Source organism: Pristis pectinata, chromosome 4 (assembly GCF_009764475.1).
Source record: "Pristis pectinata isolate sPriPec2 chromosome 4, sPriPec2.1.pri, whole genome shotgun sequence".
NCBI lineage: Eukaryota > Metazoa > Chordata > Chondrichthyes > Rhinopristiformes > Pristidae > Pristis > Pristis pectinata.
In genome coordinates this window covers 64,534,500-64,822,857 of record NC_067408.1, presented here as the reverse complement: position 1 = coordinate 64,822,857, position 288,358 = coordinate 64,534,500, and the positions used below count along the sequence as shown (strand labels likewise).

Sequence of the window (288,358 nt, the reverse complement as noted above, 5' to 3'; positions counted from 1 at the left end):
AAGGCAAAGGATGGCACCTACACGCTGGGAGATAGTATACATCTTTCCTTCAGAATGCAGTCCAATGCCCCAACCTTGCTTCCCAATACTACCAGTCTTGGGTCTTCCTGATTCTTTCCTAGTTCCCTTCCCAACCACTAGGTACCACTGTTTTCCTAGTCCTGCTGTTGAAATGGTTCCAAGCTTCCACTCAGAAAATAAGGGATGGGATCAAAGGGAACACCCCCTGCTGAATGCATGGGTCTGCTAGAACATACTCAACAACTTGACTGATCGGAATGCAGAGCATACTCATAAGATGTAGAAAAGTGCTGTTCTGTACTTAACCGAAGGATGAGCACCCAGAATATCCACAATCCAAGACACAATGTCTAAAAACCACAAACGATAGTCATCAAATACTTCATTTAGTTAGTTCTTGTCCTCAGGGTCTTCTTTGCCACCAGTTCCCTGGTCCAGTGGCACAGCAGGTTTGGATATGCTATGTGTGGACCCCCAAGTCGGTTTCCCTTGGAGCTTCCCACCAGTGTGCATGGTCAGCAACACTTGATAGGCACCTTCCCACTGGGGTTCAAGGCAAATTTTCCATTGATACAATTCCACAAGATGGACTATGACCTCACGATCTACCTTGTGACCTTGCACCTTATTGCACTGCACTTTCTCTGTAGCTGTGACACTTTACTCTGTACTGTTATTGTTCGCTCTGTACTAACATCATGTAACTCCACTGTGTAATGAATTGACCTGTACAATTGGTATGCAAGACAAGTTTTTCACTGTACCTCAGTACAAGTGACAATAATAAACCAATACAAGTACCCAAACTCCTGGCTGGTAGGTATGGTACTGTAGTCATCACAGCCTTCTGGGTTTCAATTACCTGTTGATGGAAACTTGAGTTCACATTAGTGTCATACAATACTGCAACATGCTTTCACTCATGGTATGGATATCCATCTGTTTGACAGAAAGGGGAGGCACGACTGGTAAGTGCATGGGATGTCCCAATACTGTCTCATGTGGAGGTAGGCCCATTATGCAGTTTGAAGCACAGCACATTGTGATAAGGGCCAGGGGAAGTGCCTCTGGCCATTCCAGTCCTGTTTCCTAGCATAACTGAGCCAGTCTGTTTTTCAGGATTCTGTCACTCCACTGCCCCATTTGATTGTGGGTGGTATGGGCAAGTGAAGTGGTATTCACACTTCAAAGTGTTGTCACTTGGTATCTTCTCAAGGATTCCAAACCTAGGAATTAATTCTTGTAATGAATGTTTAGCAACAATTACAGCATCATTGCTACATGTTGGATAGGCTTCTACCCATTGGGAAAACAAAGTACATAATCATAACCCATACATTTAGGTAATTGTATGAAGTCTATAGATTTTTTCTGTCTCTGATGCATCACACTATAAATGTATGAGTTCATCAGAGTTCAGGAAGGGGTTGGCCATCTGAACAAAATGGGGAACCACATGCCCGTATGACTCTGCTGCTGCTGCAAAATCAGCTCATTTATTATCTTTAGATTCTTCATCATTTCCATTAGTATCAGCCTTACATTTAATAACAGCAATCGCAGAAGACAATTGAATAGCAGCAAGGAGATTGGCAATTAATTCACCGTGCCGTTCTGGGGTTCCCGAAGAGGTGAAAAACCTACAGGGTCTCTGGTGCTTGGGTGAGTAAAGTCAGTGATATCATTGTTCTGTGATGTAGAAAGGTTCAAAACACGGTGTTTGAAATTGGTGGGATAAGACAGATTTGCTGTGTATGAAGACAACTACCTTGGAAAAGAGAGGGTTCCTTCTGGCTTAGTATGGATAGCCTCTGGTGGCCCGCATAGAAGATGGTAAACCATTAGGCAACATTTGGAAAAGTGGGTCTGCATCAGGTAGTAGTTTCATAGCAGCAGCAATGCCTTCAGGACCCACACAGAGGGCAATATTAGTAAGAGAGATGGACTTACTGTGGCTGTCTCACAATAGTTGTCTCACAGATTCTTCATACAAATGGCCTGGACCCTCTGCAGAATTGTGTGTTGTACATTGGATATGCCACATGTGCATGCCACTCAGAAGTCACGTACGAGTATTTTCCTACCACTATGTGGGCTTCGGGGAGTTGCAGCAGTTGTTTAACTGTGGGTAATGCTCCTGTAGACAAAGATTTGTTAGTCAACTTCCACCACCAAATTTTGGGTTTTACCCGAGCAGACTCTTCTAACAAGGCAGACAGTTGGTTATACAGTTTCTGGTACTTCGAGTTATACTCCATCAGGGGAACATACCAACATACAACCTAGCTTGTAAAAGAGATCCCGACCCAAATTAGCTGGAGGGTTCTGTGTTATAAGAAACTGATGTTCCCTTGGTGTCCCTGAAGCTGATAATTAACCTTCCGAGAAACAGGTAAAGGCTGTCCTGAAAGCCCCACAACACTTACTGATTCATTGCCCAGTGGTGCTAGTGGCCAATCGGAAGCTTGAATTGTGGAATCAGCGGCTCCATTTACAGTCAAGGGAATAACAGGCTCAGAAATCTTCATAACGGGCAGAATTTGGGCAGGGCATCTGTTGTGGCGGCTGGGGATGTTGATCAAATGGGTTATTTAAAGTGAATTGTGGCAGTGGAGGCGAAAGTTGTTAACCATCAATGTTGCCTTGGCGCCAAGGGCACTCTCGATCTCAGTGGCCAGGCTGTCCGTAGACAAAACAAACCCTTCGCGGACGTCCCGTCCTCTACCCCGACCCCAGGCTGGTTGACGTGGATTAACCCCCAGTATTGATACAAGTAACGTGTCCCCACCTCCTTTAGCCGGTTTGGATTTCTGGTGTTGTAACTGCTTTTGACAATGTTGCAAAACACTCAATCGTAAATCAGATCACAATCTTAAAGTTAAGGTTTTGCCTTTCTATCCCACACAAATAGAAGTGAACAATTCCTTTAACCTGGATTGCAACCCATTTACGATAACATTTATCAAGGCGGGCATCCCCGCCTCTGGGGTTATTCCGGAACGCTTTTGAAATATGGCATTAGCAGAGAGGGGAAAAATGCAAGAGTAATGTGGGTTGGTCTGCAATTATTCACTGGAAAAGTGAGATGCAGAAGCAGTTAGATGGATCTCACAGGAAGAGCAAGGGAAGTGTACAAAAGGTGCTGGAGAAAGGGGAACGACAGAAAGGACAGGGAAAGATAATGGTGTCTGCTTCACTGTTTAAAAGAAACAACCGGTACCGGAATCAAAGGATGAAATAGATGACTATAAACCCTCTGCCCCCTCGCCTCCCTCAGGCGCTGTTACAGCGAGGCTTACTCCCAGTGTCACCCCCCGAGTACTCGGCGGCGCCGGCATCAGCCACTGCCCCACCGCAGGTCGGAGGTTCCCAATATAACCTAACAGATGGTTAGATGTACCTGTATATTGATGAGTGGGTCCACCTCACCCACTTATTAACATACTTAACACTTCCTGGTCCGTAATGCAAAAACACGGGCGCCGCCGGTGTCCCCCTAAGGGGGTCTGCGGTAGTCTTTTGACAGGGCTCCTCCTATTTTCACTTTAAAGCTTCACTCACACATTCATTCACAGTCACATACAGAAAAGAAAATATTTTACTCTTACCCACAACGATACTGCTCCCTATTTCTCTTCCCCCCCCCATGGGACCCAGCCTACAGGTGCTCACTCGCGGAAATTGAACCCAGCCCGAGGCACCTCGGTCGGGGACTCGAACCTTTGACTAATGCGGCTCTCTTCGTTTCTGAATGGGATGGGGGACTCGAACCTCCCGTCGCAATTGCTCAGCCAATTGCTATCCCTTTCGGCGACTATACGATGGCGTACTTCAACTACCCCATTTGCTCGAATATGGGTTGCTGCAGACTCGAGACTGAACTTCTGGTTTCCCGTAGAGTGAAAGCTAAAGATTGGTCATCTCGGCGACTCTGACAACTATGCACTTGTTTCTCAATCACACTTTATTTACTTGTACACAAGGCGAACAATCCGACCCCTATCACCGAACTATTCCAAAGTTTGGAATAAAGAGTTGTCTTTTTTAAGCAGATATTAACCAATTAAAATCTTTGGGTACTTCAGAATTCCCTCATTTGCATACATAAAATACCAATCATGTTCCATTAATATAGGTGTTAATGACCAATAGAACTACATGTTAATGGCCAATAATACCTTCGAGTTAATAAAGTAATTGTCCAATAGTTAGTGTGTGCCTTGCAATTCTGTTTGCATCCTTCTCTTGGTAGCCCTGGTGACCTCTGCTCCCACGCTGTACAAAGAGGAGCTCTGCTCTCAAGGACCTTGCTCAGCACGGGTGACTGCAGACTATCTGCAAACCATCTCTGCCGGCACACTATCTTAACCCTTGCCTTACCACAGCATCCACACTTGGCTTTACTAACCAAAACAATAATCCTTGAAAGTTATGCTAAAACTTTATCAAATACTAGGTAGCCTTAAATTCATTTCTGGGAACTGCATCTAAAGACTATGGAGAAGGATTTATTGGATTGCTACCAATAATGAGAGACTTCATATGCCATGAGATTAGAATATCTGGGGAGTTATTCTTGAGGCAGGGATGGTCAATAAATGAATCATATATTGTTCTGATCAAGTAGATAGGAAGAACAATTTATTGGGCTAACCAGAAGACATGGGTGATTGGCAATAGAAGCAGAAGAAATAAAAAGAACATTTTTATTCAGTGTGTTGCTGTGATCTGGGATGTGCTCCCTGAGAAGTGGCAGAGGCAGATTCAAAAGTGGTCTTCATGAAGCAGATTGGATGAATGCTTAAAGGGGGAAGTTTATGTTTCAGGGCTGTGAAGGAAGAGCAGGGGTGGGAGGCATAGATGGCAGAGCAATCCCAATGTTGTGGGTGGGTCCAGCTCCCATTCCCCTATATCTAAGGTTTCAAGTCAATGAGCCTTCATCAGAATTGATGAAGGGTCATTGGCTTGAAGCACTGACTCTATCTCTTTCTCCACAGACCTGCTGAGTGTTTCTGGTATTTTCTATTCTTGTTAAAAGATCTAACTGCTTACAAAATTAGATGTGGCTGTTGTGTGCAATCATTACACAGCGGTGCACAGCGCTCAACATTGTACAAAGGAACATTACCAGCTGTGTTCAATTTTCATTCTGAATTCCAAATGACTTTTTTTGTTGTTAAAATATTTCCCTTTGCAGTGTCATCATCACACTGTCTTACCTTTTATTGGTAGAAAAATTGACTCCAAAAATTCTGAGAGTATTTTTAAGCCATTAAATTAAATCAGGGATTGGAACTTAGTCAATCGTACCCACAACCATTCAACAGTATTGGGACAGAGCACTGGCAATTTGGAATAGAGTGTTTTGTTATTGGGTCATCACCCATTTTAGAGCCAACCAGAAAGCAGGGGTAGCAACTGCAGGGTTCTTCTTATTCCAATGTCAAGGCAGAGGATGATACTGAGTATCCCAATTTCCCCTGATTCTGTTGTGTTTTTCAAAGCAAGGGAGTAAAGTCCTGAGAGAGGTTTTGGAACACAATGTGTGAGTAATTTTGGACATGACTTGTGGTGATTTCGGACATATTGTTTCTAAATCTTTCCAATGCTGGTGACTTCTGGCTGGATTAATTATTGAGAGTGATTCCTGCGAGTGTCAACAACTGCCTTATCAGTACGATACAGGATAATCTGAATGTAGAAAGTGAACCAGTAAAACATGGTCTTTGCTCTTTTAGCAATTCCCATGCTTCTAAATAGGACCAGCAGCTATCTTTTGAGATTAATGACAAATGAGTTTTGAAGCAATATTTTCCACTGTTCTGTTCTTCATCTCCCATCACTGGGTCAAATCCCCAAACTTCACCAAGATGGTGAAGGCAACTCCCATAGCAGAATCCCACCAGGAATTGTATGACCATAATGGCAATGCAGCAAAAGACAAGCAGGATTCATGGGTCATATCCAAGTGTTACAATGCATTTGCATACTGTTTAATACATGAGCTTTCCAGGAAAAGTTTGAAACTCCATGAAGACACTATCCCTTTATAAACTGCACTGGCAACCCACAAACAAAGGCTGTGGACAGTCTACACGGTTTGTCCTCGTCTTGTAACGCACTGTGCTGCTGCTACAAAGAGCTAACTTTCATGGCATTTATACCTTGTGTGTGTTTGCCTATGACAACAATAAACTTGAACTAATATTTAGTTGATATTATTTGAATTAACAATCTGATCAGAAAGGTTAGAGTGAACTTGCATCTATACAGCACCTTTGATAACCTCACTCTATCACAGAGTATATTTTGAGTGGTTGCTGCTGCAAAGTAGGAGATATAGTAGCCAATTTATACACGGAAAGGATTCCACAAACAATGATCACAAGCAGATGATAACCAGATGATTTGTTTCATTGATTTTAGTTAAGGCTTCAATCTTGGCAGGACTCCACAGAGACACCCAGCTCTTCTGGCAACTTTTATAACATCTAAGTAGACAGATGGTGAATTGTTTAACATCCCACCCAAATTTAGACACCTCTGACAGTGCAGCACACCATCAGTCTACACAGCAGCACCAGCCTAGATTTTTGTTCCTGGAGTGGGACTTGAATCCAAGACTTTCTGACTCAGAGACAGGGGGGTACTACTGAGCCAACTTTGGCACACCTTACAACTTCCTTCCATGCACCTGCTCCTTTGGAGGTGCTGCTTTCTTGCAGAGAATGGTATTGCACAATCAAAACTCTCAGCTTGTCGGTTAATAAACAATGATCAGTGCTGCCAAATGAACTAAACTCTGAGGGTACATTTTTCAGACAAGGATTGCAGAAAACACAGCAAACACATGTAGGGCATCACACAGGTCAAAGCCCACCTTTCACTAGATAGCACCATTCATACCCTCTGGGATTCCAAAGTGCTTCATGGCTAGGGCATTATGCTTAATGTGCTGTTGCTAAGTTCGAAGGCAGACCCTGTAGCTAATGGCACAGAGAAAAGTTGCACAGCCTGCAGGGTGAATCCATGTTTGTGATGTTGGTTGAGGAACAAGTGTTGACCAGAAGTTTTTGGCATTTTTTTGCTCTTTTGGGAAAAAAAATATCATTGGAACTTTTACATCCACTTGAGACAATTTAACATTTACCTAAAACACAGCAGCTCAGATTCTTTTAGTCCTACACCAGATCATTTCCAATGGGAGAGAATCTAATGACATTTCCTTAATTTTCAACAGTGTTCCCATTGCTGAATTCACCACCATCAACATCCTGAGGGTCACCATTGATCAGACACTTAAATGCAGCAGTGACACAATACAATGAAGCTGGTATTCTGCAGCAACGATCTCACCTCTTGACATGCCAAAGCCTCTCGATACCAGACACTCTCCTGGATCTCAAGCAACACTTCACACCAACTAAGTCAAACAAGTTTACCAACACCACTGGGGCACTGTTGCTGTAAGATTACAGGAACGCAAGGGGCTACAGAGAGTGGTGGATTCAGCCAGTTCCATCAGGGGTACAGCTCTCCCCACCATTGAGGACGTCTACAAGAGGCGATGTCTCAGGAAAGCGACATTTGTCATTAAGGACCCCACCACCCAGGCCATACCCTCTTCTCATTGCTGCCATCAGGCAGGAGGTACAGGAGTCTGATGACCCAAGGCTCAAGGTTCAAAAACAGCTTCTTCCCCACTGCCATCAGGTTCTTGAACCGACCTGAAAAACCCTGACAGTACCCTATATTATATCTATTTTCTTTCTCTCTCAACCTGCACTGATGTTGTTATGTTCATTTTGTTGTGTAAGTTATGTATAATTTATATCAATTTAAGGTTATGTTAATTTATGTTTGACATGTTAGTAATGTACTGTCCATCTGCGGCTAATTTTCATGTCTTTTATACCCTGGGCATGTATGACCATGGCAATAAACTTGAACTTGAAGACGTGCCACCTATAGGTTGCATTGTTAGAATTTGCTGAGACTTTCTCAACTGCAGCTCTCAAAACTGTGGACCAACAAAACAATAGAAGCAGATGTAAAGGAATACAGTCCTCCTCTGCTCTAGTCCCAAAACAGAGAATCCTCTTAATACACAGCAGGTCAGGCAGCATCAGTGGAGTGAGAAACAGAATTAATGGTTCAGGCTGATAACCTTTCAGCAACATTCACTGATTGGTGTTGGACTAGCACAATGGTGCAGTTAGTAGAACTGCTACCACACAGTAACAGTGACTTGGGTTTAATTCTAACCCTGGGTGCTGTCTGTGTGGGGTGTGCACATTCTCCCTGTGACTGCATAGGTTTTCCCTGGGTTCTCAAGTTTCCTGCCACATCCCAAAGACATGTGAGTTGGTAGTTAATTGACCACTGTTACGGACTCAGTGAAAGTCCCTTTAAGATAGAGAGTGTGTGTGTATGTGTGTGTGGGGCGTGCTTACGTCAATAGAAGATAAAGGACGTAATGACATTGTTGAAGTAAGAAGAAGAAGAGGAAGGAGAGAGAGAGAAGGAAGAGAGACACCAGCCTGCTTGTTTTCTCTATCGATGGATGAGAAACAATAACTGTGTTTGCCACTGAAATCCATGTATGGAAGTTGGAAGTAATCCGGTGGAGTTCACTTTGTTGCTGACCTGTAGAAGGAAACAGGTATTTGTGTGTGGACGACCACGGTTCGGATGCTTTTCGGGGTGAGGAAGTCACTACCGAGTAAACACTGAAGTGTCGTTTGGGTTCCATCGTGGAACATTTGGATTTCGTATGTACTCTCTCTATGTTTTTCTACATCTACATCTTATCTTCAGACAACGGTGGTTGTTGAAGAAGCCCTTGCTCATGTTTCACCTTATGGCTTGCGGAACTGAACTTTAAGAACCATTCCGGAACTGGGAGTTTTGCACTTTGTCACACACACACACAAAGAGTTTAGTTTTGGGGTTAACGTTCGAGGTTTAACATTTTTGAATTCTAACATACTAACATTTTTACTTTTATTTTACGTATTATCATAAGTAGTGATTAATAAAATAGTTTTTAACACTGAATCATGCTCAGTGTGTTTCTTTTGTTGCTGGTTGGTGACACCACTATAAATTATTCCTGTGAGTGGTAGAATATGGGCAGAGTTGATGGGAGTGCGGGGAGTACAGGTAACAGAGAAAATTAGTTGGGGAATAGGATTGCTCAGTGAACTGGTATACACTCAATGCAATGAATGGCCTCCTTCTACGTGGTGTAGAAATATGGAGGCTGATGCCAGGTGAGTGCAATCTCTTTGACTTTGGGGGAGAGAAGGTGGGGGACAGAAAGTCACGTGAGAATTTTGTCCAAACAGAATTGGCAATTTCAATCATAAAATGATTAGCTGTCAGCACGGCTGAGATACTATCCCATTAGCATCCAGTGGGATAGGTCAGAGGGCAGATCTGTTAATATACTGCTTTTGTAAAAGGGACGTCTGTGAATGCTATTGGGATGAGTCTCCAGCTATAGTCCTACCGGTGCCAATATTGTATAGGGTGAAGCTCCCTCTGCACTGATCAAACAAGAAATCCCTGTGCATTGTAGTTTCCTAAAGGGCCCTGTCAAACACTCCCATCAAACACTCTCAGGGAAGTTACTTATCAGAATCAGGTTTATTATCAATGACTTATATGATGTGAAATGTGTTGTTTTGCGGCAGCAATACAGTGCAAAGACATAAAAGTTACTATAAATTACAAAAATAAATCAATAGTGCAAAAAAACGAGGGAGTGTTCACGGACCGTTCATAAATCTGATGGTGGAGGGGAAGAAGCTGTTCCTAAATCATTGAATGTGGGTCTTCAGGCTCTTGTTCCTCCTCCCCAATGGTAGTAACCAGAAGGGGGCATGTCCTGGATGGTGAGGATCCTTACTGATGGATGCCACCTTCTTGATACACTGCCTCCTGAAGATGTCCTTGATGGTGGGGAGGGTTGTGCCCGTGATGGAGCTGGCTGAGTCTACAACCCTCTGCACCCCTTGCGATCCTGTGCATTGGAGCTTCCATACCAGGATGTGATGCAACCAGTCAGAATGTTCTTCACCATACATCTATAGAAATTTGTAAGAGTCTTCGGTGACATGCCAAATCTCCTCAAACTCCTAATGAAGTAGAGTTGCTGGTGAGCTTTCTTCGTGATTGTATATAGAGAAAAATCCCTTGGCACTGTCCTTTCAAACACTCTGAGGGCAGATAACTCAGATTTCATACAATGAGGAAGAAATTTGTCTCTGGTTATAGGGGTGACACAGTGACACAGCTAGTAGAACTGCTGCCTCACAGCTCCAGGGACCCAGTTCAATCCTGACCTCTGGCGCTGTTTGTGAGCATTTTCTCCCTGTGACTGTGTGGGTTCCTCCAGGTGCTCCAGGTTCGCCCCACATCCCAAAAATGTGCAGGTCAGTGAGTTAATGTGGTGCTATGAATTGCCCCAACTGTAGGTGAGTTGCGGGGTTTGATGGTTGTGGGAGTGGGGAAGAAGTGGGAGTTGATGGGAATATGAGAATAAGAGGGCAAAAATGAGTGCTTGATGGTGCCAATTTGGTGGGCCGAAGGGCCTGTTTCTGTACTGTACTTCCCTATGATAATTGACCACTGACAATTGCCTCTAGTATGTGGGAGCAGAATTGGAGGGGACTAATGGTCATATGAGAGAAAGAGAATAGTTACAAAGAAGTAAATTGGGGAGTGGGATTGAGGGATTGCTCTGACAGCCGGCATAGACTCAATGGGACGACAAAGGGTCTCGGCCCGAAACGTCGACTGTTCATTTCCCTCCATCGCTGCTGCTGAGTTCCTCCAGCATATTGTGTGTGTTGCTCCAGATTTCCTGCATCTGCAGTCTCTCTTGTGCTTTGGTCACTTTCTGTGTTGCAGGGAAATATATATTAAAATAGCTGAGCAATGCATTCAGCTTTTGGAATTCGATTCCACTGAAGGCACAGCTTGCACTACCTTTTCAGACAGTTCGGTCCCTGTGTAAGAAAAATAATGATCCTCATGGAGTTCTCGCTGTTCATTTGAGGCAGATTCTTCTCGACCGCGCTGTCAAAGCCCTTCAGAAATATAAACATTCCCTCAAGCGCTCCACACAGTAAATCACTCAGTATTGGAGGCACAAGAAACTGCAGATGCTGCAATCTGCATGTTTGTTGTATCACTGGGTACTGTCTGACTCCATGGCAGCTGACCAGCCTATTGTGTTTCACCCTGGGCACAGCTCGATTCCTGTCCAATCCCTTCCAAATACATCTGTTTATTTGAAAGTATTCCACAATCAGTAGTTGTACACAGATTGACTCTGAATTCTACTAAAGCCGGTGTTTGTTGTTCAAGTTACCTGAAGCCCTGCTGAAGGCATGACCTCCTTGCGGGTTTGGGAGCTTTCGCCTGTCACTCAAGCAGCGTGGTTGCCGTGGAGACAGTGTAACAATGCGGCGGGAGGCGGGGCCGCACTTGGCGCCAACCTGCAGCCGGGGAATTTGCTGCGGAGGTCGGAGAGTTTGCTTCACTTTTCACTCCGCGGGGAAACTCTCCATCAGGAGTTGAAGTGACCCTTGAACTTGAGTGGGCGTTGCGACCGGTACGGCCATGGAGCGAGTTGGAAGGTTGGGTGGAGCTTTTGCGACCCGATGGGCTGAATAGCCTCCCTCTACGTCATCAGTTTCCTCTTATGCTACCTGGCCCCTTATTGGGTTTGGGAAGGTGGGGGTTGGAGACGGACGATTTTTGCATGTTGACCCATGGTCTGCCTTCTGAAGCCACTGGAGCTGAGCATGTCCAAGGGAGTGCTTGCTGCTTCTTACAAAACTCGTAATGATAGATGGGTGGATGGATGGAGTGAGAGGCTATGTCTTTGTGCACAGGTTTGTGATACAACATCTGGTGGAAGTAGGAGCAAGAGCTGGCTTTTAAAGAGGACACTCAGTTGAAAAGAGTAGCGGTGGGGAGGGGAGGTGTTGTGGGGTAGCAACTCATTGCAATCTTCAAAAAGCTAGCATGGTGGCATGAACAAGAAGATCATCTGCTGTAAAGTTTGGTGAAACAATTGGCCAGAAGTTGTTTGCTTATTTTTTTCTCTGATTTCTTTTGGAGGATTTATCTAAGTTCCATCCATTGATAGTGAAGCACTTCAGAGGATTCTGAGAAACAAGAATATGAGCGAGGGACACAGCCTGTCCAATGACAATGGTGCTGGTGAAGATCACATCTCAATATCACTAAATCTTCAGTCTGAAGACAGTGCTTTGGAAGTGGCTCTGGAAAACACTGAAGATCTCCAACAACAGTCTAAAATTATTGAAGCCTTATCCTCGGAGAACCCTAATCAAGATCGCATGGCTGAGAACTCCAGTTCTTCTGTGAATAGCATAAGAAGCCACGGTCTTGATTGGAATGTCGTGGCTATGTCTGGTTTGGATGAAGCTTTAAGTGACATCTCACATGCAGTAAGCTCTTTGGAAGAAACTATGAATAGAAAAGATAAAGGTAACTTTGAAAGTGATAATAGCTTCTGGGAAAATGTTATTCTGTGTGAACAGTGAAAGATTCATTCTGATTATTTTTAACTTTTAAGTTATTGACGCACTAAGTAATGTCGAAGGCTCTAAACCTGAAACGGAACTAGCATCAAGCAGCGGAGATGTGTTTGCCTCAAGTTCAGCACAGGCCTCTGAAACTGACAGGTAAATGCACTGTTTTGTGAGCAATGTAGCAGCCATGGGTTAACGAGGGTAAATGTGAACAAGAACATTTTTCAGCCTGTTCATTCACCCTGCACTACCATGTTTTATTTTCTTGGAAGAAAAGATTTTATATAAGTAGTTTTTAAGTACTTTTAAAACAAAATTAAGGTGACTAATTAAACAAGCATGTCCATTTCCCCTCTTCAGCCCAATCTATCAGCTCACCTCTTCAGTGTAATGTGAACCATGTTCACTTGCAGGGCATGTGACATAGAAAACATAGAACAGTACAGCACAGGAACAGGCCCTTTAGCCGATAATGTCTGTGCCCACCATGATGCCAAATTAAACTAATCCCTTTTGCCTGCACATGGTTTATATCTCTGTATTCCCTGCATGTTCATGTGCCTGTCTAACTACTGCTTAAACATTGCTATTGTATCTGCTTCCACCACCTCCCCTGGCAGCGCTTTCCTGTGTGAAAATAAAACTTGTCTCATAAATCTTTAAACTTTCCCCCTCTCACCTCAAACCTATGCCCTCCAGTGTTTCACATTGCCACGTGGGGAAAAAGACTGACTGTCTACCCCATCTATGCATCTCATAATTTTGTATACTCCCATCAGGTCACCTCTCAGCCTTCAACGCTGTGGCTAAAGAGGATACACAAATCTGTCAAAGTCGAGTTTATTGTCAAATGCACAAGTACATGTGTGCACAGGTGCAATGAAAAACTTAATTGCAGCAACATCACAGGCATGTAGCATCATATAAGCAGCATTCACAAGAAAAACATAAATTATACATGATTTTTACAAGAAAGACCACAATTAGAACAAAAAAAAAGTCCATTTTAGTGCAAAGTGGTCATACTGTTGCTACACTGTAGTGATTACGGTTTTGACAGTTGGTTTAAGAACCGAATGTTTGAAAGGAAGTAGTTGTTCTTGAATCTGGTGGTGTGGGACTTCAGGCTTCTGTACCTCCTGCCTGGCGGTAACTGCAAAAAGATGACGTGACTTGGATGGTGGGGATCTTTAATGATTGATGTTGCCTTCTTGAGGCAGCGCCTCCTGTAGATACTGCCAGTGGTGGGGAGGGATGCGTCTGTGAGGTATTGGGCAGAGTCAACTGCTCTGCAGATTCTTGTGTTCCTGTGCATTCTAATTACTGTATGAGACCAGGATGCAACCAGTCAGGATACTTTCAACAGTACATCTGTAGAAGTTTGTTGGAGTGTTCAGTGGCAAGCTGAACCTCCTAAGAAAAGCATGCCAGTGCCTTTACTTTCTTATGATTGTGTTTATGTGCTGGGCCCAAGACAGGTCAACCAATATGTTAATGCCCAGTAATTTAAAGCTGCTGACTCTCTCCACCACTGATTTCCCTCCCCCCCCCCAATGTAGACTGGTACATGTTCCCTGACATTGAGTGAGAGATTGTTGTTGTGGCACCACTCAACCAGGTGTCCTATCTCGCTCCAGTAAGCTGACTCATCACCACCTGTGATTCGTCCAACAACAGTATTGTCATCGGCGAATTTGAGGATGGCATTGGAACTGTGCTTGGCCATGCATTTGTGTATATAGGGAGTAGAGCAGGGGCTAAGCACGCAGCCTTGAGGTGCACCTGTGTTGCTGATCAGCGAGGAGATGTTGTTACCAATCCTCACTGATTGAGGTCTGCAGATGAGGAAGTCGAGTATCCAGTTGCAGAGGGAGATACAGAGGTCCCAGCAATCTCCACTCTTGCCTCCCTCAGTAACCTGGGATAGATCCCATCATGCCCTGGGGACATCCACCTTAATGTTCTTCAAGAGGCACATCACCACTTCCTCCTTGATATCAACATGCCCTAGAACATCAGCATATTCTGGCTATCTCTGATCTCGCTATCCTCCATGCCATTCTCCTTCGTGAATACTAATGTGAAGTACATTTAGCGCCTTGCCCACTTCCTCTGAGTCCAGGCATAAATTCCCTTTTTTTGAGTGTTTCCCTAGCTACCCTCTTGTCTTTAATGTACTGTATGTATAAAATGCCTTGGGATTTCCCTGAATCATACTTGTCAAGGACAGTTCCAGGCCCCTTTTAGCCTTCCTGATTCCCTGTTTAAGTTCTTTCCTGCTGCCTTTATGTTCCTCAAGGTCCCTGTCTAATTTCAGATTCCTAAAACCTTCTATCTCTTCCTGTTTTCTTTTTGGCCAAATTTACAACATCTCTTGTCATCCAAGATTTCTGAACCTTGTCTGTCCTCCTCACAGGAACATGTGGGTCCTGAATTCTTATCAGCTGGCCCATAAACAACTCCCACCTATCAGATATGGACTTGCCTAATAACAGCTGCTTCCAATCTACTTTCCCCAGTTTCTGCCTAATACTGTTTTTATTGGCCTTTTTCCTCCCCCACCCCCTCCCCACCTCTCAATTTAGCATTTTCATTCAAAGACCAGTCTCATGGTGACCCTTTCAAAAGATAGCTTTTTTTATTCATTTCCAGGATTTGATACTCACTGGCAAGGGATTGAACTCTCAAAATGGATTACTAGGCCATGTTAGCTAATCCAGTGTTGTAATTACTACACTATTGTGTCTCTCGAACATTGATTCTATCATTTTTACCAATGTTATTTTGGGCATTTGGGTATTGCTGTTGAGGTTGACATTTATTGCCTGGGCTAGTGTTGTGTTTGGGAAGCAGCAAGGTTTCTTGCATTTATTTACTTATTAAAACACAGAAGGAGGCTATTCAGTCCATTGGATCGTTCAGCTCCCAGCAGAGCAAATCCCAACAATTCTATTCTCCCCCCTCTCCTAACTTTCACTGTAGCCTTGCATCTTATTTTTTCTCACGTGCCAACTCCCTTTTGATTCTTTTGGCAATTAGGTGTAATTTACAGTGGACAATTAATCTACAAGCACATCTTTGGAATGTGAGAGGACACCAGAGCACCCAGGGGAAACCCATGAAGAAAACGCGCAAACTCCACACAGACAGCACCTGAGGTTAGGATCGAACCTAGGTCACTGGAGCTGTGAGACAGCAGTGTTAACTTCCGTGCCTTCATGCTGTCTGTGCCTTCAACAGCATCTCCAAAACTGCATCCTTTAATGTCCAGAGGGATGAGGACAGTGGGGACTTGGAAAGGTCATCGGCTACAGGTTCACACACTGTCCTGACTTGGAAATATATTGCTATTCCCTCATCGGCAGTGGGTCCAGGTCCTGGAACTCTCTGCCCAATGCTGAGGGAACCTCTTTGCCAGGTGGATATGGTGATATGGGAAGGTGACTTGCCACCTTTTTTCCTTGAACTTGTTCAGGGCGAATTTCGTCTGACTAACCTCATCTTTTTTTGATGATTACTAGAGAAGGCTTTCAACAAAAATGCAGTGAATAACTTTTACAGTTCTCCCCAGGTTACGAACACCCATTTTTTGTACAGCTCGTACATACAGACAAGTGTTTGGGAAATCGGCAGGATGGATTTGCCATCTGCTGCAGGACTGCAATCATCTTCTGCCTTGTGGGAACTTGGTTCATGGTAATATCATAGCATCTTGCAGAGAAATTGGAATGATTGAGTTAAACGTCCTGGTTTAACTACACATTACCCCTTGGTTGGCCTATCTTTTTATTTAACAATATTGCCAGACAGCAGCATTTCCAACTTGCAAACTGTTTGGTTATGAACCATTCTTGGGAATGAAATCCCATTGGAACCAGGGAGGACCTGTTTTCAGAATCCCATCCAAAAGACTGGTTGACAAAATTGGCATCTGTGGTGTAAAAGAAAGAGTAGCAGTGTGGATAGGAAAATGATGTAAAGACAGAAAGCAGAGAGTAGTGGTGACATGAGATTCTGCTGGAGTTTGATGCTGGAGGAACTTAGCACATCAGGCAGCATCTATGGAGGGAAATAAACAGTCTATGTTTCGGGTTGAGAGCCTTCATCAGGACTGGAAAGGAAGAGGGCAGAAGCCAGAATAAAAAAAGTAGAGAGTAGTGGCAGACATTTTTCAGACAGGAGGATGGCAGACAGTGATGTTTCTGGAGTCAGTGCTGAGACCACTACCTTTCTTTAGTGCGTATTGTTGGGCTGTATCACATTGGGCCCAGTCCACTGTCCAGACCCAGATTTCCCTTCTCCAGATGTGGAGGCTGAGCGAGCTGAACCTGAAGCAGCCTCTGGAAGGATATCACTGAGTTCCCAGCCCCAGAACAATCCATTGAACTCAAAGTCGAGTTTATTGTCATCTGCACAACTGTGTAATGAATTGACCTGTACGATTGGTTTGTAAGACAACCACCTCGGTACAAGCGACAATAATAAACCAAAACCAATATCAATACCAATGTATGCACAGGCGCAATGAAAAACTTACTTGCAGCAGCATCACAGGCATATAGCATCATATAAGCAGCATTCACAAGAAAAACATCAATTAAACATAAATTATACACAATTTTTACAAGAAAGAACACAATTGGAACAAAAAAAAATGTTCATTTCGGAGTAAAGTGGTCATAGTGTTGCTGAACTGTAGTGATTAGGATTTTGCTGGTTAGTTCAAGAACCAAATGGTTGAAGGGAAGTAGCTGTTCTTGAACTTGGTGGTGTGGGACTTCAGGCTTCTGTACCTCCTGCCCGATGGAATCTGTGAAAAGTTGGCATGAGCTGGATGATGCGGATCTTTGATGATGGATGTTGCTGCCTTGAAGCAGCACCTCCTGTAGATACTACCGATGGTGGGGAGGGGTGTGCCCAGGATGTATTGGGCAGAGTCCACTACTCTCTGCAGCTTCTTACATTCCTGTGCATTGGAATTTCCGTACCAGACCGTGATACAACCAGTCAGGGTACTTTCAACTGTATATTTATAGAATTTTGTTAGTGTTTGGTGACAAGCCAAACCTCCTAAGGAAGTAAAGACGCTGGCGCGCTTTCCTTATGATTGCCTCTATGTAGGTCATCTCGTATGTTAGCACCCAGGAATATAAAGCTGTCTCCACCGCTGATCCCCCAATGTAGACTAGTGCATATTCACCCACTCTTCCCCTTCCTGAAGTCAACAATCAACTCTTTAGTTTTGCTGACGTTGAACGTGAGGTTGTTGTTGTGGCACCACTCAACCAGATGTCCTATCTCGCTCCAGTAAGCTGACTCATTGCCACCTGTGATTTGTCCAACAACAGTAGTGTCATTGATGAATTTGAAGATGGCATTGGAACTGTACTTAGCCACACCTTTGTGTGTATAGAGACTGGAGCAGGTGATAAGCACGCAGCGTCAAGGTGCACCTATGTTGATAATCAGCGAGAGGGAGATGTTGTTACCAATCCTCACTGATTGAGGTCTGCTGATGAGGAAGTCGAGGATCCAGTTGCAGAGGGAGGTACAGAGGCCCAGGTCTTGAAGCTTGATGATGAGTTTGGATGGGATGATTGATGGATAGACTCTGGAACTTTTTTAAAATACCCAATTGAGATATTTAAAAACATTTCAAATTGATTTAAGTAATTAACAAATAAAATAATTAATTTAAAACACCTCAAAATACTAACAAATCGGTGAGGAAAACAAAAATTGCTGGAAGAACTCAGCAGGTTAGGCAGCAACTGTGGAAAGAAACAGTTAACATTTCAGGTCTGCGACCCTTTGACAGAACTGGGCAAGGGAGAGATACAAGTTGGTTTTCAGTCGGATAGAAAGTGTGTAGAACAAGGGAAATGTTTGTGATACGGTGAGTTGAAATAGATCAATGGTTGTAGTTATCAGCACATTAAGTTTCTTGGTCTGAGTAATGTGTTAATGGTAAAGTTATTGTACCTCAGCGGGCCAGGCAGCATCTTGGGCAGTGCCGTTGTAGTCCGGTGGACTGCCCACTACTTTGCAGAAACCAGGCGGCAGCTCTTAAGCACCTCCTCTTACCTACCCTTGGACCAGGATCCCACCGACAATCAACAGGCCACTGTCTCCTGGATTCTATTAAAATAGAACAGATGCTGCCTGACCTACTGAGTTCCTCCAGAGCTTTGTGTGTTGCTCCAGATGCATTTGCAGTTTTTTGTGTCTCCATGTTATTGGAGGCCAGTCATACGAGTAGGATCAGAAAAACTGAGCCAGCATGATATTAAAACAGAAAATAGAAAGTGCTGGAAACACTCAGCAGCTCAGGCAGCACCTCTCGGAAAGAGTATTAGTTAACGCTTCTGATGAGGGACCTCTCATCAGACCTGGGAAAGTCTAGGTAGCGGTGAAGATGGGGGGAGGATGATTGAGTGGAACAAAGGGAATGTTTCTGATAGAGTGAAGTCCTGTCGTATTAAGGATGTTATGACATAAAGTGACTTGGCACTTAGGTGTACTGTCCTAAATGCACAGGTGAGGTGCACCCACCCTTCCCCTCCCTCTAGCATCTTCTCCAGCTTGTGGTACACTTGTGTAGCCAAGCATGGGAAAAGTCAGGATGAACTTGTCTGCTTCCTTTCATGTTCCCTTCCTGTGGTTCTTGTGCTCCCTCTATATCCTTTTTAATTTCCTCCAGTCTATTGAATCGCCAACATTCTCTCATTTCCGTAAGCTCTCTTCTAATTTAGTGCAATCTCTCCACATTTTAATGCACGGCTCCAACTAGGAAGTGGAAGTGATTTGAACATTCATTAAGAGGTCTCATTTTGGGGTAGCAGTTATTTTTTTGTTCTGCTTTAATAATGATGTAATCGTCTTAAACAGGAACAATGAGCCATCTGATGCAATGGGATTCATCAGTGACAATATTCCTTCATCCACACACTCAGAAGAGACGCAGACTGCTTGGATTTCTTTGGACACACCAGGTTCTTCATTGACAGGTGACTGTAGTTTTGCTGCCTTTAATGTCCCAGTTTTAGCCAGTTGCTGTTTCAAGGGAGTTTTGGCTTGTACCGCTGGCCAGTCACTGATGAAAACAAGTATGTTTGTCTCCTGAGCGGCAGAAAGTTACAATAAACGTTTCTCATTGTCACTCAATGTTCAGAATGGGTATCTGAGAGGAGGAGTCTGCTGCTACTTCCCATCCACAAAGAATCCAGACCTGATTATTCCAAAGCTCTCCATGCCAACATCTTGGCTTCTGTAAACTAGAGCTTATCAAAACTGTGCTATGCCTATACCAGCCTGAAGTGTCCTGAGTACCCTGACCCATGTGCTCACCAGTTAAAGGACTCCTGCTCTGGAAGTGTTATGATTTTTCTCATTTTCTGTTTCAATCCCTTCATGGGCTTGTGCTTTTCTATCTCTCCATCTGCATCTGCTCCTGTGTTTGAGAGCATCACGGTGACACAGGAGCCACTGCCTCACAGCGCCAGAGATCTTTGGTTCAGTCCTGACCTCTGGCACTGTCTGTGGAGTTTACGTGTTCTTCCTGTGATCGTGTGGGTTTCCTCCAAGTTCTCCACTTTTCCTCCCACGTCCCAAAGATGTGTGGGTTGGTAGGTTAATTGGCTGCTGTAAATTGCCCCCATTGTGCAGGTGAGTGGTAGAATTTAGTGGGGAGGAGGGGAGAAGAGTCGATGAGAATGTGGGAGTGAATTAAAAAAAAATGGGAGTAATGTAGGATTAGTGTAAGTGGGTGGTTGATGGTCGGCACAGACTTGGTGGCCCAAGGGGCCTGTTTCAGTGCTGTGTGGCTCTATGACTCTATATCTGTGCTCTTCCATTCCTGGCCTCTTGCGTCCCCGTCTCCCATTAATTGGCAAGTCTGGATTTAGCTGCCTGTTCCCTGGGATCCCACCTGGATCTGGGATAAGGAGGAAAGTCCTTTGTACAATTTAAACAAGGGCATCTGTATTTGAAATTCATCGTAACTCAGAGTAGAGCAATATTGTATTGTGTACTTTGGAAAATTTGGCTGGTCAGAATTTTTGTCTGTCCTATTAGTTTTTTTTTTTCTCCTGTAAATTACCCCTTCCCCTCCAAATGATATCGACAGTATTATAACACCAAAATCCATCTGCAGCGTGATTTTCAGCTCCACTGGCTGGAAGTCAACAGTTCTTGTTCACTAACCCAGTCGTCCTTGAAACGGCAACTCTTTAAAGGACCAATACCCTAAATGTCTTCAGAGATCTCCTGTGACCTTAATCACAGCTTTGCTTGTCTGCCTGTACTACTTTCCCCATGATGGTCAGGATCACAGTCGTTCTCAGGTCCCCAACCTCGGGATCACTCCAGGCTACCGCCACTGATCTCTGTTGCTGCAAACCCGTACTGCTTTCCCTTCAGTCCACAGGACCAGACAGAGTGGGCGTGGGCATTTGGTTGTATTGCAGACTTCCCCAAGGTCTGACCTCTCTGCCAACCTCCTGTCAGAAGCACCAGGCTTGAGTTCTGGAGGGTCTTTGGAGACCCCCTTGCAAGAAGAACATTCATCCTGTGAGGACCATTCTTCACCAGCCTGAGCAAAGCTCCCGCCACAACCTCCTGTCGGTGTATTATCTATTGTTTAAGCCACAACTCTTCACTGTAACTGGGAGAGTGCTGCTTGTATTATGAATGCACTGTAAGACCTGGCTGCCAAGTTCATAGCTGTGAGACCTTGCAATTGATCAATAGAGAATGTCGGGCTAAAATTGACCCCAGTGTGGGGTTTTGCGGGGAAGTCTGACATCACTGCTCTGTGTGCCCACAAAGATCTCTCCCTTTATGGAATTTCCACAAACAACATTAGGGTGACCTACAACACTGTTTTAACTCAGTAAGATGTAATTAGTGTTTGGAAGCTTACTGGGAAGTGCCAGGATATCTAAACGCTTGGAAGCCATACTGCCTCCCTTTCACTGCAGCTGCACTTGAAGAGATGGGCTGCTCCCAATTCATCCCTTCTTTTAGGCCACACAGAAATTATTGAACAAAACTAGAGTGCACAGAATCGAGGTAGCACGCAGGCATGGATTGAGGACTGGTTAACAGATGGGAAACAAGTAGGAGGAATAAACAAGCTATTTTCCAGTTGGGAGGTTGTGACCAGGAGTGTGCCGAAGGGATTGGTCCACAGCTGTTTATGGTTTAAGTCAACATATGAGGGATCAAGTGTACCATATGGGGAGGCTTCAGGGGGATACAGACAGATTAGATGAATGGACAGGAACATGACAGATGGAATGTCGTGCAAGCAAAAATGCGAGATCATCCACTTTGACAGAAAAAATTAGAAAGACAGTGTAATTTTTAAATGATGATTTTGAAAGATGTTGGTGTTATAAGGGATCCAAGTGTCATTGTACATAAATGTCAGAAAGTTAGCATACAGGCTCAGCAAGTAAGGAGCTGAGTGGATTCCTACCAGTTTCCCTGCTTCTCAAGTTGATTCAAGACACCACATTCAGAGGAAAATTGCAAAAGGAACTTGTAGAAATTACCCAGCTGATGGAATCCCTTCTTCTTCTATGAGCCCCACAAACCCCTGACAAGGCTGCCTGCCTTCAAAACTGGCCTCTTGGTCACGCCCGATTGTGATCACCAATCCGAGAGAGTACTTTAAGCTGCCTAGGACCCAAAGGTTGGAACTTTACCCCTTAACTTTATGACTCTCCATCTTTCTCCTCATTTAAGATGCTGTTAAAACTCACTTCTGACCAAGGTTTTGTTTGTCCAACATCAGGGTTAACATCTAATTGAGACAACTCTTAAGAAGCACAGTCGGGATCTTCAAAGGGAAAATCCAGAGGTTAGCTTGAGGAGACTGTGGTGAGGGAAAGGGGAGGCAACAGATGGAGTGTGAGCCAGTGGGTGTCAGAGTCCCATCTGTCTAGATTTGGCCCATAGCCCTCTTAAACCCCTCCTATCCATGTACTTATCTAGATGGTTTTTAAATGTTGCTAATGTGTCCACCTAACCACGATCTCTGGCAGCTCATCCCTTTGTGTGAAAAAGCTGCCTCTGAAGTCCCTTTCAAATCTCTCACCTCTGATCTTAAACCTATGCCCTCTTGTTTTTAGCACCCCCTCTCTGGGGGAAAAAGACTGTGTGCTTTCACCCTGTCTATGCCCCTTGTGATCTTATGTACCTCTATCAGGACACCCCTCAATCTCCTACGTTCCAGGGAATAAAGTCCTAGTATACACAACCTCTCCTTGTAACTAAGGCCCCCAAGTCCAGGCAACATCCTGTTAAATCTTTTTGAGGGGTGACCTAATCCTAGCCTCTGCACCCTCCCCCATGCCCCTGTATCCTTTTTATGACAGGAAATGAATATGGCACTCTAAAAGCAATCTAACCAACGTTTGAAACTTGCGAAGCACAACTTCCCTCCTTTTTCAGTTGTGTCCAGTAGTAAAGCCTAGTGCTTGGGTTACTTTTAAAGGACTTGCTGACCTGTTGAGTAACTTGTGGTGATTGGTGTATTTGCACTCTGAAATCCCTTTGTTCCTCCACCCACCTGCACTTGCATCTTCCAAGTAAAGGGGACCTCTTTATTGTACCACCTCACATTTATTGGTGTTGAACATCACCTGCCAATTATTTGCCCATTCTGTAAGTTTTTCAATGTCCTCTTGTAACTTGTTGAAGTCTTCTTCAGCATTGACCATCACCCCCAATTTGGCAAAGTCCCAAAATTTAGAATTGATGTTTTAGATTCCAGAGGTAGTTGCTGTAAATGGTGAACAGTGGTGGTCCACACACTGGTCCTTGTGGAACACCACAACCCACCTTCTCCCATTGGGGATCATTGCCTTTCCCCTCACTCTCTGCTTTCTAACCTGAAGCCCATCCAGCGATCCATTCTACTCCTTGTCCCCTGACTCTGCATTCTCTGACCTTACTGCGATGGGATATCTTATCAAAAGCCTTTTGAAGATGTGGATAAATTACATCTGTCCTGTCATCATTGTCTACTCTCTCTGTTACTTCTTCAAAAAATTCAGTAAGGCTAGGCAAGAAAGATTTTCCCTTTAAAAATCCATGGTGGCTATTTGCTATTATACCTATTGCTTCTAGATGTTCTTTGGTTTAGTGGGGATTCCATAGTTTATCCTCCCTCCAGTGTTAAGCTGACAGGTCGATAACTCCTTGCGGCAACACACTGGCACAACTAGAGCTGCTGCCTCGCATCTCCAGAGACCTAGGTTCAATCCTGACCTCTGGTGCTGTCTTTGTGGATTTTGTGTGTTCTCGCTGTGACTGCGTGGGTTTCCTCCCTCATCCCAAAAGCATGCAGGCTGGTAGGTTAGTTGGCTGCTGTAAATTGTCTCCAGTGTGTAGGTGAGGGGCAGAATCTGGGGGGAGTTGATGAGAATGTGAGGATAATAAACTGGGAATCATGTAGGATTAGTGTAAATGGACATATGGGCTGCAGGACCTGTTTCTGTGTTGTATGTTCAATTCCCCTTCTTAAATATACTATCCCTTGGTCCTCTGGCACTACACATTTTTCTAACAGTTGTTAGATATGTGTAGTAATGCCTCTGATGTTTCTTTCCCGGTTTCCTTAAAATGCACAAATGCAACCCATCAGCACCAGGGATTTCATCTTCTTTGGATTTAATTAGTTTATTTAACATATTCCCCATTTTGTATCTTAAATGCACTTACAGGCCATCCCTGGGTTAAGAACGCCTGACTTATGGACACTCTTGCATATGCATGAGCTCCCATAATGTTAAATTCAAAAGTCTTGCATATTTACATATGTTTATACCTACGAATTATAGAGCTACTCTCTTTCCACCTTTTTGGTAATTGTTCTTTCTTATCAATCTTGCGTGCTTTGAGACCATTCATTACAATACTGTGGAGATATGGTTACCATATTGAGTGATTATTTTTGTATTAATTGATTTATGTCTGTAAAAACGGAACCTGTTCGTTACTGGGCCACAACATTTTATTCACCTTGGCAGATTTTGCAGCAAAATAATCACAATATTTCTGCCATGTCTGTATCATTACTGTTTAATCTTCTACACTCTCTAGATGAAGCTCAACAAAATGTCAAGGCACAGCAGTACATAGGTTCCTTTTCCCTTTACCCATGTTGTTGTGGGTTCTTTCCTTGCTGTCTTATCTGCTCTCCAAAGATGGCCATGGAACTTGCCCTCCCCGTGCTTTGTAAATGTCATTCTATCCCACAGGTGCATTGGTGCTTGTGCTTCAAGGGCGCTTCCTCCTGTCTTCCAAGCCTGTCAACACGCACCTTTCTTCAAGAAGTGTCTCATCTGTATTCTCCTTCACAATTCTGTGTGGTAATGAGTATTAGTTCTGATAGAAAGATGTCTGAACCATGAGACTGACTGACCAGTCAACCATTTTCAGCACCTAGTTATTCATTTCTCCTTTTGTAGACCTTCAAATGGAAGTTCCCAAAGAGTTGAAACCGCAATCACTGGACTCAAAGTCTCTGTCACTGAACTTCACAACTGATTCTGAGGTAGGAAATATTATTTGTACAGTTAAGTTTGTTGCTGCCTTTCTCAATGGACACGAGCTTCTCTCTTAGGGCCTATGCCTTCTGGGTTTATTTTTCATACTTCAAGTTGCCCAACACCATGTTTCAATCCTTGACCAACATGCAGGCAAGCGGCCTATTTTTGGAGGTAAAAGCAGAAAATGCAGGAAACACTCAGCAGGTCAGGCAGCATCTATGGAAAGAGAAATAGTTAATGTTTCAGGTCATGGATCCATCACCCTTCTCCCCAGCTCTCCCAACTCTTTGCTGAGAACCAGTGGCAAAAGTAGGAATAAGAAGCAGGTTCTGCTGAAGGAGTGAGAGTGACTGGGCTACAAGTTAAGAAGCAGAACCACAATTGGCATTGGGTCAGTAACAAAGTTGAATGTTTGGCTCTAAGATTAGTGTGGGGAAAAGTGGTCTCAGTCCTGGGGAAAGGGAAGTGTTGCATTGGGATGGGCTTCTCTTGAATTGATGTCTTAGTGTATCATTTAACTAAGGGTGTAGATAGAGCTTTAAATGGTGGGGAGCAGGGATAAGAAATTTAGTGAGTTGAAGTGTAGTGAAAATGAGTAATGATACCTAGGGACTATCGGGAAGGTTCAGAACACACAAACATAAGAAGATACCTCTAGGTAGAGACAGAGCAAGAAAAAATGATACAAAGACAAAATTGAAGACTTCGTGCAGCATTGGTAACAAGATGGACAAATTAATTGGACAAAGAGAAATAAGTGGGGACAACCCAACGGCTATTAGACGCATGGCTGCAAAGTGACTAAAGTTGGGATTTAAATATTCCATATACTTACATTTTAAATGTCTTCTCCGTGGATTGTCACCTTGTTGTGGTGGAGAAGCTTGTGTGGTCCTGAGATCCCGAGAGCGATGCCGTCTGGAGCTATGCTCCTGGTAGGGTCACCCATGGCGGTAAGGTCGATGGTGAGGTCCCTGACAAAGAACGATCCAAGCAAGACCTCAACGGTGGAACAGGCGGACAAAGTTACTTCGAACTCGACGGCTGTGAAGGCGGATGAAGGCTGCAACAAATCCATCAGCTCCAATCGTCGTGCTTTCCATGCCATTGGAATCAGTTGGTTGATTTGTGAAGTATCGTGTGCTTTTTGTAGTGCATCATCAAGTACACGTTAAACAAATACACGCACAGGTGTCTTCGCTCTGTATGAGCCAAGATTAGACTCATAAGCCACATGAGAGCCCATTGAGGGATAGCCATGATGACAACGATTTTAAATGAAATAGCAAAATAGAAATGGAAGGGTACCCCTAATGATAAAGAATTGGATAAAGAAGCAGATAGAAAGGAACTTAGCTTGGAAAATCAAAAAAAGATATAAATACAGTAAACTTTCAGCCATGCAGCATCCATGGGAATGATTGGGGGAGGGGGTTGCTGGTTGCATCAGAATTGCTCAAAAAATATTGCTATACGTCACACATTAGTATTCTGTGCATAAACCTTTAAATAGATTGCCAAACTACACGTCAGCTCTTTACCCTTTCAAATAAAAATGTTTTACACAGCAATTCTATATTTTAAAGGCTAAACAGTATCAATGCAAAATACAGCAAAAATAGATCATATGAATGTGCCAGTTTTCAGAAAGGATGTTGCTGCTAATCAGCATTCAACTGCACTTTTCTAATGTATAGGCAAAATAAACAATATTTTTTTCACACATATTTTGCTTGGAATAAAATTCACTGTTTGAAATTGCTTAATATTTTTAGAAGTTTTCACCAATTGCACGAGCATTCTGGATGTATAAGTACTGAATAAACAAGAGTTTACTGTATATGAATTAGGAACAATAATGGGCTCCTTACACCTATGGGTTACAGTCAGATGATGGCTGATCTGACCTTATCTCTGAATTCTCCTCTACCTGTGGTAACCTTGCACTACCTTGCTTATCAAGAACCTGTCAGTGTGGGTGGAGGTAAGGAACAGCAAGGGACAGAAAATACTGTTGGGAGTTGGATATAGACTCCCAAAAAGAATGGTGAAGTAGGACATAGTTAAATCAGGAAATTAGAGGTGCATGTATCAAATGTCTTACAATAATCATGGATCCTTTAATCTACATACAGACTGGGTGAACCAAATGAGCAGTAAAAATGTAGAGGACAAATTTATGGACTATACACAAGGTAGTTTTCTAGATCATTATGTTGAGGAGGAATGTAGGAACTGGATATTTTATAATCAGTAATGTGTAGTGCAAGAGGGTGAACTAATAATGCAGTTGTTAAGGTGCCTTTAAGGAATTGATCATAACACACAATTTTATATGAAGATTGAAAGTGATGTTGTGCAGTCTGAAACCAGAGTCTTAAATCTTAAACAATACAAACTACAAGGCTTGAGATGTTAGTTGGCTTTGGTGGATTGAGAAACTATTCTGATAAATTCCCTTTTGGAAGCCTGGTCCAGAAGGTTAGAGCCTGAGGGATCCAAGGCAAGTTGGAAATTGGATCCAAATTGCGAGCATACACGAGAGTGATTAAACAGACTACATCCAGACTGATCACGTGAGGGGTGATCTGACTGGGACGTACAACATTTGTATGAGGCTTGCCAGGGTCGATGCGGGGTTAATGGCCTTCCCTGGGTTGAGGGGTGGTGCCAAAACCAGGGGTCATCGACCCACAGTAAAGGTCAGACGTTCAGGACACAGATGAGAAGAAGTCTCTTCACCAAGAGTGTAATTCTCTCTCCAAGAGGGTTGAAAAGGCTCAGTCACTGAAGAAGGAGATTGATAGTATTTTTGATATCAAGGGGTGGGAGGTCAGTACAGGAAGGTGCTGCTGAGGTAAAAGGTGGCCGTAATCATACTGAATGATAGAATAAGCATGAGGGGCTGAATGGCCTCCTGCTTCTATTTGTTATGCTCTGTTTTCTCTGCTGAAGGCAATGGGAGAGATGGTAGCATTGTGCTGTGAGTGAGAGTTCTGGTTTAAAGGCTGCTCCAGGACTTGAATACAAACACTGAGTTGTCACAAGTGCAGTACTGATGGAGTGCTGTACTGTCACAGGTGCTGCCTTTGAGATGAGTTGTTAAACTGAGGCCACACCTGCCTTCTGAAATGGGCGTTGAAAATCCTATACCATGTGTTCAAAGAAAAGCGAGAGCATTTCCCCTGGTGCTGACAATATTTGTGCTCCCCTTGACGGTCAATAGTTATTCCTTGAACAACTCAAATAATCTAATTGCTCATTTTCTTGCTGCCTCTTGTGGAGTTAGCTATGTGCAGATGTATTGTTTTCATTACTACAGCTCAAAGACTTCTCAAGGAAAAGTATTTCACATAGAACAGTACAGCACAGGAACATGCCCTTCAGCCTATGATGTTGTGCGGAACTAATTAAGCTAATGTCACTTTATTAAACTAATCCCTTCTGTCTGCACATGGTCCGTATCCCTCCATACTCTGCATATTCATGTGTCTATCTAAGAGCCCCTTTGTATCTTAAATGCCTCCATTGTATCTACCTCCACCACCACCCCTGGCAGCACATTCCAGGCACCCACCACTCTGTGTAAAACAAAAACTTGCGCCATATGTCTCCTTTGAACTTTCACCTTATTGCTGCATGCCCTCTAATTAGACATGCTAATTAGACATTTTGACCCAGGGGGAGAAAGATACCAGCTGTCTATCTATACCCCTCATAACTTTATAAATGGGTCTCTCCTCAGCCTCTGCTGCTCCAGAGAAAACAACCCTAGCTTGTCTAACCTCTTCTTGGTTGTTGGATGTTGTAGAAGGGTCATCTCTAGAGTCCGTATGGGTGGAGTTAAGGAACAAGAAAGGAGCAGTTACTCTACTAGGAGTATTCTACAGGCCCCCCGGTAGCAGTAGAGATATAGAGGAGCAGATTGGCAGGCAGTGTTTGGAGAGAAGCAGAAATAACAGGGTTGTTATAATGGGAGACTTCAACTTCCCAAATATAGACTGGAACCTGCTTAGTGCCAAAGGTTTAGATGGGACAGAATTTGTTAAATGTGTCCAGGAGGGATTCCTGACGCAGTATGTTGACAGGCCGACTAGAGGGAATGCCATGTTAGATCTAGTTTTAGGAAATGAACCGGGACAGGTGAAGGATCTATTGGTGGGTGAGCATTTGGGGGACAGTGACCATTGCTCCATAACCTTTAAAATTGTCATGGACAGGGACAGGTGCAGAGAGGACAAGAGGTTTTTCAATTGGGGAAGGGCTAACTACGAGGCTATAAGGAGAGAACTTGGGAGTGTAAATTGGGATGTCCTTTTTGAAGGAAAATGTACCATGGGGAGGTGGTCGATATTCAAGGATCTTATGCAGGATGTTAGGGATAAATATGTCCCGGTGAGGCAGAGAAGGAATGGCAGGGTGAAGGAACCGTGAGTGACGAGAGAGGTGGAACGTAGGGAGAAGAAGGTAACATATGTGAGGTATAAGCAGCAAGGTTCAGACAGGGCCCGTGAGGAATATAGGGTAGCGAGGAAGGAACTTAAGAAAGGGCTGAGGAGAGCTAGAAGGGGACATGAAAAGGCTTTGGCTAGTAGGGTTAAGGAAAATCCCAAGGCCTTTTTCAAGTACGTGAAGGGTAGGAGGATGGCTAGGGTGAAGGTAGGTCCGATTAAGGACAAAGGTGGGAGAATTTGCCTGGAGGCGGCGGAAGTGGGAGAAGTTCTCAATGAGTACTTCTCTTTGGTATTCACCAGGGAGAGGGGTCTTGATGATGCGGAAGGGAGTGCTGGTAGGGGTAATGTTCTTGAGGTTGTTGATATCAAGAGAGAGGATGTGTTGAAGTTGTTAAATAATATTAAGACAGATAAATCTCCGGGGCCTGATGGGATTTTCCCCAGGCTGCTTCGAGAGGCTAGGGAGGAGATTGCTGAACCGCTGGTAAGGATCTTTGAGTCCTCGTTGTCTACGGGGGTGGTGCCGGAGGATTGGAGGATTGCGAATGTGGTCCCCTTGTTCAAAAAAGGTAATAGGGATAGGCCGGGGAATTATAGACCGGTGAGTCTCACATCTGTGATGGGTAAGCTGTTAGAAAGGATTCTAAGGGATAGGATTTATGAACACCTAGAGAATCATGGACTGATTAGGGACAGCCAGCATGGCTTTGTGAAGGGAAGATCTTGCCTCACAAGCCTGATAGAGTTCTTTGAGGAGGTGACCAGGAAGATTGATGAGGGCAGTGTGGTGGTTGTGGTTTACATGGATTTTAGTAAGGCGTTTGATAAGGTTCCTCATGGTAGGCTTCTTCAGAAGGTCAGAGGCCGAGGGATCCAAGGAAGCTTGGCTGTGTGGATTAGGAATTGGCTTGCATGTAGAAAGCAGAGGGTTGTGGTGGAAGGAGTGCCCTCGGATTGGAAGGCAGTGACTAGTGGTGTCCCGCAGGGATCGGTTCTGGGACCTCTACTTTTTGTGATATTTATAGATGACTTAGATGAGGGGGTGGAGGGCTGGGTTAGTAAGTTTGCGGACGACACTAAGATAGGTGGTGTTGTGGATAGTGTGGAGGGCTGTCGGAGCTTACAGAGGGATATTGATAGGATGCAGAGCTGGGCTGACAAGTGGCAGATGGAGTTCAATCCGGAGAAGTGTGAGGTGGTACACTTTGGAAGGACAAACTCCAGGGCAGAGTACAGGGTAAACGGCAAGGTACTTGGCAGTGTGGAGGAGCAGAGGGATCTGGGGGTTCATATTCACAGTTCGTTGAAAGTTGCCTCACAGGTGGAAAGAGCAGTTAAGAAGGCCAATGGGATGTTGGCTTTCATAAGTCGCGGGATTGAGTTTAAGAGCCGCGGGGTTATGATGCAGCTTTACAAAACTCTAGTTAGGCCACATTTAGAGTACTGTGTTCAGTTCTGGTCGCCTCATTATAGGAAGGATGTGGAGGCATTGGAGAGGGTGCAGAGGAGATTTACCAGGATGCTGCCTGGATTGGAGGGTATGAATATGAGGAGAGGCTTAAGGTGCTAGGGCTTTATTCACTGGAAAGGAGGAGGATGAGAGGAGACATGATAGAGGTATATAAAATATTGAGAGGAATAGATAGAGTAGACAGTCAGCGCCTCCTTCCCAGGGCACCAATGCTCAAGACGAGAGGTGATGGCTTTAAGGTTATGGGTGGGAGGTTCAGGGGAGATGTCAGAGGGAGGTTTTTCACCCAAAGAGTGGTTGGTGCATGGAATGCACTGCCTGGGTTGGTGGTGGAGGCAGATACACTGAACAGGTTCAAGAGCTTGTTGGATAGGCATATGGAGGAATGTGAGATAGAGGGATATGCGGGAGGAAGGGGTTAGGTAGTGTGAGGGTGGTCTGATGGATGGCATGACACGGTGGGCCGAAGGGCCTGTTTTGTGCTGTATGGTTCTATGGTTCTATGGTTCTTGTAGCACATGCCCTCTAATCAAGGTAGCATCCTGGTAAACCTCTGTAATGGGGCGACCAGAATTGAATTCAATACTCCAGATGTGGCCTAACCAGAGTTTTATAAAGCTGCAATAGAACTTCCTGACTCTCAAACTCAGTGTCTTGACTAATAAAGGCAAGCATGCCATATGCCTTCTTTACCACCCTATCGACTGTTGCAGCCACTTTCAGGAAGCTGTGTACTTAGACCCCAAGATCCCTCTGAACATCACTACTGTTAAGGGTCCTGCCATTAAATGTGTACTTTGCTGACTGGGCTATAAGGTTCATTTGGTGATTAGAAAGGGGAGGAATATCTGGTGGGTTGGACTACCCACTCTGACAGTCTGTCTGATTGTCCTACCATTGAAATTAACAGTGGAGAAGGCTGAGGGATGACCTTGTAGAGGTTTATAAAGTCATGAGGGGCATAGATCAGGTGGATAGTCACTGTCTTTTTCTCAGGGTAGGGGAGTCCAAAACTAGAGGGGATAGGTTTAAGGTGAGAGGGAAAAGATTTAAAGGGGAAAGTTTTTCCACACAGAGGGTGGTGGGTATTTGGGACGAGCTGCCAGAGGAGGTGCAAGAGGTGGGTACAATTAGAAGATATTTGGACAGGTACATGAATAGAAAAAGTTTAGAGGGATATGGGCCAAATGCAGCCACATGGGACTATCTCAGGAAGACAACTTGGTTGACGTAGACGAGTTGGGCCAAAGGGCCTGTTTCTGTGCTGTCTACCTCTATGACTCTATAAAGATTGGGCAGGGCGGATAGTCAGGCTTCTGTTTTGCCAGATCATCACCCAGGCAAAGAAGAAGGGAATTTGAATCTTGCTCTTAAATTATACAGGAGGGGGAAAGGAAACATTCTTGCATTGGAGAGCTTTTGATCATTTTGATAAGGAATTCAGTTAAAAGCAGAGTTATTTTGTGAAGAGCAAACAGAAATTGGGCAGTAAACATTGGCCTTGCTGGTAATGGTCATGATTGGGGAATGAATTAAAACAGGAGAGGAAGCCAAAGAGCTTGGCACACACTGTTTTACACAGTGCAGCTTATTGCTGAAGCTGTTTGGCCCAAGGGTGCAGTGACTTTCGTTGTTGCAAGCCAATTCAAGAGGGAGCAGGTAAAAGATTATGGCACTGCAATTAGTTTTCATCCTCACAGGGTGACCATTATCACTGGCCATTGACTGCAGAGGTCTCTATCCAAAGGGTATGAAATGGAGGTGCAGAGTGGCAAGAATTACGACATTTCTTCTCAGAGATGCAGTCACCCACAGCTGCCAGCAGATAAAGATAATTACCCAATTTTAAAAAAGATATAATCTGCCAGTGTTTGCAGGCTGACCCAGCGAGGGCTGCAGGCACCAAGATCATAACTTTGTTTTATTGTTAGCTCTATGAGCTGTGAGAATATTACCTTGGCTGGTGACTGGAGGGGGTGATTTTCATCCCCCTCTTTCCATTTGAGTGCAAATCAGCTATAGTGCATTCCAAAATATGAAGAGGTCAAACTCTGCTGGTTCAGCTCAGGTTGTGTTCAGTTCATTATCATTACATCCAGGAATGCCACCATAGAGGGGTCTATCCCAAAAAGAGGTGACTGGGAACTGAGGAGAGGGACAGTAGCATCTTGGAATGCTCTACGAGCTGTGCCACTAAGCTGCATTTGTGTTTTATTTGTAATCCTGTTCAAGTTACTCTATACTCAAACTTAGACTGTGCTGTAAAGTAAAACTGAGAGATAGGACGTCAAAAGCAAGATTCCACACATCCACCTCCGATTTGGGTTTAGATCCAACCCAGGCTGATAAGACAATTTTTCTTTGTATCCTGCTTTCTATTCCTTGGAGGCTCACTTCAAAAGACACCAAGCTCCTCGTCCTTCTCCGCATCTGACAGTGAAATCAATGCAAGTTCACCTTCAGAGGCTCGCAACCAAGCCCAACCCTATCTTCTGCAATGCTGCCAGGTGGTTTCCCATGGTTGCACTCTGCTTGCAGCCAGGAGGGGTGAAGCAGCCACAGTTCCGGCACCACAGCTGAGATTTTTGCCACACAAGGCCTGTGGCCTTAGCTCAACAGACTTCTGACAACATAAGAGAGAGTTAAGCCTCCCAGTGCACTGTTGGCCTACAACCCAGGAGGGCTGAAATAGGAGAAGGTTGAACTTTTGCTGCTTGTAATTAAAACTCTAGTTTTGAAATTTTGTTCTCCACCCTCCCAATCCTCCCCAGTGAGGGTACGTTGGCCTTTGATCAGATGTAGCACAGACTTACGAGAATCGGGCCACAGTTAGAAGGGTTAACCAATTCACTCTTGGATAGACTAGGCTGGCACTCTCCTGAATAAACAAGATTAAAGGTCATTTGATGGAAGGACTTAATAGGATGGATAGAAATAAGCTGTTTCCTTCAGAGGGGAAAGTCCAGACAATGGGGCATAAAGCTTTGTGCTAGGCCATTTGTGTTGTTGGAAGGAACGTCTCCATTTCTGCTGAGGCTTGGGCCCTTGAGAGTTTGCTTGAGACTGGCAGATTGTTTTACTTTTGAGGCTACATTGTATTCAGGGACCTTGCAGGAGAGGAGAACACGAAGTGGGGAGAGGGAACCACTGATAATACCAGCTCAGCTGGGAGCCAGCAAGGGGAGTTGGGTATATGTGGATAGGTTGAACTTGGGGAAGGCTGCAAGGAGAGATGGGAGAGGAACAAGGGAAAGGTGCAAATTTTGGGGGCTTTGGCCAGAAAGATCCTTGGAAATTTGGCCTGGTGGATGTTGGCAGAGACACCTGACTTATGTCCTCCATTTTTGTGACAAATGTGACCATGAGGTCGTTGGTCTGTTGTTACATCTGAGTGTGGATGAACAGAGTTTAACCGGACTCGTTGTGGGTGTGTATGGTGACACAGCTGGTAGTGCTACTACCCTTACAGCTCTGGGGGGTCCTGGGTTCGATCCCAACTCCAGGTGCTGATTGTGCTGACTTTGCAATTCTCCCTTGGGTGCTCCAGTTTCCTCCCACATCTCAGTGATGTGCTGCTGTAAATTACCCTGCAGTGTAGGTGGCTGGGGGAAAAACTCAAAGGGAAGTTGATGGACATAGAAGAGAGAATAAGTTGTGGGGAAGGGGACTGATGGGACTCGGCATGGGCTGAACAGCCTCCTTCTTAGTTGAAGAAGTCAGGAAGGAATCGGTGTCTCATCTCTCTGTCGTCCAGGATTATCCTGGAATAGGAGTTTTGGCAGTCAAGGTTGGGACGCAGTCTTGCTTTGTGACTAAGCCAGATCTGGTAGGTAAACTGAGCTCATAGGAGAGTCTTAGAGTTGTAGTGGTACAGCACAGAAATGGGTGCTTTAGCCCACCATGTCCATGCTGACCTTTTTTGCCTGTCTACACTAATCCAATTTGCCTACATTAGTCCATATTCTTCTATACCTTGCCTATTCAAGTGCCTGTCTAAATGCCTCTAAAACATAGTCATTGTATCTGATTCCACCACCACTTCTGTCAGCACGTTCCAGATATCAATCACTCTATCCCATGTCCTTTTGTTTTTGATACACTTAGCAAAGGATAAAGATTCTGATTATCTACCTTTTTCCATGCCTCTCATAATTCTATATACCTCTATCTGTGGTGCCAAAAACTTGGTTGCTGCTACTGCTATCCTTTGAGAGACCATTTTCCCCAACAGTATTCAGAACAATACACCTGTTTGAAAGGGGAATGACCTGCACTTACTGCTCTTCCTGGTGGTGACTCCTCTCCTTTCTTTCTATGCCTGCTGTGTGACTAAACTGGCTAAACCTACTGTCTACAACATTTTCTGCATCACAGATGCTCCACAGTGAGGCCACCCCCAGCTCCAACTGCTCTATGCAGTCTATCAGGAGCTGCAGCTGGACACACTTCCCACCAGTGTAGTCATCAGGGGAAATATTCCTGATTTCCCACATGCCCTAGCTTCCATATCCTTTATCCCCAGTACCTTCTGCTAAGAAAGAGGGGAAAAAAAACTTCACCTGATCACTATTCACCCTCATCACCAAAGCCCAACTCTCAGCAAAGCAGGTGGGGTCACAACAAAAGGGGAGAGGCTTTTCCTTGCAAAACTTTGAAAGAGTTTTTTTTGACAAAATGGGTTTGAGAGAGTGGGGGTTGGTGGTGGGCTGTTACCCAATGTCAGAGCTTTGAAGAGATCCAGTGCTATTGCTATCCATTTCTTGAGCCCATGTAATGAAATGGAAAAAGAAGCTGCAGGCAGGACTACTGGGCCGAGGATCAAGAGATCGATCAAAAATCAACAGCACTGCAGATGCTGGAAATCTGAAATAAAAACAGCATGCTGGAAACATTCAGTAGGTCAGGGAGCATCTGCGGAGAGAGAAATGGTTAACGTTTCAGGTCAATGGTCTTTCATTAGGAATGCTATAAAAATGCCTAAGTATTACATGTCTTGTGTTCTGTTTCGTTTGCAGAGTGAAGCATTTCAAAAGAAGTTCAGAAGTGAGGAGTCTGATGTTGAGGATACTGAGGTGAGAAGTTCACTGTTCCCTGTAATAAAGTCACCCATGGTTTCCAGTCTGTGACCAGTATTAGTGTGGCCAGTGGGTTAGTCAGTGTCAGTGTTTGCTTGTTTCTTCCTCCATGCCAGCGGTATTCCACTGGGTGTGAGGCTGAAGGTGACGTGTGTGATGGAGTAGTCATTACTGAGCCAGTGGAGGGACAGGTAGTGATGGAGTGGGGGAGACCGTGGTGATGGTTTGTGAGGTGTGGGTGGGTAGGTTAGAGGGTAGGTGTTTGGAGCTGTGGAGGTTGGACACAAGGATGGGTTTTGGAATGGTTTCAGTGACCCGACTAGGTGGTGGGAGGAGCTTGCAGCTGCACAGTGACGCAGCTAGTAGATCCGCTGTCTCACGATGTCGGAGACCTGGGTTCAATCCTGACCTCTGGTGCTGTCTGTGTGGAGTTTGCACGTTCTCCCTGTGGCCACGCGGGCTTCCTCCAGGTGCTCGGCCTTTCTCCCACATCCCAAAGACGTGCTGATTGGTACGTTAATTTGCCTTTGTAAATTGCCCTCAGTGTGTAGGTGAGGGGTAGAATCTGGGAGGGGAGTTGATGTGAATGTGGGGAGAATAAAATGGGAATTAGTGTAGGATTAGTGCAAATGTGCGCTTTATGGTTGGTGTAGACTCAGTGGGCCAAAGGGCCTGTTTCCATGCTGTATCTCTCTAGAAAATTGAGCTGGGGTTTAGTAGCAAAGGATGGCTGCGATGGGAGAGTGGATTGGTCCAAGTTTGGAGGGTGGTTGAAGATACAATAGAGCAGCTCGACCTAAGTTCTCAGCGTAGGAGCAAGCAATTTAAAAAAAAATTAATTCTTAAAGTGAGACCTTGGTGGATCTAACTCTGGCCTTGGGCCAGGTGGGGCTCATGCCCTTTAACTAATGCCGAAACAGCCCCCAACTCCCACTGCTTCTTGCGATGCCTGCACCATATGTGGGCTTCAGGCAAGCAAGTAGATTTTGCACAAGTGGCGTGTGTTACACACTGTTACATGAGGGTGTTGGGCAAGGGCAGTGGTCAATCAAAGGATTCAGAACGAGTTTTGGCACATGTTAAACATTAAATTCCTTTGCATAGTGCGTAGAGTGTTGGAGTTGTGCAGTCGTGTGGAGAGCATGGGTATGGAGTGAACCTCCAAGAATCAGATCTCACACGGAGGCTGTGATTAGGATGGTTCAGCCTCAACAGTTGCTTGGGAGAGGGATGGTGTCCTTGGCAAAGGAATGGGTTTTGAAATGGGGATTGACCGAAGTAGAAAGAGCCAGGCGGCAGAGAATGGGAGAAGTGTTAACCTATCGGTGAAACATCGGGGCCAACAAATGGAAGCTGGGTGGTCAGTAGGTTATTAGGACTTGTCAAGAGGTGGATCTTGAGAAGATGACGACTTTGGAGCCCATCAGAGGACTGATAAAAAGATGTGGTTTGTGGGTAGATTTGAGGGAAATATTGGCTAGTAGGAGCGGGTAAAGGAAGGCAGAAGTTGCTGAGCAGATGTTTCCAATGTCAAACTCCATGAACACTTGGGCCAGTTGTTAAATGTGAAACTGGAGGAGGTGGCAGACAGGGGATTCAAAGGAAATTTGTCAGCAGAAGGAGGAGGAAGTCAGGAGCTGTATCATCATTATCACCATCCTGGAATAGTGAGGGGTTTTATCAAACAAGACAAGTGACTGTCAGAACCAGAATATTTAGAATCATTTTTCAGGCCAGTTTATGTGAGATTCACCAAATGTGCAAGATTCACCACATGAGTATGGAGTGTGGGTATTTTACTGAGGGATTGGATTTTAGGGGATAGGCTATGGAGTCTCCGAGCTTTGAGGAGGGATTTGCTATTCCTATTCATTTTGCAAGCCCAAGTAATGAAATGTAGAAGTAAACTGAAAACTCAGATTCTAAGAATTGTATGAATTGTATAACTATACAAAAGTATTATTCATTCTCACAATCTCTTTCTCCTGTGTGGAACTTTAAACCGTGTTAAAAGACAAGAAGTGAAGAATCTGATTTTGAAGGCACTGAGGTTAATCCATCTGATTCCACTGAGGTAGGCAGAAGTTTTTCCCACTCTGCCTGCCTTTTCCTGTTTCAGTTGCAGTTTTTGTTTTTTCCAGTCTATGACCTGTACTGACTGTTCTGGTTTATTTTCTCAATTCCTCCTTAGCTGTTTCAGAACTTTGTTCAGTCATTTTATTTCAATGACTAGAAATTTGTCTGGTTGTAAAATATGCATCAAAGAATTGAGCCAGATGCTAAAATGTTAACACTGAGATATGTATGCCTTTATTGGCCAGATGTATTAAGGCTTATGATCCAAGAAAGCTTGTTGTAGTTAAGATCTGTATCGGCTATGAATGCCTCAGGGCACTGCGTGCCTCATATAAACTACATTGCTAAACAGATAAGATATCTTTATTAGTCACATGTACATCGAAACACACAGGCACATTTTGCACTGTTTGGGGTGACATCTTAGCTGGCACTTAGGGGCCAGAATAGAAGGGATCATTTGTCTTTCACTGATACCACCCATTTGTTTTGGGGGAATGGAAAAAATGTTTAATTCTCCACCTTAAAGGAAAGAGAATTAAAGGGTAATTTGTCAGTTGAGTTAACGTGAGACGGGAGGAATGTACCAAATGTTAAAGATTTATCTTTGCAATATGTGTGTGAAATTGTGGGAATGTTTTCTTAATGGACTGGATTTGAGGGTGTGGGGTTGGAGTCAGTTATTGAGTCCCTGAGATGTTGAGCTAATGCTATCCATTTCGGGGCCTGGGTTATGAAATGCCAAACAGTTGCAAACGAGAATGTCGAACTAGTGATCAGAATCCTACAACAAAACATGGCACCCTCTCACATTCTGTTTCTCCTTTGCTAAATAATGAACCACGATAAAGAGGACAGAGAGTGAAGAGTCTGAAATTGAAGAGGCTGGGTCTGCTCGTCCTCTCAGGGTGAGTAGATTTCATTGTCACGCTCCATGTTTGGGCTTTTCATTCAATGTTGCTTGACTGTTTTCCTCTGAACTCCTTTTTCCCTCGTACTTAGTGGTTAGATTTTTTTATACAGAATCATTCATTTTGACCAAAAACAAGTGTTTCTATTAACAGACAATAATCTTGTTGTAAAATGTGCTTCCAAAAGAATCCAATTCCTACTTGGATTTACACCTCAGTACAAAAGCAAAATTTGGGATGCACTCTGGTGAGCTGGCAGGTGCGGAGGGAGAAATGGGTCTGTGTTTCAGGTTGCTGACCTTTATTATAGCTGATGGGTCACATGTGGGATATGACGTTAATGTTTCAATCAGTGCTTCTTTCCACTTGTAAAATGCTCAGTAATTTGTCGGCAGAGTACATTGTGACCCTTTTATAATTCCATGTAATTCTTCGATTAAGTCCCGAGTCACGGTTTATCAAAGAATTAAACAGAATTCACAGCATGGAAATGGGTCATTTGGTGCACCTGATCTGTACCACTGTTTGTTTTGCACCAGTCTCTCACCTGAGCCCATCTAATCCTCTCAGCACCTCCAAAGGCTATCAGAACTAGTCACGAGTCATAGAGTGGTACAGCACAGAAACTGGCCCTTTGGCTCACCAAGTCTGTGACAACTATCGTAGAACATAGAACAGCACAGGAACAGGCCCTTCAGTTTATAATGTCTGCGCCGAACATGATGCCAAATTAAACTAATTCCCTTCTGCCTGTACATGATCCATATCCCTCCATTCCTTGCATACTCCCTGCCTATCCTACAGCCTTTTAAACACCACTTTCATATCTGCTACCACCACTCCCCCCAGCAGCCCACTCCAGGCATCTACCACCCTCTGTGTATGTAAAAGAAAACTTGCCCTGCACGTCTCCTTTAAGCTTCCCCCTCTCACCTTAAATGCCTCTTGTACTTGACATTTTAAGATAAGATTTCTTTATTAGTCACACGTACATCGAAACACACAGTGAAATGCATGTTTGCGTTGAATGTTCTGGGTGCAGCCTGCAAGTGTTGCCACTCTTCTGGTGCCAACATAACATGCCCCCAACTCCTAACTCGTATGTCTTTGGAATGTGGGAGGAAACTGGAGCACCTGGAGGAAACCCACGCAGTCACGGGGGGAATGTACAAACTCCTTACAGACAGTGGCTGGTATTGAACCCGGGTCACTGGCGCTGTAATAGCGTTACACTAACCGCTACACTACTGTGTAGATTCTGACTGTCTACCCTATCTATGGCTCTCATAATCTTGTAAACTTCTTTCAGGTCTCCCCTCAGCCTCCGCTGCTCCAGAGAAAACAACCCAAGTTTGCCCAACCTCTCATTGTAGTTCATACCCTCTAATCCAGGCAGCATCCTGATAAACCTCTTTTGTACACTTTCCAAAGCCTCCACATTCTTCCTGTAATGGGGTGACCAGAATTGCACACAGTCCTCCAAGTGCAGCCTAACCAAAGCTTTATATAGCTGCAACATGACTTCCTGACTCTGATGCTCAATGCCCCTGACCAATGAAGGCAAGAATTCCATATGGTGCCTTTACCACCCTATCTACTTGAGTGGCCACTTTCAGGGAGCTGTGGACTTGGACCCCAAAATCCCTCTGCTGTTAAGGGTGCTGCCATTAACTGTGCGCTTGCCCCTTACATTAGACCTCACACTTGCTTGGATTAAACTCCATCTGCCATTTCTCTGCCCATATCTGTAACTGATCTATATTCCACTATATTCTTTGGCAGCTCTCTACACTGTCCACAGCTCCACCAATCAAGCACCCATTTATACTATTCCCATTTTAATATCCCCACATTCCCATCAACTCTCCAGCTCATTTTACTCCTACCTTTGTTTGTGGTGATGTTACTAGCCTAACATGTGTAGTATCATGGCATATCCGCTACTATTATTAAAGCTACTTTTAAATATTTAGAGGTCTAACATGCAGGTTTTGAACTGCAAAACAGCTAGGTTTGCATAATGGCTTTGAAACTTTCATTCCCCGCTTCAATGTAGAAACCGAATCTGTAAGGAGATGCAGGTCTGATGTTGGAAACCAAACCTCTGTTAACTTTTGCACTATTGTGTTGAATACATTACGTTCTGCGGACATTATGGAGTTTCTCACCAGTTTGGGGATTGAGGGGTCCCATCCTGTCCTGTGATTATATCCATTTAGAAATAAGCTCATTGCTTTGTCAAATTCCATCTTTCTTATAAATGGTGGAGATTTTATTTTCTGAACTTTATTATATGATTACATTCCTTGTTGCATATAGCTGGTCTTCCATACTTTCCAAGTAAACATAACTGCCACTTGCATTTCTGGTACCCACTGGTGCTATCTTGCACACAGAAACTACTTGTCTCGGGTGTCTAGTGTTGAATATTCAGGAAATTACCTGGTTCATATCCACGCAGTTGTCAAGTTTATAGTCATCACTGATCATCATTGCCTCCCAATTCTTCGCATGTATGAACTTCTGGGCAGCATGTTGTTGCAGCCAGTAGAGCTGCTACGTCACAACACAAGAGACCCGGGTTTGATCCTGACCTTGGGTGCTGTCCATGTGGAGTTTGCACATTCTCCGTGTGACTGCGTGTGTTTCTCCCAGATGTCCTGGTTTCCTCCCACATCCCAAAGATGTGTGGATTGGTTGGTTAATTGCCACTAGTGGGTAGGTGAGCGGTGAAATCTGGGGACAGTTGATGGGAATAAAATGGGATCAGTTTAGGATTAGTGTAAGTGGGTGCTTGATGGTTGATACAGACTGCTGCATGAGTCTATGAGAATCCTTCCGTCTTCCTCTGGTAATCCTGCTCCTCCCTGCCATTGGAAAGTCCCTCGGGTCCATGTTCCATAAACCACCTGACACTCTTCCTCCCTCCCACACCCTTGTCCATCTTTCAGCCACCTTGAGCCTCTACTCTTTGCAATGCATTTTGATCTCTATGCCCTTGCCCTGCTGGGGTCGCTTACAAAGATCCATTTCCGCGTATACATAGAAAATAGAACAGCAGAGCACAGGAACAGGCCCTTTGGCCTTTGGCCCTGTCATGTTGTGCTGAACCAAACCGTTCCCTTCTGCCTACACAATGTCCATATCCCTCCATTCTTTGCACATTCACGTGCCTGTCTAAGAGCCTCTTAAACGACTCTATCATATTTGCCTCTATCATATTTGCCTCCACTACCACCCCTGGCAGCGCATTCCAGGCACCCACCAGTCTCTGTGTAAAAAAACACTTGCCCTGAACACCCTCTTTGAACTTAACACCTCTCACCTTAATTGCATGCCCTGGATCTTTTATCTTGTTGGTGTTGATCATATGAATGCAACTTCTTGTTGTTGTTAATCTTTCCTCAGGATTTTCAAGTAGCTGTTGTCAAAACGTCCAACGTTGTTACCTGCGAATTCTGCAAGCAGGTCCGAATGGCGTTCCCAAACCCCCAGCAGTTGGACACCACTAATCCAGAAAAGGTAAAAGAAACTGGTGATGGTGAGGGACTTGACTTTTTGAACTTGAAGTGGCTTTCCTACTTTTCGTTTTATTTTGGAGGGGTTTGTATTTGCATTTTCTTAGTCTGGGAACAATAAAGCTGTCTTTTCTCACAATTTTGCGCACAGCTCTTCTGTTGCAACATGAGCTGGGAGCTGTACCAGCAAATCTTGAGGAACCGAGAGGAGAATCCGGATTATGAAGAGCCAGTTTCCGACCAGGAAGGATTCCATCCGACCAAGCTGGAGGTTGAAGAAGCAGTGAAGAAGTTAGCAGAGAGGTAAGGGAACAGTGTCAAATACACTCTCCAGTAAACTAAAGTGCCAACCATTGAGGGCTGTAGTCTTTGCATCCAATGATACAAACCAAAGAAATTCCTAAACTGTTCCAAGCAACTTTGATTTTCTAGAAGGTACTCCATCATTATTTAACATCGGAGAAAAGATTTAGCATTTGTATTGGATCTTTTTGTAGAATTCTACATAACCACTCGATTGGCCTTTGCTGATTACTTCTTAATGCAGCAGCCAATCCTTGCTCAGTAAGGTCTGCAAACACGAGTGTGGTAAATGGCTGGATTACTTCTCCATTTGCTGAGAAGACAGTGGAAGAATTCTGCTGCACTCTTCAAGTACTGCTGTGGGATCCTTTACATTCAATTGAGGGAGTAAATGGGACATTGAATCAATATCTTGTCCCAAAGATGGAATGTCTAACAGTGTAGCACTCGGCAGTATTACACTGAAGACAGCCAAGTTTCTTGTGCAGGTCGATCCCAGAATCTTCTGACACGAGTGCTGCGCTGACCCTGTAGGAGGATATGTTGATAGGATTAGCTGAGAGAAGGCTCACATGACGATGAACACCAGCGCATGACTGAATGACTAGCTTCTGTGATGTAAATGTAATATCATTTCTGTATATTCTATATAGAAACAAACTTTCTTCATCTGTATTTGAAATATATTTCATTCTTTTTCTCACCACTCTCATTTGTTTCCATCTTCCCCAGTACATTATTGATAAATCTCACTCGCTTTCCTGCCCCAGTTTGTCTCTGAAACTTCTGATTGGAGCTCCTGTGTCCTGTGTGTCCTCCCTGCCTTTTCACTCCGTCTTTGGTACAGTCTTCAGCTTTCCCTGTCTACCTCCCTTCTCCTCCCTCCCATCTATATTCCCCTGAAGTGACTGGTACCCATACTGCCACTACCTTGTATATCATCAGCAAATTTGGATATAATACCCATGGTTCCCACTTCCCCATCATTGATATAGATTATGAACGGCTGTGGCCCTGGCACTGATCAATACAGCACCACTCCTAGTCCCAACCTCCCAACCCAAAAATTAACCATTTATTTCTACTGTTTTCTGTCATTAAACAGTCGTCAATCTACACCAGTATATTATTCCCAATTTTGTGCCCTAATTTTGTTTGATGGTCTCTCGTGGGACCATATTGAAGACCACATGAGAGTCTGGACACACCATTGTCTGTTCTGCTTGTTACAAACTCAAAAGAAGTTCTTGAACAAAATACGTTGTCAAACATGATCTCCCCTTTATAAATCCATGTTGACTCCATGGAGACACAAGAGACTGCAGATGCTGGAATCTGGAGCAATGCACAAGATGCTGGAGGAGCTCAGCGGGTCAGGCAGCAGCTGTGGAGGAAAGTGGAAAGTGGATGTTTCGATTTTGGTCCAGATGGAGGGTCCCGACCCAAAACATCGACTGTCTGTTTCCCTCCATAGATGCTGCCTGACCCCCTGAGTTCTTCCAGCATCCTGTGTGTTGCTCTATGTTGGCTACCCCATCCTATTTTTTGTTCCCAAGCTTCCTTAATAATAGGTTCCAGCATTTTCCCAACTACTGATGTCAGGTTCCCTGTTTTCTCTCTCCTGCCTTTCTTAAATAATGGGGTTATATTTGCTACCTTACAAACTGTGGGGACTGTTCCAGAATATGGAAGATGACAACCAGTGTGTCCACTCTCTCCATAGGATGCAGGTCATGGGGACCTGGAGATGCTGGACTGGGAGAGGAAGCTGACATCAGTGGAAGACTTTCCAGAGGCATCATTGGTGTAACTCGCCAGTGCGTCAGGGTGTCTGGTGTATTGTTCAGGAGGGCACGGACCACTGCCGCTGGGTAGCCCATGCGCCTTACATTGGGTTGGAGGTCAAACATGGAGCTGCAACCACAGCCCCTCAGGACTTTAGAGATGGGACAGTGGTTTATATGAATGCAGGGGCCAGCACTGTTTGTCGAAGAGGGTACTAATAAGGATTTAAAAGTAGGATAAAGCACCAGAGGGGAACTTGAAAAATTTGTTGAATGTTTCCAAAAAGTGCCTTCAACCCTAGATGGTGAAGTCATACCCTTGAGAGATCAGCAACTTCATCTTCATTCTTTAATCAGTAATAAATAGGGGCAGGCACGGTGGTGTAGCGGTTAGCGTAACGCTATTACAGTGCCAGCGACCTGGGTTCAATTCCGGCCGCTGTCTGTAAGGAATCTGTACGTTCTCCCTGTGACTGCATGGGTTTCCTCCGGGTGCTCCGGTTTCCTCCCACATTCCAAAGATGTACGGGTTAGGAAGTTGAGGGCATGCTATGTTGGTGCTGGAAGCTTGTGGGCTGCGCCTAGAACACCCTACTGAAAGATGCATATCATTGTGTGTTTCGAGGTACATGTGACTAATAAAGATATCTATCTTATCTCAGTATCCAGTCTGATCTCTGGCAAATTAAGAGTTAACTTTAAGTGGGCTTCATTGTACTTGCAAAAGATACACAAGAGGCATTCTCTGTGCAACAGTTGGTAATTTCTTGCATCTGTCTGTTGTTTGCAGGGTAAAAAATCCAGAAGTGACGATGTACATGACCTCTGTGGTGCATCGAGATAAAGTCATCTTCAGTACGTAACATGAATCTTTCAGCTGTGCCTGTAACTTGTGAGGTGACACCCAGCTAGAATGTGTGTGGGGGAAGGAAGGTTGAAGGATGGTGGTGGATACATCACACCAGCACCTCCTCTTTCTATTCAATATTACAATTTCAGTTGGATACTTACAAAGGATTCATCAATGATTTGGAATCATAGAATCTTCCCATAGCACCTGCAAAGCACCTTTGCCAGCTCATTCAAAGGGCTTTCCAATTAATCCCATTCAGCTGACCTTTTCCTGTAGTTCCTGTATTGTTATAAGAAGTCTGATGCTTGGCCACAGAAAGATGTTGGGTAGGAAACTGAAAGGTTTTGGGGGAATGCTTTAAAGGAAGAAAGAGGGGCTGGAGGGCTTGGGGGAACTCAAGGGTTAGGCTGCTGAAAGGCCGACTGCCAGTCATCCAATGAAAATTCAAAAGTTGGGGAGAGCTTGGAATTATAAAGCACAGAGCTCTTGAACTTTATTCGGGTTGAAGTGGATTACAAGGAGAGACAAAGTTGTACAAGTTGTTGGTGAGGTTGCATTTGGAATATTGAATTCAGTTTTGGTCGCCCTGCTGTAGGAAAGATGCCATTAAGCTGGAAAAAGTGCAGAGGAGATTTATGAGGATGTTGCTGAGACTGGAAAGACTGAGTTATGGAGAGAGGTTAAGCAGGTTGGGACTTCATTCAATGGGGTGTTGGAGAATGTGGGGTGATCTTACTGAGGTGTATAAAATCATAGGAAGCATAAATGGGGTCAGTGTGCACAGTGTTTTTCCCAGGGTTGGGGAATCAAGAACTAGAGGGAATAGGTTTAAGATGAGAGGGGAGAGATTTAATAGGAACCTGAAGGGCAACGTTTTCACCCAGAGGGTGGTCAGCATATGGAATGAGCTGCCGGAGGAAGTGGCTGAAGCAGGTACATTAACAACATTTAAAATTAACTTGGACAGGTACATGGATAGGAAAGGTTTAGAGGGGTATGGACCAAACATGGGCAAATGGGACTAGCTTAGATGGGAATCTTGGTCGGTAAGGACCAGTTGGGCCAAAGGGTCTGTTTCCGTGCTATGTGACTCAATGACCATAGAAGGACTTTTAAACGAGGATGGAATTTGCAAATCAAGATGTTGCTGAACTGGGGGCCAATGTAGGTTGGTGACCATGAGAGAACGAGATAGTCAGTTAGGAAATGGATGCAAGCAGAGGTGAAAGTGGGCTGATAAGGTGTACTGTGAAAAACATTGAAAATGGGAACGGGGGGAGGCTATTCCGCCCTTTGGATCTAACTAGTAGAGTGCCCCAATGATCAGTTCTTGGCCCTCAGTTATTTATTATTTACATTAATGACCGAGAGGAGGGAACAAAATGTAAAGTTTTTAAGTTTGCTGATGACAGGGAAATGGGTGGAAGGGCCTGTTGTAATGAGGACACTCTTTCTGCAAAAGGAGTGATTGGGCAAAGTTCAATGTGGGGAAAGTGTGAGGTCATGCACTTCATTAAGGGGAATCAAAAGGGAGGTTGTTATCTAAATGGAGGGAAGACTACAAACGAGTGAAATACAGAGGGATCCAGATGTAATGGTGCATGAATCTCGACACGTTATCTGGCAGGTCCAACAAGTAGTTATGAAGGCAAATGGCATTTGTTGCACAGGGGTTGGAGTTTAGGAATGGGACGATTTTGTTACAATTATACAGGTGTTGGTGAGGCCTCACCTGGACTACTGTGTATAGTTTTGATCCCCTTACCTGAAAAAGGATATAGCAGCACTGAAGGCAGTCCAAAGGGGATTCACCAGACTAATTCCTGGGATGAGAGGATAGATAGTTTGAGTCTATTCATTGGATTTTCGAAGAATGAGGTGTGAAGTTATTGAGATCCTGAGGGGGCTTGACAGGGTAGATGTTGAGACGTTTCCACTAGTGGGAAAATCTTGAACGAGGGGACTTATTTACAAGATAAGGGGCTGGTCATTTAAAACTGAGGTGCGTAGAAATTTCTGCTCATCGAGAGTAGTGCACCTCTGGTTAGGGAGACTAGATCATTAGAAGTATTTAAGGTTGGAGTAGATATATTTTTGAAAGATCAAGGAAATGAGGATTATGGGGAACTGGCGCAGAAGAGGAAATGAGGCCAGCATAGATCCGCCATGATCAGGGCAGGCTTGAGGAGCCTGGTGGCCTACTCCTGCTCCTATCTTTTTTGTTGTGTTTGGGTCTATAGTGCCATTCAAGATGATCATGGCTGATTATATTGAGAAAATGGCCCATGCAATCAGTGCAAGCGGGTTAGTGTATTGGTATTGGTTTATTATTGTCACTTGTACCGAGGTACAGTGAAAAACTTGTCTTGCATACAGTTCGTACAGATCAATTCATTACACAGTGCATTGAGGTAGTACAGGGTAAAAACAATAACAGAATACAGAGTAAAGTGTCGCAGCTACAGGGAAGTGCATTGCAGGTAGACAATAAGGTGCAAGGTCAAACAAGGTAGATTGTGAGGTTAAGAGTCCATCTCATCGTATAAGTGAACAGTTCAATAGTCTTATCACAGTGGGATAGAAGCTGTCCTTGAGCCTGGTGTTTATGTGCCCTCAGGCTCCTGTATCTTCTGCCTGATGGGAGGGGGGAGAAGAGAGACTGACCCGGGTGAATGGGGTCTTTGATTATGCTGGCTGCTTCACCAAGGCAGCGAGAGGTATAGCCAGAGTCCATGGAGGGGAGGCTGGTTTTGCCCATGCAGGTAAGAAACTGAAATTACTTTCACTCCTATGTGAATGGTTTGGATGAGCTCTGTTTGTGGAGAGTGCAAAGTGGGCAGGGGAGAGGGGTGGTTGGCAGGAGACCGGGGAAACACTGAGCCTTGACTGAGACTGTTTCCGTGCAGGGCTTCCATTTGGTTCTGCTGTGTTTGTTTCTGATTTCCTTAATCACAAATTGACAAGTAACATTTGCACCAAATGTGTAGGGTAGTTGATGGGGGTGCCAGTAAACTGCTTAGCCCTGGATGGTGTGGAACTTTGTGTTGATGGGCTGCACGCATCTAGATAAGTGGATAGTGTTCCGTCACTCTCCTGACTTGTACCTTGTAGGAAAAGTTTGGGGGAATTGAGAGATAAATCACTCACTGCAAAATGCACAGCTCCTGACCCTTTCTCATTATCACAGTTAAGGTTGTGGTCGATGGTGACCCCCAGGATGTTGATGGTAGGGGACTCTGCAATGATAATGCCATTGAATGTCAAGGGTAGGTGAATGGACTTGGAGCTGGTCATTACCTAACACCTCTGTGGCATATATTATTTGACACAACGGCCCATGCCTGAATACTATTGAGCTTTTGCTGCGTGCAGGCAAGGGCTTCTTCCTTTACTAAGGAGTTGTAAATGGAATTGAATATTGTGACATTGCAGCATAGCGGTGCAGCTGGGAGAGCTGCTACCTCAATGCTCCAAAGATCTGAATTCAATCGTGACCTGCAGTGCTGTCTGTGTGGAGTTTGCACGCTCCCTCTGTGACTGCATGGGTTTCCCCTGGGTGCTGTGATTTCATAGTCATAAAGCTGTACGGCACAGATATGGGCCCTTCAGCCCAACTTGTTCATGCGGACAGTGATGCCTATGTCTGCTAACCCCATTTGTCTGCATTAGGCGCACATCCCTCTACACCTTTCTTATCCAAGTACCTGTCCAAATGCTTTTTAAATGTTGTAATGGTATCTGCCTGGACCACCTCCTCTGGCAGCTTGTTCCAGGTACCCACTGCCTGTGTGTGGAAAACCTACCCTTCAGATCCCCTTTAAATTTCTCACCTTAAACCTTTTCCCTCTAGTTTTAGATTCCCCTACCCTGGGAAAAAGACCCCATCTACCCCATCAATGCCTCTCATAATCTTATAAACCTCTGTAAGGTCACCCTCAGCCTCTTATACTCCGGTGAGAACAATTCCAGCCTATCCAATCTCTCCTTGTAACTAAAGCCCTCCGTTCCAAGCAGCATCCTGGTGAATCTCTTCTGCACTCTTTCTAATGCAACCAAATCCTTTCTGTAGTGTGGTGACCACAACTGTACCTAATACCCCCAAGTGTGGCCAAACTAATGGTTTGTACAGCCTCAACATGATGTCCCCCCCGCCCCCTGTTATACTCAGCCTATGAAGGCAAGCATAACAAATGCTGCCTTCATTGCCCAAGCTACCCATATCGCCATTTTCAGAGAACTTTGAACTTGTGCCCCAAGGTCCCTCTGTACATCAAATACTGACGCATACAATAAATATTGATGTCCCAAAATGTATTACCTCACACTTGTCTGGATTAAATTCTATCTGCTACCACTCTGCCCAACTTTCCAGCTTTCTACGTCCCTCTCTGCCCTTAGACAACCTTCTTTGCTGTCTACTACTCCACCAATTTTTGTGTCATCAGAAAACTTGCTAATGCGACCACCTGCATTCTCATCCAAATTATTAATATTTATGACAAACAGAGGTCCCAGCAGTGATCCCTGTGGCACACCACTGGTTACAGACTTCCAGTCAGAAAAACACACCTCGACCAATACCCTCTGCCTCCTTTTCTAAGCTAATTTTGGATCCAGGTTGCCAACACACCTTGGATCCCATGTGCTTTAACCTTCTGGACCAGTCTACCATGAGGGACATTTTCAAAAGCCTTGGTAAAGTCCGTGTATACCATGTTTACAGCTCTGCTTTTATTTTTCTTAAAAACCTTCTCAAAGAATCTAAATCAGAGTAGTGAGCCAGAATTTCCTCAGTGCCAAATCATGCTGACTCCTCCTAATCAGCCCCTGCCATTCCAAGTGAACGTAAATCCTGTTCCTTTCAAATTTTTCCAATAATTTCTCTACTAGTGATAAGCGTCACCGGCCTGTAGTTTCCTGACTTGTCCTTCCTGCCATTTTTGAATAAAGAAACATTAGCTGTCCTCCAGTCTTCTGGTGCTTCACCCATGGCTAATGAAGGTGCAAAAGTCTCTGTCAGGACCCCAGCAGACTCCTCCCTTGCTTCCCATTAGCATCCTGGTATAGATCCTGTCAGGCCCTGGGTATTTACCCACCTTAATATGTGCCAATATCTCGAACACTTCCTCCTTTCTGATATAAACATGTTCCAGAATATCAACATACCTCTCTCCTAACTCTCCATCCTCCACAGTCTTCTCTCTGGTGAATACCAATGACAAATATTCATTTAGGATTTCGCTCGTATCCCCTGGCTTCACACGTAGATTTCCCATTGGTCCCTGAGGGAGCATATTCTTTTGCTAGCTACCCACTTGCTTCTAATATACTTATAAAAGGTTTTGGGATTCTCCTTAATCCAGTTTGCCATGGCCATTTCATGTCCTCCTTTTGCCGCCTTAAGTTCTCTCCTATATCCCCTATAAATTTCATACCAAATGCCTACACCTGATACGTGCTTCCTTCATTTTCCTGATCAAACCTTCAACCTCTTTTTTTCATGGTCAAACCTTCAGTTTGCTTTGTTAAACAAGGTTCCCTAATCCTATCATCTTTGCTTCTTGCCCTCACAGGAACGTGCCATCTCTGAATTCTTACTATCTCATCTTTAAACACCTCCTACTTATTGGATGTTTTTTGTTCCTCTAGCAGTTGCTCCCAATCTACTTTCCAAGGTCCTGCCTTGTACTATTGAAATCAACCTTCCCTTAATTTAAGACGCTAACTCTATGACCAACTTTATATTTTTCCTCCCACATCCCAAAGACATGCAGGTTGGTAGGTTAATTGGCCATTGTTAATTGCCCCTAGTGTGTAGGTGAGGGGTAGAATCTGGGGAGAATAAAATGGGATTAGTGTAAAATGGGCCTTGACCGTCTCTGTGCTGTATGAGGTTACATGTTGGTGTAAAATCCTTTTGTATTGTGATCACTTTTACCTGGAGAAAGAGAGGATTGTCCTATCAAGAGAGGCTAAACAGTTGGGCTCTGTCTTCTCTGGAGTTTAGAAGAATGAGGGGTGATCTTATTGTGACATATGTAATTCTGAGGGGGCTTGACATGGTAGATGTTGAGAGATTTTTTCTTCTGGTGGGAGAGTTTCAAACAAGTTTTATTTTCCTCAAATTGTTCTTTTAAACCGCTTTTCAAACCATAGAACCATAGAACAATACAGGACAATACAGGCCCTTCGGCCCACCATGTTGTGCCGACCTTCAAACCACTCCTAAGACTATCTAACCCCTTCCTCCCACATATCCCTCTATCTTAAATTCCTCCATATGCTTATCTAACAATCTCTTGAACTTGACCAACGTATCAGCCTCCACCACTACCCCAGGCAGCGCATTCCATGCACCAACCACTCTCTGGGTGAAAAACCTTCCTCTGATGTCTCCCTTGAACTTCCCACCCATATCAAGCTAATAAAGCAAGAAAATATCAACCAAACGCCTTCCTGTTATCTTGTGACATCACCCCTTGTTCCTTCTACTTCTGCTCTCTCTCTCTCTCTCGAGCCACCCCTTTAACTCTGCTGTGCACTCCCTGCCCTCACTATCACACACACCCTCTTTGGTCATTCCTCACTACCCACTGTGCCTCTCCTGCCTTATCCCACGCTCTTTGTATCTTTTGTGCTGTCTCTCGGGTCTCTCCTTTATCCCAGCTGTCCTATTTGCTAGTTTAGCCAACACTCAATGGGGTAAGTGCGATGGGTAAGGTGTGTGTGCGCACTGAGGGCGTCAGAGGGGATGACATGACACCTGTAACAAGCAGGTACTTGAAAATGCACATTTTAATATGACCTTCTTTCAATATGTGATTCTTATTTGAGCTGGCACAATGGTACAGCCCGTGGAGCTGCTGCCTCACAGCACCAGAGACCTGGGTTTGATTCTGACCTCTGGTGTTCTCTGGAGTTTGCATGTTCTCCCTGTGACTGCCTGGGCGCTCTGGTTTCCTCCCACATCCCAAAGATGTGCGGGATGGTAGGTTAATTGGCTGCTGTAAATTGCCCCTGATGTGTTAGTGAGTGCCTGAATCTGGGGTTAGTTGATGAGATTGTGGGGAAAATAATGTGGGATTACTGTAAATCAGTGGTTGATGGTTGGCGCAGACTTGGTGGGCCAAAGGGCCTGTTTCCTGCTGTACTTCTGTACGAGTCTATTTATTTATTAGTTGTAAAACTCAAGTTTTGTTGTGAAACTTGTGGTGAAATAAATAGTAAATTCTGTATTTCAGTAGTTTGTCTAATCAGTGCCGTTGTCTTTGATCAGTTCAGCTCCCAGGAATGGCTAATATTTCTCTCATTGCTGTGGTGATTACAGCTGGCATGAAGACCATCTCGTACAGGCTGTCATCAGAATATTGCAGGAAACAAGGATGGACGTTAAGACCTCCCCAAGCCAAGACTGTAACATTCGAAGATCTCTCACAATACGTTCCCAGTGCACAATCCTACAAGGAAGCTGAGGTGAGTCTGGTCAACAATGGTATTCTCCCTAATCGCAGTTGAGGAGAAATCAAGTTCATCTGGGAACCACTGATGTGGAAGGTGGGGTCATCAGAGATGGAGAAACTGGGAGAATGGAATGGAACCCCAGCAGGGTGGAAGGAGGTTGTCGAGGTAGCTGCAAGAGTTTGTGGGCTTGTTTGCTAACCTACACTCTGAGGAGACCAAAGTCAAGGAAGTGACTGCCTTGGTCCGGATTCCCATTAGTGGCTGGTGCTGGAAAACACACACATTCAAAACAAACATACATGTGCTCAGTTTGATGACGTTTCTCACGTTTGAAAATCTTGCCCTGAACTCAGCGCTCAGGGAGTCGCACTGAATACAAGAACATAAGAGTAAAAGAAATAGAGGCAGGAATAAACTATTCGGTCCCTTGAACTGCTCACCATTCATTCAGATCATGGCTGATCAGATATTGCCCTCAGTTCTGTTTTTCCTGCTGTTCCCTTAGTCCTAGACTCCTTGTAGCAGCTTGTGCCTGTGGACAGCAAATACCTCAGAGCTGGGAGGAGGAGGTGGTTAGGGAATAGTTGGGAATTTTTGATCTTTTATTTTGTACAATGAGAGTCTCTGTGTATATTGCTATTTTTTGGTCAAATAATTCCAACATTATTCACCTTTAAGTAATGTGAATGTCAAAATCATTTCAATGTATAATACTAGAGGGCATGCATTTTAAGGTGAGAGGGGGAGAGTTCAAAGGAGATGTGCAGAGCAAGTTGTTTCCACACAGAGTGGTGGGTTCCTGGAATAGGCTGCCAGGGGTGGTGGTGGAGGCAGATATGATAGAGGCATTTAAGAGGCTCTTAGATAGGCACATGAATTTGCAGGGAATGGAGGGATATGGACTATGTGCAGGTAGAAGGGATTAGTTTAATTAGGTGTCATTAGCTTAATTAGTTCAGCACAACATCATGGGCTAAGGGGCTTGTTCTGGTGCTGTCCTGTTCTATGTTCTAAGATGCTTGTCTGTTTCTCCCCCAGAGACCTCATGGAATCATGGAGAAATACTACCCAGATGACTGCAAGTTTGTCACCATATTCCCAGACGGAACTGGCACTGTTTTGTATCCTCTAAACTGATAACCTGTAATGGCAAAGGTAACTTCTTGTAGTCTGCAGTGTTACTGTGGTCTCTGGAGCCAGCTGAGAGTTGTAAGGCAGCTGCTGATTGGGGCTCAGTGTTAGTAGCTTTACTTCTGAGCCAGGAGAGTTAAGTGTTCACATCTCACTCTAGGAGCAGATCACCCAGTGCTCTCCCCCCACTCCACCCCCCCCCCCCCCCCCCCCAATAGATCCAAAGGCAATAGTTTGAAGAACTAAGGATGGTGGGGCAGATTGGGCCAATATTTATCCCTTGTTTAGCTCCACTCTAAAACAGATTATTTGGTTGTTATCATACTGTTGTTTGAGAGGCCTTGCTGTGTTTCACGATGTCACATTTCAAGACTGAGAAGCTCTGTGTATGTACACAAATCATTCTCCCCCAGTGCGCTGGCATCCATTGGCAATCACAGCACTGTAGCACAGTCCCAGTCAGCTGAAGGATCTGAAACTGTGTCTAAGACTGATCCCACCCTGCTGTTGCAATCTAATTACCATTTTAAACGAATTTAGAGGGCTCTGCTTCAAAATAAATTTGTGGCAGAGAATCCTAGATTACTGCCAGACACAAGGAAGTTTGGCAAGGCGCACATGGGGAACTTGGGACCACTCTTTTTGAAAATTTCTTTTAACTCTTGTGATTAGTTTGAATTCATGCCTGGTTGTACAGACGAGTGAAAATATTGACACCTCACAGGCCTCCTGATTTTTGAAAATCTTTCACTTCACTTCTCTTTCTCACTCCTGTCTCCCTGTACTGTAACTCTCAGCCAAGGAAACGTCTTAGTGCTTTGCTTTGCTTTGCTGTCCTTCCAATAGTGAATATGTCCAGAACAGGGCACAGTACTCCAGCTGGAGCTAGTACAAACTCAACAGCTCTCCCTGCTTGTACTCTGCTTCCAGATTAAGGAAGCAACGGAAATAATTAAATCATAGAAAGCTTACACTGCAGAAGGGGGCCATTCAGCCCATTGTGTTTGTGCTAGTTAGAAAAAGAGCTCCCGTCTTTCCTCAGAGCTACACTTTTCCAGTTCCAGCAACATCCTGCTCCACACCCTCTCTGGTGCTAAAGTTCCACTGCCCCTTTACAGAGATCTGCCCAGGCCCTCAGCTAACATACTGAAGGCAGCTGTGGGCAGTGTGTGCATTAGGAAGGAGAGGAGATTAATTAAAATGAAAGCAAGATCTTCAGTTGTGTGTTGAAACTAATTAAAATGCAATTGTTGTTCTTCAAGTATGTAAAGTGAGGGGGAAGTTTGATAGAGGTGTTCAAAATCAGGAGGTGTATACCATCGACTCTCAACTGTAATCCCCACTCTTCTCCTCCCTCTCGGTCCTGCTGCAGGGTTTAGACCTGAAACAGCAACGTACACCTTTTGCCTCCACAGATGCTGCTTGACCTGCTGAGTTCTTCCAGCGTTGTGTTTTTCATCTCAATTTTTGGTTAACGTGGGCTGTTGTGCCATAATTTTTTATAATTCTGTTAAGGAGTAGTAGTCAGAAAATGACAGGACACAGATTTGAGGTAACTGGCAAAAGAGACAAGCGTATGAAGAAATCCCAACACCCACAAAGTTATTGTGATCTGGAATGCAGGGTCACAGTACGGGAGCTGATTGGGGCTGGAAATCTCACTTGCACATTGTGGATTTAAGGGATTTGTTTTCCCCACAGATGGTGGAATGAAATTTGCTCCCTTATGATTAGTTCCAGCTCTGTTTCATAAACTTCCAGTGGCCCTGCCCAATCACAGAACTTTTAGCTCCACCCCTAGTGTTTTTACAAGTGAACAGTGTTAAAAGGAACAAAAATACAATCTTTTTAAAACCACAATCATTTTTCTGTAAGTGCTGTTCACAGCAGTGCTGGGTAGATTCATTCATGGTGATTCCTGGGCACCCTTGAGCTTGGTAACCCTAACGTTTGGTGGATGAAAGTTTACTAAAAAGCTTTTCTTTTGCAGTGGTTATCTTATTCTGTGGACCAAGGTTACCAACTGTAACCTACTGTCCTCAAAACCGACAGCTGTAGGGAAGCCTGCCTCACCAGTATTTTCTGGATTGCTCAGGGATCAATCAGCAATTTCATCCGGTTAACATCTGAACATTGCTTCCTGTCCATCTGCTGCGACTCTTCTTAACTTTTGCTCAGCTATCCCTCGGGTAATGTCTCCATAGTGATCTCTGCTTTCCACCACGAGCAGCTGGTCTACACCATCTTTGAAGACCTGGAGTGGAATGCAAAAATGCTGGGAGTCTTCCGGTCAACTGGTTACAGCACTTGTTACCTCCCCAGTGGACAGATTCAGTGAGTGATCCAGTGGTTGGCCTTGGGTGCTGGGGTTACAGATAAATGTTGGGACTCATCTGGGCCTCACTCTGTCCTGGTTGTTTGATCTGGATGTAAGTTCGTGCAGATTGGTTTGTAAGTTGTCAGCTTCCTCAGTTACCCACCCCACTCCCACCAGGAACAGGCAAGTCCCAAGATCTATGAACAGACAAAGATGTCAGGTGGGGAAAAGCCAGCTGTTGGCTAAGGCCTACTCTCTCGATGCCCCAGCACCTCTGGACTAAACAGAAGAAAATAGGAGCAGGAGTAGGCCACTCAGCCCCTCAAGCCTGCCCTGAATTTGATTGAGATTTTTGAAGAAGTAACCAAGAAGGTCAATGAGGGCAGAGCAGTAGACGTGGTCTATATGGACTTCAGTAAGGCTTTTGATAAGGTTCCGTGTAGTAGGTTGCTATGGCAAGTTATCGCATGAGATACACAATTGGCTTGATGGTAGGAAGCAGAGGGTGATGGTGGATGGTTGGTTTTCAGACTGGAGACTGGAGTGGTGTTCCCCAGGGGTCAGTGCTAGGCCCATTGCTATTTGTCATCTCTATCAATGACTTGGATGAGAATGTACAAGGCATGGTCAGTAAGTTTGCAGATGACACTAAAATAGGTGGTGTCGTTGACTGGTTATCTGGATTTACAGAGGGATCTTGATGAGTTGGGTAAGTGGGCCGGGGAATGGCAAATGGAGTTTAATTTGGATAATTGCGAGTTTTTGCATTTTGGGAAGATAAATCAGGGTAGGTAGAGCCCTGGGGAGTGTTATAGAACAGAGGGATCTAGGAGTACAAGTACATGGTTCCCTGAAAGTGGCACAGCAGGTAGACAGGGTGGTGAAGAAGGGTTTTAGCGTGCTGGCCTTCAGTTAGGGCAGTGAATATAGAAGTTGTGATGTTATGTTGCAGTTGTACAAGATGTTGGTGAGCTGTATTTGGAATATTGTGTTCAGTTTTGGTCACCTGGTAGAGGAAAGATGTCATTAAGCTGGAAAGAGTGCAGAAGAGATTTACGAGGACGTTGCCAGGACTCAAGGGACTGAGTTATAGAGAGAGGTTGAGCAGGTTAGGACTTTATTCATTGGAGCGTAGGTGAATGAGGGGTGCTATTATAGAAGTGTATAAAATCATTGGGGGCATAGATGTGGTGAATGCGCACAGTCTTTTTCCCAGGGTTGAAGAATTAAGAACTAGAGGGCATAGGTTTAGGGTGAGAAGGGAGAGATTTAATAGGAACCTGAGGGGCAACATTTTCACCCAGAGGGTGGTCAGTATATGGAATGAGTTGCCAGAGAAAGTAGTTGAGACAGGTACATTAACAACATTTAAAAGGAACTTTGACAGGTACATGGATAGGAAAGATTTATAGGGATATGGGTCAAACATAGGCAAATGGGACTAGTTTAGATGGGAATCTTTATTGGCATAGGCCAGTTGGGCTGAAGGGTCTGTTTCCATGTTGTTACGCTCTATAAGGAGGTACTTGGGGAGAGAATCGTAGTTTGTAAGTGTAACAACTCCAGGAGCTGCCTTCTGTACCCATTAACACCGAGCAAATCTGCAATCTAACATAAATCAATTGCACCAAAGTCCTGTTATAAGTAGAATAACAAGTGCTGTAAATGTCCAGCCATCCATTGACTGCACAGTGTAGCTCTGAGGGAGTGCTGTGCTATCAGAGTGCCATTTTTCATTTGAGGTGTAAACTGTCTTCACTCCCCTCCCCATGCCTATAAAAGATCCCCTAATTTGAAGAGTTGGTGATAGAGCTGACATTTATCTCTTAACCAATGTTATTACAGTAGAAGGTCTCTTATCCCAAAACCACTGAAATCTGACCTTCAAGAAGAAATACCAGTAATTACATTTTAAAGTTTTGTTTCATAATATTGATTGCAAAACATCAAGCTGCACAAAAGCCCAATTTATCCTTAATCTGGAAACCCCATAGTCCCAAGATATTGAGACTGGAGATCTACTACTGTACCAACATAATGCCTAGTCATTATCATGCTACTGTTTACGAAATCTTGCTGTGCACATTGCTGTCCTGCTTTCTATGTTACAACAGTTGCTCCCCATTAAAGTGCACTGTTACTGGACAGGTGCTTTGGAAAGTCCTGCAGGTAAATGAAAGGTGATGTGTAAAAGGTGAGTCTGTCATTTATGTACAGAAACTATTTATTTACTCACTAAGAACAGTTGTTTCAAAAATAATTTGAAAACCAAAAATCTATAGCTGCTAGAAATCTGATGAAGTGTCCCAGACCTGAAATGTTAACTGTTCTCTTTTGCACAGATGTTGTCTGACCTGCTGAGTGTTTCCGGCACTTTGTTTTCAAAAATAATCTTTTGGGTGTCTCCAACACTTGCATGTAAAGATGTAATGCTTCATGAATGTAATTTCATTTCACTAAAGTTGGACAAAATATATCTTTTACACAGCTGTTGACTGTATCACCAGTGCATCAAAGGCTATGGACCAAGTGCTGGTAAATGGGATTAGTATAGATAGTACTTGATGGTTGGCATGGATGTGGTGGGCCGGAGGGCCAGTTTCTGTGCTCTGTGACTTGCTCACACACTGGTACTGCTGGACTCAGCAGAGTCCAGGACGAAGCTCAGTCATGTTGAGCTGAGAACTCATACTGCATCTGTCCCCTCAGTTTGGTGTGGCGATTGGGGAGTGTGAACATGTTTGGGCCTGTCAAGGACGGTCTGCTGCCAATGAGGTTCTGCAACACAAGTCCAATTCCCAGATTTACAGTGAACAAGGCAGCATTCATCGTCCATCCCTAATTGTCTTCGAGAAGGTGGGGGTGAGCCACTTTCTAGAGCCATTGGAGTCTTTCTGGTGAAGGTGCTCCAACTGTGCTGTTGGGGAGGGAGTTCCATCGTCACTGGGTCTAAACCATGAAGGAACAGCGATATATTCCCAAGTCAGGATGGTGACTTGGAGGGGAAGCTGTAGGTGGTGGTGCTCCCATGCACCTGTTGCCCTTGTCCTCCTTGGTGGTAGAGGTCAAGGGTTTGGGAGATGCTGTCGGAGCAGCCTGAGTGAGTAACTGCAGTGCATTTTGTGGACAGTTCACACTGCTGTCACTGTGTGCTGGTGGTGGAGAGAGTGAGTGTTTAGGGTGGTAGTTGGGAGTGCTATCAAGCAGACTGCTTTGTCCTGGCTGGTGTAGAGTTAAAACTGCAATTACACTGATTCTGCGCTGTACTGTGTTCCCTTTCCACAGGATCAGCGTGACCCCTCGATGTGGATTGTACTTCACTGAGCAGGGACTCCTCAAGAAGCATTGGTTGTGGCGAGATTACCAGTACCACATCCATGCACCACCCTATAACTCAATCAGCCTCAAATTAAACCCTTACATCAGTGTCCAGGTCATTTCACGAGACCAGATTTACACCACATTCAAAACAAAGACAAGGAGCATACGATTTAATATGGGAGCAAAACTGGTAGTAAGTGTCTGAGTGAATTAATAGAGTAAAAATATTGCTCTGTTGCCTGTCTGGTGTCTGCTGGGACTTGTAATGTGATCCTGTCACAGTGGAACAAACACTCAGCTTAACAGAGACAGACTGCTGCCCTTAAGCTGGATCTAATATCTGAGCTGGAGGTTTGCACGGGTCCAAGACGAGCCTCGTTGATCAGATAAATAGATGTCATTGATTAATCATGCACAAACTTTATAAATGCAGCATTTACAAATATTGTGATTTGAAAATGATGCCCTTAGTACACAGCAATAATTTTGTTGCTTCCTAAGTGTTTAATGATGCAACTTTCACTTTGATCTGTAGACTGAATCCAGCACCCCATGCAGGAGGCTCCCTCACCAGGAATCCTGGTTGCTGAGTTTTGCTCCTGCTGGTGGTCACTTTCCTGCCATTAGGTGCAGCCCAGGTGCTATTGATTTTTAAATAGTGCAGGGGTTAAACTCTGTGTTCCTAAGTTTTCCTCTCCCTTTGTCTTCTCCTCAATGCAGCTGAGGGACCTTGAACAGTCTCACGCAGCACAGTCGGGCAGCACAGAGGCAGAGAAATACATCAATAAAGCAAAACAGAAAATCCACATGCTCCTTGAACAGATGAAACAGCTTTGAATGGATCTGCATCTTTAGCAGCTGACGTAGCCACGTTCTCGCATTGCATCAGTGGAGTCGGAAGGTGGGAGCCAAAATTCCAGCACCCCTACTGTTAAACTAAAGGGACTATTTATAAGCAAACCCTTTCTTAACCTGAAAACCTTGACTGGAAGTTAATCCAAAGCAGTGTGAAGACATGGTTAGTAAGTTCAGAAACAGGTTTATTATCACTGACATATGTCGTGAAATTTGTTGTTGTGGCAGCAGTACAATGCAAGACATAGATGTAAACATTACTACAAATTACAAAAATAACTAAATAGGGCAAAAGAGGAATAACAAGGTAATGTTCCGATGGCAGAGGGGAAGAAGCTGTTCCTAAAACATTGAGTGTGGGTATTCAGGCTCCTGTACCTCCTCCCAGATGGTAGTAACGAAGAGGGCATGTCCTGGGCGGTGAGGGTCCTCAATGATGGATACCACCTTCTTGAAGCACCACCTCTTGAAGATGTCCTCGATGGCAGGGAGGATTACGCCTGTGATGGAACTGGCTGAGTCTACAAGCCTCTGCAACCTCTTTCTATCCTGCACATTAGAGCCTCCATAGCAGGCGGTAATGCAACCAGTCAGAATGTTCCCCATCGTACATCTGTAGAAATTTGCAAGTCTTTGACATACCAAATCTCCTCAAACTCCTGATGAAGTAGTTTACAGATGACATTCAAATAGGTGGTGCCATTAACTGTGAAAATGGTTATCAGGATTTACAGAGGAATCTTGATCAGTTGGGTAAGTGGGCTGAGGAATGGCAAATGGAGTACGTGGTTCCCTGAAAGTGGAAGCACAGGTAGACAGGGTGGTGAAGAAGATTTTTGGCATGCAGGCCTTCATCAGGCAGGGCAGTGAGTATAGAAGTTGGGATGTTACAGTTGTACAAGATGTTAGTGAGGCCGCATTTGGAATATTGTGTTCAGTTTTGGTCGACCTATAGGAAAGATGTCATTAAGCTGGAAAGAGTGCAGAGGAGATTTAGGAGGGTGTTGCCGGAACTTGAGGGACTGAGTTATGGAGAGAGGTTGCATAGGTTAGGACTTGCGTAGGAGAATGAGGAGTGATCTTATTGAGGTGTATAAAATCATGAGGGATATATATAGTCAAATGTGCACAGTCTTTTTCCCAGGGTTGGGGAATCAAGAACTTGAGGGGCATAGTTTTAAGGTGAGAGGGGAGAGATTTGATAGGAACCTGAAGGGCAACTTTTTTGCCCAGCGAGTGGTCAGTATATGGAATGAGCTGCCAGAGAATGTAGTTGAGGCAGGTACACTTACAACATTTAAAATGAACTTGGACATGGATAGGAAAAGTTTACAGGGATATGGGCCAAACACTGGCACAACTGATCCATGCCGACCAAGATTCCCATCTACGCTAGTCCCATTTGCCAAAGGGCTTATTACTGTGCTGTATGAATCTATAGCATAGATAACGTGAATGATGACAGAGCCTAAAAATTGAGGGCTTAGATTTAGGGTGAGAGAAGAAAGATTTAAAAGGGATCTGAGGGGCAACTTTTTCCACACAGGGTGGTGGGTATGTGGAATGAGCTGCCAGAGAAAGTGGTAGAGGTAGGTACAATTACAATGTTTAAAAGGGATTTGGACAGATGTGGATAGGAAAGGGTTAAAGGGATATGGGCCAAACGGGGAAATGGTACTAGCTCAACTAGACAACTTGGTTGACATGGACGAGTTGGATTGAATGACCTGTTTCTGTGCTTTATAACTCTAAATAAAGGCCTCTAATAGCTATAAATTTGTAGCCTCTGGAGAGACGAGAAGAGGGCTACAAATATTAGTCTTAGTTTTAAAAATGTTCTTTGGAAATGTTTATGGACGCAAGCAAAGTGTGCAGAGTAAGGGCTGGAGTATTGATAGTTTGAAGATGTCTAGATGTATTGTGATTCTTTTCCAAAATACACGGACACTGGGCTCAATGAAGGAAAGATTGCATTATCATCAAGGAGATGTTGACTAAAAGATAACTGGAATCAGCCTATAGATGTCAAGGGGTGGGGTGACGGAGAGGAACCTGGAGATTTTTTTCCAGTAGATTACGTGGCTAATTGGACTGTTAGGCTGCATCCAATGCTTCAGGTACCAAGAGGGTAGGGCAGGCTTGATGAACTATCTAATAGTCTTTCAGCAAACTTATGACTTCTTATCTAGAGCCATAGAGTTATACGGCACAGAAACAGGCCCTTCAGCCCAACTGGTTCTTGCTGTCCAAGATGCCCCATTCAAGCTAGTCCCATTTACCAGCATTTGGCCCATAACCTTCCAAACCATGTGCCTGTCCAACTGTCTTTTAAAAGTTGTTATGTATCTGCCTCAACCACTCCCTCTGGCAGCTCATTCCACATAGATACCACCCTTTGTATATAAAAAAAAATTGTCCCTCAAGTTCCTATTCAATCTTTCCCCTCTTACCTTAAACCTATGCCCTCTGGTTCTTGATTCCCCAACCCTGGGAGAAAGACTCTGTTCATTGATCATATCTATGCCCCTCATGGTTTTATACACATCTACAAGTTCACCTGTTTCCTAGGCTCCAGGGAATAAAATCCTAGCCTGTCCAAAATCCTAGCCTCCCCTATAACTGTCCCTCAAGTCCTGGCAACATCCTTGTAAATCTTTTCTGCCCTCTTTCCAGTTTAGTAACAACCTTCCTATAGCAGAGCAACCAAAACTGAACACAATACTCCAAGTGCAGCCTCACCAGCGTTGTGTACAACTGCACCATGACCTCCCAAATTTTATACTCAGTGCCGTGACTTATGAAGGCCAGTGTGCCAAAAGCTTTCCTCACCACCCTTCTACCCGTGGCTCTACTTTCAGTGAACCATGTACTCCTACACCACCACCCAGGGCCCTGCTGTTCACTGTGAAAGTCCTACCTGGATTTGACTTTCCAAAACGCAACATCTCGCACTTACCCAAATTAAACTCCATTTGTCAGTCCTTGGCCCACTTACTCAGCTGATCAAGATCCCTCTGTAATTTTTGATAACCTCCTTCATTGTCCACTATACCTGCTATTTTGTGTCATCTGCAAACTTACTAACTGTACCTTGTACATTGTATCCAACATTATTGTTTGTATACATGACAAACAACAATGGGCCCAGCACCGATCCCTGAGGCACACCACTAGTCACAGGCCTCCAGTCCGAGAAACAACCTTCCACCAACACACTCTGCTTTCTACTATCAGGTCCAATTGTGTATCCAATCTAACATTCCAGAGCAGCCTACCATGTGGAACCTATCAAAGGCCTTACTGAAGTCCATATAAACCATGTCTACCACCCTGTCGTCATTGACTTCCTTGGTCACTTCATACCTTTTAAGACATCCAGCAACACCTCTAATGCAGACTATCCCCAAGACCTCCCTGTCTACTTTTCCTAGTTCCGAAGTCTTCATGTCTTTCTCCATGGTAAAGACAGGAGAAGTATTCATTATCCTTAACTTTCTTTGCCCCCTTTTTGTCCTCCTGATTACCTTGAGTACACTCCTGCATCCTCCAGGGATTTGCTCAATCCCAGCTGCTTGTACCTGACCCATACCTCCTTTTTCCTGGCCCTCAATATCCCTTATCATCCACGTTCCCTGCCCTTGCCCAGCCTTACCCTTCACTAACAGAAACATACAGACCTTGAGCTCTCATTATCTCACCTTTAAAAACCTCCCACTTGCCTGTGGTCCCTTTGCCCACAAACAACCTACTCCAATCAACCTTTATGCTGGCTGTTCAATCTGTACTGAATCTACACTGACTGTTTTCCAAGATCCCTGTCTGGAAGTACTGTGATAAACCTGGGGAGATTTAATCTGGCTTTATACTTACAGACTCTTAAGTTGGAGGTAGCAACATTCAGGAAGATGTACATTCAATTCTTGATTGACCAGAATTGATGAAAAGTTCTACCTGGCATACTATGTTTTTAAAGCAATTTTTAAAATAGGCTATGATTTGACAAAGCAGTCCTTTACAGACAATATCAACTCAATGGCACAACTTGCATCATCTGCTTTCTTCACAAGAATCCTGTACTCTTGACAGTCTGTGGAGTAGGAACAACACCCCCAGGGGGCCAGATCACATCCCCACCCTAACAACTTGCAGTGAAAATTGATGGCAAAGGACTAATGATGGCCTTATAAGGAATAAACTGGGCATAGAATGGACAATCACAAAGGGATCAGGTTGTGTCAATTGATTGTCATTGGCATTTTGTATTATAAAATGGGGGTTCGGGGACATACCTGGGCAATTTTGCAAAGAAGCTAGAGAGGTCCTTATCAATCTGTACAGATGGGGTGAGGTGCATGGGGTGTGCAAGATTGTTAGAGACGAAAGCTGCAACAGTGTATGGTATTTATTATAATTCGTAAATTATTTCCTTGATACAATACCATAATTATTTTGCAGTTCCTTGTATTATCTTACATTACATTATTTGCAGCATTTTACATTATATTGATGGTGTTAGTTTCAATAAAGTTTTAAAGAGCTCTGCATTATGCTGCTTTGAATCTGTCTAGCTTTACCTCACTGATGGGTTTGGAGCCAAATACAGATAATGGGTCTCAGGGTGGACCACCTACACAATGATAAATACAAGTTACATTTGGCCCACTCTGATGGTTATAGCCCCTCAAGCAGAGCTGCTTCTAATCTCATTTTTACTCAGTCTTTTTACTCCCCCCCCCCCCCCAACATTTGCCCAATTATCTTTTAAATGATGCCTGTCCTTTCACTCTTTCCTTCCTTCCCCAGACTCTGTGCCTGCTTAAAATGTTTTACGTCTCAGGAATTTTCCATTTTAGATGAAGGATTTGGCACAAGTACGTTGTTTCTCTGTCCGCTGCAACTGCCTGAGCTGCTGAGTGTTTCTAGCATTTACAACAACTGCAGAATTTTGCCTTGTACTGATGGGTATAAACAAGTGCAGAGCTCGCAACGTATTGCAAGGTGCAGGAAACTAACGATTTTTGAGGATTCTCTTGGACTCCATCAACTCAGGCAGATACCACTTGGTGCTAGCAGTGGTTATCATATTGGAGGTAAAATGTGACCACTGTTCAAGTCCCGCTCCAGGGCAGATATTCCTATGCTAAACAACCTGATGCACTGTTAGGTTAACAGTTTTTCAGGTGAGACCTCAAACCAAGCCTTGCCCATTCTTCAAGTGGAATTAAAGGAACCCCTTGCTCTTCTCCGCAAGGTGTATTCTCTCTCAAGGCAAGGCCAATACTTATCTCCCAACCAATAGCATTAAAACAATTTCATCTGACTTTTTCTTCCCTGTTTGCGGGATCTAGCTTTGCACAAATGTGTTTTCAGCACACCAACTGTGGCTTCTTCACTAGTGCTTTGGGATATGTGGAGGTTGTGAGAGGTAAATTATTGCAATTCTTTCAATCAAATCCTTCAATAACTTCAACAACTGCAGCATCACTGTATTGCAACCCACCCAATGATAGAGTGGGCCTGTACCCCAGTGAGGCTACCATCCCTACAACAGTATGCATCCTACAGAGCTCCATAATACTTTCACAGATTGTGGTTATATTTTCACTTTAGTTTTATAGCAATAAATTCAAATCTGAAATGAAAAAGTCAACAAATCTGAAGACTGAGAAAGATTCTGTGGAGACTCAAAATAGATCCAGTCCCAAATGTAATTTACTTGGAAGTTTTGATTTGTTATCCTGGGCTCAGTGTAAAACACATTACCCATCAACAAAGACAGACTGGAGACTCAAGGAGCCAAATGCACAGAAGATACTGAAGACAAATTATCTGTAGGGGCAGGAAAAACTCAAAACATGGGAGCTCACCATGATAATTGCTGCATGTTTAAGATCAGACACATTTGCATGGAACGCTGGATGAAACAGTCAACTAGGTAAATATGACCAATGTGATCAGCAATATATACATTTTTAAATTCAGAGGCTATCCAAAGGCAAAATAAACCAGTATTTGTAAAGGGACAGACTTTATTGCTTTACTCTTAGCAGCCTGTTACAGTCCTCTCACGCCTGATTTACACTTTGCTGCCCACAATAATCCTTTATTCTACCTACAATTTTCCCGCTACTCCCCCCCCCCCCCACAACATTCCTCTCATTCACTATATGCTGATGCTCAGAAGTCCATGCTAAAGAGTTTATTTTAAGCAGTTGTTAGGGGAGCTCAGTGACTGTGGATACTAAATGCATGGGCATGTGTGGGGAGATTAAATCGCAGGGCTACAGGGAAGTCGGGGGAACAGGACTGACAGGGTTGCTCTGCTGGGCATGTGTGGGGAGATTAAATCGCAGGGCTACAGGGAAGTCGGGGGAACAGGACTGATAGGGTTGCTCTGCTGGGCATGTGTGGGGAGATTAAATCGCAGGGCTACAGGGAAGTCGGGGGAACAGGACTGATAGGGTTGCTCTGCTAGGCATTAGTTTGGACCCGATGGGCTCCTTCAGTTTTGCAGGATGATATATCCATTCTGAGTCTCAGGCTGGAATCTTCAGTGCAGTTAATAGAAGGTAGGAAGTGAAGTACTTACAGCAGCAGCACTGAGGCTTCACAAACTAAGGTTTAATTTCCACAATGTCTCCCAAATTTCGTGCTGAATCTGTTTCCACAGCAACACAACTGACACACACCATTGTTGGTGTACCATTTCTTCCAGCGTGATCCCAGGCACACTTTCCTGGCTCAGCAGGGCAAGGCTGGGCATCCTCAGTGCAACAGCCAAGCGCACTCACAAAACGGCTCCGACTGGGGCCTGCGCCTGGTGTCAAAGATGTTGCTGAAGTTGAACATTTACGAATAGCTCTAATGTACACAAACATTCAAACACCTAGGAACTACTAGAAAAACAGAACATTTAGATTTAAAAAATTAAAACATTAAAAACACAGACTTGAACGCAATCACATTTAAGCCAAATTGCAGCTAAATCAAATAAAATGGTTGACTTACCATTTCCCTGGCAGCCATCACCTTCCCCAGATGGTTTCAGTGGAATTGTTGTAAACCTGGTGCAAGCCCAACAGTGGAGCTTCAGCGCCACTGGCTGTCCCTACCCTGGACCAGCAAACTTCCCAGCAGATTTCACAGTGCTAGTGCTGGGTTTCAGTAACTCCCTAAAGAACGTGTGCAAGTCCAGTGGCAGCGTCGGCGACTGGGTGGAAGTTCTGGCCTGTTTTCCACTAATCAGCTTGTTGTGCAATTTAGGATAATGTCAAAATCAGAGAGGAAGTTCTTGAAAACATTTTATTAAAACTATCAGATTGCATTGAGAAACTGGGGACAAGCATGTTTATATTATTAATCTCTATGTACATACAATTTACATTATATAAACCCTTTAAAACACCCAAAAATAATCAGAATCAGTGAATTGGGTTCTTGTTAGTTGTATCCGTCTCTGAAATAGACTACTGTAAGCATCAACTCGGAGTCGAAACTAAAAAAAATGCTTCTAAAGTATAAAATGCAGATATACCCTTTATAATAACTGTTAACTCTTGCCCACAATTATTTACACAATAGTAAAATGTCATTTTGTTCCATACAAGGAAACCAACTATGTACATCGTGCATTTCCCCCTAATTATCTTATAGAGAAAATCATTGTTATTTAACAACATATACATTCATGTTACAGGACGTGTTTCAATGCAAGCTATTTTAAAAATGCAACCTGCAAACTTTTTGGACAACCATTAAAATAAAACATGGATAGATTTTTAATCCCACAGAATGTAATATTCGGCAACTAAGTAGATGATTTCTAGAATTAATCACTCTTGTGTTAAAGTTAAGTTAGAATGTTTTAAACCCCAAGAGAGTAACTCATGTCAACATAGGACTTTGGGCTCGGAAGGGAAAGAGAAACCTTGGCATTCTGCTTACCCATCACAGAGCACAGATGAACAATGTCCTTCCTGGTGTCTGCCTATCGCACAGATGAACAATGTTCTTCCTGGTGTCTGCCTATTGTACAGAACTCCCAGTAAGGAAATGGAGAGTTTCATGAAGGACCTTATTGCAAAGCTAATTGAAAGCTAACATTTCAATTCCAAAGCCTTTCACCGAATCCAATTTCCAACTGTGACAGCCTCCCCAATGCGTAACAGATTTATCATTTTCCAATTGAGCATCTTAAGATGACAATTATTTATCTGTGTGGATGATTGGTAAGTATGACAAATGATTCTTCATAAATCATTTATACATTACTGGCCCAATTAACATGGGAGGTCTAGGTTTAAAACTGAATGCAAAATGGGACAAATGAAACCAGGTAGTAAACTAATTTGGTACTTTCATTTCAGAATTGGCAGTATGAAATTAATCTTTGATTGAGAGAGCAGTTGATAACATCAAGCTTAATACCTTAAGGCAACTCCTCATTTAGCTTGCTGCAGTGATAAGGGAGCTGCAACTGATTTGTCCATGAAAATACACAAAGGAAAGAATTTTTAGGCCATGAGGAGAGGGGGTTGGGGTGTAGGTCTTGTTCTTAGATAGAACTGGTATAACTCTACAGGATAAAAAGTCCAATTTTGTGTTATGACCATTGTGATTCTCATTCCAATTTACTCATCGACTCTACCACAGTCCATTCTCAATTGGTTAGTGTTAAATCAGTTAATGTTAAAATGCTTACCAAACAATCTTCAAAGTTCAAATTACTGCGGTTTAAGAGCAAAGTGAGACTTGCTGCATTTGGATATTTATAGAACAAATATTTGCATCTGGGAGTGTGTTTTCTACACTATTACAATTTATCCCTATGGAAAACTTCCACAGTGAGTGATCTTTGTGCCAATTGATGCTACAGCTTCTGTATTTTACTGTGACTTATACTGTTAGCTACACTGTAATAATCAATGAAAAGATAGTGCATAGATTACCAAGAAAACCATATTCCCCTAGTGAGTGTATGTAGTTTCAGCTTGGTCCACAAGGGTGAGAAATTTGCATCAAACTCATGCAGAACAGTGAAAATGGAACTAAGTTTAAACCAACCAATTAGCACTGGTTTGGTAAGTGAGTAAAAGATGTTGTGGCAGCTATGAAGTACACATCACAAGAATTACACTGCCTGATCTCATCTGCAAACCACCTCTGGAGCACCACTGTTAAATCTGTTGCCCAGAAACATGCAGCATGTTGGGACTCTTTTGGAACTTGGGCTAACCCCATCTATTGTGGCTCAAAGGTCCTTTAGTGATACAAGTCCATGCAGTTTCAATCCAGTTGCTAACTTGGTGTCTCTGTCAATGATACTCCAAAGGCTGGGCAATGGGAAGGGTCATTTGTAGGGGTCTACTTGAGTAGTTGGGGTTGGGGTTGAGGCTGAGGCATAGTAGCAGGAACTTTACTCTGTACCACTCTGTGCTGCTGTTTGATATTGTACAGGGTGTCTGAGATGGGAGGAGTTACATTCGCTAACACTAACATCCCTCAGCAAAAAATGAGCTGCTGGAGGAACTCAGTAGAGGGAAATGGACAGCTGACATTTTGGGTTTGATCTGAAACGTTGACTGTCCATTACCCTCCACAGATGCTGCCTGACCCACTGAATTCCTTCAGCAGCTCGTGTGTTGCTCCAGATTCCAGCACCTGCAGTCTCTTGTCTCCCCACCAACATCCCTCACCCTGAAAAGCAAAGAGAACTACAACAAAAAAACAAGTTTATATTGTGGATTACACAAGACTAACACAAAGGATAAAGGGAGAGTCAAGCTGAACTTCCCTCTGGTATAATACACATTTCAATGTTCCCTTTAATACCACATCATTCATTTATGCAACTTCTACAGCCAGCGTTATGTCAGTATCAAATTCAATGTTTCCTCAGTTTAATGTACAAATTATAGCCTATAGAAAATATACAAATACACACACACACCAGTCAAAAAACCAAAGACCTTTCAGACTTTGAGAAATGAGAAGCTCCTTTAGGAAACCCCAGCCTTTCAGTGTTGAAGCAGAGTCTTTGGTAGGCACGTCAGACATTAGAGAACTGACTGTACACGGGGTGGCCCTTGACCCAAAATTATGAATAAGTGACCTTCCATTCACGACCAGCCCTGGGTTTTGAGGAGATGAATAGGTAAATGGTGGCATGTCAAATTCTTCACCAAACACCCATAACTTTTACACACAGTTGTGCAGTGGCTACAGATTATAGTCAGTGATCCACAAAATTCTCTTCAGCCAACTGCTTCACTCCAAGTGCCTTCCGTCACTCAGTGCTTCCCTCGACCAGTTAATGCCCAGTTTTAGGTGTCAGACATATCCCCATTTTCTCTCCACTGTGTGACAATGATCCTAATTGGAAGCTGACAACAACAGGTTTACCTGCAAGAAGAGGGTGAAAAGTTGAGACCAGTTTGAAAAGACATGAATTAAAAATTGCCCACAAGTTTCTGACATTGCCAATTCAAACTAATCTGGATGAGGGGTGGAAATGAGTTCTAGTAACCTATACATCTTGAACTGCAAGAGAGCATCATCAACTGCTCCATGTCTGACCACCATCATTCCATGTATTTGAGTGAAATGACCCACTACCTGTAAAGAGAATCAATGCCCTGGGGAAGTGAGGGTACAGACAGGGAGAATACTCAGGTCTCCTTCCTCTCAAAATATATCACACTGGAGTTAAGAGCCAGCTTCTCTACTTTGACTGAGATTAAACACAGGAAGAATGTACCTTTAGCTCAAGTCACACCACCCAAAGCCTTGTCCTCGAGGGTTGTGTGTAATTTGATACATTCCTCCTTCATTTTAATTAAATATAAAATTGTAACATTTGGACCTTACACATAGGCATCCATCTGTTGGCTTGAGTGGCCTATTCCTGTGCTGTACATTCTACAAAATTCAACATACTGGTAGTTCTGCCATAACACAATAGTAATGTTCCTAAGAAACCTTGCCTTCTAAAAAGTTGTGTTATAGCAGAACAGGCAACATTGCCTTCAAAGCACAGATTCAAACAGATTTTCCCAATCACGGTTATGCTTTAACCCACATAATGCAAATAGTGCTCCCTAATCCATTAATCATGTTATAATGGATGTGTGTTATGGAAACACGTGTTACATAACAGGACTATCCATATTTCAAAAAAAAGGTTTTTGAAACAAATGAGATGTAAAGCCCTAACACTCGGTGGCAAACTTCAGCTCAAGCCAACTCATCCCTGTTGCAGGGGACGGGGAGATGGATTGACTTTACACAGGGTGTTTAGAATCTTTAAAAGGAAGCTTTTATGACTAATTTTGTGGCAAAATATTTCCATCTCAGGTTCTCAGATTTCACCCACTCCACAGAAAACATAAAGGGGTGCTGTGAGTTTGAACTATTTCTTAGCAGGTTACTAAGTTCTTGGAGCTGCATCTGGTGAAATAGTTACAGGAGAATTAAATGGCCAGTTTACACACACACAAAACGCCCTGCACTTCACGTGGTAATAATGCTGCAATGTTATGAAACAGATTAACATAGAGCAATGGTGCAGGAGGATCAGCCAACATTTATAACGTCTACACTGGCTCAGGCCAGGAAGTTCAGGACTGAAACAATAGCCCCAGTCCCTTTAACTGAATAAACCACGCTATAAATTCTGTGTTCATCAAGTCTTTGGTTCATACGTCTTTTAGTAATCTGGGGGGCGTGGGGGAAGGGGTGAAGAAAAAGCAAAGCACGCTGAAACTGTGTTTAGGAAGAGGTTAACTGGAGTTGTGTTTCCAAAGATGGCATAGAACTCATCCTAGGAAATACCACTCAAACTTGTGTATAGGTGTTATACCTGGCTGCTGCTTACCTGGTCCATGGAAGGACAGGCTATAATCTGCAAATCTTCACCACTGAAGTCTTCCTGCAATACTCCTTGCAGCTTCTGGAATGTCTGTTGGATGTTGCTCTAAAGGGAAATCAATAGTTTTACGAACAGGAGACCACAGAGTAGTCTCACGATATTGAGAGTCAGTTTCATTATTAACTGTGACTCATCTCACAAACTAAATTACCGATAAAACAAATGACTCAGCACCAAATTAATTCAAGGTTCCTGTGCATCTTTGTCAATGTGGATTTCACGCAAGACAGTGTGTTACCTACCAACACCAAGCATTCCTAGGATAACACAGTAATTTAGTATCATACCCAAATGTGACCTTCCCACATGTTCGGGGGGGGGGGGGGGGGGGGGGGGGGGAAGAGAGGGGAGTGAATCATTCAAAAAAACATGGATAAAATATTCAAACAAAAAATTAAGTCTGATTACTTGCTATTACCTGCATGCATTTAGCTAAGATGCAGATTGCAGGGAGTTTAAAAATAGACACCTTGTTGGAATATGGTGCATTGCTAAGGCTGGTCATTAAAAAATAGTGAGTATTTGTTCAGCTTCTACTAATGGGGTGATTGGAATCGGTAAGAATTTGGATTCTCTCAGTATTACTGGATTTTATTTAAAAATACATTTTTTTTTCTCTGACCAAGAAGCAGAGTAGGCTTCAAGAAAAAAAATTTGCAGATGCTGGAAATCTGAAACAAAAACAGAAAATACTGGAAATATCAACAGTTCAGGCAACATCTGTGGAGAGAGACATGGAGTTAAGGTTTCAAGTCCAAGTCGCTTCATCACAACCTTGTCATTGATCTGAAACATGAGAAGAGAGAATGCAAGTGTGTGTTAAGTTGCAGAGAAGGGGAAGAGGTGGAGAGAACAATGGGAATGCCTGTGATAGGGTACACACATCAAGGTTATCCAGGTGACACAATGCGTTTGGAGCTGTCCTGCTGATAGATGAATGAGGGCAGTTAGAGGAAGAAACAAAAGAACGACGCAGGAACTGAGAGATGCAGATCAGCAGTTGCAGGAAATCTAAAACAAAAGAGAATGCTGGAAATAGGTAGATCAGATAACATCTGTGGAGAGATTAAAAACTAAGTTAAAGTAGATAGATGGATAACCTTACATCACAACTACCTACAAACAGGGAAGGCTGGTTTTCTGAAATTATTGAGTTCAGTATCAATTCCCAAGGGCTGCAGCGCACCAAGGCAAAATTTGAGGTGCTGTTCCTCCAGCGCACATTGGACTTCCTCGGAATAGTGAAGTCAGGCAAAGACAGAAATGTCAGAGTGGGAGTGGGGTAAACTGATAGGTAAGTGGAAGTAAAGGCTCTACTTTGAGGATTGTCGGCAAAGTGATCATCCAATCTACATTTGATTTTAGTAATATGGAGGCTACCATATTGTAAGCATTGAAGGAACACAGTGCAGTATGTTTGCTGCTTCACCTAAGACTGGGTCCATGAATAACAAGGAAGAAGATAAAAGAGCAAGTGTTGTATCTGATGGGGTTGCATGGGGGAAATGCTGTGAGAAGATAAGTGGCTGGTGGAGATGGAGGAGTGAAGCAGGAAGTTTCAAAGGGAATATGGTTCCCTCCGAGAGCATAAAGGGGAGGTGGGTGGGAAGATATGTCTGATTGTGGAATCGCGTTGAAGGCAGTGGAAGTTACGGAGAATGATTACTGACTGTGGAAGCTGGTAGAATGGAAGGCAAAGACAAGGGGAACACTCTCCTTGCTCTGGCTGGGAGAAGGGGGAAAGCATAAATGCAGAAAACGGAGGAGACACAATTGAGAGCCCGATCAACTCTGGTTGCGGAAAACGGAAACTATCTCAGAGGCACTGGTGTGTAAAATCACATCATTTGAACAGTAATGATGGGTAAACTGGGAAAATGGAATAGAGTTGTTACAGGAAGCAGAGTGGGGGAGAAATGCATTCAAGAAAGTTGTAGGTGTCTTGGACTGGGTGGATCTGTGCCTTGTGATTTCAGCTTTCTTCTCTACACTGGAAGACTGTTAACCATCCTAACTGCAATTGTCATTGTACCTCAGCCTCTTTTATGAGACGTGGATGTCGATGGGAAGGTAGACATTTTCCTGCCCGTCCTTCATTGCCCTCAAGACGTTTATGGTACTCTTAGTTCTGCAGGGTGGGAGTTCCAAGATTTAGACCCAGAAATGAAGGATCAGGGACCTATTTCTAAGTTGTTAAATGTGTGACTGGGAAAGAAACCTTAAGGAAGTGACTTTCCCCAGCCCCAGGTACACTTGTTACTATTGGTGAGAGGTTGTGCATCTGAGTGAAGTTGTTGGAGGAGCCCCAGGCAGGTAACCACAGCACAATTTGTAGCTGGTGTGCCTTGAGGGGAACTGCCAGCCAATCCCCAATGGATGAGCATCTCTTCCCAATCCCAACTGAGGTCAGCTGACTGAGCGGAGTTAACTCAAGGTCAAGATATTTTGTTTGCATCTAGGCCTGTTGATAAGTGATCAGTTAACTGGCTGTAACTGCAGATATGGTACAAGCTACATACAATTCAAATGTCAAAGATGCATTCAGCTCAAAAGGTGGACCCATCTTAACCTTAGCTTTGGACTACGTGTACATCATACAGTTTTAAAGGGTAGATCATAACTTACCCGTACAGGTTTAAATAGGATGAACTCTGTATCCTTATTGGACAAATACAAGGACAGACTTCTCAGAGTCACAGGGAGCTTTCCTTTGATAGTCTTGTATGTGGAAGCCACCAAATCATTGATTTTTGCTGAAATTTCATGGAAAAGAAACAGAAGTTTAATATTTCTATTGCAAGAAACAAGTATCTCCACTTTGAATACAAACTGAGCATACCTGTTTGATGAGGTGCAAACTCTCTTTGGACTGGCTTTCACATACTTTCTCATTTTAGAGATCCAATTTGTCCATCTGCATTGCACTAAACCACAATCTGGTCTCCATTTGTGCTTTATCCATCTGCCTAAACTCACGAGCACCCACACCACAAGGTTCTGGGTTCAGACCTCCTGCTTGGATTTGAGCACATAACTCTGGATGATGCAGTGGTGAGGGAACACTATATTATTGCCTTTACTGTCTTTCAGCTGTTCACCTGCTTAAATGAAATCATTCTGTTGTCATGTTTAGCACCCTCCTTCAATCAGAATGTGGCCACTCATTTACCGTTTGGGTAAGTGAAATCTAACAGTTGCGTTACCTACATAACAGCATCTATGCTCAGAGTCAGATAGATATAACACGGAATTGGGTCCTACAGCCCACTGAGTCTGCACTGACCATCAGCCACCCACTTACACTAATCTGACATTAGTCACAATTTTTTTTTATTCTTCCCACTTTCTCATCAACTTCCTTCAGATTCTACCACCCAGTTACAAATTAGGTGCAATTTGGTGATCAATTAACCTACCAACCCACACATCTTTGGGGTGTGGGAGGAAACCAGAGCACTCAAAGGAAACACACGCGGACACTGGGAGCAAGTGCAAACTCCACACAGACAGTGCCCAAGGTCAGGATTGAACCCGGGTCTCTGGTGCTGTGAGGCAGCAGCTCTACCAGCTGTGTCACTGTGCTGCTGGGGATGCTCTGAGGACTCGATAGTGTACTTGATTAATGAAAATTGGTTCTTTCCATCTTGTCTACAGTGCAGGTGGATTCAACCAACATGGAGGTGGAATCCCCTCAGAATCTGGACACCAGTAGACATTTGAAGGTCTCTTGTGATTAAGACTACCACCTCGCTGAATATCATTTCATAATGGGGAAATAAAGATCATCTTATTAAAACATAGCAATATACATGCCTTAAAATACCAAAAATAAAAAAAATCTCAAATAGAAATGGAGACAGCCATACGTTGAGCTGGAGCAGAAGGGAATCAAACATACCTGGCTGTGCCCAGGGCTGCTGTGCGAGGCTGTATTTCGGCCCTCCCTGATGACCCATGGTTTTTAGTGCTGACACCTACAGAGGAGGAATTCAGTGTCAGCAATGAAGGAGAACGGCACAAATAAAGTCAGTTGTGTTGGAATCATTACCCCTATTTTGTTCAAAAAATATAACTGCTGTTGAACTGTAACCATGTACAAGGTAAACCTGTTGCAAGAATTAGGTAAGGTAGTGAAATCAGAGGTCTTGCCCATTCAGCCATGCTGGCTCTTTGCAGCACAGTTAGTATTTTAGTTTAAAATTAGGTCTAATTCATAATTTAAAATATGTTTTAAATAATCCTTTAAATTATTTAGTTCTATCTGAACAGCTTTTAAATTTCTCCCTTGTTGATGTGTCCCTCAGGGAAGGAAATACAATGTTCTTACCTGATCTGGTCTCTATATGACTCCAGACCCATCAACGAGGTTGACTCTTAATTGCCTCCTTGGTTTAGAGGCAAGTAGGGATGGACAATTAGCACTGACCACATCAGTGATGTTCTCGTCCCATGAAGGGTCAAATAAAAAGCCTTTGATGGCAGCTTTCTGGTGTTGGGGCCTGAATGATATCTACCAGAAGCCTGCCTACTTCTTGGAGACCACTCTCCCTTGTGTGACACCACATGGGTTCATAGGATCAGCTCATTCAGCCCTCCTCCTCTGGGAAAGGAAAGCCTGGAAGGTAGGCAGCATAGATGGGTCTGGACAATGGGCTGGGCCCAGAACAATCCTGCCCAACAATGTGCATCAAAAAAAGCACTGGATCTCTGGGGAACATCTACCATCCTGTCTGAGAAACAACCTTTTTCTGCTTCTCTTGGCTCCCTGTCCTTAGGACAATTTCCTGTCCATGCCACCATGAACCCTCTTATGATGTGAGCCTCAATTTTACCAACCAGCTTCAACATGGGAATTTATAAAAATAGGCTTCTAAGGATCCAAACAGACGACTGCATTCCCTTCACTAACATTCTGTTCCCTCAATCAATAGATTCATTCAGGTCACTCAAATAAGGTTTGCCTTTAACAATCTGCGCTGACTCTCCTTTCTTAACTCTGATCTCCAAATGCTTTCTTCTCCCCTTGAATACAGTTTCTAAAAGATTACATCAAGGTTAAGCTGACTGACTGGGAGTTGCCTGGCATCTCCTTGTATCTTTTGTTGAAAGGTGTCACATTTGTCATTCTCCATACCTCTGGCAGCTCCCAGTACCTTTGGGTGGATTGGAATATTTCAACACACCTCTGATCTCTACCTCCACTTCCCTCAGCATACTTGGATGCAATCCATCTGGAGCAAATGACATTTTATTTAAACCAGCTTTACACCCCATCCATTTTCTCTACTACTTCCCATTCTACTGAGATTTTGGCTGCATCCTCTCTCTTGCTGAAGACCGACAAAGCATTTATAGTATTCCAGCTATGACTTCTGTCATTCCTCTGCCTCCCTTGAGGGAATATACCTCATCCTTACCCAAACCATTTCTTGAAGTCACCCATTGTTCTGTTACGGTTTTACTTATCAACCTTTGCTAACACTTTACACTGTTCAAATCCCTTCTCATCTCACTGAAGTTAGTCCTGCTCCAATCAAGAAATTATATTTTAGATCGGTCCTTCTCCTTCTAAATTATTAATCTAAACCTTATGATCCAAGGTTCAGAACCAGATCCTGCAACGCCTCCTTTGTTGGGCTGAAAACACATTGATTAAGGAACTTCTCCTGAACACCCTTTGGAAATTTCTATTCCTCTTGGCCTTGAATCAATGATTAACTACCTCAATGCTGGGGGAATTGAAGGCCCTGACATTACCAGCTCACATTTCTTGCACACCTTTAATTTCCCTGCTCCTCTATCTTCTGCTCTTTATGTGGTGACCATGGAATATGCGCAATAGTGTCTTTCTTGCTGACACCCAGTACTGTGCCACTTCCTTGGCCAGTTCCTCTGCTTCCACTCCTTTGTGTACCTTATCCCCCTTTTCCCCAACATTGTATGTGCAGGTGCCCAGACGCTTGTCAATTTAGTGTAGTGTAGTAATGAGAGTACTCAACCAGAAATCTAGAGGCTTGATCTAACTATGCAGGGAACAGGAAGGCTAGACCGGAGTGCACTGCAAGAGTCAAGTCTACAGGTAACAATAGTGTGGAGTTGGTTTTAGCAGGTGGTGACCTGGCCACATTAAAAGTGAACCCTTAGTGATAGGACAGGTGCATGGTTTGAAGCTCCTCTTATAGCTAAGTATGACAACAAGGTTGTAAGCAGTCTGATTCAGAACAAACAGGGAGAGGGCCGAGGCTAGTGTTTAAGGAACAGTGATGAGGAAAAAAAAGCATTTTCAAAGGTGGTCACCCCAATATTTGGAGGGAATTTCTGCTCGTCTAGTACAAGAAATGAGATAAGCAGTCTGACGATGTAGGAACCATGGTGGGCTCAACGGAGATTGTGCTGAGGCAGAACAGGTATGTGGAGATGGACACTATTTGTCGGTCATGCTAAAGAGCAGCAGCAGAAGAGAAACAGTACGGCACTAACATGTACTTTGTTGAAGCAAGAGGACGTAGGTCTCTGTATAACACAGGCTTAACAACCAACGCAAAGGGATGCCAATCTACTTATCACCCCTTTCATTTAGGCAAAGAATGTGTCAAATCTGCACTCAAGTTGTTTCCAAAACCAAGAGCTCTGACCAAATATTGTACTATAAAATGGCAAGGCGGCTTTCCATAGAATTAGCTGTGCCATAGTCACAGAGTTGTACAGCATAGAAGCAGACCCTTCAGTCCACTGCGTGTATCCCAACCATTATGTCTATCTTAACTAATCTCACCTGTCTGCATTAATTCCATATCTCTCTCTGCCCCCCTCATTCAAGTACCTGTCCAGATGCCTCTTAAATATTGTTACTGTTCCTGCCTCCACCACCTCCTCTGACAGCTCATTCCAGATACCAACTGCTTTTTGAGTGAAAAATTTACCCCTCAGATCCACTTTAAACCTCCCCCTTCTCAGCTTAAACCTATGGGCTCTAGTTTTAGACAACCCCTATCATGGGAAACAGACACTGGCTATCAACTTAACTATGCCTCTCATAATTTTATACACTTCTATCACGTCACCTCTCAGCCTCCTTCACTCCAGGGTAAACAGTCCCAGCCTATCTGATCTTTCCAGATAATTCAAGCTATATTGGTAAAGAAACTCATGTGGGCTTGGGGCAAGCTATCATCCTTTTCAATGGCCAAAGCTGAAACCTAGTCCTGTGGATCATTCTCAGTATCTAGGCTGGAAAAGCTATCTCCTCTATAATATTACAGGTGAATACATGGAAAACTCCATTCAGCGCACTTACACATATCAGCCTGAGATACAAACTATAGATTAAAATACAACTCTGCAGTTTCCTTACTTTGGTCATAAACTCTTCCAGGTGTCCTACAAAGAGCTTGGTTTGGTGCTGAATAAACTTCTCACAGGCAGACTTCAAATTACGGTCGACTTCCTTCTTCGAGTCTATGTAATGTTCCTTGATCTCTGGAGACCCCTAAAGAGAGACAAGAGGGATTATCCCTTCCTCACAGCAGTGGAAAACTAATGTGGCTATTGCTTGTTCAAGTACTTGCACTCTACTCTGCAAACAACCCAAGATGTAATGCACGCACTGAACCAATTTTAAACCGCCTGGATTATTCACGGATATCACACTTAATGATGAGAAAACCAACAGGGAGCTTTGCCACATACTTTCCTCGGTGATTCACAGTCTCAAGCACATTGCACAACACCACATTTCAGGCTCCCCTCTCACCAGTGGCTGCCAAGAATGCAGGACATACTTTGAGCCATACCTCAAGCAGGAATTCAAGGATGGAATTGTTGCTGCTCAACCTGAATAATCTGGGGACAGACCTGGGATTCAGCATTTTAAATGCTGCTTCTGTAACAGAAAATATTCAAATGTCAAACTGAGAAATAACATCAAGTTAAGCAATCAAGTGGCAAATAGAACAGGTCAAACGGGCTAACACACACAAAATGCTGAAGGAACCCAGCAGGTCAGGCAGTATCTATGGAGGGAAATAAACAGTCAACGTTTCAGGTTGAGACCCTTCGTCAGGAAAGGAAAAGGGCAAAAGCCAGAATAAGGAGGTCAGGGGAGGAGCACAGGCTGGCAGGTGACAGGTGAAAGGGGATGAAAGGGAGTGATGTGAGAAGCTGAGAGGTGGGGGGTGGAGGGGGGGGGGGGGGGGGAGGGAAAAGAATAAAATAGGGGCAGGGAAGAGAGGAGAGGTTACCGGAAATTAGAGAAATCAACATTGAAGCTGTCAGGTTGGAGACCACCAAGGCAGAATACGAGGTGTTGCTCCTCCAACCTGTGTTTGGCCTCAATGTGGCTAAAATGGGCTGCATGATCTTTAAAGGGCGAGAGGTAAACACAGCTTCACTCCCTGGGTTGAGCTTATTCATAAAGATCTACAGTATAATCTGAAGATTCCAAACTCCTGCCAATAAAGAGCAGATTAGAACATAGAACAGTACCACACAGTACGGTATGGCCCTTTGGCCCACGATGTTGTGCCAACCGATAGAAACACCTACTCCATGATCAATCTAACCCTTCCCTCCTACACAGCCCATAACCCTCCATTTTTCTTATATCCATGTGCCTATCTAAGAGTCTTTGAAATGTCCCTATTGTATGAGCCTCTACCACCACCCCCAGCAGTGTGTTTCAGGCACCCATCACTCTGTGTAAAAAAAAACCTACCTCTGACATCTCATCTAAACTTTCCTCCTCTGACCTTAAACTGATGTCCTCTGGTATTGGCTATTGCTGCCCTGGGGAAAAGGTGCTGGCTGTCCACTCTATGCCCCTCATAATCTTATACACTCCATCAAGTCACCTCTCATCCTGCGTCACTCCAAAGAGAAAAGCCCTAGCTCACTCAACCTTTCCTCATAAAACACGTTCTCTAATCCAGGCAGCATCCTGGTAAATCTCCTCTGCACTCTCTCTCTAAAGCTTCCAACATGCTTCCTATAAGGTGACCAGAACTGTGCACAATCTGTAAGTGTGGTCTAACCAGAGTTTTATAGAGCTGCAACATTACCTCATGGCTCTTGAACTCAATCCCCTGACTAATGAAGACAGCATGCCGCATGCCTTCTTAACCACCCTATCAACTTGCGCCGCAACTATGAGGGATCCATGGACTTGGACCCCAAGACCCCTCTGTTCCTCCACACTGCTAAGAATCCAGCCATTAACGCCATACTCTGCCTTCAAGTTCATTCTTTGAAAGTGTATCACTTCACTTTTCCGGATTGAACTCCACCTGCCACTTCTTTGCCACTCTGCATCCTGTCTATATCCCTACAAGATATAGACTATGAGAACCTTCTACACTATCCACAACACCTCCAACCTTCGTGTCATCTGTAAACTTACTAAATCATCTCTCCACTCCCTCATCCAAGTCATTTATAAAAATCCCAATGAGCAGGGGTGCCAGAACAGATCCCTGCAGAACACCACCAGTCACTGACCTCCAGGCAGAATACTCTCCATCTACTGCTGCCCTCTGCCTTCTGTGGACAAGCCAATTTCAAATCAACGCAGCGAACTTTCCATGGATCCCATGCCTCACGACTTTCTGGATGAGCCTACCAAGGGGAACCTTGTCAAACACCTCAATGAAGTCCATATACACCACATCCACTGCTCTACCTTCATCAATTTGTTATGTCACCTCTGCGAGAAACTCAATTAGGCTCGTGAGGCATGACCTGCCCCTCACAAAGTCATGCTGACAGTCCCTGATAAGACTATGCTTCTCCAAATGCTTGTAAATCCTGTCCCTAAGAATCGAATCCTCTCCAATAGCTTGCCCACCACTGACGTAAGACTCACTGGTCTATAATTCCCAGGATTATCCCTATTATCTTTCTTGAACAAGGGAACAACATTTGCCATCCTCCAATCCTCTGGTACCACTCCTCTGGCCAGGAAGAAGCTTAAGAAGGGACTTAGGAGAGCTAGAAGGGAACATAAGGCGGCCTTGGCAAGTAGAATTAAAGAAAACCCCAAGGCGTTCTACATGTATGTGAAGAACAGGAGGATGACTAGAGTGAGGGTAGGAATGCTGAGCAGGAATGCTTATGTTCCCTTCTAGCTCTCCTAAGTCCCTTCTTAAGCTCCTTCCTAGCTACCTTATAATTCTCAAGAGCCCTGCCTGATTTTTGATTCCTAAACCTTAAGTCTGCTTCCTTCTTCCTCTCATCAACCAAGGTTCCTTTACCCTACCATCCTTTCCCTGTCTCAGTGGGACAAACCCATCCAGAACACCATGTGTGTTCCTTAAACAGCCTCCACATTTCTGCTGTGCACTTCCCTGAGAGCATCTGCTCCCAATTTACGTTCCCAAGTTCCTGACTAATACCATTGTAATTAGCCCCCCGCCCCCTCACCAGTTAAAAACTTTCCCATATCGTCTGCTCCTTTCCTTGTCCATGGCTATGCTAAAGGTCAGGGGGTTGTGGTCACTATCTCTGAATATTGTTAAAACCTGCTTGTTCCTACCTATTAATTATAACAGAGATAAAATGATGGACACTGCGCCCACCAATTCCCCAGGAGAAGCTCCCAACACAAGGCCTGCTTAATCATGCCCATGGATGCACAGAAGGAGTTAAACATCATTACAGCTGCAGTATAGGTGGGATCAACAATGGAAACAAAATACAGTCAGGACTGTGTATCCATAAATTCAGAGCAGCTGGGGAGTAAGAAAAACCACCACAAATCTGCAACTATTAAAGTAACATCGTGCAAGGCTGGTAATGTCTATTATAGAACAGTGACAGCTCAAAATCTTGTTCAACAGAATGGAATAAAAGACAGAACACAGGGAGAGGTGGGAGTGAGGAGTGGGTGGAAGGTGACCCAACAGATTCCTGTTTTTATATTAGACAGCATGTCATTCAACCCATTAACTTCCTCCAATAGGAGGCCTTTCTTCATAACATCCCCCTCTCATCCTCCATGAGGGCTGACTTATCTTCCAGCTCTTTATTTTTCAGCTCTAATTAAAGTCAAAATGTTTTACAACCCCAAACAACATTCTCATGACAGCTGGCAAGGAACTAGCTGTGCATTCCCTACATTTTCTGCTGCAGTTGGAATCCCATTTTAACAGTCCCACAGTTGCTGGGCTGCATAAGTCTGGGTTGGAGTTTGTAGGATTACAAAGGGCAAAGAAGTTGTCAAATGCTACAGGGCAAGTTACAGCGTTCAGATAAAATAAACCTTGACATTTAGGAGAAAATCAACTGTGTGATCAGCTAAAGTACCAAATCAAATGCAGAGAGAAGCACAAAGAAGGTACAGCAGAGAAGACCATTCAGCCCACTTTGTGTTCACATTTCACTGAGTCCTTTGTTACTCTGGATTTAACACTATCAGCATTGTTTACCATTTCTTTCTCCATCCATATATCCAGCTTCCCCTTAATTCATAAGGTTAGTCTCATTAGCTCCTTGCAGTTGATGGCCGGTGGATACTCAGTAGACCATGCAGTATGTCTCTATGACTAGCACTCTATGTAGCCCCTTCCATATTTTACTACTCTGAGCAAAGCGGTTCTTCCAAGTTCCCTATTGAAGACTTTTTTAATTAAGGGGATCTGTCCATAACTCATAGGACGTGGCCATTTGGCCCATTGAGTCCATGCCAGCTCTCACCAGCCCCATCTCCCTCACATTTCCCTGTTACCCTTTCTCCTTCTTATGCCTGTCAACTCCTCACTGAATGTCCTGTCACTCACCTACATCAAGGTAATTTACCATAGTCAATTAACCTCCCAAGTGGAGCACCCTAATGGTAATAGGGAGAACATGCAAACTCCAGATAGATAGTATCTGATGTCAGGATTTAACCTCAGTTGTAGGAACAGTCAAGGAGTTCCCCTTTAAATTAAAAAGACATTAGGCTAGTCCTACAATCAGTAGTTACATTACAGCTGCACATCTTTAAGATGAGAAATTTAATAACGAAACTCCATAAATCCACATGTGGAGTGTTGCAAATTAACAAATAGCAGAGAATAATTCCTTGATTTCTGCTGATTGCACTCATTGTTTAATACTAATATTGTTTTATAAAATTTGTTGGCAATGATTTGTCAGCACCTGAATACAAGAAAAGGCCCTGTTCATTATCCGTATCCTCAAGCTAAAAGACTAGTGACACAAAGAAGCTCAAAGGGACTTTATATTTCAAACTGAAGCCAATCAAGGTGAAAAGCAAAGGCCCAGAGAGCAGGAGAATGAGAACGAGGACAAGATTCCCGCAGTTTGAGACTCCTAACGGAACAACTGCAAAGCTTGGTGAAGACTATTGCATGGCAGTTCTGTAAAATGGTGGAACAAAATGTGAAAGTTTACAACAGTGTGGAACATTATGAAAGAAAAAGGCAAACCATTTGGGAGGAGGGAGGAGGGAGGGAGCTGTAGGCAGGAAAGGTGGGTGAGCCAAAAGGAGAAAGAAGGGTTGGGATCAAGAAGGGAAAGTTGGGGGCAATGGGGTGCAGGGGAGAGCTAGGATTGTGTAACAGTAATTAGGATAGTCCACTTAGCATTGAAAAGTGTAAAAGAGTTGAGCTTTTTGTTTAGAAAACTGCAAAGCTTGCTTTGGCAAACAGGGAATTCTCTTATTCTCAAGGTTCTTTTATCCAGCACTGAGACCAAAAGCACAAATACACTAAGTAGGTTAAGGATCCAGCTGGCAAAAAGTAAAGGGAAGATATGGAGAAATAGTTGACACTTAAAACATAACTTTCAATAAATGGAGGGATACCCAGTGAATCAGCCTTTGTGAGGAGAGGAAGATAGGTGCAACAATGCCAGGAGTCCCTGAAGGAAACTCATCAATGTGAGCAAAGGAGGGAATTGTTTCAGATCCTGGCGTGGGCTTCAGATGTCTATAATTATGACAGATGACCTGCTAAGTTGGACAAGTGCAGAATTCCAGAGCTGTGTAATGGGTATTACCAGCGGACTGCTCTGTGAACACCTGGCATACAAGAACTCTCCAGCTGATGGCCAATTCAAGAGTTAACAGCACCTCCAGTTTCTTGGTGAGAAGGCAGCCTCAAGACTTGGATCTCAGTCCTGAGGAGAGGTCATTGGACAGGGTTGAAACTGCCCCTTGTAGTCTAATCTACGCGCACAGTCTTCTTTGGAGAATACTCTGACAATCTCATCAGATATAAACTGTTGCAAGTTAATTATTCTTCTTTGTAAAACAAATTTGAAATTTCGTACCTTGAGATAGTACCATTGACAGACTAGATGTTCAACAGGAAAACATTCACATGTTCTTAACTAACATTCCTTTAAAAATTAAAAATATTTCCCAAGGCTTCGAGTTTATTTATTTTGTTTTTCTTCAAAAGCATACAACCACCACCACGTGGAAGTTGCCCTCCAAGCCACACACCATCCTGACTTGGAAATATATTGCCACTGTTAAAGGGGCCAAATCATGGAACTACCTCCCTAACAGAGTTGTGAGTACACCCACACCTCAAGGACTGCAGTGGTTCAAGAAGGCAGCTCACCACCACCTTCACAACCAGGGATGGGCAATTTAATGCTGGCTCAGCCTGTGAAGCCCACTTCCCTTGAACGAATAAAAAGAGAGAATGCTGAGCTTCGATTACTTACCGCCACCAGCTCACCACCTCACTTGCTGGCTGGCACATAGATTTGCCCATGTAGCAACTGCACATATAATGAAGGAGCAAAACCATGAGTCAGCCAGCTAACAATACCACAAGGATATATTACCCTTCACCTGTATCTCAACTAGAAACACACCATGTAAAATGAAGAGCTTATTAATGTTCAGGTGCAATTCAGAAAAGTAGTTAGTTGATCTGGAAATGAACTGGAGCATTCAACACTGTAAAGACTAACAAAGCAAAGAGCAGACAGAAAAAACATATACAAAAATGGATTAGCATTCTTTCAAGGTGATAGTCAACAATTCAAATGGTTTTGCTCGACATGTAGTTACAGATTAGAATGTTAAGTAACTGCAGTTGAGAGCAGCCATAAATTAATTTGTGGACTTGGTGAAATTATTTCACATGCTCAAGCCCAGTTTCACTCTAAGGAGGAGTGACACCACCCCAAACCTACTGATAGGTTAAATTCAGGATCTCACACCCCTGCTGAAAGTGAATTGGCTTTCTGACCACTTTACCAGTGTTCACACACTGACAGCATAAAGCTAACCCAGGAAAAAAAACCTAAATTGTGTTATTACTTCAGCTGCTGCACATACAGGTATGAAGTGTCTATTGTAGACTCCAGACTTCTGGGTCTGTGAAGTAGTGCTCTTCAAGGGCTTCAGTCCACCTCCCTTGTGTAGTTTATGCGGATGGGAAACGGATTAAATCAGCAAGGCTGAACGGTCATATAAAAGCTGTGGTTCTGCTGGGCGCCAACCAGTGACTCTTGCCCATAACTGCTTTGTGCCAGTCTTATATAGCTGCCAGCCACTAGTCTTACACACTTAGTTCTGATGAAAGGTCTCGTACCTGAAAGGTTATCTGTTTCTCTCTGCCTGACCTGCTCAGTGTTTCCAGTATTTTGTTTTTACTTTTTTATATTGTTACTTTAGTTTAAATGCTATAAAAAAGCCACACTTTGCCTTTACCTTTGTAAGATTTTGTTGATATTAGAAGCACTGCCCATTGAAAGACAAAGGCATCCCATGGGAATGAATGGGAGAGCTAAGTAGAACAGAGGATTGTAAGAAATATTCCTTAATCTATGAATGTTAGATTTATCAAGTTGCATAATAATGCACGTTTTCCATTTACAAAGTTATTTCTTGCTATAATAAATATCGCACCACTCTCTGCTCATAAAAATACATCATCGAAAAACTAAACAAGCACTTTTCCCAGCCTTTGTGATTTGTAATTTCACTTTACAAAACACTTTCCGGGAACACATTCCCTTTGCACAGCGAGGAAAGGCTGCAGGGGGCATGGCACTATCGCACAAACCAGCCTTGAAACTAATCCTTTGTCACCACCTGGTGGTGTAACTACAACACTGCAACATGGAAAACTGAAGTGATGAGCATCCCTTTTCCAAAGAACTCAGCATCAGGCAGTCAGCTACAAGTAATCCATGCTCTGATCAATAATGGACATATTCTGGATTTGCACAGCTATTCGGAGCAATCATTCCTAACGCACAACAGTGTCAGATACGTTCAGAGGCTACACTCTTCCCCTCACATCCGACCGTACTTCCAAGTTGAAGACAAATCTTTGGTCCTTGCCCAGTTAACAAGAGCAAGTGAAGTAGCCATCCAAGATGATTTAGTGTGCTATAGCTGCAAGAAAGTCATCAGTAATACAAAGCTGCAGAATTAGTTGTTAAAAAGCATGGCAGAAAGTATGCAGGTCATTGCAAATGAACATAGAATAAACCTGGAGTTGTGTTGAACAGTAAAAGATGGGTAGAAGGGGGCCACCCAGCTCTACCAGCCAGCACCTAGCAGTACCTCTAGTCTTTTTAAGGTCCAGGGAAATTTCCTTAATGGCAAAGTCAGTGTGGAAAGGAGCAATCTGTTCCCGAAGGATCAAAAGGTGCTTGATAAGGAAGAGCTGTCCATCTGTCACAGTCTGGAATAAAAATGCAGAGAAAGGATCAACATTCTTTACACAATGAGCTCTTGGATAAAGTGATTAACCAACTTGCTCCACTTCTTGCATCTCGTGCAACATAAGCTAATTTTACAATGCGAGAAAATTGCACCGGCCTTCATTGAAATAGTCTCCTGACTGACATAGGTTACTGACACTAGTGATCCTAAGTCTGTGCAGAATACTAGGTATGTAAAAGAAATAAACTTCAGACAGACATTTATTTTAAAAGACACACACATATTTGGCTAGTTCATACTGATAATGATCTGTTTGCATTTTGGCAAAGTGATGTTCAGAAGGAAGTGGACAAAGAAAAAAAGCATCTCCAGAAACAGCTTGAAGAACATACAGTCGAATTTGGCAGGACTGTTTCAGCAGATCTACTCATGAAATTGAATACTGTACTTAAAACATAATATACCTTCCACTCAGATGCAGCTGAGCTGTCTCTGTGAGTAGAAGACTTGGTATTCAAGTAACATTTTACATTTATTGCAGGTAAAGTTTTAAACCTTGTCTTCTGCTGACAGCGCAGTACCAAGACGGTGGGCACTTTTTAGATGAAATATTACACGAAGCCTTGCATTTCCTCTGCCTGATGTAAATTATCCCTGCACATTAATCTGAAGAGGAGGAGGAGGCCCAGCCAATGCTTCTCCTTCAGCCAACAGCAGTAAGACTGTTGCAACATTACCACAAAACTGTTTCAATGAGCATGCTGTTTTCTGCATTACAACATTGATTGCAATTCAAGCTTACTTCATTGGTTGCAGTGAACTCTGAGACATTCTTAGCATGGGAAAGGCACATTTTTTGAGGCCATTCTTCCAGAGTTTATCCAAAATTATTCTGTATGAAACAGAACAATAATCTAGCTCACAAAACAAAATTAATCAACTGCAATTCTATATCTTTCCTGGTGCGTTCAATGTGTGGCGGAACCACGTAGATCATAGGGTTGACTCCCAATGCCTGGTGAGTTAGCTTGGATGGTGGAAGGCATAACATTAAGTGGTTTTGATGTGCCCAGGTGGGGAAGGAAGAGGCTCTGCATGTACTAACTGAGTCTGGATAGTGGGCAAGGACAGGCCTGGGTTTGGCTCTGCTACCACCCTGTGGCCAAGCAGCCTCATGACAACTGTCAAGGTTCCCATGAATAATTGAGCCAGGAGCCACGGAACCTGACTCAGATCAAGTTCAAGTTATACTTCGTCATTCACCCATATGGTGTAAAACACATGGAGGAACGAAATGTCGTTTCCCCCAGACTCACACAACAGAGGACATACATAGAGAAATTGTGCAAGCACAAATAGTGCAAAAAAATGTAATATACAGGATACAAAATTAATGCAAGGTTAGTGCAAAACTGAGTTGGACAAAGAAAATGCAGAACTCAGTGTATTGCACTAAGTGTATAAACATGTTCAGCAGCAGCCAAAGTTCTTATGTGCCGTTGTGCAAACCAGGACTTTTGACGCGGCATTTGTCTGAGACTGCCTCCAGGGTATTCAGGAGCCTGACAGCCTGGGGGATAAAGCTGTTATACAGTCTAGTAGTTCTGGCCAGGATGCTCTGGTACCGCCTGCCAGACGGCAGTGGGACAAATAGATCGTGGGAGGGATGAAAGGGGTCATCTATGATTCTGCAGGCCTTGCGGGTGGATCACCTTTAAGATCAGGTTCAGGAGAGCTGGAGAATTTCAACAAGGTGAGAGAAAGAGAGGAAGGGATGAGAAAAAAACAGACTGATACAAATAATCGATGTTATGAAATGTTCACTGACCTTGTTTTTAGTGATTGAATCAGCAGCCCCCAGCAACGACTGGATACAGGCAGACAAGGCTTCCTGCGACAGACCTTGAAACACCGTCCGCTGGAGAAAACGCACCACAGTTACATCACACACACTTCACCTTAAGCGCTAACGCACACATTGTTAAGCAAAGCAGCCTTTTGCCTTTCAGAAAACAAACCAAGATGGACTTTCCATTTTAAAAAATATTACAATGCTCCAGAAAACGACTTCTTCATCTAATCAGGGAAACACTGGGATATTTTGGTGGTAGAAAATCAATGCTAGGATGTTCAGTGTTTGAGTCACGGTATTATTTTAAACAACAAACAATCTGCTGTAGGAACTCAGTGGGTCGAGCAGCATCCGGGGGAGGGGGGAAAACGGAAGAATTGTCAGGATGGAGGGTTTTAACCCGAAATGTCGACAATTCCTCTCCCCCCCACAGATGCCTTATTGACCGGCTGAGTTCCTCCAACAGAATGTGTGTTGCTCCAGATTCCAGCAACTGCAGTCTCATGTCTCGATATTATTTTGAAATTTAACTCCAGTCACTCCTGTCCTGCGCTGTGATGTAATGTTTCACCACTAAACCTCAGTTTCCTAAACACTCTGCAGCCAGAAGCATAACACCCGGCTGCATTTAATGATGTTCAGTCGCCCACACCATCAGCTAAGGCATTACATATACCCCACTTGCCCTGAACCTTGGGATGCTAAGATGAGGAGTGCATGCAGCAAAAACAGAGTTGGAGAATAAATTTTCTAATTGGTTGTTTCTATAAGTGGTCTACAACAGATAGCGGAAAAATAACAGAAAATGTTTGGAAACATTTGGAAACTTCGGAAGCATGTGGACAAAGAAATGAATGTACCCTTCAGGTGGACATCCATCCACCTTAAACTGCTTCTCTCTCCACAGATGTTGCATGGCCTGCTGAGTGTTTCCTGCATTCTCTGTCTTTAACTTCATAACCTGCAGTATTTTGCTTCTGAAACAGCTGTGTTTCTCAGCACAAGAGGTGAACCATGCAGCAGCTGTTCAGTTACAGGAAGTTCCTGCACAAGTTGCTGGACCAATGTGCTGAGCCTGGGAGGGTTACTGGCAGGTTATCTATCACACACATTGTCTAAGAGCATCCGACCAGCTGCCTCACGCCACTGGCAGCTGATAAACGAATATCTCAACAGGAAAGCTATGCAACCTGAGATTACCCCATTCCTTTGCTCTACCACTGGTGGATATGCCTTCTACTGCCAAGTCCTAAACCTCTCCATCTCCCTTTTAGCTCATTTCTTAAAACCTCTAACCGAGCTTCAGGTCATTAGTCTAAGCGTTATGATGTGCCAGATTTTGCTTGATAATGCTCCTGTGAACCATATTATATATTTTACTACATTAAACGTGCCACTTCAATACAAACTGGTATTTTAAATACTCTCCACTTGCCTGAATGAGTTCAACTTCAACAACTCTCCATACATTCGATACTATCCAGGACAAAGCAGGGCACTGGTGTCTCATCCACCACCCTGAACATTCATTCCCTCCACCACTGGTGCACAGTAGCTCTGGTGTGAACCATCTACAAAATGCACTGCGGTTATTTGCCTCAATTACTCAGACCTACCTTCCAAATCTGTGACTTCTACCAGCGAGGAGGACAAGGACCACAGGCACAGAGCAACACCACCACCCACAGCTTCCCCTTCAAATCTCGAAACATCCAGACTTGGAAATATATTGCAGGTCCTTCATCATCGGTAGATCTAAATCCCGGAATTCCCTACTTAACACTGTGGGAGCATCTTCACCAGAAGTAGCAGTTCAAGAAGATGACTCTCTGCCACCTTTTCAAGGACAATTGGAGATGGGCAATAAATGATGGCCTAGCCAGTGACACCCAGATCTCAACAAATGAGCAGATAGAAAAAATTTGTTAAAAAAATAAATTTGCACCTCACTTTGGGAGTTGTTTATGAACTCCTGCTAAAGTGGAAGTGTGGACCCAAAAGTTAGACATTTGGTGGAAGCTTTCAGGTGATATCAGAGACTAGTCCTAGTTATAGACAGGCAGTCCCCTGGGAACTGTCCACAAAATCGATTATTCCATAAATCAGAAATGAACAATTTCAATTAAGGTCAATTAACATGAATGTTTATTTATTGTCTTCTCCTGTGTAGTTACAATGGTACAGAATCAGAATGTCCCACTTCCAATGGCTAGTTTCAATGGCCTTAAAGTATCAATGGATGCTCCATTGTTTGATCAAGTATTTTACAAGTGTTACTAGAAGAGTTTGCCTTATCAGCTACCAAAGCAAATCTCTTAAGAGGCTTTTTGCCCTGAAGAGCTGCGTTCTTAAAGACAATCTATATGTTTGATTACTGTAGGGAGGTTACATATAAACATTTTTTTTTGAAGACTGGTTGTCTTTTGAATTAACTAGCTGCTACCCCTATTCCATAACTCCTGAAGATGTTTGCATTTCTGTAACTAGCTTTCCTGTAAAGAAAAATGCTTTCCTGTAGAGAAAAATCCACTCCCTACTGAAGTCCAAGACTGAGGTGTTCAAATCAGGTAACCCTGACTATATAAAAAAAAAATCGAGATACGACTTTCATAAAGCCATCAGAGATGCCGAGAGACAATACCAGTCCAAAAGCAAGACCCAGACGTCAATTGTGGCAGGGCTTACATGCTATAAACGGGCTACAAAAGTCAGGCAGCATCGCCGACAACAGCACATCCCTTCCTGATGAGCTTAACGCATTCTATGCACGTTTTGAACAGAAGGGGAATGGAGTGTCACCACCCACCCCAACACCCTCCAATGCAACTGAACCAGTGGTCACTGTTGAGGATGTAAGATCAGTCTTCCGGAGAGTGAACCTGCGGAAAGCATCTGGCCTGGATGGTGACCCTGGCTGTGTCTTCTGATCCTGTGCAGATCAGCTGGTGGGGTATTTGCAGACATTTTTAACCTCTCCTTACTTCAATCTGAGGTTCTCACCTATTTTAAGAAGGCCATTATCATCCTGGTACCTAAGAAAAACAAGGTAACATGCCTTGATGACTACCGTCCGGTTGCTCTGACATCCACCATCATGAAGTGCCTCTGGTCATGGCACACATTAACTTCACCCTCCCAGACAACCCTGATCTACTGCAATTATCCAGATGGTGAAACAGGCCTACAGCGGACGCCACCTCCCTAGCCCTAAACTCATTCCCGGAGCATCTGGACAGTAAAGGCACCTACGTTAGACTAATGTTGACTGACTACATCTCTGCCTTCAATACTATAATTCCAAGCGAACTCATCTCCAATCTCCGAGACCTGGGACTCAACAACTCCTTTTGCAACTGGATCCTTGATTTCTTGACCAACAGATCACAATCAGTAAGGATAGGCAGCAACATCCTTAACACGATTATCCTCAACACTGGTGCCCCAGAAGGCTACGCCCTACTCTACTCCCTATACAGACATGACTGTGTGGCCAGATTCTGCCCTAACTCCATTTACAAGTTTGCAGATGACATCACCGTGGTGGGCCGTATCTGAAATAATGACAAGTCGGAGTACAGGAAGGAGACAGACAGCCTAGTGATATGGTGTCATGATAACAACCTTTCCCTCAATGTCAGCAAAACAAAAGAGCTGGTCATTGACTTCAGAAAGGGGAGCAGTGCACATGCTTCTGTTTGCATCAATGGTGCCGAGGTTGAGAGGGTTGAAAGCTTCAATAGCCTGTCTGGTCCAACCACATAGACGCCATGGCCAAGAAAGCTCACCAGTGCCTCTACTGCCTCAGGAAGCTAAAGAAATTTGGCATGTCCCCTTTGACCCTCACTAATTTTCCTTGATGCACCATATAAAACATCCTCTCCAGATGCATCACAGCTTGCCCGTGATCACAAGAAACTGTAGAGTTGTAGACATAGCTCAGCACATCACAGAAATCAGCCTCCCTCTGTGGACTCTCTGCATTCCTCACTGCCTCGGTAAAGTAGCCAATATAATAAAAAGAAACACTCACCCTGGACATTCTCTCTTCTCCCCCCGTCCCATCGGGCAGAAGATACAAAAGCCTGAAAGCATGTTCCGCCAAGCTCAATGACAGTTTCTATCCCGCTGTTATAAGACTATTGAACTGTCTCCTACTACGATGAGGTAGACTCTTGACCTCATGATCTACCTTGCATCTTATTGTCTGCCTGCACTGCACTTTCTCTGTAGCTGTAACACTTTACTCTGCATTCTGTCATTACTTTCCCTTGAGATTGCTCAATGCACTGTTGTAATGAAATGATCTGTATGGATGGCATGCAAAACAATGTTTCTCACTGTACCTCAGTACATGTGATAATAATAAACCAATTTACTTTTAAAAAAATTTATGGGACATATCCATAAGTCAGGTCTTCCATAACCTGGGGAGCCCCTGTATTTAATTAAAACCAACAGAACGTGAGCAACCATTCCCCACAACCAATCTATGCTGTTACTCATCCCACACATGAACATCTTTCCTCACCTTGTGCTATCAGGCCAACCTTCTGCAACTCGGCAGAGAACAATGGCAGCTGACTGCTGGGGCCCAAGTTTCAAAGTGAATGGACAACTAACTTGACATTACATCTTCAAATCCTAATTATCCTCACCTCACCACCCGTAAGACTTTCTTATTTAAAGAGCTGGATGCAACTAGCAGGTGGGCTGGGCTTTTGGTGAAAGAAGAGAAGATTTTCAAGCAAATATAAGTAAAAAGAAAGGCTTTTCTGAAACTTACATCGATGCATCTGTAAAGTTTTGAGAGACAGACCAGTGTTCTGCGAACTGTTGGATACCACATGCCATGTAAATCTGCTGGAGAAATGGTCGACTGTGGCCGGGGATTCAGAATGTCTGAGTTACCTGTACACAGACAAGTGGTTTTAATGATCCACAGCGAACATTATCACACATTACAAAACATAAACTAACATCATAGAGACGACTGCAGTCCTACCCATCCAACAGAAATGGTTGGTTAGTCACTTAAAATGCCCAAGTTATCTCGTGTCAGTGGAGTCACCAAAGAACTGTGGCTTCATGAGTAGCTGCACAAGGGCACCAGCCCAATGTTGACAGAGTATACAAGCATGGGTGATCCCCAATGACATAATTCAGGGCAAGGCTTGAATTTTAACTCAAGCCTGAGTAGGGAAGTCAAAGTGGCTTTCCAACCAAGGCGATTAAGTGCAAAGACGATCAACCCCAGAGGTGGCAAAAGTGTTTTTCTTTCCTTACAGCCACAAGAAGAATGAAAGTGCTCTCAAGGCACTATCCCAAAGAACACCCCTAGTCCAGTTTCCCCTCCCATCAAGGAGCCCATTGTCATCAGATAACTTGTTTTGGTAACTAGGTTCTAGGCCTTGTGGTTTGCCCTGTTCCAGGCAGAAGGCAGACCCACTGCAAGTCAGGCAGACCTAGGAGTTGAAATAGGACCAAGCCTGATTTCCGAAGCAAAGACGAGCGTTCAAATTTCCTTTGCCATCTTCCCACCTTTAAGATCCAAAGCACCAAGTGGCTTAAGATCTTACACTAAAACATATCAGAGCTGTGATTGGCCTCAGAACATCCCATGACCTTTCCAGCCAATTAAATACCTTTGAAGCAACGCAGTCCTTATTATAAAGCAAGAAACATGGCTGCCAACTTGCATGCAACAAAGTCCCACAAACAGCTGTGGATAAATGATCAGATACTGTGTTTAAGTAACAATGAGCAATAAGTATCAGAGTCATAGACTTGTACAGCACAGAAGTGAGCCTTTCGGCCCAACTTGTCCATGCTGACGGTGATGCCTAACTACCTGATCCCATTAGCCTGCATTAAGCCCTTTTCCTTCTACTCCTTTCCTATCCGAGTACCTGTCCAAATGCCTTTTAAACACCATAATTGTATTTGCCTCTTCCACTTCCTTCTGTGGAAAAATCTGCCACATCTCCCCTCTCACCTTAAACCAATGTCCTCTAGTTTTAGACTCTCCCAGCCTGTGAAAAAGACTCTATCTACCCTATGTATCTCATCATTTTATACACCTCTACAAGGTCACCCCTCAGCCTACGTTCCAGTGAGAATAAAATCGGCCTATCCAATCTCTCCTGATAACTACAGCCCTCTATTCTGGTTGAATCTCTTTTGCACTTTTTCTAACACTACTGCATCCTTCCTGAAGTGTGGCGACCAGAACTGTACACAATACTCCAAGAGTGGCCTACCAATGTTTTCTACACATGCAACGTGACAACCCAACTGTTACTCAAAGCCTTGGCCTAATATGCCAAACGCTTTCTTCACTATCCTATCCACCTGGGTCACCATTTTCAGGGAGCTATGAACTTGCACCCCAAGGTCCCTCTGTACATTAACTCTGCTGAGGTCTCTGCCATTTACTATACATGGTTAGTTAGTATTTGAAACCCCAAAATGCATTACCTCACATTTGTCTGGATTAAATTCTACCCGCTACCTCTCCATCCAACTTTCCAATTCATCTGTGACCCTCTGTATCTTTTCACAACTTCCTTCGCTATCTGTTACTCCACCAGTTCAGCAAATTTACTGATAAGACCATCTACGTTCTCATCCAAGTCATTTATAAGACAAACCAAGGTCCCAGCACCGATCCCTGTGGTACACCACTGGTTGCAGATTTCCAGTTAGAAAAATACTCCTTGACCACTACCCTCCGCCTCCTATCACCAAGTCAATTTTGGATCCAATTTGCTGATCCACCTTGGATTCCATGTTCCCTAACCTTCTGAACCTACCTACCATGCAGGACATCATCGAAAGCCTTGGTAAAGTCCATGTAAACCACATCTGCTGCCCTGTCTTCATCAATGTTCTTACTTACCTCCCCAAAAAGATCAGATTTTTGAGACAGGAATTCCCCAGCACAATACCAAGTTGACTCTTCCTAATCAGTCCCTGCCTTTCCAAGTGAACATAAGTCCCGTCCCTTTGAATTTTTTCCAATAATTTCCTACTACTGACACAAGGCTCACTGGCCTGTAGTTTACTAGCTTCTCCATACGGCCCTTCTTGAATAAGGAAACAACATTAGCTATTCTCCAGTCTTCTGGTACTTCACCCATGGCTAATGAAGGTGCAAAAATCTCTGTCAGGACCCCAGCAGACTCCTCCCTTCCTTCCCATAGCACCCTGGTATAGATCCTGTCAGGCCCTGGGGATTTACCGACTTGATATGTGCCAATATCTCGAACACTTCCTCCTTTCTGATATAAACATGTTCCAGAATATCAGCATACCTCTCTCCTAACTCTCCATCCTCCACGTCCCTCTCCCAGATTTTGATTTTGGTCCTTGAGGGGACCTACTCTTTCCCCAGTTACCCTCTTGCTTCTAATATATTTAAAAAAGGGTTTGAGATTCTCTTCAATCCTGCTTGCCAAGGCCTGTTCATGTTCTCTTTCAAAACCAAATGCTGATACCTGACGTGCTTTTCTTCTTATTTCTGATCAAATCCTCAGTTTCCTTTGTAAATCAAGGTATCTTTCTCTTACCACATTTGCTTCTTACCCTTGCAGAAACATGCTGACTCTTGGCTCTACCTAGCCTTTAACCCCACTTATCAGATATTGATTTTCCCTCAATCAGCTGCTCTCAAACTATTTTTGCCAGGTCCTCACTTATAGCGTTGAAGTCAGCTCTCCCCCAATTTAAGACCGTAACTTTAGGACCAAGCTTATCTTTTTCCACGGCTACCTGAAGCGCACTGAACTATGGTCACCGTTTCCAAAGGGTTCCTCCATAGATGTTTCCACTCCTTGCTCATCCTCATTCCCTAAGGTCGAATATAGCCCCTTCCTTAGTAGGGTTCTCTACATACTGCTTTAAACCCTACCCACCTCTTGAATGCATTTTATTAATTCAACCCATCTCAGCCCCTTACAATAGTGCAATCCCAGTCAATATTAGGAATGTTAAAATCCACAACTACAACAATCCTATTGTTTTTACACCACTGCAATTTGCCTACAGTTTTCCAATTTTAGGTAACCCTCCCCTCCAGTGGGATTTCCCCCTCTTCCCTCCTCTCCTTACAATCTTCCTCCAGTCATTGTATTTTCCCTTCTTTTTCATCTCCCCTCCAGCCCCCCATTACCAATCTTCATCTCCTCCTCACTTCTGGTTCCATTCACCCACAGGTTCTCCCCCAACCACCTTCCCCCATTTGGTTCTGGTTCCATCTGCCATTCACCTCTCCCCTAATGATTCCCATTATCACCTCTTTTACTGATCAGATTCCAAAACTAGTAGCCCTTTGTGTTCCTGCTTATCACCCTCCAGCAGTCGTCTCCAACCTTCACCCTTCCCTATTCCCACCTTGCTCCATCTGCCTCTTATTTTTCTTTCTCTTTGTCTGCCCCCAAATATCATTCACCTGCCACTCCACCCCTCCTTCCCATGCCTGGCGCAATCTGCCTGTCACCTTTCACCCCTCTTCAGTCCACCAATCACCTCGGGTTCCTGTCTCACCACTCCCCCCTCCTCTTTATATAGGCCATCTCCCCTCTCTATTCTCAATCTGGATGCAGATTTTCGAACTGAAACATCAACAATTCCTCCTCACCCCCCGCTGCCCCCTCCCCACAGATGTTACTCGACCCACTGAGTTCCTCCAGCAGATTGTTTGTTGCTCCAGATTCCGGCATCTGCAGCCTCTTGTATCTCCTTGCCTAATTATCTGTTCTTCTAATTCCTGCTGACTACTGAGAGGCCTATAGTATAACCAGATCAAAGTGGTCATCCCCTTCTTATTGCTGGATGCTGCAACAAAGGAGCAGATCAAACAGCCAACAGGGATTGGTGATGGGTATGTCATGCTACCTAACTAGTTGAATTCTTTTCACTAGTGTAGCAGAGAGATGGAATCTGAGAAAGCTTTGCTCAAGAGATCTTAGTAACAATGAAACCTCATGGAATTGGAAGTAAGCTACTGAGAAGAGCTGGGAGATAATGGACAGAGTGGGGAAACAAGGGTTCTTCTTTTATTGGTGGGATGTGACATGTTGAGTTGATGGGTACAGGCAGTTATAAAAGAGGCATAGACAAAGTGAATCAGCAAAACTATGCTGGGTGGGATTCAGTGAGGGGAAGTGGGAGGTCACCTACACGGATTGGAGAAAAATGACTAAAAATATTTTCTTCAGTCCAGCATGATTTGCAAGCACTTCTTGGTTTACTGTGTCATTTACCTGGATATGTTTTGTTTTGATTGGTTTTATACATCAATATTAAATACAGAATTTTCAAAACTACATCAGCTTCTAGTAGTTTTTACTGCCATCGTTAGGACTAAAGGACCAAAAGCAGCAACAACAATGGCAGCTCCACTTTAACTTTTGGATGTGACTCCCTCCCTTCCTCCGATGAGAAACACGATGATGCTGGAGGAATTCAGCAGGCCAGGCAGCATCCGTGGAGATGCTGCTTGGCCTGTCGAGTTCCTCCAGCATCATCGTGTCTTTCATCTAGATTCCAGCATCTGCAGTCCTTCGTTTCCCTCCCTTCCTCCACCCACACTGTTGCACAAGTATAGCACAGTACCTGATTTAATAACGTTTTTAGAATCAGGATCTTCTAGCTGAACTTCTGTCAAAGACGAATCAGCTGCAGGCAGCTTCTTTTGCTCATCCTTTAAACTCTGTGCAATTTGCTGCAGAACATAGGAATTACAAACCCAAAATTAGCACGTGTCCAGCTGAGGGGCATCCATCCCTTGTGAAAACAGCAGTAACAGTAATTAAGCTACCCAAATGCAATTCATTAAATGGTTAAACCAACTCTGAATTCTCCTATTTTAATCACTCCACTCTTGGATCAGCTATCCATGTCCCACTCTCTGGAATTCCTTTCATCAATTTCTGTCCCCCTGACTTGTTCTTCTAAAATGCTCCTTAATACATGCCTCTTTGGCTAAGTGTTTGGTCACTTGTCATAGTATCTGTGGCTCAGAGTCAAATTTTGCCTAACAACTCTGAAATGCCTTGGAATGGTTAACAGCATTAAATGCAAGTTACTGTTGTGAAAAATGCATGGACAATAGTGATTTAGCTACTGTCCTTCAATTCATCATATGAGAACTAAATTATGAGGACATTTTGCAAAAACTAGGTTTATAATCCTTTGAGTGCAGAATTATGAAAGGGTGGTCTAGTTGAGGTGCTTAAACTGATTAAAGGATTTGGGGCAATATGGAGAGAAACCTTTCCCACCAGTAGGTGGGTCCAGAAGAAGGAATAACCCTAAAATTAAAGCCAGGGGAAAATGAGCCTTGCAGGTAATTGGGTAACCACACAGAACTATCACCACACTGAAGGAAGCATGTGGTTTTGCTGGAGAGAGTGCAGAGGGGATTCACCAGGATATTGCCTGAATCGGAAGACTTTAGTTATGGAGAGAGATTGGATAGGCTGGGCTTGTTTTCCCTAGAGTGAAGGAGGCTGATGGGTGACCTGATAGAAGTGTATAAAATTATGAGAGGCATAGATAGGGTTGAAAGTCAAAAGCTTTTTCCCATGGCAGTGGTATCAAAAACAAGAGGGCATAGGTTTAAGATGAGAGGAAGGAGTTTTATTGGGGATCTGAGGGGAAAGTTTTTCTTACATAAAAATGGCTGATACCTGGAACGAACTGCCAAGGAGATGGTGGACTCAGATTAAGATTAAGAGATATTAATACAGACACTTAAATAGGCAAGACATTGGATATGGTCCTAATGCAGGCAAATAGGATTAGTGTAGATGGGCAAAAGGGTCGGCATGGATGTGGTGGGCCAGGAGCCTGTTTCTGTGCTGTACAATTCTATGAATCTATAAATTGTTAATTGAAAATGGGTGACACAAATGGACTGATACCTACATATGTAAATTTGAGGGCCTCAGCTAAAAGCACAGCATTGGTTTATGTACAGTGAAAGAGGGAGCTGTTCTGGAGGGATAGACCACTTTATTCAGGCTGCTACAGGTGGTCTAGTGAAGCAAATAATTAGAACCATAGATAAGGCTTTAAACTAAATAGCTGAACAATGGTTCAAATTAGAGATGGATTAGATGGTTTAGAAAGTCAATAAGATAAAGCCATAGTCCAGGGTACAAAATGGGTAATGATGATGAGATTCTATCAGGAAGAGATAGTGCACACCAATTTAACAACATACTTCCAGTTAGAGCCAGGACAGTAAAAAATGGCACAAAGACACTTGATCTGAATACATATAGCATTCATAAGAAGATAGAGGAATTAATAGCACAAGTGGAATTGAATTTAGGAGCCAAGAGGTAATGTTGCAGCTATATAGGACCCTGGTCAGACCCCACTTGGAGTACTGTGCTCATTTCTGGTCACCTCACTACAGGAAGGATGTGGAAGCCATAGAAAAGGTGCAGAGGAGATTTACAAGGATGCTGCCTGGATTGGGGAGCATGCCTTATGACAACAGGTTGACTGAACTCGGCCTTTTCTCCTTGAAGTGACAGAGGATGAGAGGTGACCTGATAGGGGTGTATAAAATGAGAAGAGACATTGATCGTGTGGATAGTCAGAGGCTTTTTCCCAGGGCTGAAATGGTTGCCACAAGAGGACACAGGTTTAAGGTGCTGGGGAGTAGGTACAGAGGAGATGTCAGGGGTAAGTTTTGTGCGTGGAATGGGCTGCCGGCAACGGTGGTGGAGGCAGATACGATAGGGTCTTTTAAGAGACTTTTGGGTAGGTACATGGAGCTTAGAAAAATAGAGGGCTATGGGTAAGTCTAGTAATTTCTAAGGTAGGGACATGTTTGGCACAGCTTTGTGGGCCGAAGGGCCTGTATTGTGCTATAGGTTTTCTATGTTTCTTCTATGTTTCTAAGTGGTAATCAATGGGTATGATCAAACAGCCATTACAGAAACAAGGCTGCAAACTGACCAAGGTTGGAAATTAAATATTTCAGGATAGTAACTTTTGGAAGATTTAGGGAAAACAGAACTGGAGCCGGGGTAGCTCTGATTTTGAAGAATGAGATAAAAGCAGTTGCAAGTATCATAATTTGCAAAATCTGGCAGAATCAGCTTGGAAGGAACTGAGAAACAGTAAGGGACAGAAAACATGGTGGGAGTTGTCTATAGACCCACAAATGGTAAAAGTAATGTAGGTCATAACATAAATCAGGAGGTGCATATTTATAAAGGGCAAAACAATAATCTTGGAGCATTTAATCTACATATAGACTAAGCAAACTAAGATAGCAGTAGAAATTCATATTGCATAAAAGATCATTTTCTGGATCTGTATGTTGAGAAACCAACAAGAGAACAAACTATTTTTGGTCTAGTATTGTGTGATGAGAAAGGGTTAAATTGGTGATCTCGTAGATAGGGGCCTATGGAGGGCAGTGATCATAATAATAGTATTTTACATGAAAACCAAAAGTGATTTAGATCAATCTGAAACCAGTATCTTAAATCTGGTGAAACCAAACTACAAAGACATGAGGCATGAGTTGACAATGCTAGTCCGGAAAACTATATGAAAAAGTATGACATTAAATCAGTAACGGCTAATGTTTAAAGAATTAATATTTAGTTCACAAGGACCCCTTTATGGCATAAAGAGTCAACAGGAAAAGTGATCCAGCTGGACCTATCCAGGGGAGTTTAAGAGAGCATTAGATCAAAGAGAAAAGTTTATAAAGTTGCCAAAAAAAGCAATTAACAGGGATTAGGAAAATTTCAGAGGACCCCAGGAGTTATTGAACGAAAAGTAGAATACAAGTATTGGCCCATCATCCCTCTATACTCTCAGTGTTGATGCAGGGTCTTGACCCAAAACCTTTGCCTCCATAGATGCTGCCTGACCCAGAGTTCCTCCAGTGGTTTGTTTTTATGCAAACAGATTGTAAGGACTTCTATGGATATGTAAAAAAGATCAGCAAAAGCTAATGTGGGTCCCTAACAGATCAAGACAGGAGCAATGTATTGAGGAAGATGCAAATGAGAGAGAAATTAAAACAAATATTTCATCTGTTTCATGGAAGACAAAGTTTTCCTGAAATAGAAGAGGACTACAGGTCTAGAATGTGAGTAGCATTGGAGAAGTTAATGGGACCTTAAGCCGATTAATACCCAAAACATGATGACCTGCTTCAATACATAAAAAGTGCTGGAGGAACTCAGCAGGTCAGGCAGCATCCATGGAGGGAAATAAACAGTCGACGTTTTGGGCCAAGACCTTTCATCGGGAGTCCTGATGAAGGGTCTCGGCCTGAAACATTGACTGTTTATTTCCCTCCATGGATGCTGCCTGGCCTGCTGAGTTCCCCCAGCACTCTTTGTGTATTGCTCCAGATTCCAGCATCTGCAGAATTTTTTGTCTCTCCATGATGACCTGCTTCCTAGGGTTCTGTAAGAAGATGGCTATGTACATGGTGAACCCACAGGTTGTCATCTTCTGAAATCCCACAGCTTCTAGATTGGTTCCCACAGACTGGAAAGTATCAAATGTAACCCCATCATTTAAGAAAGGAGAAAGAGAAAACAGGCAACTCTCAACCGGTCATCCTAACATCAGTGGTAGGGAAAATGCTGGAATCTATTATTACATTTCAAAAATAAGAGACAGGTTGTTACTGCCGCTCCTTCACTCTCTTGCTCCTTACCATACATCAAGATACAAGGAATACAGACAGGCTAGAAAGGTAACTTTCACCATTTCATTTAGGATCCAATACATATGGAGGGCAAAAGGGGGAAAAGAAACAAGATTAAATGTAAGCCATTAGGCTCTTAATAGCATAAGATTTTTCTACCTCCATCATTTCAAGTTTGTCGGGGTATGCCAGGTCACCAGGTGCTGGTTTATAGCCCACAATGTCAGTCTGAATGTAGATATGAGTCCTGTATACTAGTCGCTCCTGTACATCTTCCAACATCTGCTTTGCTACTGTAGAAAAGGCACCCAGCTGCTCCACTGAAAAAGACAGGAAAGCAAGGTTGCGAGTATTTGGGAATGAACTTTTGAATCAAGGGCACAAGTTCACTCACTTTGAGTCAAATACTAGATTTACTCACATCAATAAGTTGTGTTTACATCAGATTAATTACTTTGCTTGCATAACTGCCTGATATGGATTTTGGTCTCACAAATTTAGCAGAGATAAACGTTGGGAATTTCCGACCAGTTCCGTAAACTCTACGTACCGTTGTTCTGCACGTGGTCCTCTAGCATTTCATTTTTTAAAATTCCACACAGCTCTGACAAAGTCTCCAGGTGGTTGACGTGGATGATGAGCGGTCGAAACACATCGTACCACGAGACGCACAGTTTCTCCAACAGCTCGCTACAAAGGCAGAAAGGCCGGGGAACCGTGATGTTAAAACATTCTTAAGTCTTTTCAAAACAAAAGGGCACAAGTTTAATCATGACCATGCTGACCAAGTTTACAAGGAGCTGAGCTGAGCCAAGCTGCCTGCTCCCACCTAGCAGCAAGCTGGGCCATATGATTGCCCTTACTCAGTGGTGAACTCAGTCACTTCCAGTAGTGAACTCAGCCACTTAGGATGGACCTCTCCACTGCAGGCTGGACCCTCACAGCAAGGACCTAAGCTCTGCAGACCAAGAGAAGCTCAGGGAACAAGCTGCAAAAAAACACGTCAGATGAAACGGAGCTCTCCCTTGATTTTGGAAGGAGGAGAAAAACACAAAATTTAAACAAGAAGAATGGAATGGGGGGAGCTTTTTCTCTCCATGCAGTGAGTTTATGATCCCAGTTGAAAGGGTGCTGGCTTAAAGCAGATTCCAAAGCATCTTTCAAAAGGCAAGTGAATAATGGATGGAAAAGATTGTATTCATACTCAATGATTCAGGAACTGCTTTTTCCCCCTCCACCATCAGATTTCTGAACTGTCCACGAAAACTGCATTGTTATTCTTTTTTGCACTATTTATTTCTTTTTGTAATTTATAGTTTTATGTGCTTGCACTGTACTGCTACCACAAAACAATAAATTTCTCGTCATATAAGTCAGTGATAATAAATCTAATTCTGACTCTGAAGGTTAATGGGTCTAATTGGCTGATTAGACTCCTTCATCAGCACAAGGTCCAGCAGAGTGAGGTCCTGTGGTATAAACTTGTGTCCACTACTGGCCCCTACACTCCCCACCCCTCCCATCCCCACTGCTTAAGAACCCAATCTAGCTGTACGTGTGAGGATTCTAATTTTGGTGCAAATACTTCAGCCTCGATAACATGACTATATGGCCTCCGAGAGCACTTGGTAAATCAGGAGTGGTGAGAAAACAGGCCCGAGAATTCAGCTCAATCAAAACTTCAACAGATTACAACATTATTCATGGTCACATAAGGCAAGCCATGAGATAACTCTTACTGATAAAGTGATTTCTCGAAAAACAATGCAGCAAGTGCATCTTGTTCATCAGCTGCGTCAAAACTAATCATCATGGTAATTACACTTTAACAAGGTGTAAATAGCAGACTGAGGTTGTGTGAAGATTGCCTGAAACAGTGTTAACAAGATTCAAGGGATTTATTTAGCTCTTCAAAATAGTTGACTTGCATTTAATATATTATGAGCAGTGCCTTGGTAAATGGTTACTACAGTAACATTAAGTGATTAGTGCTGTTTATTCATAATAGGCAGCTGCCCATGTTGTGCAGAAGGTGTAAATGGTGGAGATTACCATAAATAACAAAATTACCATGTTGATCATGTCACAGGGAACGCTATTTTTCACTAATTTCTCATGCTTCTCACCCTATTTTTTGTTCCCTCTTGCCCTCCCCAAACCCTTTCTTTGTATCTTAAACCTATTTCTAACTTTTCCTAAAGAAACAAAGGACTGCAGATGCTGGAATCCAGATGAAAAACTGCAGATGCTGGAGGAACTCAGCAGGCCAGGCAGCATCCGTGGAGAAAAGCAGGCGGTCATCGTTTCGGGTCAGGACCTTTCTTCAGGTCCCGAAATGTTGACTGCCCGCTCAGGTCCTGAAGAAGGGTCCTGACCTTTCTCCATGGATGCTGCCTGGCCTGCTGAATTCCTCCAGCATCATTGTGTTCTTCATCTAACTTTTCCTAGTCATTAACTGCTGTGTCTGCATTTGCTAACAGATTAGCCAAGCATTTCCAGCATTTTATTTCAGATTTCCAGCTTTGGTATAATGTTATAATTCACACTGATACAACTCCTAATATATTTTCTTAATATCACAGTATTATTTCAGATTCCAATTCATTTTGAATCACCATTGCTGTATTAAGTGAAGCTTTTTTCTATGCTCATTATTGAAGTGTGGATCTGTGCTGCACACTATGGATGCTTCTTTTGCAGGAATTAAAAGTTGTGAAAATCAAAAAAAACAGATGCTGGAAATCTGAAATTAAAAAAAAAGAAATTGCTGAAAACACTCAGCAAGTCAGGAGGCATCTGTGAAAAGAGAAACAGAGTTGATGTTTTAGGTTAACAAAGGGTCCCCAAGCTGAAATGTTCCTCGTGTTTCTCTCTCAAGGATGCTGCCTGATGGTACACGAACACTAACTCATTATTCCTCTTTTGTACTATATATTTTTGTAACATAGTAATTTTTATGTCTTTGTTTTGCACTGTACTGCTGCCGCAAAACAACAGCTTTCATGACACATGTCAGTGATAATAAACCTGATTCTGATCTGCTGAGTGTTTCCAGCATATTGTGCTTTTAGTGAAAAGTTCTGATTCTCTTTGTTGATCAGACCTACTCTAGAATCAGATGTCAAAATCTAAGTTCAGAACAGAAAGAGGGGAGGATAGACCATTCGGCCCACTGAGCCTGCTTCACCTTTCACCTTCTATCTTCTATTTTGCATGGTTTGAGGTGGAGCTTCAGATGTTGGCTTCTTGTTTCCCCCCAGCATTCAATGGATTGCATCAGAAGTACTTTGGAAAGAGAGCTTCAGCTTTTTAGATTACTGTCTCAGATCCAATTGAGACAATAACATTTCTAGTTTATATATGACATGCAAGTGCTTTACAACACCCCTTCACCTACATACAAATCTTTGGCAGAATGAAGGGTGGTGCCAGTTCCAAATGGAGGTACTAAACCTGTGGCAGCTTCAGCTGACAAGAGGCAGTACTTGAAACAATAAATGACTTGCAAGCCTTTCCTTTTTCATCCTGTTTGATGGAATTAAGGCAGCTCACCCATGGCCAGAATCAATGTGCCCTTCACCAGAAATAACAGCCTTGAAGATTTATGGCTCCTTTAAAGATACATTAGTTACATTTGTGAATGTGCAATTGCTGATTTTCTAGTTACTTATTCTGACCATCCCCCATCACCCATATGCACAGAGCAGATTTAGCACCGAGGAACTAACAAAATGAAAGCAGTTTGTAAATGCAAGAAAATAAGAAGCCATCATAATAATTCCTCTATCAGTTGATTCAGTGAAGCTATTTGGAATAGCTTATATGCAAGAACTTGAAATCTCAGATGCCAATACCAAGCAAGAGACATCAGACTTCAATGACAACTTACTCTAGTTTGTTCGTTGGTTTTGTAAAGAATTCATTATATAGCCGATGTTCATCCTGACAAACATGAACCAGGAAAGCACAGCCACTGCGAACCTGGAAGGAAATGCCAAAATTATTACCTGTTTGAAGTACCAACATTGTTCAGAATATTAAAAAAATAAAAATTTAACACAAAACTAGATTTAACACAGTAAATAATTTGAACTCCAATACTTTGCATTTGATTATCACTCTTTAGAGTATTTGGGAAATGGGCAAAGAAGTGGCAGATGGAATACAATGTAGGGAAGTGTATGGTCATGCACTTTGGGAGAAGGAATAAAGGCGTAAAATATTTTCTAAATGGGGAGAGAATTCAAAAATCGGAGGTGCAAAGGGACCTGGGAGTCGTAGTGCAGGATTTTCTAAAGGTTAACGCAGGTTGTCAGTAGTAAGGAAGGCAAATGCAATGTTAGCATTCATTTTGAGGGGACTAGAATATAAAAGCAAGGATGTAATGCTGAGGCTTTATAAGGCATTGGCCAGACCACACTTGGAGTATTGTGAGCAGTCCTGGGCTCCGTATCTAAGGAAGGATGTGCTGGCATTGGAGAGGATCCAGAGGAAGTTTACAAGAAATGATCCTGGGACTGAAAAGTTTGATGTACGAGGACCGTTTGATGGCTCTGGGCTTGTACTCGCTGGTGTTTAGAAGGATGAGGGGGGAATCTCATTGAAACTTACCAAATATTGAAAAGCTTGAATAGAGTGGACATGGAGAGCATGTTTCCAGTAGTGGGAGAGTCTAGGACCAGAGGGCACAGCCTCAGAATAGAAGGACGTCCCTTTAGAACAGAGATGAGGAGGAATTTCTTTGGCCAGTGAGTGGTGAACCTGTGGAGTTCATTGCCACAGACGGCTGTGGAGGCCAAGTCACTTAAAGCAGAGGATGATAGGTTCTTGATTAGTAAGAATGTCAAAGTTACGGGGAGAAGGCAGGAGAATGAGGTTGAGAGGGAAAAATAAATCAGACTCGAAGGGTTTGAATGGCCTAATTCTGCTCCTGTCTTATGGGATGTTTTTCTACGTCTAATAAATTGAAGTACCAAATACTAAAAATGCAAACTCATCTAACAGATTTTTAAACTTTGACCAGTTTTCCTCGTTAACCACAAAACAACCAATGTAATCATTTTAGACCAATAGATCCTTTTTAAATAACAGAAAATGCTAGACATACTCAGCAGGTCAATGCAACATCTGTGGAAAGGGAAACAGAATTAATACTTCAGATTGATGATCTAGGTCTGATGAAACATCATCAATCTGAAACATTAGTTGTTTCTCTCTCCATAGATACTATTTGATTTGCTGCGTACTTCCAGCACTTTCCATTTTTGTTTCAGATTTCCAGCATCTGCAGTTTTATTTGCTTTTAGTTTCTTTTTGAAAATGGATGTCATAAAAATGGAACTTCCAATGAAAACAATCTCCAAGACCTAACTCACTCAGAGACATGAAGTAGTTAGCACTTTCAGATTGTATGTTCAGAAACATTCTACGATATCCTTTCACAGTGAAAATAGCTCAAGCTATTTTAGATTGGACACAGAATTTCTTTTAAATGACTCAGCAATTAAAATAAAACACAAGAAAACAAAAAACTAGCTGCCAAATATTGAATTACAGAATTCAATGAAAGATTCTGGACATCAGGAATATCAAAAATACATGGGATTATAAGTAATCTTATAAAACTGAATGATACAAGAAGAGGGAATGCTGGAAATACTCAGCAGGTTAGGGGCCTCTTTCTGATAACTTCACTGACAACTGAAAAGAAATTATAATTTTCCCAGTTCCCACACAAAGCCTTCTAAATGCCCAACAGATGCTGCCTGATTTGCAGCATATTTCCAGCTGTTTGACTCAAGTCAGTAACTGCTTGGTAAGTGGGTAGGGTCACTAAGTATGAACACTAACCAGAGGGATGTGACACATTGTGTTCCTAGGGATGTGAACTGGAGCTCCATGCTTTTCACCATAAATGGATTAAGAGATAGCATTGCACATCCAAGTTAAACGATGCTATTAAATTGGGAGGCTCAACAAGTTATGTTCATGGGAGCTAGACGTCACGATAGGATGTTGACCGATGGTGTGCGCAAAACTGTAGGACTAAGAGTTCAATGTGAAGAAGAGTGAGCTTCCACTTTAGATCTAGAAAGACACATTGTGAATGTTTTACTAATGGCAAAAGATTCAGAGCAGCGGAACAGCAAAGGAATCTGGCCCTACAGGACATAAATTATTGGAATTACTAAAATCACTTACCCACCACACCCCTATCCCAAAAAAAGAAAAATCAGAAAATTGGTAAATTGATTTACTATTGTCACATGTACAGAGGTACAGTGAAAAACTTGTTTTGCATGCCACCCATACAGATCATTTCATTACAACAGTGCATTGAGATAGTACAAGGAAAAGCAATAACAAAATACAGAAAAAAGTGTTATAGTTACAGAGAAAGTGCAGTGCAGGTAGACAATAAGATGCAAAGTCATAACGAGGTAGATTGTGAGGTCAAAAGTCCAATTTATTGTATTAGGGAACCATTCAATAGTCTTACAACAGTGGGATAGCTCTGTCCTTGAGCATGGTGGTACATGCTTTCAGACTTTTTTATCTTCTGCCCGATGGGAGGGTGGAGAAGAGAGAATGTCTGGGGTGGGTGGGACCTTAAATTATGTTGGCTGCTTTACTGAGGCAGCGAGAAGTGTAGACAGAGTGCATGGAGGGGAGGCTGGTTTCCATGTGCTGAGCTGTGTCCACAACTCTCTGCAGTTTTTTGTGGTCACGGGCAGATCATTTGCCATACCAAGCCGTGATGCATCCGGATAGGATGCTTTCTATGGTGCAATGATAAAAATTGGTGAGGGTCAAAGGTGACATGCCAAATGTCTTTAGGGTCCTGAGGAGGTAGAGGTGCTAGTGAGCTTTCTTGGCTGTGGCGTCTATGTGGTTGGATCAGAACAAGCTATTGTTGACGTTCACTCCTAGGAACTTGAAGTTCTCAACCCTCTCGACCTCAGCAATGTTGATGTAAACAGGAGCTTGTGCACCGCCCCCCTTCCTGAAGTTAATGACAGCTCTTTTGTTTTGAGGGAAAGGTTGTTGTCATGACACCATGTCATTAGGCTCTCTATCTCTTACTTGTACTCCGACTCATCGTTATTTGAGGTATGACCCACTACGATGGTATCATCTACAAACTTGTAGATGGAGTCACGGCAGAATCTGGCCACGCAGACGTGAGTGTATAGGGAGTAAAGTAGGGAGCTGAGGACACAGCCTTGTGGGGCATCAGTGTTGAGGATGATCGTGGCGGAGGTGTTGTTGCCTACTTTTACTGATTGCGGTCTGTTGGTCAGGAAGTCAAGGATCCAGTTGCAAAGGGAGGTGTTGAGTCCCAGGTCTAGGAGTTTGGAGATGAGTTTGCTTAGAATTATAGTATTGAAGGTGGAGCTGTAGTCGATAAGCAATGGTCTGAAGTAGGTGCCTTTACTGTCCAGTTGCTCCAGACATGAGTGTAGGGCCAGGGAGATGGCGTCTGCCTTAGACCTGTTTCGGTGGTAGACAAATTGCAGAGAGTCAAGGCTGCTGGGGTTTGGAATAAAAAAGTGAGGGAGCATTGATTTAGTTGTAAAGAATTATGTGTGACCCCATCTTGAGAAATGCTCTAGGGACCCAGCTTGAGAAGGATTCATTGGTCATCCAAATTCACTAGAATAATAGCTGTGTTTGAGGAGTTAAATTTGGTGGGCAGGCTATACAAACCCACTTCTTTAGCATATCGAGGGGTGAGCTAATTGTGGTCTTTAAAATAATAAAAAGTCTTTGATAACTGTGATACAGAAAAAAAAACAACCATTTCTGATAAGGAAATCCAGAACACATGGAAACATTCATAAAATTAGAGCTCAAAGCTTTTTGGGGGGGGGGGGGGGCAGGGGGGGTGGAGGAATGAGGACAACCAAAATAAACTGCAGATGTTGTAAACCTGAAATAAAAACAGAAATCACTGGGAATATTCAGCAAATCAGGCAGCATCTGTGGAGAAGGAAACAGAGTTAACGTTTCAGGTTAATAGACTTTCATCAGCATGACAACAATATTGGCTTTCTAGGTTATTGATGCAATTCATACCAGAGCACAGTGATCCTTGTTATTTTGGCTGGTCAGGTCGGCAATAGTGGAGGCAATGCTTGGACCCAGCAGGAATCCCCTCTGATCCAGGTAACATTGATGGACCTCACTCAGTAGTTGCTGATACCTGATGAAAGATTAGGCCTATTTTAAGTTTACCAGGTGCAAACATCCACAACAAAAAAAAGTTTTGCTTGCAGAAGTATGCCATCATGCTATTACTGTTCAATATTACTGAAGAGTCCTTTTTGGGATAATAATGCACATCAAGCATGTTCGTACTTTGTATCATTTGCACCACCTCTGGGAAAGCACGTCCTGCTGGAGTGATCGGCTCCAACCAAACGTGCCTTGAGCCAATGAGCCATTATTGGTGCAGTAACTGTGACTGCACCTGATCCACTACAAAATAAGACAGAACTAGGGAACAGTGATTCAATCACTTTTGGGGGTGGTGGTGGTGGCGGGGGGGGGGGGGGGGGTGGTGTGACAGGGAAGAAAAAGAGATCAACAAAGGAAGAGGACATAAAAGTTAGGGGAATGGAGAGGACATAAAAGGGGGAAGGCAGGAGATTGCAATTTGTACTGGGCTTTCCAGATCACAGCCTGCTTGAGTTTTCTTCACTCTTAATGAAATACTTTGTAAGTGTGAACATTGTTATTTCTATTAATCTTCAAAACTGTTGGTGGGGGGGGGGGGGGCGGGGGGCGGTTAACATTTAAGAAACTTGCTTGAAAGAAAACACTGGGGAAAACTGTAAAAGGTCAGCACAGCTACCTCAATGCACTGTTGTAATTAATTGATCTGTATGGATGCAGTATGCAAGATAAGTTTTTCACCGTACCTCTGTACATATGACAATAATAAACCAATTTACCAATTAACCAATTTATTTACTTTTCTGCCCCAATTTCCAAAAAGAACTATTTGGTGATAATGATTAAATAAAATCCATGTATATTGTGTAGGCTTTGGATCAGTAATCAAAATTCTTTTTGAAGAACCACAGCAGCTCATGGTCACTCGATAACTCAATTCATGCTCCACAATATCCTAAACTTTAACACCATAATGAATGACCCATGGGCTGTTATCTATGAATAAGTTTGACATCTTACTTAAGTAATTTTTAGCTTTCCAGTCCATATAATCAGAAGAACACGTAAAAAGTGAGTCACTTAAAGTCAAAATTCTGGGACAATTTATAGGATTTGATAAGGTTCCAATAAAATGCAAGTTCTTACATAAAGATTACTGCTATCAAGTTAGTGCACAATTTTCATGAACTGCCAACATCTTAACTAATCTCTTTGTTTAAAGATTGAGTAACGTTTTACTATACCACATTGAATTCTAACAAGAACACAATGAGTTACAAGGCTCACCATTAATTGAACATACTTACTCAGGGCTTTTATCAGTTCTTTGCTCAATCTGTTCAATTAGAGACTGTAAAAGACAATACCACGTTGACTTTTTTAAAAATAGCAACAAGTATCAGCATTAGATTATACATGCAGAGTAACCTGAAGAGTCTCAGAACATGCAACAATTCTTGCATCATTTTTAGGATTCTCTGTAAACCCATTTTAATACTGACTCTATTCACATGCTTACCTTAGAATTTATTAGTTGCCCAACTTAACAATTCATAGGATGCCCATTTGTTCATACACAGGTAACATGTACCAGGGTGTGCAGTTCAGAGTTTTCCTCCCATGTACATTACACTGCTGCACATTTGGAGTTGGAGTGTGGTTGCAAACGATCAGCTGATATTCCAAGTGTGCATGAAGGAGAAAAACTGTGATTGCTGCTATTCCTCTGCACTCTATTCTTTGCTTGGTTTTCTATTTCTGGTTCTTCTTTTCTATTTTCATCGTGGCTTACTCATACATCACTAATTACAATTGCTGGCAATTTTCTCAATTCCCTCCAATTCTTTTCCTTATTAGATGTGTCTCAAACTCAATCTCTGCAAGCAGCTCTCACATCACTGTGGTTTGAAGGGTAGCCTAAACAAGGCAGCCCTGGAAGCAAGGTCAAACAAAATGCTACCTTGCCCCACCTGTTCATTTGTGATTAAACTGTTGGTTGGTGATTGGTACCTTTCACTATCAATACACTTCTGATAAATTAATTGTTACCAGGCCTTGGCTATTTTTTAACCAAGCCGAGTGGAAGTATGATCAACATTATGCAAGTACAATATTCAGTTTTACCCAGACACTAAGGATCATATAAACACCTTATTTTCCATAGCATATGATTCTTACCCGCACTTTAGGGGCTGCAGCTCTGAATTTCACATAAAACAGTGTAAAGGCATTATCAGTGTTCGATATAACTGCAGGATCCTATCAGAAGAATAAATGTTTTAAAAGTTTAATTAAAACCTTTTCTTAATATATCACAGACACTCCCACCCACTTATGAACGCTCAAGATAAATATCTGTTATGATTTGTACAAATCACACACAAAATTTAAACCTATCTAAACCTACCACACCACATCTCCATCTGTCATTTCAAGTAGACATAAAATATCACTTTCCATTATTATGAAGAACAAGGAGTTATCCCCTGGGGTCTGGCCAATAGCTAACCCTTAATTAAATATCACAAAACATACTCTCTCTTCACTTTCACATTACTGTCTCAAATTGGTTGCATTTTTCCCCATATTAAATATGTAATTATACTTCAAAAGTACTTCATCAGGTGTAACAGGCTTTGTGAAGACCTGAACTCATGTAAGGTGCCTCGAATGTATTTTCCTTTTTTTGAACTTGTATCAGTAGTTTGGTGTACATATGCAGTTCAATTGTTTTCTGATCCTTTACAATACAAGAGCCCTGTGCATAAAAGCACCTAAACCACATTTAAGCTACCCTACGTATTTTTTCCAACTCTGGCTGATGTCCCCATGTCATTGGTCAAGGGAATCAAGCTAATTTTGAGGGGGGAGGGAAATAGGATCCAAGGCAGTACAACTAATTCAGTTCTCATAGAACAGTATAACACAATACAGGCCCTTTGGCCCACAATGTCATGCCGACCTTTAAACCTCGCCTAAGACTATCTAACCCCTTCCTCCCACATATCCCTCTATTTAAATTCCTCCATATGCTTATCTAGCAATCTCTTGAATTTGACCAATGTAACTGCCTCCACCACCACCCCAGGCAGTGCATTCCATGCCCCAACCACTCTCTGGGTGAAAAACCTTCCTCTGATATCTCCCTTGAACTTCCCACCCATTACTTTAAAGCCATGCCCTCTTGTATTGAGCATTAGTGTCCTGGGAAAGAGGTGCTGGCTGTCTACTCTATTCCTCTTAATATTTTGTACACCTCTATCATGTCTCGTCTCATCCATCCAAAGAATAGAGACCTAAGCTCCTTTTGTTTCTCCTCATAATGCATACTCTCTAAACCAGGCAGCATCCTCGCAAATCTCCTCTGCACCCTTTCCAACACTTCCACATCCTTCCTATAATGAGGTGACCAGAACTGGACACAGTACTCCAAGTGTGGTCTAACCAGAGTTTTGTAGAGCTGCATCATTACCTCGTGGCTCTTAAACTCAATCCCACAATTTATGAATGCTAACATCCCATAAGCTTTCTTAACTACCCTATCCACCTGTGAGGTAACTTTCAGAGTTCTGTGGATATGAACCCCCAGATCCCTCTGCTCCTCCACACTACCCAGAATCCTGCCATTAACTTTTTACTCCACCTTGGAGTTTGTCCTTCCAAAGTGTACCACCTCACACTTCTCCGGATTGAACTCCATCTGCCACTTCTCAGCCCAGCTCTGCATCCTATCAATGCCCCTCTGCAATCTTCGACAATCCTCCACACTATCCACATCACCAACAACCTTTGTGTCGTCTGCAAACTTGCCAACCCACCCTTCTACCCCCTCATCCAAGTCATTAATAAAAATCATGAAAAGTAGAGGTCCCAGAACCGATCCTTGTGGGACACCGCTAGTCACAGCCCTCCAATCTGAATGCACTCGCTCCGCCACAACCCTCTGCTTTCTACAGGCAAGCCAATTCTGAATCCACACCGCCAAGCTTCCCTGGATCCCATGCCCTCTGACCTTCTGAAGAAGCCTACCATATGGAACCTTGTCAAATGCCTTACTAAAATCCATGTAGACCACATCTACTACACTACCCTCATCAATCTGCCTGCTCACCTCCTCAAAGAACCCTATCAGGCTTGTGAGACATGATCTGCCCTTCACAAAGCCATGACCTTGCTGAAAACAAAATAGTGCTCAGGATTCTCTAAATAATAATAGCCGCACACTTTTACATTTCATTGGATTTAGAGTATTCTGGTTCACCTTGAGGTTGTGAAAAGGACCATAGAGAAGTTTGTCCTTTTGACTTTTCACCACTGGAGCAGTCTTGCTAAATTCAGTGGTGATTCAATAAGTGTCACATTTACAATGCCTGAACAGTTTTAGTACCTTTGGAATTGTAAGGCATTTTAATTTATCACAGACTAAAGGAATAATCCACACCACAAGATGGGAGCAGGATTTGGAACAGGAGTCTGGATTAAACACTTTGGCATTTAGGCATGAGCTATAGCGGGTAGATTCCAGAGGTTGGTGGTCGCTCGTGCAGCACTCTGATTCTTAAGTTTGGTCAAGGAGCAGGAGGAGAGGGAATGCCAGATCTCACTGGTATTGCATTTCCACTAGATAAAGATGATGCAATTCTCTTTGAGAATGAGCTGAATGAGTGCTGCAACAAACTGGCTAATTGAAAACCAAGTTGAGCCAAATAACATCGCAACAGTTGTCTCAATACAATGCTTTAAAATAAAAAGCCAAATTACAGCTTACCCTTTTTGTTAGTTGAGTGGAGAGGTTCTGAAGTGTATTCACAGTATACGTCTTCATAAGATGCATGGCTTTGGATAGGCAATGCTTAAATTTTGCTAAATAAACAGGATAATCTCTAAAGCTGGGCTGTAAATAGAAAGTGTCTGTTAAATGTCATCAAATGGACATGGCATAAATAGCTATTTTAACAAAAATGCACACAGACTTCTTGTTACATTACACAGACAAACAGAGATCTGGCAATCTCACCCAAGCCAATGCAAGGTAAAGCAGATTGGAAAGTATCTCATAGACCTATACAAAACTGCCAATGTCAATGTGTCCAATGCAACTGTTGATGCCAGTGGGTACAAATGCAGCCTTGGCACTAAACCCAGATCCAAGCAGACACTAGAACAGAGTCCAATTTATCATTCAGACAAACAATAAAACCCTGAACCATCACTCAGACTACTACAGCCCACCCTCAATTTGAAGCTAACAGCAGCATAAGTATAATGGTCTCATACTGAAATGCCTTTGAAGTGACTGTGTTAAGATCAACATAGGAAATAAAAACATGCATCATATAAAGTGCAGCCATACATTATGAATCAACTGATCAATAAACAAAATGGAAATGTAGCTTGGGTTGCAACAGTGACTTACATGTGATGATACATAAGTTATGCAGTCATCCAGCTTAGCCAGTGTTGGTATAAATCCTTCACTGTTCACAGATAATGTGGGTGAATTCAGTTTCTAGGATGAGAGCAAAATATTGTCAGTTTAATTCAACTTGAAGCTAAACTCCATCTCTTTCCTACTGACATAATTTAAATGGTATACTTCCATCTATGCAACTTGCCTGGTACACAACAAACATCTACTGAGGTATGCATTCTCTGACAAATCCCTCGTTGTGAATATTTAGGCAGATGTTTCTCGAAATGATTAATACATTAAACTTAGATGGGAAATAAATGTGATACATCCAGTAAAGTTTCTCTTAAAATGCTAAGGATGTTGGTCATGAAATTTTTGACACAGATTTTTGTTAAGTAAGCCTTACTTAATTGATTGCATAGGAGGATGTAGGAGGCTGCCATTTGACCCATCGGGTCAATGCTAGCTCCCAACAGCGCCATCCCTCTAGTCCCATTCCCTCTTCCTGATTTGCCTGCAACTTATTCTCCCTCACATGTCCATTTACCTTTAATTCTTTTGCCACTTACCTCCACCAAGGAGTAATTTACAGTAGCCAATTAGCTAAGCACATCTTTGGGAAATGGAAGACCTAGCAGAAACCCAGGCAGTCTCAGAGAGAACATGTAAGCTCCACATAGACAACAGTAGGGGTCAGGGTGGAACCTGGATACCTGGACATTGCAAAGAGTATCAAGGGATATTGTGTAAAGGACCAAAACAGGAGCTGAGATGCAGATCAAGTTTATCATAATAGAACAGACCAGGTGAAAGAATGACTGAAGAATTGGTGTAGGAGGGAGGGATTTAGATTCCTGGTACATTGGTTCTGGGAAAGGTGGGACCTGTACAAGTGGGTAAGATTGCACCCAGGCAGGACCAGAACTGATATGCCTATGAGGGTGTTTCCTAGTGCTACTGGGACAGGTTTAAACTAGAATAGGAAGGAGTGGGAACCTGAGCAAGCTGTCTGATGAGGAAACATAGATAAAATGGAAAGAAATTAAAAATAAAAGGCAGAAGTGGAAGGCATAGAAATCAAGGGGAGAAACAAACAGGGCCACGGTGCAAAGTAAGGCTAAGATAACTAAGAATGTTAAAAAGATAAGCCCAAATGAGCAGAGTATTCACAACAAAGTAGATGAATTAACTGTGTACATATATTAAAGTGATATCAGAAATAGTATTAGTTCAAGGAAGGGAAATATAAGATGGTCAGAAGAGGCAGCAGAGCTGAGAAATGGGAGCAGTTTAGAATTCAACAGAGGACAGAGGCTTTTATAAGGGGAAAATAGGGTGACAGTAGCTTGTAGAGAATATAAAAACTGATTGTAAAAAGTTCTATAGATATGTGAAAAGAGAAGAAGATTAGCAAACAAAAAAGGTCCCTTCCAGTCAAAAAAAAGTGAAATTATAATGGGGACAAAAAAATTGCAGACCAGTTAAAGGAGGACACAAATAACTTCCCTGAAATGTTGGGGACATAAGGTCTAGTGAGGAGGAGGAACTGAACGAAATCAGTGTCAGTCGGGAAATGGTATTAGGGAAAGTGATGGGATTGAAAGCCGATAACCTACACTGTAGGGTACTTAAGGAAGTGCCCTTGAAATAATAGTTACATAGCTGGTCATTTTCCAAAGTTCTACAGACTCTGGAACAGTTCCAACAGATCGGAGGGTAACTAATGTAATCCCATTATTTAATAAAGGAAGAGAGAAAAAGGGAATTATAAACTGGTTATGGCCTCGGATTGGTAGTGGGGAAAAAGCAATAATCCATTGTAAGAGATGTAATAGAAGAGCATTTGGAAACAGACAGAATCGGACAAAGTCTTTGAGATTTATGAAAGGGAAATCACGTTTGCTAAATCTACTAATTTTTTTGAGTTTGTAACGAGCAGAATAGATGAGGGAGAACCCATGGATGTGGTGGCTTTGGACTTTCAGGAGGCATTTGATATTTAAGGAGCTTAGCATGCAAAAATTAAAACCCACGGGATTGGAAGCAAGGTAATGAGATGGATAGAAAACGACTGACAGACAGGAAACAAAGTGTAGGAATAAATGGGTAGCATATAGTGACTAGTGGGTACTGCATGGATCAGTGCTGGGACCATAGCTATTCACAATATATCAATGATTTGGATGAGGGAATTAAATGCAATTTATCCAAGTTTTCAGACGTCGCATAGCTGGGTAGGACTGTGAGCTGTGAGGAGGATGCAGAAAGGTTCAGTGTGATTTGGACAGGTTGAGGGAAAAGGCAGATACATATCATGTAAAGTGTATTATTCACATTGGTGGCAAAATCAGGATGGAAAATTATCTGAATGGTGATCAACAGGGAAAGGGGAGGTACAATGAGATCTGTATGTCTCTGTACACTGCTGAAAATAAGCATGCAGGTGATTAAGAAAGCAAATGGTATGTTGGCCTTCATTGCTGGAGAAGCAAGGATGTCTTGCTGAAATTGTACGAGGCCTTGGGGAGACCTCACCTTGAGTAATGTGTGTAGTTTTGACTTCCTTGTCTGAGGAAGGACATGCTTGCAATGGAGGGAGTTTTGTGATGGTTCCCCGGACTGATTCCTAAAATGAAAGGATTAATGCATGTGGAGAGAATGGGTTGATTAGGCTTATACCGAATAGAGTTTAGAAAAATGAGGGGATCTCACAATAAACTACGAAATTCTTATAGGACTAAATGTTGCCAATGGCAGGGAATCTTGGACCACGGTCATGACCTAAAGACGTGGGATAAACCATGTAGGACTGAGAAGAGGAGAAATTTCTTCACGCATAGGGAGTTAAGTCTGTAGAATTCTCTACAACAGAAGACAGTTGAAGTCCAATCATTAAATACATTCAAGAAGTAGATGTAGTTTTTGGGGCTTAAGGGATATGGGGAGAAAGCAGGAACAACACACAGAATTTGGATGATCAGCATTGATTATGTTGAATGGCAGAACAGGCTGGAAGGGCTGAATGGTCTCCTCCTGCTTCTATGTTTCTTTGTGATAATGCAAAAGGGTCCAGAGTCTGAAATAGCCTACCAGTAAAACACAAATATTCCTTGTAGGTCTCTCATAACTGAGCCCAGCTCTCTCTCAATACAACTGGTATCAAACCAAAAGTTACAAATGAATTTTAGAAGTCTCTGAGATCATCAAAAGGAAAGTAAACTTACATTGTCAAACCTAATACTAGATAGTACATTGATACTAGATATCAGGGATAGTTTGTTTTTTTAACTTGTTTTTGGAATATGGATTACAAAGAGCAAAAACAACATGCATGACCTAACTTGAGTTGTGGTGGTGAGGAATGAGTGGGGAAGCAGTTGTCCAGTGACCCTTCCATGAGTAAATTAATGAGGCTTTCATAATGGTGCAGAAGCTTTCATAGGTACTTTCTTTCCCTCATACTAGCCCTCAAATTGGCCACTATAAATTGCTCCTAGTGTGTATTTGAGGGACATATTCTGGGTGGATGAGTGGGAAGAAGTTGATGCTATGTGGGAAGAACAGATTACATGGAATATTAGTGGGAAATGGGATTGCTCTGTGAGCTGGCACAGGCTCAACGGGTCAAAATGGTCTTTTATGTGATAAGGAAATATGGAAACAGGATCACTGTGCATTAACCAATCTATTTTCCCAATTGGAGATAATGGATTTTCTACATCAGGTAGCACATTCACATTTAATTTCAACAATAATATGGATACATAAAATGTTTATTCAATGAAATTTAAAACAATCCATCAGGAATACATACCGCGTTTATGTTTTCCAACTCATTGAAATATGAAAGCTTCTGCTGAATACTCTCAGCGAGGTCGACTAGCTCAGACTGTTGAAAGACGAAAAAATGAAACATGTTACAGAGCTGAAATCAACTATGCCAAGACATTTTATTATTTACAATAATATAAGTGCTTTAACATTTAAATAATGGAAATTCCAGAAAGGCCCAGACATCACCTTCAAAGCTTGTGGTAAACCCCAAAACTCACAGGTCACATTAGCAGGAAACAAGTGACCCTGAAACTTCAAAGCCTAAATTCACATATCTGTTGATATGCATTCATATCAAATTGTTAATGTTGATGCTTTCTTGGTGTTGAGCTTTTTTTTTACTGTTAGGTGTCAGCATGAAAGAAACCTCTGAATTAGTTCTGAATTAATCCAATTTGTATTAATGTGGCTATGTTCCCAGAGTTCAGGAGCCACTCTAGAATACACCTAAAGAGCAAGCATAATTTGATAGAATTTTATGTTGCATTTGAGCGTAATTTTGCTAAGTCTCAAACCATGAATTTAAATATGTACAATATACACTAGGTAGACATGAGAATGGACCATAGTAAGGTAAATGGGGAAAATGGGTTAAAAATTAAGCAGTTGATCTTCTGTGATGAATATAAAAAGAAATAATTTATAATTCATGGTGAATAAATGTTCTTTTAATGAATAAAAACTCAACAGAAAAATTGGTCCAAACCACGGAAAGCAAGTTAAAGGCAGTATTGTATTAAAGGGACAGGCTTTTAAAGTTGCCAAAAAGAGAAAAGTCAGAGAACTGGGAATGCTTTCAGAGCGCTGCAATGGATAATCAAAATATTGATGAGAAAAACTGGAATGACAGTGAATCAGCAAGAGAAATGGACCAAATCGAACATGATGCAGCCAACTGCCCAGGCTTGATCATGTGCTTTTCTTGTAGCCATATTCATTTTCTGATGAGGGGGCATTGACCAGAAAGGTTAACTTTCTTTCTCTCTCCATAGATGCTGTCTGACCTGCTATTTCCAGCATTTTCTGTTTTTATTTGAGATTATTAGCAGCTGCACTATTTTTGGTTCCCTAACTTCTTGAATGGTCCCAAGAAATCGAAGGTTGTAAACATAACTGCTGTTATATAAAGGAGAGGCAGAAAAATAGCAGCTATAGGCCAGTTACCCTGACAGCAAGTAATAGGGAAAATAATGGAACCTATTATAAAAAAAAGACATTTCTGGAAATACTCAACATCAAGAAGCACGTGGAGAAAGGTACAGAATTGATGTCTCAGGTCGCTGATGTATCATCTTTTCTGGAAAAAGTCAAATAAAAAATCTTTAAGAAAAAATGGGAAGTGGAAGAAAGAAAATGGAAGGTTAGTGGAGGGCAGGAGAGTTTAAATGACCTAAGGGATGCTGCTTCAAGATGCAAGGAATGGTCCTGAGACAAGTTAGACCTGCTTGCAACCTTCTCCTGCTGCTCAGAACCACTGGGTGGGGGATGGGTGTTCTTTACCCACACGACTGACATCCCCATCAAATTCTGCCTTCTTTGGCACCTCCCAGGTAACACTGTCATTAATTACATACTCCACCACCTTTCCTTCTGTTACCCGCCATTTAGTTCTGCACCATCACTCCCATTTACACTTCATCCCATGTACCTTCCACCATATCACAGACCTTCCCTCTGCTTCTTTCTACCTCTCTCACCTTTCTCTGCAGTGTACTGATGAATTGCTAATCTTGATCTTGCAACAGCAATTAGTATTTTTAGCTGCAACTCTATGGCTTACAAATAGTTTTTGATGGCTTAAGTAGTCTTATCTTTATTTTGTGGGTTACTGAGTGTTTTGATCTAGCAGAAGAGAAAAAGCTGCACCAGATGTCTTGCAGAGGCTGGATCAACGTAAAATTAGTGCATAGTCCAGGACAATGTAAACATAATATTTAAAAAATATATTTACATTGATGGAAGAAATCTCAGTGCCAAAACAACTGGTCGAGAAAAAAAAATTTATATACAGAACAAAGATGGTGGGTTGCATTTGGACAAGGGTCAGTAAAGAGAAAGTAACCACTCCCAACGTACACTATGATCAAGTATTTATTCAAGGGTGAGGCAAACAGTCAGTATGCATACTTGTTTGGATTTGAGATACTGTACATCATTATGGAAACACAAGAAATCACACATACCTCCAATCTTCACTCTTTTATAGTATCATTACTATGAAGTGCCTCTGCATCTACAACATCAGATCATTTCCTTATCTTTTCTAGCAGTGGAGGCTGAGGGGAGATCTGATAGAGGTTTATAAAATTATGAGAGGCAAAGATAGAGTAGACAGCTGGTATCTTTTTCTCAGGGTTGAAATGTCTAATACCAGAGGGCATGCATTTAAGGTGAGACAGGGTAAATTCAAAGGAGATGTGTGGGGCAAGCCTGGAATGTGTTGCCGGGGTGGTAGTGGAGTCAGATACAATAGAGACATTCAAGAAACTCTTAGATAAGCACATGAATGTGCAGGAAATGGAGGGATATGGACATTATGTAGGCAGAAGGGATCAGTTTAGTTGGGCATTTGATTACTAATTTAATTAGTTCGACACAACATCATGGGCCGAAAGGCTTGTTCCTGTGCTGTACTGTTTTATGTGCGATGATTTCCATTCTTCCTTAAATTGCTTCATATCAATTTTTTTGAGCCTCTCATCTACTTTAGGGCCACAATATCACACTAAGGCACTCTAGCAACATGTGAGAAAGTATACACCAAACACTAATATCTCCACACAAATGCACATTACTGTGTCCCAACAAAGCTTTCCTACCTGTTCTCTCAGGAGTTGCTCACAGGCTTCATGAAGTGTGCCTGTCTTTGTCGATACAAACAGATACTGCTTCTGCAAAGACTCCAAGTGCAGCAAGGCTGTGTTTACATCATTCAGTATTGCATCGCACTGCTCCTGAAAGCCATAGAGATAATCCCTCAATTCTCTAAGATGAAGAGCAAAAATATGTTACACACTAATTTGCAGCTTGATTAACATACTTGAGTTTAGGAGACAATAAATACTGAACTTGCCAGTGATGCTTATATCCCATCTAACAAGTTAACATAAAGCCAATAGACAAAATGGGAAAGTGAACCTGTGCAATAGAGGATCTATTCCTTGTGAAGGGGCACAGATTGACGGCTCTGCTTGTATGCAACACATCTTTAGTTTGTCATAGGGAGCAGTTTTCATTTCTCTGCCAATTTTGGCCATCAGGACATTAGCATTGGTAAAAAGAAATGTTATGTCATAAAGCACTGATATGTAAGAAACTGTGTTCAGTTTATCAACACAGTTATCCTGCCTCAATGAACATTACCATAAACTTGAAGTGTAGCCCAGAATTTATCTAATTATTATCACTTCCCACATTCTGTCAACTAGCATACATTTTGAGGCTATTAGTCAACAGCAAATTATAAAAAGTTTTGTGCTGTGCATTCATGAACCAGGAACCAACTAACAATTGGCAGTCTTAAGGCGAACACAGATTTTCATAACAGATTGAAGTTCATCTAAGAGCTCAAGGTAACAGAACACTGCCCAGTACCAGGAGTGGTCAGTTTATAATGATCTGGGATGTAACAATGTTTACTTAGCAGGAGTGCTCTCTTCCAAACCATTCATAACATTTGCAATTAAAACACAAAGGATCTGTTTTAACTTAGTACTACAGCCAAACGACTTTCCTGCTCTGATTTCTAAAGTATACACAATGTTCACACACGTTGTCAGCTACCAACATTATTTCTGAGCAAAATTCCTATTTTTAACTCAAAATATTGGAAAGCTTGTTTAATCAAAAAAAAACACTTGAAATAGTAAGTAAAATGCATCATGGACTATACAATCAACCAATATTAGAACAGAATGTGGAGACCTAGTACACTGGGACAGTCTGTTCTCAAACTGAGATTGACAGAAGTGAATCAACACCAAGGCCAATTGTTTCCCTCAAGAGCTTAGTGCAAGCCACTTTCTCAGCTCTTCTACTACTGGTTTGAGAATGCTAACTGCTGCCTGCCAGCAGGCTTCTCATTCAGTTGGCAAGTGCCCCTGAAAGAAATAAATCATGAAGGGAATTTGATCTCCAGGAAAAAGAGATTAAAGAACAGTCTAAGCTCAAGGCTTCTAAATAGGCATCCCCAACTCCCACTGTTGGTGTGTGATCAGATGAACTTTCCAAATGGAATACCCACCTGTATTTTGTTCCCTCATCTTGATCCATTTGTGTCTGAATTTTGGAGAAACAGGAAAAGAACTGTAGGGGACAAAGAGAAACAAAGTTACTTAAGCAGCTAACAAGGCAATTTGTAATGCCTTCCACAAAAGCTCTGGTGAGAAATCATGTACAAAAGTGTGTGCAAGAAGGAACCAAATAAACTTTTTCAGAGCAACAAACAATCTGCTGGAGGAACACACAAAACGCTGGAAGAACTCAGGCAGGTCAGGCAGCATCTATGGAGGAAAATGGAGAGTTGAGGTTTTGGGGCAAGACCCTTCATCTGGTCCAGTCTCGTGTCTCCAATCTGCTGGAGAAACTCAGTGGGTTCTAATGCAGGGTTTCGACCCAAACCGTCGACAATTCTTTCCCCTTACACATGCTTCTCGACTAGCTGAGTTCCTCCAGCTTATCATTTCCTGCTCCAGCATCTGCAGTCTCCTATTTTTGTATCATTTGCAGATGATACAAAGATAGGTGGAGGGGCAGGTAGTGTTGAGGAAGCAGGGAGTCTGCAAAAGGACTTGGACAGGTTGGGAGAATGGGCAAAGAAGTAGCGGATGGAATACAGCATAGGGAAATGTATGGTCATGCACTTTAGTAGAAGGAATAAAGGCGTAGACTATTTTCTAAACGGGAGAGAATTCAGAAATCAGAGGTGCCAAGGGACTTGGGAGTCCTAGTGCAGCATTCCCTAAAGGTTAACTTGCAGGTTGAGTCAGTAGTAAGGAAGGCAAATGCAATGTTAGCATTCATTTCAAGAGGACTAGAATATAAAAGCAAAGATGTAATGCTGAGGCTTTATAAGGTGTTGGCCAGACCACACTTGGAGTATTGTGAGCAGTTTTGGGCCCCATATCTAAGGAAGGAGGAGCAGGCGTTGGAGAGGGTCCAGAAGAGGTTCACAATAATGATCCCAGGAATGATAGGGTTTATGAATGAGGAGCATTTGATGGCTCTGGGCCTGAACTCGCTGGAGTTTAGAAGGATGAGAGGGAATCTCATTGACACCTACTGAATATTGAAAGGCCTGGATAGAGTGGATGTGCAGAGGACGTTTCCAGCATTGGGAGAGTCTAGGACTAGAGGACACAGCCTCAGAATAGAAGGACGTTCCTTTAGAACAGAGATGAGGAGGAATTTCTTTAGTCAGTGGGTGGTGAATCTGTGGAATTCATTGTCACAGACAGCTGTGGAGGCCAAGTCATTGGGTATATTTAAAACAGAGGTTGATAGGTTCTTGATTAGCAAGGGTGTCAAAGGTTACGGGTAGAAGGCAGGAGAATGGGGTTGATGGGGAAAAATGGATCAGCCATCACTGAATGGCAGAGCAGACTTGATGAGCTGAATGGCCTAATTCTGCTCCTATGTCTTATGTTCTCTTGTGTCACCAAACCTTTTCAGAGAGCTGGCACTATGTCAATGGTTCGCTTCTGTGCTATAAATTTCTGTCAGGTTATAAAATTGGGTCAACAGAAAGGAAAATTTGACTTCGGCTGATCTTTTATTCTGTCCACACCATGATGCATCCAGTCACGGAGAGGGAATCATCTACAATGTCTTCACTTTATGCCTTGTCCTCAGGGAACCATCCTGATTTTTCTCCCATGTGCCACAACCCAAAATAAAATGTTGTTCCAGCAACATTTTCTGGAAACATAATGTTAACTGCTGACATTCAACAGGCAATGCAGAAGGCTCACAGCTATCTCTCTCAACCCTTTCACTGCTTCCAATTTGTCAGACTGTTTACCTCTCCCACATCCTACAATCATCAAGGAGAAATTTCCTTCAGTTAACTGCTTTGTAGGCCAAAACCCTACCACAAACCTCATTCTTAAGTCACTGATTCCATGTCCTGCCCCGAGCAGTGTTCATGCTTGAACCAAACCAATTATAATGGTTCCAATTTATAATTATAGGTTTCTTTATTCCAAAAAGGGAGATAGAATGCAAGAAGATAATAAAAAGCAGGAAACTACAGTCAACTTGGTCTAACATCTGCCATTAGTAATATGTTACAAACTATTATTAAAGTTGTTATAGCATGGCACTTAAAAAAAATTCAAAGTAATCTAGCAAAGTCAACATGGTTTTGTGAAATGTTTTTGTTAAAGTTTTACCAAAGTGAGAATGTTAAGATCTGGGCACAAGGACACTTAGGAACCAAGCTTCATAAAAACAACTTGTTGGTTTATAATGTTGATAATAAGCCCAAATTCTCAGATTATGATTATTTAAACGGCTACAGTAACTCATTCATCTGAAACAGAAAACCTAAGCCATAGTATCTTAAAAATGTAGAGAGGAAATTCTCACTTCCAAACCTCTTTTACATGAGGTTAGAAAGTGAGAATTTCAGGGGCTCATGTAAAAGAGAAAGAATGACTGTCTCACTAAACTATGTTGCTATTTAACAGTATGGGACATTAGTATAATAGAAGTTATCCTATAATTATGCATTACATTTAGTGGACATATTTTAGGATTTTTCCTCGTATTCTGTTAAGATTGAAACTACAACTCTCATTTCCTAAAATTAAATGCACCAATTTTGTACTACCTGTTGGGCGGTTTCGATTTTCTCATTTTCCATGTTCAAGGCAGTAAACCCTTTGAGAAGAATATCCTCAGTTGATTCAGGAACTGCAGCAGTAAGAGGGACAGTGATGGATCGGGATGTCAGGCTGCAAAGGTCCTCAATTGGCAACTAAAAATTAAATGAAACAGAAAAAAATACTGTTGGTTTGGTTATATCAATAGCAAGTATGAGGGGTGTAGCAGCTTAATGGATTTTCTCCTGGACCAACGGCCACAACGCTGACTTCTAATCCCATTATGACAGTTGTTCAACATATCTTTTTATTTCTGAAATAACAGGAATGAAAGGTCGTTAAGGAAAAGCTCTACTTCCATACCACATGGTTAATGACCCAAGGCAACTAACCACAAGAAGTATACTCCACATCTTAAGTACAAAGGTGGCCTGTAATGTTCACAGATATTTTGAAAACTGCTCACTCATTATTAGTACATTATCATTGAATTCAGTAGTGGTTACTTCTGAAGTTGAGCTTGAACCAGCTCCCTGCACTGCAGCCATGAATTAAATAACTGATTTGATATAAATTCATTCCAAGTAGGATTTTCGACAGAAACTGTCACTAACAATCAAGAACTGCAAACTGTGCCACTAGTTAATATTCAATAAATTGACACTCTTATCCAAATGATGCACAATCATTAGAATAGCCCATGGATAAAATTAGCCTTTTCTTCTTTTAAACTCTTTCTATAAATTGATTGCTTGGCAATGTTCTCCCATGTCCCAAGCTCTAAACTTCAGCTGCCAGTATGCTAACTCACACAAAGCATCATTTATTAATTACTCCTGTGAGTGAAGACCTGCACGAGCTGAGGAATCGAAGTCAAAGTCAAGGTTATTGTCAAATGCACAACTATGCATATGCAGCAGCATCACAGGCACATAGCACAGGCAATATAAGCAGGATTGACAAGAAAAAACACAATTAAAACAAAAGAAAGTCAATTTTAGTGCAAAGTGATCATAGTGTTGCTAAACTCTAGTGATTAGGGTTGTGCCAGTTGGTTCAAGAACCAAATGGTTGAAGGGAAGTAGCTGTTCTTGAACCTGGTGGTGTGGGACTTCAGACTTCTGTACCTCCTGCCCAATGGTAGCTGTGAGAAGATGGCATGTCCCGGATGGTGGGGATCTCTGATGATGGATGTTGCCTTCTTGAGGCAGCGCCTCATGCAGATACTACCAATGGTGGAATCTGGCAACCACTCAATTTTAAAACCAACGCATGTTCAAATTTTTCCATCCTGTTGATCCTCTCCCTCCAAGCTCCTCCAACTCTCTGTTGATTCTGCTTTTTTGTATCATTAATTTTCATTGTTCCTCCCACCACTGGCTTGAGCCTTCCTAACTCACTCACTCCTTAAAACTGACTTCTTTGACCTATTTACCTACTTCAACGATACATGACTCCATTTTATCCAATCTGGTCTGTATGTGACTCCAGACACACCAAATCTGTTGACTCTTATCTGTCTCCTCAGGTATAGTTAAGGATGGACAATAAATGTCAATACTGCCACAACTCAAGAGTGAAATAAAATGTTTATATTTGACACTCCTGTGAACGGCACTGGGTCAATTTGGGTCTACCTTTAAGATGCCATAAGTACAAAGTGTTGCTGTTGGGAGGGGTGGAAAGTATTGACACACATTAATATACTGAACACCAGTTCCACTGCAAGAGGGCAGAAGTTACAATCACCATGATAGACAATGTACACACAAAAGACATTAGGTGGAAATTTTCTGCATGACACTGCAGCTTCTCTAAAACCCATGGCAAAAAACAAGCTGCTGGAGGAACTCAGCAGGTCAGGCAGCATCTGTGAAGGGAAGTGGACAGTCAACATTAGACTGATGAAGCATTTAAACTCATAACATAGACTGTCCACTTCCCTCCAGTGATACTATGTTAAACTGTTATGTACAATTGTATTTACCAATGGTCAAAAAATTAATATTTATTATAATTGAGAAGTGTAAAAATATATTTGTAATTTGAACAGTTTGACTGGTTTAGGCCACCTGTCTTTCATCTGTGACTGATCTGTGCTATTTCTGGTACTTTTATAAGCTCCTTCCCTGGATTTAGTAATATTTCCTGAGAACCACTGATGGACTACTTTTCCTGTTGTATCTTTGCATCTGAAAGGATTTTTTTTCTGGAAATTACAAATTATTGCTTTAAATGCCTGCATTTACATGTTAATCTTCCTACCTTTCAACATATTCTCCCAATTGACCAGAGCTAATTCTCCCTCATACCTTCATAGCTTCCTTTTGTTTAGATTTAAGAACTTGGTTTCTACATTATTTTCAAACTCAATGTAAAATTCTATCATGTTATGATCATTCTTTCCTAAAGGTCCCTTCTTATAACAAGATTATCAATTAACCCTTTAGTGTTGCACAGAACAAGATCAAAAATTGCCTCTTCCTTAGTTGGTTTCTCAGCATTTTGATCTAGAAAACACCTTGTACAGCACTGATTTAACTTGTCCAGTATATATGCAGATTAAAGTCCTCCATGACTACTGCATTACATGCTACATGTTCCTAACTTCGCAATTTAAGCTTTGTCCAATATTACAAGGATAAATAACTCGCACCAAGGCTTGCAGCCCTTTGCATTTTGTAGCTAGATCCAAACTGATTCTAATTCTATAATGTGATCTGTTTATCACCAGTGTACTGATCTCATCCTTATTAATAGCACTACCCCACCTCCTTTTCCATTTTGCCTGTCCTTCTTAAACATTGAACATCCTCGAGCATTAAGCTCCCAGCTTTGGTCACCCTGCAATCAACATTTCTGTAACTGCAATTAAATCATACCCATTTACATCCAATTGTGCCATCAATTTATCTACAGTAAAACTCCAATAATCTGGCACTTTCACGAATTTGACGGACTAGCAGATTTTCTGGACCAACGTTTGATGCTCATACTACTCTAACACACTTTAATATCACTTTTTGTTACACAGTGCCACAAAAATTTTCCAGTAAATCTGGTGAGTTTAAAGGGAGCAGGAAAATGAGGTTTGGTGAGTTAAAGTTTTCCAGTGAAGCCCTTGGTTTTAAAGGGAGCACAGGAAACAGAACTCACTAAGTTTCATCTTGTGAGTTTCAGCTTGCCAAACATTCTAGACCCTGTCTCCAGCTATAAAGCTACCCACATTCCTGACCTATGATGTTTGTGATCCAGACTCTGGTCACATACCTGAACCACTCTCCCAGTTTGCTTGGCTGATCTAATGAATGTACTATTGAGTGAGCCAGATGCCAAACCATCATTATTCCTGAACAGATACTGGATTACTAGAGTTTTACTGGACCTTGTTATAAATTCTGCAAAGATTTAGATATAGCACCTGAAGGCAACATCCATCATCAAAGATCCCCACCATTTGGGCCATGCCATCTTTTCACAACTACCATCAGGCAGGAGGTATAGAAGCCTGAAGTCCCACACCACTGGTTCAAGAACAGCTACTTCCCTTCAACCATTCAATTGCTGAACCAACCTGCACAACCCTAATCACTACCTCAGTACAACAACACCATGACAACTTTGCACTAAAATGGACTTTTTTTTGTTCTAATTGTGTTCTTGTAAAAATTGTGAATAACATGTTCAATTTATTTTTTTTTAGTGTACATCTAAGCTCGACATGACTTGACTTAACATTTTTCAGTCTCATTTGTGTCTTGCCTTTATTTCGGCGGCTTACTTATTTCTTTAATGCTTTTCTAATTTCCACCTCCTGCTTATAATCCAAAAATAACCTTGCTCTTTGGGAGCTGACAAACCTGTATTCTAGGCATTTCTTATTTTAACTTATTCTGCTTATATTACCATGGAATGAGAAGAACATGAAAAAATAGAGTCCTTTAAGCTTGCTCCATCACTCAATCCAATTATGGCTGGTCCTTACCTTGACTCTAATTATTTAACCATTTTGTCCAATGTACCTTGATACCTTTTACCTATTAAGAATTTGGGATGCTCAATCCTGATCATTTCAATTGACCAGTATCAGCCATCTTCACAGGAAAGTGTACCACTGCAAACTGTGTCAAAAATTCTTCCTAATTTCCCTTTTAAATCATCTAGGTCCAATTTAGGATTGTGACACCATACATCTCCACATCAGAGAAATGGCTTCTCTGTGCAATATAAGTACACCTTTGGGGAAATCACTCTGGGTGGAATGATTGTTGCTATTTTGATTTATCATTTACTTATTTTCCCTAAAGGCAATTATGGATGAGGAATAAATAACTTCCTAATTAATAAAGATGCCTTGCTAGTGTAACATTGAGCAAAAATAATTACAATCATGTGGATCATCCCCCTTCACATAATAAAACAAAAATTTCCTGGATAAATTCTGTAATTACTCCCACCTTTATCAAGTGGCATTTATTTTTCCATCCCAGTGCTTTCCCCAGAGAGAAGCAAAAAAACCTGCAAATTCTAGAAATATGAAATAAAAACAGAAAATGCTGGAGATACTCAGCAGATAAGCAGCTTCTGTGGAGAGAGAAACAGTTCATGTTTTGATTGATGACCTTCATCAGAACTGGTAAAATGAGAAAACAAGCCTGCTTTAGGTTGTAACTTAAACACACTGATTTTTTTACTTTCCCAGTTCTGATGAAAGGTCGGTGACCAAAACACTTATTCTGTTTTTCTCTCTCCACAGATGCTGCCTTAATTGCTGAGTATCTCCTGCATTTTCTACTTCTATCCCCCAGAGAGGAATTGAGCAGTGAGTGCCAGGATTCTGACCAAGTGACAATAAAGGAACAACTATATATTTTCAAGTTAGGGTCATGTGAGGAGATAAGGGGAACTTGCAGATAGTGGTGTTCCAATGCGACTGTGCAGCTTTTGCTCTGCTTGGTATAGATTGAGAGTTTGGGAGGTTCTGTCAGCATGCTCTAGGCAAGCAACTACAATGTGGATTGCATTTGGCACACACTGCAGCCATGCTTGCTTCTGAAAGGAATGCACATTTAGGGTGATGGATGAGGTACCAATCAAGGTGAACCTTCATTTCCTTACAGAAGCTAAATGTTGCAGCTGATGAAATCAGAAATAAAAACAGAAAAATCCAGAAATTTCAGAGTTGGGTAGCATATGTGGAGAGTAAATGTTACCACTTACCAGCAGTTGGTCAGTGACCTTCTAAGCCTTAGGATCTACTGCTCATGTAGATACTTCTTAAATGTTGTGACAGTCTCTGCCTTCACCACTGTTCTAGATTATAACCAACCTCTGGGTAAAAAAATTCACAGAACCCCTCTAAACATCTTACTCTAAAGCTATGTTCTCTAGTCTTAGACATCCTGATCAATGGAGTTGAAAGTTCACTTTACCTACCCATTTTGCTCTAGTGGGGGAATCCAAAACAAGCAGCAGGGCTTTCATCCTGGAGCTAGCACTGATGGCAGGACAGACTTCTTCATACAAAGGCAACAGAAATCTAAAACTCTTTCCACTAACAACTATTGAGGTTGGGATCAATTTGAAATTTCAAAGCAGATTGATAAATTATTTTAGCACATGTATAAAAGGATATTGAGCCAAGGCAGATGAACAGAATTAAGATGGGGGCCCAGCCAAGCCTAAATGATCAAACAGGTACAAGGGGATGAATGGCTTTCTTCTGATATAAATGTCAATGGAAAATCCCAGGTAATTGATATCTAGTTATAAACTCATTTCCTTTCCCTTGGTAATGCAAGATAAAAGCAGGAAATCCATGCAACATAGAAGGTGGCTAGTCAAACCACTGTCCAGTGTTGGCTATTTGAAAGAGCTCTCCAATTAGATTCACTTGCCTGCACTTTCCCCACCTCCCTCCACATTTCCTTTTCATAAAAGTGTACATCCCATTCCCTTCAGAATACTACTATTGAATCTGCTTCCACCATCCTCTCAGGTAATCCAATCCAGATCATAACAGTAGCCTTATTACATTTTTTGACATGAATGGAGAGTTACTACTAAATGTAGTCTAAAAGCAAGAAGGAAACAGCAAATCAGAGCAATGGATTTAATTTATAACCATTTTATGCTACATTACAATTTCTCCTGGGTATATCTACCCATTTTGCTATCCTTAACCATCTAAGAAGAAGGCAGTCTATAAGGCTTCCTTAATCACTCCCTTCAATACTATTCAACACTTGCAAGAGCAAAAGAGTTCTATTCCTGGACAAAGAGCTGTGAGACTTCACTGAATTCATCAGTCAGTCAGGAAGTGTTTCAAGTATATGTGATGTTAAATATAACTGGAATTAAGGATAAGATACTTGGACAGGTCCTTAAGTTAAACCCACTGCTTTCTATTTTTCTCAAGAATTGAATCTAAGCTTTCCAAAGTGAGCAAAATACAATACCCAACCCACCGAGTTAACCAATGGTATCAACTCCACTGAGATTCCTGGCTGGTTGGCAGCTAAGCCCTTCAATCTAGCAGAAGGCCACAGGTTATATCGGTGTCTCATGTTTACGTGACAAAACGCAGATAAGATTTCTCTACCCAGATGACATATAGAGGAATGTGCTGTAACGTTCACTTGTGTGTGGGAAGAGATCAGACCAAGCTGTCCAGTCCCCTCGCCTAGGCAGTAAGCCAATGTTTGCGTCTGTAATAAAGACGGGATCATGGAACAGCTGCAGAGATTGCAAAACGTTGTCCATCAAACATAAATAGCTCTGATCTTTAACATTTACCAGGCTCTTTTGCATTGTAGTATAGACATCATAATAAAAGTGTGCCTGAAATTGATAAAAAAAACTTTGTTATAGTGCATACATTTTAATATAATTGGGAACCAGCTCTTGTTCATGTACAAACAGTGATTAGTTCATTATTGCTTTAATCTGATGTTGTTTCAACAGCATATTCAAAGGTTCCACAGTGCACACACTGTTAGAAGAGATTTAATTTTAAATACAGTTCTAATCTTCAGTGACAATTAACCATTTTAGTAATTGTGTCTCCTTTAATCTCTCAAGGTCAGAATCTATTAGTTCTAATTTCCCTTGAGATGGTGGTGAGCTGCCTTTTTGAAATGCAGCAGTCTCTGTGCTGAAAGTACTTTCAATTTTTGGGTGAAACAAAAGCCAGACAAAAGAGTAAAATAGAGCAGGAAAAAAATATGACGACAGACTATTCTTCATTCTGATAAAACGTCATTGACCAGAACTGTTGTTTCTCTCTCCATAGATGCTGTCTGATCTGCTGAGTATTTCCAGCATTCAATTTCATTACAGCATATGACAGAAGCTAGGGTTTTAACACGAGTGAACAGACTGATCACAAAGTTCAGAGAGGAAAGAAAATTGAGGAAAAATGTATGAGGAAGGACTGGCAGCAAACAAATAGGGAATCCAAAAATGTTCTGTAGGCATATGAAAAAGGAAAGAGCTGTACGAGACAAGAGGCTGATCTGAGACCTAATAGGAAATCCACTCATGGAGAAGGCGGCACACTAAAGTACTAAAAGTCAGGTCATTCGTAACCTGGGGAGCCCATGTATTCATTTAATATCTCAGAGCTAACAAATTTGGAATCCTGTTAAGATCCACATGAATTGGTAGCTTAACAGAAACACAATATAACTTTGGGAATTGGGGCTGGAGAGGGAATTCTTAACTAACTGAAAGAAACTAATCTCATCTCACTCAATTCCTGATCCTGCAATCCTAAAGGAGCTGTTCAACCACGCTTGGCTCTGCAATAGATTCCTGGACCAAACTGCTGTGATTCTCCCTTAATTCTCCAACAACTAGAGCACACATCTTTTATATGAAGATTGTCTGATACAGTCAACAGCATTTTCATATGAGTTTTCCTGGTAAGTTGGCTATTATGAAGTAGTGAAATGTGCCATATACATATCTATTTTTCCACTTTCCACACAAGATATATAAAATGCAAACAAAATCTAGAAAAGCCATCACTATAATCAATTCACGTGCAAACAAAAAACATTAGTTTGATCAGTATACTTTAGCAGAATGTTAAAACTTACATCACAAGCTCCCAACATTACTATATTTTGACACGCCTCCACCTTCCATTGGGGAAAGCCTCCAAGGTCAGGGACTGAGACATGGTAGTAGGGAGGGAAGTGGAATGGTAGTAGGGAAAATGCTGGAAAGTATAATTAAGGTGTCATTCCATAACACCCAGAGAAGAATAATAGGATTGTTCAGTCATCAGTTTAAGAAATAAAAATCATGTTTGGCAAATCTATTAGAGCTCTTTGAGGATGTAACTAGTAGAACAAATAAGGGGGAACCAGTGGACGTGGTGTATTTGGATTTTCAGAAGACTCTCTACAGGTTGCTCGCAGGTGGTTATTTTTTTATTTATCCAATTTCAGGATCAGGGCAATCACTGGCAAAGCTAACACTTACTGCCCCTCCCTAATTGCCTTTGGAAGTTGGTGGGGAGCTGCCTTCTTGAAATGCTGCAGTCCTTCTGGTAAATGTACCCCACAGTGCTGTTGGGGAGTTTCAGGATTTGGTCCGTGACAATGAAGGAATGGCAATACATTTCCAAGTCAGGATGTTGCGCCACCTGGAGGAGAACTCACAGGCCATGGTATTCCCATGTGCGTACTGCCCTTGTTCTTCTTGGTGCAACAGGTCATGAGTTTGGGAGGTGCTGTAAAAGAAACTTGGACGAGTAAATGTAGTGCATTTTATAGATGGTATACACTATTGCAGGTGGTGGAGTCAAGATTACAACATATGGAATTGGTAGTAATGCACTGCATGGATAAAAAATTGGTCAATAGAAAGGTAAAGAACATGAATAAACAAGGTTTTCTCAAGGTGGCAGGTTGTGACTGCTTGGGTCTCAACTATTCACAATCTATAGCTGCTGTTTAACTGTGGGATCCAAATGTTGTATCTCCAAGTTTGCTAATGATGGGATTGTGAGACATGGCAGGTGCAGAACAAAGTACACGGAAAAGAATGTTCAAAGATGAGGTCATCCACTTGGGTGCACAAAACAGAAAAGTGATGTATTTTTTTTAAATGGTGACAGACTGAGAGATCTTGATGTTCAAAATGACCAAGGTGTCCTTGTACACAATTACTGAATGTTAACATGCAAGTATAGCAAGCAAATAGGAAGGCAAGTGCCTTTATTAATAGAGGATTTCAGCAGAGGATTTCTTACTGCAAGGTCTTGCTGAAACCACACCTGGAGTACGTATACAGTTTTGGTCTTCTTACCCAAGGAATGATATACTTTCCACAGAGGGAGTGCAACAAAGATTCACCACACTGGTTCCTGGAAAGGCAGGTTTGCCATAAGAGATGGGGTAAATTAGATTGGTATTCTTCAGAGTTCAGAAATTCTTACAGGGCTCTGCTGTTTGGATACAGGGATGTTTCATCTAGCCAAGCTAGCTAGAAACAGGGATTCCTGTCTCAGAATAAGGGTTGGGTCTTATGGGAACATACAAAGTGCCAGAGGAACGCAATAGGTCAGGCAACATTTATGGAGGGGTCCCTCCATAGATACTGCCTGACCTGCTGAGTTCCTCCAGCACTTTGTGTGTTGCTCCAGATTCCAGCATCTGCATTCTTTTGTGTCTCCATTGGGTCTTGTAGGACTTAGTATCTTCTTAGGTGGTGGTAAAACTTTGTAATTATCCACCCTGGAGTACTGTGGAGGCTCAGTCATTGATTTGATTTCCCGATACTAGGAGAGGCATGGAATAATGATGGGAAAGGGGTGGTGAGGCACAATCTTGACGAATGACAGAGCAGGCTCGAAGGGCTGAAAAGCCCACGTCCGTTCCCCTACCTTATGTTATCGTATTTGCAGGAGGGTTGGGAGGCTGGTGCTCTGGGAATGTGGAAGCTGGGGAGCAGGTTGGGAATGCAAGTGTGGTAGCTGAAGGACGGGGGAGGAGTGTCGAGAGGGAGGGCAGAAGAGGGGTGGACTGTGTCCCAACAACCTCGCCCATTCACCGGTATCCGAGCCGAGGCCAGCCCACTCCCGGCCCCCCCCGAGTCCGTCCGCCACGCCTGGGAGGAGGAACGGGGAGGGCGACCAGCCTGCTCACGGCCTCGGGCTCTCCCCTCCCCCAGGCCCACCTCCGGCTACGTGGCAGCCGATTCGGGGAGGCGAGAGAAGCCCGGACCCCGGCCTAGGCGGACGGGAGAGGCACTGACCGTTCGTCCCCAGGCTCCGGCTCCTCCTCCCTCCCCCCGGGCCCTGGGCTCCGCTGGGCAGCCCCCACACACCGGTCCCTGGCGCCTGGGGCCCGGAGGCCTCACCCCGCCCGGGCCCGGCACGCTGGCACTCACCTCGGCCGGTAAGGGCGTGTTGTCGGCGGCGGCCCGGAGCTCGGCCACGCTGCGCCGCTGGGTGTCGGTGAGCGGGGCGCTGGGCTCCGGGCCGCGCTCCCACAACGACAACTGATCCCGGCTCCGAGCCTCACTCACATCCGCCACCTCCGCCATTCTGTTCCGGGGCTCCCCGCCCCGCCCCAGGCCCAGACCCCGGAAACACTCCGCCAGCCGCCGGTCCCGCCCACTGCGGGAAAGGAGGGGCACCCAAGCCCGGATCCAAAACAATACGTAGCATAGGGGCTTGGGTATGGTTGGGGAACATCCGCCCCGGGATCCGGAACTCTGGCCCCAGGATCCGAGCCTCAGACCCCGCGATCCGGAACTCTGGCCCCGGGATCCGAGCCTCAGACCCCGCGATCCGGATCTCAGACCCCAGGATCCGGAACTCTGGCCTCGGGAGCTCTGAGCCTGGGATTCGAAACACTAGTTCAACATTGGTACCAGAAAGCAGGAACACCGACAGAGGAGAGTAGCTCAAAGAACAGGAGGAACATGGACACCAAGAACAGTATGGAGATCAGGAGACCGAGCAGTAGCACTCAGATCAGTATTGGGCCCAAGAACAACACTAGTATCAGGAGCTTTGGCACAAGGAGAATTGGCACTAGCTCCAGGAACACTGGCACCAGAACCAGAAGCATTGATTGCCAGGATTGCTATGCTATTGCTATTGATTGCTATGGCATTGGGACCTGCAGCACTGGCAAAAACACAGGAACAACTATCAGGAGCATTGCCACCAGGTCCAGAAGCATTGCAACCAGGCGCCCCTCAGGGCTGCGTGCTTAGTAGGGGACTAAGTTACGATGTATGAACACAGAATGAAGATGCAACAAACAATCTGCTGGAGGAACTCAGTGGCTCAAGCAGCATTTGTGGGAGGAAAGGAATTGTTAATGTTTCAGGTCAAAACCCTGCATAAGGACACATAAGATACATGAATGTAGATATACCTGTGCTCATTTTTCATCACTGAAGTGAACTAAGATTGTTTATTCTAAGTGGAGATGAAACTCAGGTTGAGTAAACGAGATGAAAAAGCTTGTAACAAAATAGAATCACAGTACTGATACACTGAAGACCAAGGAACTGATTGTGGACTTTAGGAAGGGGAAGTCAGGCAAACAAGCACCATCCTTACTGAAGGGTCTGCAGTGCAAAGGGTGAGCAGCTTTAAGTTTCTGGATGTCAACATGTCAGGGGAACTATCCTGCACTCAGCACACAGTTGCAACCACGAAGAAGGCGTGCCAGCATCTCTACTTGCTTAGAGGTTTAAGGAAATTTATCATGTCATCCAAGACTCTGACAAACTTTGGCAGATGTACAGTAGAAAACATTCTGACTGGTTGCATCACAGCCTGGTAGAAAGTCCAATGCTAGAGAGTGGTGAACTCAGCCAGCCCCATCACGGGTACAGCTCTCCCCACCATCCAGGACATCTGTAAGAGTTGATGTCTCAGGAAGGCGACATAAATTATGAAGGACCCCCACCATCCAGGCCATGCCCTCTACTTGTTGCTGCCATCAGGCAGGAGGTACAGGAGCTTGAAGAACCACATCTCAAGGTTCAACAACAGCTTCTTCCCCATTGCCATCAGGTTCTTGAATGGACTTGAAAAATCCTACTACCACCTCGGACTATATTTCTTTTCTCTCCCTCAACTTGCACTGGTGTTGTTATGTTTATTTTGTCATGTATGTATAATTTATATTAATTTAACTTTATGTTAACTTATGTTTGTAATGTAATGTGCGGCTGTTGCAAAAAGCTAATTTTCATGGTATGTATACTCTGGGTATGTATGCCCATGACAATAAACTTGAACTAGATCTACTGCAATAAAGGGTGTTAGAAAAAGCATATTCTTACTATTCCATGCTTTCTAACCTCATCATAGAATCTTCACGTTGTACAGCATAGAAACGGGCCCTTTGGCCCACCGAGTTTACACCAACCATCATGCCTACCTATACTTATCTCACCTGCCTGCATTAATTCCATATTCCTGTATGCCTTACTCATTCAAGTACCTGTCAAAATGCCTCTGAAATGGTGTTACTGTTCCTGCCTCTGGCAGCTCAGTCCAGATACCAACTATATGTTCAAAAAAATTACCCCTCAGATCTTTAAATCTCCCCCGTCTCACCTTAAACCTATGCATTCTAGTTTTACACACTGCTACCATGGAAAACAGACTGGCCATCTACCCTATTGATGCCTCTCATAATTTCATACACCTCTTTTATGTCATCTCAGCCTCCTTCGTTCCATGGAAAACAGACACAGCCTATTCAATGTCTTCTGATAACTCAAGCCCTCTAATCCAGCCAAATATCCTCGTGAATCTTTTCTGCACCCTCTCTAGCTTAATCATTGATCTCTCATAAAATGATAGAGCAACTTGCATCATCAACATCAGCAAGCAGGAAGTTGTCCAAGTAAAAGATCACCAGATGTGGTTATTTAGGCATTCCACAATGTGTATTTGCACTTTAACCCACATATGACTCACTAAATTTCTCAATGAACTTAACAGCCACAAACCATAATTAGCAACCTTCACTTGGCAAAAACAAGGACAGTGCACATAAATGAAATATGTCTAGTTCTATGAAGCACTTTACAACCTCCCTGCTACCCTCACCATTTTTCCCAAGCAAACCCTATATATTTCCCCAGCACCACCCAATTGTTGACACATCTGACATCCTACACAGTATAACACCACGTCCAGCAGAAGTGGATTGTCAGTGTGCTGAATCTACATCTGAACCTGTCCATCATCATTGTCAGACCTTTAAGAAACACTGTTAGCGACACACCAGCAGTGACCTCAGAAACATACCCCGAGGCCAACATTGCAAATAACTAATGATAAACATTTCACAATAAAGCAATTTAGAAAAATCTATTAAATGAACTCAGGCTTCTACTGTTAGGCCTGTTGTTACCCAACTACTATGTTGCATGTTTTTTTGTCGCACAATGAATTAGGGAGAATGGAATGGGGTTTATTTTATTTATTTGTCAGGGCATGGACGGCAATTGAACTGATTTTGTAAGTGTGGAAATTAGTGACTTCTCTTCCTGAATGTGGTTGTTGCCACCAGTGAAAGTTACTGGAATTTCTCTCTGGTTGCTTTGAATGAATGTAACCAAATGCCAGGAGCTGAGCAAGGGCCTGAAACATTGATTGTTTCTTTCCCCAGACGTACTGCATGTCCCACTGAGCATTTTGAGCACTTTCTGCTTCATTTCAGGTGTGCATCATCTGCAGAATTCACTCATTGCTAATTCAGGACTAATGTTTGCAACTGTGCAGTACCAGATGAATTTCTCCCTCTTCTTGCAGATATTTGCTGCACCACACTGCACCGATTAGATTCTCTAAATCTCCCTTTCTCCACTCATTATAAACACTATAATTGTGATACTCCTAATGTTATCCTGGGCAGTTGATGTTGACTTGAAACTCAACTTTGAAATCGTGTGAAGTGTCTGTGTACTGCAGCCCGTCCACTGAGGTTAGGGTGAACTTGGTTCTGCAGTGTAGGCAACATCGGTTGAATTGTGACAAAAGAAACTGCAGATGCTGTAACCTGGAGCAAAAAAAACTGCTGGAGGAACTCAGCGGGTTGAGCAGCATCTATGGAGACAAAGGGATAGTCGATGTTTCAGGTTGAATAGTTGTGCCTGTAGATTAACTGCAAACTGGGGAGTTTGTAGATGAGCACTGTGGTAACAAACGTGGAAACAGACGTGGAAACATGGGGGAGTGGCTTTGCTGATCAGGGACAGTACCACAGCTGTAGAAAGGGAGGATATCTGAGAGGAATCGTCTACTGAGTCATTGTGGGTGGAAGTCAGAAACAGGAAGGGAACAATCACCCAATTGGGAGTATTCTACATACCCCCCAATAGCAGCAGAGACGCTGAGGAGCAGATCAGGAGGTAGATTTTGGAGAGCTGCAAAAATAACAGGGTTGTTGTCCTGGGTGATTTCAACTTCCCTAATATTGATTGGCACCTCCTTAGTGTAAAGGGGATAGATGGGACGGAGTTTGTTCGGTGTGTACAGGAAGGATTCCTGACACGGTATGTGGACAGGCCGACTAGAGGAGAGCCCATACTCGACCTGGTACTAGGCAATGAGCCTGATCAGGTTTCAGAACTCTCAGTGGGAGAGCATTTTGGAGACAGTGACCATAACTCCGTGACCTTTACCATAGCCTTGGAGAGGGATAGGAGCAGACGATATGGGAAAGTATTTAACTGGGGGAGGGGGAATTATGATGCTATTAGGCAGGAACTTGGGAGCATAAATTGGGAACAGATGTTCTTGGGGAAGTGCACAGCGGAAATGTGGAGGTTGTTTAAGGAATACTTGCATGGGGATCTGGATAGGTTTGTCCCATTGAGGCAGGGTAAGGATGGTAGAGTGAAGGAACCGTGGTTGACATGAGATGTAGAATGTCTTATCAAGAGGAAGAAAGAAGCTTACCTGAGGATTAGAAACCATGGATCAGACAAGGCTCTGGAGGGTTACAAGGTAGCCAGGATGGAGCTTAAGAATGGACTTAGGAGAGCTAGAAGGGGTCATGAGAAGTCCTTGGCGAGTAGGATCAAGGAAAACCCCAAGGTGTTCTGCACATATGTGAAGAATAAGAGGATGACTATAGTGAGGGTAGGACCAATCAGGGATAAGAGAGGAAACATATGCCTGGAGTCGGAAGAGGTAGGGGAGGTCCGTAATGAATACTTTGCTTCAGTATTCACCAGAGAGAGAGAGACCTTAACGTTTGTGAGGATGGCGTACGACAGGCTGATATGCTAGGTCATGTCCATGTGAGAAAAGAGGATATACTGCAACTTTTGAAAAACATTAGGATAGATAAGTCACCAGGGCTGGATGGGATATATCCAAGGTTGTTACGGGAAGCTAGGGAAGAGATTGCTGCGCTTTTGGCAACGATCTTTGTGTCCTCACTGGCCACAGGAGTAGTGCCAGATGATTGGAGGGTGGCAAATGTTGTTCCTTTGTTTAAGAAAGGGAGTAGGGATAACCTGGGAATTACAGACCAGTGAGTCTTACCTCAGTGGTGGGCAAATTACTGGTGAAGATTCTTAGAGACAGGTTTTATGGGCATTTAGAGAAGCATAGGCTGATTAGGGACAGTCAGCATGGCTTTGTGAGGGGCAGGTCGTGCCTCACAAGCCTGATTGAATTCTTTGAGGATGTGACAAAGCACATTGATGAAGGTAGAGCAACGGATGTGGTGTTCATGGATTTTAGTAAGGTGTTTGATAAGGTTCCTCATGGAAGGCTTATTCAGAAAGTCAGGAGGCACGGGATCCAGGGAAACTTAGCTGTGTGGATTCAGAATTGGCTCGCCCATAGAAGACAGAGGGTGGTGGTAGATGGAGTGTATTCTGCCTGGAGGTTGGTGACCAGTGGTGGATCTGTTATGGGACCCCTGCTCTTTGTGATTTTTATAAATGACTTGGATGAGGATGTGGAAGGGTGGGTTAGCAAGTTTGCTGATGATACAAAGGTTGGTGGTGTTGTGGATAGTGTAGAAGGTTGCTGTAGATTACAACAGGATATTGATAGAATGCAGACCTGGGCTGAGAAGCATCAGATGGAGTTCAACCCGGATAAGTGTGAAGTGATACACTTCGGGAGATCGAATTCGAAGGCAGAATACAAGGTTAATGGCAGGACTCTTAGCAGTGTGGAGGAATAGAGGGACCTTGGGGTCCAAGTCCATAGATTCCTCAAGGTTGCCGCACAGGTCGATAAGGTTGTTAAGAAGGCGTATGGAGTGTTGGCCTTCATTAGTCGGGGTACTGAGTTCAAGAGCCGCAAAGTGATGTTGCAGCTCTATAGAACTCTGGAGCATTGTGTTCAGTTCTGGTTGCCTCATTATAAGAAGGATGTGGAAGCTTTAGAGAGGGTGCAGAAGAGATTTACCAGGATGTTGCCTGAATTGGAGAGCATGGCTTATGAGGATAGGTTGAGTGAGCTAGGGCTTTTCTCTTTGGAGAAAAGGAGGATGAGAGGTGCCTTGATAGAGGTGTATAAGATGATAAGAGGCATAGATCAAGTGGACAGTCAGAGACTTTCTCCCAGGGTGACAATGGCAAACACGAGGGGACATAATTTTAAGGTGACTGGAGGAGGGTATAAGGGGGGATGTCAGGGGTAAGTTTTTTTTACACAGAGAGTGGTGGGTGCATGGACACACTGCCTGCAGAGGTTGTGGGGGCAGATACATTAGGGACATTTAAGCGACTCTTAGATAGAGATATGAATGATAGAGAAATGGGGGGCGGTGTGGGAGGCAAGGGTTAGATAGATCTTAGAGCAGGATAAAATGTCAGCACAACATTGTGGGCCAAAGGGCCTGTACTGTTCTGTGTTCTATGAAACAAATGTTTGTGCAATGCAGCAGCCTTGTTTGCCACCTGTCTCAATTGAGGTTGGTTCTGCTGTGGACCAATTGGTTCGGATCTTGATTTGTGTGCCATTACGAAACAAACAATAGGTGGAGATGAATTTCTACAGGTAGCTAAATATGAGAATGGTGTGCTACACTGCAAAGTCCTTAGTTCAGCTGTAAAGGGCTGTGTATAATAGTTGATGTTGCTTTTCCCTTCAATGTTACCACTTGATGAAGATCATGTCCACCGTGCATCCAGATGCACGGACCCTGGCCATGACTTTCCCCATGGCAGACAGCAGGGAGATTCTGAGCCCATTGGTGAAGGCGGTCACCATTACAATGCTCCTGATGTTCTCAATACCTCCCTGAAAGATTGCAGTATCCTCACTGAAACCCGGGAACCCCCGGCGCATCCTGGAGGAGAAACTTTTATCAGTACATCAGAAGCGGACAACAGAGCAGGAACTTTCACACGCAAAATGCTGGAGGAACTCAGCAGGTCAGGCAGCATCTATAGAGGGAAATAAACAGTCAACGTTTCAGGTCGAGACTCTTCACTAGGACGGGGCAGGAGCTTCTGTCCCGGGGAAAGGTGGTGGGGTGGGGCGGCTCCAGAGGAGGCGGTCGGGACCTCGCCCTCTGACGTCAGCAACCGCTCGCGCACTGTTGACGTAGCCTGTACGTGGCTGACGTCACGGGCGGCGGCGTCTATATAAACGTCAGTGCGGGACAGCTCGCCCTTTTCGGTCGGTGTTGCAGGGCCGCCGGGTGTGCGTCTTTCCGCCGCCATGAGGATTTACAAGTGTATTGTTTCGGGTGAGTGCCGCCGCTGGATTACTCCCTTTATAAAGGTGCGGGGTGGGGGAGAGAGAAGAAATAAGAATGAAGAGTGTGGGGTGGGTCCGGCTGCCACAGGGTGGGGGCCGCGCCGTCGATTGTTTCTGCCCAGCCTCTGTGACTGGGCCTGGTTGGCGGCGCTGCGTCAGGTGGGGCCTGGAGGCCGCAGGCCGGCCGTCCGCCTGGAAGGGGGGGGGGGGGGGGGGGTGTGCTGCTGCGCCTGACCGTCGCTCTGCTCTTGTTCCCGGCAGGAGATGAGATGTTCTCCGACATCTATAAGATCAGCGAAGACCCGAAGGGTATCATCTACGAGGTGGAGGGGAAGGTAAGAGCGATGCCGGGCCGAGTTTCTATCGGAGGCGCGGAGGGAGGAGGAGGGTGGCCGGCGGTCATTGGAAGTGAGGTATCGGCGAGTCCGGTGCGGCCCGGCCGGATGTTGGCGACCGATGCGGTCAGCGCCCGGTCGGCTCTTGGTATCAAAGTGGCTGGAAGTCCACAGCGGACCTGGTGTCGGCCGCGCCAGTCGGGGGCTCGGCCCGGTGGCCTTTCAGCAGTAACGGGCTTGGATTCAATGTCGTAGCCGACAGGACAAGGGTTTGATCTGCTTCGTCACCTGCGGATCCGCTTGGTTCCTCTTGTGCCATCCTTATGCTGTTAATTTAAGATGTCTGACTCGTGATCTTTTAAGTATTGATCCCGCATTGTATGCTGTTGTACTGTCTACTTTCTTCCTCAAGCTAATCGCAGTACACAGGCTAGCTGTTACCTTCATTTGATGGGGGAAGTCACTGGACTATGGTCCAATTTGGTCAGCAGGGTCTATTGGGATGAGTTGGGGTTCTCCTTTTCCACTGGTCCACCAAGGGCTTAGACTGATTGTGGTTGTTCTGACTTGGTGAACAGGACATTCTCCAATTTGGGTGTGTAAAAGTGAGCTTTTCGATCTATTTCATCTGACTAAATCAAGCTGGATATATGTTCTGGTGTTCCCTAATGTTAGAATTCTCGAGGTTCTAATATTGTACTGAGGAGTTCTTCTGCTTTTCCCAAGCTTGTTTCCAGAACAGAAGGAGGGATTGATGACTCTTTAATTGGTGGCAATGCTTCCCAAGAATGTCCGACTGAACAGTCTGAGAATTTAACTGTCAGTGGTGTTGACATTGTATTGAATCACCATCTCAAAGAAGTTTCTTTCAAGAAAAATGAATATAGAACTTACATAAAGGAGTACATGAAACGGTGAGTAATAAGGTTGCCTTTAATGGAGACATAATTTATTGCTTTCTTTGGTTACATTGAATTAGACAGACTTTGTAGGCAGTTGTGATGGCAAAGCTGGTTCACTTTTGCAATTATGTAAATAGGTGGCACTAGAAGAGCAACAGTTGATGATTCATCCTCTCCCACTTATCAGATTTAGACTGCTTTTGTTTCTCCTTTAAAGCTCCCAAACTTTGTATGATACTGATTCAGGCATGTGTGAAATTTAAGTCCATTGGATGTATTTTGGGTGGAATTTGAGTCATTTTGTTTTAAGTAAGTTTTATGAATTGGAAATTTCAGAGGAGTTGAGGCTGAATTTTATTATGCTTGGGATGGCCTGAGACTTAATAGTTAAGTACCTATTGTGGCTGCTAGTTTATAGAGTTCTTGACATTGCAGGGTTAGTTTTAAACTCAGTTCACTTAAATCAAGTGTCTAGGTCCATTCAGGGATGTGGCCAAGAGTGTGGCCCTTGTCTCTCCATAATGCTAGAGACAAGCCCTCAAAGTGGCAAGTTTTTGTCTCCTCTCTCAATATGGGAGAGGTAGAATCTGTGATTGGGTAGTGGTCTAGAAACTATTGAAATATTTTGAACCTGAAGGATCCCATTTGGAACATGACTGTCCTTAACTCTTTAGTTTTGATTTTTTTGAAGGTTGTATTTGGATTGTTGCTCTTGAAGCAACTTGAACTTTAAGTGCAATCCTTGCAAATGTAGGAATTAAGTTTTGTCACAATTTTATTTCAACCACAGCCTGAAAGACAAAATTCAAAAGGAAAACCCAGATGCAGTGCAAGATTTTACTAACAATGCTCAAGCTGTTGTTGCAGATATTCTAAAAAAATTTGGAGACTATCAGGTAACCAGCATTTTTTTTACATTGTTTAAAGTTACTTTGAAGCAAATAATTAAAGTTCCTGATGTTAAGCTTATTGACTTAGTGTTCATTGTTTGGCTTGTTATTTATGGTCCCCTTGATGGCCATATCTCATTAAATTTGCATGTAGTGGATGAGGAATGACACTGGTACCTTGTTTTGTGCTCAGTATGCACTCCCAGGAATAGGAATGCTTGTGGAATCTGTTAACAATGGATCAGCAATGCTCTTACATGTTTTTGTTCTGGGAACCCTGCCTGTACTTTGCTATTAGAATCTTGGCAGTTCAGCCCTTCACTGGTGCTCCTATAATAAAACTGCTGAATGTTCTCTGCAGCTTGGTGTGATGTGAGCATCCAAGTTGATGTGCAAAGACTGCATGTGAAACTGGTGTTGAGGGGCTAGCATGATTGTTTGAGCTTGTTTCAAAACGAATATCTAGGATGAGCTTTACAGGCAAATGAGGCAAAAACATGCATGAAGCCAATGCTGTTGCCCCAGTGATGGCCTGGCTGTAGCCCTGATTCCTTAAACCCCTCTGCCATCTCAGCACTGTATGGCTGGCTGCACTGTATGCACCAACTCTTGTATTGCCTCAGTAGCTCACTATATAGAGATCCCAGGCTAATTAGAACATTTCATTGTTATGGGAGTGATGGTGGAAGGCAGGGGATCATGCCAGTTTCCTCTTTGGTAGTGCACATCCAAAGTGGATGTTATTAAGAATGTTAGTACCTGTTTGAATACTGGGCCCAGGAATAAGGTATTGGTGTTCTCTGGGACTGGGATAAGCAGGGTACCAGTGTAGTGCTTTTATTGTACAACATACTTGCATGTACAGTGCATTGGGACCTGAAACTGGCCTATTGAACTAAGCTAATGTGAATTGTTGAGGAATCCAATACTAAATTTAGGAACTTGTTTAGTTTTACACAGGTGAGAGTATGAACTGTGATGGCATAGTTGGATTATTAGATTACCGTGCTGATGATACTCCATATATGGTTTTCTTCAAGGATGGTTTGGAAATTGAGAAATGCGTAAGTATTTAAATCTTATCCATAATGTGCTGTTAAACAATGTGGCATACACAGCAGTGTTGATCCTTTCATTTGGGACTGTGGGGAAAGAATTAGGCAAAGGCTGTGGATGCCACTGCTGTAGAATTGGGGTAGTGGGGGGTTCAAAATCTGTTTTGAATTAACTTTGATTATTTTAGTATTAGCATAATTCTACACATTGAGTCGTCCAACATGCATTTGTGATGTCTGGCAGCCTGAAATGTTAACCAAGTGCATCTACTGATAGACCTGAAGTAAAATTTAGTGACTTTGTGGTTTGCACTCAGATGCAAGATTAAAATTCCTCAATCTTCTACCTGCTTCTCTGTGGCTGTGCAGATTGAATAAAGGTGGACATGGTTTTTATGTAGGAGTATCTTTGGGTGGCTTCAACTACATTTTGTCAATGGCATGAAGGCAGACAGCAAGTCTGGTCAAAAGCTACACTAACATTGAATTTCTGTTTTTTTACAGTAAATCTGCTTGCAATTCATCATGTTGAATTCATCAATCACAATGACCTAATGTTCATGTTACCTGCAATAAACTTGGAACTGGTATCACTGAGCTGATTCATTATTGGAAAAGAACATTGTTTTAACTGAGTTGTAATAAAGTGCATTAATCCCCTTAATGCCTGATTTACATTGCTGATACAGACTGCTTCTGGAATTGGTTGCATTGTTCCTAATGTGGAAATGTTGGATCTTTTGCATCTGACCCATATCAGGTGCTGGTTAGTGATGTAATTCCCAGGCTCTATTGCATGATGCCCATGAAATCCTCAATTTGTGGATATGGATAGCACAAAAACTCTTGGGGGAAGGGGGGAAATGAAGCTTTGGGTTTAAATTAATAGGATCTGGGCAAGTTGTAAATACAAGTGTGATTGTTTCAATAAATGTCTTGGTGTTGTCCAGTCAATGGTGGATTCTGCATTGATAAATTTGTCTCTAGATCCCAACATTGAGTAAATTGGCAAATTGTATTTTGAAGTTACATACATTAAGCTGTTCAGGCCTCCTGCATGACTGGAAGGTATGGTTTTAAACTAAATGTGCTGGTTGTAACTTGACTCCTGTGGGCAGGTGGCACTTTTCTGACTTACTGCCTCTGGTTAAATCAGTGTTTCAAAGTTCAGAAATTGCCAGGTCTACAGCCTTTGAGGGTTTCCATTAATAGGTCAGACTATCATTAAAAAAAACTACCAGTCAGCCTTTACCAACAGGCATAAAATGATCTCCATTGACCCTTCTGCATTAGAGCTGGAGATGTAGCTCATTAAATGCTCTTGACAAAGACTGAATTGCACCAGCTGGAATATTTTGTCACTGAGGCTTCCAATTACACTAAATCCATCTACTGTATCTCATTTTGGGCAGCTTCAGTGGAGTGATGCTCTGCCATATGCTAGTCTTGAGTATGGTCTTGGTCAATATGTCATTGTGAATTACATATTTCAAGTTGCAGTTGCAAGCATTCATCTAAATTCTGGTAATTACATTCATGATGATGCACAGATGCATCAGAAATGCATGTCTTGTCCAAGTCATTCAAGTCTCCATGGCAATAAAAATTGTGCATGTTTGGCAACCCCACTAAGTTTTGCTTGCTTTAACTTATGCAGTGTTCTTGTCTCCAATTCTGAGAACTGCATCTTTTGAATGAATAATGCCAGATCTTTGTAACATGGTGCAACAAATTTGCACTTGGCAGTGTCATCTTAAAGATGTGGATTGTAATGTTGGAATAAATTTCAATGCAGTGTTAAACAAGCTTGGTGCCAATCAGCTACATGTCCATAGGATGTGTATCTCAATTGCTGTATACATGGCATGGTCATTAAAGTTTAGATTTGTCTAAAAAGCTGCTACAGCTTTACTTATAAATTCTAAGACCTAGCCCAAAAACAAAGTGCATGTTTTAAAAAATATTACCTTTGGCTCAGCAGTTAGGTATTACTCAAGATGACTCGCAATTTGCATGATTGTGACCTGAGTTGCAATACTTAGGATAGAGATAGAATTCATTTCTCATTACATCAGAAAAGCAAGAAGGATCTTGCCAATTGACAGCTTTGTTCTGGCTCCAGTTGGGCCAGAAAGCCCAGGTTTTGTGCAAGGATCTGGGGAAAAACAGTGCTTTCAAGGCTTTCTGCCATTCTGATCCAGTAACTTGGCTGTAAGAGTTGGTTTTTATTATTTGTAAGTTTAGAACATCAAATTTGGAAAGATCAAGGCTTCTGCAGCATAGGAATATTGAATTTGTGCCACAGACCAATTTTTCCCCTTATGGGCCTGTAGTTCTGGCTATATCAAATTCCTTAACTTGAATGTGCTTTCACTACCAGTTTTAGCTCAACTATGCAGAAAATTATGATTGGGTGTTATGGGTAAGTAAAGCATGCTATCATGTCTGGTTGGGACCATTTTTAAAAAAAAATTGGCTACACATCCTCATTTAAGACCTGACACATTAATTTTCCCTGGGGAAAGCCATGGAAAATTAACTAATGTTAATACTTGACCAGTACACCATCTTCCAGCTGCATTGTGGATTTGCAGCCATAGTAATTGACTACATCACCTTCAACAGCTCATTACTTGTCTAGAGTGAGCCAACACTGTTAATCTATCCAGTTATAACCAGAAAATTACTAGATTTGATTGTCAGGTAATAAGTGAGGTTTCCCCACCCAATTTTTGGGTGTTATCAGCAAGGTTATTTATTATTTACCCCACTTGCCCTCAAGGTAGTGGTGAGCCACTACCTTAAACTGCTGTAATCCTTCTGGTGCAGGTGCTTCTATTGTGGAGAGGGAGTTCCAGGATCTTAAAAGGTATCCAAAAACATTGTGTTCAAGGCACTATTAATGTAAGTTGTACAAAATCTACATCTAATTCTGTAACTGGATGGTAAATGGAAGAAAGTAATAAACCAAAGATACTGTATATGTAAAATGAAAACGATCATAAAAATTAACTGATTGGAGAAGAGTAAGTCTTTGTTAAGACTATTCAAGACTTAAGAAAAATGGAGCCAATCTGAAATGCAAAAGTTACTTGTAATTCAATCAAAGGATGTGTTAAAATTAAAGAGAAATAAGGACCAATGTGTTATTCCATAATTATGTCACTGGTGGGTGATTGGACCATGTGGGCCTTGTTATATAGATGCCAGTAATAAGAGTCACAGAAATGGAACCCAGTGGCAGGGTATCTGGTAACAGCATATCTTCAAGATAATATCCCATATCCCACCAGAACTAGAGTCAAGTATCATGCAAGAATTCATCATGCAATTTCCCTGATGCTGAAGATCTTCAGTTTAAAATTTCTTGCTTGGTGTCAGAATAAACTGTTCTTGTGTTTGTACACTTAAGTCATTAAAGGTAACTGATTAATTAGAGTCATTCAACTTCTTTCAGCTGGCTGCTATCCAGGTTCATGAATGACTATCCCTACAATGTTTTGAGTGTAACCATAAGGTTTGGGGTCAGCCACTGATTAAGATACTTTATATTTTGCCTCTTTCATTCCCACGATGAGTCAGAATGGCAAATGGCATACTCTTCACACCCAATAATATAGCAGACCACATCCTATCTGTTCAAAATCAATATTCCACACAATTAAGGTTCCTTTAGTACATTGGCCCTAATTTTAGTCTTCCTGTAAATGCAACATTATCTTATGTATATCCCTTATTAAATGCCTCTAAGAGGTCACCTCTTTTTCTGGATAGAGTTCCAACCCATTCAGGCTTTCTTGAGGACTTCATTCATCTGTAAATAATTCTAGATGCTTGATTCTTATCAACTTAAATATTTCTATCCATTGTGATTTGCTCTCCTTCCCCACCCAGGAATACATTTATTTTGACTCTGTCTCACAAAATGGCCCATAAGAGATATATAGGGCAGCATTTTTTTTGGCTTATTTTAAATGAGATAACATAATAATTTGGAAACTGATAAAAATCTCCAAATTCCCTTTGAACAGAGTAGGAAGTTTTGGGGAGAAGGGCCAACCATGATAGTGAATCTCATCTGGTTGGATTTCTGTACCAGGCGAAGATGCAATGCAAGGAAGTTGAGGTGGTTGAAGTCTCAGCTTTTTGATCTCTACTTTCTCTCAGGCAAGGAAAAGAAGATCCTGTTCACCCTGTCCAGACCTCTCATAACCTCAATTAAGTCACTCCTCAGATATAAAATTCCAAAGAACACTTTAATGGTTCAAATAAAAGGTTATCACCTGAACTGTTTCCACAGATACTGTCCTGCTGAGAATTTCCAGCATGTCAGTTTTTATTTCAGATTTCCACATATGCAGCACTTTATTTTTCCAAAGGAACTCATCCTAACCTGACTGGTCCCTTTACTATATAGAGACAGCAACATCATTGTGAAGGCCCTAGATTTCCTCACCAACAAATTGTGGACTTACTCCAGTTTCCCCAGATTTCAAGATCTAATAAGTACTGTGATACACCCTGCCTTCACCAACAGATTATTTTACAAGAACTATTCTTATACCATAAGGTATTCTTGTTCTGCAGTAGCAGTCACTGAAGAACATCATCAATCCTTCATGCCTTAAATAGGATGTTTGTCTTGAGCAAGGGCAAAGAAAGGGACCTACAGTGATGTTCACCATCTCATGTGAAGTATATAACCAGCTGATAATTTATAACCTGGATAGTACCACCTGCAGGAATATCTTCAACACAATACTTTATTGACAGTACAAATATAGCCCTACATTAATCAACTTGCTACATCAAAACACTTAAAGATACAAAGCTTTTCCTTGATTCAAATAAAAACTCATAACTTATCCTTTCCTCTTCAACTTTAAAAATTGGCTGCCATACAAAATATTCTGGCCTTTGAAGAGGTAAATAAATCACCATTGCTCAGCTCTCATGACTGAGGCTAAGACTACATCTTGGAACATCTCACTTTCTAGCTTAATACTTTTTAGCCACTGTGTCATTCTATTCACTTTTGTCTTCATTCTGGTAATGCCGATACTCTGGTTTTAGTTCCCATGTGTTCTTGTGGGTTCCTTTTACATTGTAGATGCCAATCTCTCTCAAAATTTCCTTTAGGTAGGTCTATGGAGAAGGAAGGAAACAGAAAAAATTAACTTCTACACCAAAATTTACCACTTAATAGTTCAATCATGGCAAACATCCTGGCACACACCTCCAATCTATCTAGATATCTGGTACACAAGGTTTGGTTTGGTTTTCTCTTGAGGGGTAACACACATTCATCTAAGTTTAGAGGCCGCCTGGCAGTCTTGGGTTTAGGGAACCTCAAGTGGTGTAGCAATATCAATGTAGCTTAACAAGCCAAAAGTTGCAATAGCATCAAAAGTACTGTAGTGAGCATTCCATGCTTCCTGTTGAAGCATTAGCTTGCAGTGTTACCTAAAGATGAGTGGCAAGACTCAGAGCCCTCCCTGTGATTGGTCACACTTCCACATTCCATAAAGCATCAGCAATATTCTGGAGCAGTGCAGACCTGGCAGACTTACTGGGGCTACCTGCCGCCAAGAGTCGATAGTTCTAAATTATCAACCAGAAAGCCTGTGTGTGTTGAAACACCTCAACCCAATCAACTTCCTCTTTCTATGCAGGATTGCATGAGACTGAACAAGTGACTGGGGCAGGCTTTGAGCTTTGGAAGTGGCAACATGAGTAGCATGGCCCACTGAAATGTATGAGCACACTGCCACTGTCAGTTCCATCACTTATTTCTCTATGCCCATCTACACCTTCCCTCAACCTCTAAGTAAAAACTTAAACCTCAGTTTCCTCATCAATATTTCTTCAACAAAGACCAATCTGAGCAGCCTGCAGCCGACAAGCCACATTTATATTTTGGATGTCCAAGTTTGGGGATATGGCTGCCACACGTATTCATCACCAACTACTTAATCCAGACCGTTAAAATGGAAAGCTTTGTTCAGCAGGTGCTGGTCTTGAGACTGATATCTCTCCAGGGCATTTAGTGATGGGGAACCTTTCACCATCCCCCCCCCTTTTTGCTTTATTCTGAATTAAACATAAAATCTCCTCAAAGATAATATTTATGGTAGTTTAAATGAATGTTAAGCTAAGGGACAATGGTGGCAGATCGGTACCATTCAATCTTTTCTACCCTCCACCTTAATGCAGTCCATCTCCAACTCATTTTTTTCTAACTCCTCTATCTCCTTCTCTGGGAATTGGTCAGGAAACCAACATACAACCCCACAGTTACCTTGCCAATGGTTCCTCCTGACCTGCTTCCTGTGAGGATTTCATTTAATTCTCTGCTTCTCTGTCTCTGCTGCATCAATTCAATGTCAACCTCATACCAATATTTCCAGTATGTCAGCTGAGGACCCCCTTTACCGATGTTCATTCCACTTCCTGCGCTCACTCCTTCCAACCAGAACCACAATAGTGAGCCCCTTGTATTCACCATTACAGCATCAGGCTTCACATTCATCCTCTGATTTCAGACCCCTCAAGTACAATGTTGTCTCCAAACACATCTCACCCTTTCCTTCACTTGTATTCTGAGGGCACCAACCTTTCATAAGATTCCATTAATAACACCAACAACCACTTCCCAAGGCACATTCTAGTGGAAGTGCAGGGAATGGAATAAATGTCATTTTATCTTTGTACTTTCCACATCTCCTTGTACTGCTTTCAGTTTATTAAACTGTATTTAATGCTTTCTCCTACGTAATGTGGAGGCCAAACATAGATTGGGTGACTGCTTTGAGGAAGACCTACATTAAATCTGCCAGTGCAACTGAGAGCTTCCAGTTGCCTATCACTAATTCTCAATACCATTTTGATTTTTTCTTCTTAAAATGCTTCCTATCACATTTTTTCATATTTCCTCATCTGCCACCATCTTCTCCCAGGTTTCACCTGTCTATATCTCTTACAGTCTCTCTGCATCCTCCAAGCTCACTCTCCCACCTTGCTTTGTATTATCAGCAAATCTACACATAGTATGGCAGCATAGTGGTTAAGTAACTGGGTTTCAATCCAGAGGGACACATTAACAAATAGTTCCTGTAGTACTGATCATCTGCCACCAAGTGGCACAAGGTTCCTATTAGAACACAGAACATAGACCACTACAGCACAGTACTAGCCCTTCAGCCCATGATGTTGTGCTGACCTATATAAATCTACTCCATTATCAATCTAACCTTTCCCTCCTACACAGCCCATAACCCTCCATTTTTCTTACATCCATGTACCTATCCAAGAGTCTTAAATTTCCTTATTGTATCAGCCTCTACTGCCATCCCCAGCAGTGTGTCCCAGACATCCACCACTTTCTGTGTAAAAAAACCTACCTCTTAACATCTCCCCTCAACTGATGTCCTCTAGTATTGTTCATTGCTGCCCTGGGCAAAAGGTGCTGTCTGTCCACTCTATCTATGCCCCTAATAATCTAATACACCTCTATCAAGTTGCCTCTCATCCTGTGTCGCTCCAAAGAGAAAAGCCCTAGCTCTCTCAACCTTTCCTCATAAGACACGTTCTCTAATCCAGGCAGCATCCCAGTAAATGTCCTCTGCACCCTCTCTAAAGCTTCCACATCCTTCCTATAATGAGGTGACCAGAACTGAACACAATTCTCTAAGGGTGGTCTAACTAGAGTTTTATAGAGCTGCAACATTACTTCATGGCTCTTGAACTCAATCACCCGACTAATGAAGGCCAGCATACGACACACCTTCTTAACCATCCCATCAACTTGCGCGGCAACTTTAAGGGATCTATGGACTTGGACCCCAAGATCCCTCTGTTCATCATCCACACTGCTAAGACCTGCCATTAACCTCATACTCCGCCTTCAAGTTCGTTCTTCCAAAGTGTATCACTTCACACTTTTCTGGATTGAACTCCATCTGCCACTTCTCTGCCCAACTCTGAATCCTGTCTACATCCTGTTGTAACCTACGACAACCTTCTACACTATCTACAACACCACCAACCTTTGTGTCATCTACACACTTACCAACCCATCCCTCTGCTTCCTCATCCAAGTCATTTATAAAAATCACAAAGAGCAGGGGTCCCAGAACAGATCCCTGTGGAACACCACTGGTCACCGACCTCCAGGCAGAATGCATTCCATCTACTACCACCCTCTGCCTTCTGTGGGCAAGCCAATTCTGAATCCACGCAGCCAAATCTCCATGGATCCTATGCCTCATGACTTTCTAGATGAGCCTACCATGGGGAACCTTGTCAAACGCCTTAATGAAGTCCATATACACCACATCCACCGCTCTACCTACATCTATTTGTTTTGTCACCTCCTCGAAAAACTCAATTAGGCTTGTGAGGCACGACCTGCCCCTCACAAAGCCATGCTGACTATCCATAATAAGACTATGCTTCTCCAAATGCTTGTAAATCCTGTCCCTAAGAATTCTCTCCAATAGCTTGCCCACCACTGATGTAAGACTCACTGGTCTATAATTCTCAGGATTATCCCTATTACCTTTCTTGAATGGGAACAACATTTGCCATCCTCCAATCCACTGGTACCACTCCTGTGGTCAGGGAGGATGCAAAGATCGTCGTCAATGCCCCAGCAATCTCTTCCCTTGCTTCCCGTAGTAACCTGGGGTATATCGCATCTGGCCCCAGAGACTTATTTATCCTAATGTTTTTTTTAGAAGTTCCAACACTACCTCTTTCTTAGCCTCAACATGTTCCAGCACATTAGCCTGTCCTACACTGACCTCACATTCATCGAGGTCCCTCTCCCTAGTGAACACAAAGTATTCATTAAGGACCTCCCCTACCTCCAGGGATGTTTTCCCCCTTATCCCTGAGCATTCCTACCCTCACTCTAGTCATCCTCCTGTTCCTCACATACGTGTACAATGCCTTGGGGTTTTCCTTAATTCTACTCGCCAAGGCCTTCTTATGTCCCCTTCTAGCTCTCTTAAGTCCATTCTTAAGCTCCTTCCTGGCTATCTTATAATTTTCAAGAGCCCTGCCTGATTTTTAATTCCTAAAATTTTTGATTCCTAAACCTTAAGTATGCTTCCTTTTTCCTCTTGACTAAATGTTTCACCTCTCTTGTCAACCATGGTTCCTTTACCACACCATCCTTTCCCTGTCTCAATGGGACAAACCTATCCAGGACCCCATGCAAGTATTTCCTAAACAGACTCCACATTTCTGCTGTGCATTTCCCTGACAGCATCTGTTCCCAATTCATTGTCTGCAAAATGATCGCTCACCAAGTGGTTTGTCACCTGACCAGGTTCATTGCCAGTACTAGATCCAGTGTGGTCTCTCCTCTAGATGGCCTGTCCACATACTGTGTCAGGAATCCTTCCTGGACACACTTAACAAATTCTGTCCCACCTAATCCTTTTGCACTTATGAGGTGCCAATCAATATTAGGGAAGTTGAAGTCACTCATGAGAACAACCCTGTTATTTTTGCACCTTTCCAAAATCTGCCCACTTATCTGCTCCGTGTCCCAGTGGCTATTGGCGGACCTATAGAATACTCCCAATAGAGTGATTGCTCCCTTCCTGTCAGTGTGGATGGAAGTCAGACTCAGTAGATGATCCCTCCATGATGTCCTCCCTTTCTGCAGCTGTGATACTATCCCTAATTAGCAATGCCACTCCCACCCCCTCTTTTACCTCCCTCCCTATCCCTTTCGAAACATCTAAACCCCGGAACACCAAGCATCCAATCCTGCACTTGCGACAGCCAACTCTCTGTACTGGCCACAACACTGTAATTCCATGTACTGATATTTGCAATTCAATCAGGTGAAATTATGGCTCAGTTTGTTCTTACTGTAATGAAATACCCAGCACATAAAATTCTTCTTTGGATAATCTTCAGTTAAGCAAGTAAGCTATACCTAGAACATGCGTTAATACCAGAAGGATAAAGAGGATAGGAGGCATAAGGCCAAGTAGGGACTTAATACAGTCAAGTTAATTTTATACAAGAACAGTCAAGTTAATTTAATATACAGTTAAGGTGAAATTGATTTCAAACATACAAAACTGGCTTGTTCTCCACTGTAGAGATAAGCAGTAACATATCAGAAAGTAATTTCAAACTGCGATATTGGACAACTCATTCAGTTCCTTAAATAATTTGATACCCCCCACTTACTCTCACCAAATTGAAATTAAACACTTTCAGAATTCATTTCTCCCAATAACAGGTTAATTGGAAATAAAGATGATAGCAAAAATTACAAATTTAAATCTTCTCAAAAAGAGACAGTGACCAGAGGTAGCCAGCAAGCCAACTGCAGAAAGGATGTGGGCAGCAAACCATCTTAACCACAGTGAGAGGACGGAGGTGAGAGTTTCCCAAAATTGGCTTGTGGAGCGCTGGCAATTTTGCTTGTCAAACAAAAATAAACATCTTATATTTCTTGGTAAGTAAGATTTATGCTGGTTTGGTATGTACCTGTTAGGAAGTTTGATAGTTGTGTCTCTGGGAGCAGGCACTATATGATAACTCACATGTCACATCTCCACAGAAACAAGATAGGAATGTCATTCAGTGGGCTCCCAGGAATTTTAGCATTAAGTTTGAGGATATTTTCAAACTTTGAGGCATTGACACTCCAATGGCCAATTACAGTAAGTAGTGCATACGACTCTCACAAATGAAAGTAATTTTTGCAGTTGATTAGAATGGTGTGACATTTATGACACTTTCTAGCGTCAAATTGCCAATAATATTTAAACAAATATTAAAGTATAACATAAATACAATGACATCACCCATGGCCACAACTTAAGAAACTACGGGAGAACCATGCACTTTAAATCCAGAAGATGGCACTGGTAGAATTAGAACAGTGTATCATTCCCTTTACTTACAACTGGCTGCTTTGTGATGTCCACCAGGTCCTTAATGTTGTAGTACTGATGCTTCTCAAATGCTGAAAACAGCATGTCCAGCACTTGCTGCCTGTCAGCTCGAGCACGTTTTCCATCTTCCTTCTTCTTCCTCTCATATTCAATCTAACAGAAGCTCAAGATTAATAAGGTTATACTGCACTCACATTAAATACCACAGCAATAACCCTGTTCCAGGAAGCCAGTTCTTTCTCAGTTGTATTACATCAGGAAAATCCATGAGTTATTGACAGGGAGATCCCCAGTGGTTGTGCTGCTACAACATATTCTTACTCTCTAGTTTCCTTCTTAGATCCCAATTCATCGGCATTCCGTGAGTAGACAAGAAGCCCAGTGACCCATCGTCGGATCTCCAATAATGCCACATTACAACTGGATGCCCAATATCCAAGAGGACCATTCCTGGAATCTCTCCTCCAGGGCAGAAATAGCCTGTTGGCTTTCTGGGCTGCAGCAGCTTCATGAAGCATTGAGTCAGGATTTACATTGTGTAAATACTTATTCTGCACAAGGGTCTCCAGATCCTTTCCATCCTGGTCCAATAAAATGATGCAGCGTCAACAAACAACACCTGAGAGATTATTCTTCCAGTTTCACGAATAAAGAACATATTTCTCTTGCACTTTTTTTCTGTCATTTTTATCTCTAGGCTTTTGATCTCCACATACTGCACTGTATATAAGTGTGCATACATATGTCTTGCTCAAGTGTACTCTTCACCCATTGCTGCTGTTCTGAGCCACTCCTTGGTCCGACCACACATGAAAATAGGAGCAGGGGTTGGCCATTCGGCCCCTCAAACCTGCCCTGCCGTGCAATATGATCATGGCAGATCTGTCCCAGGTCTTATCTCCTCATATATGCCAGTTCCCAGTAGCCCTCAATTCCACAATCATTCAAAAATATATTCACCTCCTCTTTAAAGATCTCCAGTGACTTAGCTTCCACAACACTCCCAAGTGGAGAACTAGTGATTAAATTCTGCTGCACACCACAGGACAACCATGTGAACAGTTTTAACCCATAAAGTTTGCAACATAAAACAAGCACAGAAAGTATTGGAAATGCTCAGCAGATGAGGTTCCTGATGAAAAGTTCTTGACCTGAAGCATTAACTCTGTTTCTCTCTCCACAGATGCTGCCTAACCGGCTGAGTGTTTCATGTGTATGCTGTGCTGATTTGGATTTCCAGCACCTGAAGTTCCTTGCTTTTACGTGCATTAAAATGGGCTGAGGACAATAAACTGTGTCAGGAGAAGGTAATTTAGAGGCAGAAGGGAACAGGAGCTGGTAAAGGAGAGAGATCCAGAAATTGAGCACACAGATACTTAAGGATCAGCCAGTAATGTACAGGTGGGGAAGACAGCAGAGGGAGGAGACAGAGGACATGTTAGGTGAGCGAAGGTGAAAACAGCCTCTGGTATTCTATATCATTTGTAATTTATGGAAGGGCACCCAGCTGAAGGGAATATTGAGGAAATTGAATCTTGAGGTAATAGAGGCATAGATCACCCACTCACCCCTGGTGAAATGCCATTGTGCTGGGTTATTGGATGAGTGGATTATACGCAGTTGTAGTGTCTCTCTATTTGAATTCTAGCCGATTATTCCTGTTATAACAGACTGGACAGCTACCCATCAACCTATATCTGCAGTACCAGATCAGCAGACAAAAGCAAACGGGTATCTAAAACCTCATCCCAAACATTTTTGGCAGTGACAGCCTGGAAGACCTGCAGCAAGCAAAAAAAGTTGACAGTCTGAACGTACTGCGCCTCTGCACTGTCCAGTTGACAATCTATGTGCACTTGACTAGGGCCCAGACAATGATTGTCAGTAACTGCACTGCCTGGCTCTTGCAGCAGGCCTGATATAGACTCTGGGGTCTGGAGAAGGGGTGACAGAACTTTAATCATTCCAATTAGCCCCCGTTGTCATTCTCACACTTCAGGATACCTACCAACTGATGTAGGAAACCTGTCTGGAAGCAGTAAAACTTTAGGCAGCCTGGGTCCTATTGCAGTCAGCCCACCTTCATTATCATCTCTTTCCCCTCCTTTCACAACAAGTTGTCAGTAATATGCAATGGTAGATTAAAATCATTTCTTCGTGCAGAAACAGCAGTATGTGGGAACAAAATATCCTGTCCTTGGAATGCCACTGGGTGGCACATTTCTATGTGATTCACTATTGAATTTTATCAAAAACACGAATATGTTTGTTGTGTGGGTGGTGCACTTCTGGAAATTTGTTTCATGCTCAATGTGTAGGAGACACAGACACATGAAGGCCACAGGTCACAAGCAGCGGTTTCAAACAATGTCCAAAGCATGTTTGACGTGCAAAATTCTTCTGTGCAGATGAGGCTCACAAATGCCTCTTGTTCACTTAAGCAAGCCTTAACTGGATGGTACAGTGGCACAGTTACAGAGCTGCTGCCTCACAGCTCCAGAGACCCAGGTTCAATCCCAACTTTTGGTGCTGTCTGTATGGAGTTTGTACCTTCTCCTTGTGACCTCGTGGGTTTCCCCAGGTGCTCTGGTTTCCTCCAACATCCCAAAGATGTGTGGGTTGGTAGGTTAATTGGCTGCTGTAAATTGCCTCCAGTGCATAGATGAGTGGTAGAATCTATGGAGAATTAATGGGAATGTTGGGAGAATAAAATGGGATTAATGTAAATCAGTGGTTGATGTGGACTCAGTGGGCCGAAGGGCCTGTTTATGTGGTCTATGACTATCATTCCATGGATGGGGAAGCAATAAAGGCAGCTTGATCATCCCTAGTCCACCGCTGGAATGGAGGTTGGGAAGTCTGAGGCATCTTTAAGTGGTTTTTGCTTGCACCTACCAGATTCCTGCTGATATCTTAGGGCCCAGGACTGCAGTCCAACAGATCCCACACTCAGAGGTTGGACCCCTGCTGAATCTCTCAATCACCAAACACTGATCGTTTGCTTCCCTGACCTCTGCACCTCACCATACTGACTGCCAATTGCCAGTCCACCTGAGTGACCTCTTCCCCCAGCTCCAACCTCAGTCCAGAGCCCATGTCCAAGTGACAACTCTCCCAAGTTCTGACTAATCTTCCCATTCAAACTCTTCTCTACCCTGAAGCTCACTACGAGCTTCCCCTATCCTTAGCCTGAATGGAATTGTTGGAGGAGAGGAGGCTGCAAAACAAAAAACCCTGCATTGTAAGGGGTCCTCACTCCTACGTTAGGTATTGAAGACCCCTACTGATTTTTAAGCATGCTACAATTTCTAACTCTTATATCTTAATCATATATGTAAAGATCTTAACAACATCTAATGAAACTTACAATGTCCCTGTTTTAAAATGCATTATTCATCACCCCAAGGCATGTGCTGTACCTGCAAGATTGCTGCAGGCATTTTTAACACGTAATCTTGCTGAAAAGAAATGGAGTTGAAAACGTGGAAAATAAATCAAAAGAGATAATGGGAGAAATGGTTTAAAACTTTATCAAAGACATGGGTTTCAAGGAAGCAGGAGGAGGGAAGAAGCAAAGGGACTGCAGGATGGGGTGTGTTCTTTGATATGGGACCATTCTGTTGGGTATGATTAAATTGCCAATGGTGTTGGGAGTGATGGTATGTTGCTTGGAATTTCAAGTTTGGGAACAGTGTACTGTTGGAGAGGTACGAATATGAAAGGATGTAAAAACAAGGATGGGAATTTAAAAATTGAACTGATAGATATTTGATAGGACCCAAGGGTGGCTGGGAAGGACAGCAATTATCACTGTGTAGGCTTAGTGCAGGACATGCATTCAGCAGAGCTTGCTTGAGGGAAAGTTCATGGAGGATGTGGAGGAAGATCATCTGGAGGTGATGTAAAGGTGACAAAGTCAAGGGTCACACGACTCTTTAAACCACCACCACACCCGATGGCTCATGGGAGCCAAGGGGGGACGTCTAGGTGACCCTTTTCGACAGTCTCAGTAGGAAACAGGCAGTAGTAGCAGCAAAAGGCCGCAATATCATAGATGGAAGCAATGTTCTTTTTGACAGAAAGGATATGGTAACTTTAGAGAGTACAGGGCCAGTAGTTATGAACACAGGGCTTCAACCAGAGAATGAGTTGGGCTGGGAAATGGAACAGATGACAGGAGTATAAAGTTTGGGTACTTAAGCTAACGTTGAACTGGAAGGAATTGCTAAGTGGCTGTACTGAAGTTGAACTGACTGTCATCAGTGTAATGTGGAAAGGTCCCATATTGGCATCAAAGTGAAATGAGAGTAAGAAAGAGGTAGAGAGAGATAGAGAGACAGAGGATTGAATTAAGAGAAGTGAAAAAGATTTATGAGGATGTTACCGGGACTGGAGGGCTTGGGGAGAGGCTGGATAGGGTAGGACTTTTTCCCTGGAGCATAGGAGGCTGAGGGGTGACCTTCTAGGGATTTATAAAATCATGAGGGGCATAGATAAGGTGAATTGCCAAAGTCTTTTGGCCAGGATATGGGAGTCTAAAACTAGAGGGTACAGATTTAAATTGAGAGGGGAAAGATTTAAAAGGGATCCAAGGGACAACTTTTTCCACACAGAGGGTGGTGCATATATGGAATGAGCTGCCAGAGGAAGTGGTAGAGGCAGGTACAATTACAACATTTAAAAGGCACTTGGACATTTACAAGGATAGGAAAGGTTTAGAGGGATATGGGCCAAACATGGGCAGATGGGATTAGGTCGGCACAGACCAGTTGGGCCGAAGGGCCTGTTTCTGTGCTGTCTTGCTCTATGACTAAATGCGTGATGCTTCACTGCTATGCATCCAGTTGAGGCAGTTAGCCTTGTTCTTTCAGCAGATCCAGAAAGCAGAGAACATATGTGTATTTGTTTTCATATCCTCCATTCCCAATCCTTCGCTGTTCCAAGCATCCACTGCAATATGATACATTTTTAACTGCCTTCTTGCTGCAACATAAAATAATTCACATCTTAACAGCGACGGCCTTTTATTTCAATTCAGGTAAAAGGTCGATGTAACCAAATATAAAAGCACTTCCAACTCAATATTAACAGTTTGGGAGACTTAAAGTAGTAAAGTGTGCCTTTGTTAGATCCCTCCTTTGAACATTTTTTAAATCCATGCCCCGACCCTACTATAAACACTCCTCCATCTCTTACTCATACTTGTACTGAAGACTCCTCTGCTAGTATAGGCTCATGGCTGTAGAACATGGTAAGTTTGCATTTCATTGGTATTAATGATCATGTGTTTCAATGTGGTTAGTAAACAAATCAGACTTACATTGTACTGATGGTTTGCAACAGGCTTGTAATTTGTTGTTACAGCCTTTTCCAGTTGTAGGGAGAGACGGAATGGTTTGGAAGATTCCTCAATTTGCTGTCTGGAGTGTGGGGGCAAAAGTAAAATTGGCAATTTAGAATACAGCATATTCAGCAAAAACAACTGGCATTTATAGAGTGTCTTTAATGTAGTAAAACATCCTAACGAGTTGCACCAGTACAGAGCCAAGATGGAAATATGAGCCTAAGTGACCAAAAGCTTGATCAAAACAATTGGTTTTAAGGAGATCCTTAATGGAGGAGGGAGGGTGAGGGAGAGGGGGGAGGAGGGAGAGGGGGGAGGAGGGAGAGGGGGGAGGAGGGAGAGGGGGGAGGAGGGAGAGGGGGGAGGAGGGAGAGGGGGGAGGAGGGAGAGGGGAGAGGGGGGAGGAGGGAGAGGGGGGAGGAGGGAGAGGGGGGAGGAGGGAGAGGGGGGAGAGGGGGCAGAGGGAGAGGGAAGGAGAAAGTGCTAGAGAAAGAGAGAGAGAATTAGAGAGGGAGAGAGAGTGGGGCGAGGGAGTGAGGGGTGAGGGGGAAGGGGGAGGCTAGAACCGGAGGTGTGCAGGGATCTTGGGAATCTGGATGTGATTAAGAGACGAGACAGCACGGTGACCTATCTGCTGTCTCGCTGCTCTTGGGACGTGGGTTCCATCCCAACCTTGGGTGCTATATGTGTGGAGTTTTCACATTCTTCCTGTGACCATGTGGGTTTCTTGTGAGTGGTCCAGTCTCCCCCCCACAGCCCAAAGATGTGGGAGTTGGCCAGTTAATTGGTCACGGTAAATTGACCCAAGTGTATATGTGAGTGGTAGGCTCTAGGGGGAATAAGTGGGAACATGGGGAGAATAAAGAAAAATGGTATCAGTTTATATGAGTGCTTGATGGTCGGCCTGGACTTGGTGGGCTGAAGAGCCTGTTTCCATGACGTGTGAGTCTACAAGGCTGCATAGGGAAAGAAGCCAATCTATAAAATGGTGCTTTGATCATCTGTGTTTCCTTTAAATTTCAGCATGTTGGTCCAAGATATTAAATGCACTGAATTATACATGACAAAGTAACTACAACATGATCAACTGAACAGATTTTAACAGTCTGGGTTAATTGTTTTATGGTCATTCTCATCTACCATACATACCCTTTGTTGCTCACACTAACCGGGTTTGCACTTGGATGTCCAGACCTCTGCCAGTGACATTGTGGAATTAAGATGTTTCCAAAATAGGCAAAATGATTAGCCTGTTGATTAAAGAACCCCTTGATGCAGCAACTGGAAACAATCTTTGCCAAAACTAGATTCAAATATTACTTACACAAGCAATGGTGATAGCGATCATTATAGCCAAGAGTCCTGTTTAGCATTTAATCTGCTTAATCATGTGGTTACAGCCTTAACATTTAAGAGTTAAGTGGAAAGAACTGATGAATGCAGATCTCTTTTCTAATACCAACCTCAGTCTCCTTTTTCAAGATTGTAATTTACAGTTACCCAACTCTTGGATACTCTGAGTCACACTGCCACCACACTTCTGCAATAATCAGCAGCTCCTCAGTGTTCATTTCCTTTCCTTCACTGTACAGTCGTGCCTTGGCAAGTCACAGCCACTTCAACTACAAACCTTTATCGGCTGTAATAGAAATGGCCTCTGCTTCCAAAAGGTAAGAATATATTTTTATGTACATTTCCTCTTTTGTTAATCATTAACATAAGCGTAAAATTCTGTGGCTCTTTTATCACATTAACACCAGGAATCCTTACACCAACCACAGTCAGAGACGTGGAAATCAAATAATTCGTAGGCTTTGGAAGACAGCTAGAGCATTCGCAAGACCTACGTATTTTACCATCTTTCAAGAATGAAGCCACCATATGTTATGTCTCAGTAAAATATTACACCGTTTTTTAAAATGCTACCGTGCAAATATTTTGAACACTGTGCTCCAAATCTAACACTCGTTCCGCCCAGTGAGTTAAGGAAGCATTTGGGCTGATTTTACAGCCTTTTTTTAAAAATTCTCTCAGGGATACACAAGTGTGTTACAGAAACTATTTCAAGATGCTGGGCAACTTGCAGATTGTTGGCACAATAACATTCTTCATCATTCAAGAATTTTGATGACACATTTTTTTTCCACATTGGCGAGTTGCATTTTATAATTTTCTTTAACCTTACTGAGTATAGAAGAGTAGAAGGAAAACCCTGATGGCAAACTAAAGCTACAAATGTAGAGATTTATCCAAAAGGCAGCATCACTCAGCTTTGCCCCTGAATTTCATAGTTAATTGCTGCTTACTTGACACTGGAATACTTGCAGATAAGCAATCTGTATTGGCCTGCTTGAGGGTATTAACCGTAGGGCATTATTTGGGATCCAATTATACCTATGTGATACTGAAGTATTTACAAACTCCCTCAAATTATCACTTTCTGTATCATGTGTTTGCAATAGCAGATTCTGCTTTATGAATAGCCTTTGTGATGCATGATCACTTCTTTGTTTTCATTGTATAGTGTTACTGCCCACACCGGTATTCATTTAAAAATGAGTTATTAATGCTAACATTCCTTATTTCTTACCATATGCTTAATAGTATAGTATGTACTCACTAAGATGAGTTACTGAGTACAACTATGCGGCAGGGAATTAAATTCACATTAATAAAGATGGAACTATTAACCAACAGTTAATGCAGCTCGATAACAATCATCATAATTACTAACTTCTCTCAGCTGGCGAAATAATTCAAATACAACTACATAACTGGACAGTTTTAAATAAATAAAGTGCTAAATAAAAGCTTATTGTAACTGAATAATAATTGCTTGTAATAGTCTTAAGGGTGTTGGATGTAGACAGTAGCTCTTTCAACTTCAGCCATTTTAAGCTTTTGGCATCTCTGCCTCATTTCTACAGTGAACAGCAGACTCACAATGCTAAATGATTATCTGTTAGATAGTAGCTTGATGTATGTGGTTCTGTTCATGTTTCGAAAAGTGCAGAATGAGGGAAAAAGATACTCACCAAATTACAATGTTTAAAATAAACCATTTAGTTCAACATTTAGAACAATTCCAACTATGCAACTGAGATCAAAAATACGGAAGAAAAGTAATAAGCTGTTAACCACCTCTGACTGCTGTCACTCTTCATGTGAAGATTTAAATCCAAGATCATTCCCACCATCAAGTATTTTATTTCTAATTCATAATTACAAACCAGTCAGTCAGAAGTTGTTTTAATTCTATTCACGTTGTATGTATACTCTCAGGATTCAGCTGAGCTTTGAAAAAATTGGAAATACATTCAGTGCTTATTAAATTGGAAAGAACCCAACTGTTTATTAAAGGTACATATCATTCTGAATGCAATTGGTGTAATTCATTTTTATTGAACATTTGGTTGTCATAGAGTGCATTTAAAAACACTGAATAATTAGCATTAATAACGTTGAATAATTAACATTCAGGAACCTTTCCTTGCAAAGGTCAGCACTCTGGGGAGTTTGTTGATCATGGGTAAGGTTATCTTTTGTGAAGAGCATATGTTCCTAAATGCTTTATCAGATCAAACTCATCTAACAAACCCATGTGTATCAGTCATATTTTATGACATTTACGTTAAAAAAAACCTTCAAATTGAACACAGATATGCATCTTATCTGAGCAAAGGCAGAACTTTATTCAAAGATGGATGAGATTTAAAATGTAATATTATATTATTTCTTGGTAATGTTATTTCATTCTGTTTTCTCCCCTTCTCTGTTAATTATTTTTGCCAGTGCATAGTATCTCACTTGAGTGGCCATTCTTCCTGTCTAACAATATTCTAAGTACTGTCGCATTGTCTGGTCACTGAAGAGTTCACAGATGAATCTGACACAGCACCACACATACACACTTTCCATCAGACATCAAATTAACAGTCAGATCTAGAAACTAAGGCTAAATATATTTACTCTTTACTTAACTCTGCACTAAGGTCAGTCAAAGCAGCTCAAATAAAATGTTCATTGAAGTTAGCTAATTCAGTAGTTAAATTGAAACCTCTTGGAAGCAATGTTGAGCAAGTTTACTATTTGAAAATTGGTTAAACATAATAGTGGGTGTTCTTTTGGATGTGTTTGTCGCTTGGCAATTAGTTGGAATGCTCCATGCCAAGTTTTACCCCTTTGCTGTTTCAGTACCAAATGTGGACTGCAGAATTCAGTTTCCTATGGCCTTACTTTTCATTTATGAGCATAAACATGAACTACTTTTAACCCCACACACCAAAGGTGTCCCTAAAGAGCTAGTTCAAAGAATGAGGTCGTACGGCCCTGGCAGAAAGGACTTTGAGGTCGGTAAGAATCGTACAAGGCTGAGACAAATGCTGGTCATGGACACGTGCAAAGGAGCTCAGGCTGCATGCACAAATCTTTACTCATGTATCAAGAGAAAGCAAAGCATCGATGAAGAAAAGGGTGGTACATTCAGTATGAAATGTATTTTATTCAGCAGACCACAAACAGTCATTGTGTAAGTATGGTAGAATAGAATCCAATTGATATTGCATTCTGATGCCTTACACTCTGTTTATTCCATTTGTACTTTTTAATCCAATGGAACCAAGAAAACATGGAAACAAAGGAAAGCTTCCCTAATGAAGCTAGAATGGCAGCTAAAAGGCACAAAAGCCCAGCCCACATGGTTCAGCATTTCCTATTTTATCCCAAGTGCCTGGCCACTGCTCGGCACCAAGTTCACTCTCTCCCCTGCCAACATTACAGAATCAAAGCTGCATCTTAAGGCTGTGCAGTTGTAATGATTTCTAAATATAACTTCCAACATGCCCAAAAATATTGTGTTTCAAATTCACTGTTTGAAAGCAGGAACATCTTAACAGATATACACACCTGTACAAAGTTGTTACTTTCTTTGTAACACTAACCCATCAATGACACTAAGTAATTCCTGCCTCCCTTTACTTCCTCCCAAGAAACCAAACCCATCCCTCATCTTCAACAAGCAAAACCCATAGCAGGTTTAACACAACAATGAAACATGTGCAATTCGTCTTCTGTTTCTTAGATTTCAAACATCTCCATTTTCAGATTCACTATTTTATTTTTGTATCATATGAATTTTGTGTTAAGGTGCACATCCACCAAAAACAAACACATATTCTGGAGCAGGGACCCACATACATTAGTCACAAATGCACATTCTGGAGCAGGGACCCACATCCACCAATCACAAACACACATTCTGGAGCAGGGACCCATATCCACCAATCACAAACCCATATTCTGGAGCAGGGACCCACATCCACCAATCACAAACCCATATTCTGGAGCAGGGACCCACATCCACCAATCACAAAAACACATTCTGGAGCAGGGACCCACATCCACCAATCACAAACACGTATTCTGGAGCAGGGACCCTGTTCCATCAATCACAAACACACATCCTGGAGCTGGGACCAACACATGATTCTAAAACTGTTTTTGTGTTGATGGATTGGGTTATTAAAGTGCACATCCACCAATCACAATCACACTTTCTGGATCTGGGAATTGCATTCACCAATTACAAACAGAAATTTTGCATCTGGAACCCACATTCACCAGTCACAAACACAGAAAAACTAATTCTGTGTAACATAATGTCTAACTTATGAAATGCGACCTTGGCCCTTTGGCTATTGGATGGACTATCCTGCAAGCAGTGCAGAAGAAAGGGTGTCAATGAACAACTTGAATATGATAAACAGTGAAGCATCACCTGTTAAGAATCACACTATGTCTTCTGCAAGGAATCTTTTGTCTATGTAAATACGAAGCCGTAAATAGCATGTCACAGCATTTAGGTGACTGGCAAATACAGTAAATTAATTTTGAATTTCAACATTAAAGAATAATGCAGCTGCATTTGCATTGAATTTACCACACTCAAAACCACTGAATTTAAACAAATATCTTACTTTGTTACCAAAGTTACTACTGACCTTTTTAATCTCATGTAAGATTCATTGACAGCTGGTCTACATTCTGCACGCTGAACCACAACACCTTCAAAGGTTAGTTTTTCTTAGGGTGAGAAAGAAAAATTAAATGAGTGTTTGAGAATTAAATATAGCTTTAAGAATGCGACTAATATTCAGATCACCAAAAATTCTGTGATGTAAAATTACAGTAAGGGTGGGTTAAAAACCATGCAGCTTCTACCCAAACTCAAGCGCAGTGAGCTGATGAAGAACAACACCTAGCATTTATTGAGTTCAATCTCATGGTATAACCATGGTTGGGTGACTTTTATCTAGTTTTGTGCCTTGTGCATTTTCTCCCAATGAAATGGACAATTGTAGAATTTGTCTGAGCAATTAGAAAACAGTAGAGATACTGACTTCAGTGTAAGTAGAAGAACAGCATGGTTCTATTTTCTTTAACAAGACAGAATAAAATGGCAATTTCAGCTCTGTTACGAACGCATTAAATTGGGCAACAACGGGTAAAATGGAGGCTGGAGAAATGTGGTAAAAGATCATTTCCTTGTTCTCCAATAAAAATTTACATATTTACTCCTGCTAAAAGGCTACAAAGAGTAGCAAGACCTTCAAATACAATAAAATCCTGCATCTAGGCATTAAATATCACAAATTAATTCAGAATAAATACTGAATAAACATGAACAGCTGTGAGCCAATTGTATCCAGTGATCCTTTGAACACTGACATCCTATAGCAGGTCACGGAGCATGATATAGTAAAGTCTTTAAAAATGCAACACCCTGGAGCTAAGTGAAATGTGTACATCTAGAAGTTGGATTTTCTAACCACTATTTTGGTGCACTAAAGCAGTGGTTTTCAACCTGTGGTCTGCGGACCCCTGGGGGTCCACGGCAGGTTGCCAGGGGGTCCGCGAGCAAGCCAAGAAAAAATTGGAAAAGCGACCTGTTACAAAGATGTAGCTTACTTGCTTGCTCCATTTTTCCACTATTCAGAAAATCGGCCATATCTATTCTATCTGTTATAGGCGACAATCTTAGAGACTTAGACGGTGTTCCCTTCTGGTAAGCTGCTGCTTAATATTCGATTTGTGTAGTCAGAGTAGTCAGTAGTGTTCACTACTCACTACTATTCTGTTGTGCACTGTAGTGTTAACGAGACTGAGTGACGTTGTTGGTGTGCCTTAATAATATTGCTTACTTACCGTGCATTTACGCCACAGTGACATCACTGTTAAACAAGAAGTGCGCAAGTGTGTAAATTTTAGATTAGTTTTGATAATTTTGTTTATCAGTAATAGTAATTAAACTGTCCAGTGTGTATTGCTGAGTATGGAGAAATTTCTGAAGAGAAAAGCTGACCAGAAACCCGAAGATTCTGATGACGAAGGGGATAAGGGTGACCGAAAGAGAAAACAACGCAAGTACAATCCAGAATACATTTCATACGGCTTCATCGCAGTGGGGACAGATGTGGACCAACCCCTCTGTGTTGTGTGTTTGCAAACACTGTCCAACGATGCAATGAAACCAGCGAAATTGAAGCGCCATTTAACAACAGTGCATCCAGATATTGCCAGTAAGCCGAAGGAATATTTTGAACGGCAAAAGGAGCTGTACCTCAAGCAGAAAGGCAAAATGACAGCCTGCGCCACTATAAATGAGAAGGCTCTTCGCGCATCATATTTGGTAGCATTACGAATAGTACATTCCAGAAAGCCTCACACAATTGGAGAAGAGCTTATACTGCCTGCAGCAGTAGATATGTGCGAAGTTGTACTGGGAAAAGAATCCAATCAAAAACTGAAAGCCATTCCACTGTCCGATAACACAGTAAGCAGAAGAATTGGCAATATGGCAGAAGATATACAGAGCCAGCTGATAGCACGTCTTCAGCAAGTCAGATTTGCGATTCAGCTTGATGAAAGTACTGATGTTGCCAGTGCTGTGCAGTTGTTGGTTTACGTTCGATATTGCTGGGAAGGAGCGGCTTTGGAAGACTTCTTGTTTTGCAAGGCGCTCCCAGGGCGTACAACCGGTGAAGAACTTTTCCGTGTGCTTGACACTTTTTTTGTACAATTGGCATTGGCGTGGACACAGTGTATTGGAGTATGCACGGATGGTGCTGCCGCAATGACGGGACGGAAGTCGGGTCTAGTCGCACGGGTGAAAGTAGCAGCTCCACATGTAGCAGCAACCTACTGCATGATTCACCGTGAGGCTTTGGCTGCAAAGGATATGGATGAAAATCCTGCGGATGTGTTTTCCACGTGCATTAAAATTGTTAACTTTATCAAAGCCAGGCCGCTCAATTATCGTTTGTTTGAAAACATATGCCGTGAAATGGAAGCCGAGCATAAGCATTTGTTGCTACATACAGAAGTCAGATGGCTGTCACGAGGCCGCGTTGTGCAGCGTGTCTATGAATTGCGAGATGAACTGCTCATTTTTCTAAATGAGCATAACGGATCATTGGCAGAGTTCTTGACAGATGAGACGTGGGTTGCCAGATTAGCTTATCTTGCAGATATTTTCAACATTTTGAACAGCTTAAATCTATCATTGCAAGGACCTGGCTCAAATGTTCTGAAAACACAAGACAAAACCAATGCCTTCCAGAAAAAACTCCATATCTGGAAGGGAAGATGCGAGCAAGGCGTCTATGATATGTTTCTGTTGCTGGCTGACTTTCTGACAGTGAACGAGACTAAGACAGAGACCATTGCGAGCACCGTTTTGAACCATATTCAACAGCTGTCATATTATTTCCATGAGTATTTTGGCAACAATGACACAAGCATGTTTAATTGGATTCGAAATCCGTTTGAATGCATGCTTACTGATTTAACTGGATGTGAACAAGAAGAATTGGCTGAACTGTCATCTGACAGGACGTTGTGCTTGCAGTTCAACCGAATGTCACTGTTGTCGTTCTGGATAGCATGTTCCCAGGAGTATCCACTGTTGTCTGGCAAAGCCATCAATGTTCTGTTACCATTTGCAACCACTTACTTGTGCAAAATAGCATTTTCTGCAGTCACTGCCATGAAAGCCAAATACAGATCAAGACTGAATATTGAGGATGACATATGCGTATGTTTGTCGCACATACCACCATGTTTGGACAAACTCTGCAGTGCAAAACAGGCACAACCTTCACATTGAACTGAACACTGAAAGACACCGCTGGTAATTATTGGTGATTGAAATAGTCACTATTTCAATAGGGCCTATGTGCAGTAATTTAAGTGTTGTATGCATGAATTATCGATTGTTTGATTTTGTGGGCTTTGGGGGTCCGCCATCTAACAAGGACATGTTCTGGGGGGCCGCAGCATGAAAAAGGTTGAAAACCACTGCACTAAAGGGATGCTACTTTTGGCCTGAACGCCTAATTGCAGGACCACCCCTTTCCAAGGTAGTGCACTTAGGACAACTTACACTTAAAAACTTGTTAGATTGGTTCATTCCCAATTTCTGATTAAATGGTGACCTACAGTGATCTCAACAGCAGCTCTTTCAGAATGCACAGTCATTGTGTCCACACTGCTAAAATGTATGGGAAGCTGGTCTCAGCCTTGAAGACTTCTCTCCATGGCAGCTACAGTGGAGCAACATTAAAGGCTGCTATACAGGTGGGGGAGGAATTGGGGAGGGAATGGGGTATGATACACGTGTCTTCAATATTGGGGGCAAGCTATCCGCTGTGATTGTTGTCACAGGTCGACACTGGCGCGACAAGTGGCTGCAAGCCACTGAGGGGCATGGAATCACCACTCAGCAGAGAACACAACATGCATCTCTGGTAATCGGAGCACCAATACATATTGTAAGACCCACATTATGTATAAAACATACAGTATATTAAAACTCAGGTAGGCACTCACAGCAATAGACAATGGCTCAGTCTAGACCCTTTAGTTCATTCATGTCTCATCACTGACTTGCTTCAGGGTTTCTCTCCTGATTTTATTGGGAATCAAAAGCAAAAGTTGCAGGTTGCACATTATGGTCCAATTGCTGCTTGTGAAACAGAGGAGTGTTGTGCATGTTGATAACATCATCACATGTGCAAATAACACTGGAGAAAAGTCAGCTGTGCTCAGGTGAACTGCCCCAAAAGTAGCCAGTCAAATTTTCTGATAGGTAGGAATGGCTGATCCAATTTTGTGATGGGAACAATTGCATAAATATGTCTTTTATATGTGACTTGTGCTGAATGCATCAATTTCTAGGCTGGCGACTTATCAATACAAAACTTAACCAAAGTCTTACAGTTTTCTTCAGAAAAACTCACAAGTAAACAATCTGCATCTTTGTCAGCTTGAGGCCCAATTACACTGGTTTAGTAAAAACTGAACAGAGATAATTAAATGGTAAGGTAGAAATTCTAATGCTTGACAGTGACACACTTTAACTCGTACTGTAAAGAATTTTACTGATGCATTTAAGAAGTATACATTAGCAAGCTGTTTCATTAATCATTTTCACTTAACCCATCCCATCTCCAAATGTACCGCTATCTCTGCTGAAGCTCAACTCCTTGCTGAACAGTTCTTGGCACACTGGCTCAGACACTCACTGGCGTTGCAAACCAATAACCAATATTTACTTGAATAGTGATGACAAGGGTGAGAGGTTTACCCAACTGTGAGAGTTCTGCAAAGATGCCTATTTTGTTCTAGACAGACATCCCCACATAGGCACCCTAACAGGGGTCACTTGGCAGTGATAGAGGGCTTTTATGTTACCTCCTCCATGCACTGGCACAAGGCAACTGATCAACTACTGAAAAGGACAAAAATACTGCCATCTTCCTGGTTTAAATGACTCAATTAATCATTGCCTTTAGCAACATGGTGGGTGGAGTAAAACCCACTCTGTACCAACCAGAAAATAAATTTTAAGCCCCCTAAATAAAACAAAACCACGATCTTCTCTATCGAAGAGATGAAATAATCTGCCACCAGAGCAAGATGGAACAAAACTGCCCAGGCCCAGTAAGCTTAGTAAAACAAACTCTACTGTTATTTTTCTGAGCAACTCGCTGGATTTGTAGAAGATAATGCTACATTATTTTGTTCTGAGTCTCGGTATTATTTTGTCCAACCAATCTAGTCTGGTGGCAAACTTTGAATTCATTGTCAATGGCAACAATAAACTCTACACATCACTGTCCTGAAACAACTTGGTCCACAGCGGTGCATTCATATAAATGCTGATATATAAGAATACTAAGTACAATGCTAGCTCTCGCCTTTGCCTGTTATTAAAGTCATACAAAATCCATTAAAGTGTCCTGTAACAGGTAAAAATATCTTTACACTTCCCCACCTAATTAATTGGTCTGTATGCTAAGGGTTAATTTAAGTGAGGTCCAAATGGGACAATGCATTGATGAGGAGATCTGGTCATCATTAGAGGATCAACAAAGTCCTTTCTGTGATTAATTTAACTCTTTTCTATGAAGAGCCAACAGGGAAATTATGGCTTGCAACAAATCATGGATCAAAGAAAGCACAGAAATAAGCATAATAACAATAACTTCAAGGTTTAATAAAATTGCATAAACTGCCTCCTTAATCTATATGTTCATTTCCCACATTCTTGGCTACTTCATTGTTGAATTAAAAGAAAATCGGGCTTTAGGTTTACTTGAAGGTCCTATTCATTTCTTAATATTTCTGATGGCAAATTTGGTACAAGGCATGCTACATAAACCTAACTAGCTTGGGCATTAACAAGACCCAAATGAAAACGGCTCCATTTTCTGTTCAGCTCAAATAAGAGCTACAAATAAATCTACAAAGACAAAGTTAAAAAATGAACTTATGCATTTTTCACATCCCAGGGATATCTCAAAATGATTTACTGCTGAGGGAGTGCTTCTGAAATTAAGTTGCTATTGGCAAAGGAAGCAGGCAATCCACACAGAGCCACACAGAAATCCACACATTTCCGGCACTCAGATGTCAAGCATTGGCTAACTCCAGTCCAAAGAATTTCCCCAAGAAAGGGAGACCATCATATCCAAATTTCCCTTCAGCACACCCCATTCCAATTTGGAATAGCATTTCACAGAATATACAGCAAAAAGACAGGCATTTGGCCCATCTAGTCAGTGCTGGTATTTATAATCTACATTAGTCCATTCTATCTACCTCACCTTGGCCTTTCAACATACAATTCTATTTCTTTAACATACTTGTTTCCTTTTAAAAGTACCCAAGCTACTTGCCACAACTAATTCCTGTGGCAGAGTATTCCACATTCTAAACACCCTCTCAGTAATTATCTTCTTTTTATTTCCTTATTTGATTTATTAAGGCCCAAGTTTTGGATTCTTTCCCATGTGGAAATATTTTATCCACATTTATCCTAAACAATTATCTATGTTTTTATCCTCACCTCTACTTTTTTTTTGATTAAAAAATGTTCCAATATGTTCAATCTGTGTGAGTGAAGTCCCCTCCACTCTACGAACAACATTTTTAAATGCATGAAGTAAATTTTGGCAATGAGTTTAATATTCCATTTGTGCACAAAAAAGTGTTTCGGAGTTTTAAATGTGTCAAGATGTCCAATGGTCTATATCTCACGTCTGGATTTTGACATTGCTATTCTTTCATGTTATGGGACGAAAATCATGGAACACCCTACTTAGCACAATGGGAGTATTTTACCACAAAGATCCAAGTTTGGAGAAAGTAGCATTCCACCAAATTCACCATTGCCAATAAATGCTGCTGTTGCTAATGACACCGACATTCGTGGAATAAGGAAAAAGAGCAGGGTGTTTATCCCGATTGCATGCAGGTTAATAGGTTAATTGGCCATTTCAAATTTCCCCCAGTGAATGGTAAGATTTAGGGTGGGGTAGTTGATGGAAACATGGGGAGGATAAAAATGGGATGAGTGGAAATGGGTGTTTTATGAGCAGCAGAGTCTCGGTGGGTTGAAGGGCCTGTTTCCATGCTGTATGACTCCAATACATTTTCTCTTTCCTCTCTGGGGTGCTAAATTTGACTTTGAAATAGATTTTACTTTATATTTCTCAGCAACTATTTTAATTACTAGATCTACCAGTTATTCCTTCCTTCCATTATTAAGCCAACTGCTGAATTACCCTATTCCACAAATTACTGGAATATTTAAATATAAAGTTAAGTACTTTAAATAACCTCCTATTTTTCTGAATGCATCACCTGAAATATCTGAATGCTATGGAAGGAATACTTGCAAGAGGCTGAGTGCGATGATGATTCACCACATTTATTGCTGGGATGTAGAGATTATCTGACAAGGAGAGATAGGGCAGACGGAACCAGTACTCCCTCGAGTTAAAATTGGTAAATTGGTTTATTGTCACATAGTGAAAAACTTTGTTTTGTATGCCATCCATATCGATCATTTTATCGCATCAGTATATCGAGGTAGTACAAGGGAAAAGCAACAACAGAATGCAGAATAAAGTATTACAATTACAGAAAAAGTGTAGTGCAGGCAGACAATAAGGTGCAAGGCCATGACAAGGTAGATTGTGAGGTCAAGAGTCCATCTTATCATCCAAGAAGTCCATTTAATATTTATAACAGCGAGATAGAAGTTGTCCTTGAGCCTGGTGGTATGAGCTTTCAGGCTTTTGTATCTTCTACCTGTTTGGGGGGGGGGGGGGGGGGGGAGAGGGAAGAAGAGAGAATGTCCAGGGTGGGAGGGGTCTTTGACTATGTTAGCTCCTTTACCGAGGCAGAGAGAAATGTAGACAGAATCCATGGAGGGGAGCCTGGTCTTCATGATGTGCTGAGCTGGGTCCACAACTCTCTGCAGTTTCTTGTGGTCTTGGGCAGAACAGTTGCCATACCAAGCCTTGATGCTTCTGGATAGGATGTTTTCTATGGTACTTCGATTAAAACTTAGTGAGAGTCAAAGGGGACATGACAAATTTCTTCAGCATCCTGAGGAAGTAGAGGGGCTGGTGTGCTTTCTTGGTCGTGGCGTCAACGTGGATGGACCAGGATAGGCTATTGGTGATGTTCACTCTAAGGAACTTGAAGCTCTTAACCCTCTTGACCTCAGCACTATTGATGTAAACAGGAGCATATGCACTCAGAGACAGCAAAATCTCAGAAACAGTTCAGAATGATTTAAGCAGTATGTCACAACAAACTAAATTAGCCAATTAGGCAAGCATTATATGAAGTTCTGCAAACAAAGCTTTTAAAGAAATTCCATCCTGTCCACCACTTTTTGCACTGAGAATGGCGAAATTTTTAAAAATTCATTCATGGGATATCATCGCCACTCATTAGGACAGTGTTTATTACACAATCCTTTGAAATGCTGCAATGTGTGGGGCAAAGTTATTCCCTCATTACTATTAGGAAGGGACCTTCCGAAGTTTGACGCAGTGGTCATGAAAGTACTTATGTGACCTAAGATGTGGTACTGTTCATGGACTTAATTGGTGGTATTGAAGACGCCTTGGCTAGTTGCTGCATTGTATCTTACATATGGTGGACACTAAGAAGCAGAGGGGTGAATATTTAAGGTGGTCGATGGGATAACATGAAGGCTCCTTTGTCCAGGGTGATGTTGAACTTCTTTAAAGCTGTTGGATCTGCACTCATCCAGGTACATGGCCAGTATTCCATCACAATCCTGACTTATACTTTGTAGCTGGTGGAAAGACTTTGGACAGTAAGGAAAAGAGTCCTTTACTGATGAATGCCCAGCCTCTGAACTTTTCTTGCAGCTACAGTATTTATGTGGCTGGTCCATGAGATTTCTGGTCAATGACAACACCCAGGATGTTGATGGTGGGGTAGGCAATAACAGTAATGCTATTACATCTCCAGGACAGCTGATTAAATTGCCTCATGTTGGAGACACGGAGACATCATTGCCAACATTTGTGCATTAGGAATGTTACTTGCCACATAGGTCAGAAAACAAAGCCTGAATAAAAAGTCATCAACCTGAAATGTTAACTCTGCATCCTTCTCCACAGATACCGCCTGACTTATTGAATAGTTCCTGTTTTTAATTATAGCAAAATGTGAGTGCAGTCCATGACCAGTGAACATTGGCACTTATGGAGAGAATGTAACAACTACTGCCTATTAGGCCTCAGAAACTGCCTTCAGGAACTCCTGCTAGGATGTCCTGGGTCTGAGGTGACTGACTTCCAACAGGCAAAACCATTCCGTTGAGCTGTTCATATTCCCAGTCATTATTTCTCTAATTTCTGCCGATTTACATTTTACATCTGCCCTGATCCCAAGGGCAGTCACCATCACTGCACCTCCTGCATTTTGATGCTTTATGTCTGGACCATGGTTGTAATCAAGAGCTGGAATGCAAAACTGCACATTAGAGAGGTTACTCATGTACTGCTAACAAAAATTTTTCCCTCTCTGCTGTTTGAGAGAAGGGTGATACTACAGTTATTGGCAGGAATGAATATTTCCTGCTTTTCATGGACATTTTGACATATTACAGTTCCACTTCAACAACTTGACTTGTGGCCTAGCCAGTTCTGACCCAAAATCTTAATTCCAAGCAAGATGTCAGTGGCCTTTTCTGCATCCAGTACACTCAGTTGCTTCTCAATATTATGCAATGAACTGAGTGACTTCTGTGATGCTGGGAATGTCTAGAGGATGCCAAAATCCTATCAGCACTTCTATCTGAAGGTTGTTGTAAACATTTTAGCCTTCTCTTCTGCACATTTGCTGAACATCACTGAAGACAATGGTGCTCATGAAGTTTCTTCTTTCCGTTAATTGTTTAAAGTCATGATGATGTGTTTGGGCCGCAGAGCTTTGATCTAATCTACTTTGCTGGGATTTCTTAGTTCCAGTAAGAAAGCAGGTTTTGTTATTTAGCATACATGCAAGTCCTCTAAATTGTAGCTTCACGAGGTTTGCAGTTGATTTTTTAGCTATACCTGGTGCTACTCGTAGCATGCTCTTTCTGATGACTCACTGGACCAGGATTGGTCCCTGACTTAGGGGTAATGGTAAAATGAAGAATATGCCAGCAATTAGATTGTAGACTGTGATGGAATACACTCTGCTGTTGATGGCCCACAGTGCCTCATGAATTGCTAGATCTGCTCTGAATCCATCTTGTTTAGTTGGGTGGCAGTGCCAGACAATACAATGAAGGGTGACCTCAATTTGAAAACAGAACTTGTGCTTGGTCATTCCCATCAGTATTGTCATGGTCAACTGTCAGTATTGGTGGGACATCCTGACTCATTTTGATTTTCTCATCATTTGCCACTTACCTCCAACCAGTGGGCCAATTTTTCACTTTCCCATGTCTCAATGTGGTGCCTGGATTAATGCCAAATAGTCCAACCATTTTAGAATGAACAATACCAATTATAGTTTAAGCTAAAGGAAATTGGTTAAGTTTCATCCCCTTCTATAGCTTCAGGGTTATCTGAAATTGGTAGTCTAATATGACGTCAATGCTAAATGAATGAAACTTACTTTGCAGAAATCCAAGGTCTTCCAATTCAAAATTTCTTTTACAATGTAGACAAGAAATTAAATAATAGCAACAAAATAGATATTTTCTTATTTTAACAACACATTGATAATTAGAATTTTGACGTATATATGACAGCAACATAAATGTACATCACCACAACCTCTAATGTCATGGTCTGGCATAATCCTTACTCTATCATTACTATAAAACTACGGATAAATCCTGCTTCACATGAGGAGTGCATGAGGACATGCCAGGAGCTGCAATGGGCATACCTAAAAATTTGGTGCCAACCAGCTAACGGTACAACACACAACATAAATGCCAAAGTAAAAACAACATGCAACAGACAGAGCTAAGTGATCTGCTAATTAACAGACCAGATCACAGATCAAAGGTCTGCAGTCTTGCCACATGTGTGAATGGTGCTGGACAAGTAAAAACAAAAGGGAGGAGGAGGCTCCGAGAACATCTCCATGCTGGAGCCCAGCATTAGATTGCTAAAGACAAGGCTGAAACATTCACAATCAGGTTCTCTATCCCACTTTCTTCCTGAGATCCCCAAACAGCGCAGGAGCCAGTCTTCAGCCAATTTGATTCACATGACATCAAATAATGGCTGAGAGTACTGGAGACAGTAAAGGCTATGGGACTAGACGACACCCTGGCTCTAGTACCAGAAACCTGCTCTCCAGAATTGCCTATGTGAAAAATCATCCAGTTATGACCTCTTCACAAAAAGGGGAATGTGCAATATGGCTAGTTACTGCCCAATCAGTCTGTTCGCAATCACCTGCAAAGTGATGGATAATATCATTATTAGTGCTATCAGGAGGCTCTCACTCACCAATAACCTGCTCGTCAATGCCCAGCTTTGGTTCTGCCAGGATCTTGGCTCCAGACCTTAACACAGCCTTGGTCCAAACACAGACCAAGGAGCTGAATTCTTTACATAAGGTGAGAGTGACTGCGTTGACATCAAGGCAGCTTTTGACCAAGTGTGGCATCAAGGAGACTGGTAAAAGTCATGGGCATTGGGGGAAAACACTATCTTGTACAAAGAAAGACAGTTTGTGGTTGGTTGAGGTCAGTTATCCAGTCCCAAGACATCAGTCCAAGAGTTCCTCAGAGCAGTGCCTTGATCCAACCATCTTCAGTAGCTTTATCAATGATGTTTTTGCTGTCATAAGATCAGAAGTGGGGATATTCACTGATGATTAAGCAACATTCAATTCCATTTGCAGCTACTCAGCAAATGAAGCAGTCTAAGCCTGCACATGGCAAAACCAAGATGATATTCATGCATAGTCTGGTAAATGACATAAGCTGTGTGTGACCATCTCCAACAAGAGAGAGTCTAACCATCACAGTGGTGGTTGATCCACACAATCAATATCCTTGGGGGTTGTGGTCACCAGTGACCAGAGATTCAGCCAATTATATACCGTAGCTGCCAGACAAGTTCAGAAGCTGGAAACTCTGCAGTGAGTAGCTCACCTCCTGACACCCCAAAGCCTTTCCACCATCTACAAGGGATAAGACAGGGGCATGATGGAACACTCTCCACTTGCCTGGATGAACACAGCTCCAACAACACACGAGGCTTGCAACTCTCCAAGACAAAGTAGCCCACTTGATTGCTAACTCATCCCCACCATAAACATTCATTCATTTCACCACCAGCGCACAGTGGCTACAGTGTGTATCATTCACAAAATACACTGCACTTACTCACCCAAGCTACTCTGAAAGCAGGTACCAAACACACAATGTCCACAATGAAGAAAGACAAAGGTAGCAGGTATATGGGAACACCACCACCTGTAGGTTCCCCTCTAAATTGCACTCAATCCTGATTTGGAAATATATTACTATTCCTTCATTGTCACTGGGTCAAAATTCTGTAACTCTCCTCCCAATAACATCGTAGGAGTGCCTTCGCCAAAAGGACTCCAGTAATTCAAAATGGAAGCTCACTGAAGAGCAATTATTGACGGGAAATAAATGCTGGACCTCCAAGTGATGCCCAGATCCAGAAAAATAAACTTTAAAATATCCCCCTACATTCGGCCCATAGCTTCTGGACCCTACTGAGAAATGAATCACGTTAAAGCTGCACTATCTTACGATTTAATTTTCTCAGTATCAGGAGCAGCAGTAGAGCATGACCTGACAAACTAAATTGTTATTTCAAAGCTGAACAGCTTTTAAAACATTTGTCTACATCAACAACTGATTAGCTCTGTCCTTAAGCCCTTGCTCTCAGGAAATATTATAGCCAACAGCCAATGCAAGTAAAAGATAAGGACTCCTGGTTTAAGCAGACAAGTAAAATCTGTATTAGTAGTAATTTTTTTATGGTGGAGAACAATCCTCATGATACATTGCTGGTGCAGCATCTTCTGCGTCCAAAAGTGTACATTTATGGCAGTGCCTTGTATCATGTTTGGAAAGTACTAGGTCAAACAGCTTTAATTCACCAAGAAGTGACACATTCACTTGCTTTTAGAGAATTAAGGGTAGATTTCAGTTTCAAATTACATTACTGTAAATTCACTTCATGCAATGATAAAATACCACCTATTGTGAAATGCTCCTGACATCTAATGAAACCCCATCAATGCTTCCATTTCATTATTCCTTCTATATGCACACAGGTGAATTTCCTTACAACCAACAAACACGAACCAGCACAACTTAACATCAAGGTTTCTGGAATGGAAGGGAAGATTAATAAGAAAGAAACTCACATTGAAGGAAAATATAACAATACAGAAAACTACTTACAAAAGGGCAAGAACTGCAAAGCATCTGTGATCACAATTAATGTTGGTGGCTATCTCTACACAACGCAGAGACATACATTAACTAAATATGTTGATTCCTTGCCAGAAGCTTTGATGAATGGCAAAATTCAGAGCAGTGTTGATGCAGATGGGAACTGCTTCATTGACCGTGATGGCTTGCTGTTCAGGCATGTCCTTAACTTCCTACGAAATGGTGAGCTTCTCTTACCGGAAGGATTTCAAGAGATTCGACTTTTAGCACAGGAGGCAGAATTCTATCAGATAAAACCTCTAATAGATGCTCTGAAGACCAAGTCAGCAAATGTGCAACAGGCAACAGAGGTTACGTTCCTAGAAATAATCGACAGCCATGATCGCTCTCATGGCCTCAAAATCTACTGCAATTCTTCAGATTTTATTGCAAGGATCAAGTCCCGCATTATTCAAGTGTCAAAAAGCCGTCTAGATGGATTTCCTGAAGAATTTGTTGTCTCATCACATGCCATCCAGTTTAAGTTCTTCATTAAATCAGAAAGTGGGGCACGTCTGGTTCTCAAGGAAGACAACACGTTTGTTTGCACGCTGGAGACCCTAAAGTTTGAGGCCATTATGATGGCTTTAAAGAGTGACTTCAAGTTGCTGACCAATTTGGATAGCTCTAAGGGGTCTATTGTTCAGAGCGATGCACTTCATTTTCTAAAATAAATCCAGTTTCACAAGTAATCTATGTAACAAACACTGAATTAAAATAACTCTTTAGCAACTGCTATGCCACTGTATTTAGAATGTAAAACTGACTGCCCAGTCAATATATTATCCTAATGATGTAATATTTTAGACACCATTAAACTGTAAAATAGAATTTCAGTCAACTGATTACATTACTATCGCTTCAATTTTTACAAAAACACTTTGCACCACTGCATCAATTTCATGTGTAATTTACTTATTTAGCTGATTAGGAAGCCACAATAAATTACTTAGGCATTAAAGTACTGCTATTATTTTCTAGATAGGAAAGAAACCATTCATTTTTTCATAGTTTCACAATCTTTGAAAAATATGAAATAATTTGCTCAATCTCTGAAAATGAAATTCTTGGGAAAAAATATTCTATTCTTGCCACACTCATCTAAAAAAAATGAGTTGTTACCTTAATTATTACGTTTCAAAATTATTTCAGCTTTCTTACAAAGGTTTTGAATTAAGTGCTTAGAAAATTGCCTGCAAACATGTCACAATTTTACTAGAATGCTCCAGGGACAAGTAGACACAGCCACCATGTGCTGAACTACCTCTGAACTGTAAACTTTATATTAAAATAATTCATTCTGAACTTAGAAGGAAAAAGCAAATTTAATTTGGTGCATGAGGCTGTTCTCATCTAATAGCAATGATTCATTCATCATTTTTATATTCAAGTTTCTCATTGCATTATTAAGTTATTCAGTCATAGCTGGCCAATTTTTTTCTTTATTAGCATTGTAGATGCAAAAGCTTAGAAAGAATAATGCATCATTTCAGTATGTTCATGGTTTCCTTCAAATTAGTTACCTCAGATTGAAGAGACTCGTCTTCATGTGTACCCTTGAATTAAAATCACTACCAACTCAGCTTTTTCTACCCTGCAACAAATCTATTTTTTTTCTGAATGAAATATCAATGGCATCTTACACCTGAAGCCACAGAGACAGCAATGATCAATTATCAACAGTGAGCTTCGAATATCAGTCATGCCTCTGTGGGGAAGCACCTAGCACAGGCCAATCATTCATCACAGAGATGATAAAATTGCCTGAAGAATTACAACAAGCCACACTTCTATATTTTCTAACAGCTTCACTGATGACCATCAACTGCATCCAGCATCTGCATTCTAATCAAGACTACGACAGAAGGAAGTGAATAGCTTAGATGGAAATTACTTTAGGAAAAATGGCGTTTTATATCATAAGTACCCCGTTCTTTACAGCTTGGAAATGTGACTTCATAGCATGAAAATATAATGAATTATGATCTACAACTACAATATGATAGTAATTGCAAATATCAAACAATATTGTTAAATTCAACTAAAATAAGTATTTAAGCAATGATATTAAGCATGGAATGTGTTTCACATATATCAGGTTACAAATAAAGAATTAAAATCTAAAATGTTTCAACTTGTTTTCAACATTAATTGCAAATACTAAAATATCAGAAAATAAAAAAACTAACCATTTAGGAAAATGTTTTGTTTGAACACTGTCAACACTATGGGAGGCAAGAGGAGGGCTCTAGCTGAGATTTTTAAATCTTTGCTGGCCACAGGTAAGGTACTATCAGCCACAAAAATGCTATTTCAAGCTGATGACTATCAGCTTGCCACCTTTATAGATTGCTGGATCAGCAATGGAGGTAATTTGATATCCTGCTGCAGTAAAAGAGTCAATGAGAAATAATAGAACTGTTTTGACAAAGCAAAGAAGAAAACAAGCATTAATGTGAGGTGGTTGATGGATGGTTGAAGCAAAAATGGAGATAAAGAACAAGCATTGGTACGCATGGGAACCAGGAGAAATGCCTCAATGAAAATGGGTACCAGGATTAAAGAACATTATCAATTGAAGTGGAGAAAAACCATGTGCCTGCCAAAATCAAGTCCCACAGGAGATTGTTTGATTCAAAATATCAATGGCAGCTTTAAATTAGGGAAATTCAGAACAAATCCTACAATATTTCTCTCTCCCCATAAATCATTAACGTGGTCAATAATTCCATACCCCAACACTGCAACAGGAAGAATTAAAGCCATGGAAGGTTAATGACCTGAAACTTTGTTTTTCTGTTCGGAACACTGCCTGACCAGTTTAGTATTTCCAGCATTTTCTGTTTTGATTCCATCTGCCAATGACCTGATGTATTCAGACTTTTGTCCAAGCTCTCTACTCACTCCCTTAGTGACAACTATATTTTGATGACTGCATGGCAATGATTCTCTAACTGTATGTCATGGTATTTCCTACTCAAAACCATCCTAATTGACAGCAAGAAGAAAAACGTTTGACTTCAGCATATAGTTGGACTGAGTAGAAAAAAAGCAACTGGAATTTTATCTCGAGAAGTGTGAATTAATTTATTTGGGGAAGTACAATAGGACAAGGGAATGTACAACAACTGTTGAGTGGTGCAGAGAAACAGAGGGATCTTAGAGGGTATGCCCACAAATCCTTAAATATAGCAGGACAGTAGATAAGATAGCCAGAAGAACACTATGTTAACTGAGGTGTAGAGTATAAGAGCAGGTCCTGATGAGGGCTCACTGACTCTTTCTCTCCCCACAGATACTACCTGCTGAATGCTGCCATCACTTTCTGTTTTTGTTTCAGATTTCCAGCATCTGCAGTACTTTGCATCAATAAGAGCAGGAAGGTTATAAGACCATAAGACATAGGAGCAGAATTAGGCCATTTGGCCCATCGAGTCTGCTCCACCATTTGATCATGGCTGATTTATTTTTTTCCTCTCAACCCCATTCTCCTGCCTTCTCCCCGTAACCTTTGATGTCCTTACTAATCAAGAACCTATCAACCTCCACTTTAAATATACTCAATGACTTGGCCTCCACTGCTAGGACTTCATTCAATACTAACCCGGTTATAGCCCAAGTATTACGTATAATCCTAGTTATCACAGAATGAAAAAAAAGTTATAGCATTGCCAAGGATACTGAGACTTACAAGGATGGTGCCAGTGTTGGAAAATTGTGACTATGAGGCAAGATTGGATCAGCTGGAGTTGTTTTGTCTGGAAGTGAGAAAACTGAGGGGTATGGAATTGAAGTGTATAAAATTATGAGCAGCCTATTTAAAGAAAACACTAAGACCTGTTTCCCTTAGCTGAAGGGTCAAAAACCAGACAGCACAAGTTTAAAGTAATTGGCAGAAGGATTAGTTGCCAGATGAGGAAAGATTTTTTTCACCCAGAGGATGGTAAGTGTCTGGAACTCATTACCTGAAAGGGTGGGAGAGGCAGAAACCCTCACCACATTTAAAAAAAGTGCCTGGATGTGATCTGCAGAAGTACTGACATTAGGCTGACAAGGTTACAACAGACAACTCTGCTATATACCAGAGAGTTCCAGACAGTGGATGCATTGCACGAGTGTGTCATCAGTAAGATTCTAGGTAGCAATATGGCTTACCTTGCAGGAACCTTCTCATTGAATGTGGGTTTATCATGGAATTAGGAACCAGGTGATGAGAGGAAAACCCTCATCTCCTTTTGCCACATCTGATCTGCTGTGAAAGCTCAAAGATCAAGGACAGAACAGACCAGTGCAAAGAAAGCTGTGTGACTGCTAGCTTAGTTCTGGATGATGACCATGATTATTTCAGGTATGGTTACAGGCCAACTAAATGTTAATGGAGTACATGCCCTTGCAGCTGTACAACATTGCTGCATTAAAATGTGGCACCCTCAATACAAATCTGGGTGTCCTGTTCATGATTTGCAGAAGGCCAGTATGCAGGCACAGCAAGGAGAGCCAACAGAATGTTATTGCTTTGGGAAATGAATACAAAAGCAGGGAGGTTATGTTTCAGTTATATGGGGCATTCATCAGACCACATGTGGAAAACTGTATACAGTATTGATCTTCCTAATTTAGAAAAGGATGCAAATCCATTTAAGTAATTCAGAGAAGGTTAACTAGGTTAATATCTGGAATTGGTTGTCTCAGAAAACATTGGACAGGCTAGGCTTGTATTTATTGGGGTTTAGAAGAGTAATGGATGACTTGATTGAAACATTTAAGATACTGAGGTGTGGATGTGGAGAGACTGTCTCCTCTTGTGCGAGAATCTAGAACTAGGAGTCACTATTTAAAAAGGGATTGACAATTGAAGACATCAATGAGGTAAATTTTTCTCTCTCAGAGTGTTGTCAGCCTTTGATCTTCCTCAAAGGATGGTGGAGGCAGTGTTTTGGAATATTTTTAAGGCTGAAGTGGACAGTTTCTTGATAAGCAGTGGGGTGAAAGGTTACTGCAGGTGGACAGGAATGTGGAGTTGACGTTACAATCAGATCAGCCATGATCTTGTTAAATGGGGACTCGGGGTTAAAGAACATGTCTGGAGAAGACAGTAACATGACCTTCTAATGCTGTGTTGTGCGGATAACAGAAATTTTGTTTCCGTCTCCTGCACCAGTGCACTAGCCTAGAAAGATTCAAATGCACAAAAATAAATGTCTACTTACAATACAGTTCTGGCCCTGCTTTGTGCCTACAACATTTGACTTAACTTTATCAGCACTATCCAGTAAACTTAGTGAGATAAAGCTTCCAACTGAGGACCTTTTGTCAATCCCTCTTCAAGCAGGTTGTCTTCTCCTCATTCTCTCCAACATGCTGCAAGCCTTGTGGACCGGAGCATTTACGTCTGGGAGCAACAGCATTTTGTTGAATCTTTCGAGTCAAAGCAGTTAGCTTCTTCTGAAATATTCACTGCAGACTAGCAAAACTGCCAGGAGGTCTGGAAAATGACTAACCCACAACTAAATCCAACTAACAATCCATAAATAAGTTATCAACAAATTACAAGTAATTGATGTTCCATAAATAATGCAGTGATTGGGGTAGGGGTATGGTCCTTCCTGTTTTCAAACATGGGGTTTGTGCCCATAAGAAATGAAGGCATTGCATCAGCTATACTGTTGGGATCCAACTTCCCAGCACTTTTGTGTATTTAGAAAAGTACTGATTGGTGTCACTAACTGCCGGTTCTGCATACCTCCTACATCTGTGCACATCAGATGCTATAGAGGCCTTCCTAATATTTCTAGAATTTTCCTTATGACATTGAAAGAGGCCATTTGGCCCATCCAGTCTACGGCAGCTCTCAGAACAGTCTCATTAATCCCATTCCCCCACTTATGTTCCTATAATCTATTCCCTCTCATGCATACTCATCAACTCCACCCTGATTCTCCTACCACCCACCTGTGCTAGGGATAATTTACAGTAACCAATTAACCTACCAACCAGCACATCTCTGGAATGTATTTAGGAACCAATGCATTCATAGGGAGAATGTGGAAACTTCACACAGACAGTGCCCAAGTCAGGATTGAACCCAGGTCTTTGGAGGTGTGTGTCATCAGCACTATCTGCTGCATCACTGTGGCACCTGTAATATGACAGGTGGAGCAAACCAAACTACAAATATGCATTTACATCTTAATTGGTCCAAACCACAGGCATTGTGGAGCCAAATATTATGGCCTAGGTCCCTGTTTACTCACTTCTTTCAGCATCATTTCATTTAATGTATATTTAAAAATGCGCTGCCTCTTAGTAGGTCAGATAGTATATGTAGAAGGAGAAACAGTTAATGTGTCAGAGTTACCTTTCATCAGAATTGGAAAAAGGAGAAACATATGGTGAAAGATCAGTGATCTGAAATGTTAACTCTTATTTCTCCCTCCACAGATGCTGCCTGACCTGCTTGTCTCCTTTTATATTAAAAATATAACAATACACAGGGCAATGGGAACTGGTAGGAAGCAACAAAGGTGAAGATTTGTAATGAGTTGGAAAGTAGGAGAAATTAAATATCCAAAGGGATGGCTTGCAAGGTGAAAGATCCCTATCCATCCTTATCTCAGCCATATAGGTAGGAATCTGAGCGAATACGAGGCTATCAGTGAAACTGGGATGGAGGTGATGGCAGCAAGAGTCAAAAGCATCAGTGTGAACAGAAAGAAAACAGAGGACAGGATACTAAGTGAAAGAGGAATTCATCTTTGTTTGAACAGGATTAATGTCAAAAACTGGGAAAACAAAGTTTGATAAGGTGGTAACTCAGCATCAAGAAGGATCACAAGCAGAGGCAGAGGCTGGGAGATGTAGCATTGAGGAAAGGCCAGACACTGGTCACCAAATAGAAAAAGACAAATGAGCAAGAGGAACAGAGACAAAAATCAAGTAATCTGAACACATAAAGGTAGAGGAGGCATAGTGAAGAGAAGGAACATTAACAGGACAGGAAACAGGTACCACGAGAGAATGTATCAAAGGGAGAGGGGCCAGTGGTCAGGGGCACAGGAGACAGAAGCTCGAAGAGAGCATTAAAGGGAAGAGAGAGAGATTAAGATAGAAAGCATCAGAGAGAATATTAGAGAAGAGAGAAAGGCAGGGAGCATGAACATATGTCAGAATGAAGATTAACAAAGGCAAAAGCTTGCAAGCAACGATGAATGTCAGCAGGAGTAGGATTGGAAGGACTGGAACTAAAGAGTCAGTGATGACTGAGAACAGACATCTATTTTCCTAAAATCCCAGATTGTCATTCTGGTGTGCCATGGATCAGTTTAACTGTTATAGTCTATCAAACAAATCATTTTTTGTTAAAAATTAAGGCTGATTTTTTGGCACAGCATCATTTATGTGGCAATCTGTAAAATTCCTTAATTTAAATGTGTATAATTGATGCAACCATAAAAATTTGAAACCATCAATAGCCCAATGAAGATTATAATAAGGGGATAAGAATGAAAATCAAAAAAACAGCCCCTGCTGGAAATATAAAACAAAAGAAGATGATGCTGGAAGTTCTCAGCAGGTCAGGCTGCATGTGTGGGAGGAGAAACAGATTCAACATTTCAGGTTAGACTTCATCAGAACCTTTATAGCAAAAGGATATTTGGGCAAGTGCAAGTATGAAGAAGGAAACTTAAAATAAGCAATTAATGTAATACCTTTCTACTTCTGATATCATATGTCAGAGCAAAACAACCCAAATCCACTGTCCAACAACCAGATGGGTAAAATTTCTTCCAATATATGTTCCTTAACCATCACTAAACAAATTAAATGATCTGATTTGCTTTGCCAAATTAGGGTTATTAAATAACTTGAGTTGCTCCTTTCCAAAATAAATTCTTTGGATATAAAGCATTTTGAAACATTTGAGGTACAATAAATCTTTACATAAATTCAACTCTTCTCTGAATTCAGCCTTAATCAATATGCTCAGGTGTCACTGTTAGAAATGTAAAATAAAAGTCAGCATGAAATTATCCAAGCTTTCCACACAGGACACTTGGAGCAAAATAATACATTATGTAGTAGCTTGGAACTCGACTTCAAATGAGAATTTAAGCAAATAGCAAAAATGAAATACATATTTCAAGCTTTAATTTCCCATGACTGCTTTCCCCCTGTCCCAACTACACATTACTATTTTACTTAAAGAATAGCAAGATCCCACTGGACATAATCAATCATTTTACTAAAAGACTAGGCAAGCAATCTGCTGGAAGTCTTCTTCAATGAGACTAAAGCTGATCACTAGTGAGTCTACAAGTGTGATTTCAGAAAGTTTCACCCCTGTCCTCCAGCTCAACAGAGATCACAAAATAACTTGTAGAAAACTGTGATTTTGGTTACATATCCAGTTAAGGTATTGAAGGGCTTTTGGCAAATCAGGGCTGCTTCTTGTACATTTCCTTATCACAATGTTGATTATCTTCTAGAGTTCTCATTTATATTCTTGTTAACAAAAGGATATAGATACAAGATATTAACAAAAACACAAATCAATATACTTAATTAACTAGTCTTTGACTTTGCTGGATTCAATTATTTTCTGACAGTGAAATAAGAGCAAATATTCACTACATCAAATGACACTTACCACTGGTGCCATCAGATTTCTCTTCTGACTGTCCTAAACAAGATACAAGATAAAAAAAAACTTCTGTAATATTATCCTATGATAAGAAAAATGTACAGGAAAACAATTCTAAAAAGAGAAGGAAAATATTTCCAAATATAAAATTTAGCAATTTGGATCACAATTATTTAATAACTTCAGAATTCTGTTTGGTTGCTATGAACTAAAGGGTTTAAAATTGATGTTTAAAATATCAACACAATAGATTTTATGTAAATAACCTGGCTCAAATAAGTCTAAAAATCATTTGAACCTTCAGAAATATGATCCCAATTTATACTGAACATAGATGGAGGTCCTGCAGACAGCATTTTGTTTGATCTATGGATATGGGATCACTGAGAAGACATTTTATTTTATCATCCCTAGATTCCTTAAGGTTATGGTGAGTCACCTCCTTAAACTGCCATCCATGTCGTGAAGGTAAAACCATAGAGCAGATGGGTATGGAGTTCTACTATTTTTACCCAGCACTGATGTGTGTGTGACGTGGAGGAGAATTTTGGAGTTTTAGAGTCGGTAGATTTGGAAAAATACTGTCAAAGAAGCCAAGTCAATTTGCTGCAGTGCTTCTCATAGTACATACAGGATGCATGGTCCTTTACTGGTGGAGAGAATGGATAGTTGGATTATAGATGACAGCAAGGCCCTGCAAATACAGGGTGAAATATTTTTCATAGAAATAATTCATCTCTAATCCATTCAAGTTGGATTTATGTGGCTGGTCCACTTGAGCTTCTGGTCAAGGTGTTGCTGATGAAAGTTTTGGTACTGGATGCCGTTGGGGGTTGATTAAACTTTCCAGCTGGGAGATGAATATTACCTGACACACATATCAATCTATGCATGGGTGTTGTCTCGATCTTGTTCTAAAAACCCAGTGACCTTATCTGAGAAATTGTGAATGGAGCTGAATACCATGCAACCTTTATGACTAACCCCACTGGACATCGTGATGGGGAGACAGGGGTAGAAAACGAATGGAAATCTTATTGCTAAAGTAACTAGATGGCTGGATGTAGGATGTTGCCATGAGAAACACTTGCAGTTCTGTTCCAAGGCTCAGATGAGTAATATTCAACAATGTTGATCATATTCCTTTGTTCTATGACTCTATTGAACTTAAACCTCCATCATGGACTTCTCCTGATTTATGTAGACAGATCTTAAAAGCCTGGACAATTTTTCAGATATTTGGATGCATGCCAATATTGTACCTGCACCAGCACTAGTCTTCAATTCTGCAGCCAGGATCTCACATGAAGTGAGAAACACGATGATGCTGGAGGAACTCGGCAGGCCAGACAGCATCCATGGAGAAAAGCAGGTGGTCAATGTTTTGGGTCAGGACCCTTCTTCAGGACAGAAGATAGGAAAAGGGGAAGCCCAGAATATAGGAGGGAAAAGCAGAGCAGTGATAGGTGGACGAAGGAGGGGAGGCGGGGTGGGCACAGGATGGTGATAGGTAGATGCAGGTAAGAGATAGTGATAGGCAGGTGCGGGGGAGGAGGGGAGAGCAGATCCCCCGGGGGATGGGTCAAAGGTAAGGAGAGCAAGGAACAAAAAAAAGAGGCTAGGAAAGGGAGGAAGAGAAGAATCATGGTGGGGGGTGGTTGTGGGGAAGTGGGGGGGGGGGGGGGGGGGGTGAATTACCTAAAGTGGGAGAATTCAATATTCATGCCATTAGGTTGCAAGGTTCCAAGACGGAAAATGGGGTGCTGCACCTCCAGTTTGCACTTGGAATTCTCCCGGCAGTGGAGGCGGCCTAGGACTGTCATATCAGTGATAGTGTGGGAGGGAGAGTTGAAATGACTGGCAATGGGAAGATGCAGGTCACAGTTATGGACAGAGTGCAGGTGTTCTGCAAAACGGTCACCTAGCCTGCGTTTGGTCTCGCCATTGTAGAGGAGGCCACACTTGGAGCACTGAATGCAGTAGATGATATTAAGGGAGCTGCAGGTGAATCTCTGTCTCACCTGAAAGGACTGTTTGGGTCCCTGGATGGAGGTGGTGTCGGGGCAGGTGTTGCACCTATGGCGGGGGCAGTGGAAAGTTCCCAGGGTGGGAGTGGGGGTGGGGGGAGGAGTGAACAAGAGAGCCGTGGAGAGAACGGTCCCTGCGAAAGGCAGAAAGGGGTGGTGAGGGGAAGATATGCTTCGTAGTGGGGTCCCGTTGGATGTGGCGGAAAATGATGTGTTGGATACATAGGCTGGTGGGATGAAATGTGAGGACAAGGGGGACCCTATCCCTGTTGGGTCTGGGAGGGATGGGGGGGTGAGAGTGGAGGTGTAGGAAATGGCAGAGATGTGGGTGCGAGCTCTCTTGACCACAGCATTTTGCAGGGACCGCTCTGTCCACGACTCCCTTGTTCACTCCTCCCCCCCACCCCCACTCCCACCCTGGGAACTTTCCACTGCCTCTGCCATAGGTGCAACACCTGTCCCTACACCACCTCCATCCAGGGACTCAAACAGTCCTTTCAGGTGAGACAGAGATTCACCTGCACCTCCCTTAATATCATCTTCTGCATTCAGTGATGCAAGTGTGGCCTTCTCTACATTGGTGAGACCAAATGCAAACTGGGTGACCGTTTCGCAGAACACCTGCGCTCTGTCCGTAACCACGACCTGCATCTTCCCGTTGTCAGTCACTTCAACTCCCCCTCCCACACTATCACTGATATGACAGTCCTCGGCCTCCTCCACTGCCAGGAGAATTCCAAGTGCAAACTGGAGGAACAGCACCTCATTTTCCATCCTGGAACCTTGCAGCCTAATGGCATGAATATTGAATTCTCCCACTTTAGGTAATTCCCCCCTTCCCCTTCCCCACAACCCCTGCCCCCTACACCTTCTCTTCTTCCCTTTCCTAGCCTCCTTTATCTCCCCATCTCACCTTTTACTTATCCCCCAGTGGATCTGCTCTGCCCTCTTCCCCCACACCTGCCTATCACTATCTCTTACCTGCATCTACCTATCACCACTTTGTGCCCACTCCGACTTCCCTCCTTTGTCCACCTTTTCCCTCCTATATATTGGGCTTCCCCTTTTCCTATCTTCAGTCCTGAAGAAGGGTGCTGATCCGAAACATTGACCGCCTGTTTTTCTCCACGGATGCTGCCTGGCCTGCTGAGTTCCTCCAGCATCATCGTGTTTTTCATCTCGATTCCATCATCTGCAGTCCTTTGCTTCTCTCACATGAAGTGAATCCAATTGTATGAAAAGCAGCAGGGATCTCAAGAATAGGCTGATTAATTTTGAAGTCAGCAGAAGTAAAACTCAAAAAATAGAAATAATTAAAATCAACTAAAAAATGATTATTGAATCAATGATGTCACATACAGATAGAAGGTACCAAAATGAAATTTGATTTTATTCATATATAGGGTTGGCTTTTATTAGGTGGGCAAGGTGAGAATTTATTGCCCATCACCAATTAGTATTAAGAAGGTGATGAGCTTCCTTCATATATCAATGAATACTTTCTTCTGAAGCCATTGCCACAGTGCTGATGGATAGGGAGCCCAGCAACAATAAAGGAACAACAATATATTTCCAAATCAAGATGGTAGGTGACATGGAAGGGAATCTACTAGGGGTGGTGTTTCCACATGCTCACTGTCTTTTTTTTGGTGGTGGAGGTCATGGGTTTGGGAGGTGTTGCCATAATGGCTTTGGTGAGTAACTGCAGTGGATTTATCATTAGTATGCACTGCACTGCAGTTGTAGTGCACTGATGTTTACGATGGTGTGAATATAACAGTCTAACGTGGTATCCTCAATGGATGGTTAACAATGCTGCATAATAGTTTCAGCTTCTGATACAAAACAGTGTAAACTGAGCATCAAGATTTAAAGTAAATGACGTTGTATGGCAGCTGTATTCAGAGAGCTTCATTTCTCTTTCATAGTTGTTAGGTCCAGACATCAGCTTTGAGCTACATTTAAATTATGTTGTCAAAAAGTATTATGTTTTGTGCTTAGAGCGAAGACAACTCTACAATACTAATGTCATCAAGTACTCTTCATTTGTGATTACATTCTGTCACATCCTACATCCTCGTCTCAATTATAGTCAAGCTTTTTCTTGCAAAGCTTTTTACTTTTTAGTTCCAAGGCATATTGTAGGGATTGGGCAGCAGGAAATGCATCATCAACAGGGGAAAACAGTAGTATTAGCATTCCTAAAATAAAACTACCAAAATTATGACATTAGCATGAATAAAACTGCATCATGTGCAGATGAGAAAGGGCAAGAACTGAACTTGAAAAAAAGAACAGTGGCAAATATTGTGTTGGGGTGTGATGAATTTTGCTAGCAGTTCAGCATTGTGAAATGCAGATATCCAGGATTTACTGAGAGATTTAGAGGGACAAATCTATGTATTACTATTTTGTTTGTTCACTATCATTAAAAACATTAAAAATTTTAATTTTTTAAAACTTCATTTTAATAGTTTAAGAGGTCTGAATGATAGAAACATTTAATAACTATTGAAATTAACAGATCCCAAGCAGCACATCAGGCCTGGCAGAATCTGGCCCAATACATATACTATTCACAGTACAATGAACACCTTCTTCCTATAAAAAAAATGCTTAAACTGAACAATCAGTATTTTGTGAAAATGAATACTTATATTAATACGTACATCATATAAAATATAAATGTATTAAAAATATATGAAGCCAAACATTTATGACTTTTTTTCCACCTGGTGACAGAGACCATCTAAAATGAACTATCAAACTAATAAAATGAACTTACATGGTGCCTTCATATCCTTGGAAAACCCCAACAACCAATATATTAATTTTGAAGTATACGTTATGCTGTCACAAATAACAAAAGTAGCAAACTATTTGTATTGGTATTGGTTTATTATTGTCACTTGTACCGAGGTACAGTGAAAAGCTTGTCTTACAAACCGATCGTACAGGTCAATTCATTATACAGTGCAGTTACACTGAGTCAGTACAGAGTACATTGATGTAGTACAGGTAAAAACAATAACAGTACAGAGTAAAGTGTCACAGCTACAGAGAAAGTGCAGTGAAATAAAGTGCAAGGTCACAACAAGGTAGATCGTGAGGTCATAGTTGCTAGAAGGTCCAACTAGTGACCAGATAAGTAGTCTGTGGTTCTATTAGATAGTCATAAAGCATGGAAAGAAACCTTTCAACCCACCAAATCCACGCTAACGAGCAAACTCATGTTTACACTAATCCCACACTAATTACTAATCCCATCCCCAGATTATTCCATTCATATACAAAGTAGGGGCAATTTATTGTGGCCAATTTACTGGCCAACCTGTACATCTTTTGGGATATGGGAAAAAACTGGAGCACCTGGAAGAAACCCACGAGGTCACATGGAGAACGTGCAAACTTCAGATAGATAGCACAGATCACTGGACCTGGAAGGCAACGGTTCTACCAACTGTGTCACCCTGATGGAGGAATGTGCTCAGAACAACAGAAGAGCTCCCCTGTCTTCAATTAGCAGCACATACATCCCTCACACCCCACCCAAACAACAGTTTCTCCTCATTGGTTCCGTCAACACTCATCTTTAGTTTATGGTTCTGCAGAGAACTGCCAGCTGTCCTCTGCTTCCTGTTCTTTTGTCCCCGATTTCTGTGCCTGTTCACTGAAATGGAGAAGTCAGAGACAAGCAGGAGGTCAGATGCCAGTGCGTCAGAACTCCCACTCTGCCACCACTGAGTCTAGCAACAGAGCAAAGATATAGGGAAGAGAGGGTCAGTTCCACTATTTCCAATTTAGTGGAGTGCATTCATTCCAGATTCACTTCTACTACTTCCAATTTAGTGTATTGCATTCATTTTTACAACTTCCAATTTAGTGTACCGCATTGACTTCTGCTAAATCCAATTTAGTGTACTGCATTTGGTGCTCATAATGTGGTGTCCTCTATGTTGGAGAAATTAATTGCAGATTGGGTGACAGCTAAGTAGAATGCCTCCCTCCATTCAGTCTGCAAGAATGACCCTGAGCTTCCAGTTGTCTGTTATTTTAATTCTCCATCCCACTCACACTTGTACCTCCTCCTTTGGCATCCTACACTGCTGCAATTAAGTTTATCTCATCCTAAAACTAGAAGTGTTACAGCCCATAAGGCTCAACATCAAATTCAATAATTTCAGATTATCAAACCCATTTGTATCAGATCTGGCCAGTTCTTTGATGAAAAAACATCAGCCTGTAATATTAATTGGGCTTTTCCTCTCTCTCCATGATACCTGACCTACTGGGTATTTTCAGCATATGGTTTTATTTCAGATTTTCACAACCGCAGTATTTTGTATTCCACAGCACTGCCTTTTTTCTCTCTCCTCTGCCCTCATTTATCACTTTAGAACATAATAATATAAGAAGTAGAAGCAGTAGGAGGTCATTAATCCCATTGTACCTTTTCTGCCATTCTACAAGATCATGGCTAATCTTTATCCCTAGCACCACTTTGCTACACTAACCCCATATCCCTTCATTCCCATAATTGAACCATCTGTCTTGTGTAGGGACTCCCCTGTTACGAATGACCTGACTTACGGAAATCCGACTTTATGAAAGTTCTCCCATACATTTTTAAAGCGTTTTTCAAGCTAATACAGGAAGTCCCCGGGTTACGAACGGGTTCCGTTTTTGAGACTGTAGGTAACCCGATTTTGTGTATAGCTCGGAACAGTGTCCGCGCATGCGCACTTTGCCCGGGGATCGCAGCTGCACATGCGCACTTGGCCCGGGGACCACTAAGGTCGGTTCATAAGTACAGACGTTCGTAAGTCGGGCGTTCATAAATTGGGGACTTCCTGTAATAATAAATTTCATGCTGTTCATTAACAACTGGATAAAGTATATATTCCATTACTTAAAGTTTGGTGATTATTCAATGAAATGAAACTACAGCAAGCGTATATAAAGTGATATGATATGGGTTACTTAGAAAATGGACGTTACTGACTTATGGAGAATTCGGCTTACGGATAGTTCTCAGGAACAGAACCCTTACCTAACCCAGGGACTGCCTGTATTTAAATTTCCTCCAGACAGATTAGCTGTAACTAATAAGCCTTCATCATCCTATCTCAGCACCACTTGTTTCATTCAGTCTCTACTGTATCACAGACATTCCCTTTGTTCTGTGCACCCTTCTCTCTTTACAACTTAAAACATATTTGATTTCTAACTTTCCCTGTGTCTGATGGAAGGTCATTACCCTGAAACATTATTTTCTTTTCTCTCTCCACAGATGGTGTATTTCCCCCATTTCCTTTTTATATTTCACATTTCCAACATCTGCAGATTTGTGTCTTTCTAACTGACTTCACAGGCACTTTACATTTATATCGCACCCTAATTACAAACTTTCTTCCAGAGAGATGACACAATGTCTTTCAAAAGAATCATAAAAATTCAAGGCACAGGAGGTAACAATTAGCCTCATTGTGACCACTGAAGCCTAGAAGAGAGCCAATTAGGTTTCTCCCTATTCCTACCTTGCAAGTTATGGTTCTCCCAGTGCTCATCCAGGTACCTTTTAAACATGGTGAGAGTTTCTGTCTCTTTCGCCCTTCTTTAGTAATGAGTTCCAGCCCATGAATATTCTCTGGCTGAAGAGATTTTTCTTGGCCCCCCACTATTAAATCCATGTTACCCAGTTTTCAAGCTCTCTGCCAAGGGAAACATATCCTATGATTATTTCACACACCCCAATCTTCCTTGTTGCAAAAACAATTCCACTCCAGTGAGTCACTTCTCATAACTATAACTCTCCTCCCCTGACATAGATGACTGAAAGCAAGGCCAGAAAGATATTTGAGTAACTTTTAATACTAGTTAGGCAGAGGAGCTCAGGGGGAGAGAATTCAAATGGCCACTGATTACTGAGTAGAAAGAGGGGAGTATCCAGGTCAGATACAGAGGATCAAAAGGGGCAAAAGGGAGTTTAGAATTGGAGAAGGTTTCATAGACAGGGAGAGCCAAAGGCAACATAGGAATTTGGATTCAAAATTGTGGACTTTGAACTCCATGCTTTGTGAACATTACTGGAATGGAAGCCAACAAATATAGGGATTATGGCAAACAGGAGTTGGAACACTCGCCAAAAGTTTTGTATCCTGTGTCCAGACATTAGCAAAGAAGAAACTGGAAAATTCAAACCTGGAGATGATAAAGACATGGGCATAATGCATAGCTGCAATGAATGTAATCAGCTTCCAGCTTCGTTTGCAAACATAACCGGGAAAGTCAGATGTTTGTCAGTGAGTTTTTTTCATCCAGCTGCAATACAAAAACACGAACCTGGCCAGCCATAGCACGGGAGTCAATAGCATAGGTCCTAGCTTATAGGCTGTGCTGTATCAGCTGACTGCATTACAACAGTACTCTTCCACACATGTTGTGGTCCTAAAGTCTTGTTTTTCAAACTTGCACTCAAACTTTCTGCACTTAAGAGTGTGATATTTTCTTTGGGCTTTCATGCAAGAAACTGTTGAAGGTGTTATTTCTCAGTGTGTGTTAAAAGTATTTCAAATGCCATCTGCTTGTGGGAATGGTTCAGATGTTTGTGAAAAATCCTGTAATTAAGTTCTTGGTGCTTTTGCTTAAGGGAAAGGAGGTAGTTTTTTCAGAATCTCAACCTCCCTTAAGCAATACCACCAGGAGCTTAATAGAAGGGTATTTGCTGTTCGTAGCAGTTTGCTGTTGAACAGTGACTGCATTCCAGTGAAATTCATTGTATCTGAAGCACTTAAGATATTTCTCAGATATGCAAAAAATGTATCTTTTCTCCAATCTGGTGAAATATTTCACTGGTAAACCATGAGAAATGTGAAGGTGAGCAACTTTAAAGTAAAATGCTAAGATCAAAAAAGAAAAAGCCATGATAATTATCAACGAACTAAGATAAGATGATAAAAGATGAAAAGTTTCTTTCATTACAATTGATCAGTAGGATGTACACGTGACACTCTGTAGCAGTTCAGCAGAAACTCCGCAAACTTAAACTTGGCCTTTCTCCTGTTCTTTGGAAAGATGTCAATAAATTGAAGTGTGAATCAATCTCTGATAACTGAGCCATCAATTCATGGACAACGCAATGAGATTACTTGTCTAGCTCTACACTGCAGAATTATACAACAGGCCCTATATCAAAGCAGTTAATGTTGAATCATTGAAACGCAAACAAGGTAATTTGTCAGAAAATATTTTTGGATATCATGCAGATAGAATTTGAGACATGATATATATGCATGGGGGAAACAATTAACATTGGAGCTATGGTTCCCAAAACTTTCTGCCACTGGGATTTTCCTCACCTTACGCACATTTTGCTTACAGAGCAGGACTACTAAGATTACTCAACAATTTCTTTGCTTTATTATGATTGTATCCTATGTCCACCAAAGTGGTAGAAAAATAAGACTGTTCTTGATCTCTTTTTCTCCAGCACATCTATTCACTCTATCCTGATATAGAAGTACCACAGAGCAGTATGAGAGAAAAATGGTATAATAATGTAGTCTGAGATCAGAAAAGGAAGTTACAAAGAGAGCAGGAAAAAGTTCAACGTTTAGAAATTACATCATCAAAATAACTCAACTGCAGTATGAGATAAAATTAATTGGAATATTGGAGAAATGTTATTTCATATTTCTAAAGGCCAGGTCATGTTTTGATCTACCTTATGGAAGTCTTTTAAGCAGCAACAAAGAGGATGGGCTGTGAATGTGGTTTAGCTGATTTCAAAAATACTTGAAAGGTGGCACATAAAAAGATCATGTCCTAGAAAATGGCACAAATGGGTATGGTAAAAATAAAAACAAGGAAAACAAAGGAAGTAAATGTGCATTCTTCTAACTGCAAGATGGGGTAGGTGATCTTTCAAAGGGCTCTCTGCTGGAATAGCTATTATTTTTACATAAAACCACCTATCACTTCTCATGACTTTCCAATGTCATACTGCTTCCTAGCATTAAGTGCATCATCCAGCAGTTAAACATTCAGAAGTCAAAATCTATCATGTTAAGGCCCTGCCACAAATTCTGTACCCTCACTATCAAATCTGATCTGGCCGTCGCCTCAGGCCGAGTCAGACTGTTGGCAATACTGGCACTCTCCCACCCCACTGGCATTCTCTGACCCCCAGGCAAAGCTACTGATTGCTTATCCTCTCCATCACAAGCCTGTCAACTTCCACCTTTCCAACATGTGCAATGTCAAGTAATACATGAGAAGTCTTACACCACAGTGTACTTCCTGTAACAACTTCTTCCATTACAAATTCTCATGTAAAAAAAACTGAGTTAACTTGCCACACTGTAATTAGATATTTGCTTCAGTGGGAAGGGTAGGCATCAACAGCACATCTATGAAGATAGTTTCATTACAAATATGGATTGAGGAATCCATGAACTAAATACAGTGCTAAAAGGAACAAGTTATATGACTTTAAAAGGGAGAGGGAGCATGCAGGAGTGCAATATTTACATCAACCATTGCCCAATGTGGGCTATAATGCTGTTTAACCACAAGACTACTTTTAGACATTTGGAAATGCTTTTCAAATCAAATTCTTTCCCCATCTAGGAATTGCAGTGTATTTCATCTGCTTTACTGAGTTACACATGAAATCTAAATGCTCTAAATAGATAGCGCTGAAACCGATATACAGACATGTGAAGCCAGGCTGTGGTGTTTGAAATGTGGGGGGAAGAAAGCAAAACATATCTGCTCGATTAAAAACAGACAACGCTGTAAACACTCAGCAAATCAGGCAGAGTCTGTGAAAAGAGAAATAGAGTTAATTTTTGAGGTTGAAGAGCCTCTATAAAATTGGAAGAAAATAAGGAGGATAGGAAAAAGGGAGTACCTCTGATAGGCTGAGGTTAGGGTTGCCCTGGGGATAAGTTGTACCTATCATCTGGCCAATGGGAGCAATGAGGGAGAGGGAGAGGGATAGATAGATAGATCATGGTCCTTTGTTCATAAAAACTGTCAAATGAGGGCAGTTACAGTGTGAAAGCACATATGATGAATGCAATTGTTGCAGAATACAGGGCTGCAAGACGTACCCAGTAGTTCAGACTGTGCTATTGAAGAGAGGAAAAACTGACCCAATTGGATGGATGACCTGGCCCATTCTGATGCAGACAGAGAAAGTAAGTTACCAGAAGTTCTAGAATTCAATACTGAGCCCAGAACATCGCAACATGTCCAGGCAGAAGATGAGGTGCTGTTCCTCAAACTTTCACTGGGCATCTTGCAACAGTGCAGGATGCAGGAGAGAGAGTGGGATAGAGAATTTATGTGGCAGGCAAAATGAAGATTAAGTCCTTCACAAAGCAGTCATTCAATCTTGCTTTCGCCAATAGAGGGAAGACCACATTGTGAATATTGTGAATGCAGTAGACAAGATCAAACGAAGAGCAAATGAATCATGTGGAAAGACGGTTTGGATCCCTGGATCGTGAGAAGGTGAAAACTCAGCAGTTGCATCTTCTGTAGTTGCATGGGAAGGTGCTGTAAGAAGGGCAGTGGTTGGTGGAGACGGCAGAGCTGACCAGGGAGTCACAAAAGGAACAGTTCCTTCAAAATGCTTGAAAAAGAGGGGAAGGAAAGGAATATCCAATAGTGGAATTTCATTGAAAGGGGTAGAAACCTTTACCTTCAACCTTCACTTTCTCTGTCTGCATCAGAACAAGCCAGGTCATCCACAATATTGGCTCAGTTTTTCTCTCTCCATTGGCATAGCTTGGCATGTCATACAGCCCTGCATATAATGTATTTTTCATTCCTTTGTCTAAGTTCTCATTCTCTAACTGCCCTTATTTCATTGTTCTTATGAACAAATGACCATGTTCTCTCTCCTTAATGCCCACATTAACCCATGAACAAGATTATCTTATTTGCAATTTATCCCCAAGGGCAACCCTGGCCTCACCCTATCAGAAATATTCCCTTTGTCCAATTCATTCCCCACGCTCCCTACAATTCTCTTTCTCAGTTCTGACAAAAGGTCTTTGATCTCAAAAATTAAGACTGTTTCGCTTTTCTAACCTGCTGAGTGTTTCTAGTATTTTCTGTTTTAGCATCTCTAGTTCTTTGATTTTCACTCAGACCTAGACTATTGTGAGGAGACAAGTTGAAATTAAATCAAAAATTAGTGTTTTGATGTGGCACAGCTTTCTGGTTTAAATCATAAATGTACCATTGAATCTCGTAATGTCAAGATCCAAATTTGTATACCTAGGAAAAGGGTGGCACAGCTAGAGCTCCAGCAATAGAACCATAGAACAATAAGGCACAATACAGGCCCTTCGGCCCACCATGTTGTGCCGCCCTTCAAACCACACCTATGACTATCTAACCCCTTCCTCCCACATGTCCCTCTAACTTAAATTCCGCCATATGCCTATCTAATGATCTCTTGAACAAGAGATCTGGGTTTGAATCTGACTTCTGTTGCTCTCTGTGTGGAATTTGCATGTTTTCCCTGTAAATGCGTGGGTTTCCCCTAGGTACTCCAGTTTCCTCCCATTTCCCGAAGATGGCCAGGATGGTAGATTATTTGGCTACTAAATTACCCATACTGTGCAGGTAAATAGTAGAATCTGGGGAGAATTGGGGGAGAATAAAATGGGATTAGTGGAGGATTCTGCAGGGAGTTGTGGGGAGAATAAAATGGGACTAGTGTACGATTAGTGTAAATGGGTGGTTGATGGTTGGCATGGGCTTGGTTGGCCATTGTGTGTGACTACGACACTTATGACCTTGAATTTTCTATTTTCAGAATAATGCAACCAAAGTCATTTCTGGGTTTGACCAATATTACTCATACAGAATCAACGACCATCAACAATGAAAATAATTCTTCCTCCTTCTGGTATAGAGAGTTTTAAAGGATTTCAGACCTCGGGGCAATGATCCAAATCAGGACCATGACCAGTGCTCACTGAGCTAACACGGAAAGAGCAAGGGTGTTATTCCCAAGACAGACGTTTTTAAACACAAAAAGCTACAAACAGAACAAGTGTAATTTTTCATCATGTAATATTAATACCTTAACTGAAACCCTGGATATATTTACACATTTTAGCATGCTCACCTGATGGTCCTTCCGTAAAAACAGATAACGTCTGTCCTCCAACGCTCTGCATTGTGAATGGATGCTCTCTGGGTGCACTGATTGGTGCACCTTTCCCACTAGCATTCTGGATACATGCAAGCTCTTCACTTAAAGTGAAAGAAACCTAAATGGATAAAAGTAGCCAAGTCAGGTATTGCAACTTTATAGGGCTAACAAACCACTCAAAATGAAGCCATGTGATTCAAACATTTGATGCACCTGCAACTTTGAGGGTTTTTTTTGAGTTTTCTCATGTACCACCCTTCAGAACTTTATCAACAGATAACTGAAAAGCCAGCGATTGAGTCATTCAGAAGCACAAGTTATAAGCTTCAGCTTTTACAGTTGTTAAAGCATACACTGTGGACATGTTCAAATTGGGCAAATGTTGTCATCGCAGATATGAAACACAGCTGTCAAACAGTTTTTCCATCAATAATGTCTCATTATGACTCTTAACTAAAGAGTCCCAGATATGAAAGGTAGTAAGGACACAGGGAACTGCAAAGACCAGAATTTGTTTTTTTTATCTTTCAAATTTCAATATTATTGCCATTCAATAAATTGTTAGGTTTTAGAACCAAACTTATATTCTGTTCCTCTCGACAAAGATGCTGCATGACCTTTTCGTTTTTACTTATGACTGTATTTATGTGAATAGCATAAATATCAAAGCCCAACTGCAGCTTTTTCTGAGAAAATGTTGTTCTTAGGCAGTCCCTCAGAATCAAGGATGACTTACTACCACTCTGGTTTTGTGGATTCTGAGGTGACTGATGAGGCTAATGTGGGATCTGCCGACTCTTCCACAGATGAGGCAGGAGGGGCTGATGGGGTGAGGGGGATGTAGGTAGTTTGTGAGGTGGCTTCATATTCATGTGTCTATCTAAAAACCTCTTAAACTCCACCAAACTTCCTGCTTCCACTACTATCCCTGGTAACCATTCCAGGTACCTACCACTCTGCATATAAAACTTCCCCCCTCCAACCTTAAAAGCATGTCCTCTGGTGTTTGATATTTCTACCCTAGGGAAAAGATTCTGACTGTCTACCCCAGTTCAGAGAAGGTTTACAAGACTAATGGGTGGGTTGTCTTGAGGAAAGGTTGGGTAGGCTAGACTAGCATTTGCCCGAGTTCAGAAAAGCTAGAGGGGACTTGATGGAAACATGAAAGATACTGAGAGGTTTTGAGAAGGTAAATATGAAGTAATTGTTTCCTTGCGAAAATCTAGAACCACAGGTCAATGTTTATAACTAAGGGGTTGCCCATTCAAGATGAAGATGAGACACTTTTTTCCATCAGATGATCATGGAGTCTCCGTAACTCTATTCCTTTCAGGGTGATGAAAGCAGAGTCCTGAATATTCCAAGGCAGTAATAGACAGATACTTGATAAATAAGGGTTGAAAGGCTATTGTGGGTTGACAGGAGTGTGGAATTTGAGGTTACAATCAGATCAGCCATGATCTTGTTAAATGGAGGACTCTAGAGAACAGACTGGTACGTTGGTGAGATTGGAGGGTGAGAGACTTGCATTTGATGTTGGGGACATGAAGAGAAGATTGATATGTTGTTGGGCTCGGGAGTAGAGAGAATGGTATTTGGTGTTGGGATTCAAACAAAAATTAAACTATTTCCAACATCACACAGAGTTTCTGAGCATTTTTTTTCCCATGCTATTAATTCACAGTCGAGTTCTATGGTTTGTATCTGTTTCATATGCCAAGAAAGATTTGGGAGCTAACTGAAAGATGATGAGGAACAACAATAGTGAAAAGCACGACTTCAATTAGCTATAAACAAGTAAACAGCTCTGTCTTCTATATAGGCGGCCAAGACGGAGTCATATAATCCTCAGCATGGTCTTGCAACAAAGCTATTAGTTTCTTTCCCTTTCATTATTCCAGATGGAAAATACATAAATTCATCTGAAAATGTAATTCTCTTTTATCGTTTCCACATGCAATTTCAGGCAACATCCAAGGTCATAAATTATCTAAATGTTCATAATTATACTCCTATACTGAATTTAAAGAAAGCATTACAAAGTTGGCATGGCTGAAAATATACTGCTCTTTAAAAACTGAATTTGGTGCTGAAGATCTTAATACAGACTGTTGTTGGAAAACAATTCTCAGACATGACACGATGTGGGTTTTGGGTAAGGTCTGAAGAAACAGGAGAAAACAACCAAGAGGAGGAAAGATCTTTTTGTACTACAGCAAATTGTTATGGTCTGAACCACATAATATGGAAAAGTGGTGGAAGCAGATTGAATAGCAGCATTCAACAGGAACATAATGGAGAATTGAAAGCTCTGGGGAAAGGGATGAATCAGAACAATGACAATGTTTTTTCATAAGCCAGCAGAATCATGAAAGGCCAAATAAATTCTTTCTGTGCTGTATCATAGAGTCAGAGAGATCCAGCACACAAATAGATCTCTGGTCCGAGCCCACACTAACCATCAACCACCCATTTACACTAATACAACATTAATCCTACATTAACAGAGAGATCTTGCAGAGATGAAGGTCATTAACCATACAGAAAAAGGTAGTGTGAAAAAAAGTTATTTCCCAAAGCAGTGAAAGATAACTTTAGGACCAACATCAGGAAATTCTTCTTCAAACACAGATCCATATAACACATGATCCTGGAGATAGAGTAGAGCCCTCAGATTGTTTAAAAAAGACTTATGCTCCTAGGATTTCAGGCTGTTTCATAGAATCATAGAACCAGAGAACAGCATAGCACAATACAGGCCCTTCGGCCCACCATGTTGTGCCGACCTTTAAACCTCGCCTAAGACTATCTAACCCCTTCCTCCCACATATCCCCCTATTTTAAATTCCTCCATATGCTTATCTAGCAATCTCTTGAATTTGACCAATGTACCTGCCTCCACCACTGCCCCAGGCAGTGCATTCCATGCCCCAACCACTCTTTGGGTAAAAAACCTTCCTCTGATATCTCACTTGAACTTCCCACCCATTACTTTAAAGCCATGCCCTCTTGTATTGAGCATTGATGCCCTGGGAAAGAGGTACTGGCTGTCCACTCTATCTATTCCTCTTAATATTTTGTACACCTCTATCATGTCTCCTCTCATCCTCCTTCTCTCCAAAGAGTAAAGCCTTAGCTCCCTTAGTCTCTACTCATAATCCATACTCTCTAAGCCAGGCAGCATCCTGGTAAATCTCCTCTGCACACTTTCCAACGTTTCCACATCCTTCCTATAATGAGGCGACCAGAACTGGACACAGTACTCTAAGTGTGGTCTAACCAGAGTTTTGTAGAGCTGCATCATTACCTCGCGGCTCTTAAACTCAATCCCACAACTTATGAATGCTAACATCCCATAAGCTTTCTTAACTACCCTATCCACCTCAACTTTCAGGGATCTGTGGATATGAACCCCCAGATCCCTCTGCTCCTCCACACTAGCCAGAATCCTGCCATTAACTTTTTACTCCGCCTTGGAGTTTGTCCTTCCAAAGTGTACCACCTCACACTTCTCCGGATTGAACTCCATCTGCCACTTCTCAGCCCAGCTCTGCATCCTATCAATGTCCCTCTGCAATCTTCGACAATCCTCCACACTATCTACAACACCAACAACCTTTGTGTCGTCTGCAAACTTGCCAACCCACCCTTCTAGCCCCTCATCTAAGTCATTAATAAAAATCACAAAAAGCAGAGGTCCCAGAACCGATCCTTGTGGGACACCGCTAGTCACAGCCCTCCAATCTGAATGCACTCCCTCCACCACAACCCTCTGCTTTCTACAGGCAAGCCAATTCTGAATCCACACCGCCAAGCTTCCCTGGATCCCATGCCCTCTGACCTTCTGAAGAAGCCTACCATATGGAACCTTGTCAAATGCCTTACTAAAATCCATGTAGACCACATCTACTGCACTACCCTCATCAATCTGCCTGGTCACCTCCTCAAAGAACACTATCAGGCTAGTGAGACACGATCTGCCCTTCACGAAGCCATGCTGGCTGTCCCTACCATATTTCATATTTCAAATGAATAAAATAAGAAGGGCTGAAGGTCTCCTTTACAAGTAATTTCTTTGCAATGATACCCATTGACCAAACCATAAAACAATATACAAACTTACGCCCATTCCCTGGTGATTTATCCTAAGCAGAGTTTTTGGAAAATTACTTGAACAAAATCCTATTTTGCCACAGGATATACCCATTATAAATATGCCATTTAGTCAGAATGGGCACCAAAACCAAAAACTTAATGGTTAAATAACTAAACCCATAATCCAGAGCCAAAAGGAGGGGGGGGGGGTGTTGCACCATTAATCACTATTATATGGGTAGAACTCAAAAATAAGGAAGGTGCAATCACTCTGGTAGGATTATACCACAGACCACCCCACCCCCAATAGCCACAGGGACATTGAGGAACAGATATACAGACAGATTAGGGAAAGGTGTAAAAACAACAGGGTCGATGTAGTGGGGGACTTTAACTTCCCTAATATAAACTGGGACTTCCTTAGTGCAAGAGGTTTAGATGGGGCAGAATTTGTTAGGTGCATCCAGGAGGGTTTCTTAAATCAATATGTTGATAGTCCAACAAAAGGAGGGGTTGTACTGGACTTGGTGTTGGGTAATGAGCCTGGCCAGGTGACTGACCGTTCAGTGGGAGAACAGTTACCACAACTCCTTAAGTTTTAAGATAGCTATAGATAACGATAAGTATGGACCTTGCAGGAGAGTATTAAATTGGAACAGGGCAAATTACCAGAGTATGAGGCAGGAACTAGGGAGAGTTAATTGGGAACAGTTGTTTCTGGGCAAGTCCACATCTGACATGTGTAGTGTGTTTAAAGACCAACTGCAGGAGAGGTATGTTCCAGTAAGGAAGGAAGGACAAGGATGGAAAGGTAAAGGAACCTTGGATAACGAGAGAGGTGGTGAATTTAGTCAAGAAGAAAAAAGAAACATATGTAAAGTTTAGGAAGCTAAAGATCATTGAGAGTTATAAAGAAGCCAGAAAAGAACTCAAGAAGGGTATTAGGAGAGCCAGGAAGGGCCGTGAAAAGTCCTTGGCAAGTAGGATTAAAGAGAATCCCAAGGCATTCTATACATACACCAAGCACAAGAGGATTGCTAGGGAGAGGGTAGGACCACACAAGGATAAAGGAGGGAACATGTGCTTGGAAGTGGAGGATGAGGGTGAGGTCCTAAATGAGTACTTTGCATCAGTATTTACCAAGGACAAGGATGTGGAGGATAGGGGGATCAGTGAAGAACATGCTAATTTGCTAGGGCATTTTGAGATAAAACAGGAGGTAGTGTTCGGTCTCTTAAAGAACATTAGGCAGATAAGTCCCCAGGGCCTGATGGAATATACCTCAGGTTATCGAGAGAGGCAAGAGATGAGATTCCTGGAGTCTTGACCAATATCTTCGTGTCCTCTCTAGCCACAGGCGAGGTCCCGGAGGACTCGTGAGTAGCTAATGTTGTTCCATTATTCAAGAAGGGAAACGGATGATCCTGGTGAGTCTCACATCAGTAGTAGGGAAGTTACTGGAGAGGATTCTTAAGGGATAAGATTTATAAGCATTTGGAAAACCACGGCCTAATTAGGGACATTCAGCATAGCTTTGTATGGGGCAAGTCATATCTTACTAACTTGATTGATGGAGGTGCTGAGGGTGATTGATGAAGATAGAGCTGTGGATGTTGTCTACATGGATTTTAGTAAATTGTTTGACAAGGTCCCTCATGGGAGGCTCATGCGGAAGATTAAGATGCATGGGATCCACAGTGAATTGGCTGTTTGGATTCAGAATTGGCTTGCCCATAGAAGACAGAGGGTAGTGGTCAATGGAATTTATTCTAGCTGGAGGTCTGTGACTAGTGATGTTCCACAGGGATCCGTACTGGGAAATCTGCTGTTTGTGATATATATAGTAAATTTGCAGACGATACGAAAATCGGTGGCGTTGTGGATAGCGTAGAAGACTGGCAAAGGATACAGCAAATAGATCAGTTGCAGCTATGGGTGGAGATATGGCGGATGGAGTTTAACCTGGTGGAATGTGAAGTGTTTTACCTTGGGAGATCGAATGTAGAGATAGTACACGGTTAATGGCAAGATGCTTAGCAGTGTTGATTAGCAGAGGGATCTTGGAGTCCAAGTTCATAGCTCCCAAAAAGTGGCTACACAGGTTGATAGGGTGGTGAAGAAGACATGATATGCTTGCCATTATTAATCAAGGCATTGAGTTCAAGAGTCAGGAAGTTATGCTGCAGCTTTATAAAACTCTAGTTAGGCTGTATCTGGAGTATTGCATTCAGTTCTGGTCAGCCCACTACAGGAAGGATGTTGAGGCTTTGGAGAGATTTACCAGACTGCTGCCTGGATTAGAGGGCATGTGCTATAAGGAGAGATTGGACAAACTTGGGTTGTTTTCTCTGGAGCAGCAAAGGCTGAGGGGAGATCTGATAATGAGAGGCAAGGATAGAGTAGACAGCCAGTATTTTTTTCCCAGGGTTGAAATGTCTAATACTAGGGAGCATGCATTTAAGGTGAGAGGGGGTAAGTTAAAAGGAGATGTGCATAGCAAGTTTTTTGTTTACACAGAGTGGTGGGTGCCTGGAATGCACTGCTGGGGTGGTGGTGGAGGCAAATACAATAGGGGCGTTTAAAAGGCTCTTAGATAGACACATGAATGTGAGGGAAATGGAAGGATATGGACATTGTGTAGGCTGAAGGGATTAGTTTAGTTGGGCATTTGATTACAAATTTAATTAGTTCGGCACAACACTGTGGGCCAAAGGGCTTGTTCCTGTGCTGTACTGTTCTCTGTTCTATGTTCATAACAGCCAGGGAATTCAAATTCAGTTATTTAAATAATCTAGAATTTGAAAAAAAAAAGCTAGTGTCAGGAATGGTGACCATCAGCCTCCAGAGTGTAATAAAACCTATGTGACTAATATCCTTCACAGAAGAAAATCCACAGTCTTTACTCAATCTGGCCTATTTGTGACTCTAGACCCATGTGACTGACTCTTAACTGCCCTCTGAAATGGCCAAACAAGCCATTCAGTTGTATTGCATTATATATTAAACAAACAAAGAGTAAAGCCATCTGGATGGACCACCTCTCTAGGCACCAGAGTGAAATCTCTCTCCCCTCCCCCTGGATATCTAGGAATTAACATCTAAATTAGGAGAGTTCACCCACAGACTGGTCAAAAAAGAGCCTGACGTTGTCATACTTACAGACTCATATCTTCCAGACAATGACCTGGTCTGCTCTATCATAATCACTGTGTACACCTTGTCCCACCAGAAATCCAACAGACATAACAACAAAGTGGAATACAGTAAAAAGGAACCTTCAACATTGACTTTGTACCTCATTAAGTCTTGCGGCATTTTGTCAAAGGCATACAAGGAAACTGTCTGCTAAATACAACCACCATTCTTCTGTATTCTCAAGCTGAGCAAAACTTAGAAAAGACAAGAAGAGCAAAGACACAACATGTTCTCTGGGTGTCCAACATCCAGAACGGCTCAGAAGTACCACCACTGACTGAGCTAACTGTTCTGATGGATATCGCTGCTAAACTGGATTTGCATCAAATGGTAAGTGAACCAAGAGGGATAAATTCATTTGACCTTACTTCTACCAAACTGGAGTTCAATTACTCAGATTGGAGTGACTTTGGTTCAGGAGTGGAGATGACATAAATTGAACAGTTTTCCAGTTGTCCTGTGGAGTAATTCCTTATCAGCAGACAGCTTGTTTGAGATGAGCTGCAGCACTGCAGCAAAATCAAGAAAAGGGCTGAGGCAATCATGTAGTCTTGCACGACACCAGTCTGCACACTATGGACCCACTGGTTAAGATCATGGCTTGTATTCCATCACATTACAAAGGTGAAATGGAGACAAATTTGAGAATGATTCTCCGTAGTCTCAACTCAGAGGGTCAAAAACTTTTTTTGTAAGTCTAAGACACCCACATATAGTGACTAATGCTGCTCTATGTATTTCTTTTGCAGTTGATATGCAGTGAAGATGGATAGAATCCACACCATTATTCAGGGAAGGGTGGCCTCTTGGGTGGCGGGGCAATTGATGGTCTTGACAAGAGTGAAGAATCCACAAATGTCATTATCAGTGACTTACTGATTCTGAGCTGTTTCTTTTCCCTTGAGACATGGTCAAAATTTCCAATCCAATTATGCCTTGCATTTGTGGTTAGTTAACTCCTCAATCACCTGGTCACCCTTATCAAACTAGTCATAGGGTTTTCTGGTTGGCTTTAAGACAATGTAAACACTGTAGGGACTCAGAGGCTCCTTAGTTTGAGGTTAACAGGTTATCTGTGAGGCTCTGTCAGAGGACAACTTTCCCTGTGGAATCCTTGATCTCCTTGCATCACCACTTCTGTTGCCTTCACTGTTTTGGGGCCAGGTGATGAATACAAGTGTTCATTTATGTGTGTGTTAATGTCTGCAGTTACCTTGGACTTCTTCGCCACTGGTCAAAGAACCTATGTTGTAGCCAGTGTGCAAAGGCTATCCCATGTTAACAGACCTTGATAGAACCTTGTTCCAGGGGAGAAAACCTGATTCTTCTGAGCAACCCTCAATGCCAGGGTAAGAAAGGATGCAATCCTCTAGAAAAATGTGATTGGCAAGGAGAGAGCTCCCTTCTTGATAAAATACTTGAAACTTGATGTTATCATAACAGCTTGTTTCACCAGGAAGTCAAACTAAATATCTCATTGCAACACTCCTGATCAAGGCAGTGGCACCTGTTGAATATGTTATCACTATGCCTTGACAGGTCCCAAAGATAGTTAGAATGACTGGCACCGAATGTACTCTGTAATCTCACACCTTCCATTATGTTGTGCAAAACTAACATAAGGCAACTCCGATTTGTATTTGTATTCATACTCCACAAGTCTCCTCCTATTCTACCTCACCCATCCATGCTTTTCAATATACCATTTTTTCATCTAATTTACTTTTGAAAGCTTCTTAACTATTTGCCTTAAACACTTCGTGCAGTGGCAATTTTCACATTCTAAACATTCTATAAGTAAGCAAATTACTTCTTTTTCTTCAATGAATATCTGAGTAACTATTTTGTTATAAATGACCCCTACTTTTGAACATTCCTGCAACTGGAAATAATCTCTCCACATCTACTCTGTCAACTAATTCAGAATTCTGAAGACCTCCATCAGGTCATTACTTCCCTCATCCAAAGAAAAACATCTTTTGATTTCTCAAGAAAAATGTCTCAACCTGTTCAATCTGTTTGTAAGAAATCATCTCAATTCTACGTACAAATTATCAAACAATATTCAAAATTCATTAAATAAATTCTGGTCATTTAGTATTCCATTTATGCACATAAAAATCAATTCTCCAGAACAACCTTGTAGTTTTTGTTATGTTTTCAAATGCCAAGAACAAAGAGGAGACCTTTTTTTGAGAGCTAGCATTTAGGCATGAATGCATGTTCTGGCAATTATACTTTCAATATATCATAATCAAAATAAGAATGCTAGTAACTCTTATACTTGTACTACAACACTCTAATTTTGATTAAATGGAAAATACTCATAGGTGCCCATCCCATAGTATTGCTCATGGCAAGAAGGATGGTGGTGTTAAAGGACCATGGCACATTTTATAATGCCAAATGTAATACTGTCAAGTTGTTTTAAGTTCACAAGGTTCAGTTGTTAATAAATGAACAAAAGGCAAGCTCATTCAAGTTTACTTGCTACTCACACTGCATGCAAGAATTCTGAGTTTATTTCTGTTCCCTAACAGGTAACTCCTCCAAACATGTTTAATAAAGTCTGAATAGAAGTTAAAGAAATTATAATTCTGTTACTTTATGAGCTCGAGATTTGTGCCTTTGTGTTACTTTTAAAGTGTAATACAAAGAGGAATTACATACCAGAAATATGTATTATTAGCCTAAGGTATCTGCATTCAAATCCTGTTTTCAATTCCCAAGAATTATGAAAAGAGTTTTGTGTGAATTAGTTATCTATTAAAACACTGCACATGATCACATCAATAGATGAGAGAATCATAGTTTATATATCAATTAAATATGTTTCTACAAGTAAAAATTACACAAAAGCCTTTACCACTTTCATTGCTTAAGTGATCATGTGATGAGACTCGTGGGAAAGAATCCAGGACCATCACAAGATGCTGACATAACTTGATTACACATGAGTTAACAATTGACCATGGTTAAGTATGATTGCATACACAGCAAGACTCTAATAATCCAGCATCCGACCATTTGGAAATCCTGACAGTTCGGCATCTGGCTCACTCATTAGTTCAGAGTGCGAGCTGGAGGTTCAGAGTGCAAGGGGGATGTATGGCCAAAGCTGGAGATCCAGCTGGAGTCGGTGTCCAGACTGGGCACAGCTGGGGTTGGAGGCCAAAACACTAGCAGTCACGAACGTAGATAAGTCTGCGGCTGGATCTAGAGTACTTATGCATGTCCCACTCCCCTTAAGCTCACTGGGTTCACTAGAAAATTTATTGTACTACTGTGTAACATATAAAAATAGCTCAGTAAAAGTCTGTTGAGTAACATGTAATATCCAATAGTCTGGAAAAGTTGCAAGTCCAGCACCATCAAAGTCCTTAAGGTGTCAGATTAGTAACTAATCTTCTATGCCTTGTATTTTACACAATAACATAATATCCCATCAAGCATTTCAATAGAGCATACAATTTGTATTGCTATTTGCTTCATTGCATTCTTACCTCAGTTTTCCCTTGATTCCTGTTAAATGCAGACAGACAAGAGAAAACATTAGTTAATGGTCACTAGTTTACCATTCAGAAAAAATTCAGTGTCCAACAGCCACTGTGCAACAAAACAAATCTCACTTACTTAGCTATCTTTATCTTTCCAACTTCACCTCTTCCTGTCGCTTTAGCCCATTGCTGTGAAAGATATTTGGGAACCTGTACAATAAAGAAAGTTATTAACCACAAACTTAACAGTAAAAACTAGACACAACAACAAATGTATGAGCACGCTTACATATTTCTGACTGGTGTTACCGAGATGATAACTGCATTGCCACTTTAGTTATCTTTCCTTCCAAAGGAGGAGATGCAAAGGTTTTAGACTACAAGAGACTGAAGAGAGAAAGAGCAAGAGAGCTGGCAACCACACACAGGAGTAAATGAGAGAATGTAGCCTGGGTGAATAGCGAGAGTCTAATTTCAAAAATACTTCAAGGGTACTGGCCGAGTCAGGCTGACCATTGCCTACAAAGTTATTTTAGATGGTGAAAAGTGTACCAAACAGAAATGCACATTAGTCTTTCTAACCAAGATCAGGAACAAGAATGTTTCCCCACCATGCCCCCCCACCCGCCCCCACGTCAATAGATTTAATTCCATTTTATGGCTTTACGACAAAATATTCACATAAAGCACAAAGGTCTGAGAATCAGCATTCCCAAAAAACATATTGTGGATTTTTGTAGGTCATCATAATTCTGTACACATTTTCTACCAAACATAATAAATGAAAATAATGTAATAATACAAACCTGTCTCAAAACACTAAACACTAATGGCCATTAAAGACTATAATCCAAAGCTCATGATATAACTGTGATCAGTTAGGCCATAATTAATGCACAATATGCACATATATTAAACTGTACACATTATAACAATCAAATATGCTACAGAACTCAAAACAGATAACAATAAATTATATTGTCATGCACTGCAAACACAATTTGTGATTTAGAATGACTGAATAAATTTTTATTACATGGCACTCAGCAAATGTTCCTGTTTGAATTGCTTGATTCTGTCCATATTTAATAAGCATTCCTTGTTATTTAAGCATGTTCCTTTACCAATGCACTGCAATTTTCTGAAGCACTTAATATGCAAAAAGATGTTTTCAAATTATCCACTCAAGACCCAAATGAATAAATTGAAAAACACTTTTGAGTTAAAAAGTACAGCTTAAAAAAACAATGTAATCTACTTGAAAGATAGATTTACAATTCACAGGGGAGAGGTAAATTAATAAATCTTGCCATCTAAGACAAAGTGTTCATGTTAGAAGCTGTCAGACTAGGCCATATTAACAAAGAAACAAAGCACAAATGACCAGTCAGGAACTGATCATACAGCCGATCATACTCCCATACCACTGGACAATGACAATGAAGAGCAACAAGCATGAAGAAGGAATTGCTGTTGGAGTCATGACAACAACAACCCCAACCAAGTCTCCACAGCTCTCTGGGGTAGAGAATTCCAAAGGTTCAACACCCTTTGCATGACGACAATTCTCCTCACCTTAGTCCTAAGCTTCTCAGACCCTTATTCTGAGACTGTCAAAGTCAAAGTCAAGTTTATTATCATATGCACAGGTGCAATGAAAAACTTACTTGCAGCAGTATCACAGGCACATGGCATCATATAAGCAACATTCACAAGAAAAACATAAATTAATTATAAACTATATACATTTTTTATAAGAAAGAACACAATTAGAACAAAAAAGATCCCAAAGTCCATTTTAGTGCAAAATGATCATAGAGTTGTTAAACTGTAGTGATTAGGGTTTTGCGAGTCTGTTCAAGAACCTAATGGTTGAAGGGAAGTAGCTGTTCTTGAACCTGGTGGTGTGAGCTCTGGTTCTAGACTCCTCAGTCAAGGGGAACATCCTCCCTGCACCCACCCCATCTAGCCCTGTAAGAATTTTGTAAGTTTCAGTAAGATCTCTCCTCATTTTTCTAAATTCTGGTGAAAACGGTTGCAGCCCTCTCAACCTCTCCTTATTCAACAAAACCATCATCCCAGGAAGCAGTCTAATGAATCTTTGCAGCACTCCCTCTATGGCAAGTATATCCTTCTTTAGATAAGGAGATCATGACTGTATCTGTGCCCTCACCAAGACCTTATATAATTCCAGTAAGACTTCTTTACTCCTATATTGAAATCCTTTCACATTAAAAGTCAATATGCAGGTGCAACAAGCAGTTCGAAAGGCAAATGCACATTGGCTTTCAGTGAGTTGTGTGCATTAACATCACCCAATTCTCACTATTTTAAAATGCTCGGCTTTTCAGTTTCCTGCACCATTGTTGATGACTACACATTTTTCTGCAAGATGTTTCATCTGCCATGTTCCCACTCACACACTTAGATTGTTGATATTCTCTTGAAGCCTCTTTACACGTCTATCTCGCCTGATTTTGTATCATCAGCAAATTTGAAAATATAACATTCATCTCCTCTGCCGGATAGTTTATAAAGATTGTGAACAGCTGGTACATAAGCACAGAGCCCTGCAGTCTCTCACTGACAATCTGAGAAAAAAACAATTATTCCCAATCTTGACTTTCTTTTTTACATATCTATAGAAGCTTTTAAATTCCATTTCTATGTTTCTTGCAAGCTTACTGTCATATTCTACCTTGCCTTTGTTTATGAATGCCTTGGTCCTCTTTTGCTGAGTTCTAAAGTGTCCCCTATTCTCAGCTCTGCTGCTATTTCTGGCAAATTCATAACAACTCTTGCTTGGATTTAATACTATTTTTAATTTCCCATCAACCACTGTTCCTGTTGGCTTTCTGGGCCTTAAATAGACATATTTTTTCTAAAAACTATGCATTGTTTCTTTCTTTAACTACTAGCCATTACCTGCCCAGCATTATAGCTTTGAATGTGTTTTGCCAATCAACCACAGCCTGGTTTCAGACTGAACTACATCACTTTCACGTTTAATTCTATCATACTATCACCACTCTTCCCTAAAGGCTCCTTAACAACAATATTATTAACTAACCCTTTCTCAATGCACAATACAAGATCCAAAATAGCCTTTTCCGTTTGGTTCCTAAACATATAGATCGAGAAAATCATCTTGTCCACATTCCAAGAATTTTTCTGCCACCTTATTGTAACTTAATTGACCTGTTCAGTCTGTGTGTGTATTAAACTCTCCTATGATTACTGAATTACTCTATTCCATGCACCTCTAATTTTCCAATTTATGCCATGTCCAATATTATAAAATTATTTGAAGCAAAAAGTAAACTGTTGGAGGAACTCAGAGCTCTGGATTCTTGGAGACTTTTCTGGATTCCAGCATCTGCAGTCCCTTGTATCTCCCTATTACAAAATTAGTTGGTGGCCTACAAATAACTCCCACCAATGTTTTCTGCCATTAGCTATATCTAATCCCTGACTCTTAGCTAAGTAATTCTACATCATGATCTGCCTAGTCAAGGTGCTGGCTCACTCTCAGCACTCACATCCTTGAATATTCATCTCCCACCTCTGGACCTGCTGAATGTTTCCAGCATTTTCTGTTTATGTTTCAGGTTTCTAGCACCTGCAGGTTTTTTTGAATTTCAGGCAACATTACATCTTGGAGTCATGTCTTCTTCCCTTCCTGTGCAGCCAAGCCACTTGTGGTATCATGTCAGGCTGAATCTCCTGAAGTACTAACACTCTCACCAGAATCCAAAAGAGAAAACTGTTTGTGAGCAGAATGGACTCGGGGCTCTTAAACTAATTGATTGCTCCTCTTAGTCTGTCCAGCAGTCATCTCTTCCCTGTGTGTGTACACATATTTACGTTACAAAATCACCACTTCCCTAATCATACTGTTCACGACCACAGGGACTACAGCTGCCAGTCCAGCTCTGAAACAGAGTTCAAGCCACTGCAGATAGAGACACTTCCTGCACATGGTTGCCTAGGTTACATGGAGTGTCCATGCCTTCCCACGTGGCACAGAATGCACAGTGGGAGGAATGCCAAGCAAGGACAACTGTAAGAACTGTTCAAGGAATTTACAGAGGATGAAATGACATTAACAGTAAATATATGGCTGAATATGTAAATAAATTCATACGCATGTGCTTTTCCATGAAAAACAATTCAGTTTTTACATTACTTACATGCTGATGCAGGGGTGTAGAAGTGAAGGAGGGGTGAATGTTGGAGGGGTGAAGTTTTCTGCCCACAGACAATGAAGTAACTGTTTTTATAACTGGTTCTGAGAAAATGCAGCTGCATTAGCAAATGTTACGCAAGTATAAACAAAAGCATTGTTGATCAATTCATGTCTTTTTCCAAGTGTAACAAAGAAATTTGCAAATACTTTATTGTCTTTTATGTGAACCTTGGAATCAAGAAGCTTCCTAAATTGTCCGGTTTTTCAAGTTATTTATCACTAACAAATAATTTTTAAAAACTAGACAATCGGTTTAAGAAGCTTCACACTAAGGACAATGACAATGAAGTTTGCAAATATGTTAAACTCAAAAAAAGCCATGAATTGATCAGCAATGCTTTTCATTTATATTTTCCCCACAGACAATGGTAGCTTTGAATCCTTAATATTAACAGAAGCACAACTTCAGTAAATTTAAATCTAGAGGATGAAAATAATTAAACTCATATTATCAAATGCATAAATGAAAATAAATTTATTTTCCAACTTCTTTTCAGATAATTACCAAAAACAAAAGAAATCCAGCAATGATTATGGGGAGGCTTAGCTTGTTACTGCAGTACTAATTCAACCAGGGGTATTGGTATTGGTTTATTATTGTCACTTGTACCAAAGTACAGTGAAAAACTTGTCTTGCATACTGATCGTACAGATCAATTCATTACACAGTACAGTTACATTAAGTTAGTACAGAGTTCATTAATGTAGTACAGGTAAAAACAATAACAGTACAGAGTGAAGTGTCACAGCTACAGAGAAAGTGCAGTGCAATAAGGTGCAAGGTCACAACAAGGTAGATCGTGAGGTCATAGTCCATCTCATTGTATAAGGGAACTGTTCAATAGTCTTATCACAGTGGGGCATAGGCTGTCCTTAAGTCTGGTGGTACGTGCCCTCAGGCTCCTGTATCTTCTACCCGATGGAAGAGGAGAGAAGAGAGAATGTCCCGAGTGCGTGGAGTCTTTGATTATGCTGGCTGCTTCACCAAGACAACGAGTGGTAAAGACAGAGTATCATTGGACTGCACAACTTGGTCTGTGGTATTCTTGAGAACTGTAGGCAGATAAGCTGATAACTCTCATCAGTTGACCGATAACTTGGGGGTAACATGAAACATAGATACCTCTAAAGCCATTGGCTGCAATGATATTCAGCAGTCAATGCCTCAGTGGATATAACAACTTCTATGTATGTTTTCAGCTAGACAAAATAAGTACGGTTTGCTTTTGATTTACTGCAGCCTTATAAGAAGACGTTATCAACTTGTGACTTTTCTCACCCTCTGTGGTAGCTGGTAGCTGATATCTACCACTGAAGCAAACAGCAAAATTGTAAGACAACTGCTCAAATTCACAACACCAGCTAAGGCTGCAAACCTACCCTCATGGCTGACCACATGTTCGCAAGTCCAATTTCAACTGCAAATCTACATACATTCCCAACCCTGATGCTGGACACTGGCTCTGGCTGCAATATGATACATTTATCAATGTAGCGGTTACTTTAACTCATCTCCTGAAACATTCATGATTACAGAGCAACACACACAAAATACTGGAGGAACTCAGCAGGTCAGGCAACATCTACGGAGAGAAATAAACAGTCGACATTTCAGGTCGAGACCCTTCATCAGGACTGGAAAGGAAGAGGGCAGAAGCCAGAATAAAAAAGTCATGGGAGGGGGAGGAACAGAGGTTGGCAGGTGACGGGTGAGAGGGGGAAGGTAGGTGGGTGGGGGAGGGGGGATGAAAGGGAGTGATGTAAGAAGCTGAGAGGTGATGGGTAGAAGAGGCAAAGGGCTGAAGGAGGAGGAGTCTGGTAGAATGGACATAGATCATGGAATAAAGGGAAGGAAGTGGGGAAGAGAAGGTCAGGTCATGAGGGCAGGGAGGGAAAAGGGAAGGGGTGAGGGGCCACAGAAATGAGGGAAAGCAAAGGGGGGGGGGAGGAGGAGAAAAAAAGTTGGCAGGAAAGAGGGGAAGTTAGAGAAATCGATATTGAGGCCATCAGGTTGGAGACTCCCAAGGGGGAAAACGAGGTGTTGTTCCTCCAACCTCTGTCTGGCCTCAACATGGCAGTACAGCAGGCCATGGATAGACATGTCAGTATGGGAGTGGAATGCAGAATTGAAGTGGCTGGCCACCAGAAGATCCTTGCTTTAGCAGGGGACGGAGCGAAGGTGCTCGATGAAGCCGTCACCCAATCTGCATTGGGTCTCACTGACATGGAGGAGGCCACACCGGGAGCACCAGATGCAATAAATGACGCCCTCGGATTCACAGGTAAAGCGGTGCTTAATCTGGAAGGATTACATGATTACAGAACTTGGAAAGTTATTTTGCAAAGAAATAATGTTTGAGGTAAAGAGAAACAAAGGACTGCAGACACTGGAATCTAGATGAAAAACACTATGATGCTGGAGGAACTCAGCAGGCCAGGCAGACGTTTCAGGTCAGGACCCTTCTTCAGGGCTGAAGATAGGAAAAGGGGAAGCCCAATATATAGGAGGGAAAGCAGAGCAGGGGAGCATGGTGGGCACAAGGTGGTGGTGATAGGTAGATGCAGGTAAGAGATAGTGATAGGCAGGTGCTGGGCAGGAGGCAAAAGCAGATCCACTGGGGGATGGGTCAAAGGTAAGGAGAGAAAGGAAAAAAAAGAGGTAGAAAAAAGAGATAGGCTAGGAAAGGGAAGAAGAGAAGTAGTATGGGGGGGGAAGTGGGGGGGGGGAATACTTAAAGTGGGAGAATTCAATGTTCATGCCATTAGACTGCAAGGTTCCTAGATGGAAAAGGAGGTGCCGTTCCTCCAGCTTGCGCTTGGAATTCTCCTGGCAGTGGAGGAGGCTGAGGATCGACATGTCAGTGATAGAGTGGGAGGGGGAGTTGAAGTGACTGGCAATAGGGAGATGCAGGTCGCGGTTACGGACAGAGCGCAGGTGTTCTGTGAAATGGTCACCTGTTCTGCGTTTGGTCTCACCAATGTAGAGGAGGCCACACTTGTAGCACCGAATGCAGTAGACGATATTAAGGGAGGTGAAGGCGAATCTCTGTCTTACCTGAAAGGACTGTTTGGGTCTCTGGATGGAGGTGGTGTACTGACAGGTGTTGCACCTATGGCAGGGGCGGTGGAAAGTTCCTGGGGTGGGAGTGGGGTGGGAAGGAATAAACTAGGGAGTCATGGAGAGAGTGGTCCCTGCGAAAGGTAGAAAGCGGTGAGAAGGGTGTCCTAGAGTGGAAAGACTCATCATGGGAGCAGATGTGGCGGAGGTGGAGAAATTGAGAAAAAGGGATAGCATCCTTGCAAGAGGCAGGGTGGGAGGAGCTGTAATCAAGATAACTGTGGGTGTGAATGGGTTTGTAGAAGATGTCAGTGGATAAGGAATCTCCTGAGATGGAGATGGAAAGATGGAGGAAGGAGAAAGAGGTGTCAGAGATAGTCCAAGTGAATTGGAGAGCAGGGTGAAAATTAGTGGTGAAATTTATAAAACTGTCGAGTTCTGCACGGGTACAAGAGGTGGTACCAATGCAATCATTGATATAATGGAAAAAGAGTTGAGGAATGGGGCTGGAGTAGGCTTGGAACAGAGACCATTCAATGTAGCCAACAAAGAGGCAGGCATAGCTAGGGTCCATGCGAGTGCCCATAGCTATGCCCTTGGTCTGTAGAAAGTGAGAGGAATCAAAAGTGAAGTTGTTTAGGGTGAGGACAAGTTCAGCCAGGCAGAGCAAAGGGTTAGTGGAAGGGGACTGATTCTGTCTCTGGTCGAGAAAGAAGGGGAGGGTGATGAGGCCGTCACGATGGGGAATGGAGGAACACCGGGACTGGACGTCCATGGTGAAGATGAGGTTGTGCATGCTGGAGAACAAGCTATGGAAGAGTTGGAGAGTGTGTAATGTGTCACGGACATAGGTGGGAAGGAATTGGACAGGGGGAGAGGGGGTGTGGAAAACAGGATAGTGTCCAGGTGTGAGCTAAATTTAATTTTACATATTTCTGAAGAATAAACATGGTAATTAACAAAAATACAAAACCCTGCAGAGGTTCCTGACTCCAGCTCCAGACCAACTGTTGATATTTCATTATTTGGCAGCAATTCACCTCATGGCAAAGTGGATTTTATCAGATATTACAGGAGAGGGCTCCCGAGTAACATGCAATGTTTACCAAGTAAAACATGGCTGACCTCACAGGTTTGCAGTCAGCGGGTAACAAGGACGAGGGTACTCAAGAGTACGACAATATTCATGCTATGGGAAATATTCACTTTCAATTTTTAAAATTAAAAGCTTTACTTTGAGAGTATGCCATGCTGAGTATGTTAAACTTAACCCTTTCGTTTATTCATCATGTTATTGATCATCTATTGCTGATATAACTATGGAACAAAAAACAAAATTGAAATTAATCAACTATGAACACAATGCAGGCATTTGAGAGAATCACATTGTTTGACTGACAAGAGTATAACAAAAATAACAGTTCTGCACATACAAATACCCTAAACACTGATATCATCCCTCAACCTGATCACCCTCACCAAGTTATTTGCAACCATGCCATCACGGTTAGAGATGCACATCTGATCTGAGACCCCATGACTTGCCCCCATCCTTATCGCAGCTCAATCACTTCAATGCTTCCAGTCCAAACTCACAGCCTCTTCCCAACTTAACCTAATTCAAAACTCTGATACCCATATCCTCAAACATACCAAATTCCACATTCCCATCAAAGCTGTCCTCCCTAAACCACTTCTCAAAGGTCTGAAATTTAAATCACTCATCCTTATATTTACAGACCTCCCCCACTCCCTTGCCTTTGATCTCCCTGGCTCCATGTCTATCAATTCCCTGCTTCATACCCTTGGTTCCTCAAGCACTTGTGCTTTATTGTGAGTAGCTGCACCTACAGCCACCTTGAGTCATGAACAGGTGCACTGGTTCCTCACTTAAAACTCAGGATGCATTCCCAGGAATGCATCCTGAGTTTTAAGAGTTTTAATTGAATCAGCTCTAAAAGGGTTTCCTTATGAACAGCACTCTCAATGGCCAAGTGCCAAAAATGTAATGCATTCTTAATGGTGAAGCAAACATGAACAATATTTGGTGAGGTGTATAGACATGCTTAGCAAGCTGGTGAGTTCCACAGATTTCATTTTTTTCAAAAAAGAACTTTCCTTTGAGCCAAGAATGCTATAACTGATCAATAATCTGCAGAGTAGCACTAAATAGACTATAGGTGCAGACTATAGACATAAAATGAAACAGCACACATTGTAACTCACTGCCAGCATCTTCACAACAGATTTGTTGGTACCTCAAAGCTTTGGAAAATAGTTTGAAGCACACAATGGAGAAATTAACAGCAGGTCCAGGCAGTTTATACCCTAAACAAATATCAGCTGAGCAAGTGCGATGACACAGCAGAGAAGACATCAGAAGCATGAGGGTTATCAGGAAGTGGGATCTAACAAAAAGAGATTGGAGTTATATCGTTATTGAAAAGAAAAGTGAGAAAGGACTGCAAAATGGAGTTCTGACATAACAAGAGTGATGTTGTTCATTCACAAACTGCAGGGTTAGACAAAACTGGTATAAGGAAAAGCACAAAATGCCTGTAGTTCATCATAAAGAAGACAATAGAAAGATTACAAAGCAAGCAGTGAAACAAGCATAAGAAAACAAAACTAATTTTTACGAATTATTTGGAAATATTTACTGCTATTTGTCTTTATCATCTAGCACTTCAGAAACATGAAGGATTGTTCCTCTTCCCACAGATGTGGACTGACCTGCTGAGTGTTTCCAGTATTTTCTGTTTTTATTTTAATTTTAGGTTTCCAGCACCTGCACATTTTTTTTGATTTTCACTTGTTTCTGGTTTCCTTTCCTAAATATGTTGAGATAGCGCCACTATATGGAGAGGCACAAAACTACAGATACGTCACACAGCATTGCAAGGTGTAGAAAATAGTAAGCAGTAAGAAGCAGAACTAAAGAAAGGCCACTGATTTAAAAGATTAGCAATTCCTCTCTCCACAGATGTTGCCTGGCCAATGATTATTCCTCGCTTTTTCTGCTTCTACTTCCGTATGCAGAAAACGATTAGAATGTGAAACCAAATTTAGTGGTTCAGGAAAACAGTAGAGTTGCATTTAAGGAAAAAGTAGATAAACATGAGGAAGAAAGGAATAAAAGGACATGTTTACAGTGATAGGTAAAATCGCATGGATTACATCAGTCGGAATGGTGTAATGTCAGCATAGCAATACTCAAAGATTATCCAGGCGAGCATTATGGACTTCAGTGCAGTTATCTAAACAAGATACTTTAACCTTTAATCTTAAAGTTACTGGACTGTGCATGACTCATCTGCTTCAATCTAAAAACACAGCTAGTAGGAGGATATCCAATAAAATTGCCACATACCATCACATCATAGATCGTTGGCCTCTACTGAGATCAAGACTTTAAAACCTTAACAAGAGCTGAACTTTCAACTACATAAATATTAAACAGATTATTTCTTGCCACAAGGCAGACCCAAGATGTTTGGTTACTGCACATTAAGGAACAACTGCAATTGTGAAGTCTTCATTCACAACAATTTCAGGAAGAAGTCTGAGCCCTTCATTAAAATAGTTAACATGTGCAAATAGGAAAAAGCATGCTGAGTGGGAAATAAAATAACGGAATGGGGAATACACACCATATCATTAAAGTGTACAGGAAACAGCTCTCAACAGTAAGGTAGGACAGCAATAGAGTTAATATGTAGCACAGGTGAAAGGACAACAACTTTTCCCATTATATTTACAAGAAAAATTACAATTCATGTAGCACTTCACTCTCTAGTTTGTTGTTAGGTAGTTCTACTTTTTTCATGAGATTGTGATCCACTACAGTATCTGGCTTCTTTGGTGTGCACTGATTCCCTGAAAGCCTTCAACAGGGAGCTAAACACGTTCTTAAATAAGGCAAGGATCACATCTTATAAAACCTGTGGTTTAACAGCAAATTCAAGTTTGATCAATATGGTCACCAAGACTAATTCTGTTCAGAAACGAATTTTGAAAGACCTCGAAAGTAACTTTCCTGGTCCTATCCCAATTCCACCGCCCCTTTTTGCACCAGGGTCTTTTTGCCTCTCCCAGATGATCTGGATGTAGTGGATTATGAAGTGTTTAGACATGATGCTCCAGCAATCAGTGCTGATGGGCCAGATGTTTTTTGTTTTGTCCTTGAAAAGTGTGCTACCCTTCTTTCAAATAGAGGAATTTAATTTAAACACCCACATGGACAGTGGAAGGGTGTTTAAAATGATATAAACATGGAACAAAGTAAACTCAGCAAGACGTGGATACCAGCTGGAACGTGAAGAGATTTACACCAAATGTATCCTTGTCTATGTTTCGGGTCGGAATCCTTCATCTGGAGTGGGATGAAGGGTCTCGACCCGAAACGTCGACCATTTCCCTCCACAGGGAAATGACCCACTGAGTTCCTCCAGCGCCTTTGTGTGTTGCTTCAGATTTCCAGCATCTGCACACACTTGTGTCTCTATACTCGCACACAGATGGATGCAATGCCAACCCGGAGCCGGGGCCGCCCTCCCGATCTGGTGCGGTGGGTGAGGAGGACAGGACGTGGTCCAGGGGGTTGGCTGCTGGTGGGGAGGGTGCAGCAGCAGCGGCGACTGCTCGGGCCCAGGAGCCCCTTTACATCTCGTTAACCTCAAGGACACACTGATCCTCCCACAGCCCCTGCCGCCGGCCAGCGCTGCCCAACGCACCTTCACCAGCCAGACGCCGGTGTTGAGCTTCACTCCAGTCAAATCCAACTCCCCCTTCTCGCTCATGGCCGCCTGCTCAATGGCCGCCCTACGCTCGCCGCCGCCCTGACGTCACTCCGCCGCGTGCGCGCCGCCGCCCGGACGTCAACTGCTCCGCCGCGTGCGCGCCACCGCGCGGACGTCAGCTACTCCGCCGCGTGCGCGCCGCCGCCCTGACGTCATCTGCTCCGCCCCTCAGCGCGCCGTCGCCCGTAACTGGCTCCCTTCAACGGCGGCCGGCAGAGGAACTGGAGAGTCTTGTGTGCCACCCAACCTGAAATCATGCTTTGAGAAGCACCTTACAATTCCAACTGATTGCTGAAGGAACTGTCAGTGAAAGATGGTTGGAACAAAGGGCTGCAGGTATTGTAAAGAAATGCCTGGAGCACTCAGCAGGATTGGGCAGCATCCACGGGGAGAGAATCTGAGTCGACGTTTCAGGGCAAGGATCCTTGATCGGACCTGGAAAAGTGAGTTGTTGTGGAGTGGGGATGGCTGGAGAAGAGGGTGCAGAGCAAAGTTATCAAGGTAAGAATGACTTTTAAAACCAGCACCTGGAGAAAAAGCAAATTAAAAAAGATACAGCCACATCTGTGGAGAGAAAAGCATCCAAGACGTTACCTAAAATCGCTAAATATTGACTCTTGAGGGCTCTAACTTGCCCAGATGGAAGGCGGAGTGCACTTTCCCGAGTTTTTGTTGGGGATCTTAGAGCATTGTGGGAGTTTGAAGACAAAGGTTTTTAAAGAGGAAGTGGGGTGGAGAATTAATGTGAGTGGAAGCTCAGGGTCACCCTTGTGATTTGAGGAGGTTGATGGAGAGGGAAGAGTGAACTAGGGTGTCACAAAGGGAACAGTCCCTCAAGATAGCTGAAAATGGAGGTGGTGGAAATTAGGAAAGAAAGTTGAATGTAAAATCTGGTGGTCCCCAAGATAAGAACAAATGGAATCCTATCTGTGTTCTGGCTGAATGAAGAAGTGGCAGGTAACATTTGTGCCACAAAAGTGCCAGGCAATGATGTCTCCGACAAAGAAAAGTCTACCCACCAACCACTAGTATTCTATAAGTTGTAACAACGAATTGATCATTCAGGCCCTCAAGCCTACTCCACCATTCAATTAGACAATGGCTGATCCAATGTTGTCCATGTCCACTTTCCTGCCCTTTCCCTCGATTTCCTTACTGATCAGAAATCCAAATATCTCAGCCTTAAATACACGCAAAGACTTTACCTGACACAAGGTCATCTCTTGGTGGTAAGAAGTTCAATAGACTCAGAAACCTCAGGGAATAAATTCTTCCTCATCTCAGTCTTAAATGAGTACCCCCTTATTAGAGCATGCCCTCTGGTTCTGGACTCTCCTGTGAAGGGAAACATCCTCCCATCATTTATCCTTGCTAGTTCCCTAAAAATCTTTTATGTTTCAATAAGATCACCTCTCAGTCTTCAAAACTCTAATAAATGGAATCCCAATCTGCTTAACCTTTCCCTATGGAACAACCACTCCTTACCCAAGATCATCTCCAGTGAACTTCTCTAAACTGTCTCCAGTAAAATAGTATCTTTCCATAAACAGAGGATCAGGACTGATCATAATACACAAGATGTGGTCTCACTAATGCCTGCAGAGATGCAGGAAAACTTCCTTACTTTTCCATTCCAATTCCTCAAAATAAGGGCCAACATTCCATTAACCTTCCCTACTGTCTGCTGCCTTGTGCACTAGCTTTGTTTAATGCTCAAGGAAACCCATTAAAACCAGTACAGCCGGAGACCTGGACGAGAGGAAACGTAGCAACCTTCTTCCTTCTTAAATGAACAACTTCACATTATACTCTATTTCTCATCTTTTTGCCCACTCACTTAACCTGTCAATATCCTTCTGTAGGTTGTTTCCATCCTCCTCGCAACTTGTCTTCCCGCCTACTTTTGTGACATCTCCAAAGTCAGCTACTGTACATTTGTTTCCTTCCTTCAAGTCATTAAGACAAATTGTGAACAGTTACTTACCAGCACTGATCTCTGTGGTACGCAGTGGTCACAAATTGCCAACTTTTAGTCCCTTTATCCCTACTCCCTACCTCCTGCTTGTTAGTTAATCCTCTATCCATGCCAATATATTACTTCCAACACCATGGGTTTTTATGACTTAGCTTTCATGAGGCATTTTGTCAGATGCCTTCTGGAAGTCCAAATACATCTTCTCGTTCACCTCTATTGAGACCTCCTCAAAAAAGTTCTCATACATTTGACATTACCATTGGCCTAGTCCTGTATCATCAACATCCTTGGGATCACCAGAAAACTACAAACACCATTGGTATAAGAGGTAATAAGAAGACCTGGACAAGAGGAAATGTAGCAACCAACAAACTGCTGGAGGAACTCAGCGGGTTGAGCAGCATCTGTTGGGGCAGTGGGGGAAGGAATTGTCGATATTTTGGGTCAAAAACCCTGCATTAGGGCTGAATGTATACCATTCCTTCACGTAAATCCAATCCATGTAAATGTCCTGACATCAATACATCTCCTCATAGCATCCTCATGCTTCTATTTCCTATATTCTATTCCTGTTAGAAATTCATTAATCACCATACATTAATTTGCTTAGCACATCAGAAGAATGGATTTGGTAGGCTGGAGAGGTACCTGGCCACTGCAGATTAAAAATATTAATCACTGATCATCAACCATAAATAAAATTGGTTTACTTTAATTTTGATTAATCAAAATTATTAAACAAAAATATTTTATTACAAGAGATCTGCTACTCATACACGCTGGTTTGAATCAATATGCCAAACAAAATAGGACTATTACAGCAGAATTAAACTGTGGACTGAACATAGATGATCTAAATTTGTGATTTGCCAGTTGTTTTGTTTTACAGAAACATGTTGCTTTTTCCATGTGAAAACCTGGAGTTCAGCTCCTTAGACTTCTTGATTAAAGCTTTCTTCTGGGCCTCATCGAACCGGTGAACCTGGAGATCCTGATCACGGTCAAATGCCCGTCGCTCCTGGGGTTTGCTCTTTTCAGCTTCTGCTTTTCTTTTCAGTTTCTTGCTGTGCATGTCAAGAAGGGACTCTGATCGAGTGGATTCCTTGAAACAACAATAAAAAACAAAGTTTATTGCCATTTCTGCCATGAACCGGATATTTTCTCAGCTTCGATATTTCAGCCATTGTGCCCTAGGCAAATACAACTGAGGTGCGCTAGCACATTAACATACATTATGCTGATGGTGCTCCAGCCATCACAGTGTGGGTACTTACTGCCCACTAACACCTGAGGAAGTCAAAGGCTTTGGTCTGTGATGTGGTTGCATGAATTGTGCATTCCTGTAACCAAAATCGATCCTAAATGCTTCCACTTCAGAATGGCTGACCACTGAATTCAAAATAATACTCACCATGGAGCTATATGGACATACAAGAAAACAGGAGGACAAGTAGGCCATCTGGCCCCCTCAAGCCATTCAACATTGCCCAGGTCTCAACTCTTTCTCTATGCCAGATGCCCATAGGCCTCAATCCCCTGATCTTTCAAATGTTTATCTACCTCCAATTTAAATTTTCTTAATGAGCTAGTCTCCACAAAACTCCGGGGTGGAAAATTCCAGAGATTCACACCCTCTGTGAGAAGAAATGTCTACATACCTTGGTTTGAAATGACCAGCCCCTTGAAACTGTGTCTCCTCATTCGAGAGTCTCCTACTACTGAAAGCATCTCGACAACTGAGGGGTAAGTTTTTCTGACAGAGGGTGGTAAATATTTAGAACAAGCTGCCAGAGGAGGTACTGGTGGAAGATATTATCACAACGTTTAAAGGATATTTGGACGGTATTTGAATTGGAAAGTGGAGCGATATGTGCCTAATGTGGGCATAAAGGACTAATGTGGCTAGGCATCGTGGTCGGAATGGACAAGGTGGGCATAAGGGCCCGTTTCTGTGCTGTACATTTCTATTGTTCTATGACATCTTGGTATTGGTATTGGTCTATTATTGTCACTTGTACCGAGGTACAGTGAAAAGCTTGTCTTACAAACCAATCGTACAGGTCAATTCGTTGCACAGTGCAGTTACATTGAGTTAGTACAAGGTGCATTGATGTAGTACAGGTAAAAACAGTAACAGTACAGAGTAAAGTGTCACAGCTACAGAGAAAGTGCAGTGCAATAAGGTGCAAGGTCACAACAAGTGATGTGAGGTCATAGTCTATCTCATTGTATAAGGGAACCGTTCAATAGGGAACCATGGATGAACCGGGAGATCCACTCCCTACTGAAGGAGAGGACTGCTGCACACAAATCTATTCTGTCAAGCTCCCTTGGGATTTTGTATGTTTCAGTATGATCATTCATCATTCTTCTAAACTCCAAAGAACACAGGCCCAACCTGTGTAGCTTCCCTTGATAGGACAATCATCTCATCACAGCCAGGAATTAGCCTTGTGAATCTCTTTTAGACTGCCTCTGATGCTATGATATCTCTTCTTAGGTAAAGGGACCAAAACAGTGTGCAGTACTTCAGGTGTGTCTTCATCAACACCCTGTATAAGTTTAACAAAATTTTCCTATTTCTAAACTCCAACCCCTTTGCAATAAAGGCTAGTATGCCATTTACCCTCTTAACTGCTTGCAGCACCTACTGGCTAACTTATTCTGATTCATCACAGGAATATCTCAATCTCTCTCAACTTAACTCATTTGCAGTCTTTTTCCAGTTAGATAATAATATGCCATTTCGTTACTTTCACTGCAGTGAATGACCTCACATTTTTCCACATTAAGTTCCATTTGCCAAGTTTTCGCCCACTCACTCATCTGTATACCAATGAACTCATCACAAGTTGCTCTTCCACCTATTATTGTGTCATTGGCAAACTTGGACACCTTATATTCAATCCCCTCCTCCAGGTCATTAACATAAATAGTAAATAACTGAGGGCCGAGAACCAGTCCTTGGGGTACTCCACTAGTTACACCCTTCCAAACTGAAATTGTGCTTTCTATGCAATAACCAATCTTCAATCCACACTAACACACTTCCGCCAATACTACAAACTTTTAACTGATGCACCAATCTTTTATTTGGCACTTTGTCAAATGTCTTTTGTAAGTCCAAATACAACACATTTACAAGTTCCCCTTTACCTACTCTGCTTGTTACATCCTCAAAAAAAACTCAAGTAAATTTCTCAAACATGATTTGCCTTTCAAAAAACAATATTGGCTTGGTTTAATTAGATCAACCTTTCCTAAATGATTAGCTATTCCTTCTTTGATTATTGACTCTAGCAACTTGCCAACAACTGATTTTAAATCAACTAACATATAATGTCCTGCCTTTTGTCTTTCTCCCTTCTTGAACAAGGTAGTCACATTTGGTGTTTTTCAATCCATTGGTACCATCCTGGAGTTCAATGAGGTTTGAAAAACTTCAACCAAAAAGTCTACTATCTCTGTAGCCAAGTCCTTTAAAAAAAATGGGTGCAGGCCACTGAGTCCTGGTGACTTGTCTGCCTTTAGTTCCAAGAGTTTTTCTAACACCTTGTCTCTTGTGATTGGGATTTCTATAAGTTTTTATGCGTTATTTGAAAATAGCCTATCCATTATCATACTACAGGAAGTCCCCGGGTTACAAACGAGTTCCGTTTTTGAGACTGTTCGTAACCCGATTTCGTCTGTAACTCGGAACAGTGTCTGCGCATGTGCAATTGGCCCAGGGATCGCGGCCGCGCATGGCCCCAGCCGCACATGCGCACTTGGCCCGGGGTTGGGCCAAAGAAGGTGTACTGCTGCCATGGTAGGATCGGGGGCCGGGCCCGCTTATGAACTGAAGGTCATTAAGGCCACGAAGGTCAGTTTGTATGTACGGGCGTTCGTAAGTCGGGGAGTTCCTGTATTTGAAACTAACTCATCTGTTATCAAAAGTAGTTTTGTGTAGAACTAAATAGTCTTAGGTGGGAGTCATAGTTGATAAGAGGTTGCCACAGCTTTTGACAGCTGTTATTTTTGCATTGCTTTTGGGTTTAAAAGAAGTTGCTCACATTATATGATGCCACCTCCTTGGCCAGTCGTTTATCTCTTTCAGAGATATTGGGCTGTTCAGAATCTTTCGCAGAGGACACTTTTGCTTCTAACATTTCCTGTGAAAGGAAAGAAAATACAGGTAATGCAGTTAACAAAGCAGAAATTCCTTAGAAGAAACATTTCAAGCAGCCTAAAAGAAGTCACCAGCAAAAACGGAATTGCACTCTGGGAAAGATAGCTGGAAATAGTGATACAAGTCTCAGCCAGAATGGAGATTATAGGGAACTTTTCTTACCAATTATCTGTGTAATGTAGGAAATTGTAATGATCTTATGCATGCAGTTTGCATTATATACCTCTTCATTTAATGTACTTTGTCAGAAAAATAATTCTGCTTTGTTTGGGAAATATCGATGTGGTTTCACTTGCAAGGCCTGTTTACTAAAGTACAAAAAGATTCTGCAGAGTAAATAGACCATTTGCTATGAGTCCAGTCCAATTCAGAGCCACTCTTCCCTCTGTAGTGCAACAAGGAATTACTGTATGTAGCCCCAGCAATGTATCCGAAGCTGTAATGGTGGTTATATGCCAGTTTGACATGACACACTGTGGATCCTTTCATACAGCAAACCAGATGCTTCCCTGGTGACTTGATGTGCTTAGATACACCTCACCACAAAAGAAATCGTGTTAAACCTGACTATATTTGATCAGCATCAGTATATGGCGGAGACAGGGGAGGTTCAAGATCCAAGTTGGTACAATGTTGTTTAATTCACTGTACAGCATAATAATAATCTTACTCCCATTGAATGTGGCAAAAATTAATTCTATTCTCCAAAAATACTGTTGTACAGTTTAACCTGCCATGGACTTCATAGAATTATGAAACGATACAGCATTCATTTGATCAATTATACCATGCCAGTGCTTTGGGTAAAACAATCCAATTATTCCCTTTCCCTTACCCTTTCTCCACAGCACTTTGAACTCTTATGTTTCGAAAGTTGCTACTGAAAGCTGCTTTATCTGAACGCTTTCTAATTTCTTGACAGTCATGTTTTTCTCATCACGTTTTCTTGTGTTGAGCAAACCTGTGCTATTTGAGGAGTGAGAATCTCCCAAATACCTGCCAACTCAATTGTAACACTAACTAGTCAGCAATTAGAAATATTCCAGACATACCTGAGCTTTCCTTTCCCTGTCAGCCGGAGTATCTGTCCAGATGGAGCGGTCAGACGATTCTCCATTTGCACGCCTCTTAAATGTTCTTGCACCCAGGCCTATATTTTGTAACACTGGTGGAAGCTCAGTCATCCAAGACTCTCTGGCCTGCTTCTGACTGTCATCCTGCAATTGAATAGTAAACAGATAATGGCATCGCAAAAACATGGAATGTCTTTTCCATTAATTAATCAGAAAACACTTGTTTCACAGTTTTTCGTCCTTAATTTATTCTTTAAGTAAGATGTAATAGTAAAACATTGAAATGTTACATCAAGTGAGTCCAAATTTCATATTCCAGGCATTGCATTTTGTGACTTTGCAAAACAAGCTTAAAAGGGCTTCACAGTGGTACAGTATTCAGCACTGCTGCAGCATGGCCCCAGTAACCAAGGTTCTAGCCTCACCTTGGGTGCTGTCTTTGTGGAGATTACCCATTCTCCCCGTGATTGCATGGGTTTTCCCTGGGTGGTCTTGTTCTCCCCCACATCCTAAAGTTGTTCTGGTTGGTAGGTTGATTGGCTGCTGTAAAATTACCCCTGGTCTATCAGGGGAGGTGATGGGCATGTGCAAGAGACGAGGTTTCAGGAAATGAATGAGGGGGACAGGACTGATGGAAATGTTCTAAGAGCTGGCACAGATTCAATGAGACAAATGGCCTTTTATATTGCAGGAAAATATGAGAATATGAGATTGAGTGAAAACAAATGATTCCCAGAAAACAGGAATAAAGAACTTAAACATTTCCAAACCAAAATTGGACATAATAAAGGAAATTTTCCACAACCAAGGAAATGTGTAAAGATTCTCCAACTTAAACATATTGCACCTTGTCAGGATTTTATTAGTTATGACTTTATAAGGCTTGTAAGTCTGGTTCAGCATCTGCAGAATTCTAAAGATCCTAAGGCAGGGAAGAGACTGAAGGCTATGATTCTACCATTAGCGGTATACAACTTAACATGCCATATAGAATAATTGTTGGAAGGAGTTATTACCATGTCCCCAGAGACCAGCTTTTCCTTCATTCTGTTTGACCTTCGCTCAATATCTGCCACCACACTGTTTTCAACTGTCCCTGTTGAGGGCATTGGGCCAATCAGGGTCTCCTCATCACTGTCTTCATCTGGAGGCTGTAAAGCACAAAGGAGTCATGAGGCACAGTGCTAAGTCATGGGATCTATTGCTTCTGTGGACATGGAACAGCAAAAGCTTGTAGTCTGTTAAACCAATGTTCTCAGCAGCAGCAGTACTGTTGGAAGTATATTTAACCACTGCTTCATACAATCAAGCACTTTGAATTTGAGTACAAGAGCAAGGATGTCTTGCTTCAATTACTTAAGGCTCTGGTGATACCACATCTGGAATATTTTATTTTACAGGTCTGGTATCCCTACCTATATTTGTGAATAGAGAGAGTGTACTAATTGACTTGTGGAACAGGGAGGTTTGTTACATGAAGCAAACTGGGCCTATACTTTCTTGGGTTGAGAAAAATGAGAGGTGATCTCATTGAAAAGTACAACATTTTTACTTGCCTTGACAGGATATATGCAGGGATGATGTTTCCGCTGGCTAGGATATCTAAAGCCAGAGCTCGCAATTTCAAAATAAGGGACTGGCCATTTTGGACAGAAGTGAGAAGAAATTTCATCACCCAGAGGGCAGTGAGTCTTTGGAATTCTCTACACAAGAGGCCTGTGAAGGCTTAGTTGCTGACTATATTCAAGACAGGGAGATGCTTAGATATTAAGGGAATCAAAGAATATGAGGTTCGTGGTTCAGATTTAAAGACCACGCATGATCTTATTGAATGGCAGAGTATGCACAAGATGCCGTAAGGCCTATTCCTTTTTCTATTTCTTTTGTTCTAAATCTACTAGTCCTAAAATTGTGGAGCAGCACCACCCTAACTGTCTCAAGTTTTCAGCATCAACTTGCCCTAAGGCCTCCTCTGTGGCGTTCACAGGAATTTATGATATAGGAGGCCTCTGGCCCATTGTGTCCTAGCCAGCCAAAACTGAACACTAGGTTAATCCCACTTCCCAGATCTTGGTCCATCATCCTGGAGATTATGACTAGTCTAGTGCTCTCTCAGGTACTTTTGAAATGTGGCCAGCACCCTTTCAGATGGTGAGTTCCAGACCTCACCACTCATTGAGTGGAATTTTTGTTTCTCAACTCCCCTCGAATCTGTCCACCAATCAATATAAATCTGTGCTGCCTAGTTACTGACTTTTCTGTTTAGGAAAATAATTCCTTACTGTCTACCTTGTCTAGGCCTCATAATTTTATACAGCTCAACTAAATCTCCCCAGTTTCCTGCTTAGTCAATCTCTCCTCATAATAAAATTTCTTTAACCTTGGTTACAGTAGAAACAACATGTACACAGATACTGCTGAGGATGGCATCAAGTACAGGAGTGATGCCCCAGATGGTCAAATTGCCAGCAAACAATAATAATGCACATTATTATACAATGACAGTTTTATTAAGCACCAGAATATGACATTTTAGTCACACAGTACAAAAGGGAAGAGAATGGAGGAACTGGGTATTAATTTACATCCTGTTCTGGTTTCACAGGTTTCATAATTTCCTCAAAATGGGTCTCATGTACCCACTATACCTCAGCCTACATCCCAATCATCTTGCAAGTACTGCTCCATAACTAGCAAAGGACTGGCCCCTCAGAAACTAATTTAACTTGATTTGAGTCTATCTCCACTTTAAATGATGGGAAGGAATCAGAAGAAACAGTAACTCCTCTTGCTGTTTGCTCTCTCTCTCTCTTATTCATCTTCTGTAAAGTACCTTTGGAAACAACAGATACGTTAAAAGTAAGTTAAAAGAGAAAGAATGATATGGATTTTACACTGCATTAGTCGTAGCAAGATGATAGAATACTTTGCAGATGAGTAAACAATGATATCAGATCAGCCGCAATGAACATTGCAATGTTAAAAATATTGGGGGGTGGGCTTTGTAAATCATACTTACCAGCATACTTAAACTTGAAGGTACAGCTAGTTCTGTTTCTTTTTCCGACCTGCTGAAGCCAGGTGGTAGTGCAGGACCTATGAAAGGACTAAAGAATAAGGAGAAACAAATCAATCTTCACAATGAGGTCGAAGTCTCCTTTCATGTTAGGCCTTAGCAATATGCAAGGGTCTCCTACATCAGGTCAGTAGATCTGGTGATGTGAAACCTCTTTGCCTCCAGGTTTGGAATATACCCTATCATCAAGGAAACAGGGATGCAAGGTGTTTATTTTCAAGTTTGGTGTGTGATGGGCATGGTGGTCAAGGTCAAAAATGGTAACTTTTACCCACATCCAGTACCCTACCCCAACCCCCCAAGGAGAACAGATGATCATTCAATTGCTAATATTTTCTAATTAAAGAGATCACTGTGGTGTGAATGACATCCGACAATCATGGAAGATTTTTTTATTTCCCATTTTAGAGTATTTACTTTGTTGTCAGAGAACTCCTCCAACATGCAATGATGGTGCATATACAAACCCACACACAAGAGTGCTGGACAGGTAAGATTCTGGATTTATGATAAGGTTAAACTAAGGCCGATATGGCTGTTGCAAAAGATCCCTTCGCATTATTTCAGCATAGAGGGGCTGACCTGCTCAATATTCACCACTTAACCAACAACTAGAAACAGATCCAATCATTATCACAATAAATGCTACATTTCCCATATTAAAGAAGTGAGTACATATCAAAAAATACTTCATATATTGTAAATGTTTTTGGAACATCCTGAGATTGTGAAAATGGCAGTAATTACATGGAGTCATAAATTCTTGACCCTGAATGGGAGTCACCACATTTTAAACCATGGGAGGATTTGTCATTCAGCCAAAATGTTTCTCAAAATGTTCAACCAGAGTCTCAAATGCTTCAGCAAGATTATCCACTTCATCCCAAGACAGAATAAATGGTAATTTGTCACTGATATCCACAAGTCAATAGAAATACAAGATCTGCTATTTTGGATGTTTTGTGGCAAAAGGATTGGAACTACTGAATTTAAGGCAGTGCAATATAATAACAGTGCAATTAATTAAATCTCTTTACCGTTCAGGCGACTGCTCTCTTTTTGGAAATCCAGGGGGAAGAGCAGGACCAAAAAATCCATCATCACCATCATCTTCAATCTGGGGAGCAGCAAGCTGCTTGCATCTTGGGGAAAGGGACAACATCATTATTGTACAATCAATACCATACAAATAAATTTAGCATCATCATACAAATGATACTGTAATAAGGTAACATTTTAAGTAACTGCTTGGTACACAGAAACACTGCACAACTGGTGCTATATTCTTTAGCATCAACATGCAACTGAGATTGAACACAGCAACATCACAATACAAATGATACTGAACATAGCATCATTACCACACAACTAATTCTGGCTGCAGCATCAGCATCACAGAACTTAAACTGTATGCAGCAACATCACCAAAGAACTGATACTATAAGTAACATTAAACTGATACCATGAAGAAACATTACCGCACAACTGATGATGTATGCAATATTGCCACATAACTTATGCAGTATGCAGCAAAATCACCATTAAACTGATGATGTATGTATCAACATTACTACACAAATAATAGAGTATACATCATGACACAATTGATATGACATCATGATAAAGCTACTACTGCACATTGCAACAACATAACACATCTGATAGTCGACCAGGATTTACCAGGATGTTGCCTGGATTGGAAAGCATGTCTTATGAGGATAGGTTGAGTGAGTTAGGGCTTTTCTCTGGAGAGGAGGAGGAATGAGAGGGGACTCGATAGAGGTATACAAGATGATAAGAATCATAGACCGAGTGGACAATCAGAGACTTTTTCCCAGTGCGACAATGGCTAATAGAAGGGGACATAATTTTAAGGTGATTGGAAGAAGGTATAAGGGGGATGTCAGGTGCAAGTTTTTTTTACACAGAGTGGTGGGTGCGTGAAACGCACTGCCCGCAGAGGTTGTGGGGGCAGATATATTAGGGACATTTAAGAGACTCTTAGATAGAAACATGAATCATAGAAAAATGGAGAGCTATGTGGGAAGGAAGGGTTAGAAAGATCTTAGAGCAGGATAAAATGTCGGCACAACATTGTGGGCCAAAGGGCCTATACTGTGCTGTAGTGTTCTATGACACAGCAACACCATGCAACCGACAGTGAACTGAGTAACGTCACACAACCACATTCTCATGTAATTATTACTATAGCTAGCATCATCATTGAATAGCTAATACTGTGAGCAGGATCATCATGCAGTGCACTGTACACAGCACCATTATCTCATACTCTGTACTGTAGCAGCATCACTACATAACTGCTAATGTACACAGCAACATCACCACGAGTAGGACTGTTACACACTGACATCACCACATAATTGATGCTGCAGCAACAACTTCTCCTTAGGCAGTTCCTTGGGATCAAGGATCTTCAGATCTAATTTTGTGGTTTCTGAGCTGGCTAACAAGGTCTTTGCAGAATCTGCAAACCCTTCCACAGATACTGATGATGATGCTGATGTGAAAGGAGGTTCCTGACGGGGCTCTCTCTCTTTGTCCCCAACTCCCACCATCTCTTCCTCTTCTTGATCTTCCTCTCTGTCATCCACCAACTCACATTGTCTCTCTCCCTCTCTTCCCCAGCCCTCACCGTCCCCTTCTCTCTCTCTCTCTCTCTCTCTCTCTCTCTCTGGCCCACAAACTCTGACCACTTCTTCTTCCTCATCTATCATTCTCTTGTATGCTCTCTCTCCTCTCCAGCTCTCCCTGTCTCTCTCTCTCCCTCAGATCTTGCATTCTTTCCCCCAGCTCTCACCCTACCCCCAGCTCTCACCGTTTCTCTCTACCCCCCAGCAGCTCTGACTGTTTCTCTTGACCTCCAGATCTCAATGTTTCTCTAGTCCTACACCCAGCTGTCACTGTTTCACACTCTCAGCACCCAGGTCTCACTGCCTTTCGCTCCCTACCATCCAGCTGTCAAAAATCATCTGAATCCAGTTACAGGGATGCAAGTAATGCCATTGGTTGAGTAGGGTGATGATGCCCACAGCTGAATAGCTTTGAATCACTCATGCCAAGGTTCACTCTTAATTGACCTTTTATGGCTTGTGAACTCCCCAAAACCTGTAATATAGGGCATTGTTAAGCAGGGCACTGGTGAGACTACATCTGGAGTACTTTGTTCAGTATTAGTCTCCCTTTTTAAGGAAAGATGTTAATGTATAGGAAGTTCAAATATGATTTACTAGACTGATATCTGGAAGGGGCCATTCGCCATATGAGGAAAGGTTGGAGAGGCTAAGCTTGTATCTGCTGGAGTGCACAAGAGGCACACAATCTACACACATGCTGTATTGCCAAACCATCCACAATATATCACCATGCAATCGATGTCGCACAATACATCTCCAGAGTCCACGCCACACAAACCACACAGCACACTCCATCGCCACACAATCTAGGTATCATCTTGGATAGCCATACAATCTACATCTAACAGTGGATCAACACAGTTGACACCACAGAAGGGATCACCACACATTGCAATGTCACACAGCCTGCACCACACACTGGATCACCACATCGTCCGCACCAGACACTGGATCGCCACACAATCCGAACTACACACTGGATCGCCACACAGTCCGCACCACTCACTGGATCGCCACACATTCCGCACCACACACCGGATCGCCACACAGTCCGCACCACACACCGGATCACCACACAGTCTGCACCACACACTGGATCGCCACACAGTCCGAATTACTCACTGGATCGCCACACAGTCCACATCAACACTCAATCACCACCAAATCTTTGCTGCATCTGGGTTCACCGTACAACCCATGTCACACACTGAATCACCTCTCAGTCTGCTCTGAACAAATCAACACCACCATGGAATTCATGTTATACATGGGAACATAAAGAGTACTATAGGCAGCACACAATCAAACTGTACACACATTCAATGTAGTCAGTTATGAAGAAGTGCAAGCAATCACTCTTCTGTCTCGATCAAGTTGAGAACCAACCCATCCCTGCTTACCTGGCTCTTGATGTGCCATTACTCTCCTCCATTGCTATTCTGTCAGATTTCCCCAGCTCTTGGGCTGAGCTTTGTTTCCTCTCATTGGTGCAGTAGACAACTTCATCGTCATCTGAGCTCTCTGAGCTTTTGCTCGACCGAAATCCTGGAGGTAATGCTGGTCCTGCAACTGTTATATAATGTTGTATCAAAAATTCTTCAAATTCTGGCTTAAAACATAGTTATAAAGTATAGTCTTTAGCAAGCACAGTGGATGTTAATCATAAATTGAAACTTCTCTCTCACTCTTCCTCTACCAACCTTGAGGTCTTTGACACTCAGCAATTCATGCAACGATTGTGCTCCACTGGTAAGCACATCAGCAGGAGTTCGATCCTCTTTATGGAGACATTCACGTCTACATACTCTTAATTTTCTCAGTTTGGTTGATACACTACTATGTGGGACTGGCAGGAATCGAACAGTGATGGGGATAGGGAGCAAAAGCAAGCAGCAAAGAAGCTGAGTGAGTGAGCAAGTATATAAAGTGTATTAATCAAGTAAGACAGACATGGACCAAGGAGTTACAGGAGAGTGGTGCCAAGGTACCTTTTTTCAATGAAAGAGACAACAGAGGAAAGTAGGTTAGTATTGTTTCATTAAGTTGGGGCGGTGTTTAAACGAAAAAGCAGAAACTGTAACTTTGGTTATTAGATAAACTAATTACATTCTACTAAAAATATGAAATCATTAAATATACAAAACAAGGTTTAATAAGGATATCGGGAAGGAAATGTGTCGTAACTGCAGCATGGAGACCAGTGCGATCCTGAATAACCATATTTGCAGGAAGAATCTCCTGAGAAACCTTGTTGAGTTGGAGTCTGAGCTGCAGAGAATGATGCATTCAGGAGGGAAAATTATCTGGAAATTTTATCCAATTGGCAGTCACATCCTCTGATGATGGTCCAGATTTGATTACTGGTCAGGGAAAGGAAGATTCAACTGCAAACTACAGAGGTAGCCAACCCTGAATGTTGTGAGGCATTGCTATCTTTCTGGATGAGAGCAACCTCACCATGGTAGTTATACAGGAGACACCCAAGCAGGGAGAGTTAAAAGGAATGTTACACTTGTGACTAAGAGCCTGCCTGCCTGCTATTAAAGTTAAGGATATCTCCTCAGAGCTGGGCAAGTACCTGAAAGGGAAGATCCAGTTTTTGTGGTCCACATTAACACCAACTCCACAGTTTGAATTAAGAAAAAGCTTCTGCTGACAGGTAGTGTACTTAATCACAGATCATGATTTATATATTGCCAGCTTATGTGTATGTGGCACAAAATCACCCGGGTGGGGTCAGTGACATAATGTATCAAATAATTAGGGTTGCAGATAGGGCTTTAACTTAAAGTTGCAGGGTGAGTGCTTCAGAAATTTATACGGTTATAAACTAAAAAGTCAAAGGCACTCGCCAGTGTAGCAATTTAGGAATGATGAGCAAAGTGTATCAGGAAGGGACATTCTGTATGGTGGCAATAGTGCATCAATAAATAAGGTCATAACAGAGAAATTTGATAAAAAGTTAAAATTAATTTTTTTTAATCTAAATGCACAATCTGTTTGCAACAAGAGAGATAAATTAATTCCGCAAATAAGATTTGTTTTTATTTCATTTTTCAGGATGTGGGTATTCCTGGCAAGGCCAGCATTTATTACCCATTCTCAAATGCCCTTCAGGAGGTAGCAGTCAGTCAACTTATTGAACACTGCAGTCCTTCTGGTGAAGGTGCTCCCACAGTGCTATTAAGGTGGAGTTCCAGACTTCCAGACTCAGCAATATATTTTGAAGTCAGGGTGGTGTGTAACTTGACAGGGAACATGCCACTTGGAGGGTATAACATTGAGCACACCCAATCCAAACCTGACTCAAGCCCATATAATTCTTTCCCAAACATGACCCAAAGGCACTTGTGGAATATAGTGCCTGGAAAGTGATATTGAAACTGTGCATCCAAACCAGGAAAGGCCTTCCCAGTGCAGGGGAAGTCCCTCATCCATTTCCCATGGGCAGAAGTCACCATCTGACTGTGCCACCAAGGCAAATTTGAAGGTGACACTGGTAATGTACTCCCTAATTCCAGGCAACATTCCCATCCATTCCCGGGAGGGGGGGGAAATATTACTTCCTGACTATGGCAATCTGAGTTAGATCAGGAAGCTAGGCTTCAGTCACGAATATCTGCCTGGCCTTGGGAAGGAAGGCATGTACTACTAACAAGTATCTGCCAGGCAACTGGGACAACATAGAACCTCTCCACCCCAGCTCTGGAAGAACAACCCACCCAGCAGTGGATGCAGGCAATAGCATGGACCACAGCTTGCTGCCAGGTTCAGAAGAGGTGTGGACAGCACTCCATAGGCAGAGACAGGAGGAGCAGGGCTGCCCAACTGAAGGCTCCTGGCCTCCAGTACTCTGCCTGTGTCCCTTCTCTCACAAAGTTCATGCTTATCCTGAAGTCATCCTTTATGGGAAGGTTGGCAGACCACCAGCAATCCCCACAGCTGCACCTTGCAGAGGATCCTCAATCTTTAGGCGCTCTTCTTTGGCCCTAATGTTACCAGTGAAATATGAAATCAATGAGGATTTGTTCACCCCTGGCCAGCATCCCATCAAGAAAGACAGAGTGGATCCAGAGATTCTTGCTGCTCAATCATCACTGGAAGGTCCTGGCATTTCATTGCCTAGCTCCATGCACCTTTTTCTGGCTGTCCTGTGACAGACACCAGCTTGATGATTCAGACCCAGTGGACCAATAGGCTCTATGGAGATAGTGCAGGAGCATATTCCATGCAAGTACCAAGTTGGGTTGCAGGTGATCTTCTCAGTCCAGTGAGTTAGAAATTGGAGGCAGGCAGCCAGTGAGTGCGTCAGTTCAAGTTTTTTTTAATTCACTTTTTGGTTACAAAGGATCAATATTTTGGAATGAAGTCAAACAATGGCAATTAGCAAATTTATTTACAAAATATTATCCCAGCCTCATCCAAGTGCGTACAATTACTTTCATACCTGACTAGAACCTCACATGTTGTCAGGTTTGGTTGTGGTAGCCAAGCTCTACTTCTCATGCATCTGCTGCTCTTATCCTTCTTGATGGAAGAGGTCATAAGTATGGAGGGTACTGGCAGAGTAGCCTAAGCAAGTAACAACAGTGTTTTGTAGTTGGCACACACTGCAGCTAAGGTGCACTGATGGTGGAGGGAATAAATGTTTAGGATGATGGATGAGCCTTTTTGTCACGGATGGCGTCAAGCTTCTTGAGTGGATTGTCATCACACTTTTGACTTGTGCCTTGTAGATGGTGGAAAGTCTTTGGGGTGTCAGGAATAAGTCACTCGTGATGGGGTATTCAGCTCCTATAGCCACAGTATTTATGTGGCTGGTCCAGTTAAGTTTCTACTCAATGATGACCTCTTCCACCCTCCCCCACCCCCCAGAGGTTGATGGTGAGGAACATGGCAAAGGTAATACTATTGAAAGCTGGTTTGATAGATGGGACAAATGTTTCTTGTCAATTATCAGATTGTGCCTCAATGTTGTATAAGCAGGGAGAGCATCGAGGGATATGGGCCAAATGCAAGCAAATGGAACCAGTTCAGATAGAAATCTTGGTCAGCACAGAAGAGTTAAGCTGAAGGGCCTGTTTCCATGCTGTGGAACTCTAAAAGTCTTGTTGCTTGCAAGAACCAGGGTTGACCCCACATCAGAGTGAGGTGTATGCTGAATCATGAAGTTACAGATTGTGGTGAAATACATTTCAACCGCTGCCAATGGTCCTTGGTATCTCATGAATGCCCAGTTTTGAGCTCCCAGATCTATTCTATACCACAGCACAATGGTAGTGTTGTACATGATGCCCCCCTAGGTGTGAAGAAGGGGCTTTGTCTCCACAACTACAGCGCTGTGGTTACCCTGGTTACCCCAACCATGCTGTCATAGACAAATGTATCTGCAACAGGCACACTTGCAAGACTATGGTCAGGTACCTGCTGTGACCACAGTCAGACCACTATGTTCTGGTGAAGGTCTCAGACCTTAAACATTAGCTGTTTCTCTTTCCATAGATACTGTCTCACCTGTTGAGTTTTTCCAACATTTTGTGCTTTTTTTTTGATTTTCATGACCTCTACATTCTTCAGTTCTTGATCAGCTTGATCAGTGGTGGTGCTACATTTGGTGGTGAAATGTAGCACCACCAAGCCGCCAGTACATTGTACCCTTGCTACTTTCAGTGCTTCTTTCAAGTATTGTTCAACATGGAGAAGCACTGTTTTACCAGATGAGGTAATGATGGTAGGTCATAATCAGTAAGAGGTTTCCTTGCTCCTGTTTGATTCAATGCCATGAGATTTTTTTGGGGGAGGGGGAAGAGGGAAGAGGAGAGGGGGAGGGTCTGAAGTCAATGTTGAACACTTTGAGGGCTACTCTTTACTGCCTGTAATGCAACTGTACTACCATCTCTGTTGGATTTGTCTTCAGTGTGGAATAGGGCACACAGAGGGATTGAGGTAGATGAATCTGGTACATTTTCTGTGAGGTATGATTCTGCAAGTACCATTATGACAGCTTTTCCAACTTAGACACCAGTCTAATTTGGTTGCCAGTGACTTTGCTGTTTGCCAATTCAATCCCTATGTTGATATTGGGTCATCTGTTCGGTGTTATCCTTTATCACTGGAGTGTTTCAACTGGGCTACAACTGAATGGCCCGCTAAGCTATTTCAATTCATTCACTATTTTGCATGGGTATAGAGCCACATATAGGGCAGACTGTGTAAGGACAGCAGATTTCATCCACAGATGGGCACCAATGAACCAGGTGGCTTTTTATGGATCTCTCCTTTTAAAATTCCAAATTATTTAATTAACCTAATTTTAAATTCCACAGCTGCTGTAGTAAGATTTGAGCTCATGTCTCTGGTTTGTTTCTGCATGCCTCTGGTTTACTAGTCTGATAATTTAACCATTGTGCCACCACTGTTCCACCAAAGGCTTGATCTAAAGGCTATTATGGGTACATGGTGACAAAGGCTAGGAACTAAATATTTCAAATACTTGAAAACAGAAACCTGCAAATGCTGGAAATCCAACACAGAAACAGAAGATGCTGGAAATACTCAGCAAGTCAGGCAGCATCTGCGGAGAGAGAGAGAGTTAACATTTAGTCCACCCAGCAGTACTGATCCACTGAGCAGCCAATGAACACATCACATCATGCTTGCACTTTGAGATTATAGGAGTTCAGTAGGTATGAGAGTGAACAAGAAAAGCCTCAGTGGATGTAGAAACCAATTCTATTCATTGTTCCTTGTGCAGATGTCATATTCCTACATTGTCACTACAACATAGTTTCCTTTGCCTACTGTTTCAGATGTTTTTGTGAATCTGCACTTATCCTCAACATCACACATTATGATATGTACTTCCTTTAAATTCATTTTTCAATATCAGGGCAATGCTGGCAAGACCAACAATTATTGCCGTTCCCAAACTGACCACGAGAAGGTGGTGATGAGCCATCTTCTTGAACCACTGCTATTCTTTGGTGATGGTACTCTTATAGTGCTATTGTGGAGTTCTAGGATTTAGAGGCAGTAACAATAATGGAATGGCAAAATATTTCCAAATTAGAATGGTGTGTGACTTGAAAGGAAATCCGAAGGTGGTGGTCCTCCCATGCACCTGCAGCCCTTGCCCTTTTTGGTGGTAGAGGATGCAGTTTTGGCGAGTTACTGCAGCCACTGTGATCCCGTGACACAAGGTATGAATGTTTAGGGCAGTGGATGGGATACCAATCCAGCGTGCTGCTTTGTTCTGGGTAGTGTCAAGCTTCTTAAGTTCTTGGACCTGCACTCATCGGGGCACGTGGATGGTATTCCAGCGCACTCCTGATTTGTGCACTGTAGATGGCGGAAAGTCATTCGGGCATCTGGAGGTGAGTCACTTGCTTCAAGGTACCCAGCTTCCATTTTGTGATGGTAATGCCATTGAAATTCAAGGATAGTTGGTTAGACTCTCCCTTGTTGGAGATGGTCAATGCCTGCCTGTAGTGCAATTACTATTTGCCATATCAGCCCATGCCTCAATATTGTCAAGGTCCTGCTGCATTCGGGCCTGGGCTGCTTCATTTGCTGAGGAGCTGTGAATGGAATTGGACATTTTGTGAAGCAATGTGACTTTCCGTTTAGCATTCAGGCATGGGCTAATGTCCAGGTCTTATTGCATGCGGGTATGGACTGGTTCATTTGTTGGGGAGTTGCAAATGTAATTGAGCATTGTTTAATCATCAGTGAACATCCCCATTTCTGGCATTCACTCTGCTGATCATTTAGAGTAGACTGTTTAGGCAGTAGTTAGCTGGTTGAATTTGTCACATTGATTTGTTAACAGGACATACCTGGCTAATTTTCCATATCATCAGATAGCTATCATTGTTGCAACAGCACTGGATCAGGTTGGCTAGAGATGCAGTTAGTTCTAGAGTTCTGATACTGACTGGTCCCACCACCTTTGCAGTATCCAATGTAATGACCCATTTCCCATTTCTTGATATCATGTGATCATCCTAAAATAGAAGGTAACAAGTACCAAGGACCACATATTTAAAGTGATGAGCAAAAGATACAGGCATTGGGGGAGGGGTAGAATGTGAGGGGTAGGTCATTTTTTGTTATATGTAGCGTGAGCTGGAACTCACACCTTTTAAGGGTGGTGGGAATAAATCAATCAGAAGGGAAATGGATAACCACGCAAGGGAAAATAATTTGTAGGGCTGCAGGGAAGTATGGTGGAAATTATACTGACTGGATCATTTCACAAAGGCTTGGCTGGACTCAATGATCTCCCTCTATGCTTGATGATGCTATGCATCCAGTGTCTTGAAGTTAAGTAAAGTCAATTTATTACATGGGTATGGGTATGAGGATTGGATAGACTGAGATATTAAAAGATGTGACAGTTGAATATATACAAAAGTAAAAGATATTATTTTCACCATACCAATTTATAATCAATAGATTATTTCATTACAGTAGTTCTTCAACCTCAGGTATTAGTAAGATGCAGTGTGACTTGCTGTTTTAGGAGATAACAATTTCATGACTGATATCAGAAAAATTCTCTTGATACTTGGTGTGAACACTCTGAAACAAATTTTCACAAAGCATAATTGAGGACAAAAATGCCCAATGCACCTAAGGAATACCTGAACGCTACAATGACCAAATGGTCCCCCTCATCCATTGTTAGCTTGTGAAGTCCTGAGTCTCCTAAGATAGACTTGGATGAGGAAGGCCATTTTTGCCTCCTGGTTCATCCAGATGACAAAAATAATCAACCATCGAACAAGTCCATTTACAGTAACCAACTATTTCTAAATAAATTCACAGTTTCAGCATCTATGTATGTAGTATACAGCACTTATTTTCCACAACTGCCACCCTCCCACCTTCTTATTACACTTCCTCAAAATAAAAAAAGCAAATCTGGATTGAAGATTTCAGAAAGGTTGAGAAAGTGAGTCCATAACATCATCCAACTCCACCCCAGCCTCAACTCTTCAGCATCCCTTTCATTATTTTTAGGCTCAACTGCCTCCATGTACTCCTAACCAGCCTTTCACATTCTACCTACTATAGTTTGAAGCCATCCATAACTCTGCCCTCCCTGTCCATCATCCCCATGGTCACTAGCTTACATTAGAGCTCAATTAAGTTATGCACCGATTTTAAAACTCCGCTCGTTTTCAAATGCCGTCATGGTATCAAATGTCCGCACTCTCCTCCAGCCCAAAAGCCCCTAGAGATAAAAAATTTAAAAACTGCAGATGTTAGAAACCAGGGGGGAGAAAAAACACAGAAAATGTTGGAAATTCTCAGTAGGTCAGGCAGCAAATATGGAAAACATGTTAATGCTTCCAACATTTTCTGTTTTTATTCTTTTTAATATGTTAGCCCTGGGAGATCTATAATTCTGGCTTTATCTTTATCACCGATATTAATTGCATCACCACAAAACTTAACTTACCCTGAACTTTCATATCATAGATGAACTGAAGCAATCCATTAAAGCAGCAGTGATGTTAGCAAACTGTCACCAAATTTCAACATACAACTTAATTCTGATTGCCTTAACCTAGAATCAGCAAACTGGACCTATACTCTCTAGAGTTTAGAAGAATGAAAAGCAATCTCAGTGAAACATACAGAATTTAAGAGGATAGATGTGGTGAAGGTATTTCACCTAGCTGGGGCGTCGAGCACCTGTAGTCACCATCCCAAAATAAGGGGTTAGTATTCAGTTCAGAGATAAGAAGAAACTTCTTCACTCAGAGGTCTTGTGAATCCTTGAAATTCTCTGCCCTAGTGGGCCGTGGAGGCTCAATCACTGAGTATACTCAAGAAAGAAATCGTGGCTTTTTATATATTAGGCGACCCAGGGGATACGAGGTTAGTGTGGGAAAATGGAACTCAAGTTAACAATCAGTCATGATCTTAATGAAAGGCAGAGCAGACAGAAGGGGCGAAGAGCCTACTCTTGCTTCTTTTTCCTAGGTTTACACAAAAGGCAACAACACTATTGGCAGCTGCAGTTGTCAAGTGCCGAAACTATGGAAACCCTTCCATGTACCTCGCCACCCCATTCATCCCTTCAGATCACACCTGGAAACCTATCTCCAATCAAGCTTTAGTTTAATTACTTAAGCCTCCTCTCATGACTTGGCATCAAATTCTTATCATACCCCCGTGAGCAGCCAGCCTCCCACCACCCATCGGACAGAATTGGCCACCCTATGGAGAGGTCTATTCGACGTAGCCTGAAGACCATAAGATATACAAGCAGAATTAGGCCATTTGGCCCATCGTGTCTGCTCTAGCATTCAATCATGGCTGATTTTTTCCCCCAACCCCTTTCTCCTGCCTACTCCCTCAACCTCCTTACCAATCAAGAACCTGTCAACCTGCCTTAAATACACCCAATGACTTGGCTTCCACAGCCCTCTGTGGCAATGAATTCCACAGATTCACCACCCTCTGGCTGAAGAAATTCATCCCCATCTCAAGTTTTAAAGGGGTGTCCCTTTATTCCGAGGCTGTGCCCTCAGATCCTGGGGGCTCCTATTCATGAAAGCATCCTCCCCACCTCCACTCCATCCAATGAAATCCCTCATCCCATGAAGGGGGCAAGGGAGCGAGCCACCGGCCGGGCGGACCCAGCGGGCTGGCCCTCCCAGCGCACGCACCTGTCTCATCGAGCGCCGCCCTGGGCCGGCGCCGGCGGTCCGAGTCGGGCTGCGAGCGCTGCCCCCGCGCCCTGTAGCCGGGCGGTAGCGCGGGTCCGATCAGCGGCGCCCTCTCCTCAGACATGACAGGCCACAGGCCACGTCCTTCGCCGTCGCGTTCTCACCAACCGCCGGAGGCGTTTACACTCCGACAGACACAAGCAGGCGCATGTTGCACGTCGGTCCGTCTTGTGGGCTCAGATTACTTGATGGCCGAGTGAAGCCTGGTCCCCCTTGTTAAATTGCAAACGGACCCTCTCTGGTCCTCCCAGCACAGCGCCCCCGCCGTGCTCGGAGGAGCTGCGGCGGTACGGGAGGACGGGGAGTGACGTATAAAGAAAACGCCAGCACATGGTGATCGTTCGGTGGTGGATCGTCAGGAGGAATGAGCCAGTTTGGATTTTACCCACCGCCTGTTTTTAACCCGCCGCCTCATTTGCTGCGGCCTCCGGTTTTCCTACCGCCGTCTTTGCAGCAGCAGCAGCAGCAGCAATGTCCCCCTGCCTGGACTGGAGAGGCGACGGCAGGTCCAGGGCTCGGGCCGCCCTGGGGTATGGGCGCCGGGTACCGTCACTCTTCCTGGTTAAACGCCGGCTGCGGCAGCCAGTTTCAGGGTAAAATGATTCTCCTCTCCCATGAGTTATAAATTGGAGTTATGGGGTGGGAAATCCGTGGGTGCCCAACTCGGCAGATCTTCCGAGGATGTTGGTCATGGCATCACGAGCGTGTGGACACTGGCAGGAGCTGCCTTGTTAATGCATAGCTTGTAGTGTGCTGTAACTTCATCTCGTTTGCGAATTGTTGCTGTCCTGTGTTAATTCATAAAGGGATAAACCCTGGTATTTAAAAAGCAGCCTACCCGCTGAAAGTTATAAGTGGAGCCCACGATGCGTAATGGAGTTCATCCAGGATGTCAGACTACTGAGGATTGGTCGAAAACAGCCTCCGTAGATTTATGAGGAAGAAAGGCAATTAGTTCTCGGGTTTAATAAAACGTGCACTGATGCAAATACACCCGAAGTGTGTGTGTGTACGCGCGTTTAAAAGGTTTGGGCTGAAATCAAGGCATGCTATTGGAGGGAATTTATCAGTGTTGATCAGAAGTTGCCTCCAGGACGAGTAGAAATTCTTAGAAGTCTCGGGAAGTTAACAGTGTTAACCTATGCAGTGTTGGGATTGTACATAAATGATCTGCGTACAATCAAGGCAGGTATTTATTCTTCCCAGTATATTTGTGATTCTTCAAATCTCCTGCAAACAGTGCACACCATCCCACAATATCAAATTTCTCAGTTATTCTTATTAATGCACCTCTATTGCAAAATGAATCTCCTAAAGCACTAGGAAGGAGTAGTACTGTAGGATATTTACTGGTATAAGTAATCCTGTTTACAGTGAGCATCACACACAACTATTTCTGTGGTAATTTCCATTTAATTCTTCTGAGTCATCATGACTGACGCTGCATAAGATTGGTATACCCCTTTTAGAATGTTTCTGTGAAAATAAGTATACTTGCTGGGTATGAAAAATGCAGTGAATAAGACTAACTTTTCTATTATTTCTACTATTATTATTTCTCTCCTTTATTTTCTATTATTGCTTGAATAGTTTAACTAACTATTTAAGAAGGGAAGTAGGGATGATACTGGAAACTAGACTGGTGAATCCCACGTCGGTGGTAGGGAAGCTATTGGTGAAGATTCTTAGGGATAGGATTTATGAGCATTTGGAAAGCATAGCCTAATTAGGGGCAGTCAGCATAGCTTTGTGTGGTGCAAGTCGTGTCTTGCTAACTTGGAGGTGATGAAGGTAGAGCTGTGGATGTTTTCCACATGGATTTTAGTAAGATGTTTGACAAGGTTCCTTATGGGAGGTTCATCCAGAAGATTAAGATGCATGGGATCCATAGTGAATTGGCTGTTTGGATTCAGAATTAGTTTGCCCATAGAGGACAGGGGGTAGTTGTTGATGGGACTTGTGGCTGGAAGTCTGTGACTAGTGGTGTACTGCAAGGATCCATACTGGGACCTCTGCTGTTTGTGATATATAGAAATGACCTAGATGAAAATGTAGATGGGTGGGTTATTAAGATTCGCAGAAGAAACAAAGATTGGTGGTATGAGGGTAGTGTAGAAGATTGCCAAAGGGATATAGATCAGTTGTAGATATGGGTGGAGAAATGGCAGATGGAGTTTAACCTGGCCAAATGTAAAGTGTTGCACTTTGGGAGATCAAGTGTAAAGGAACAGTACACTGTTAATGGCAAGACCCTTAACAGTGTTGATGTACAGAGGGATCTTTGGGTCCAAATTCATAGCTCCCTGAAAATGACTGCACAGGTTGATAGGGTGGTAAAGAAAGCATATGGCATGTTTGCCTTTTATTAGTTGAGGCATTGAATTCAAGTGTCAGGAAGTTATTTTGCAGCTTTATAAAACTAGTTAGGCTGCATCTGGAGTATTGCATTCAATTCTGGTTGCCCCATTGTAGGAAGGATGTAGAGGCTTTGGAGAGGGTGCAGAAGAGGTTTACCAGGATGCTGCCTGGATTAGAAGGCATGTGCTATAAGGACAGGTTGGACAAACTTGGGTTGTTTTCTCTGGCATGGCAGACGCTGAGGGGAAATCTTATAAAGGTTTATAAGATTATGAGAGGCATAGCTAGAGTAGATGACTGGTATCTTCTTCCCAGGGTCGAAGTGTCCAATAGTAGAGGGCATGCATTTAAGATGAGAGGGAGTAAGTTCAAAGGAGATGTATGGGGCAAGTTTTTTTTTTACACAGAGAGTGATGGGTGCCTGGAATGTGCGGCCAGGGGTGATGGTGGAGGCAGATGCGATGGAGACGTTCAAGAGGCTCTTGGAGAGATGCATGAAGTTGCGGAGAACAGGCGGATATGGACATTGTGTAGGCAGAAGGGATTTATTTAGTTAGGCATTTAATTACTAGTTTATTCAGCACATCATGAGCTGAAGGGTCTGTTCCTTGATGTACTGTTCTATGTAATTTGGCGTGGTTGTTGTGAAGAGGCAGGAATCGTGAATTGTTCACATAGTGTGTGGTTTAGTTGTGACGTCCTCACTGTTCCCATAACCAACTAAATTTTTGGCAAGTGGGTATCTGTAGGAGTTGTTACATGTAATTTTAATCTAGAATATTTCAGAATCTAGAATATCTCAGAATCTATCAAATGGTGCTCCAGGTTGTATTTTGGTTTAATTTGAATTGCCCGCAGTCCATGTAAAACCTCAATGCTTTACACCTCTAACTTGTGGTACAGAAATTATGAAACCTTGTCACTAAGTAAATAACTCTGAAGTCTTAATCCCATCCCATTCCTTCCAACTAGTGTGTTATTGAGCCTATTGCACTTCAAGTTGCTGTGCTTTACTTGCAGTTGAATAAAGCCACACTGCTTTTGAGGACACGTAAGTTTGAATATTCTTGGACTAACTAGATACAAATGCCTGTTTGGAGCCATACCAGGACTGTTTCAGTGTGCAACAATACCTGTTTTGAGACTTTTAAATGTACTTCAAAATATGTATTCACTTGTACTTTACAACAGCATGTTGGTGCCCTCAAGTTTTTTCAGATGCAGTCAATTCTATCTGCCAACTTCCTATATTAAATAATCAGTTAGGGTGTCAGGGTAGTACCTTGAATTTGGTTAAATGTTTATGCAAGGCCTAATTATCTTTTCTGTTCCCTCCTTCCCCATTTGTTCATAAATGAAACCAGGTAACCATGGCCAATTTTGCCAGAAGTGGCCAAGCCAGCAAGCTTCAACCCACTGGCCCCTGAGCACCAATCAATATGATGCCAGACAATGCCAGGTAATGTCAAATTCCCACATTTCAACCCCAGTTGTTACTTCCTGCACAATATTTAGTTTATGCAGGCAGCTCACTTTTATGGTAAGTGATTTGCTATCCAAGGTTGCAAACACCTGACTAGGAATATGGATACACTGTCAGTACAAACTCTGTAAGCACAAGAAGTTTCAAGAGTGTTTGGAATTGAACTGGAGCCCAAACCTTGCTGGTAGATGCCAGCAATTATGAATAGAACTACCAGTATTTATTCCATATAAAGTCCAGCCACAGAACTCCATCGTAATGAATTTCTTCAGCATTTATGCTGGGGACTTGCTTCCTGGATCCTGCAGCTGTTTAGACCTGGTTTCAATAGAAGCATAGAATTGTTATGACACAGACAGAGACTATACAGCCCAGCGAGTTTAAACCATCTCTTGGAGCAATCTCGTCTGTCCCTTTCCCTGACTTTTGTTTTTCCTCAGACCTACACATTAATCTCTTTGTGCCTATTCTATTGACTTTGAGGCCTCTGATTCTGTTTGTACCACCCATAATGGCAGTGAGTTCCACATTGTAACTAATGAGCAAAAACTGTTCCTTGTATCCTTTTTTTGCTTAGAATTTAACATCTTTGTTCCCATGTCCTTGAACCAGCTGCTAAAAGGGGACCGATTACTACTATCTACCCTACCTAAACAGGCATGACCTTGTGCACCTCTACCCTTTCAACCTTCTTTACTAGAAACAGAATAATCACAACTAATCAGTGTAATTTTATAGCTGAAATCCTTCTTTTCTTTCTTTTTCAATCTTTTTATTAGTTTTTAAATTAATACAGATTAATATATCAATGTTTATACATGCAATACAAAGAGATCAGGAGAACAATCACGACATGGATAATCATAAAGAACAATAAAGTATTAAAAAAAACTGTAGATCCAACGATCTGTTAGTGAATGAATATAATATAAAAGAAAAAGATTTATTATAAAATATAAAAGAGAGAAAAAAAATCCCCAAAACAATAAGAAAAATTATAAACAATATATCAAACCAAACTAAGCTAAAGAAAAAAAAATTTAAAAAAAACAGAAAAAAAAATTGGACTAAAATTTCTCAATAGAAACAGAGCAATGTTATGTCGTCAACTCTGTTCCTCTAAATTGAAAGGTTATTATAAGGGGATCTATATCATGTGAAAATATTGAATAAATGGACTCCAAACTTCCTCAAATTTACGCGAAGGATCAACAGTACCACTCCTAATATTTTCCAAGTTTAAACATGATATAGTTTGAGAGAACCATTGAAAAGTAGTGGGGGTATTGGATCCATCCATTTAAGCAAAATGGATCGTTTGGCCATTAATGTAACAAAGGCAATCATACGGTTAGCGGAGGCAGATAGATGGCCAGATTCTATCCTTGGTAAACCAAAAATTGCAGTGATAGGATGAGATTATAAATCAATCTTCAATACATTTGAAATAATGTTAAAAATATCTTTCCAATATTTTTCCAAAAGAGGACAGGACCAAAACATATGTGTCAAAGAAGCCACATTCGATTTACATCTGTCACATATAGGACAGATGTAGCTAGCTTATCTTTTGACATTATAGCTGAAATCTTTCATCCCTGGAACTACTTTACTCAACTTTTGTGGACCCTCTTAAGGCTCTTCATATCCTTCCTAAAGTGAGCTGACCAGCATTGAATACAATTCTCCAGTTCTGTACAGATTCAACATGTGACCTCTTTGCCTATATTTATGAATGCCAGGATTGTGTACGTTTTACTAACCTCTTTCAACATGCTCTTTCACTTTTGTGGATTTGTGCACAGGTGTAGGAACACTTCCTTGAGTCTGAATTGTCTATATTCTTTCTGCCAGAGTGCATCAGTTCACATTTCTGTGTTGAATTCCATATGCTATTTGCTTGCCAATTGTGTCAGTCTATCTGTATCTTTGTAGAATCTATTACTCTCCTCTGTGTTCACAGTGTATCCAGACTGTCCTCTACGAATTTGGAAAGATTCACTTGTACTTCCAAGTGACTAATATTTACATAACAAAAGGATGGTCCTAGTGCACAGTCCTGAGGAACTTTGCTATGTACCACTCTTGACAGGGCTCTTATTTTTATACTATACCACATGGTAGCCCCCAACCAATGGAAAGTGTTTCCCAATCTTTTAGTTCCCTTTAATACCATAGAAACCTCATTCTAATCACTTCTTAATCCAATTTCCACGGAAAACAAGCCTGGTTTCTACAGTTTCTCCTTATAATTCACCATATGCCTTCCTTGTAAATCTTCACAACACTCCTTCCAAGGCCAATATATTGTTCTTAAAGACACCATATTCAGAACTGCTATAGCCATTCTGGTTGAAATATGACCAGTACCTCGTATAGCCACAGAATAAAGTTTACCTCCTTGTATTTCCTGTCCTCTGAATATAAAGACCAATATTCCACAAGCTTTTAATTATTTTCTGTACACATCCATGATATTTTATATAACCTCCATTCTGAAAAGCAGCCAATTCCCTATCGTCACTGCTGGTGGGCCTTGAAATCCATGGGCCAAAATTCCCTGATTATTGTTTCTCAAGGTTTCCCTACAGTGGAATACAGGAGTGGGGAAACGCTGGGCAGCAATTTGAGCAGATTTGGCGCAAAGTAAAACTGGCAAACAAATGTGTGGTCATTCACTTTTGACCTAACATGATAGAGCATTATTTGTCATCATTGGAAAAATCACAAATACTGGAATGCAAAAAAGAACATGGATCCATGCAAGTAGATCATTAAAATATGAGGGGGGGGGGGGTGGAGAAAAAGCTGAGCCAACAAACTCTGACATGATTTGTCATTGGCACTCTAGCATGCTTAACTAATTTAATTTTCTGCTTTGCTTTTTAATAGAAGAAGAAGAAAAAGGAGCCAATATACAAATACTACTGTGATACTTGTGACAGAGGATTCAAAAACGAGGAGAAATACAGTGAGCATGTGTCACAGCACATCCAAGTAAGAGAATGCCAATTGTCCCAAGTGTCTCTGGGTACAGGTGCCAGTGCACTGCATTTACTGAGTACTGCTGGGATTGTCTCAATGAGAGTAACTCCCTGCTCAAACCCAGAGGTGTTGAAAACATGTTTAACTTTCAGTTTGTTCTGAAGCAATTCCAGATGTAGAATGAGTAGTTTGGACACTGGGCACTGGAAGAGCTGAATGGAGGTCCAAACCAGCCTACAGTTAACAATATCTTTCTCCTGGCTGTAGGTATCCAATTTCAGGAATTAATGAACAGTAGCATAAATACTATTTACCAAATGGCAAAGTCTTTCAGTATATTTATGCATGTTTTGTGTGAAAATTGGTGGTGGTATGGTCCAGGGAGAGAGTGTCTGATGTTAGAGTTGCAGAACAGTGCGAGATGCATCATTTTGTTTCTAGATGGGTAATACCTTCCTCTGAATATACTTGACTCCCTAGCACAAAATACATCACAAATCAATCAAGGTAATAGATAAATTATCGCTATGACATTAGTTTGATGAGTGAGTGGGAGATTTACAGATATGGGGAGAACTGGAAGGTTATGAATGCTGAATTATCGAGTTCATGAAACGGTACACTTCTGTAATTACATAATTTATTCTTTCTTGTACTTCAACTATCAGTTACTTCGACTAGGCCAAATTAGTGAAAAGGTCAAAAAATGAAAATCTGGAACTGTCAATGGCTTAATCATTAGATTCCACATGGCGTTCAGCAGCAATTGTCCTGGTTTGTTGGGATTCCTGAACATTCATGTCGGAGCAATGTCATTCAGATCTGAGATCCCATTGATCATGATGGGTAATTTGAGTTGGATTTCATTGATATTGACAGTTGTAAATATACCTTTCGCAGCTGGTGAAGCTTAACTAGCCATCAAAGTTTTTCAGGATGGTTTGGTGGTGCTCTCCATACTGTGCTGCCTGAGGTCTGTCAAAGTCTGGGTCATGCAACTCAACTCTGGGGTGTGTTGGGCCCTCTGCTTCTGGCCCAGATAAGTGTGGATATTGGTTGGGAGGCCAGTCTGAGTGGGGTCAGGCCAGCACTACCTGGCACTTTATCTTTCAGTTGAGTACTAATGCAAAATGTGTACATAAATCAGGTAATGCAGAGACGAGCCCAGTTATAGTATGTAGAATTTAGCCTAAAATTATTTCCAGTCATTTCTTTGCATTGAACAGTAGGTTTCTGATTTCTCTGTTTGTCTTCAAATTTTGTAGTACCAAGGAAGAACATGAAGGCTTTGGAGAGATTTACTGAATGGTTCTGGAAAAAGAACCTCAGTTGAGCAAAGAAAGTGAAGGCAAGATTTGATGGGGGTGTTCATTATCATGAAAATTTAGGTTCAAACAACTGAAGGGTAAATAACAATGTACAAGTTAGAGATGATTAGTGAAGGACAGGTGGCAAAATGAGAGAGGGTTTTTCTTCATTCGTAATTATTTCTTTGCAGTGTGATGTGAAGGTAGAAGTTGGGTCTGGGAGATATTCATGTAATCAGATATGCTTGAATAAATCTGCATGTTGTGACACCACAAATGGCAATGATTGGATCGTTCCTGTGTCACATCTAGAGATCACATTGCTCTGAATGATGAAGCTAGATTTTATACACATTTATCCATCACTCATCCTCCTCCTTCCAGCAGAGTATTTGTTGTATACTTCACTCATTGTGACTTACTGGGTAAATCTTACTACCTTCAAGCTGTTGTTTCAGTCGTGAGTTCCATTTACTGTAATGTGCAGAGACTTTAAATTGACTCTGCTTGCTGCAAATCTAGTAACTCCCAATCACAGCTGTGATGGTGATACTTGGAATATATTAATCTTTTAGAAAAAAAATAGTGATTTTAAGAACAATATGGGAGGGTTAACTAAAGTGTTTTTGCATATTAGAAAAAATATCAAAAGGGGAAGAGCAGTGGATAAGAAGATAACAATGGAGAAGGGAGAGAGCTTCTGGTGACCAGATATTTTTGTTGTAGTTCATGGTGTAAATGCAGTGGTTTTGGAAAGAGAGCTACAGGTCAAGGGAAGAACTGAATTGGAACCATGCTAAATCAATTCTGTTTGCTTGCATGTGGAAAACATGGTCCTACTCTGTGCATGCATTCAATGTGTTGATCTGTGCCATGAATTTCTGTTTAATTAAATCACATTTTCAACTTGGAGAGGGTGACCCAGCTGATGATGCTGTTCAGGGTGAGGGTACTTGCTGCAGCTAACACGGTATTTACACTTCCCTTTCATTCTCTGCTTTACTTTCTACCTCTCTAACACTGCCGATGAGGCCATCCTGTCAGTGGTGTTGTAGGTATGCCTCGTGGAACGTGCATGAGGTTCTGACCTTGGTCATCCTTTCCTTCCAGCTGCACAAAGAAAGGAACAGATTCCATGTTTTTTTTAAATTTTTACATGTTTGGAAATCACGATAGGACACTTAATAATTGAAGGTGAAAGTAATATCTTTGCGATTTGAATGCTAGTCATAACATTGTGTCTGCTAACTGGTGCTGGACTGCAGTAAATGCTGGTTTAAAAACTGCTGGTGGTTTATTGTGCAGTAAGTCTGCTGGGTGTCAAGAGGAATCTGTATTGTTGAACAGAAGCTGCAGCATAACGACAGTTTACATTGACCTCAATTTAGTTTTTGTTACATCATCCATTGTGGACCCAGATTCACAAACCATTCTTTGCACTAAGTTATTCTGTCTGTTGTAGTACTGAAAGGGTCCTGCATGATCGGAGGTGCTATTGCTACACAGCAATATTATTCAGAGGCTAAATTGAATTAGACCTAATACTGAAGTGAAGCAGAGCTGGAATCCTGTGTGGAGTGTCATGGCATCTCCTGACTTTTATCACTTTTAGATGCTTCTTTTCAATGTAAAGTGCTTTTGTATTTGCCTTAAAAACTGTTTGTTCAAAGGGAAATATAGATGCTAAAAATTACGGCACTGTTTGTTTAACAATCAGTACTAGATGATCAGAAATTGCCCCAATTTAAATATTGGAAACTTTGGAGCCAATTTTTTTTGTCTCTGCTGTAGAAAGCTTTCTTTAGGTACTGATTCCACCCCATTTCCTGTTCACAACCTGTGGCTGAACTGGGCTTGACCCATAGCAGGACTTCCTACTTCATAGAGAGCATGCATATTTAAGCTTTTAATGGATGAGTTAATAATCAAATACACTGTTTTGTTTAAGGTGGTGTTGAGGTGCTGAGTTCAATACCCAATGAGGAATATGGCATTCCCTTGCAGCCCTGGTATGTCCTGCAAGTATTCTGGAGGCTTTGGGAAATCATGAGTTGAACCTTTTGAAGAATGCCCAAATTTTGACCAGCTTAAGTGGCCAGAATGTTTATGTGGCTTGTTCATCTGTGTCACTGGTTAATGATCATGCCCAAGATGATGGGGGATTCTGCCCTGGTAATGACATTGAATGTGATAATGGTCAGACATTCACTTGTTGGAAATCATTGACGTATACTTGAGTGATGAGAACGTTATTTATCACTAACAAGCCAAATTGTTTGCTACTTGGGTTTTGCTACATGGAGGCACTCAGATGAAGTTGAACACTGATCTTTGAGGAAAAAACACTCTTGTGAACTTTGTGATGAAGAGTAGTTTGTTAATGAGGCAGAGGATGGTTAAAATTTGGAATGTTCCATCTGACGGATGGGGGTGGTAGAGACAGAGACTCTAACAATGTACTACTTTAGAGGAGCACTTGGAACACCAAGATGTAAAAGGCTGTGGCCCATGTACTGGTAAATGGGATTAGCATAGATGGGTGCTTGATGGTTGTGTGGACATGGCAGCTTGAAGGGCCTGCTTCTGTGCTCTGATTCTAATTGAAAATAGTTCGGTCTATGACACTGACATGAGGAATTATTGGATAGATCATTGATGTCCAACAACTTTTCTTTGTGCAAAATACAAGTCCAGCCAAAAGAGAAGTTTCCTCTGAGTTCAGTGCTTTCAGTTTACTATAATGTCATGATATCACGCTTGGTTAAATGCCGATGATATCAAAGGCAGTTCCTCTTTCCTCAGCTCGGGAATTCATTTGGTCATCTTGGGATAAGTGTAGAGAGAAATGGAGCCTTGTGGTCCTGGAGGAACCCAAACTGTGCATTGGTGGTAAGGTTACAGATGCTATTTGATAGATCTGTCAATGCATCCTTCCATCACACAGTTGGTGTTTAGGGATAGACATATTGAATTTGTCATATTTTTGTGGGCAGGATATTGTTGCAATTTTCTCTAAAGGTACAAAGTTTTTTTTAAACCGTTCATCCTAAACAGAATTCTGCACTGCCAATATCAGTTAAGTATATCTGTGTAGAAAAGTTCTAATGTTCACTTCAGCTTAAGGTAAATTGTATCAGGTTCTCTGCAGCTCACCTTTACAAAAGGATAGTGCCTTCAGATTTAAATGGCACCCAAACAGGCTCAGTGTTTACTTGCTCACTTACAAGGGAGAAATATGCTATGATAAAGTGAACAGTCTTTGGGGTAACTATTATGTTGGCCTGTGCTGTGTTCTTCCATCCCAGGTATAAGATCTTAAAAAGTATACTTTCTTAGATGTTGGTACCCATTTGCTCATTGAAAATCGTGTGAATGAGCTGCCTGTACATTAACCAGAAGTATTTCTGATTGTGGTGTTTGGATGATAAACCTGTTGATTCATTAGAGATGTTCTTATTTCTAAGTATGAATAATACATTTATATATCTAGTAGAATTATTCCCATTAGGTTGGGATGAATATTAAAACATATTTCAAAGGGTGATGGTAATAATAGATGAAAATCAAATTTGTTCATTTGTAGTATAGGGAAATGTGGGGAAATGCTTTGATCAGTTTGTGAACAGTAAGATCCACAAACAGCACTGCAATTATATGTTCAGGTCATCTGTTTAATTGGATTAGAAATAAATATCAGTTGGGTTACCAGGAGAGCATCCCCACTCTTTGAATAATGCCATTACATCTATTTTGTTCACCTAAGATTTAATGTCTCATCTGAATGACCAACTGTGACCATGCAGGGCTTTCTCAGTGCCGGGGAACATGGATTATATGCTGAAATCTCTGAACCATGATTTTAGCTCCTCACCTTCTTACTTTGCTCATGGTGTTGCCACTGAGCCAAGGCTGTATAGTTACCAGACTTATTAATTCAGTTCAGTAAAATGGGATTAATACAACAAACATGCAATATTTTCAACAGGTCTTTTTTAACATTTCAAGATAGCAATTTTTGTTTCTCTTTACACAGACAGACGGAACAGTACTACTACTCTGCTGCACTTGGTAACTTGAGTGCAGACGTGAGCTAAATTTCATGTTGGTACTTTTTCTGATACTTCAGAATCAGGTTTATTATCACTGACATGTCGTGAAATTTTTTTTGCGGCGGCAGTAAAGTGCAAGGCTTGAAAATTACCATAAGTTACAAAAATAAATAAATGGTGCAAAAGAGGAATAATAAGGTAGTGTTTGTGGACCATTCAGAACTCTGATGGTGGAGGAGAAGAAGCTGTTCCTGAATCGTTGAGTGTGGGTCTTCAGGCTCCTGTACCTCCTCCCCGATGGTAGTAATGTGAAGAGGGCATCACCCAGATGGTGAGAGTCCTTGGTGATGGATGCTGCCTTCTTGAGGCACCATCCCTGGAAGATATCCTTGATGGCAGGCAGGGTTGTGTCCGTGATGGAGCTGGCTGTGTCTACAACCCTCTGTAGCTTCTTTCGATCCTGCACATTGGAACCTCCATACCAGGCAGTGTGATACAACCTATCAGAATGCTCTCCACCATACATCTGTAGAAATTTGCAAGAGTCTTTGGTGACATACCAAATCTCCTCAAACTCCTAATGAAGCAAAGCTGCTGGTGTGCCTCCTTCGTGATTGCATCAGTGTGTTGGGCCCAGATAGATCCTCTGAGATGTTGACACCCAGGAACTTGAAGCTGCTCACCCTTTCCACCGCTGACCCCTCAATGCAGACTGCTGTGTGTTCTCCCAAGTTCCCCTTCCTGAAGTCCACAATCAATTCCTTGGTCTTGCTGACATTGTGTGCGAGGTTGTTGCGACACCACTCAACCAGCCAATCTTTCTCACTCCTGTACCGCTTATTGCCATCTGAGATTCTGCCAACAACAGTGGTGTCGTCAGCGAATTTATAGATGGTGTTTGAGCTGTGCCTAGCCACGCAGTCATGGGAGTAGAGCAGTGGGCTAAGCAGGCATCCTTGAGGTGCATCTTTGTTGATTGTCAGTGAGGAGGAGATGTTACCACCAATCTGCACTGATTGTGGTCTCCCAATAAGGAAGTCAAAGATCCACTTGCAGAGGGAGGTACAGAGGCCTAGGTTTTAAAGCTTGTTGATCACTACTGAGGGGAATGCCGAGCTGTAGTTGATAAACAGCAGCCTGACGTATGTTTTGCTGTTGTCTAGGTGCTCCAAAGTCGAGTGGGGAGCCAGTGAGGTTGCGTCCACTGTAGAGCTGTTGTGGCGATAGGCAAATTGCAGCGGGTCCAGGTCTGTGCTCAGGCAGGAGTTAATTCCAGCCATGACCAACCTCTTGAAGCACTTCATTACAGTAGATGTGGGTGCTACCGGGCAATAGTTGATGAGGTAGCTCACAATGCTCTTGGGCACCAGTATGACTGATGCCCTTCTGAAGCAGGTGGGAACCTCTGACTACAGCAGTGAGAGGTTGAAGATGTCCTTGAACACTCCAGTCAGTTGGTTGGCACAGATTTTCAGTACCCTGCCAGGTACACTGTCGGGGCCTGATGCCTTGTGAGGGTTCACCCTCTTGAAGGATGTTCTGACGTCAGCCTCTGAGATGGAGATCATAGGGTCACCAGATGCTGTGGGGATTCACATGTGTAGTGTTATTCTCCCTTTCAAAGCACACATAAAAGGCATTGAACTCATCAGGGAATGAAGCATCACTGCCAGTTATGCTGGTAGGTTTCACCTTATAGGAAGTAATGACATGCAAACCCTGCCACAGCTGTCGTTCATCTGATTTGTGTCTTGAACTTCCCACGGAATTGCCTTTTTGCTCTCACCGTGGCCTTCCATAGGTCGTACCTGGACTTCTTGTAGGGTTCTGGATCTCCGGTCTTGAACGTCATAGATCTAGCCCTCAGCAGACTGCAAATCTCCTGGTTTATTCAAACATTGGTCTGGATCTTGCTGTCTAAGGCAGTCCCATAGTGCTTAGAAGAAAGCTGTCCCAAAGATTTAACACTCTGTAATGAGGGTTTTATCTCTCCCAACACTGTTTTTCTGACAGCTGTGATCCTATGGGATTCCTGATATCCTCCAAGCACCTAATTAGACTAAAACTTTTTCAAAAAACAAGCCAAGAATTTTTTTAAAGTACACATTTTAACTCCAGAAATATTTCCATAGCATGTAAAATAGAACTATGTGATAATAAGATAGATAAAGCAGCGTTTTCAAATTTTTAAACAAAAAAAAGTAGAGAATTTTAAATAACAAACTGAGGGAATGAGAATCTACTCGCAAGCAACTACTTTCTTTAATTACTTGAGGTGTTACCGAGTTGCACCTCCCTTGATAAAGTGTAACATTTCTGGGTTTTTTTGCTTATTCTATGCCAAGAATAGCTTTATTACCTGGATATTTTACATTGCTGTTTGTATTTATTACTATTCACAAACTGATGAATGCATTTCCCAATATAACTTTTGAAGCATAGCCAATTATTCTTTGCTGGCAGTGAAGCCCCTCAGGACATCCTGAGTTATGGAAAATACATAAATCATCATGGGTTGTAGGGCCTGTTTCTGTGCTGTACTGTTCTATAACTGAGGAGCTTGAGCATTCCTTTTGGAGGAACAGGGAACCACTGAGAGCATAACTGGTTTTTCACACTCAACTGTATCTGCGGAGGTTCCTGTTAGATTTTCTCCATTGATAATACTGAATACCTATGGCCTCTCAGATTTGCTCATCAAATTCCAAGCCATAATTTTAGTCTTGCTCTGTTAGAGAGACACATGGGGGGGAGGGGGGGGGGGGGGTGGGAGGGGAGAGAGGATGTATAGAGAGAGAGAGAGATGGGGGGATGTATATAGAGAGAGGGAGTATCTAGAGAGAAGGAGAGACACGGGGGATATATAGAGAGGAGGGATGGGGGTGAATGGAGAGGGGGCTGATGGATATGGGGAGAGGGGGCGCGGTGGATGTGGAGAGAGACGGGGAGACGGATGCAGAGAGAGAGGTGGGGTTGGATGGCAAGAGAGGTGTAGTTGCTCAACATCTGCTTGTGCTTAAAGCACTCTTTTTAATCATCAACTTTAGTTAATGTGCTGTTTGTTTCCGGTGGGGCATTTTTCTATTCCAAGTGAGTTGACCAACAGTGAGTGAGCTCCGTTTTGCATTGTAGAATAGAAGCATTGAATCATTACAGCACGGGTCATTCTGTCACCAAGTCCATCCTGGCTCTTTCTTTTTTGTTGTTTCCCTGCTGATTTCCCCAGAAAATTGTTCTTTTTCTCTAGTGTCCATCCAATTGCCTTTTTGAAAGCCCCAATTTGAGGTGGTGATTTCTAGAAATTGGTTAAATGCGGAATATGTTTCTTCCTTCCTCCCCTCCCCCACATGTTCCTAATAAGGTATGTGTTGAACTGGAGTGTTTTTTTACTGTTTACTGTCTGAGAGAGTTTCTTTTGTTTACTAATTACAGCAAGATCAACATGTGTAGAGGAAATTTACTATATATGAACAGACAATTTCTATGCATTTTGATATTGAGCCAAGTGTTTCATCACTAGGAGCATATTGAAAATTTTAACAATATTTTGTTCAAAGGTTACCTTGACAACAACAAACAAATTAAAAAGGAAGAGATCAGTAGATATCAATTCCTTAAATGAAAAGGAAAGCAATTTGGTTTTGGCCATGTGGTAACTGAAGATGCAACTTTGAACTGGTATAATATGTCATTAATCTGATTTTTTTTTCTTTCTGTTTCTGTCAGTGCAAAGTTAAGGGTTGCAGTTTCAATGCCCATGAGAAGCTGGTTCAGATTCATTGGAGAAATGTAAGTGTTTTACTTGATCTAACGTTGTGTTTTGTGTAGAATTACAATGGACCAAATAGCTTATTGCACTAAATTTAGCTCTTTCCCATCTGTTACATCTCTCATTACGAGAGGAGATGGATATTATGCCAAAATTACTGTGCACGTTGTTTGCTCTTTTCTTGTTGACAGGCACATGGGCCAGAAGCAAGAAGCATTAAACTGGATACTCCAGAGGAAATTGCCAAGTGGCGTGAGGAGAGAAAAAGGTGAGCTTTATTTGCCATGATTATGTTGTATTGTTTATCCTTCAGGGTTGCGGGGAACCTACTACGGCTTCATTCTCAGTGGTAGACTGGGTTTTCTAAATAAACATTTGAAGGAATAGAACAGACCTGGGCCTGTTTTCAGATCAGGCAAGAAAGTAGTGTTTATGTGACGTTGAGCTTGTGCTTTAGAAAAACATTGAGAAGACTGAGGTGGGTAGGATGGGTGAAGAATTACTGTTCTGAGATTGTTTGGGGGGGGTGGGGGTGTGGACTTGGGCAGGAGACTTGAGTATTAAAACACAAATGTAGGCAGGAGAAGCATTGTGCAAGGAAGGGTATCTGTAATGTTGATGAAAGAGGATAAAATTTGGAAGGGCAGTAAATGGAGCTGGGCTGATAAAAGAATAGGTTCTGTGCCCACTTATCTCTGTGCACTCTGATCCAAATAGGGCCAGGCTTTATCAAAGTATTGAATTGAGCTTCTGGTATTTTCCTGTATTCCCAGTGCCTTGAGACAACCCACCTCAGATGAGGTGCAGAGAGAACGTGATGGGCTAACGTGGTGCATCATTGTGTGACAGTCCAAAAGGTATCCATTGGCAAAAATGCCTGGTGTCATCTTCGCCAGTCAAGCTCGCAGTTTGCTACTTGCACTGCGCTAAAGGCAGATCCATAATTAGATTCTGTAACTGTTTGTACTCTTGTATGACATGGTTACATGTCCAAAACACCAGTATTTGTGAGGGCATGTGGATCTCCAAATGCAGATCTTTCTTGAAAAGCAGTACAGTTTGGGAGAATGCATCAAAAGGACTTTGTGAACTGTAAGGAGGTTTTGAAGTGAAGTTGTTTTCATAGCATGAATGAAAAAACGTGGCATCACATTTGAGTACACCAAGATCCCACAAAAACTAAGTAACTGGCTAGCCTGCTTATGTGGTTTTGAATGAGGAAAGAACATTGGCTGGGCTGCCTGGAGAATGTGTCCAGTTTGAATAGTTGCCTGTAATCTTGAGTGCAGTTAGACAGGTCAGCGGTTACTCTGGGTTAACATTTCTGGCCATGTACCACTGAAGGGTTAGTATATCTTAAGATGTGGAGTTGGGGTTAAGCCCTGACCTCAGGGTTCAGAGGCATAACTGCTACAAACAGTCATGTCTCTGCATCTGTTCTTCACATGCTGCAGGCTTTTGCACTCAATTTATGTTTAGCTGCTTGTTTTTAGCCAGCATGGTTATCGATTTGTTTTGATACCTAACCAGTACTTGAGAGGGCTTGTGAGTTGCCTAAAATTGCAGATCTCTCTTTTTTTTCCAAAAAAAACGCAGCAATTCTGGATAAGGGAATAAAAAGCTGTGTAAATCTACGTGACCACCTGACTTGCAAAGGCATAGAAGGACACTCACCAAATGTGGGTAACTGGGACTAGTATAGATAAATACAATGGTTGCCATGGAGATGGTGAGCCAATGGGTCTATTTCTGTGCTATATGACTTTAATTGAACTAAACTGCGTAACTCTCTCTGTAACCATGAACAAAGTTCCTACATTCATATCCAAATCATTAATGTGCATGACAAACGGTCCAATTGGTAATCCACCAATTTGTTGTAACACCTTGTAGTCTCCCTGCATACTACAATGTGCACACTTCAGATGCCCATAACTGATTGTAAAACACTTTCCAATATCCTGAAGTAATGAAGGGTATATTATAAATATTAATTATTTCTTTTGGCCAGGGCCATGTTAAGGGAGGTTTTTTACCCAGAGAGCGATTGGGGCATGGAATGTGCTGCCTGGGGTGGTGGTGGAGGCAGGTACATTGGTCAAGTTCAAGAAATTACTAGATAAGCATATGGAGGAATTTAAAATAGAGGGATATGTGGGAGCAAGGGGTTAGATAGTCTTAGGCGAGGTTTAAAGGTCGGCACAACATTGTGGGCCAAAGGGCCTATGTTGTGCTGTACTGTTCTATGATTCTATAAGTGTCAAGCTTGGGTCTCTAGTTGATCACTTGAATTCACAAAAGCATTTCTGGAAAGCTCTTGGAATGTACATCAGCAAACAGTTTCCTCAAAAGTTATTTGTAAATAGAAATTATCAATTAGTTTGCATACTTGACAGGGACCAGTATTTGTCAAATGGTGTGAGATCTTCTGACAATGTAATTCCTGGTGACGTCCAGGCTTGTTGTGTAGTGTTTTGTTATGTTGCTTCCTCTTGAAAAATTACCTAATACCACAAACTATGTGAAGACTGATTGGGACAACTTTAGTCAAGCGGAGTGGTATGCATCCCATTCTCCAGAAGATGTTCCCCTGACCTTATTCATTCAATAGATGTGGCCCTTGCATATTGAGCCAGCATTTAATTGACCATCCCTAATTGCCCCTTAGAAGGTGGTAGTGAGCTGCCGCCTTGAACCACTGTAGTCCTTGAGGTGTGGGTGTTAACGATGCTGTTAGGGAGAGACTTCCATAATTTTTACCCAGCGATGGTGAAGGAATGGCAATATATTTCCAAGCCAGGATGATGTGTGGCTTGGGGGGCAGCTTTCATGCTTTTTCTGCCCTTGTCCTTCTAGCTGGTAGAGGTTGTGGGTTTGGAAGGTACTGTCTAAGAAGTCTTGGTGAGTTGCTGCAGTGAATCTTGTAGATGGTACAAACTACTGCTATTGTCTGTCAGTGGTGGAATGAATGAATGGTTGTCGATGGGGTGCCTATCATGTGGGCTGCTGTGTATGGTGTTGAGCTTCTTGAGTGTTGCTGAACCTGCACTCATTCAGGCTAGTGGAGAGTATTCCATCACACTCCTGACTCGAACCTTGTAGATGGTAGACGGGCTTTGAAGAATTAGGTGAGTTAGCCTCTGACCTGCTCTTGTAACCTCATTGTGTGTATATGATCATTCCAATTCATTTTCAGCATCAAACCAGAACCTGGTGAGCGAATCGACTGTGCAAGATTACAAACACACTCTTTTGGTGGATAATATGTCCCTATAGGCTGGAAGGTAGAATGGGAGTGGGCTGTGATTGAACTTGGAAGGATTATTTTAAGGGAATAATTAGAATGGGGGATGCTTTGCCAAAAGTGGCATTTAAAGCAGAAGAACAAACTGTCATTTAAAAGTAAGGAAACATTTAAAAAGTAAAGGTGTAAAGAGGGACTGGAATAAAATTTGGACTTAACATCTACATTTGAAGGGCTTTTGCTGAAAGGGGCATAATGGAACAAATTACCACCTTTTATATTGTCACTCTAGTACAGAGGAATATATTTCTTTCTGAATTGTTCCAAGCCCTTTTGCACATGACCATCTCTTCACATGAATTTAGTTAGTGTGATCAGTTGCCAGTCTATTAGCATGCAACGTATCTTTTTTATATGAATGAGTTTTGCTCTTTTGCATGCATTGTGGCTACAAAAGCTGTGGAACTAATGTTATACTATTTGGAGGCCTGATTTATTCTGAAACACGATCTGTTTCTGAATCATTCACATTGGATACCAGCATGATCCTGTGCCACGCTAAGCTCCGTGTTCTGCATGTATGCAACAGAATACTGAGAACACTCAGGTGATCGGGCAACATCTCTTGTTCTCTCACTTTTCACTTTGTTTACTGTGTATGGAATTCTAATTGTTGTCTTTTCTCTTCCCCCTTGCTGTCTAATTCCTCCACTTTATTTTGAGTTGTATTAGGGATAAAAACACAGGCTCTAATATCTTACTCTGGAGTTCATTCTTTTAATTTAAATAGCATAGATTCAGGTAGTGAAAAGGATATTATACTGAAAAATGAGTGTTTTCTCTGGATGGTTACATTTACAGTTTATAGCCAGAGTCAGTACCATGATCAAAAGTGGAATCTTTCCTTTTTTCCAATCTGTTCACTTTATTTTAAAAAAATCACTTGTTTGTGTTACTTTAGATACAAGCTAACCTGGTGTACTCTATTTGGGCGGGGGGGGGGAGGGAGTGGGGGAGTGTCAGCCTGGGAAGATTACAAAACAGTAGAATTGGTGAGCCATGGCCACACTCCGTACGATCTACAAAATGCACTTTGGTTACTTAAACTACTGTAACAGCACCTCCCAAACCTGCCAACTCTACTACCAATGAGGATTAGAGCAATGGGTACCTGGGCAAACCACTACTTGCAAGTGCCACTCAAAGTTGCAGTACATCATTTAGCAATATATCACTGTCCCTTCACCATTACTCTGTCAGAATCTAAGAACTTGCTACGGAACAACATTGTGGGAGTACTAACACCAGCACCAGCTTCGGAAGGTAGCTCATAACCACTTTCTCAAGGCAGTTGGGGATGGACAATAAATGTTGCCTTGCCTGCAACATTTACATCCTGTAAATGAACAGTAAGATATGTAAAATTCCCCAAGCTTGTTCTGTCCACAAAAATCATGACAAAGGCAATGTGGCTAATTATTGTCTCAGCAGTCAATTCTCCATCGGCATGGGAGGTATCTTTTGATCTACCAAATGTTATTATGCAGAAATGTTCTTCTTTGAGATTGAAGTGTAGATATTATCCAAAATGTGTGAGAGAGTTAAGAAAAGCCCTTGGCTTAATGGCTCATTTGAGAAGTGGGATCTTCCACAGTGTAACCTACCCTCAGCATTGCACTGTACAGGCCGTCCCCAATAATAAGCGGGTTCTGTTTTTATGGACGTACGTAAGTCATTTTGTCCACAAGTGGAAAATACACACAATTCACTTGATATAGTAACCATACCTTCACAACATTGTAATGAATGGAATCAAAAGCACATTTACTGAAATTGGAGAGAGGGGGAAACTAGTTTTGCCGTTTGTAAGAACGAACGTTTGTATGGATGTCAGGCTTCTGAATTTGATAATATTATGGGGGTTCGTTTGTATGTACTGGCATCTGTAGGTTGGTCATTCATAACCTGGGGATGGTCTGTAGTCGTGAACTAGATATTGTGCTCAAATGAAATGAAGCTTGAGCCAGCAACCACCTTCCATGGAAACAAGGGTTCTTGCCAACTGAGCTGTAGGTGAAATATTGTAGTGATGGATTGCACTCATTTTGGATCGTTGTGACCAGCTGATAAATTTCTGCCTGAAGTTTTCCTGGTTTAATTACTGGTGGTATCAGCTAATGTAAGACCATGAGTATTTTGGCAATGGAAGGAAGACGTGATACTTTGTTGATCTGGTGTGGTTCCTGCTTCATGCTCGGGTCTTCTCAGAAGTCTAATCGAACAAGTTTTCTTGCATTAACTGCTTTTAAATATTTAGTCCACCTCAATGTCATTTTAGTGGAATGGTTTGAAAGACTGTTGAATGGTATTTTCTTTTTATCACTCAGGAACTTTCCAACTTTGGCAAATGTAGCAAGGAAGATGAAAGCAAGTCAAGAAAAGGAAGAACGAGGAGAGGTGTTGCAAACACAGCAGTTTGGGTAAGTGTCTTGTCTGGTTTTCCTTCCTCTCCTTGAGTCTCGTGGGTATTATGGAAAAACCATTTCCTCCTGGAGATTGAGGGAGTGGGTGGGCAGTTGCACAAATGGCTGCTGACATGAGCATTGGTAGTGAATGTAGCCATGCTTTTAGGCCAAAGAGGCCGTCACATTAATCCTGAACTTTCTCACAATGCCAAGCAAGGACTTCCAAATGGTCAGAAGTTTGAACCTTGCCTGATTAAACCCCATCCTACTCATTAACAGCTCTACTCCAGCTGTTGTGTTCCACAACACTTTCCCAGAGGGTCAAGTAGAATTAAACTGAAATGTTGAAGTTACATTTTTGTTGCTCTTAATTCTGAAGCCCCTCAAGTATTTCCTCCTTCTGTACTTAAATTGGTAAATTGGTTTATTATTGTCACATGTACCAAAGTACATTGAAAAACTTTGTTTTGCCTGCCATCCATACAGATCATTTTGTTACAACAGTGTATTGAGTTAGTACAAGGGAAAACAAAACAGAATGCAGGATAAAGTGTTGCAGATTACAGAGAGAGTGCAGGCAGACAAGTGAAAGGCCATAACGAGGTAGACTGTGAGGTCAAGAGTCTATCTTATCACACTAGGGGACCGGTCAATAGTCTTATAACAATGATAGAAACTGTCCTTGAGCAGGTAGTATGTGCTTTCAGACTGTATCTTCTGCCTGATTGTTGCGAGGGGTGAGTGGTGTGGAGGGGGAGAAGAGAGAATGTCTATGGTGGGTGGGGTCTTTGATTATGTTGGCTGCTTTCTGAGGCAGCAAGAAGTGTGGACAGTCCATGGAGGGGAGGCTGATTTCTGTGATGTGCTGAGCTGTGTCCACAACTCTCTGCAGTTTCTTGTGGTCTTGGGCAGAGCAGTTGCCATACCAAGCAGTGATGCATCTGGATAGGATGTTTTCAAAGGGGACATGACAAATTACTTCAGCACCTCTACTTCCTCAGCATGCTAGTGAGCTTTCTTGCCTGTGGCATCTGCGTGGATGTACCAAGACAGACTATTGGTGATGTTCACTCCAAGGAACTTGAAGCTCTCAACCCTCTCAACCTTGACACCGTTGATGTAAACAGGAGCATGTGCACTGCCTCCACTTCCTGAAGTCCATGACCAGGCCTTTTGTTTTGCTGACGTGTAAGAGAAAGGTTGTTGTCTTGACACCATGCCACTAGGCTCTCTATCTCCTTCCTGTACTCTGACTTGTTGTTATTTGAGATTCAGCCCACTACGGTGGTGTCATCTGCAAACTTGTAGATGGAGTTGGAGCAGAATCTGGCCACACAATCGTGAGTGTATAGGGAGTAAAGTAGGGGGCTGAGGACCAATCTTGTGGAGCACCAGTGTTGAAGATAATCATGGTGTAGGTGTTGCTAACTATCCTTGCTGATTGCGGTTTGTTGGTCAGGAAGTCAAGGATCCAGTTGCTATTGGTTATTGCAGTACTGTATGTTGTATCACAGCACATGTCCACAGATTTTGGCTGTTGAGTTCAAACAAAGATACAGCCAGGTTGAGTAACATATTTTAATTAAGTAGGTGCATATTTCAGCTTTTCTCTTCTTTGGCTGTGCCCCTTGCAAGCATTTATTTCCCATCCCTAATTACCCGTGGGATGTAGGAGGTGAGTGGGTCTCTGCAGCGGGCACCATTGCAGTCCACCTGGAAAAATTGCTGTCATGGTGCTGTTAGGTAGGAATCTCTAAGATTTTTGACATAAAAGCTTTGAAGGAACATTGATGTTTATTCATAGGGTGGTTGTATTCATAATAAAATCTTGCACTTCATGGATAGAAGAGTATTCCAAGACGGTGCAGGAGCTGGTTTTTAATAAATATGTTCTTGGCAACTGAGAGAAGCCATTGTATAGTAAAACCCTGATAATCCAGCACCCTAGGGAATTGGATGTTATTCTGATAATTCACTTTTTTCACTGTTACAGAGCAGTATAATACATTTTCCAGTGGACTTATTAAGTGTAAAGGAATTGTGGGAAACATTGTTTGGCAAGCCATATACTGAACCATGAGGACCTCTGCAATCAGACAGTGGATTATCAGTGTTTTACTGTGTACATGAAGTGTTGCACTAAGTTCTCTTGCAGGTAGTTCTTGGTATCTATATAGTAGAGAAGCAGGTTCACAAATTACCTTTACTCGAGTCAGCCTTTTAATTACAGTCTCCTCCAGAGAAGTCAGAGAGTGGGGATAAAGGAGTCCTTTTCAGGATGGCTGCTAGTGACCAGTTCTCCTGGGGCAGTATTGGGAGCACAACATTTCACTTTATTCATTAATGATCTGGATGAAGGAACTGAAGGCAAAGTGGCCAAGTTTGCAGATGAGACAAAGATGGGTGGAGGGACAGGTAGTGCTGTGGAGGCATAGGGTCTGTGGACAGGTTAGGAGAGTGGGCAAAAAAGTGGCAGATGGAATACAGCATAGGGAAGTGCAAGGTTTTGCACTTTGGTAGGAAGAATAAAGGTGTAGATATTCTCTAAATGGGGAGATAATTCAGAAAGTGGAGGTGCAAGGGGACTTGGGAGTTCTAATTCAGGATTCCCTCAAGGTTAACTTGCAGGTTGAGTTGGTAGTAAGGAAGGCAAATGCAATGTTAGCATTCATTGCGAGAGGACTCAAATCTAAAAGCATGGTTGTACCGCTGGGGCTTTGTAAGGTGTTGGTCAGGCTGCATGTGGAATATTGTGAGCAATTTTGGAATCTATATCAAAAGAAAGATGTGCTGGCCCTGGAGAGGGTCCAGAAAATGTTCACAAGAATGATCCCAGAAATGAGAAACATTTGATAGCTCTGGGCCTGCATTTGATGGAGTTCAGAAGGATGGGGGGGGAGGGGAGGGGGAAGAGAGTGGGTGGAATCTCATCGAAACCTACGGAATACTGAAAGGACTGGATAGAATGCACAAGGAGAGGATGTAGGAAAGTCTAGGATCTGACGGCACAGCCTCCGAAAAAAGGGATGTTCCTTTAGAATTGAGATTCTGTTCCAGCATCTTATGGACTTGTGTTCTTCCCATTCAATCATGTCTATAGAATGATAGTAGGTGTTTAAGTTTGATGTACTTGCTTGATTTGTGCTTTTTATTTTTGCTTTATTTATTGGTTACAGTGCAGTAAAGCTGACTTTTAGCTACTCCTGTTTTGCAGCAAAATGAAGGGAAGGTGGAAAAGGTCTCACAACGGGAGCAAAAGAAATTTCTGTGGAAGGTTTAAAGACAGAAATGGGGGCCACTTTGGTGGAACACACTTTGAACAGGAAGGACAAAATGCAATGGAGGAGACTGGTTCCATGCAAACCAATGGGACAAACAGTAAGCAACTGGAAAACAAGGAACAAAACACAGCTTGTGAAAAAGATGTGGACCCTCTAGGCATACTGGCACAAAATGATGCAGGTGTGTATCGACCATGATTATGCAAAACTTTCTGCATAGGGAAGGGGGGTGAAATACATTATGCAGCACCTTTTGTAACCCCAGGACATCCCAAGGACTTTATAGCCAGTAAATTATTTTTGGTTATTATAGAAAGCACTGCAATCAATATAAGCACAGAAAATTCCCCAAAATCAGCTGCAAGAATTTTCAAACTATTTTTTTTTGCTGGCTGCTGTTTGAAGGATAAATATTGCCCAGGACATAGAGCTCCTCACTACCTCGGCTGAGGTTTCTGTATTTTCTCTCTCTGACCTTCAAAGTTGCTATTGTTGGCCTAGCTGATTTTAGCACTCGACTATGTATTTACAAAGGTGCCTCAGTAAAATCATTAACCACATGGAACACTGATGGTTGTCACTCCAGGGGCTTGGTTTCAAATCGCAGCTGCAAATGTAATTTAGCATTATTGCAAAGAACTAGTGGAACTTGCAATAGCTGAAGTAAGTTGCCACTGTGGGAAGAAGAATAAATAAGCAATAAGGGACTTCTCTGTGTATGTGGTCATAATGGGAACTGTTATGAAGCACATGAACTTCTCTGTCTTCATTTGCAACAGAATGTAAACTCCACAAAGACTGAGCATGTAAATTCTACCAGAAGGGAAAAGTTTTTATTTTGAAAAGCAGTGTAATGTAAACTAATGAGTAAAGGTTGATTAGTAAATAGAACCTGGTATGGAATAGGATACAAGCAGTGAACGTAGGCCAGGATGAAGGTTACTAACCCTGAAGGATGGGAGGCAGGCCACGAGCATTGAAATACATGGGTCTGAGGTGAAGAAAGTGTTCATTCCTGACCACCAGATTGGCTTGTCATTAATTTCATTTGCTGCTTACTGAACGTTGCTGGTTTCTTTGATGTGTTTGCTATCCATAATCAAATTACTTTTGGAACTAAAGAACTGAAGCATTATCAGATGTCCTGAAAACATGAACAGTGGATGATTAATTAAACTCTTTCCCATGACCGGGGACTACAGGGCTTTGTAGTTAAATTTGATGTCTCTACAATTTTTGGTTTGCTTTTAAAATGCAAGCTGTTGCACTCAGGTGGTCATATAATGTATTTAAAAATAACATTCCTATTATTTGCACCTATAGGATTGAATGTTCAGCCTTTCATGTATCAAGTACACTATTTACAATGACTCTCCAAAGAAATAAGCAAGTTAATACTATGGGTGCTGTATGTTTTAACATACCTCCAGATGAAGACTGCAGCCTCTGTCCTTTCCTCTATATGGCTATAGATTGACCTGTTGCATAATTCAAACAGTTTTTTTTCTTTCAGCATTTATAGTGCCTTTTGTTTGTGTTTCCATTGATGGTGTGATAGATAGGAGGGGTCTTGTGTGGAAGATAAACTTGGGCATAGACCAGTTTTTCCATGTGATTTGCTTCTGGGCAGCCTACTTATCAAGTTAGGTCAGTTTCAGTATGTTTTTTCAGCTACTGCCCAAGGTTATCAGTTAGATAGGATTGTTGCAAGTCATTGTTATTAACCCAATTGCTCATGTATTTTGATCGATTAAGAGTGGATTTGCAGCCCAATTTGATGTTAAAGCAATTGCATCTGATCATGCAGCACTGGTCTTATTCTCTCATTTCTTTCTGTCATTGGCATGCTGATTTCACTGTTGCCTTTTATTACCTCTCCCTAGTACCCTTCCAAATTCGTGCCCCTGCTCTGCTAACCAATAGTAACATGGTGGGAACATAAGGACTATAGCTGAGTCAATCCTTTTATCTATGTACTTCAGTGGGTACATATAGGAGCCCTGGATGCATAGTATAAATATGGGAGCTGCCACTCTGAAAGTGTCCAAGATGATTAACCTCCCAATGGGCCACCAATCAAATCTGGAGTTCCCCCATTTGTTTTATCTCCCTTTTAGGCAGCTGACTTGTTGGTGCTTGAAGGGGGTGGGGAAAGCATTCCAGAAAATCCTGCCATATCCCACTGAATGGGGACTAACAGTGTCATTTTTGAACTGAAAGGATGCATGTGAGAAGAAAAAAACATCCAGTCCATTGAGGGCTGTCCTTGTGTTAGTGAAGAGCTCATTGCCAGGCTGACTGAATTAATTATGCAGTTCTCTGGCTGCCAGTTTGTGTAGCCCCCTGCTGGGAAAACTGTCTGTTGGGTGATGGATTTTGACTGAAACTTGAAAGAGCTGAAAAGTTTTTTTTGTGTTTTGCCTTGCAGAGTCTGACAAGGACGAGAGCCGAGCTGAAGCTGAACAAGCAGAAATAGTCATTGTGCCAACCCAGATAACGTCAGGCCTGAGCGCACTGATGGCTAATTACAGCAGCTCATCAGACAGTCAAAGTGACCAGGAGCCAGAGGGTAAAACCGAAGAAATGGCAACTTTATTTCTTATTGAGGAAAATTCCAGCCTTAATGGTTTTTTTTAGATCTATCATTACATTATGTTAAATTGGGAGATTTAGGAGTAGGTGGAACTGTGTAGGTTTCACAAATTTTCTGTAGAATCCTTTCTCTATCATCACAGTGTTAAACTAGATTAAATGTTCTTTCTCCTCTGTGGCCTAAATTTGTTTCCTTGCTAGGCTGATGAGTGTCTGACTGTTGTCTCAGTGTTATTATTTGTGTTTTGTCCTAAAACTATTATTTTAATAGTTCTTTGACCAATGTAAATCACATTTCAGCTGGACATCTCTTGACCTTGTGTAGTTTCCTCTGAGATTCACATTTTGTCTTCATGAACTATACATGGTCAAGTTGTTACAATGAAGCTGGATCTGCCTACATAGAATTGTTTGCCATTGCGTCTTGTTATTTGATTCCTGTCCAAAGTGTGAATTGAAGCTCTGTGCCTGATAATTATTGGGATTTCATAACTAGTGCAACATTATGATCAGCATAAGGGTAGCAAAAACCTCACTGAAGGCTGCTTGGCAGAATATGAAGAGAGAAATCTGAGATCGGTGCCAAAATAGCTCTAATTAAAACCTACAGTGGATACTTGAATCTCTCCAGGGTTGTCAGTGCAATATTAATGTCCATTGATCTACTTGCATTCCTTTCTGACTTCTCATTTAAAGTGAAAACTTCATATATACTCAATTTAAGATGGCAATAAAATTAAAATTTATTCTTTGCACCATCAGAACACAACATTTAGAACTTGTGTGCAGGTGGAAGATAATTAGCAGCAATTGCAGTCAATAGTGGCACAGCTAATAGAGCTTCTGCCCTGCATTTCTAACAGCCCAGGTTAAATCTGGTGCTGGTGCTATTGGGGTGGAATTTACAAGTTCTCCCTGTAGCTTTGTTGGTTTCCTCTAGCATCCCAGAGATGTACGGGTTGTTAGGTTAAGTGGCCATTGTAAATTGCCACTAGTGTAAATGAGTGGCAGAATTTGGGGGGTAGTTAATGGCAATACAGAGAGATTAAAATGGGAATAGTGTAAGTGGATGCTTGATGGTCTGCAGAGACTCAGTGGGCCATAGGGCCTGTTCACATGCTGTTGATCTGACTCTCTATGACATTACAATTGTCTAACTTGTTGTGCTGTAGTAATCATTTGATTAGAGCAGAACAATGTCAACATTTCTAATATTTCCATTAGAAATACCCCTCCGGACAGCTGTAAAAGCTGTAGAAGAAAACAACGTGTTACTGGGATCGGCACCAAAAACTACAAATGAGCAGGAAACGAAAGGATGTGACAGCAGCATTGTGGATTCCAGATTGTGCAGTCATTTCAAACCCAAGGGTAAGGGTAGAGGAAGAGATCGCAGTGCGCGAGATAAACGATCTTGCCCGCAGAGATTACCACGTCGGCCAACTCTGCTTGAAATGGTGAGAGCCTTTCTTTGTTTCCTTAGTACCACTTTGTGATATGCTATAGTTGTGTTTCAGCTCCACGTTGTTTGTGCTCCATTTTCTAAGTGTTTGCTGAATTGCTTGCTAGAGCAAGAGATTAAATGAGAAGCATGGAGACTATCTATAAATACTGAAAAAGCTCCAAAATATTACTTGGTCTTTTAGCTAATTCTCCTTTCCACATTCTCTTCCTCTTGTGTGCCTAACATTTCTTCCCACTCCTACCCATTGGCAAGTTGCTATCTCACTACTGCTGCCAGGTCAGCCATTGTGGAAAAGACCAGGATCAAAGTTCATCATCTTTTGTCTCCTTGCCATTCATTGAACTGTTGGTTTATTATTACCTTGGTTACTTTGTTTGCTGTTTAAGGAAGGTCAGTAAGTTGGAATGCATATTAGTTGGAGTTGGCAACTGAACCCTTGAATTGAGGAGAGGTTAAGACATTTGTAGCAAAAGTTAGCACAGTTGCTCTTTCTGTTAGTGCATTCAGATATGGGTGTGGAAATCCAGAACTGCTCTCTTAAAACTGTGCTATCTCTTGGTAATTGGGAGAGGAACAAATGGGCTTTACTCTGCACTGTGTGTTGCTTCATAGTTGATGCATTAGTGGCAAAAGTGTGGTGTTTTCTCTCTCCTCCCATTCATGACATAATATTCATAGTTAGCTATAAATATTTCAAAGGGGGAATTCAAAAGCTCGTGATTTAACGTGAACTGGATTCAAAGAGAAAACCAGAGATGATAGACTTAATCCTAAATGTTTCCTGAATCTTTTATCGGGTTTGATTTCTTGTAAGGCATCTCAAAAGAAACTTCAAGGTAGAATGCTACCTTTTAATGATCCTCTGTTTCTTGTGTTACAGTTGTTGGCCAGAGACATTCGCCACGAAAGAAACGTAATCCTGCAGTGTATTCGATACATTATACAAAACAGGTTCTGGGGTCTTGAACCAAAAGTAAATAGGGTGAGTGTGAGGCCAGCGTTGTCAATGACTTCATGTGAAGGGGAACCATGTACAAACAGAGCTGTAGAATGTAACACTGTGTCTGGACTTGAGGTACATGCACCTGGACATGAGATGCATACTGCTGAGAGCTCTAAAGCTGAAGGGATGGTCCAAGGTCCTTTTTTATCACCTGGAAATTCAACATTGGCATCTACAGCAGAGCTGCCTGAAGCACACCTAGCTACATTGCCTGTAGTAGATGATGAAATTTGGGAAACCCCTGAAACCATGCGTGAAGAAAGATGATCAAAGAAAATGCAAACATTTAGCGTGGCAACAAGGCAAAGACTATTGGTGAAATTATGCTGAATTTGTGTAAATGTTGGCGGGTCTGCAGCATTTTCTTTGTTTTAAATGGAGAGAATAGAATTTATTTACTCGTAATAAATGAAACTGCTTAAATTCTTGTTACAAAGTTTCCAGGCATGTTGAGCTGTTATTTGCTGAGTTTTAAATGTACAGAGTATAAACACGGAATGAGTATTGCAAGTATTTACTGGTGATTTAGGTTACTATTTCAGTTTTTGAGTACTTCATGTTATTTACTGATTTTTGTGAGGACTTGCATTTCTAATTCTTCTCTTTCTTTCCTTTCAAAGTGATTTCCAATCCTCTATTTTTGATGATTGTTCTGCAAAATGATTTTGCAAGTCAGAAACTTGAATGGAGTGGCTGAGATTTTTGTGACTTTCATCAAGTTCCATCTCGTGGTTGCTTGCAGAGTGATTAACCAGTTTAGAGTTTGGGGCAGAGGGAAAGACTGATTTTTTTTTAATTATTTGAATGCCTGATATTTATTTATTTATTTAATAATCCAATTCTCAAATGCCCAAACTTCATCTTGTTGCATACTACACAGTGGTGTAATAAAATTTCCAGTGAACCTGGTGAGATTAAAGTGAGCGGCAAACATGTAAGCACTCCAATCCCTGGCTCCTGCCACAAACCTATCCATATTCCTGATGTCTGGTGTTCAGGACCCCAACCCTGGCTCCAGTTGAACACCCTGGCTGCACTCCGAACCCCAGCTCACTTTCTGGACTAATAAGCAAGCAGATGTCAAACCATCAGGATTTCCAAACAATTGGTTGCTGGATTATTGGAATTCTGCTATATTCTTGCCTCCAACATCCCACCATCCCATCCCTTACCTTTTGTTTGTTTTTGTCAGTCTACGCACTGGTTGCAAGTTGCAGAAATTGGGTTGCCCATCAGTCGTACCTATAATATTTCTGTGTAATTGAGCTTGCTGCTTCCATTCTGTGCAAGTAAAACCTTGTAATTTATGTTGAATTATTCAAAAATATTTGTTATAATTGTTCTGTTCTCCAGCAATTATGAGAGGGTTAAAGATGCCATACAAGTGTTTCAGAAGCAAAACTTGCCTAGGTGCTGCAGATCAAGGAGCTTGAGTTGGTATGTAGTCTGCACGTGGCAATGATTTTAAAGACAACACTAACCATTAGTCTCTTTAATTGTAAAGTGAAGGATCCAAGAATACCAAAAAAATACCTAGTTAATCTTTGGGTCATTTTATGAAGTTTGAGTTGCATTGATTAGAATCTGCATACAATACAGATTGGAGGGATTGTGAGGCTTGCTGTTGAGATTTGAATCGAATATCCTTTTTTCACCATTTTAGGCATGTAAACATGGTGGTGGCCTTGTTGAATTTGCTAATGGCCATTGAGGAGGATATCGTCAGGAGAGCTGCTGATGAATATTTCTAGGTTGGTTGCAGGGCGTTTTGTCACCTGCTTTGAATTTGTCCTGTTTGGTTTTGACGTTTGGCATGTGGAGCACTTCAGTAATTTGCTGTTATTCCAGTAGCCTTTCTGTTGTACAATTGTGCTACTTTCTTGGGACAAAGCAAGCTTACCATGTGTGACACCAACTGTGACATTGGAAAATGTAAAAGGTGGCATTTGAAACCTTGGTCTGTAATTGGCTTGGTCTGGGAGGGTAAATAAAAGTGAAAGGGTGGAAAGATGGCAAAACTCAAGCCCAAAAGCAATGCTATTTCAAGTTTTGATTCAATATCTTAAGGCTTTGGGAATTTAATTTGGGTAGAGCTGATTGCACCTGTGACTAATAATTGCAGTTCCGTCCTGTGACTAAGTGCAGCTCTGTACTCATTCATTGGTTCAAAGCTGCAGATATTATTTTGCCAGTTTAGCACACCTGCGGCAGTTATGACTTCTTGAGTGTCATTTATCCTGCAGTTGAGGACATATTAGGTCATTATTGTCTCATGTTGCCTAACTTTTGTAAGGGTTTTAAATGGGAAAAATAGAAATTCATCATGTTGCATTTGCTGATAATAGAAAGGCAGGATGGCTTGTGCCAAATACCCAAGTTCCTGCTGAGTTAGTTGGATTACTTTCAAGACTTAAGGTCCAGCCAAATGCAGATTGTAACTGGAAATGGTTTGAGTGAACAAGTTGGGTCATTTTGTTCCATGCTAAGAATAATCTTCCTACCCACCCAACCCCTGCACCCCCCACCTGCACACTTTGTAGTTCTTTTTTTGTTGAAAAACCTCTAACTTTTTTTTCCTTCATTCATCGCAGTAGAAACTTCTGTGAATGTCTACTCAAATTTGTCCAGCGAACTGGCTTCTGCTCTCTCTAACTGCAGTCTATTTATTGATTTGAGCAAAGCTGCTGGGATGGTGATTGAAATATGATCTCTAATGTAACTATAATTGGGGCAGGGGACATGGAAAGCTTTTATTGATTAACTCTGCTCAAATTCCATCACTCCACTACCTGTGCACTGTGACTATAGACTACTAATTGATGGACTGCAGTGTTTCACCCAGATTTGCTTGCCAGAACCACTCACCCTTACAATATCTATCACCAGGAAAGACTAGCAAGAATGTCATGAGAACATCACTAACACTTTTTCAAGCTGTGCAAAGTAGTATGTCATATTGTATGCCAGATGTATGTCATCATTCTTTGTCTTCAACCTGAAATATTAACTGTTTCTCTTTCCCTTGATGCTATTTGACCTGTTAAGTGTTTCCAGTATTTTCTGTTTGTACTCCACCAATTTTCTTCTAATTTTCTTTCTTTATTTAATTATTCTTTTATATTTCATTGTTCTTTTATTGTTGGCCAGAATCCTAGAATTCCCTTTCTAATGAAATGCCCATTACCACAGAACTATAAGTAGTTTCAAGAGGAAGGTCCATTACCACTTACACAGTGCAGCTAGGAATGGGTGATAAATGAGGCTTTGCCAATTTCATTCAGACCTTGAGAACAAAAGATAAGTAATGCATCCCTGAGATTTAAATGTTTTGGTTTCTTTAAGCACGCTCAACTCTTCTTTATCATTTGAAGATGTGTTTGATCACAATTTGAGGTGAGTATTGTTTACCTGCCTCTGGCAGCATGTTCTCCACATTCTCCAACGTGACCCTATGACAACTATGAACATTGTTCAAGTGGAGCTGTATTTTAAATGCATGTCATCTGGGATGTAAACTCTGCCATATATCTGCCAAATAGTTGAGTAGCTTCCTGGGTTAATATACAGCAATAAAGTCAGAGATGATCAGTTTGTTTCTAGCCAGAATAGATGGTTTGTAGCTTACTAACAGCTTTGCATCTGATTTTACTTTTATATGGAGGGTAATATCTAGGGGCCCTAGCTACTTAAATGAGTAAGCCTAAAGGCAGGGACAAAGTGCTGCGTCCAAAAGCAAAGTTATGTGGAGAGAACAATGTTCGTGTTTCGTTTCTCTCTCTACAGATGCTACCTGATCTGCTGAATATTTCCAGCACTCTTATAGTAGTAGGTGCTTTTTTTTTGGGCCTGAGAATCCAGTTGTATTTTGATGGATCCATCTTAATTCCAGCTGTTGATTATGTTTTTGGTAGCAGCTACTGCACCCTTGCGGCTTGTTCTCGAGGGTGTTTGGGAGGAGGGGAGGAGACATGGCCAAGCAGTGGCCTGTGTAGCAGACCAATCCATGTTCCAGAACGTAGCTGAATAAACTGGGCAATAATGTTGCTGGAAGGTGCAATGGTAGGCATCAAGTGCAACAAGATACCACTTTTCTGCTTCCCATTTAATTTTAGGGCATTAGATAATGTTAGGTCAACGGTACAAATTAACTCTTGTGCTTAGTGTTCATTCAGCTGTTTATAAAAAATAATAATAAATTACTTTCTGTTACTGAATGGAATTTAATCTTTAGTGTACCATTTCAGGGAATTGTGCTTGGTGCCAACACAAATTTGAATAGGAAAAGTTGTATCCTAGTTTTATTGGCTGTTAAAAATCCTTGGGTGGGTGAGTTGCCTCAGCCAGGAATGAATGTATGTTTTTATATTTCCTGCCAAAATGGACAATTTTGTATTTTCCCCACATAATACTTCATTTGCCAGATCTTTGCCCACTCACTCGACTTTTATCCCTTTTGTAACCTCCTCTTCTCTTCACAGTTTACTTTTCTGCCCTTTTGTATCTTCAGCAAATTTAGTAACCCTGCCATTAGTCCCTTCATCCAAACCATTTCTATACATTGTCAAAGGTCAAGGCCCCGGCACTGATTTTGCCAACCAAAAATAGGCACACTTATGTCTACAGTTTCCTGTTGATCAGCCACCCTTCTGTCCACATTCCCTCATACACTATGAACCTTTATTTTCCCACAAAAATCTTTGCTGCACCTTATCAAAAACCTTTTGGAAATTCACTGGTTCCCATTCATCCACAGCTGTTACTTCAACAAATGCTGATAAGCTGGTCAAACCTGATTTCCCTTTCACAATAGCATGTTTTCTTTGCCTGATTACCTTATTTTTTTTCCTAAATACTCTGTTATTAATGTTTCCCCTGTGACATACTGTAGTCTATAATTCCCTGCTTTTTGTCCATCTATTTTTGAGTACAGGCCATCCTCTAGTAGCAGGTTCTGGTTTTTGCATCCTTCAGTAGATTCTGTCCATACATTGGAGAATACAGAAAAATCACTCTATTCTGGTAACCATACCTCCACGTAATTTGTAAGGAACAGCATCAAAACCACATCAGACTGATAAGAAAGAACAATTATTGAAAGTAGAGACAGAGAAGAAACTAGTTCTGCCGTTTGTAGTAACAAATGTATGCAAGTACATCAGAGTTTTGGATTTAATAATATTATGGGAGCTCGTTTATATCTACATGTGCCCATAAGTTGGGCATTTGTGACCTGGGGACAGCCTACAAAAGAGTTGCATTTGCCACTTGCTAATTTCCAATCTAATGGAACCTAGTGCCAAACCCAAGTAGTGTCACCAGTTCATAGTCTTGTAACACCCTTTGTAAAGTTGGAGTATAAATGCAGTTGAATTATTGCATTGTACCTTGTTTCTTTAGAATTTAACCCAACAAAGCAAAATCATCTAGCTGGAGGTAGTTTGAATATTTG

General features: G+C 42.1%; 6 protein-coding genes and 1 non-coding gene across 8 annotated transcripts; 4 read left to right on the top strand and 3 right to left on the bottom strand.

Moving 5' to 3' along the window:
• Positions 1 to 67,965: 67,965 nt before the first annotated feature.
• cog3 (component of oligomeric golgi complex 3) lies at positions 67,966 to 138,595 on the bottom strand. The gene is made up of 23 exons (XM_052014218.1): positions 138,415 to 138,595; positions 128,025 to 128,171; positions 125,439 to 125,500; positions 124,015 to 124,180; positions 121,176 to 121,250; positions 117,365 to 117,457; positions 116,717 to 116,842; positions 114,127 to 114,207; positions 113,256 to 113,299; positions 111,850 to 111,976; positions 107,663 to 107,754; positions 104,324 to 104,463; positions 103,933 to 104,093; positions 99,696 to 99,804; positions 94,867 to 94,991; positions 90,060 to 90,149; positions 88,130 to 88,250; positions 80,397 to 80,485; positions 79,958 to 80,092; positions 76,502 to 76,577; positions 75,229 to 75,356; positions 72,550 to 72,648; positions 67,966 to 71,078 (listed from the first exon to the last, which is right to left on the bottom strand). The coding sequence occupies exons 1-23, from the start codon at positions 138,568 to 138,570 to the stop codon at positions 71,049 to 71,051; spliced, it is 2,472 nt and encodes an 823-aa protein (XP_051870178.1). The 5' UTR covers positions 138,571 to 138,595; the 3' UTR covers positions 67,966 to 71,048.
• Positions 138,596 to 145,633: 7,038 nt separating this feature from the next.
• tpt1 (tumor protein, translationally-controlled 1) lies at positions 145,634 to 149,868 on the top strand. The gene is made up of 6 exons (XM_052015353.1): positions 145,634 to 145,721; positions 145,994 to 146,067; positions 146,794 to 146,981; positions 147,760 to 147,865; positions 148,810 to 148,923; positions 149,419 to 149,868. Exons 1-6 carry the CDS (start codon positions 145,694 to 145,696, stop codon positions 149,419 to 149,421), a joined length of 513 nt encoding a protein of 170 aa, XP_051871313.1. The 5' UTR covers positions 145,634 to 145,693; the 3' UTR covers positions 149,422 to 149,868.
• LOC127570102 (small nucleolar RNA SNORA31) lies at positions 149,176 to 149,304 on the top strand. Its single transcript, XR_007956304.1, has one exon. It is a non-coding gene; the product is annotated as a small nucleolar RNA SNORA31 (small nucleolar RNA).
• A 2,474-nt stretch (positions 149,869 to 152,342) lies between the features above and the next one.
• Positions 152,343 to 229,287, bottom strand: gtf2f2a (general transcription factor IIF, polypeptide 2a). Its single transcript, XM_052015350.1, has 9 exons — positions 229,158 to 229,287; positions 217,257 to 217,330; positions 217,127 to 217,145; positions 206,307 to 206,451; positions 193,140 to 193,172; positions 171,180 to 171,261; positions 165,157 to 165,256; positions 159,846 to 159,989; positions 152,343 to 154,059 (listed from the first exon to the last, which is right to left on the bottom strand). The coding sequence occupies exons 1-9, from the start codon at positions 229,221 to 229,223 to the stop codon at positions 153,940 to 153,942; spliced, it is 783 nt and encodes a 260-aa protein (XP_051871310.1). The 5' UTR covers positions 229,224 to 229,287; the 3' UTR covers positions 152,343 to 153,939.
• On the top strand, positions 166,501 to 185,323 carry kctd4 (potassium channel tetramerization domain containing 4). Its single transcript, XM_052015352.1, has 2 exons — positions 166,501 to 166,850; positions 184,333 to 185,323. The coding sequence occupies exon 2, from the start codon at positions 184,393 to 184,395 to the stop codon at positions 185,164 to 185,166; it is 774 nt and encodes a 257-aa protein (XP_051871312.1). The 5' UTR covers positions 166,501 to 166,850; positions 184,333 to 184,392; the 3' UTR covers positions 185,167 to 185,323.
• Positions 229,288 to 231,888: 2,601 nt separating the features above from the next.
• gpalpp1 (GPALPP motifs containing 1) lies at positions 231,889 to 253,143 on the bottom strand. The gene is made up of 8 exons (XM_052014989.1): positions 252,849 to 253,143; positions 243,570 to 243,738; positions 240,553 to 240,657; positions 239,459 to 239,546; positions 237,456 to 237,590; positions 236,419 to 236,583; positions 235,251 to 235,349; positions 231,889 to 232,300 (listed from the first exon to the last, which is right to left on the bottom strand). Exons 1-8 carry the CDS (start codon positions 252,970 to 252,972, stop codon positions 232,082 to 232,084), a joined length of 1,104 nt encoding a protein of 367 aa, XP_051870949.1. The 5' UTR covers positions 252,973 to 253,143; the 3' UTR covers positions 231,889 to 232,081.
• Positions 253,144 to 253,242: 99 nt separating this feature from the next.
• On the top strand, positions 253,243 to 283,348 carry nufip1 (nuclear FMR1 interacting protein 1). Of its 2 annotated transcripts, none has more exons than XM_052014987.1 (10): positions 253,243 to 253,501; positions 256,631 to 256,725; positions 259,642 to 259,746; positions 268,817 to 268,879; positions 269,051 to 269,127; positions 274,491 to 274,583; positions 277,783 to 278,030; positions 280,278 to 280,418; positions 281,666 to 281,898; positions 282,787 to 283,348. In XM_052014987.1, the coding sequence occupies exons 1-10, from the start codon at positions 253,273 to 253,275 to the stop codon at positions 283,174 to 283,176; spliced, it is 1,674 nt and encodes a 557-aa protein (XP_051870947.1). In that variant the 5' UTR covers positions 253,243 to 253,272; the 3' UTR covers positions 283,177 to 283,348. The 2 variants fall into 2 exon arrangements, with proteins under 2 accessions (XP_051870947.1, XP_051870948.1); XM_052014988.1 differs by lacking the exon at positions 253,243 to 253,501 and adding an exon at positions 253,821 to 253,855.
• Positions 283,349 to 288,358: the final 5,010 nt, after the last annotated feature.

Excerpts from the sequence above, each read along its gene's own strand:
- cog3 (XM_052014218.1), bottom strand. The coding sequence starts at position 138,570 with ATGGCGGAGGTGGCGGATGTGAGTGAGGCTCGGAGCCGGGATCAGTTG. Across the intron at positions 114,208-116,716 it reads CCACTCAACTAACAAAAAGG|GATCCTGCAGTTATATCGAA; the intron begins GTAAGCTGTAAT and ends TTCTTCTGATAG. Across the intron at positions 75,357-76,501 it reads GCAGCCCTGGGCACAGCCAG|CAAAAATCAATGATTTGGTG; the intron begins GTATGTTTGATT and ends ATGAAATTTCAG.
- tpt1 (XM_052015353.1), top strand. The coding sequence starts at position 145,694 with ATGAGGATTTACAAGTGTATTGTTTCGG. Across the intron at positions 145,722-145,993 it reads TTACAAGTGTATTGTTTCGG|GAGATGAGATGTTCTCCGAC; the intron begins GTGAGTGCCGCC and ends TGTTCCCGGCAG. Across the intron at positions 146,068-146,793 it reads TCTACGAGGTGGAGGGGAAG|CTTGTTTCCAGAACAGAAGG; the intron begins GTAAGAGCGATG and ends GCTTTTCCCAAG.
- kctd4 (XM_052015352.1), top strand. The coding sequence starts at position 184,393 with ATGGAAGGGAAGATTAATAAGAAAGAAACTCACATTGAAGGAAAATAT.
- gtf2f2a (XM_052015350.1), bottom strand. The coding sequence starts at position 229,223 with ATGAGCGAGAAGGGGGAGTTGGATTTGACTGGAGTGAAGCTCAACACC. Across the intron at positions 165,257-171,179 it reads TCTTACATGAGATTAAAAAG|ACAGCAAATTGAGGAATCTT; the intron begins GTCAGTAGTAAC and ends CCCACACTCCAG. Across the intron at positions 154,060-159,845 it reads ACATCACAAAGCAGCCAGTT|ACCTACCTAAAGGAAATTTT; the intron begins GTAAGTAAAGGG and ends CCTTCTCCATAG.
- gpalpp1 (XM_052014989.1), bottom strand. The coding sequence starts at position 252,972 with ATGTCTGAGGAGAGGGCGCCGCTGATCGGACCCGCGCTACCGCCCGGC. Across the intron at positions 243,739-252,848 it reads GGCGGCGCTCGATGAGACAG|TTGCAGGACCAGCATTACCT; the intron begins GTGCGTGCGCTG and ends ATTATATAACAG. Across the intron at positions 240,658-243,569 it reads AATGGCACATCAAGAGCCAG|ATGCAAGCAGCTTGCTGCTC; the intron begins GTAAGCAGGGAT and ends CCTTTCCCCAAG.
- nufip1 (XM_052014987.1), top strand. The coding sequence starts at position 253,273 with ATGAGCCAGTTTGGATTTTACCCACCGCCTGTTTTTAACCCGCCGCCT. Across the intron at positions 259,747-268,816 it reads ATGTGTCACAGCACATCCAA|TGCAAAGTTAAGGGTTGCAG; the intron begins GTAAGAGAATGC and ends TGTTTCTGTCAG. Across the intron at positions 268,880-269,050 it reads TTCAGATTCATTGGAGAAAT|GCACATGGGCCAGAAGCAAG; the intron begins GTAAGTGTTTTA and ends TCTTGTTGACAG.